Source organism: Lacerta agilis, chromosome 6 (assembly GCF_009819535.1).
Source record: "Lacerta agilis isolate rLacAgi1 chromosome 6, rLacAgi1.pri, whole genome shotgun sequence".
Classification (NCBI taxonomy): domain Eukaryota; kingdom Metazoa; phylum Chordata; class Lepidosauria; order Squamata; family Lacertidae; genus Lacerta; species Lacerta agilis.
The window spans coordinates 77,978,857-78,219,550 of NC_046317.1; the positions used below are offsets into that span (position 1 = coordinate 77,978,857).

The window sequence follows — 240,694 nt, forward strand, 5'->3', positions numbered from 1 at the left end:
GCCTGTTTTATTATAAGCACCAAACACTGTTGAAAATGCCTTTAGTTTTTTGCCTCTTTGCATGCTGACATTAACAATTTTAATCCTTTAACATTTTGCTCTGCTAATTTTTGGCTACACTTGCTATTGTGGGCGGAAATTAAAAATCACAGTTCTTCTCTCCCCCATCAGTGGCTGATACAGCAAGTTGCACTTATTTGTCACACAGTATGTGAGTGCCATATGGTTACATCTGACCCCCTCCGTGCTAAACCTCAGGAGACTGAACTTGGGATAAGTGTAGAGTTTTAAAGAGAAAATCACATCAGGCTTGATTTTTTTTTAATCAGACTTGTTTTCTTAGCATGAATGTGTTTCTGTGTGCTTCAATATACAGGTTGACCTACCTACCTAATTTGCACATAAAAAAGCTAACTGAAACACAGCCTTCCTTAAAAATTCGTACTTCTCTGAAATTTTCAATGCAATTGTCTAGCCAAGTCATTTGTAACTTAACATACATTTAACTTACACGAATGAAGCTTTGCGTGGGTGGGTGGGGAAATAAATAAATAGAGAGTGGAGGAAACCCACTTTCCATTTCATGCCCCACCCATATACAGTGGTACCTCGCAAGACGAAATTAATTCGTTCCGCAAGACTTTTCGTCTTGCGGAAATTTCGTCTTGCGAGGCACCGTTTCCCATAGGAACGCATTAAAATTTAATTAATGCGTTCCTATGGGAAAAAAGTCAGGGAGCGCCGGTCGGAAGGGGCGCCGGCCGGCACCGGAGCCGCGCGGCGCCGCATTTTAAGGCTGCAGCGAGCGAACTGTTCGCCCGCTGCAGCTTTAAAATGCGCCGTAGCTAAAAAGGCTTACCTTTTGGCTCCGGTGGGGGGGGGGGTTCCGAGTCGCGTCCGCCATTTTGGATCGACTCAGACATGCGCAGTCGATCCAAAATGGCGGACGCGACGCGGAAAACACCCCCCCACCGGAGCCAAAAGGTAAGCCGCGCCCCTCCCGACCGGCACGGCGCCGCGTTTTAAGGCTCCGGCGAGCGCTGCAGCTTTAAAACGCGGCGTCGCGCCGCAGCTAAAAAGGCTTACCTTTTGGCTCCGGTGGTGGTGGGGGTGTTTTCTGCTTCGCGTCCGCCATTTTGGATCGACTCAGACATGCGCAGTCGATCCAAAATGGCGGGCGCGACGCAGAAAACACCCCCCCACACACCGGAGCCAAAAGGTAAGCCTTTTTAGCTGCGGCGCGACGCCGCGTTTTAAAGCTGCAGCGCTCGCTGGAGCCTTAAAACGCAGTGCTGTGCCGGTCGGGAGGGCTTACCTTTTGGCTCCGGTGTGTGGGAGGGTGTTTTCCGCGTCGCGCCCGCCATTTTGGATCGACTGCGCATGTCTGAGTCGATCCAAAATGGCGGGCGCGATGCAGAAAACACCCCACCACCACCGGAGCCAAAAGGTAAGCCTTTTTAGCTGCGGCGCGACGCCGCGTTTTAAAGCTGCAGCGCTCGCTGGAGCCTTAAAACGCGGCGCCGTGCCGGTCGGGAGGGCTTACCTTTTGGCTCCGTTGTGTGGGGGGGTGTTTTCCGCGTCGCGCCCGCCATTTTGGATCAACTGCGCATGTCTGAGTCGATCCAAAATGGCGGGCGCGATGCAGAAAACACCCCCCCACCACCGGAGCCAAAAGGTAAGCCTTTTTAGCTGCGGCGCGACGCCGCGTTTTAAAGCTGCAGCGCTCGCTGGAGCCTTAAAACGCGGCGCCGTGCCCGTCGGGAGGGCTTACCTTTTGGCTCCGTTGTGTGTGGGGGTGTTTTCCGCGTCGCGCCCGCCATTTTGGATCGACTGCGCATGTCTGAGTCGATCCAAAATGGCGGACGCGATGCGGAAAACCCCCCACACACACACCGGAGCCAAAAGGTAAACCTTTTTAGCTATGGCGCGATGCCGCGTTTTAAAGCTGCAGCGCTCGCTGCAGCCTTAAAACGCGGCTCCGGCGGCTCACAGTGGTACCTCGCCAGACGAATTCGTCTTGCGAAAAACAGCCATAGACGAATTCGTCTCGCGAGTCAACTAAAAACGCGCAAAACCCTTTCGTTTTGCGAGTTTTTCGTTGTGCGAGGCATTCGTCTTGCGGGGTACCACTGTACCTGTGCAAAGCTGCTATTGCAGGCTTACCCGGTAGTGCGAGGCCGGTGGTGGCATCCCAGAGATCTCCCGCCTCCTTCCCAAAGCCAAGCAAGCACTTACGTAAATTAAGTTGGAGTTCTTATTGCAAAATACACTGAAATAAGTGTTATTAAGGAAACGCATAGAAAACACAGGAAAACTTTCTCTATGGTGAGGAAACACTTAATTTGGTGTCTTATATGCACACAATTTGATGGGAGATATGTAACAATTGTTTATATTTATGATTTACAGACGCCACATTTATTCAAGAATCAAAGAAATAGAAATTTTGTATTTTTTACACTTCTTTCAAAAAAACTAGGTAAGGAACCAAATACTATGAAAAGCTACTTTGGTTAACCCATATGAATGATACTTCAAAACTTCGATGTAATTCGTTTGATGTTGCTAAATGATAATTTTTGTTAAATCTTAATTACTGAAACTTATGTGCCTTAATGTATTCTGATATATTATCTGATATATTATTTGATATTGCCAGCTGAGGAAGGCATCTACGCCGAAACGGGGCCCTGTCCTGGTCTCCAGTTGTCTCATCATACATCTGACTCGCATCGTAGAAGCCCTTACATCAACCTCTAAAAGACTTTGAAGAGACTTTTCAATGTGAAACCATTATCTTTATTTAAGACTGTAATTCTTAACAGGATTGATAATATATTTGTGTCTACTCATGAGTAAACATATCTCTGTTGTTGATACTTGCGGCCAGAGTTCTTAGTAACATTTATTTAAGCAAGCACTTACAGCACTCTGAGAAGGAGGTAGGAGGACTCCAGGACCCTGTCAGAGCCTCGTGCCTCTTTCTCAAAGCTGGGCAATTGCTTACTGGGCTTTGGGAAGGTGGCTGGCAGTCCTCTGAGACACTGCCAGGGCCCTTGCACCGCCTTGTCAAAGTCAATTTCCAGACTGTCCATCTTTCAAGAGGGAGGCAGGGAAAGAATGCTGATTCTAGGCGGATCGAGTCCTACAGCACTTATGTACCTATGTTAGTGAAAAGGGCAGGTTTAGACGTTAGAACAACCATTCATTGCTGGTTTAAACTGACTGCAGTCCCGCATTCTGTACATTTTGTTAATAATTGGTTTTGTTTAAAGTGGAGTCAGGATGGTTTGATCCAATGGGATTCTGAGTAACCTCTTGCCTTGGGCCTTTTAGCCAAGCTACAGTAGAGTCCTACTGCTCTACATGTCATGGAGGTGTCAGTTAACAATCTATTGAGATATTAAAACCGGTTTCAATCTCATTATCAAAGGTGAGGCATTTAGATGCCCAAGGAAATTCATCTTACTAGACTTCCATGGGGCGCCAGGGTACAAAGAGGAGTAAGGATTGCTGGGTCCACTACCCAGGGCTGCAATCCTAAACACACTTTTAAAGGTGTAAGTTCCATTGAACAAAACTGGACTTACTTCTGAGTAAACACACATAGCATTGTGCTGTAAGAATATGTATATGGCAGGACATGTGATTATATCGTTATGTTTCATAGACCACACACACTTTAACTTTGTTAAATGGCATGCATAAAGTTGCATACTAAGGCTGCAGTCCTATACAATCTTACTTTGGAATAAATTCAATTTAAGTGGAACTTTTAAATAATTGTGGATAGGATGAGGCAATTAACTGGCTAAATTGTGCCCAATGGCTCAGACATTCATCCATTTCTCTATCATCTAACTATATTTCATTGAACTAAGCCTCGGTAAAATAAAATAGCCCTATTCTAAGATTTTATGTCAGCGACGTATGTCCATTCATTTCCATTCTTCTCTCATTGATATTTAAAATGATTGTACATTTCGTTTGTCATTTGTTTGATGCATAGCTTATCTTGGTTCAGTCTTTTCCATGAATCATTTTAGGAGACGGGGCCAGGTTTTCTTATTCCTTTATTTAGGCATACTACTCACTGCTTTCAAAGTTTTCAGGATGGGTTTCTCTTCCAGATATATTTCTTTGTGAATTAGAAGAAGCATACATTTTCACCTGGTTTTTACAGTATGTCACCGCTTCTAGCAAAAAATGGGAATTAGGATGCAGTGCTAATTTACAGGCAAGTATAAATTATTCTGGGGTTATTTTTGCTGTCTGTATTTGAGGGCAGATATTTTGGCTCCTTAAGTGTGTAGTCCAATGTCCTGATTTTGAATTTGGTCACATGTGTTCAGCTCCAGGAGTTCAAGGGCTGTGCTTTTGGGTTTAGATGAAAGATGAGCAAGAGGTGGGGGACATGACAGAGGCATATAAAATTATACAATGTGCTGAGAAAGTGGATAGGGATGTGCTTTTTTCTCCTTCCCTTGCAGTATTAGAACCTGGGACTATCTAGTGCAGCTGTATGATGGGAAATTCTGGCCAGACAAAAGGATACCGCTGTCAGGCGGCAGAGGATCCAACCCCCACGGCAGGTTGCCAGGAACAGATAAGATAAGGAAAAGTTCTTACCAACTGCTTTTTATTCAATATTCACAGAGAGAGGCTTAGAAATGCAGCCTCTTGGAATAAAGGCATTGCTCTGAGTGAGTCTTCACCTATCCCTCTCTCCCTTCATGCATCATTACTATGGGTGCTAAGAAGTGTCCTCTGCCTTTGAGCTCTTTGCTCTCCTACTTTCAATGCTCGCCGGGTTCTGGGAGGGGGGTCTGGAATGCTTTCTAAAAACTCTGTGTCCGTCAGCTATCGCCCCTCTGGTACTTCTTCTTCCTCCTCTCCCATTATTTCCCAGCTTTCCCCCACATCTGCCTCTGAGCTGTGATCTCCCTCAAACCCTTGTTGTAATTCTGAACTGTCTTCTTCTTCTCTGGAAGGGTCAGGCTGGGGAGGCAGTCTCCACCATTCCTCCTCTGCCCAGTCCCTGACAACCATTGATTTCTGGGGTGCACTTCTACAAGATGTGGTGACAGCCACTTAAACTTCCCTAAACAGAATTGCCTTCAGATGTCTTCTAAAAGTCGGATAGTTGTTTATTTCATTGACATCTGATGGGAGGGCGTTCCACAGGGCAGGCACCGCTACTGAGAAGGCCCTCTGCCTGGTTCCCTGTAGCTTCACTTCTAGCGGTGAGGGAACCACCAGAAGACCCTTGGAGCTGGACCTCAGTGGTGGTGGGGTGGACGATGGGGGTGGAGATGCTCTTCAGGTATACTAGGCCGAGGCCATTGTGGACTTTAATGGTTAGCACCAACACTTTGAATTGTGCTCGGAAACGTACTGGAAGCCAATGTAGGTCTTTCAGGACCAGTGTTATATGGTCTCGGTGGCCATTCCCAGTCACTAGTCAATGTGCCTGACCTGAATCGTCCAACATTTAGCTTCTTTGGATGTCTCTAGATTCTAGTATGATGAGAGAGATCCCTGTCATCTTTCTTCACATCCTCCAAAAGTTATACACCTCTGTTATGTCGCCACTGTGCTGATCCTCAGTGTGATATGTATATTCCTAAGGAAATTGCAACAACCCACTTCTTGTTACTGCATGAATCTGTATCTCTGTTTTCCTACTCAATGAAGTGCATAGAGAAAAGCTGTGTTGCCACTAATAAAAACCTGTGGGCCCCTCCTGGTTCCTGGTTTGGGTGCTGCTGACTCACCCAAGCAGAAAGCAATCTTGATACCGGATCCCCCTCTCTCGTTCACAGCAACGTGATTCAGTCGGCAGCTACAATGACTGACATTTTCAAACCATTGAGCAAACCTTGTCTCTTATTTCTACACGGCTAGTATTTAGAAAGTGCTGGCGGGGCTGGGAAATAGCATTTGCATTGCAAATCGCTTGATTTGTTAAGCTTTTGTAGCAAATTAATTTGAGCGCCATGTGGTGTTTGTTTTAATTGTGCAGCAGAATAATGAATTTCCTTTGGGAGCCTTTCTGGGAATGGGAATGCATTCATAAACAAGGCCTGATGACTTAAAACTTTCAGAGACCAAGCAGTTCGCTGAATGACCTTTCTGGCATTTATCTTGATTTTGTAGCAATTTTCAAAGCGCACTCAGACTTTTCCTGAAACATTTAAGGAACTGAAATGCAGTTGTTGTCAACGTCCCCACGTAAATAATATATGCAAAGTGATACATGACCACTATTTGAATATTTTACCTTCAAATGTAATATTTAATCTATCAGCTGCAGACCCATGAATCTGACAAAGTAGGCTCTTGCCTATGGAAGCTTATACCACAAGAAATAGTCACAAGACCATTGAGATCAGCCAGCATGCTGTCAATGTCAGTGGGCTAAGTGCAGGAACTAGGGATTGGGTGGATCTTGTCAAGTTTGGTTTCTCTCAGTTTCTCAATTTTTCTAAATTCAGTTTATGAATGTGTTTTGTTTTTTAAAAGTCCTCGTGAAAATTCATCAGCATTTTAGTTCCGTGTTCTATTAATATACACATTTTAATATAATTTTGCCTAATATATACCCAATTTTTCAGAACAATTGCCCCCAGCACAAGCAATTTCTGTATACTATTTTCGTGATATATATGCATTTTTATGCACACTTAGAACAACAGAATCATAGACTTGTGGAGTTGGAAGGGGCCACGAGGGTCATCTAGTCCAACCCCCTGCAATGCAGTAATCTTTTTGCTCAACGTGGGGCTCGAACCCATGACCCCAAGATCAAGAGTCTCATGCTCTCTACTGACTAAGCTATCCCAGAGCTTTACCCTAGTGTATGCATTTTTTTTTACAGATCACTTAGCTGAAGGTCAGCATTCAGGGAAGTGAGAATTTTGAAAAATGGCTATGCTTTGGTTCTCATATTGTTTTGGAATGTGCAAATTAGGTAGGTTCATCTTTAAATGTTATCTGAATTTCTCACTCATTCCTGGCAGGCACAGCCCCAGTACCACCAAGTTCAATGGAATTTATCAATGCAATCTGCACCATGTCTACTGAAAGACTATTGAATCCTATGGGGCTTACTCCCAAATAAATGGGATTAGGATTGCAGCCTTGGTGTGGATAGGATTGCATGCTAAGGCTGCAGTACATAGCTCGTATGGTGCACTAGCTAATTTGAAATTGTTGTAACCCACCCTAGGGCCTGCTGAAATAAATAAACTTAATAATGATGACAATAATTGATTGATTGATTGATTGATTGATTGATTGAAAGATGCCGAGAACAAAACAATTTTAAACATCATAAAACCAAACCCAAATATAAGATCAAGAACATTTTGGAAACAGATCTAAGTACCGGTAGCTAAATTATATGTCTGTGTTATGAATCCAGAAATGAGCCAAATGCAAATCAAACAGGTTAGCCTGGGGTCAGAAGAGCTGGCTGGTCTGCTCAACTGCAGTTCCAAAATATGTCTGGCTGCTCCTGTGCAACATGGTTGTCTAGGACTGCAGCCTAAGTAAATACTATGAATTCTCAGCTATTTTAGAAAAGACAATTATTTTAGCCATTTCTTTCTCCCACCCTAGTTCTCTTAGGAAAGAAATGTCGTCAGAAATCATTTTGCAGTTGGACATTTCTATATAAGGAAAACCGAGAATGCTTTCTTCCTCTGGATACTGCTTTTTGATCTAATCACAAAGCCGAGAAATATATTCTCTTATGGAATTGATGTGAGCCGGAATAATGTGCAAATGACTGTTCTGGATGCCCCGCTTAGCTTCAGAATTGCATTCTCCTGCCTGTGTGGACACGGCAAGGGGCTTTGGAACTGGGAAATGTACAATCATAGGCACATACTCCGTCTTGTGATCTGGCAACCCTTGCCAAAAAAGAACAGTGCATTCTTTAGTAAATAACTACAAGACATTTCGCTGAAAAGAAACCCTGCATATATGCCTCAGGTTTTCTAATCCGGTGGAGCGTGTGTGGGAAGAAAAATGCAAAGAAAGCTACACAAATAACGACACGGGCACAAAGCTTGCACGGTTTCATCCCGGAAAGTTTCTGATGGGGTATGCGTCTTGCTATGGGCGTCAGTCAAATGGCAATAGTTTATGGGTGAACTGAAAATGGCAGAAAAATAAATGATAAAGGAGAGGTGTTCTGTTGCCTGAGGCTGAAGGCAAATCCACAAGCAGCAACAGAGGAAATGAACTCAGCATCTGAAAACTCAGCATGCAGTAATGTCAAGTCAAATTTGTGGTTGAATCGCCAATTCCAGCAGTCAATCAGCCCAGGTACTGGTCAAGGGCCTCAGGGGCTTGGAAGGGAGATTCACTCTCCACGCCCGGCCGCATCACCCTTCATTGACATCTTCTCCAGTTCCTTAGATGCTTTTCAGTGGCAGTTGGGGATGTTGCTTCTGAACATCATCACTACCATCCTCTGCTTATTTATATGCCACTTCCCCCCACAAAATTGTGCCCAAAGTGGCTCACAACTTATCAAGTAAACAAGTATGATAATACTATCTCTCTCTCTCTCTCTCTCTCTATATATATATATATATATATATATATATATATATATCTCAAACTATTAGAAATACAGAAATTAGAAATGCAGATGGTGACAGCAGTCACAAAATTAGAAGACGCCTGCTTCTTGGGAGAAAAGCAGTGACAAACCTTGACAGCATCTTAAAAAGCAAAGACATCACCTTGCCGACAAAGGTCCGTATAGTTAAAGCTATGGTTTTCCCAGTAGTAATGTATGGAAGTGAGAGCTGGACCATCAAGAAGGCTGATCGCCGAAGAATTGATGCTTTTGAATTATGGTGCTGGAGGAGACTCTTGAGAGTCCCATGGACTGCAAGAAGACCAAACCTATCCATTCTCAAAGAAATGAGCCCTGAGTGCTCACTAGAAGGACAGATCCTGAAGTTGAGGCTGCAGTACTTTGGCCACCTCATGAGAAGAGAAGACTCCCTGGAAAAGACCCTGATGACAAGGAGAAGGGGACGACAGAGGATGAGATGGTTGGACAGTGTTCTCAAAGCTACTAACATGAGTTTGGCCAAATTGCGGGAGACAGTGAAGGATAGGCGTGCCTGGCATGCTCTGGTCCATGGGGTCACGAAGAGTCAGACACGACTGAACGACTGAACAACAACAAGAAGAAGAAATAATATAACAAATTTTATATATATATATATATATATACATACATATGTAAATCAATACATGCAAGTTTGTAATAACAATAAAGCATAAACATAAACACAACAACAACCAACCAACCAACCAAACAAACAAACAAACTTAATTCAACGGCTTAAAACTAAACAGGAGAGAGAATAATGCCTAACACAGAAACAAAAAGTAGCATACAAAATACCCCGGTATGGTTCCCCTTCATCACATACACAGCCCAACAAGACAATGACAAAAATCTACCGACAGCATACAAATCAATATGGCTAACCTGACCCAAAATACCCACCAACCCCACTCGCACGGGAAACCAAAGATCACCACAGCCAACCACAAACGAACAACCACATCCCAAGCCAACTCCGACCTCTCTCACCGCCAAACGAGCACAAGCAAACAACAGAGAACCTACATAAACAATGCTGACACCAAACCCTACTCATATCAAGTAAAAAAAGAAACACAGTCACCCCACCCCACCTACCTCCCCGTCCCACCCACCTCTTCTCCCCTTCCCCCCCTTTTTTCTTTTCTAATGTCTCAACAACACTGACTTATAAAAATGTTATATGGAAAAACTTGAGAGAGACATTGTACTACCTTTGAAAATCTTTAATAAAAATAATTATTAAAAAAACAAAAAAAAAACAAAATTGCTTTTCTCCAACAACCTGTTATGAATGATATGACAGACTTCTGTTTTAGGAAGCACCCCCCATGTAATCCTTAGTTCTGCCCAGTTATCTTTCATGGTGGGGGAAAGTTGTGGCATAAATGTAATAAAATTATAATACAAATGAACATTTAGGGTTTATTATTTGAGTTTATTAAAGAAGGAAATTAAAGATGTCAAAAGAGGACGCCTTTGAATAAAATATGCATATGGTAATTTATATGTATAGATGCATAATGACTAGACTTTAAATAAAAACACAGTACGTCTCATGACAAATGGGCAAAGAGTCCTCAGTCTCTTCTTCAGGTACTAATCCGCGATGGACCACTTCCAGGCGTTTCCAGCCCTCCCTTCAAATAGTTCATTATCTTTAAGCTGGATGTGGACCAGACAATCCTTAAAATAGAGTGTTCAAATATTTAAATACTACCTGAAGTTTGAAGTGGTATGGTTAAAAAAAAAGAAAAGAAAAGCTGTAGCAGGTGCTACAGGTGTTTAAGCACCAACAGGAACCCATACAGTGGTACCTCGGGTTAAGAACTTAATTCGTTCTGGAGGTCTGTTCTTAACCTGAAATTGTTCTTAACCTGAGGTACCACTTTAGCTAACGGGGCCTCCCGCTGCCGCCGTGCGATTTCTGTTCTTATCCTGAAGCAAAGTTTTTAACCCGAAGTACTATTTCTGGGTTAGCGGAGTCTGTAACCTGAAGCGTCTGTAACCTGAGGTACCACTGTAATACTATATATTATTGGTCTGCTGCATTTGGCTCATTGGGTCACAAGTTGCCCAAACCTGGTCTAAAGGCAGAGAGACAAAAGGTCACCAAAAACTTTCCTTGCTGGTTTCAGAGGTCCCCAAGTGCTGCTTGGGAATGTCAGGCTGGGTGATGAAGTCCTTTGCTCTCAAAGAGAGAATCATTATCCATTATTATTATTTTTTACCGACGCAAATCATCTCAAGGCACTGAGCTATTGAAAACCAGTTCCATGGGCTGTGACAGTTAACTGTATGACAAATCTCATTCTTATTCTACAACAGGCTCCTCGTGGAAATAAAAAGCAAGAAATTCTCTTCCTGACATGAAAAGCACCAAGTTCTGTTTCAACGTCAATTCCCCACTGGTAGCTGTTGGCACTCAGTACTTCTCAAGCCCGCGGAAGAGTGAACTTACAATCTACCCAGGAGTGAGAACAAAGCACCCGGGCTCCATCTATCTCATTAAGCAGACTTGACAACATGTTTCGTGGAATTCTAACCAGGCATAGGTTAGATCCTGACTCTGCTCTCTGCTTCTGCCGCCTTTTGCTTGTATTTCTGCCACTCAGCTTGGCCTGGAGAGGGGGGGAGAATGAGGGTGGCACCATACTGTCAGCTTGCGCCGCAAGAGGTGCAGAGTGGATTCTACTGGCTTAACAGAAACCTTAGGCAGTGCCGGATTTATGTACGAGCTAAATAAGCTATAACTTAGGGTCCCACACTCTTGGGGGGACCCAAAAATGTAAAGGGGGAAAAAACTGGATGTACATTTCCAAAATATAGGTTAAAAAAACAAATAAAATAAAACCTACATAATTTTAACAAAATAGAAAATTCTTTCCAGTAGCACCTTAGAGACCAACTGAGTTTGTTCTTGGTATGAGCTTTCGTGTGGTATCTGAAGAAGTGTGCATGCACACGAAAGCTCATACCAAGAACAAACTCAGTTGGTCTCTAAGGTGCTACTGGAAAGAATTTTCTATTTTGTTTCAACTATGGCAGACCAACATGACTACCCACCTGTAACTACATAATTTTAAGTTAGAGCTTAATAATTAATTCACTATAAATACACTTCTTCTTAATTGTATTTCACTATTAATATACTTCTTAATTGTATTTCAGTTCAACAATTACTTTGAAAAAAATACATCTTTTGTTATGTGCAAATGGCTTTAGATACTACTACTACTACTACTACTACTACTAATAATAATAATAGGGACTTCCGGCGAGGGAGCCATTGCTCGCGGTCGAAGGTTGTCTCGGCAGTGAGACGACCCTGGCTTCCCCGGGAGTTTGGAGCTCTGCTACCGCACAGCGGGCTCCGTTAAGCCGCGGGTCGAGCGTCCAGCGGTGTGGGCTCTCTAACTGGCCCCATTTTGCGCTGACCCTTTCTCCCGTTCCCCTTGTAAAAGGGGCGCAGGAGTGAAAGGGCAACGGCGCGGGGCTGTGGAGGCTATGCCCCAGCCGGGGAGGCGAAGTGGCGGCTGCCGCGGGCGATGAGCATATCGTTCTTTCTTAAATTGAAGCAAAAAGAAGAACCCGTAAGCTGTAAGTATGGAGTTTAATTGGACTTACAATTTTCCTAATTGGCTTTTGGGGAGGAATGTAAAAAGGAAGCCTGTTCCTCTCCCCTGCCGAAGTAGAAGAAAGTAACAGTGTATCTGGTTGCTGCTGCATTTGACTGATACAATGTTTTCTCTTTGGAGTTTTTCTGACAAGCACGATCTTTTAAAACCCCTGTTAGGGGAGGACTGAGACTTTTAAAGTATTTCTTCTCATAGTTGATGGAATATAATTTTTGCACCCTGATTAGGGGAAAATGGCGGCTGGAACTTGTGGTGTAAAGATGGAAAAGTACTGAACTTTGTTATTTCCTGCCTGCTTCTGCCATTTTTGGTTTCGTTTTTAAAATGACTTTAGATCTGGGAATGACCCAAGGACAAAGGATAATTCTTTTGAAACTAGAACTTTTCAACCTGAAATTAGAACTGTTGAATCAGAATGTCGACGAAAAGTTTTTTGGAATTGGAAAGGTTTCTGAGAACTTGGTTAAATTGGAGGAGAACCTTGCTAGAGAACTTGAGGAAATATCGGAAGAACAAGAAACAGTGACTGTGCAACTCCAAGAAGAAAAACCCGGTTGGTGTGAGAGGCCCAGGGTTGAATTTAAACACATTATATCCGATTTCTGGGGTGGGAGCCTGGAAATGAAGGAACAACAATTTTGGGAATTACAATTAGAAGATGACTGGAAGTTTGAAATGGAGATGCTGGATGGTGATGCATTATATTTCCTGAAGAGCTCTGCAAGGATGTTTTTGGATAAGGCTCTGGCCTTTGGATACAAGGAAAAAGAGGACATTCTGGACAATGGTTTTGGAAAGGGGTGGAGGCAAGTCTGGTGGGTGATTCCAAGAGGGGGAGGAAAAATGGTAAGAAGAGGGGTAGGGTGAAAAATTTTAGATGTGTAATTAGGATGGCTTATCATGGTACCCCGAAGTCAGAGTGTTAAAAAGTTTTGATTTGGATTAGAGAAGAGATACTTGGACTGTTTTTTTTTTTTTTAAAAAAGAAGGATAGTTTTATATTTTGCAGCAGTTTTAGTGGAATAAGAAGTTAAGACTAGTATTAAGAAGTTATATTTTGATATATTTTGATATTTTGATGTTTGATATATACTTTGATATTTTGATGTTAATTGATTTAAATTTTAAAGATGAAGATTATGAATTTAGGTGAATGAAAATTATTAAAGTAAATTAGAATTGGAAGCAGAGGAGAGAACGGGGGAAGTCCCCCTAATTAGATTTGAAATAAGATTTGAATTAAATGTATGGAGTGTTGGTGTTCCTGGTGTAGGTATGTATTGTCTTTTATTTCTGTTTTTCTTGTTGTATTTGTTGTTGTTGTTTTTTCTACTGTATTTGTTTTGATATGGAAAACCAATAAAATTTTGTTTAATAATAATAATAATAATAATAATAATGGAATAAAGGTAAAGGTAAAGGGACCTCTGACCATTAGGTCCAGTCGTGGATGACTCTGGGGTTGCGGTGCTCATCTCACTCTATAGGCCAAGGGAGCTGGCATACAGCTTCTGGGTCATGTAACCAGCATGACTAAGCCACTTTTGGCGAACCAGAGCAGCACATGGAAACGCCGTTTACTAGTATGTAACTGCCAATGAAAATTGAAAATGAATTTCAGAAGGAGGAGATTGGGGGTAGTCACCCTAAGATGTTAATGGAAAAATGTTAAGAGTATATAAGAAATTTGTGTCAAATTCTCTCCCCTATGTGAAAATACTGGGAGCAGTGACATCTGAATTTCTGGCTTGGTGGTAAGGTGGGTAAGACACACACGGAAGTAGCTGCTTGCTTGCTGCAAGGGCCGTGGAAGAAAAGCATCTGAGATGTACTTTATAACTGCGAAGAGAGGAATATAGTGCTTTGGCTGCCCTGCAGATTGTAGTGTTTTGCTACCATAGCAGGGATCAGGCATAACTATTACCGATATCTTCGCTGAGCCGTTTTCTGTTGCCAGTTGCTTAACGTACTGTGTTTCCTGTACCAAAGACAGGGTCAATGGGAATTCTGTGCAGCCCAGAGCCGTAAGATTAGGGGGCAAACTCACAGTCTAACTTGCAGAGGCAAAACCTGAGGACTTTGGAGTGAACTGTCTTCTCCCCACTGCACACAAACACAAACATTTGCAACAGGAGTTTAAAACGGTGCTTACTTATAAAAATTTGCTACCAGGCCAATTTCAAGGTGTTACTGTTAACATATAAAGCCCTTGCAAACTCGGGACCAGTTTACCTACAATATCACTTTATACCACACTTGACTGCTTCGATCGGCGGAATTGGCACTGCTACAGGTGCCACAAAACAACCTGTTCTGCATTTGCAAGAACTTGATTGTTTAGTTTAGCCTTGAAAGTGAATAGCAGAACCTGGAAAACTAGTGCCCTGGGCAAAGGATTCCGCTGACAAAATAATCAGACGTGAAGCTTGAGGATAGCTGTATTAGGGCCTCAATGCCATATTAAGGATTCTTTTCCTACTGTAGCATCCTGCAAGGCAGCTCAGGAACATGAAATAAAAACCACAGCCAGTACAGGCAACTCCTGTTTTAGGCATGGCCAATATGTGCGCAATCACTCACAGTGCCGAACCCGGAAGCGACCCAGAAACATTATAAAGATGAAACATCACTAAAAGGGTAGAGTGGGGTAGGGGGAAATGGGGTATTTGCAGGCTTCTTTAATGGGTTTCTGGTTTCACGCAAGTGCACAATGACCCAGAACACAACCCCCATGAACAGGAAATTGCCTGTATCTAATTACAGCTGGCTTGCTGTGGCTTGTTGGTTTACTCCAACGCCAAAGCAAAAGGAAACTTGGGGATGATAGCAGCAAGAGGCAGGGATGAACTTCATGGTGGACTGACAAGGCTTAATTATCTGCTTGCCTAAGGTCCAGACTTGTGTGTACCATGGAAATATTTGCCTGGAAACCTAATGAGGGTGGAAAAGAATTAGATAAGCATTCTTGTCCCTTCCTGGTGCAGTTCCTGAGGGTGCTCTGCAGGAGGAAAGAAGTCATTTGAGCTACTGTAGTAGGATGTGGAGTTTGGGGCTATTGATCCTCTCCAGTTCTTGATATAATTGAATTGGCTGGGTGTGCTCACTTGTACACCAGTCTAAATCAAGTCACTAAGTAAAGGATTTATTTAATTTGATGGAATCCATATGGCTGTTAAAGAGATCTGGAAAGGGAAGAAATCGATCGTGTGTACTGAAACAAATCAATATATTATATTGTGCAAAAAAAAAAGGATTTGAAAACACAAATCTGAAGGTAACTTAGATGTCAGATATAAATACAAATCAAGGAACACATGACATATTGTCTCACCTTTATAGCAATTTTCATCTCCTGGCAAGCTGCATATAGTGTAGTTGTGGCTGGCGTGCTTAGATTAAAGCAGTGTTTCCCAAACTTGTTTTGGACTACAACTCCTACCATCCCTAGCTATCAGGACCAGTGGTCAGGGATGATGGGAACTGTAGTCCAAAAACAGCTGTGGGAAACACTGGGTTAGAGTGAGAGTACCTGAATTTGAATTGCTGCTCAATACATACACATTTTGGCTGCCAACATAGGGCTTGTGTTGATAGAAATTCAGACTATGGCCAAGTTCAGATGTTCAACACACTGTACTAAATTATATTTTAGGTAACAACCAATAAACTATGACAAGCCTTTGGCTTCTAATCTCCCGCTCTTTCCTACTCCTCATGTGTGGAAATAAACAGCAGTTCTGTGGTTTTATCTAACCAAAGTTAATGTAAACAAATCAGGGTCAAACCATCATTTGATGTTCTGCTGGTTTGGTTAGTATAAGCCACAGTCCCCTGTGTCCATATGTAATGCAGAACTGCACTTCTTTCTGAAATGGAATAGGAAGCTTTCAGTTGCCTTCCCTTATACAAAAAGATGGAGAAGGGAGGAGAGAACAGGAGCACATGAGCATGGCTCGTTCTTTATAATCTTCACCAACCTGGTGTCCTCCAGAAGTTGTAGATGATGACTCCCATCAGCCCTGGCTAATGGAAGCTGAAGTCCAAACATCTGGACCTACATGCATGGGCATCCTCAGGAATTTCCGTGTGTGTGTGTGTGTGTGTGTGTGTGTGTGTGTGTGCTTGTGAAACACTGAAAGTGGAAGCAGTCCAGTTCCCCACACACAAAATTAAGAATGTTGCCTGTACATTTTGCTTCATATCTCAGATTCTACAAATGCTAGAAACTTAGTCTTTTGTATAATGAAAACTGCTGACATTGAAATTTTTAATTGGAGGGTCCCCATTGCTCGCCACCATGAATGCCCATGCCTCTATGGTTTCTTTCATTTGTTTGTTGAATACATTTATATCTTGCCCTTCCACCATGTGGGCTTCTCTAGGTGGCTAACAAGTCAAACAACTGATTAGAACAACAGTCACTGATATTAACATATAAGCAGCAGAATATTAAAAATAGAGGTAATTTTTTAAAGCCATAAACCCAGGACTATCAGAGGGGTAAAAAAAATACATCATAACCATGAATAAAAACTTGGGCAAATTAAAAGAGACTCCATAAGGCAAGGCCTTCTTCCACCTCCCTTGCCCCACCCTCTAGTCTCTGCTTCTCAATTTGTATTGTATTATTTTATGTACTGTGGCTTGCCGTTGTTTTATTGATTATAGCTTAGAAATTATTTATTGTAACTGTTGAGTAGATTTCTGTTTAACTTTTTTATGTTGATATTATTATTTTATACTACTCTAATAATTGTTGAATGTTACTTTTTGATGTAGGTTGCTTATTTTAAAGTTTCATTTTATTATCACATTTTTGTATTGCATTAGATTGTTATAAGATGTTCATTTTTTATTGTTTCTTCAGCTTGTAAACCGCCTTGAGTATTGTAAGATAGAAAGACGGTATACAAATTAAAAAATGATGATGATGATGAAAATATCCTCACCTGACCCTGAAAAGATAGAAAAGTCAGTGGGAAGTGAAGTATCTCTGGATAGAGAAATCGAAAGATGAGGCGGCACCTCAGAAGAAACCCAATCTGTGGCCACTACCCTCTTGACCCCAGATGGTAGGAGGACCTGAATAAGAAACTCCAAAGATTATCTAAGGAAGGATAGGGAACTCCTGACCCTCTGGATGTTGTTGAACTCCAACTCCCATCAGCTCCAGCCAACATGGCCAATGGTCACAGCTAAAGAGATTTGCAATCCGACTAGGCAGGTCCAGTGGGAATATGAATTGGGCATTCGAATGTGCAGTTCCGGTTGAAGCACTGGGGTATGAAATTTGAACATTTGCTTTTCTTCGCAATCGATCTCATCACATCTGAACTATTTTGAACGCTAGCCCCAACCCTCTATGAAGAAAGCACATCCCCCCAAGGGAAACCTGTTTGTTAGCTAGTGATAAAGCTTCTAATACAGTGCAGGGTGTTTCACATTATCTTAGTGTTACTTTTTTTTTTGTACAGAGATCTCTGTTCGGGAGTTAAGGACTTCTAAAAATACTGCAGCTTTATTTCAGCATTCCATATGGATATGTACGTGCCCTGATCTTCTATATCAAACAGAAAGGAAACCTGTGAAATAAGACAGCTTCCGAGTAATTAATTGCTTGAAGTGCAATGTGAAGGAGTGTTCATAGACAACAGAGGCTGAGATGGAAGACTAGAATTCTTTTTTTTTTTTTTTTTGTACACAAACCACAAACAAACAAAGATTTATCATAACAAAAAAAAAAAATGTGCATCACATAAATTACCAAATCATTATATCTTATTACAACTTATTCCCAGTTCGGTCCCTCCCCCCTCCCTCCATTCTTCCTCTCCTTCCCTCCCCTCCCCACTGCTTCACAGTTTACCTTACATGTTGTCCTTAATATCTGTTAATCTATCCACACGTCCTTTTATCTATCCAATTTTCTTTTACAACTTGTTCATTTGGATCTTTACCATTCTGCCAAGAGGTTGGCTCTCTTAACATATAATTTAAAATAATTTTTAAGTGTTTCCCAATTCTTTTCTATCTCCAATTTGCCTTTCCCTTGTAATTCTTCATATTTTACTGCCCAATTATAGTAAGTCAATAATTTTAATTGCCATTCCTCTTTTTCCGGTACTCTTTGTGTCTTCCAATTTTGCGCTACCAACAATCTCGCCGAGACCGTGGCATATAGTAATAGATGTCTATCTTTAGCCTGTATTTCATTTTCCATCATTCCTAAAAGAAATAGCTCCACACTTTTTTTAAAAGAATATTTAACCATTTTCTTTATCTCCTTATATATCATTTCCCAAAACACTTTAATTTCTTTACAAGACCACCACATGTGCATGAATGTACCTATTTCTTTTTTACACCGCCAGCATTTGTTGTTTTCGTTCTTATAAATTTTTGCCAGTTTGACCGGCGTGAGATACCATCTATATTGCATCTTCAATAAATTTTCCTTAATGTCATAATTTGGGGTTAGGTGGTTATCCCTCCTCCATAATCTTTCCCATTTTTCCAGCATTATTGGCCGGCCTAAGTCTCGGCCCCATCTTATCATGGCTTCTTTGATTTGTTCCTCCTCTGTCTCCCATTGCAATAAAATTTTGTATAAATTTTTTGTATAATTTTTTTGCGAATCCAATAGAATTTCCTCTAATTTTGATTTCCCTTTTACAAATCCAATTTTTTTATCTTGTTGAAATTTTTGGTTTATCTGGAAATATTGGAGCCAACTAGTTAAGTAGTCTTTCAAGTCATCATATGCCTTTAATTTTAATTCTCCTTCTTTTTCTTCTAATAAATCTCTGTAGGTAGGCCAATTGGAGTCCATATTCCTTCTCTTCATTGCCACCATCTCTAGGGGGGATAACCACCAAGGAACCTTTGTCTCAAAGTATCTTTTGTATTTTGACCAAATTCCAAATAGCGATCTCCTAATTATGTTATTCATAAAGATGTTTTGTTTGTTTATTTTCTCTTTCATTAAGTACCAGTGCCAGCCAAACCCCAGTCCTTCTCCCTCCAAATCTAACAAATCGTTATCTTTCAGTTCTATCCAGTCCTTAATCCAATATAGTGCTGCTGCATCGTGGTACAATCTTAAGTCTGGTAATCCGAAACCCCCTCTTTCTCTACTGTCTATTAAATTTTTGTGTTTTATTCGGGGTTTTTTCCCATTCCAAATAAACTTTGCGATGTCTTTTTTCCATTCTTTAAAGTAGTCTGTCCCCCCTATTAATGGTAAGTTCAGAAACAGGTAATTCATTTTAGATAGTACTCCCATTTTCACCAGTGAGATTTTCCCAAGTAGTGATATTTTTAATTTGGACCATATTTCCAATTTCCCTTTAATTTGTCTCCATATTTCTCCGTAGTTTTCTTTTAACAGGTCTAAACTATTTGTTGTTATTGAAATGCCTAGATACTTTATTTTTTTTGATATTTTTAATCCTGTGAGTTCCTGTAGTTTTTCTTTTTCTTTATTTTCCAAATTTTTTACCATCATCTTTGTTTTTTCATAATTTATTTTTAAGCCTGCTAGGTTGCCGTATTCTTTTATAACTTGTAAAGCATTCGGGATGCTATCTATGGGGTCTTCTGATGTTATAAGTATATCATCCGCGAAGGCTTTGATTTTATGTTTCGTTTTCCCTATCACCACCCCCCTTATTTTCTCATCCTCTCTTATCGTTTTTAATAGCATTTCCAAAACCATTATAAAAAGGGATGGTGATAGGGGACAACCTTGTCGCGTTCCTCTTGTAATATTTATACTTTCTGTTAAATTATTATTGATCAATAATCTCGCCTTTTGATTCCCATATATAGCTCCTATTGCCCTTTCAAATTTTTCTCCAATATTTATTTCCTTTAGTATTTCTTTCATAAATTGCCAGGAAACCCTGTCAAAGGCCTTTTCCGCGTCAAGGGATATTATTGCCGCTTTTTTGCCTCTATTATTTTCTAGGCATTCCATTATGTTTATGATGTTTCTTATATTTTCTTTGGCCTGTCTGCCTTTCACAAAACCTACTTGGTCTTTGTGTATTATATCTGCCAATATATTTTTTAGTCTATTTGCTAATATTTTGGTGAAAATTTTGTAATAGCAATTTAGAAGTGATATTGGTCTATAATTATGCGGTGATTCTAAGTCTGTTTCCTGTTTTGGGATTAATGATATCACTGCCTCTTCCCATGACTTTGGTATTGTCCCATTCCTCATAATATTATTCATTAAGTCCTTCAGTGGTGGTAATGTTACCTCCTCCAGGTGTTTATAATATTCTATTGGTAATCCATCTGGACCCGGTGTTTTTCCTTTTTTCATGCCTTTGATTGTTTCCTTTATTTCTAGTATAGTAATTTCTTTATTTAGCATATCAATTTTTTCTTGGGATAATCTTGGGAGTTTGTGTTTATTAATGTATTCCTCTATATCTTTCTTCGGTGCTTCTTCATTTTGATATAAGGTTTTATAATAATTTTCAAAAACTTTCATGATCTCATTGATGTTATTTGTAATCTTTCCCTCTGCTTTAATTTTATTTATTAATCTTTCATTTTTCCTTTTTTTTATTTTCCAACTGAGTAATTTACTAGGTTTATTTGCCCACTCAAAATTTCTATATTTCCATAGTTGGATTTGATATTCCATTTCTTGTTCTATGATTTTTTGATATTGTGATCTCAAAATTTTTATTTCATTTTCTATTTCCTTTTTTCCTGACTTATATAAGTTTTTTTCTTTAGTTTTTATCTCTTCTAATAATGTCTCTTTATGTTTTTCCCTTTTCTTTCTGATTATGGCATTTTGTTGGATAAAATACCCTCTTGCCACCGCTTTCACTGTATCCCACACTATTTTCGAATCCACCTCTCCATTATCATTTAGCACAAAAAATTCTTTCATAAGCTCTAGGGCTCCTTTTTTAATCTCGTCATTATTCAATAGAAATACATTTAATCTCCATTTCCTGTTTATCTCATGTTTCCCTTCTTCTAATATTATTGTTACCGGGTTATGATCAGAAAAGGTCTGAGGTCCAATCTCTACTTTTTGTATGTGTAGGGTCAGTTCCTTGGGTATCCAAATACTATCTATCCTACTTGCAGTTTGATGTCTGTTTGAGAAGAAAGTGAATTCTTTTTTTATGGGAAATTTATGTCTCCAGGCATCTACCATATCCAGATTACTCATCATTTCTACAAATAATTTCGGTAGTTTATTTTCTCTCTTTTTTCCTGCATTTGTCGTCCTATCCAACTCAGGGTTTATGACTCCGTTTAAGTCTCCCATAATTATTACCCTCTCTTCCACATAGTTCATTAATTGTTTTTCTAGGTTTTTGAAGAAAGTCACCTTACTATGGAAGACTAGAATTCTGTTTGCCTCCAGATCTCCTCCAGCCTCTTGTATGCGAAGAAATGGGCCCATACAGACACTGCATGCTGTGGGATTTCTGGAGAAGCCTCTCATGTGGGAATTGGTTATCACGGGGTCTTCAACTGCATGAAAAAAGGCCACATCATGCATTTTTGCAAACCTTGTGTTTCACAAGATCAAAGGGTTTGTTTTGAACTGCTGAAAAAATCAATATCTTGTACTAATTTTGTTGCAAACCGCCTTAGTTCCAGTCAGTAAGCCTGAGCCACCCAAGTTTCCAAATGGAATGTTTTGTTCTTCAAGTTTCTTCAGAGCCTATCAGATGTTCTTCAATAAGAAGATCAATAATGGTAAAAAGAAAGAAAGAAAAGAAAGCACTTCCTTGGAAAAACAGCATTCCCACTCCTACTGATCATCTCCTGCAACACACAGCCAGAGGGAGCTGTTGGGTGTGTTCTTGTCAGGTCCAGGTTGAATGTGGCTTCCAAGCCTCTGTATCTGGCTTTGAGACTCTCCATGGGCCCACCATGAATGATGAGAAGGTGTCCTTGCACTGTTGGTGCCCCTTGCCGGGATGGAAAAAGGGAAGAGAGAAAGTGGAAGCCTCTGAACTTCACATGGCTGGAATGTGAGAGTGGGTATCCCTGTGTGATGGCCTGGGAGTCAGACTCTGATGCTGAACCTGAGGGATCCCAGCCTGCACAGGATTCCCCGCCTCCAGAACCAGCTGAGCCGGGGCCAGGGCTTGAGCCTGAAGGATCCCCACCTGTGTTGGATCCCCAGGTGCAGGCATCAGCAGAGTCTGCTCTGGCTCCTGATGGGAGGGAGGACCCATTGCCTGCAGGTGCTCCACTCCCAGCCTCTTCAGAGGAAGCTGAGGCATCCCCTGGGTCCAGTAACCCACCAGCCTCTCCTGAGCTACAGAGGCTCAGGGCAGAGAGGCGAAGGGAGTTAAGTGTCTGCAGGAGGAGTGCTCGCCTCCAGGCCCGGAGGAGAGGCGAGTCTCCGGAGGATCGGGACCGCCCTAAGCATAGGGCCAGATAAAAGCCAGCCAGACCCAGCCCAAGTTGCGTGAGCAACTTAGTTGCAAGCGTGTGCTCAACCTGCAACCTTGTGCCTGAACCTGCCTTGGACCTTGACCTGCTCCCTGCCTTGCTCCCCGCCGGATTGACCTCCTTTGGACCCCTAGACCCAGGACTGGACTTGGACCTCGCTTCATGGACAAACCCTTGGGGCCAGCACAGTTTGCTCACGCCACACCCGCACTCCCCCTTCGCTGGGGTGCGTTCGGGAGGAACTAGTAGCCATGGCTGACCAGGCGGCTGCGCTAGTGGCATTGGCCCAGGAGAACCAGGCCTTGACCCACACCGTGCAGCAGCTAAGCAATGCGGTTACGGCGCTTCAGCAGCGTTTGGATGCCCTACCGGCTCCTGGGGCCGCCGCCCCAGCTCCTGGCAAGTACCCAGTGGCCCTGCCAGAGAAATTTGATGGGTCCCCAGCCAGCTTTCCCATGTCTCTCGCCCAGGCCAAGCTGTATATTCAGGGGCGAGCTCGGGATTTCCCTGACGACCGCACCAAGGTGCACTTCCTGATCAGCTTGCTGAAGGACCAGGCGGCCAAGTGGGCGTTGCCGCTGCTCCGGCAAGACTCCCCCTTGCTGACAGACTATACGGGGTTTTGCAATCATCTGGAAACCACGTTCGCCAACCCTCAGAAGGGGAGTCAAGCCAATCGGGCAATTCGGCGGTTGAAACAGGGCAAGTCCACAGTGCCCACCTACGCCACGGAATTTCGGCTGCTGGCGCAGGACTTGACCTGGAACGACTCTGCCCTGCGGGACCAGTATCTCGAGGGACTTTCAGACGAGATACTGGATCAGCTGGCCACGTTGGATCGCCCTGCCACACTGGATGCCCTCATCCAACGGAGTCTGCAGATAGACGATCGGTTGGAGGACCGTCGCCAGGCCCGGGGCCGCCGGCACTCCGGGCTCCCGGCGCCGGTGCTTCCCTGCAGTTCCGTGGCCAGAGCTGAGTCATTGGAGGAGCCGATGCAGCTCGGGGCAGCGCGGCCTCGCCTCTCCCCCTCGGAAAAGACTCGGCGTCGGGAGGGGAACCTGTGTCTCTACTGCGGTGGGAGTGGACACTACGCCCGAACCTGCCCTGAGAAACGCCAGCCGCAGGGGAAACTGCCAACCCCAGTAGCCGATGGCCCAGGCTACCTGGGGACCCAAGCATCGCATGATGGGCCCTCACCAGTGGAATTGCAACACCTCATGATACCGGTGCGTCTATACCCCCCCGGTGGGCCCTGGATTCTCACCCATGCTCTGGTGGATTCGGGGGCAACCCGCTCCTATATGGACTCTGCCTTCGCCACTCAGCATCAGGTGCCGCTTCAGAACAAGCCGGAACCAGTACAGGTGGAGGCAATTGACGGACGGCTCCTACGCTCGGGCGCTGTTACTCGGGAGACCCAGCCCTTGGTCCTGTGCTACCAGCAGCACCGGGAGGTGCGAACCCTGGACATTGCCACCATGCCCCGGTTTCCCCTGGTGCTTGGGATGGACTGGCTGGAGTCACACAATGTTCAGATCGACTGGGTCAATCGGACTGTACGCTTCCCAGACCCGGGTTCCCGTGCTCAGTCCGAGTTAGTAGCAGCTGCCCCCATGGGGCAGGCTGTGTCAACGCTCCCTGCCGTGTACCAGGACTATTTAGACGTGTTCGAGGAACAGGGAGCAGACAAGCTGCCGCCTCATCGGTCCTTCGACTGCGGCATAGACCTACAGCCTGGGGCGCCCCTGCCTGTGAGCCGCCTATATTCTCTTTCGGAGCCAGAGCGTGAAGCCTTGCAGGACTTCCTTCGCAAGAACCTGGAACGTGGGTTCATTAGACCCTCTACCTCACCCACTGCCGCTCCTGTACTCTTCGTTAAGAAGAAGTGTGGGGAGCTTCGCCTCTGCCATGACTACCGGGCCCTGAATAAGATCACCATCCCAGACCGGTACCCCTTGCCCCTTATTGCAGAATTGCTGGAGCGGGTGCAGGGGGCGCAGATGTTCACCAAACTGGACCTCCGAGGGGCCTACAACTTGATTCGGATCCGTGCTGGGGACGAGTGGAAGACTGCATTCGGGACCCGGTATGGGCAGTTTGAATACCTGGTTATGCCGTTCGGATTATGCAACGCGCCCGCCGTGTTTCAACGGTACATCAACCACGTGTTCCAGGACTTGCTAGACAAATACGTGGTGGTGTACCTAGATGATATTCTGATTTATTCCCGTGACCCAGCCCGTCACGAGAGTCATGTTCGGTCCGTGTTGCGGCGCTTGCGGGAGCACCGCCTGTACGCCAAGCTCAGCAAGTGCGAGTTCCACCAGCGGTCAGTGGACTTCCTTGGACACCGACTCTCCCCTGACGGGGTGCAGATGGACCCTGGGAAGGTGGCTGCGGTTCGAGAGTGGGCAGCGCCCCGGAACCGCAAGGACTTACAGCGGTTCCTAGGGTTCGCCAACTATTACCGGACCTTCATTGCAGATTATGCTCATCGCACCACCCCATTAACCCGACTGCTGCGCCCCAAGACGCCCTTCTCCTGGGATGAGGAGGCTGAAGTGGCATTTCAGGGGTTGAAAGCCTGTTTCCAGAGGGCGCCGATTTTACAGCACCCTGATCCCTCTCGTCCCTTCGTGGTGGAGACTGATGCCTCCAGTACGGCTCTCGGTGCCATCCTGTCTCAGCAACACGGACCCGATGCGCCACTGTTACCCTGCGCTTACTACTCCCGGCAGCTCCTTCCGGCGGAGCGTAACTATACCGTGTGGGAGCGGGAACTGCTGGCCATCAAGGTGGCCTTTGAGGTCTGGCGCCATCATCTGGAGGGGGCACGACACCCGGTGGAAGTGAGAACGGACCACCGGAATCTGGAGTACCTCCAGACCACCCGCAAGTTGAACCAAAGGCAGATCCGGTGGGCGCTGTTTTTCTCCCGGTTCCAGTTCCGGATCCGCTACATCCCTAGCTCCCAAAACCGGAAAGCGGATGCCCTGTCCCGGAAACCTGAGGACGTCGCAGACACTGTACAGCAGGCAGTACCGACGACTATCTTACCACCAGCCGCATTCCTGGCCACTCAGGAGGCCAAGCCGCTGCAGGCTCGGGTGCGAGAACAGCAACGGGTCGATGCTTGGGCACAGGAACGGCTTCGGGAACTGTCTGACGGGTCATGCCCTCGATATCCGGGGCTGGCCCTGCACCAGGGCCTACTGCTGCACCAGGGTCGTCTATACATCCCACCAGGACCATTGCGGGCTGAGGTTCTCCAGATGTCCCACGATGCCCCAGCAGCAGGGCACTTTGGGCGGTACCGGACCACCCATCTGGTAAGCCGGGAGTTCTGGTGGCCCCGCCTGAAGGCTGATGTGGCACGCTATGTTGCTGGTTGCGACGTCTGCCGGCGGGCCAAGGGTCCTACCGGGCGACCCCCCGGTCTGCTCCAGCCATTACCAGTCCCACCGCGTCCCTGGCACACGGTCTCGCTGGACTTTGTGGTGGACTTGCCCCCATCTCGTCACTGTACCTGCCTCCTGGTTTTCACGGACCATTTCACTAAGATGGTGCACTGTGCCCCCTGCCCGTCCATACCCACAGCTAAGGAAACGGCTCAGCTGTACTTGCAGCACATCTTCCGCCTGCATGGCCTGCCCGAGCGTGTGGTTTCTGACCGCGGCGTCCAGTTCACATCCCACTTCTGGCGAGCCCTGCACCAGACCCTTGGGACGGAGGTCTGTCTATCTTCGGCCCACCACCCGCAGACCGATGGCCAGACGGAAAGGGCAAATGCGGTGCTGGAGCAGTACCTCCGGTGTTACTGCAGCTTTCAGCAGGATGACTGGGTCGATCACTTGCCATTGGCGGAGTTCGCCTACAACAATGCAGTGAACGCCTCCACCCAGCAGACCCCGTTCCAGGCCTCCTACGGCTACCATCCACGTTTGTTCCCGGACGTGCTGCCAGCTTCCGCGGTCCCCGCAGTGACAGACTGGCTTCAGGAGCTTCAGTCCCAGCAACAATTATTGATGGAGCAACTGCGCCAGGCCAAGGACGCATACAAGGCCCAGGCTGACCGACATCGTCAGGAGGGGCCAGAACTCCATGTTGGCGATCGGGTGTGGCTCTCTACCCGTCACCTGCATCCTTCTCGGCCCTCACGAAAGCTGGATGCACGGTTTGCCGGCCCATTCACCATCACTGCGCAGGTGTCGCCGGTGGCGTTTCGCCTCCAGTTACCTCCATCGCTCAAGGTTCACCCAGTATTCCACCGGTCCCTACTTAGTCCAGTCGCCCCGCCCGACGAGTTCCACCCGGACAATCCACGACCGCAGCCAGTTTTGGTTGAGGGGGAGCCTGAGTACGAGGTGGAGCGCATTCTCGACTCACGATACCGCAGGGGGAAGCTCCAATACCTCATCGACTGGAAGGGGTATGGGCCTGAGGATCGTTCATGGGAACCAGCGGGAAACGTCCACGCACCTGCCTGCCTCCGTGATTTCCATGCAGCTTACCCCAGCAAGCCTGGTCCGGCCCCTCGGTTGAGGGGGAGGCCTGGGAGGGGGGATGGTGTGATGGCCTGGGAGTCAGACTCTGATGCTGAACCTGAGGGATCCCAGCCTGCACAGGATTCCCCGCCTCCAGAACCAGCTGAGCCGGGGCCAGGGCTTGAGCCTGAAGGATCCCCACCTGTGCTGGATCCCCAGGTGCAGGCATCAGCAGAGTCTGCTCTGGCTCCTGATGGGAGGGAGGACCCATTGCCTGCAGGTGCTCCACTCCCAGCCTCTTCAGAGGAAGCTGAGGCATCCCCTGGGTCCAGTAACCCACCAGCCTCTCCTGAGCTACAGAGGCTCAGGGCAGAGAGGCGAAGGGAGTTAAGTGTCTGCAGGAGGAGTGCTCGCCTCCAGGCCCGGAGGAGAGGCGAGTCTCCGGAGGATCGGGACCGCCCTAAGCATAGGGCCAGATAAAAGCCAGCCAGACCCAGCCCAAGTTGCGTGAGCAACTTAGTTGCAAGCGTGTGCTCAACCTGCAACCTTGTGCCTGAACCTGCCTTGGACCTTGACCTGCTCCCTGCCTTGCTCCCCGCCGGATTGACCTCCTTTGGACCCCTAGACCCAGGACTGGACTTGGACCTCGCTTCATGGACAAACCCTTGGGGCCAGCACACCCTGGGTCCACTCGTCTTCTGCCAATCATGAGGGAATGTGGCCCCTGGACTGAACAAATGTCCCCGCCCATCTTCTATCTAGAAAGCATGCTTTCTGCTCACACAGGGTGTGGTGATCACACAGAGCCCCCGGTCGTTTCAAGGGACTATTGACCCTGTGCCACCACTGATCTGCCGCCACTAACCAGGTTCTCCCCGGTAATATATTCAGACTCAGTCAGGTTGTAACGTAGTAACAAAGATTATAGTTTATTGTTAACACAAACAGTTCTAAATACTCTGAAACACCATAGACTGATTCACTCTCTCTGTTTCCCCTCTGTCTCCAAGTCATGCTCACTCCTATGCCTTCCACCCACAAGAACCCAACCAAACCAACCGTCTCCCTATTTCCAACTCCTCAACTAACTGCCAAACCCCCTGTGCTAAGCCTTCAACACAGTTAGACTCCGCCCCTGGCCTTTCCCATTGGTCAGTCTATTAACCCTTTCTCTCCCCCTGTACAGACATCTCTATAATGAGAGGGCAAACACCACACAGGGCAACACTGAAGCCCAAGAGAGCTGGCAGTGCCCAGTATAAACTGTGTGTTCTGCCACAAATATTCCCCAGAACCCTCTGAAATACACAGGTTTCCTTAAAAAAAAGGTAAAGGACCCCTGACAGTTAAGTCCAGTCATGGACAACTCTGGAGTTGCGGCACTCATCTTGCTTTACAGGCCGAAGGAGCTGGCATTTGTCCACAGACAGTTTTTTCGGGTCATGTGGCCAGTATGACTAAGCCACTTCTGGCGCAACAGAACACCCAAACCAGAACAGCACACGGAAACGGCGTTCACTTTCCCACCGGAGCGGTACCTATTTATCTAGCTGCACTTTTGGGCATGCTTTCAAACTGCTACGTTGGCAGGAGCTGGGACCGAGCAACGGGAGCTCATCCCGACGCAGGGATTCGAACCACCAACCTTCTGATCCACAAGCCCAAGAGGATCAGTGATTTAGACCACAGCACCATTCGTGTCCTACAGGTTTCCTAGGCATCTTCAAAAGAATGGGGTTTTCTAAAGGTAATTTAAAGACAAAACAAGCCTACTGCCTAGCCCTAGACCAATGTGTTCCAAGCTTTTAAACAGCTGAGATGTTTTGTATGTCTTAATTTTATTGAGTGGGACCTTTTGCCCTTTGTGGGTAAAACACTAATTGTCCCATGTAACAGCTGGACATTACAATGCTTTTGCAATTTTTCCTGACTTCTTAGCTCAATCAAAGGGTCATAGAGCTTCTGCGACGAGCCACCATTTGGGGCCTCCTTCTCACTGCAGGAACAGAGAGGCTTCTGAAGAGAGATCAAAACCATTTACTGTGAAGTTGAAAGTGAGACAAGAGAGGGTGAGTGGATCCATTTAATTAAAAGCTGAAATGTCACACCTGCTATTAAAGTGGTCTAAGCAGCTAACTGTGTGCCTCACTCTTGCACTGAATTAAGCAAGTTAATAATTCAGAAAGCTAGACTTTCTCTTTATTGATGGAGAGCACTGGGTTCATGGGAGCTGTTGTGGCTGGAATGTTAATGATGAGCATAGGCTGGTCCTGAAATCCATCTAGGAATCAAAAGGCGGGGGGTGGGGGGAACCGGCATTGGGACTTGAATGGTACATAGACAACATATGTTTAGTGTAATTAATACCAGGAGAACTATTTTCGTGAAATTAGGAGAAAGTCCATAAAAACATAAGAAGAACCTTCTGGATCAGGCCGATGGCCCATCTAGTCCAGCATCCTGTTCTCACAGTGGCCAACCAGATGACTGTGGGAAACCCATAAGCCAGACCCAAGCACAAGAGCACTCTCCCCTCCTGCACTTTCCAGCAGGTAAAAAAGAAGAAGGTAAAGGTAAAGGACCTCTGGACGGTCCAATCAAAGGCAGCTATGGGGTGTGATGTTCATCTCACTTTTCAGGCTGAGGGAGTCAGCGTTTGTCCACAGACAGCTTTCCAAGTCATGTGGCCAGCATGACTAAATCGCTTCTGGCACAATGGGACAATGGGACGGAAACCAGAGCACATGGAAACGCCGTTTACCTTCCTGCTGTAGTGGTGTCTATTTATCTACTTGCACTGGTGTGCTTTCGAACTACCGTACTGGGCTGGCAGGAGCTGGGACAGTGCAACGGGAGCTCACCCTGTTGAGCGGATTCAAACCACTGACCTTCCGATCAGCAAGCCCAAGAGGCTCAGTGGTTTATTTTTATTTTATTTTATTGTCTTCTTTCTCTATATAATTTTTATTAAATTTTCTGTTTTACAATTTAAAATACTCATTTAAACATCCTAAAATATCAGTGACTTCCCTTCTTATCTTTCCATGGTTCATTTTGCACTTTCTGTTGTGATGGAACTATTGGCTCTCCCATCTAATACCCAGTTTCACACTACCAAAATCAGCTTCTGATTAGCTCAGCACAAAGCTATCCCTAGGGAGTGTTTCAGATTTCATTTGGCAGTTGTGCTTGTTTGTTTGGAGACATTTACTGTGCTCCCCAAAGCACTTGAAAGTCTTGGAAATCCAGGCACATGCCAGCGGACATGGCAATGACCATAGAACCCCCATGATACATTTTTAAGCATAACACATGTCTTATCACCATTGGTTTCCAACCATGTTTCTAATTTCCTTTCTTTCTGGTGAATGCAAATAATTTTCCAGAAGCACCTCTAAGGTCACACTAAATTTTGCAGTGCATTATGGGAAGAAAAAGCCATAAAGCTAATGCATGTCCTGATTTACCAGACTGAAAACAGCCTGATCAGTTACCTTATACAGGGGTCATTGTCACACGATGGTTGCTCATCTGTTTTCTGCAACATTTTCCCTTTTATATGAAATCCCCTTCCTCTAGGTAGCCGCAAGGTAACACTCAAGTCTGGCAGCCAGCTTAAGATTCCTGGTGGTATCTCAAAGGAGGCTGAGTTTTCATAGCTGCAGGGTTATTACTGCTGATCTATGCTAGAAAGAAATAAGACTAAGTAATAAGTAGAAATAAGATTCCTGTCCAGGATAAAAAGCAGCTTAGAGCAATTTCACTGACAGAGAGAGACAAAGCTTTTGGTTTAGAAATCTGAGTGGGTCCAATGGACATGAGCAGTTTCCAAAGTGCAGGAAAAGTCACAAATGGTTCTGAGCTGTAATTCACTAGACAGTTTTCAATAATTCATTCGAGAGACAATAACATTGCTGTAAGAGGCCTTCAAGCTATATCAGGCAAAGATGGATTTACGGAACTGTTTCCCCATTGTACAGGGATTTTTAGCTGTCTCACAGCAAGGAACCACATGGGTTGTGAGAAAGGGCCATGGGCACTTTGGAATCAAAGGACTGAAGCTAGATTGGGCACCCGCCCACCCCAGTTGTTCATGATCCCAGAACATCTATTGATCAGTTTTCATGATTCCTCTCCATGTGAAAATGTGCAGGAAGAGTTCTGAAAAGTGACAGCTTGTGGCCCTCCACATGCTGCCGGACTACAGCTCCCACTGTCTCCAACCATTGGCCATGCTGGTTGGGGATGGTGGGAGTTGGAGTCCAACAACATTTAGAGGACCACAGAGTCTCCATGCATGTTGTACATCCGCCTTCCCCAACCTGGTCCCCTCCAGATGTTGCAGACCAGGGTTTCCCAAAATTGGGTCTCCAGCTGTTTTTTGACTACAGTTCCCATCATTCCTGACTACTGGTCCTAATAGCTAGGGATGATTTGTCAGGAGTGTGGGCAGGAGCCGGGCCCTGTGATTGGTAGGGCCTCGCAGGACTGGGGCCTTCCTGAGTTTGGCCTGGAAGGGCAAGGCGTGGCCGCACAGGTGAGGCTTGACAGAATACTCGTAGCACCTGGTGGCAAGGGCCAAGCAGGGCCCAAGCAGACCAGCATTTCCCTCTGGCTCTTTGCCACAGCAACACGCTACCCACCTAGCTGTGCTTTGGCTTCCTGGCTCCTGGTTTCCTGACTCTTGGTTCCTTGATTCGTGGACTCTTGGCTTCCTGACCCCTGGACTGCTGGCCCTGGACTGCTGATTCCTGCTTCCAGACCTCTATCCCAGTCCTGACGTACCAAGCCGGGACTCCGACTCTCTATAACCCGGACCGTGACATGATGGTAGTCCAAAAACAGCAGGTGGCCCAAGTGTGGGAAACCTGTTTTAGTTTAATGATGGAAGTTGAAGTTGTATGAAACCAGGCTGGGGAAGCTTGCACCAGACAAACCTTACTACAAGACTATTGTCCTGTAGCAAAATTTGACAGTGACAACATGTCGAACGTTTCATGCCCAAGTGTCTCAGCTCTTCCCAACTGCTAGACTGCTCCATACATTTGAAGCACATGATTTCCTCCAAAGAAGAAGTATAGTTTACCCTTCACATAGCTGTGATTGTCAGCACCCTTAGTTCCCAGGATTTTTTAAAGGGGAAGCCATGTGCTTTTAAATATAGGGTGTGGATCTGCATCAGAACATAAGAATATAAGGTGTTGCCCTTAACTTGCCTTCTCCCTAAACTGAGCCTCCTCAATTTAATGCTATGGGGCACTTTGCGTGTGTTTGCTGAAGGAGTCTACACAGACGTTTGACGTGCACTGAAAGAATCTTGTGATTGCTGTTTCACATGCCCAGTTTGGAACTTAACTCGCAATTACTGTAAGTAATAACATAATTACTCCCTTAGCTCCAGAGGTGCATGTTCCATGCAGAGATGAGAGCAAAGAGCTGGGCAACCTCTCCCCCTTGTGGCTGAAACTAAACTAGATGCCACTGTGCAACAATTGCATCATGGTGTTCTCTTAAGCCACTTTTGACTTCGACTTATGGGAAAGTAGCATCCAAATATTAAATGAAATCAAATCATTCTCATTCTCCATCAGGGACAAAAGGATAACTTCTCCCTACTCCAGCAAAGGTTCAAATAGCTCCCCCGTACAGACAGTTATGAATTGCATGAATGGGGGAGACATAGACTGGGGAATGTTGGAATGTGAATATTATTGTTATTTTTAAAAATTAACTTATATACCACCCTATACCTGGGGGGGGGGGTTGTCTCAGGGTGGTTCATAGAATAAAATCAAGATATAAAACCAGATGCTAGGAGAGGATATATTTATTAGATATTATCCTTCCTTCCTCACCTTTGTGAGTTCAAAGGTGCCATCCCTTTGCAACTTAAAATGGAAGCTTAGTTAGGCTAGTTTTAAGAAAAAATATCATTTATTTAGTATACTGATTCCCCTTTAAAATATGTTGTGCAAGGGGGGTTACTGTGTTGTCTTTGTTTTTATAATGTATTTTCTGGGGTTTTTGTATATTGTGATTTTATATTGTGAACCACCCTGAGATCTACGGGTATAGGGCGGTGTACGAATTTAATTAATTAAAGCAAATAAAATAAACAAAAATTGTTGAAGAGTAACATAATACAGCAGCTTTGTTCAGGCAGCCTTAAAACTGTGATTAAGTGACAAAGACATACCTAAGCCTAGCTTAGGTATGGTGTCTGAGCATTGGAGTTCCGACACAACAGATGTTCTTCACATTGCTGGCTTGGTGATGAAGGAAGAGGAAGGGGGCGGGCAAGGCAAGTAGGAGAATATATAGCCTGTCGGGGCACAGTGGGAGTGTCTCTCAGAGTTCTCTCTAGCACGTTTACAGGGAAACTCTGTGATCATCAGCTCCTATCTAGGTAAAGGGACCCCTCACTATTAGATCCAGTTGCGGACAACTCTGGGGTTGCGCGCTCATCTCGCTCTATAGGCTGAGGGAGCTGGCGTTTGTCCGCAGACAGCTTCCAAGTCATGTGGCCAGCATGACTAAGCCGCTTCTGGCAAACCAGGGCAGCGCACGGAAATGCCGTTTACCTTCCCGCCGAAGCAGTACCTATTTATCTACTTGCACTTTGATGTGCTTTCAAACTGCTAGATGGGCAGGAGCTGGGACCAAACAACGGGAGCTCACCCCATCGCAGGGATTTGAACCGCTGACCTTCTGATTGGCAAGCCCTAGGGAGAGGTGTAGGAAGCCACTTGGGCACCCAGAGCGGGAAACATGACGTGCACCCGGGGGCGGGGCGTCGCTACGTAGTGCGCATGCGCAGCGTTGCTATGTACAACACATGTGTCGTGTGTAGTGACGCCGTGCATGCACACTACATAGCGGGTTGCCAGCGCTGGCGCTCCAGTACCATACGGATGGTGCCAGGATCCTCTGCTCGTGGCTGCAGTAGCGAACAGAGGATCCTCTACATGCAGCTGCAGCCGCGAGCAGAGGATCCTGACACTGTCCGTACAGCGCTGGAGCGCCGCCACCAGCAAACCGCATGCCTTGTCACCCCCGGAGACGTGGCACCGGGAGCTCTCTGCCCCCACCGCCTCCATGTTGCTACGCCCCTGGCCCTAGGCTCAGTGGTTTAGACCACAGTGCCATGTGCGTCCCTTTTATGTGCCTATCTAGCAAAACATTAATTGTTGGTTTGACTGCATTTTAAATATTCCATGGGGAAAGTGGTAGTGTAGCTTCCTTCCGTGTGAAAGGCCCGAAATTGAATCCCTGGCATCTCCAGGTAGGACTGGGAGAGACCAGTCTGAAACTCTAGATAGCTGCTGCCAGTCAGTGGAGATTATATTGAGTTAGATGGACCCAGGATCTGACTCTGTACAAGACAGTTTCCTATGCCACTGTTGAGTTTTGCCCTACATTCCTTTAAGGGTTAAGATTGCACTGTTACCTTATTTTCCTCCGGATTACATGCCCATTCTCATGTTTTTAATCTTTGCTTTTCCTGGCAGGAAAGGATCCCTTGGCATGGAGAAGAAGTCATTGCAGGGGACAGGCTCACCTGTTGAAACACCGTCTGTCATCATGCAACACCTAAAGGCTGTTGCATCTTGCCAACAAAAGTGGCAATTCTAATTAGCAGTTGGAGTGCAGAGAAACAGATACGAGAGAATAATTTCAGATTCAGAACATGGGACACACTTATTTCCTTCAGCTTGCAATTCTGCTCCAAAAGTAGCTTTTCTTCAGCTAGGAGTTCACCCACAGGGGCAAGAATATAAAAGGAAATTTCAGAAAATAGCAGCATTTCTTTTACATACGGTGTAGGCAGCTGTTTTCCCATTATTTTACAAAATGACCTCAAGTTTTGCTTCCTGTGGCTTGGGGTGTTTTTTTTTGCTTAGCCTTTTTTTGTGATGATCTTCGCTCCTTGAATACTATTTTTCCTCTCACCTAACATGCTGTCCTACTTTCTCGATAACAATTGCAGTTGCTTTCTATGTGTTTGAAAACAATGCCTTGTTCAGAATGTAGTCGCACATTGTTACGTTCAAAAAAATAAATGAATCCTGAGATGGGTTTCTGCAGGATTTATCAACTACTCCGCAGAGCTGCAGAGGGTTCTGCTTTACCGCAATGGTGGAAATAGTGAGAAGCGAGAAAATTCACCCGAACATTTGTTGGGAATATTTTTAGCAGTGTTGAAAAATGTAGCAATTGTTTGGTGATCTTTGGCACTGCTTGTGAAAATCCAATTCATTTAAATTGATTACTGTGATGTCTACACACAACTGTATATTGTCTATGATTCATAATTGCATCATCCTGTTCTGATCCCTGGTCTGCTGAGATCTCCCATGCAACTAATCCAGGTATTGCCCTAATTTAGGGTTACCAGACGTCCCCAGTTCCCAGGGACAGTCCCCAGATTTGCAAATCTGTCCCCGGGAAATGTGGCAGGGGCAGCCTCAGCAGTCCGGAGCCAGCCTGGTAGCGCAGTTGGCTCTGGCTGGCTTCAAGAGCTGCTCACTGCTCACTGCTGACACCACTGCCAAAGGGGAACCAGGGATGTCTGGCGGTACAGATCTCCTGCCCCTTCCCCCTTTGTTTTGGCAGATCGGGGGAGGCTCGGGAGTCACAGGCAGGCGGCGTGCTGTTGCCCACTTTTTAAAAAACTCTGCACATTTATCATAGAATCATAGAGTTGGAAGAGACCACAAGGGCCATCCAGTCCAACCCCCTGCCAAGCAGGAAACACCATCAAAGCATTCCTGACAGATGGCTGTGAAGCCTCTGCTTAAAGACCTCCAAAGAAGGAGACTCCACCACACTCCTTGGTAGCAAATTCCACTGCCGAACAGCTCTCACTGTCAGGAAGTTCTTCCTAATGTGTAGGTGGAATCTTCTTTCTTGTAGTTTGAATACATTGCCCCGTGTCTGCTTCTCTGGAGCAGCAGAAAACAACCTTTCACCCTCCTCTATATGACATCCTTTTATATATTTGAACATGGCTATCATATCACCCCTTAACCTTCTCTTCTCCAGGCTAAACATACCCAGCTCCCTAAGCCGTTCCTCATAAGGCATTGTTTCCAGGCCTTTGACCATTTTGGTTGCCCTCTTCTGGACACGTTCCAGCTTGTCAGTATCCTTCTTGAACTGTGGTGCCCAGAACTGGACACAGTATTCCAGGTATTCCAGTATTTATGTTTCATAGAAGGTCTTTGCACCTTTATGCAATATGCATGTGTGTTTGGGCCCAGGTTCCTTTGCTTCACCATCCCCACTACTGACTCCCTGTTGCTACTCAGCTTAAAAAAAAAAAGGGGGGGGGGTTTCCCGGATTCATTGAAAAAAATCTGGTAACCATACCCTAATTTTCAATTGATTTGAAATGCCATCGATTCCATCTTGCCCAAAGTTGTTTCTGGCACATAGCCAAGTCTGATTGCCTTTGCAGCATCATGGCATTCTCCTCTTTGTTTCATGGTTCACGATATTGCTACAGATCTAGAGTTAGTGAATGTTAGAAATTAGAAAAATTGTAGAATTTAGATAATATTTGGGTCACTGAAGAGAAAACGCAGGCTGCAGAAATTCGCATGAACTGTGCCGAACACGAAAATTCCTGGGTTTAGCCTGGGCAGCCTAGCCTAGCCCGGCTAGCTGAGTGCAAGCCATTATGAAACAATGGTCAGTCAGCAACACATCAAAGAAACATCATTGAGCCTGGTTAGAACAGAGTCACCATAGTTACCATGGCTGGAGAAAGGTTTAAGATTGAAAACATGGGAGCGGGCAGGCTGTGCCCACAGGGGGAAAGTGTCATTTTGCACAGAGGCTTGGAGCAAGGTGTTCTGGGAACAAGAAAGAGGAGATAAGTAGAGCTCCATGTGGAGGCTGAGGACCAGAATCATATTGATGGGCTGACTGAGGACATGCAGGGGCAGAGGCATGGTGATGTCCTGGAAACAGTGCCAGATTTACATATAAGCTAAACAAGCTATAACTTAGGGCCCCACTGTCTTGCCCCCCCCCCCCAATGTAAAGGAAAAAAAATCTGGATGTACATTTACAAAATAAAAAACAAATAAAATAAAACCTACATACAGCAACAGTGTTTTGTGTTGTGTAGGCTCCTGTGATGTAAGTAATGGGCCCCGTCTGCTAGCCTGCTCCCTAAAATATCAATGGTTTGCTCATTTCTATATATAGAATGCCTACATTCTGCATGGACTGGTTGCAAGGCAACATGTTCAAATATATAGCCATATTCAAATATATAAAAGGATGTCATATAGAGGAGGGAGAAAGGTTGTTTTCTGCTGCTCCAGAGAAGCGGACACAGGGCAATGGATTCAAACTACAAGAAAGAAGATTCCACCTAAACATTAGGAAGAATTTCCTGACAGTAAGAGCTGTTTGACAGTGGAATTTGCTGCCAAGGAGTGTGGTGGAGTCTCCTTCTTTGGAGGTCTTTAAGCGGAGGCTTGACAGCCATCTGCCAGGAATGCTTTGATGGTTTTTCCTGCTTGGCAGGGGGCTGGACTGGATGGCCCTTGCGGTCTCTTCCAACTCTATGATTCTATGTGCAAATGGCTTTAGATACCTATTAGGTCCATAAATTACCATATAGCATATATTCAACCCAAAAAACAGTGACAATTTGTTGTTGACAAAGGACAGCTGGACATATAAAGGGGCCCATTACCTTCAGTAGCTTAGGGCCTCATAAAACTTAAATCCGGCCTTGCTTGGAACCCAATGCTGAATTTCTGTGGGGAAGAAGCCCTTCTTGAGATGCGAATGCTGTAAACTCCGCCCTACACCAGGCTTCCTCAAACTCGGCCCTCCAGATGTTTTGAGACTACAATTCCCATCATCCCTGACCACTGCTAGCTAGGGATCATGGGAGTTGTAGACCAAAAACATCAATAGGGCTGAGTTTGACGAAGCCTGGTCTACTCAGGTGTAAACGTGTAAAATAAACCATATTTCTTAAAGACGTGGCAGTCTCTGTCATGTCTTGACTCCCAACAGTGAGAGCCTAGAACCCTCTGGACTTTTGCTACAGCTTGGCATAGTTTGGGGGTGGTGCACAACCTTCGTAACACTATCATATGCATGTGGCTAATTCAGGAAATAAAAATAAACCATAACTGGGTGGGTAAGGATGACACTAAATGAGGATTGAGAAAAGATGACTGTTTGCACAAACGTTTCCCAGGAAATATTTCTATTTCCCATCACTATTTTCAGCTGAATAATTGAGGGACTTTTTGGTGCATCCTGATGTCAGTTTGACCAAATAATCTGCTTGCATAACTAACCACACTCCCTACATTCCCCCCTTCTTGTTTTTCCCACATTAGGTGCTGTTCCTGCACTAACCCTAACAGTTTATATACAGTGGTGCCCCGCTAGACGAATGCCTCACTAGACGAAAAACTCGCTAGACGAACGGCATTCGTCTAGCGGAAGCTGCCCCGCAAGACGAAAAAGTCAATGGGGCTGCCTCGCAAGACGATTTTTTTTTAGCGCGAAAACCTCCGCGCTGCATTGCCGCTTCGCTAGACGAAAAATTCGCTCTGCGAAGACACTCGTAGAACGAATTATTTTCGTCTAGCGGGGCACCACTGTATCAGAAAGCAGCAAATCAGGAACTCTCCATGCTGATACCTTAAGAAATAATCTCATGGTATAATTCTGTGCACTGTCTCATTAACTATAATGGGCACTGAATGAATTCCAGGGACTACTAGGAAATATATTAAGGATAATAATTCTGGAAAGGTGGTGAATGGCTTCTAAAGGAGGCATAATAGGAATGTATTATATTGCAAAGTGAACCTACCCTACATCTCCTGAGCAGAATGATCCTTATAACACAATTATGTAATTCAACCTTCGCCAAACTGGTAAGATGTTTCGGATTGCAACTTCCACCCGCCCCAGCCGGCCCAACTGTCTGGGGGCTGCAGGCTGGCAAAGACAGCTGTCATTCAACATCTAATGAGCCCCACAATCAGTCCTAAGTGAGGACTTTCTGCAGTTAAACTGCCCCTGCGTGTGAGTTATAAAGATGGCTAGAGGTCAGCTGAAAGCTATTTTGAGGTTTTTCTTGGATTGGAAAAGGGGAGAGGGGGAGAATCCGCCAAACTCAGCCCCACCAACCCCTATTTTCCCTCATATGCTGTTGCCTATTTGTGTGGCACCATCATGAAGGAAAACTCAAGGGAGGGGCAGGACCAGGAAGTTAGGCTTTCTGCCCACACTCCAGACACCTTCTGCATAGGAAACATGGAGGAAATGGTTCCGCTACACCAGACAACAGAAAGGGGTGTGCACAATGTGAGCAGGGATGGAAACTTTGCCCCTGTTCACACCCCCCAGTCAGAAGCAAGTGCTCAGGTAGAGTGAAGCTGTCTGTCTCAGGAGACAATGGAGGAGTGCGCCTTTGGGGGGTGAAGTCAAACTGTTGGGGTGTTACAGCGCCTGCTGTGGCTGTAGAGGCCAATACAGGAGAGACATGGGTGGATCTTGGGCCAGTTACTGCCTCTCAGCCTAACGTATCTCACAGGGTTGTTGTGGAGATTAAATGAGGAGGAGGGAGGGGACCCATGCACGCCACCTTGAGCTCTTTGGAGAGAGAGAAAAGGGTGGGATTATAATAAATAAACATACCTATTTGAAGATGGACTTTGAAAGTTTTTTCTTCAGGAATGAAGATTTCCAAGCAACGCCTTGAGGCAATGGTGTGACCTTCTGCCTGCACTCATGAATGTACATATGGTGCAAAACCTCTTGGGACCTCCGTCCCCATTTCTCCTTGTTTGGCCAGTTTTCTCATATTGCAGCTCCGCCAATTCCCACTCCCTGTGTGTAATACGAACACTGGTGGTGATATTAATATCGGCGCAATTAGTAAGACTATTTATACCTCCATGAGACAGCCTAATTAAGTCAGAGAACTGATGCCCAGCTACAGATTAACTTCATCTCAGGAGGCAGCCACTTGGGTACTTGTTCTCACCCCAGGAATACACTGAAAGCTATGCAGAGATGTATTGCTGTGGCTGTATTTGTATCTCACACAGAGAGAGATACAAATAAGCTTTTATTATATCTTATTTATTTGATTTGTATCCTGCTCTTTCTCCCCTAGAAGCCATGGGCAGCAGACTGGTACTTTACCAAGTACCCACGTGGGCACAGCTGGCAAGCTTGCCCCCCCCCCATTGCCTGAGCACACCCTGTCACCATCCAAGCCATGAGATCAAATCATGGATGAGTTGTTTTATTGTGGGCTGACTTAGCATTAATTAGCAGCAGCACCAGATGGGAGGTCAGGTCAGCAGGGATACCCAAGTCTCTACTGGGGGTGGCTGAGCAGGGGTGACAGATGTCTATTCCCAACTCTCCTTTGATAATATTGCCTACCTCTCCGTTCCATACATCCCTCTGTCCAGGATCCTGGTAATAGCAGCTCCCTGAACTTCTCCTATTTCCAGATCTCCCTTCTTTTTTTGGGTTGTGTGTGTATGAGACATAAAATAGCAGTTATCCCACTTGGCATGAGTATGCTGTGTTCAGAGTACAACCCCCCCTGTGCAGCATGCAAAGGAATTTAACCCACTCCAAACCAGACTTGGCCTGCAAAGCCCATCACACAGGGGCCCCTTTCAAATAGAGGCAAAGCAATCACGTGGCCTCTGCAACCTTCTCCATGCAAGTTCTTCCTAGGTGAGGCACGAATGACCTCATCCATTGAGGTTTTTCAATAGGCTTTGAATATCCGCTTATTTCAGATAGCTGGTTTTTTCCCCTTGACACTTCTATGGTAACGCTTTTTTCCAGCCGAATTTTACATAGTTCTGGCTGAGTTCTAATGACACGTTGCAATCTGCTGTGGATTTATTGTTGTTTGCTTTTGAATTGTGTTTGCTTTTGTGTTTTATTTTTATGGATGTTTGTGTTGTATTTTGCATGCAACCTAAACTGCCTATAATAAAACATGGCATTAAAAGTACCTAATAGAGAAAAGAAACCTGCTGTACTCCGGAGCTTGCAGCACCCACCTTACTCTTTGGAACAAAGGATGCAAAGGACGCAGGTGGCGCTGTGGTCTAAACCACAGAGCCTAGGGCTTGCCAATCAAAAGGTCGGTGGTTCGAATCCCTGCAATGGGGTGAGCTCCCATTGTTTGGTCCCTGCTCCTGCCAACCTAGGAGTTTGAAAGCACGTCAAAGTGCAAGTACAGTGGTACCCTGCAAGACGAATGCCTCGCACAACGAAAAACTCGCAAAACGAAAGGGTTTTGCGAGTTTTTAGTTGACTCGCGAGACGAATTCATCTATGGCTGTTTTTCGCAAGACGAATTCGTCTGGCGAGGTACCACTGTAAGCTGGCACCGGACCGTGCCACGTTTTAAGGCTGCAGTGAGCGAACAGCAGCGCTGCTGTTCACCCGCTGCAGCTTTAAAACACGGCGCCGCGCCATAGCTGTAAAGGCTTACCTTTTGGCTCCGGTCGGGAGGGGTGTCTTCCGATCGCGTCCGCCATCTTGGGTCGACTGCGGACACGATTGGATGACATCTGACGGCGCTCCTCCCGACCAGCACCGGCACCGGAGCTGCGCGGCACTGCGTTTTAAGGCTGCAGTGAGCAAACAGCAGTGCAAAGTTAACCAGCCCTGATTGCATGCACTTGCATGCCTCTTGATTCTATGTTATTTTATGGCTCTCTTGGTTTTAGATACCCCGTCTTTCTTCCATGGGACTCCAGAAAGCGTGCATGGGGGTTCCAAGCCTGTGATCCATCCAGGTGCTGACCAGGACCAAAACATCTTAGATTCAGCAAGGTATATTCAGTATGATGTACTCAGACCATACCCTGGGACAAAATGAAGTCATGTTACAGTCTTAACATGTTTGAGTCGCCATTTTTCTTCTGACAGTTCCTAGAGCGGAACTATAGTAATTGTTGTCCTGTGAGGGGAGGTGCTTTTTTTAAAAAAAAATATGTTTAGGAGTACTCTCATTTTCCTAATCATATTGAAATACTGCCCCTCAATGAGGCCAAACTTACCGGTAGATTCACAAAATGTTTAGGAGTATGCGTCCCCGTGCATCCCTCCCCCAGAAAAAGCACTGGTGAGGGGAATAGGGGTCCTCAGGAACCTTAACAAGCTACAGTACCCAGAATTCTTTGGGGGAAGCCATGACTGTCTAAAGTGGTATCCTAGCACCTTACTTAAAATGTTTGTGCCCTCTGTCTCAATATGAATTTTGCACACTGGTTTGGATTAGTTTCTGTTTTGTGCGTCAGATCTCAATTTAGAAGTCACCGCAGCATATCCCATTTCACTGCCGGAAGCAAAAGGGGAAGGTGTCGTCCCACTTTGCAGCCATGGCCCTGCCCTGCCCTGCCCTGCCCCCTCCAAAGCTTCCCTTCCCTTAGTTATCTGGAAGTGCCTGCAAAGTGGCAGCTCATCTGATTTTTGGAAATGCAGGCTGTGTACACAGCAGTGGCGTCGCAACTGGGGGGGGGCGGTGCACCCCGGGTGCCATGTTTGCGGGGGTGAACAAAGGCACCCTGCAGGGGTTCGTGGGGGTGTGAGCAGCCATTGTGCCGCCACAGCCGCATGTGGAGGATCCTCCGTTTGCGGCTGCAGCTGCGAGCGGAGGATCCCGGCGCCGACGGCAAACCGCTATGCACAGTGCATGTGTGGCGTCGCTATGTACGGCACATGTGTCATACGTAGCAACGCCCGCCCCGGGTGTCATGACGCCTTCGTTTGCCCCTGGTACACAGAATACCTTTAAAGCACATTTGGAACAAATCATTTCCCCTCAAAGAATTCTGGGCACCGAAGTTTACACCTCACCTAGTTCCAGCTCCAGCAACCCTGAACAAACTACAGTGCCCAGAATTCTTTGAGGGAAACGGTGTCCAGTACCCTTTCTTCAGCAGAAGCTTTGGGCTTCGCAATGAGGCGAAGAAAGGAAAATGCTTCCCTCTTGTGGTCGTAGAAGTAAATTCTCTTCCAAAGCATAAGAGCCTGCGAAAGAAGGGTGGAATACCTGTACGAAATTCGAGTGTGATTACCGGTATATTTTGAGACTATTTTGTAAGCTGCTTTGAGAGTCTTTTGGGGCTGTTTGAGAGTCTCTTGAAGCAGCATACAAATCAGTCATGGAGAACCTCCGGCTTGCAGAACTAATTTGGCCTAGCTCGTTCCTTTTTGAGTAGTCCATTTGTAGATGCAGTTTGGATTCAGTTGAAGCGGTCCATTTGAAGGTGCTGACACTTTCCCTTTGCAGACAGCTTTACAAGTCAGTTCCTGTAGCAATTTGTATTCTTCTTTTAAAAATTCATCATTTTACTGCAAATTTACCCCAATAAACACATTTTCCATGCAGTTTTGACTTACCGGTATGTACACATTTTTGCAAGCAATTGCTCCTAATAGAATGCTTATTTGTATGCTATTTTCGGTAATACTTCTATTTCTATACAAATTTTGCCCGAATATATGCATTTTTCTAAACACTGTTTGCTTGGAGAAATGCAATGCAAAATTTGGAGAAGTGCAAATTTAGAAGGCTAGCTGTGTTTCCGTCCTCATATTATTTTGGAAAGTACAAATTTGATCAATTCGGCTTTAAATACAAACGGAATCATATTTCCCTCTCCATTCCCTAGAGGAGATGAAGGAAGAAGCCCCATTCTGACAATTTTTGCCAAGTTGAAACTCACCCAAATATAGTTTCCTCCTTAATATTAATAATACTATGATTACAAATACTAATTGCAATGTCTTTAAGGTTTGTTTTGCTTCAAATACTTGAGCTTATGAACAGCACATTTGTAGAGTGACTTTTAGTGAGCAAAAGTATTACCGGTAAGTTCTCAGTTTTATTTGCATTTCAAATCACTCTTGATACTTTACACTGGGGAGTGCATTTGGTAAAGGTTAATTTAAATGCATGCCATCAACACAACAAGCTGTGATTTGCAGCTATTTGAGTAAGATTGATACTGTCAAGTATCTGCCCGGGGTGGGGGGGATTGGAAGAAAAATGAAGAAGACCTCCAGATGCACAGGAAAAGGTTTATTAGGTCAAACTCATTTTGAAATACATCCTTCAGGGGCACTGTAGATATATGATGTAGAAATATGAATGGGAATTTAACAGTAAATCTTTACACTGTCTCATAATATTGACAACAATCAGGAACAGGACAATCTCGTTGTTGTTGTTGTTGTTGTTGTTTGTTAAATTTGTATACCACCCATCATCCAAAGTTCACAGGGCGGTTCACAACACAAAAATAGAAAATGTGAACACAAAATAAATTGAAAAATAAGAAATAAATAAAAATTTATACACCAACACTAGATTCCTACACAAAGAGATGTAGAGATGACCGCCAACTTGCATGGCTTTAAATTATGTAATGGCATGGGGTGGCCACGAGCCAACTGGATAACGAGCACTCACGGCTGGTCGTCATCTTGGGTCCTGTGCGTTTCCTGATGAGGCACGTAATTAACAGTCTTAGCAGAGTAACGCAGCTTGTCCCTGGAATGTAAGGCTAATTAAGGCTTCCGGAGTCGATAGTCTTTTTCTAAGACTACTTTATTGCAGAAAAATATATACATCAGCCGGGTGCACACAATTCCAGCATGGTGCTTGTAGTACACACAAATCAGAACTGCAACACACATAAAAACAATAGCAATATACAGCGTCACTTCCTCTTCAGGTTTAACCCTGTGTTAACCTGTTTCTTCAACAATAGACAAATTCATGGATGATAATGCTATCAGTGCCTATAAGCCATGGTGGCTAGGATTTACCTCCACTATCACATACCCTCCAATACTTCTCTGATGAAAATAGGGACGTCCCATTCCATAATTAAAATTTTACTATTTATACACACCTTACTGGGTTGCCCCAGCAACTCTGGGCAGCTTCCAACATTTATAAAAACATAATAAAACATTAAACTTTTTTTTTAACTTCCCTGTATAAGATTGCCTTCAGATGGCTTGGGGGGGGGGTTCAGATAACTTCATACCCTCCAACATTTCTCCAATGAAAATAGGGACATCCTATGGAAAAGTGGGACATTCGGGGATCAAATCAGAAACTGGGACAGCTTCTCTAAATCAGGAACGTGCCTGGAAAATAGGGACACTTGGAGGGTCTGCTATCGGAGGCAGTGCTGGGAACGGCCAGTGGGAAAACTACTGTTGTGCTAGAAGATTTCCCACAGACATCTAGTTGGCCGCTATGAGAACAGCATGCCAGACTCGATGAGTTCTTATGCTTTCTAGGACCAGCTCATTTAGATCCAGTAAAATGAACACTATTAATCACCTGAATAAATGGAACAAGATGTGATCTCTTGCCATTAATGGTAGTTGGCTTTTCTTTGGCAGAAACTCACAGACATTGTACCTGAATGCTTAAAAGAGCTTAAAGGAGGCAGTTTTGCCATTGATGGATGTAGCCAAGCTGCGATCACAAAGCGGCCACAATTTATGAACGGTTTTCTTTGTCTCCTACCAAGCATTTTCTCTTTATTATACAACCACCTGGAGATTCACCAAGCCCATAATATGCAAGCCAGCCTTTATAAATATGCTGAGAAATTATAGTCAGTTTAATTTTTGGCGGGTTGTTTACTTAAAACTCACCTTTGCCATAATCCTCAACATTTTTGAGGGCCAGTTGCTCCCTTATCCCCCTGCTCTTTTCTCCTCAGCTGTAATTCCATAAAACCAAAATTTTGTCCTGAGAGAGAATTTTTTTTACCACAGAATCACAAAATTCTCGGAAGGTGGAATTCCTAATTGAACCACGGATGTGCCTTAAAAAAACAACGACATGCACACAAGATCATTATTACAAGAAAATTACTGTTGTGATAGGAAATGGCTCACTGGGCAGACAATGGTAACCAAATACTGTGAAATGTTCTTAGAACGTTCCAGAAACATCAGCCTGAGGTTGTAATAAGGAAATAAGACTGCATGGTAGGGGTAAGGGTTTCTTTTACATAATAACAGATAATTTGTAGACCCTTACGCTAACTGCATTTTATTACTCTTTTGTGGGTTTTATTCTTACATTGTTTGATTTTGTATTATCAATCGATCTAAAACAGGCTTCCTCAACCTCGGCCCTCCAGATGTTTTTAGGCCTACAACTTCCGTGATCCCTAACTAGCAGGACCAGTGGTCAGGGATGATGGGAATTGTAGTCTCAAAACATCTGGAGGGCCGAGGCTGAGGAAGCCCGATCTAAAACATACTAAGGGTACATTCTGATGGCCCTTAGGAGAATATCACAGGGGTCACATGATATTAAAGACCACCTTTTCTGCAAGTGGTCCACCTACCTACAGAGAATGAGGTCTGCTGTCAGTCCATGGAGATTTCAGCTTCCATGGTTGTCATGCCCGGGCTGCTCCATGGGTGTTGGGTCTGAAAAGAGGGAGGTTTGCTGATGTCCAAGGAAGTGTTGTGGGTGCAGGAACTTAGACTCCCTCATTCACCCAACAGAAACAAACAGAAACTACAGCACCCCAGCCTGCCTGGAAATAGTGACAGTCTTAGCACCTGGAGTTAACCCCTTCCCACTGAAAGGGAGGGACCCAAAGCAAATAATTCAAGGGAACGGAAAAAGAAAAAATGGAGGGGGCGAGACGTTTTCTCACCACCTAGGCTGGCTTGGAAAAGGTGCTAGCTGCACCACAGATCTCCCCCTGCCTGGTAACCTAGCAGTTTGAAAGCATGCCAGCGCAAGTAGATAAATAGGACCTGCTGCAGCAGGAAGGTAAACAGCGTTTCCGTGCTCTCTGGTTTCTGTCACAGTGTTCTATTGTGCCAGAAGCGGTTTAGTCATGCTGGCCACATGACCCAGAAAGCTGTCTGAAGACAAACGCCGGCTCCCTTGGCCTGAAAGCGGAGATGAGCACCACACCCCATAGTTGCCTTTGACTGGACTTAACCATCCAGGGGTCCTTGACCTTTTAATTATTTTTTTTTTACATTTTTACTCTGGAAGAGTTAGAGTTGGGTGATTTTTAACCCATAGAAAATGATGCGAGCTTGGGTGGAATATGAGCCTGACCAATACTACGTTCTCTTCAAATAGACGGAAAGTTTTCTGTTCAGTATGTTTGTTAAAATGTAAATAGCGACTAATTTTGCTTCTGTACTGCCAAGGAGGTCTCCAGCCACAGGCTAATTTGGCTGCTCGAGAAATGAACATGATGTGTATTTCCTGAAAAACCCAGCTATCAAGTAAAACTGTTACAAGTCTCTACATAAACCAGTGAAAAATGTGGTACTTGCAACCGAGAAAGCCTCAGTTCTCAATTGCCTGGGCTCATTTGCATCAATCCACCCAGCTCATTGTTGGTTTTCCACAGGAGGCTTTTGACTGATGAAAGTGTACGTCTTTGGAAACGCTGGTTGTGCATGAGCAATTAGTGGCAATGACATCTATAGCTGGACAGACCTGGCATTGTAAATATATATACAGTATGTATATATATATCACAGATGATGACTGTGGGCAATAATTTGGAGCAATCAGCTATGGTGTCGTCAGTGTAGGTTGGGTTGCTCCATGAGGGCTGTTGTGCCTCCCTTCTGCTTCCTGGAGCTGAAGTTTGCATTCATTTGAATGAGAATAAAGAACAGATGCACATTTACACAACTCATTAAGGGGAGTTTTGGAGGGAGCCGGGCGGGGCCATGGAACGGCACCTTCCCCTTTTGCTTCCTTGGCAAACTGCATGCTTGCAGTATTCAACTGATTGCATTATGCCTGATTAGAGTGTATGATGGGCTTCCAAAATGTGTTTTCACTGGGCTTTGTAGGCCTCAGAGGAAGCAAACGCCTGTACTGAGGACGAAACCTCTATGAATAAAGATGAAGGGAAAATTCAGATCAAAGGAGAAGTCTCTGTGGGTTCTACTGAACCCTTGAATCAGAGAAAGGTTCGGCCAAGGGGTCCCATTATTAATGCAAATCATACGGCTGTATGCACAACTTATTTAGTGATAAAATGCATGGGAAGAGAGCAAAAACCGTGCCCCTTGGTCAAACCCCCGAATGCTATTGCATCTGCTGACCACACTACCCAGTGACCATAAGTTCAGTCAATTAGAAAGGTCAGCATGAACCTAGGGCTCTCCTTTGTTATAGGACACCTTCATTGGCCCAGAATTCCTGACTGAGAGAGAGAGTCTTATATACATACAAAGGGCTCTTTTTCACCAGTGCTATATCCTTGGCTGCCAGGTGGTGTCGCCTTCTTCTTTGGCGATCACTTGTAGCCGAGTAAGATTGTCTTCCATAAACACGGGTTTAACAATAGGTCCATACGACACTCTGGAGGCCAATTCTGGATCCACACATGCTTCCACAGAGGGATGGGTTTTTGAAGACGCCTGTGCGTGAATTTGTTTTATGTGTGTAGATCAGTGAATGCTGACCAGTCTTCGCAGTAAGGCTCTGTTCCAATGGCATGAGTATCACGACGACCGGTAGATTCTTATCTGCTGCAGCCTTCACAGCCATTGCAACATACCACTTGTTATCTTCGGCCTGTTCTGTCGTTGAGGACTTTTTGGATCATTCTATGTAACTTCAATTATAACGTTTTAAGTGTGTTTTAAGTGCATTATACAAATGTGAATCTAGATGGCGATGGTGAGTTTAATGGCAAATTCAATATATATTTAAAACGTGTTTTTAAAAGCATTTTTAAATATGTGTTTCTATTCCACCCTGCTCTCAGTTGTCATGCCAAATGTGCAGATGTTGACAGTGGGATGTGCAATATTGGGGCAGGGTGAGGGCTGACAGGCATGCTTTACCTCCACACAGGCACATGAAAACAAACTTCTGTGTGGCTCCTATTCCATAGGAATTAAATCCCATTGAATACTGTGGGATTTATTTCCGAGTAAACTTTCCTAGAGTAAATCTGTAAAAGGTCTATCCCTGTAAGTGCCAGTGTGGTGGCTGTGAAACATTAAAAATAAACAAATATGGCATGCACGGAACCACGCTTGTGGTGTGGGGTCAAGAACCAGGTTTCATTACCTCCCAAAGCCACCAATCTCTTGAAATAGGTGCTTGCTGCAGGGACATGTGGCCAGTTGGAGCACTCCAAAATGTACACACCTCTCAAAAACGTGTGGTACACAGAATCTTTTAAAAATATGTTGATTCATTCATTCAAGCATTTGTTTTTCTGCTAAAGACCCCATGAATGACTTTCACGTATGAAATACCCCTTTATCCTGCTTCCCAGCAAGGATCTTCCTGCAGACTTTTCTTTAAATACATGAGCATAATTAAGCCCTCAGTGCTTGTAAAAAGTTCGTGACTAATCTGAAAACGGGATCAAACAGAATCGAACGCATTCTTTCTTCTTCTTTTAAATCCAGTCTACTGTTGTTGTTTTTTTGGAAAGCTGTTTGTTTGCTATTCATTTGAGCACCTCTTAGAACTATAACCAAATTTTCTGAGATCAAGGATGTTTGCATACAAGTTGGGTGCCATTTTGAATCAAGATGATTGACTGAACCTTTGAAAACTGTAGTGATATTTACTGCTGGTTTCAAAACTGCACTTATTCCCCCCCCCCCGAGTAACACTGGGTATGAGGCTGCTAATAAGATGTATTTGACAATGACTCCAGTTTAATGTACAAGAAAATAGATGATTGACTGGCTTATTGTACATGGTTAGGGGACATGCTGTGTAGGGTGGGCATTTGAGCTATGCCAAGAGCACTGCATCCCCTTAATCTGCACTGTAGGATTGGGGGGAACCCAGAACAGGTTTAGTGGGTACACAGGGGGGGTGTGCAGAGGAGGAAGAGAGGGGGGGCAAGTTCACCTACTGGGCTCTAACAAAAGCCAAATGAAAAGCAACGTTTTAATTAGAAATGCAAACAATCTTGTAAAGAAATGTTACCGTTCAAACTGCTAGCATGAAGTAGGGACCCCACTAAAGGAAAGGAAAGGAGTACCTAGTCCCTGCTTGATAATTTCCCCTAATTTTTGGACTCCCTTTATGCTGATCTGACACAAACAAACTTGAGACCTTTGTTATCACTTCATTTGCTTGCCAGACCAAGGAGGGAACATCAATTGCCCTCATGCTCCAGCTGCTGATGTTATCATTTCTGCTCTGAAAAAGTTCCAAATATTTTTTTTATCCCAGCATTCCTCTGTCCACTGCTTCTCAGTGTTCACAGCTGTTGGGATAACAGATTGCATTCTTTCTCCTTTCTTTTAGAAGATTCTTGGCTCTGAAGAGCTGGAGATGGTTTAAGTAAATGCTCACCACACTATTTCTGTTTTTTATTGTAAAAAGCCACTTTTCATTAAGAGAGCCAAGCCAGTGTTACGTTGTGTGTGTGTGTGTGTGTGTGTGTGTGTGTCCATCCATGAATTAGATTTCATTTGGAAGCCCAAGCATTATGTGGCCCTTGCTAATTTGGAAACTTTAGTTCTTGTTCTGAAAATGTCTAAAAATGTGTGCTTGGAAATAGTCTAATGAAGTTGCCAAGTGACTGGGAAAAACATACGCACTCTTCTGACTTGTACAAAAAAATGTCAGCAGGTGAAACTGTGGTTCGAAGCATAGTTACAGTGGCTAGCACACAAGTTGCTACGCCTTTTCAACAGTGAGATTCGGTTTAAGAGGGGACAACAGCTCAGTGGGGGCCCAGCGGTAACATCCAAATCAACCCCACTCTGAGATTTCCCACTGTATATTTTGAACCCTCTCCAAGCCTTTAAATGACATTTTGCATCCAGCCATTAGGCAGTCTTGTAATTCTAATCCCTGGGAAGATGTTGTGCAAACAGCAACATCTGAAAGGGTTTGCAGAAAGCACGTTGTGGGCATCTTGATTTTAGCTTACTCCACAAAAGCACTGTGTTTGCTACTTTTTCATGCTTCCAACCCACTGGCAAACATGGCACCAGGCCTCATACCAGAAATAAGTAGTATTGTGCAGCTGCCAAGGCCCACAGACACTGGAAAGGGACCCACCACTCACCCAAGAGCCTAGAACTCACCAAAAATGTTTGGCATGCCAAGGTGAAAGAATGAGCTTTAACATGAGTTGGTTATGCCAGGAGCAGCAAGCAGGTGCCGCTGCTGAACAGGCTCGGATGAACAGTTGCTACTTGATCTTCCTTTTTGACTGTCTTGGGCCACCAGAGACCTCAGACCTGGACAAGGTTCTTCACACCAGCATGATAAAGCTCTCAGGCTGCTGTAAAACAGATCCCAACCACATTAGCATGCAGCTAGTATTGTCAATGCAGGGATGGGAATCTGGTGGTCCTTCAGATGAACTTTGACTCCAACTCCCACCATCCCTGATTATTGGCTAGGCTGGCTGCAGCTGTTCTTGGAGTCCAAGAATGTCTGGAGACAGTCGTGGATGGTGGAGTAGAGTGGAGGCATTTGCTTTCAGGTGTCAATGTTCAGGGAATCCCATCCCTCCCCCGGTGGCAGCTCAAAAAGCAGGTAAACAAGAAGAGCCCTTACCATGCAATTTATTCAGTTTTCACAGAGACACACAAAGGAATGTAGTCCCTATTAAATAATGGTGTTGCTCCGAGTAATTTCCTCCCCCTTTTACTCTCATTCGTCAGCAGCTCCACCCCTTATACGGTGGCTATGTAAGGCCCTTTGTCTGTTCGCTTTCTGCTCTCCCACTTTCACAGCCCTCCTGGTTCTAGGAGAAGGGGGGTCAGGAATGCTTTCTAATGATAACATGTCAGCCAGCTGTTCTGGGTCTGCTGCTCCCCCCCTCCTCCCCTTCCATTATACCTCAGCTCTGTCCTTCTTCTGTCTCAGAGTCACGATCTTCTACAACCCACCGTTGTAAATCTATACTGTCCTCCTCTTCTTAAAACAAAATAAAAACCTTCCTTCCAGTAGCACCTTAGAGACCAACTAAGTTTGTTATTGGTATGAGCTTTTGTGTGCATGCACATTTGTTTCGACTATAGCAGACCAACATGGCTACCTACCTGTAACTCCTCTTCTTGGGAAGGTTCAGGAGGAGGAGGAGGGGCAACCTCCACCATTCCTCTTCAGTCCAGTCCCTGACATCAGGGAGGGGACGGGGGGACAAGGAGTGGGGAGGTGGCCAGGAAATTGGTGCAGTGCAAACATACTGGGAGGATCACCTGATAGGCTCCTCTGGTGTGTTCGCGTCGCACCAACCTCCCCACTCATTCATCCCCCCCTTCTACCTCCTGGTAAGCAACAGCAATGTGAGTGTCCAGAGGTCAGGCAAGTGGTGGTGTCCCCCTTTCCCCATGCTATCCTCTGCTTCCCCACCCTTGTATTAATGGAAAAAGAAAAGTTAGGGAGATTAGAAATATTTTTTCTCCTTAATTAAAATACTGAAGTTAAGGGAACGGTGGGTATTACATCAGTTCTCCTTTGGTGTCTGTACAATGTACATGCAAAGTCTTTCCCCAGATCTGGAACCCTGATCATTTAAGGCACAACTGTACACACACAGGTCTCCCCTGTTCAGATGTTTGTTTATAAGAACACATGAAAAGCCTTTGCTGGATCTGACCAAAGATCCATCTAGTCCAGCATCATGTTCTTTCGGGGTCCTCCTGACATCTATATGGGATGCTCACAAGCAGGAATTAAATGCAGCAGCAGCTCCCTAGTTCTGATTCCCAGCAAGTGGTATTCAGAAGCATCTTCCAACAGTGGAGGGCGGAGTATAATCATCATGGCTGGTAGCCAGCGAGAGCCCTCTCCCCTGTGAAGTTGACAAATCCTCTTTGAAAGCCATCCAAGTGGGTGGCCATTGTGCAGGAATGGATTCCATCATTTAACTATGCACTGTATGAAGAAGGACTTCCTTTCTGTCTGCCTTAATCTTCTAACATTCAGCTCCATTGGATGGTCCCAGGTTCTATTATAAGAGAGGGAGATGCTGTTAGAGAGAAGCCTTCTCAGCACAACTCTGGTCCTTGGCCCTCTGCAAATAACACCCACATAAGAACTGACATGAGTCAGCATGGGAGACCCGAGATTTTCAGAAGAGGTCCCCTGCTTAAATGTGCAGCAGACTTTTAAAGAAAGAGTTTAATAAAAAATAATTATAAAAATCAACAAAGGCAGTTGCCCACCCCCCAACCAGAAGAGACAACCCTCCTTTCCCCTCACACTCAGGAATGATTGTTTTATTCATATGGAAAGACAGGCAGCTGTAATTAATGAATCGATTAAAATCCATACCATTAATCAACTCAGGCAGCAGTCCTTAGAATTTGCACATTTGCTCAGAAGCCCATGGGGCTTACTGAAGACAGTGGGGCTTGCTTATGCATAAGCGTGCATAGGATTGCACTGTAAGGCCACAATACCCAGGAATTAATCTCTTTCAACTCAATGGGATTTATTTTGGAGGAGATATGGACAGGGTGCATTCTGTTTGGGTGAATACCCAACATGAAATGTATTTCATTGGTTCTTTGTTTCCGTCAAAGCATTTGGAGAAAACATGATTCAGATAAAAACCATTGTTGTTGTTTTAAATAATTTTTATTAGTTTTACATATAATCACATCACAAAACATCATATCTTCTTATTTAACCTTTTTGGCTCAACTGAGCCTAATGACTTTCCTTCCTCCCGCCTACTGGTTTACAAACTCGAATTTTACTTTTTTGCATTTCACTTCCTTTCCTATTCTTGTTATGTAATCATCTAAAATGTTAACATTACTCAACCTGAATAGGTAGCAATTTCATCTTACAAATCTTCAGATAGCGCTGCTAGCGATGTTAGTTGTTTTCAGTTGTCTTTCAAATATAATATGAATTTATTCCAGTCTTTTTGAAATGCTTGGTCTCGCTGGTTCCGGATTCTTCCTGTCAGCTTCTCCAGTTCTGCAAAGTCCATCAATTTCATCTGCCACTCTTCTTTTGTTGGTATTTCATGCAAAATTCCTGTTGCAGTTGTAGCATACAAGAACAATTTTTTATCTTGGCTCGGTACCATCGTTACACATAGGTGTACCAAAGTGAAGCAATGAACTTTAATGTGATCTGGTATTCCTGCATTACAAGGGATTGGATTAGATTAGCCTTGGAGTCCCTTCCAACTCAATGATTATATGATTCTATGGACATCCTTTGATCATATGAATCATATGATATATATATAAGCCATATCATACCCATCTGCATAGACCTGGTGGCACAGAAAAGTTTTCAGTTAATTTTTCAAGGTTAAAATAAAAGGTGCCATTCCATGGGACTGGGAAGATAACACTATAGACTCGGTTTTGTGTTGATGTGCAATGAACCTTCTCAACTTGAGGGGTGACCAACGACATCCCTGCAGATGCTCTCAGTGCTTGACTTCAGATACAGGGATATAAGGATACACTGAACCTAAATTGTTCAACGCTTCATAAATTAATTCACGGACCTTCAACCTGGCTTGGTAGTAAATGGGCAGCCAGTGTAGATTTTTGAACAATGGTGTCACGTGTTGTCAGCCATGTCCCCAAGTCAGCAGCTGGGCCACTGCATTCACAAAGGGGAGCCCCCAAAGGAGGAGAATTTTCACAAGAAAAGAGAAAGTTGCTCCTTTGCTCCCCCTCTAATTACTGAGACTTATGGAGGAACACCCAGCGTAGGTTGTTCAGCTGAAGATTTGAGGTGGGTGGTATGTGAGTCAACAAGTAATTTCCACACTCAATACGGCCACACACTAAAATGTGTGTGTGGACTGTCTCTAATATCTTGTCCATCCCATATGGAGAACTATGAGGCTTGATGGAAGAAACCTGACAAAGCACTCATGAAACATATAGCATCTGGAAGAAATTGTTGGATACTCATTGTTTTATTAAAAAAGGGTATTCATTTCATGGTCCAGAGACATACAGAATTTCTGGAATGTAACCCATCAGAGAGTCAATTAATAGGAAGAATCTCTGTAGGCCTTTGTTCATATTATGATCATTCAATAGTGTTTTCTACTTTTCATGGGTGGCTTGTTCCTCACTGTGCCATTCGAACCATATGTCCCATCTGAAAGTGCTATAGATGGTTGGAGCTCTGTGGTACTGAAGTGAAATGTTAGGTATTGGGATTTGTTCTGCATCTTGCTTATTGTTCAACATTATTTTTTTCCATTGTGACTTGGCTCCTGTTATCTCAGGCTAGGAAGGCCTAACTACACATTTCACACCAATGCAAAGTCCAGTTTCTGTAGATAGGGCAGGTGAAGCTGCCACAGCCTGGGAGAAAATCACTTCTGGCCACTGAGACCACCTTTGCTGATATGTTTTAGTGGAGGCTGGTCCCCCCCCCCATGTTAGTGGTGGCCTTTGTTTTGTCCTTGAAGACTGTCTGGAGTCTTCAAGACACCACTTGCTCGGAGAACTTGACATTGTTGGAAATTTCTTTAATGTGGCTTTCTCAGCAGTGGTTTTTACCACCTATTCCTTCAGGGTGGCAAGAAGAGGACGAGGAGGAGGAGGAGGAGGAGGAGGAGTTTGGATTTGATATCCTGCTTTATCACTACCCTAAGGAGTCTCAAAGTAGCTAACAATCTCCTTTCCCATCCTCTCCCATAACAAACACTCTGTGAGGTGAGTGAGGCTGAGAGACTTCAGAGAAGTGTGACTAGCCCAAGGTCACCCAGCAGCTGCATGTGGAGGAGCAGGGACGCAAACCCAGTTCACCCGATTACGAGTCTACCGCTCTTAACCACTACACCACACTGGCAAGAGCTGCACCATTTCTTAGTGCAGCATAAATGACCTCTGAGGTCCATATACAAATCCCATCCCTGGCAGATTTCACTAGCCAGGAAAGGAAAGGTTCCAAAGAGCAAGTGGTAAGTCTCAACTCTCCAAATAACTTGTTAAGGTCCTTGGGCACAGCAGGACCAGATGTCATTCTGAACTTCATCCTTCCACATCCCACATCATCCACAGAAGCACTAGATCTGGATGCTGAGTCCAGGGACAACCAGTACCTAAAATCTTGAAACCTGAGACCTCTGAGCTAGGACCTTCAAAGACTACAGTCTATGAGCTGAACCTCACCAGGAGCTTCAGGTGGTGAACCTGCTCAGTGTCACAGGTACTGTGTGCAGGAAGAGATGATGAAAAGATGATGGAGCGCTTGGCTTCAAGCCAGGAGGCTGCCCTTTAAGAATAGCCATTCTACACCAGGGACAGAACCTGAGAGAGGTCATCAGGCTCACTTGGGACCCAAGGCTTGTCAAAACAAGTTGACAGTTACCTGGAGGCTCTCCAGGCTATTGAACACCCCTGCCTTCAACTTCTGATACCAGAACTTTGTGTGGATACACACTCACTGCCTTTTGGTTCCCTTGCTCTGCCCATTTGCTCCAGATCACTGTCTAAAGGGCTTCCTTACTCCAGACTCAACTGTGGGCTCATCCTTCCCAGGACTGGGCATTCAGAACCACTGGGCCCTCTTAAACTGGCTTAAGAAGCACTTTGGCATTTTCCACATCTGTGTTAAATACAAAGACAGTGGTTTCTTGGTAAGAAGCCAATGAATCTGCAGAGCGGAGATGTGTTTTTAATTCTGAAGGCATAATCTGCTCCAAATTTAGCACTATAGAATTTAATATTGAGTATGTTGCTGTTTAAAGACCGAGGACTGTTGAACACCATACTTGGCAGATTTATGATCAATTACCAGTGAAAATACATCTTTTGTAAGTAGGGCTGGCACAGGGTTCCAATACTTTCCTCTCACACCAATGCACACTCCTGTAGGGGAAATGTCATGCATCTGTATTAGTGGATCTGTATTACTTTAGGGACTGTTGTTCTGTGCGTCTATGCTCTACTTCGATGGATATATTTATTAATTACCCTGTACAAAGTGACATCATTTGCTGCAGTGACCAGAAAGATTTGGAGTAAATGTTTCCAGACTATAGCTATAGATTGCAAAATCACGAATTAATGTAAGAGCATAAATGAATACCCTTGGTTTCCCTGGAGGGACTTTTTATTGGCTTTTATGCATTGCTACGCAAGATGGTTTACATATTATCTGCGTGCTTTGTGTCTAGTTAAAACTATATTGTGGTGTCCAGTAAAAATTAAGGGGCGGAAAGATTAAGTAAAAATAAACTAAACATCTAATCAAAGGGGTGGTTGATAGTGCGGTCTTGGAGAAAAATGCATTAACTCCAGAGGCTTCATCTAATATATCTCAGAGCAAAGGAAATATATGGAACTTCCTAACTCATAGCCAGTGTGGAGTGCTGGAATGCTGGACAAGGACCTGGGAGACCAGGATTCAAATCCCCAATCAGCTCCGAAGCTCGCTCTTAGCCTAACCTACCGCACAGGGTTGTTGTGAAGAGAAAATGGAGGGGAGAAAAATGTGCACTCCACCTTGAGCTCTTTGGAGGAATGGTAGAATATAAATGCAATGTTGTTGTTGTTGTTGCTGTCGTCCTTTCTGGGATTGGTGGGAGACTTTCCCAATGGGTCCATAGTTGTCAACAAGCTGTAAACGAGCCAGGTCATCCACAGGGCAGGCTAATAATAATAATAATAATAATAATAATAATAATAATAATAATAATAATTTTATTATTTATACCCCGCTCATCTGGCAGGTGTGATGGGCAACATGTGGTCTGCTCCATTCTAAGAGCAGGTGAGGTAATAAAACTGTTTGGGGGAAGAAGAAAAAAACCCTGCGGCTCGGGAATGGAGAACTTGTGGCTCTTTATTTGGTTGTTGGACTACAACTCCCATCATCCATTGGCCATGCTGGCTGGGGGCTGATAGGAGCTGGAGTCCAACAATGTCTAGAGGACCACAAGAGCCCCATCCCTCCATGACTGAAAGCTTTATCTTGATTTCATGGCCTCTCAGGCTCCTACATGGCAATTTCTTTCCCTTAATCTAGTCAGCACCCCTGATGCTTATAAATTGGCATCTAATCGTGACCCCCCAAAGCAGTAATTCACATCTAGGCAGCTCTCCAATTTGCCTTCATTAAGGATTTTGCTTGAATGACTGAGGGCTGCAGTGTTTGCCATGGTGGGGGTGATGTCAGCTGAAGCGAGCTCACTATAGAACTCATTCACAAATCCTCCACTTTCCCATGGAGACCGTTGCTATAACAGTCAGTTGCTAGGCAGCAGAGAAGCGTTTGTGCTTCTTTTGACTCCTCTCTCTCTCTCTCTCTCTCTCTCTCTCTCTCTCTTTTTCTTTCCAAGAGGAGATATTGCATTTCTTGTTGGCTTAGGTGCATGCAAGAGAGTTCGTTTGGGTTGCTGAGGCATTTCTGTCCACTGAGTCTCTTCCAGCTGCAGCAATCCCGTTCAGGGGTCATGCTGACTCATGATTTTTTCCATCACAATGACTTTGTGTTTTGTAAACAACATTGATTCTCCCACATGTTCCAGCCATGTGCATCAAAGTGGGATGTTTCTAGGCAACCAACAATTGCATTGGAAGAGATATGACTAGTTACACACACACACACACACACACACACACGGGGTGGTGGCAAAAAGGTGCAATCTATTAGGACACTCTCTTTCAGAAGTCCACTGGAATAAATGGGCTGTGCACAGGAGAACTTATTAATAGATTTAGGAATCTATTTTTAGATTCCTAAAATAGATATTTCAGGAACTAGCCCATTTTGCTAGTTCCTAAAATACTGAACAATGGCATTAATGAATCAAAATAGAAAATTCTTTTCAGTAGCACCTTAGAGACCAACTGTGTTTGTTCTTGGTATGAGCTTTCGTGTACATGCACACGAAAGCTCATACCAAGAACAAACACAGTTGGTCTCTAAGGTGCTACTGAAAAGAATTTTCTATTTTGTTTTGACTATGGCAGACCAACACGGCTACCCACCTGTAACCATTAATGAATGGTTGGGTGTTGCTATTGAACAGGGATTCAAGGAATACTTCTTTCTTATTAGTTTTTAGATTCTCACACTATACCAACTGAGACTTGGTACATGCTGCACTCTTTATCTCCCGAATCAACTTTCCACCTCACTCTTGATAGCCCAGGCAGTTGCACTAAGTGCCCCACACTTGGAATTGCACAGTCCCACCCACTTCCTGCGTTGGCAGGAGTACCAGATGGGCTCTGCCAATGCCTTTGCACTACACCAACCTTGCCTCTGCCTCGACTTTCTTCATCTCTGTCCTGGTGTAGTGACTCAGCTGGAGGGAGGCCAGGTGAGCGATACAGGCCCACCACCACAGCTGCTACTTGCCATGACATTTACTTTTGAGTAAATAGGTTTAGGATTGCACAGCTTTCGTGCTTTTATTCCTCACCCCCACCATCCCATCATTCTCTTGGCCTGCTCCAGCCACATGCCATCTTCGCCTTGACCAAGGTTGCTAGGGCAGTGCCCCATTCACTAGCCTCCACCGCTTGTAGATGCACTATATAAATCCAAGACTAACAACAACATGGAAGAGCATTTGACAAACAGAGCCATATGGGCTTATTAGCAGCATATCCTCCAAAGGAATGCATTGCTAATTCGGTCATGTTGTTAAGCCGGATGTGTGGATGTGACTCTACAACTCACTACTGCACTCTGCTTAGGACTTTGCCAGATCCTGGGGGTTTCTTCCTCCCTTTTTTTCTCATTAGCTCCATGCATCTCTTGACAGGAAATATAACTGGCTCTGCGTTGTCAACAAAGCAAGAGCACTTTGCTCACAGTGTGTGGCATGTTAACACGAATGTCTCTGCGGTGCCAGAATTACCGGGGGGGGGGGTAGGCTGATGATTTCCTCAAGGGGGCAGTGATGTGCTTTGCAGAAACGACTCTTCCGCTGCTTCCGTTTTGGTTTTGTTTTTTTTTAAGTTGTGATGGGTGTGTTCAAGGTGTTTCCTTTTCCATCGGTAAGGAATGTCATTCATTTAAAGCTCAGCTCTTCAGTCATTGTAGAGCATACATGGGAAGTGTTTACCAGGGTTGTGTGTGGCAGTTATAGCAAAATGGAATGGCAGAGTTGGAAAGGGTCAGAGGGGGTCATCTAGTCCAACCCCCTGCAATGCAGGAACCACAGCTAATTATAATGCCTCAAAATGCTCTACTGTGTATAAATCAAATTCCTGTGATGTGGGGATTAACAAATAGACAACTGAAGCAGATCCTGGGTGCCCTTATGACTGACTGCAAAGGGACTTCAAGGCTGGAACAAGTACTCCTAGGTGGTCCAAAGAGTTCACTATCCTTTCTATTTTTTAATATCCAAATGTGATTGACAGCTACAGTTTCCAACCAGGGAAATATTTCATCCTGGTTCTCCTTTTTATTTTTGCCATTCTGCAAAATTACCTGCTGACTAGGGATGGTCCTAAACAAGTCCCATTGGACATGTGTGGCTTGCGTTTGCCAACCTGATGCCCTCTAGATGTCTTGGACATCAGTTCCAGCCAGAGCACTTTAATTGGATCAGGCTGATGGTTGTGTAAGCAGGATTTGATCCTTGGAAAACCCAGCTGCAGCATTCTTGTTGAGGCTTCTCACAAGCCCTTCACGTCGCCCCTCTGATTACACAAAAAGTACGAGCACATAAGAAGAACACACATACAGTAGTTGTTGCCCTTTGATTTATTGCTATACTATAACAATAATAATAATACAAGCTGTATAAAAATATTTTACAAAAAGCAAAATCACAATTAAATTGGAGATTAAAACATTACATGGGGGATATATCAAGATACAACCTCAGTTGTTGTTGTTTAAAAAAAGTTAAAACATTTTGAACAAGCAATTTTAGTTTAAAATATATATATATATATATAATCTGAGCAATTTAAAAGCTGCTTTCCCTTTAGGCATCTTTTTGTTTTGCAGTAAATAATGTACAATGCTAGCTGCAAATATAGGCTGGATATTTACTTTAGAGCACCTGGAAAAACCTCAAAATGCATGTTATGCTTGATTTCCATGAGAAAGAAAGGGTCTTTCTTGCCCATGCTGAATTGCCCCTTAAGAGTGTTTTCACCAGGGTTTTTTTTTTTGTTTGTTTTTTGCTTAAACATGTATTTTAGTTTTTCAGTTTCTTGTGTGCAAATGTTGTTGACAACCAGCAAAAAAACTGGAAGAGATGTCTTTTAACCAAATGTGCAATCTGATCGGCACAGTTCTTTCATTTGGTTTACAGATGTGGGAAATCGAAATCTTTGGTGTCGCTTCGGAAAAGCCCTGCCGGATCCCACCAAAGGGCTATCTAGTCTAGCATCCTGTTTCCCACAGTGGCCAACCAGATGTTCCTGGGAAGCCAAGGACCAGGACACAGAGGCAAAAACTCTCTCCCATTGTTGCTCCCTGCAGCTGGCATTCACTGGCATGTTGCCTCTCAACCTGATGGTTCCCATAATCAATAATGGTCAATAGGCTGGTGCCCCATTACAGGACATTTCTGCTTCCGAGAACATCCCTTATACATACAAGTAAGATTAACTGTGTTGTATTTTACTACTGAACGAAAGCAAGACTGGTGCACTTTGTATCTTGGTGCTCAATCCAGTTACACCTGGCTTCCCAAATGGCAGGAGATGGTCGGCAATTCACTGAAGTTTTCCAGCTTTGCTGGATCAGTTTTGGGACAAGCTGAGATGAACACACACAAATTAGTGCAAATTATATATATAAAAAAATCAGTTAAATTCCATATCCATAGACTTCAGTCTGATGTAGCTTGGACCCAAACTCCTTCCCAACATTTGATAGCAACATTGTATGAGGGGTGGCCAACTACTTCAGGAAAAGAACTGGAAGGCTGCTGCTAATTAGTATATCATTAGTTAATTGCAGAAAACAACTTGCATATCGTTTTTCTGGAACATTAAAGGTGCCAAGTACTGTTGTGGCATATAATGTGCACAACCCAGAGACTGAAATACCCAAATTCAATTGAAAACAGGAGAACTTAAGTGTGGGTTGTACCCCACTGTGCATATTATTTTACAATGCATTTCTTCTGATAGTCTTTATCCTCACATGTTAAGAACCTGAGTTAATACTCTGAAACTCTTGGGAAATGTAGAATTTAAAAACAAATGAATCTGTGTATCCTGTTGCTCGCTTCCTGTTTTCTGATCATTTAAGCTTTTCGCTGTTAAGAGTTATAGACATTCATCTCTGTAAGCACGAGGACTAGAAACTAACGTTTACAAATAAAAGCTAAGATGATCAAGGCTCTCATTCTCTTGCAGACCGCACAAAAGAGCCTTTTGCTATATCAACAATATACCCGATCGACTTTGGCCTATATGAGATTGTACAATCGCTGCAGCACATTCATTTGACACATTGTGCAATGCCCTGGAAATGCGAGAGATGCTGCTGTTTAATTGTTACATTCATTATGCACAAGCAAGTAGAAATTGATAAATAAACCTTATAAACCAGCTATGACATTATTTGTCAACGAAACAGATAACCATAGCTGTCAACCTTTCCCTTTTTTTGCGGGAAATTCTCTTATTATAGCAGTGGGGAACAGCAGGGAGGGCTGACTGCTATGCTTTGCATCTCTTATTCAGCAGTACTTTCAACCTAAACGTTCAATGGACAAATTGTTCCCAAGGTTGTAATTAAAATGTCAATAGCCATACAAAATGGCAGGATCATAAACATACACGGACTTACACATCACACCAAAGAGTCACTGAAGCAGCCTTCCCCAACCTGGTGCCCTCCAAATGTTTCGGACTACCCCTCCCATCACACCAACTGCATTCACCGATACCAACCGTGCTTGCTTTTGAGTAAGAGCACTTATTTAAAGCTGCAGCTGAAGAAATGCAAACTGGAGCTTTATAAATACCAGCATGGAGGAGTTGCATTATTTGTGGCAGTTAAGAAGGTATAGTAGACATTTTCTTCTTTAAAAGGATCGTATAGTACAATATATATATTTTTTCAAAAAATAATAATAATTGTGCTATCTAATTTCAAGAACTTTGAGATATAACATCAAAAAGCAGCATGTTTTTTAATATAGTAACCTAGTGCTATCTTTGAAAATATTCTACATTTTAGAACGTGCTGAATTTCAACAAGAAGATGGAAAAGACACATCTTTACATGGGACACACAGTCAAGACAAGTGTAAGCATGAAGCCCCAATGATTTTGATTGATGGGTTAAGCATGCACTTAACTCTCTCTCTCTCTCTCTCTCTCTCTCTCTCTCTCTCTCTCTGAAATCAGTGGGTTTGTGTTGTCTATATGACGTACATCTTACGTGAATCTACTATTTAGCAAAAAGGAAAGAGATAGTGCTTCAATTTGGCTGCATTGTACCCACAGGCAGAATTAACTGAGTGCGAACCATAACTATTCAACATTCTTCCTACCACTGTCATCACATCCAATGGACACTTTAACCTCAAAGCCACGAAAATTCAGGTGATCTCAAATTTTGTTCAATCTCACACGTTAAAAATAGAAGAGAAGGGCCCACCCCCCCACACGAATATAAAAAAAGAGGGAGATAATTTGTAACCAAATTGTGAGCATTTAATGACAAATTATCTTCCCCTGCAATTTCTCCTCTGGCAATCTTTACTTCCAAAATGCATTCAACAATGACAAAAGAACCTTCCTAACATCTGCCGTCTCCATAAATACCCGCTGACTGTTTAGATGTTAAGATGGATGGCTTCATTTTCTCTGTATTGTCTAATTTGGTGCAAACGTTTACAGGAGCTCATCCTGTAATTTGTAGGCAAAGATGTGATAGGAAAGTGGGTTTAAAAAACAAACAAAAAACCCACACAACCCAAACACAGTGAGACGATCTTTGGAGTAGCAATATTTTGCTTATACTTTAGCACAGTATAACATTGATGGAAAATGCATTACACTTGTCAGCCTACAGACAATGCCATGGGAGGACTTTTGGTACAATAGCAGGAAGGCACTGTAGTGAAACATTCAGATAACTGAGGAAAGAGAGAATTTCCTCATATGCAACTATGGCTGTCTTCCAGAGAAACTGAGAACAAATTACTCACATAAGGCAATTCACTTGCCCCAGGCGAACCTGATGTTACTTTGAATACACCCCACTGCCCCCAAAGCTTGTGTCAACATCGCAAACGATAATGCTGCAAAACTATTGCAGAAGGAAAAGAAATAATTTAGTACACGGAAGCTTTCAAAATTATTTATGCTACCTTAATGTATCCACTTATTTTATTAGAAAGAGAGATCTATACAGCGGCTCTGAAAAGGCCTCCCTTGCTTCAGAAATACATATATACCTGGTTAAGGCTTTATTATTAGCAAGCAGGGGCTTGCAAAAATGTTCAAAAGCTGATACAGTAGGATAGCTCGCCTTCATATAGCCATAAAAAATGTAGTCTATATATTACAGATACATGAAACTGTAACCCAGCAGGTAAGGAGGGTATTGGAGGATTTAGCAGTACACCTCCCATTTATTTCGTTACAACTTGCAAAGAAGCACTGAACGAAGTAAATGGATCATTCTGAAATAATCTGTTGCGATTTCGTCCCCATGGAACTTGGGAGAAAAGAGAGCACAATTCACGTGTCTGTGCTTTTTAAAGCTTGTGATGACACCTGATGGTTGCCTCAGCGTGTGTTAAAGCTCTGTAGCTGACACCTACCCTGGATTGATCCCTCCAAGCCCCAGAATGCATTTGAGGTGGATATTATCATACAGGATGTCCCTGATTTAGCAAGAAAGCAGATGCACCTCAGAATGGATCAGAGGTACCACAATGTGATTGATAACATGATGTATTGCTGTCTTGTTGGGAGGAAGGGAAAAAGCAGGAATGCAGCACAGCATTCCAAAATAGCCTATACTACAAGTTTCAGCACCTGCCCAAACTTAATACTGCTCTGCTCTTGAACGGAAATGCAAGTTCAGGGCATCATTCTCAACGAGCAATTTTAATTCAAATAGATTGTCAGAGCCTATGATCCACACACCAGAAGTCTTGTTCGCCTATGTAATATGTGATGGGAACTGTGCTGAAATCATTTTGTTTCGCTTTACTTCTAGCTTTTCTATTTTAAAAAATGCACTTTGGTCCCTTTAAGCCTCATCACAAGTCCACATAGTTCTCTTATAAGAGTGTCCAAAAGCACTATAAATCTGCCAAATGTTTGGTTTTTGTTTACTGCTGTTTTGATGTTTAAAGCCATGCCCAATTTGCACCACTTTTTTTTTTAAATGCATTTTATGTTGGCTTGTCTGTACTGAGCCAAGATAAGCACTATATTTTAAAAGGCACTTATTTGTAGGACAAATAACAGCAACCAAAGAATGGGCAAAACAATTGGATGTTTTGTCTGGTACTTTACTTGGCATGAGAATGACCCCATGGTATGATCTGAAATCCAGATATCCTGACAGGCATCTGTGGATTTGTTGTTGAAATGAATATGAATTGTGATTGAGAACTGGCTTTAAAGGATAGTCAGGTGAAACTGAAAACCAATTCACATGCCAGAAACATCTGCCCTGCCCTTCAGTTTGGAGCTGCCAGGTTGCAACCTTGGGAGATTCTCCTTTTACTGGCACAATATATTGCATAGTTGTAACTACTCAGAGCAGACCTGCTGAAATTAATGGGACTAAGTTAGTCCTGCCCATTAATTTTAATGGGCTAACTCTGAGTAGGAGTAGGACTAGCACTGATGACAACCCATTTTAATCCTGTCATTATGCTTAGTGGATGTAAAAAGCTGGCAGGCATTTGGGTCCCACTGAGTTGTTAGTGTGGGGGTTTTAAATAAGTGAAGTACTTTACCCTTTTTTGAGTGGAGGGGGTGCTTCTTTTTCTCCCTTCTTCCTCAAAATAACAGACACTTTATAACAGGCTTCCTCAACCTCGGCCCTCCAGATGTTTTTGGCCTACAACTCCCATGATTCCTAGCTAGCAGGACGATGGGAATTGTAGTCTCAAAACACCTGGAGGGTCAAGGTTGAGGAAGCCTGCTTTATAACAATTTCCCTTAGCTACTTTCAGTGTTAGAATGTGCCTTGATGAACAAGATCAGCTTTAATGTCATTATGGCTTCTTGATGGAAACAGTGACGTCCCCCAAAGGCAGGGAAATGAATGCAACAAGAGTTTCTGTTACTGTACTTCACTTTAAAAAAGAAATTGGATGGAATGCAAAACTCTCATCTAACTTTGTGTGGCCTTGGTAACTTTTGACTTAATCATCTGGTAGGGAGCTGTGCCAGCACAACACAGCTCCTAGAACCTAGCACTATTTGCCAACGTTGCACAAACTTTAAAGACACCCACTTTCTTTGCTTGGTACTGCAGACATCCCAAGAGGGAATAAGATCAACAGTATGGAGAGCAGGGAGCAAATACTGCTACAAATTCACTTTTATTAATAAAGAGCTGGTGCAATGGGAAGGACTTGTTATAGCTCTGGGTCTGTAGTAACTCTTCCTGCAGCTACTAATTATTTTGGAGTGCCCAGTTGACACAGGGCGTTAGGAGTTGTTTCCCTTCTGCCCAACATGTGTTGTGGGGCCAGGGCAGGGGACACAAACTGTGAGCCAGTACTTTAGCAATAAGAGTACTAACTGTTTCAGTATACTTACAGGTAGGTAGCCATGTTGGTCTGCCGTAGTTGAAACAAAATAAATTTCCCCCCTTCCAGTAGCACCTTAGAGACCCAACTAAGTTTGTTCTTGGTATGAGCTTTCGTGTGCATGCACACTTCTTCAGATACACAGATATGTATCTGAAGAATTGTGCATGGACACGAAAGCTCATACCAAGAACAAACGTAGTTGGTCTCTAAGGTGCTACTGGAAAGAATATTTTTATTTTGTTTCAGTACACTATTTGAAAGATCATGCTTGAATCAGTCCACACATCTGGGTAAAGAGTTCCTGCGATTGAAGATAGGGAACTACATGTTTGAAGCCACAACGCACATGCACACGCACACACGTTTGTGGAAAGCTAGCATGTCAGGTAGAAGAATCTGCTCTCTGACCCTGACAAGATACTTTTCCATAGGCAGGAAAATGTTCTGGAGAAACATGCCAACACGCAGCAACTTCCTTCTTCCCCATCTGCAGTCTGAAAGAAACACTGTACCATGTGCTTTACCCAGATATGTAGACTGACTCTTGAGTCCCCAATTCTGCAATACGGCAAGGTGGCCAAGAAGAGAGGCTGTTCCTCATTGCCACACAACCGTTAGAGAAAACAAGATCTCCACATTGAGAACATGTTAATCATTCTTGCTAGGATATTTAAATATACTTCACTAAGGGGAAAAACACTTCTGTTGCAACCTCGTTAAGAAGGATCCCTGAGTCTTCTGGGCGTTTTGAGAACTATCACAATGAGCACCAAGAAACTGCACTTGATTTCAATAATTGGCAGCACAATACTATATGTAAGCTACTCAGAAATAAGTCTCAATTGAATACAATGGGGCTTACTCCCAGGTAACTCCCAAAATGGCAGCCTCAATTATTCAGTATCATAGGTTTTCTGTAAATAAAAACTTGAAAGCGTAAGATCTTTTAGGGTTGCCTCCTCTTGTGATTCTTATGAGAAAGCTTGAGATTTGATTAACTTGAAAAGCCCGAGAAACAAAACATAGGAGCACTTTCCAATTTAAGTTGAGACTACTTTAAAAACATTCTGTTCTTTGTAGGGCTGAGAGGGAACCTAAAACAACAACACCTGTTTCAATTTTGCAGGGCTATCCATATCGTCAAATGCAGCACCTGATAAATTAATAGGAAACTGGAAGCACCACCAAACCAAAGTTAACCACTGTAAGTTCCAATGGTTTTTTTTTTTTTAAAAAAGAGAGTTTTAAGCAGATGCTGAAATCTCTTCCGTGAAATCTGCAGGCCTTACACAAACACACATTTAAAAAACCCGAACTGAATTTTTGGCTGTACTATGCCTTGAGTTCGTCTCTTTTCTAGTCCAAAGCAGTGAAAATGTGGCTTCAGTGCATCCCATGAGCTGAGCAACATTGTGGTAAAGCTGCTTTACAGCAACACAAAGCATTATGCCCACACTGCATGGTTTTCTTCCCCCCTTTCCATTACAGCAGCCCCCCTGCATTACACTAAAGCTCCTATGATACCGTGCAGAGTGATGCTTGGGCCTCGGTTTAAAAAAGAATGTGATGCAAGCAGAGATCTGTTCCTTTATGTTTTTCTGCCTCACGCTGCCTATGCATTAGCTCATAATTAGTTCTGGCCATTAATTTCCTCCCTCCCCAAATCTGATATTTTTCTAGAAAGATCGCATTCTGTATTTTGCTAAGCGGGTGACTTGGCAATTCATCTGTTGTTCACGGCGCACGTAGAATTCTACTTTGCTTCAACACAGGCTTCTAGATTGAAGCTCTCTTTTCGTTGCTGATGAAGGAAGTTCTCTTTCCTTTGTGTGTGTGTGTGTGTGTGTGTGTGTGTGTGTAGTCATATTAATAGGTTGTGTCAGGCACATGCGTTGCTACATGAGAACAACATGATCTTTGGACAAAAGGAAGAGTGTTCTTTTTGATGTTTACAGTGAGAGGTGCCGAGCTGCTTAGTCAAAGCTGTCAGTTTGATGCCAGTGCATTGTTCCTGGTGTTGAACCGGTGCCTTGAGATGATCAGTTAAGGAAGCAGGAGGCTGGCAGGGCAGGAGAAGAATCTAAGAGGTCAGGTACGGAAGCATTCAGTAAAAGTTGTCGCGCAAATCTCTTCTTCTATGTTTGACTTCTGGCAGGGAGTCCAGAAAACTCTTTCCTGATAATTTCGTTAACTGTGAAGGAAAAGAGGAAGGGGGGAAAAAGGTGTTACAATTAAAGGGAACAGTAAATGAAGTCACGGGTGTGATTTGCCATCAAAAGCAATGCAGAGACCCAGCATGGATGAGTGATTAAAGTGTTGGACCAGGAAGACCTGAGTTCGAATCTTCACGGAGTCGTGAACCTCACTGGGGCAGTCACTATTTCTCAGCCTAATCTACCATCTCAGGGGTGTTGTGAAGATAAAATGTAAATGTGTGCGTACACCCTGGCAGAAGTGGTTTGGTTTCTTTTGAGTGGCAATAAGTAGCTTTGTAACACAGAGAGTAGGCTTCTGTGCACTGGCTTAAAGAAAACAACCCCACAAAAAATGAGTTAGACAAAATTGCTATAAATTGTTGTGGTGATTCGGAGGTTTAATCTGAAATCAAGCTGGATTTGAGTAAGTTGCTGACTCTCTCTTACATCATGGATGTTGGCAATTTGGATTTTGAAAGGGCAAAATAATACTCGAATTAGAGCTGTCAAGAGACACACAAGGGAAACACTGTTTTAATGCTAATAAACATGGCTAAATCTTTGCAGATTTTTATATTACGGATGTATGTTTTGTATTACTTTATTAATACTATTGCTTAATACAAGTTTGTCATGGCCTTTGGCTAGAACAATAAACTAATGAACTGGAAGAAGTGTGTGTGTGTGTGTGTGTTCGTGTGTGGCCAAACTCTCATTAGCCTTGCTCTGTGTCTTTCTTGGCTGCTTTTGCCTAGCTGGATTACCTCTTTAGCATCGCCTACTTTTTGCTCTGCTGCTCCCAATCCTACAATGGGCATCAGACCCTTGCCATACATTATTCTGAGCTACTTGGAGGGAGGGAATGATACAAAAAGGCAATGCAATGCAATAATGCATCTATTTGTAGCAAAATGCTATAGCTTCTAATTTTTACCCCCCATTTTCTAACCTATACTCTGAGCTAAGAGCAGGCAAAACTGACAGCTGTATATGCAGGAGTTCTACCCAGCAGTGAAGTCTGTGCACCCCCATTGAAAATTGTGCAGGGCTCCTTTCTGGCTTTCCACTAGATACCACTCACAGAATGGTGAGTCTCTCTTTCCAGCCTTAAGAACTGATTTTTTTTGGGGGGGGTTGGGGGGTTGCAAGAAAAAGATGAGAACTAACATAGTTTCTGGATAACAGGATTCTGAGACAATTATTGAAATCTGTGCTTTTTCTAAAATTTCACAACCCCACGACTCCATTCCTGTCCCACACATAAAAAGAGGCTAAAGGTATAAAAATACTATTCAAAATTTCAATATTTAAAAAATCCATCTCAACTGGTGTTTACAGAGTTCCACTGGTAAACCTGGCACTAGCAGTTTCATTTCAAAGAGGAGAATTAAAGCAGGCTTCCTGTTCCATAACATTTATTTCCACAAAATGAGAAAACAAACAGGGGATTTTGCACATTTAGCTGGGCAATGTTTAGCTGGTGTCCAGGTGATGTTAGTGAATATGCACAAGTAGCCACTATCGGGTAATGTGAACAGTAACTGATTGACTATGTATTGTTCATGTGGGGAATTATGCATATGGCCCAGGCAATGTACAAAAGCATCTCTGATCAATTCACATTCTCGGGTGATGATGATGATTTCTCATAAGGAATGGGAAATGTACCCAATCCCCTGTTGGTTTTGTCAGCCAGTATGTATTCTCCATGCCTCCATGTGCTTAAACACATGCTCCATAAAGCTCACAGGAATAACCCCTCATCAAGGTCGAAATGATAGAACAAACCAAAAAATATCAAAGGAAGTACATATCCAACTAAAAACAATGGCAGCTCTAGGGAAAGGATTTTTGGGGTAGAAGATAGCATCTCAAACGCAGTATTCAAAGATGTGTTTAACATCACATATAGGTTAACCCAAAATCAATGACCACTTAAAGCCGGCCCAAACCAAGAATTTCCAGTATCTGAAGAGCACAGTGATGCTATCAAAAAGGTCCCAAGGCAGATTCTTCTATAACTTGGAGCCAAGAGTAAAGTAAAGGTAAAGGTAAAGGTAAAGGTAAAGGTAAAGGTAAAGGGACCCCTGACCGTTAGGTCCAGTCGCGGATGACTCTGGGGTTGCTGCGCTCATCTTGCTTTACTGGCCAAGGGAGCCAGCGTACAGCTTCTGGGTCATGTGGCCAGCACGACTAAACCGCTTCTGGCGAACCAGAGCAGCACACGGAAACGCTGTTTACCTTCCCGTCACTGCATGCTTTCGAACTGCTAGGTTGGCAGCCAAGAGTGACTCTCCCTAAATCCTTAAAGTCCATGCATGGATAACATGGCTAGGACAGCATCCTCTCTGGATCTCAGCGACCATGGGAAAGTATGTCTGAAGAGGCAATCTTTCAGATAATAAAGTTCCTTTTGAAAAAATAATTCTGCTGCTCCACTATTACCCAGGCTCTCAATTTCTCTTCCTTTTGGGCAACACTGAAGGGCAACCTCTGGGCATCTATACAACATTGGCTGACTGCTGTGGTCTAAACCACTGAGCTTCTTGGGCTTGCCGATCAGAAGGTCAGCAGTTTGAATCCCCATGACGAAGTGAACTCCCATTGCTCTGTCCCAGCTTCTGCCAACCTAGCAGTTTGAAAGCATGACAGTGCAAGTAGATAAATAGGTACCACTCTGGCGGGAAGGTAAATGGCATTTCCATGCGCTCTGGCTTCCATTAAGGTGTTCCATTGTGCCAGTAGTTTAGTCATGCTGGCCACATGACAGCTGTCTGTGGACAAACGGCGGTTCCTTCAGCCTGAAAGCGAGATGAGCGCCGCAACCCCATAGACGCCTTTGACTGGACTTAACTGTCCAGGGGTCCTTTACCTTTTACTGAAATGTGCAGCATGATGCAGCTGGCCAGGTTTCATGCAGAAAAACTTAAACGAACTCTCAGAATTATATTGATTAACAATTGTTCAATGTTCTTGACTAAAATTCCAATTTATAGCGATGTTAGTACAATTTTAGTAAAAACGTTGGCTTCTGAATTTTGAAATTGTTAGATAAATGATTATCATGTTTTGTTTTGTTTTAATTTTGGGGGGGGGGGCAGTGAGAGGGGGGCTGGGATATTCCACAGGATATCACAACACGTTAGAGAGATTCCTCAACTACAACCACAGGTTGAATAACTGTGGTCTAAAAGACAATGGTGCACGTTTTCAGAATACATTCAAGCCTGGAAATGTTGGGGGGCGGGGTTGCAAAAATTACAGCGGAAAGATCCATGAAGCCCAAGACACTACGAGATTTTATCTTGTGAACATAAAATATGTGTCTAAGATTGTTGCAGCCTTATACACGCTTGCTCCTGATAAAACGTCCTGCAACATAAAATTGTACTGCAAATGTGCTCCAAACCTTTGGAGTGCAGTTCAATGCACATGCATGGAATCAGGCAGTACAGTGGTACCTCTGGTTAAGAAGGTCCGTTCTTAACCTGAAACTGTTCTTAACCTGAGGTACCACTTTAGCTAATGGGGCCGTGCGATTTCTGTTCTCATCCTGAAGCAAAGTTCTTAACCCGAGGTACTACTTCCGGGTTAGTGGAGTCTGCAACCTGAAGCGTTTGTAACCCGAGGTACCACTGTAAAAAAAAATTATTTGGACTTTTGGGAGCTGCTTGGCTCGCCCACCTCTTTCCCCCTTTTCTTCATAAAGTCTCAACAAACGAAACTGATTTGTAAAAATGTTACATGGGGAAAAAAATACGAGAGAGACATTGCACATACCTTTGTAAATCAAGAAAATCTTTAATAAAAAAATACTTTAAATTGTAAACAATGAAGCCTGAAAGCACACTTGCTCCCAGATCAACTGCCCTTCTGGAGTGTTGCAATGTAAGGGAGCAGCCAGCGGGAGGTGAAATTGATCTAGTTTCACACGACCCAAAGGCTGACACTTTTTATTTTTTATTATTATTTTTTTTTTAAAAGCCTTCCTGTTTTCTCTACCCAGGAAATGAGAAGAGCAGATCTTCAATGGAAATTTTTCAGTCTCTTGAGCGCTAAAAATAGCAGTTAGGTAAAAAGAGGTGGGCATCAGCACTAATGAGGGAGCGGAGCTTCGTTTCCTTTCTGTAAACAAGCAGGACTGAGCTGCGGGCTGGTTTATTTATCAACACATTTGTTCACATGGTTAGGTATAGGAGAAGGAGGTGGGGGGAAAGCCATCCATTGTAGAGACATTTCCTTTTATTTAATGAAATCAACTTGTTTGGAAATGTGACATTTTTCCTGTTAGAAAGCACCAAGGCAGCCAAATATGAAAAAGAAAGAAGTGTGTGTGTTTGTGTGTGTGTGTGTGTGTGTGTGCGTGTGCGCGCGCAGGGCGGAATGGTGGAATAGTGTTAACAGTTTAAATGTGAGCAAGGAAAATCCCTGATGGATTAAAAAGCAAAATGACGTTAACCCTTTTTAAGCTTACTGAGGCAAGTGCTTCTAGGGATAGATAAAAGCCCAGTTCAGAACGGTGCTGAACACATCTCATGGAAGAATCAGGTCTCACTTCTTTCACAGGCTTGCTGCCACACCTAGTTTCCTCTGGATTATGCCCACAAAATGCAAGTCAGCGCATAAGGTACGCATACCTCGGCCTCACCTGTGTCTGGTCTGTACCTCTTCAGATGGAAATTTATATAACTGAATGTTCCTCCCATCCAACCCTTGCCAAAATAAAATAAAATAAACATTCATAGAAAACTAGATGCCAGGGAGTATAGGGTGCTAGTCTGGCCTTCTTCCTGACATGGGAGTTCCCTGCAGGGTGATCTCTTTCCCCCCATCAAGGAACATTCTGCCACATGACAGAGTGAGCCTCCAACAATACTCTGAAGTGGTACAGGCCAGGTGCAGGTTTACTGCCTCGGGGAAAAGGAGCCCTGTGTCCCAATTAATAGCATTCAGCGCTGAATTCAGCATTTCACTTGGAGCTTTGCAAAGTACTTGCCAGCTATGGAGATGGCCATCAGTAGTCCTGCACAAGGATTGCTAAAACTGGGGGACGCAAGTGTAGTACAGAGTGTGCCGCTGCATGTGGATGGCCTTTATACAAGTGCCTGAGCTATATGCTTTTGGTGCATAAGCCCGCTCACCCTTTCGCGTGTGGCGGCATTGAGGGATGGAGGAGGATTCACTGGGGCTCCGACGGGGGAATTCAACCTGGCTGGGCCCTTCCTGGTGGGTGGAGGGGGCTTTGGCAAATGGGGGTGCAGGCTGGGACTTGGGCTGTGTGGAGGGCGGAGCCGATGGAGCTGGCGGTGGGCTTCCCTTGGATACACCCCTCGCTTATTTAAGCAGCCAGCACCCTGGGCTCGGCCGCTTTCTTCCTGCGCCGGGTTTTCAGATCTCACTTTGGATTTCTCTTGCGCCAATTTGTTTCCCGATTTTCACAGGACATTCCTGGAATTACACAGAACCCATACCGGCTTCTGATGTGATCATAGAATGCCCAGTTTCCCCCCCCCTCCAGTGCCAGCATGGAGGAGGAAGAGCCGGTGCTTGCAGTGGTGCCACTCTCTTGCGCAAGTCAGCGGGCGGCTGCGAGACCAAGGCACCAAAAGATACACGTCCCGATTTTCATCAGAGGGGTGTTGGAGGGTAAGAAAGTGCTGCACAAATGAACTGTAATTTAAACACAACTGAAGCCACTTGCAGCACCACTAACTACCTTTGCATTTTGTGAGGCATCAAGTTTAAATTAGCATTTAAGCTCTTGCAGCTAAGACCAGAACTGGAGTTGCACCCCCTACTCCGGTTTCAGCCATTTTTCATTCGTACCCATTTACGCATGGGTCTTCCTGCCCACAATGAGATCCCCACTCACATCAATGGAGAGGAGAGATCCATGCACCCTCTTTTGACATGAATGGTGAAGATGACTTGTGCATTATGTGAATGCGTAAAGAGCTGGCTGCACCAGGAGCAGCGCTGTTGACAATGAATATTCGAAAAGGATGCCAGCATCCTCTTTCCTGCACAAATGCAAATGCCGTCGTACTGCGTGCCCAATAAAGTGAAGCTGTTTAAAAAGCAGGAATGTTTCCTAGCACTATTCTCAATATGTTTACTTGGAGGAAAAACCTGCTGAATTCAATGGGTCTTATTTCCTAATAAGTGTGCTTAGGATTGCAGCCTGAAGCTGTCACCGTCTGCGCTCCAGCATGTCAAAGAGCACTGAGGGTGCCTGCTGAAATAGCTCATGCCTTGACAGTCAAATAACTCGCTTCTGTATATTGTGTCACTTTTGCAATTATTTTTTGCACTTCTCTTTGCAACAGGAATGCTCTCCAGTAACATGCAGAGGTTACAGGTAGGTAGCCGTGTTGGTCTGCCATAGTCAAAACAAACAAACAAACAAAAATTCCTTCCAGTAGCACATTAGAGACCAACTAAGTTTGTTCTTGGTATGAGCTTTCGTGTGCATGCACACTTCTGTAGAGGTTAGTTAGCAAACGTTTCCAAGTTGTCCTCCATGGCAACTTCTTAGCCCCAAACAGCTCACAGATGTGGTTTTAGGGTAGCATGACTGGTGCGGTTGCACTGGGCGCCATGCACAAAACAGAGCATGAGAGGTGTGGGGGGGGGTCACTGAATTTTAGCGTCACATGGGGCGCCACTGAAATTTGAGATACCAAAGTCCGCCACTGCAGCTCGGTGCTGCCCAGATACATGGAAACATCATGAAAGAAGCCACACTGATTTGACCTGCAACTTTGACAAGGGTATCTCCAGAGTATAGATGATTGGATACAAACGGTTAGTACTGTGTAGCATCACTCTAAATCAGGGTAATTTCTAGGCTCATTTCCCCAGAGCTATCAAAAAAAATGTCAAGACCTGATAAGCCACACCAGCCTTTTAAAGGTTTAAGCAACATCCTAAGCTTTGGCAACTGCTCAGCAGCACACTTATCTAAAGCTGCATGCCCGGATGCTTTTGAGTGGATGGTTGAACTTCCAACTGCGTGCCAGTGAGCAAACGACTAATAGGCTGCGCCCTGATGTAACAGAGCCTATACTGCACCATGTGCAATTGCTGGTACATGATTAATGCTATGGAGCCAGCAAAAAATCCGAAGCTACATTGGCAATGGGCTGAGCTATGCCGTACGGATTCCAGGGTTTCTCAAATAAAAATAAAAATAAAAATACAACATAACTCATGACACAAGCTTAGATTCATTTAATCAGTAGATCAATCAACTAAAGTATGTTTGATTAATTGGTAGGAGCCAATTTTAATCGGCAACAACACATTTACGATTTGGTGGAGCTGCAAATTAAGTCATTTTGAGGGCTATTTTTCATGCCTTATCACCAAAAGAGAATGTCAACAAGTGTTAATTGTGCCAATGAGTGGAATATTTTGCTAAAGTATATAAGTAACCTTCTAGTTCTTCCAGTATTTCGCATATAGGATCTATGGCAGCCATTTGGCAATCCAATGATTAAATTAGCAACACAAGCAGCTGTTTAATTAACGAAACATCCTCTACTTAGTTGAAAGTCTCCAAAGTCACATTTCCTTATACTTTCAAGTGCAATGGAGTGGGAAGCGTTGTGCATGCTGGAGAAACACCTTAAATTAATTGTCAGTAATTTCATCTAGGCCCCTTTTGAACTAATTTTGAATGCATCCGGCAAGTCAAATATATGCTATTCATAGCGGGGGTGTGGAGCACAATGCTTTTAAAACCTGCCACAAGTTCATGTCATCACCCCCATATCACATGAAAGGGTAAACAACTGTTCCATATTCACTTTTTCCAATCCACTCAATTTTTTTTAATGTACTTTTGATGATTGTACAGCAGATATCTCAGGCTTATTATGACTCACTTTGCAGTGGAGGGGGAAAGGGGGAGATGATGGTAAAGAGTCCAAAAATTCCTGAGGCCTGAATACTGCGCTTTGATTCTTGTAAATATTTAATAAAAATGTGCCCTCGTTTAGTCAAATGGTTGGGACGGCATCCAAAAGATTAAGATAATCAGAGGTTTAGATAAAGGGGAGTGCTGTGTACACAGGATTACACTGTTGTGGACAACAGATTTTGAAAGCGTGCGCACCCAAGAACAGCCTGTATTACAGAGAAGAAGCATCTGCACACATCCCAGTTGGTGTGTTGTGCATGCGGCACGAGCTGCACCATGTAAACATGCGCCATTCTCACCAGCGTTTATGCATTTGCTTCGGCATCTTTATAACAACTTGCGTGAAAGTGCTCCCCCCAACCTTTCTCACAGGCTCATATAAGATCAGTATAAACAGTTAGGCCTGGTGAGCATTTAAGGTCCTCATGACTACTTTCCGGGTTGCCATCTGATTGGATTTCACTTTGATTCTGACTTGATTTTAAGATGTATTTTAATTGATTGCTTGATTTTATGATGATGTGTCATATATTTGATGTTAGCTGCCCTGAGCCTGGTTTTTTTGCCGGAGAGGGCGGGGGCACAAATTTGTTTGTTTGTTTGTTTATTATATCTTCTAAACTAGCAATTTAACCAATGTTAAAGCTACAGCTAGGGATGGGCAAATGCCTCTGCTCGATTTCTCTCCATTTCTCAATGTTCCGTTTTCAATTTTCCACCAGGACCCCTGACAGTTAAGTCCAGTCAAAGACAACTATGGGGCTGTGGCGCTTATCTCACTTTCAGGCCGAGGGAGCCGTCGTTTGTCCGCAGACAGTTTTTCCGGGTCATGTGACTAAGCCGCTTCTGGCGCAACAGAACACCGAAACCAGAGCAGAGTTGGTCTCTAAGGTGCTACTGGACAATTTTTAAAACTTTTTTTTTTTAATTTACTTTGATTCATTGTGGTATACTTGCAACATCAACAAAATATCAAAAGACCTGCCAGATAATTGAGTTAGGATCCAGCAGATCTCTGGCTCAGCTGACCTATTTCCAGCACGGCACAGCATAAACCCCACATCCCGGCACAGCTGCATATAAGCCAGAGTAACGCCCTTCATTGCAGCTCAGCTGCTGTTAAGCCCAGAAAAATGGGCATTCCAGCAGAGTGGCATGAGAAGGACCAGACAGGGGGGTGTACAGTGAATCCCAACTCCATTCAGCTTGGTTATGGCAACATGTGGAACTTGCACTGATAAAAAAGGGGGGGGTGTTTTCCATCTGCCAGCCTAGCCCTGAGTGGATTGTGGAATGAGCGCAATTTACGATGGATTCCTATATTTAGGATTGCACTGTAATTTATCAGCAGCTGGATCAAGCCCCTAGTGTTTGGCAAAAGATCCTGAAGTTAATCTGCTATATAGGTTGCATTCTCGTCTCTGAACTATGCTGCAGATAAGATACACACCATACAGCACGGCTTGCTCCAAGCAAGTGATTTCTCCTGAAATCAACCAGATGTGTGTGTGTACACAAAACGAATACAGCCAGAGAAATTAAGGAACCAAATGCATAGAAAAATCCCCACAGGAAAATGATGCTGGAGATGGGGTGGCCTGAGGAGCATTTTTGGAACAGCAAATGTGTTCGAAATACCCGGAAAACTCCAGACCCCAATGCTTTAAAAACAAGGACAGCTAGTGTTGGTAAATGTCAATGATTTTTAAAACACAGCATGCGACATGTCACAGCCCCACCGCCCAGTCACTTCCCCACCCACCAAATACTATATATTTCTACAATTAACCTTTCAACCAACCAACCAACCAAAAACAAACAAACAAACAAACAAACAAACAAACAAACAAACACAAAATGACATTGACAGAAGAAACCCAGCTAAATCAAAGAAAATTTAAGAAAATCTGCAGCTAGACAAAAGTCAGGAAAGTATAAATTACCTTGGGCTTTGATTGCTTGGTTCAAAAAAGCACAGTCATTCTGTCTCATATAATGTTTTGTATCCAGCTAAGGTGTGTGTCTATCAGCTCTGAAAAAGATTTGCAAAACCATTTTTGAGAAAGAAATGTAACCTTTGACCCTGTTGAAAGGTCAAATGTTACAATGCTTGCTTTCTGTTGTACATTAAATGCTATCACATGAATTGCTTCCCTACATACCCCTGGGCCAACTAACCAGCATTCACAGGAACTGCTTCGCTTGCAACAGCTGGGGGTACATTTGAAGTAACTTTCTCGTGTTTTCATGTTTGACGTACAGTATACTCTAACCAGGATTCAAATTCCATGAGAGCTCAGTATTAATAGGTGGCCTACAATAGGTGTATCCTTTACGTTCTAGATAACATTGCAATGTAATTTTCCCAACAGGTTCATGGAAATAGTTCACTATATACAGTGGTGCCTCGCAAGATGAAATTAATTCGTTCCACGAGTCATTTCGTATTGCGAAAAATTCGTCTTGCGAAGCACGGTTTCCCATAGGAATGCATTGAAATTTTCGTCTTGCGAAGCATGACCATAGAAAAATTCATCTTGCGAGTCACCTAAAAAATTGCAAAACCCTTTCGTCTAGCGAGTTTTTCGTTGTGCGAGGCATTCGTCTTGCGAGGTACCACTGTGTGTGTGTGTGTGTGTGTGTGTACCTTAAAGGTGAAAACTTGCTGGGCAATATTCAAGATGTTCCATGTGAATACAGTCTACTAAAGCATGATTTGCAAACAACTCAGTTTTTACAAACTCCATGCCGCCTTGAGGACTAGCACCTTGGTTTATTAGCCGGATGTTGGACACACAGGGTAGAATCTAACTAAGTCATATTCAGAGTAGACCCCCCTGCCGCGAAATCAATGGACTTAAGTTAGTCATACTACTCCCTCAGTTTCACCTGCTGTACACAATCATTCTCCATCATGAATATACAGTTAGTGCCTAACCTTAGTCACACTGTAAGTGGCACAAATCATATAAGGAAAGCGGGGGGGGGGGATAATAATTCTGCTCTGGACATTCATTTCTACATTTTATAACCCAGAAAGAAAGAACTGCAGGGGAAAAAACCTGAAACGTACAAGTCTTTACGAAAGTTCTCATCACATGGCCTCAATTCAATACTGTTTCACTTTTCCAGTCAGACCTCATTAAAGTTCCACCGCACAGTATTTGCTTTGACAGAAACATTAAATGACGTATTAGTATAATAACGCATTGCCATCCATAAATGCTCTTTGCTACTGCAGTAGAATTTTCTTCAGTGTTTCCCTTTCCAGACATCTTCGTTCAGTCAATAAATGCAACTGCCACTTTTCAAAAGAGCTGCCTGGCCCCTTCGCCTAAAAATGACACCTGCCATTTTGCTTTTTTTTAAAGAATGGCCCACAGCTTCTCCACTGACCCTTTCACTTTAGGGCCTTTTAAAAGCAGGGACTACCCCAGGCAAACTCAGCCCCTCCAGATGTTTTGGGACTACAACTCCCATCATCCCTAGCTAACAGGACCAGTGGTCAGGGATGATGGGAACTGTAGCCTCAAAACATCTGGAGGGCCAAGTTTGCCTATGTCTGGATTACCCCCAAGCTGCTGGCCATTCTTGCTGATTTTAGAGGCAGTATGGGAACCCTTAGGCCTGAGACCAAAATGTGACCCTCTCTGGCTCTCCATCTGACCCTCAGGACCCTTCCCAGAACACCCCTTCCACAGCCACACACCCTCTTCCCAGGTAACAAGTCTCCGCGTCCCTGCTTCTTGCCCTCCTCAAGTATTTTTCCCTGGCTGGAATGTGTCCTTGATCTCAGATAATGCTTCCTTGTTGAATGAATGGATGATAGGGGTGTGTGTGAATAAACTAGCCTACTGCAAATACAACAACAACAAGAAGAACAATTTTATTATTTATTTGCTGCCCATCTGACTGGGTTGCCCCAGCCACTCTGGGTGGCTTCCAGAAAGGTATAAAAATACCAAAAAGTCATGTAGTTATCTATCTCCTTAACATGTGTTCCACAGGGTGGGTGCCACTACCAAGAAGGCCCTCTGCCTGGTTTCCCGTAACTTCACTTCTTACAGTGAGGGAACTGCCAAAAAATCCTTGGAGGTAGACCCGGGTTGATTTTTCTTCAACTATACAGGGCCGAGGCTGTCCAGGGCTTTAAAGGTCAGCTCCTTTAAATTTACATTGGCTGCCCCACCCCCTTTTGCTTCTGGCCCCACCTACCATTGCCACATGGCCCCCAGAGGGTGGCCCAGACAGGAATTTGGCCCTCAGTGTGACAAACTTCCTCTAAATGAAGTTTAGCCACAGAGGGAGAGGGCTCTCATTCTTGTGTTTTGCTGGTGAGCTTCCCCAGTACTATTTCTCTAGAAAAGAGGTGCCAGAACTGAGTTCCAGCAAGTTCCGGCTGCAAAAAAAAAAGCCCTGAACTTCCCAGGTGAACTACCAGAAGGCTGAATTTCATGCCCTTCTTTTGTTAAAAGCAAAAAGGCTGGATAAAAACAAACACCTGTTCTTCGCCCGAGGAAACTAGGTCTCAAGCAGAGGTCTTCCACATCACCTGCAGTCTAATCCTCTTATTGGGAGCTGCCAGGAATTCATGTGCTCTACTGATGAACTACCACCCGTTCCCCAATGTCCCTAGGCAACTGGGAGGGGGGCAGAGAAAAGAGAGGTCCGTTCCCAGCAGAGGGCCGCCTTATCCACACACACTGAGTCACTGGTCTGCAAAGCCCCACTCTAGCTTGCTACGCAAAGGGACCAAGGCCCTGTCAATCATTAATGTCACACCTGAGCCTGCAGAGTGATTAGCTGAAAAGTCATTACATTGCTGATGGCCAGAGGACTTTCACACAGTTAAACAGTTAATGGAGGTACTGTGTGCATGCAGGCTGCTTAATTCCCTGGAGATCAAGTTACAGGGATAATGCTGTAAAGTAAATGTAGATTATAAGGCAAAACAACAAATGGTGAGCAGGGACAAGTTTTATATATCTATATTTTTTTTTTAAAAAACCCAGTTACAACCCAGTCCTGCTTATGTTGACCCAGAAGTAAGTCCTATTGAGTTGGATTTCAAAGTTGTTGGCATCTGTCTGTTTCGGGAGACAATGGAAGAGTGTGCCTTTGTGAGTGAAGTCCAACTGTTGGAAGGTTACAGCACCTACTGTGGCTGTAGAAACTGATATGGAAGAGACATGTTTTGTTGCAGCTGGGAAAGGGGATTTGCCTCTATATAACTGTGCACCAGAGTGCACCTTTGGAATCAGAGGACAGAAGGAGCAGAGGTCCCCCACCCTTGTTGTAATTCACCAACTGACATCCTCAGCTGACTTTAACAAATGGCAGCCAGACTATCAGCACATGAGAAGCAGAGCTGCAGTTGCTAAAAAGATTACTACCTAATGCATTAACAGTTTGTCCTATAATAGGTAGAATCTGAATAACTATAGGTTCATGGTGCCTTTTTGAATAAACATAAGAACCTGTAGTGCTGTGGAATTCTAGTGTGTGGCATATTAGCTTTAAACAATGAAGTAATCATAAAGTACAATTTTGCAAAAATAATAAAAATAAAAAAAATAATATGTAGCCAGATGGTTTTGGTTGATGGGGGTCGTGAAAGGAAAACCATGTGTGTCTGAGTCAGGCATTTGGCTCTCCTAGGCTGATAGCTAGTAAATTGCAGAGAACATATTAAATGGGTGCTTAATTTTAGTTTACACATGACTGAAGTCAGTGTGTACTGACATTCACACGTTAGAATTTCTCAGGGAGCAGACACAAGCTTTCTAACTAGGGGGATCTGGTTAGCCTGAGAAAAGAAAAAAGAAAACCTACAGTTTTTGTTTCTGCTCAGAAACTTCACTCGGCTTCCGAGACGCTTCTTACAGTCTTGCTTCTGAAAAGGTTTCAGTTGATGCGAACAAGAAGAGAGCTTTTTGAATTGTGGTACCCAGATTATGGAACGGCCTCCCACAGGTACATTTGCTTCTTCCACCTCCTGGTCCATTCCCTGCTTTTTAAAAGGCAGGAAAGACAATGGGCTCCCGCCCCCCCCCCCCTCAACATCGTTGCAATTTTATTGCTTCTCTCTGATTCATATTGTTTTAATTATCTGTTCTTTTATTGTGCTGTAATTTTTATTGCTATATTGTCTTATCTGGTTTTGCTGTTAGCTGCCTTGTTCCAGCTTGTGCAGAAAGAAGCGTTCATAAAAAAATAACTGCTGGGGCACTCAGCGAATAGGGTTGAATCCAATGCTACTTCTACTCAAGAGCAGATTCACTAAAATCAATGAACATAACTAACCTATGTTCATTCATTTCTAAGTGCCAAACCAAGTAAAAATTAGTCTCGTTTATTACTTGTGTGAAGCTGGGTGATCAATGCAAGACATGGTTCTATGTGGGGAAAGCTCAATTGGGTTGGAACTGCAAAGTTTTGTGTATAAGACCATTTAAAATGGATTCCTCCTTCGTCGCTATCCCATCCTTCTTAACAGAGGCGAAAGCACAATTTCAACAGCTCTTAAGATGGCAGCTCTCCCAACAACCGTTGCGACACCGTTCACTCTCATATACCTGAAAGCTAGTCCAATCAATACAGTACTACTGGTCTGCAACATATTGCAGATTAAGTGTGTACAATGGATATGGCGCTTTACAGAGCAATTATAAGCAAAACGACAAGTCGCTGCTGTGAGGAGCTTAAAACCTAAATGCCAACAGTAGGGTATACAACAGGAGAAAAACGGAAATGAAGCAGAAGGGGAATTTATATAAAGGCGGTGCTAATGCATGTTAGGGATGAGGGAGAAATTGGTTTGGCTCACATTTTAATGCAAACTTCCCCAACTTGCACTTTCCTGGATCAATACACAAACTAAAACACAGCTAGCCTTGAGCTATGGACAGAGGCATAGCAAGCCCAAATGGTACCCGGTGCGATTTTTTTTGTGTCAACCCCCCCCCCCCATCCACCCACACCCCTTCAAGTCACAGTGAGCGTTTTGCGTCCCCACACAATGCTTTGCGGCACATGCAAATGAGGTGCCGCAAAGCATTGTGGGGGAACGCAAAACACTCACTGTGACTTGAAGGGGTGTGGGCGGATGGTACCCCAGGTCCAGGTGGACTGAGTAAAGCAAGCACAGCTAATGCTTTTGCAGTGCTGTGGTGAGTCCTAAGCCCAAAGCCACTGGATTTGCTCTGGCTTGTGCTTGAGGCTCTAGGTGGAGGTGCCAAATGTCACCCCTTGAAGATGGCACCTTTGTGCCCCCTGAGAGGGCAGTGCCCTGGTGAAATGTACCAGGCTGCTGGGTGGAACCCTGACTGGGGAGAGCTGTGCTTCTGTGGCTCTTCCCAGCAGGAAGGAAAAAGCAAAGTGTGTGCTATGTAAGCCAGCTGCTACACTGAGCAACTTAAGAGTTGTGGGGTGGGCATGCTGAGAGTCACCCCCCTCCCCTGGAACCCAGGGCAGACCGCCCCCACCCCCCACCCTCGGCTATGGAAAGGCAGCATACAAATAAAATGATGTATGTATGTACAGTATTTTTATTGAGATATTGCTCTCATTCAGATGACTAGCTAAGTCAAACTACAGTTTTAGTATGAATGAGCTATGAGCTTCCAGAAAGGAGATCATAGTTGCTTTCCTCTTCTGTGGTTGTCATCTGCAGCACTGCACCCACAGGGTACAAAATATTAGTGCAGAAGGAATGGGGCAATTCAGAGCAGAAAAAGTAGACCAGAATGGAAAGAGGTTCAGCAGACCCTCCTCACTGCCATTCTCATACTGAAACTTGCAGCCTTCCCAACTGCATTTGATTTTTTTTTTTAAGTCAGCTGTAAGAATCATGTGGTTTTGGGCCTTATTTAAGTAGCCTCTCTTTCACTCAGGCCAGGTTTCAGCTAAGTCACAATATCACACCTGCACTCCATGACTGAGCTTTGGCACTGAAAACAGCATCAAAGACTCATGCCCAGGGCAATTTAAGCTCTGGTATAAAGAAGTATATTTTTAGGTACAGAAGTGGTAAGACAACAACAACATAAAACCCTGTCAAAATCCCCCAAGGCTACCTTGCAATTAGAAGGGAACATGAAACTGGTACTGCAGCACGCCTCACTGTCTCATAAACAAGGCCTGCAACATATTGCAGAGAACGACACTGTGTTTAAGAGAAGAAGAGGAAGAAATGCTCGGTGCCAGAAACTTTCAGTATGAGCAAGTGACACTGACGGTAATGCCCTAGGTTTGGAGGTGAAAAGGGTGCCGATTAAAAGCAATCCACTAGGCACACTTTTGATTTTACAGTGGCTGGTGTGAAAAACGCATAGCTTTGCAAGGGTTAAGAGGATCAATGAAAATTGTGGTTGGAAACCGAAGAGCCTGTTGGGAATGCCAAAGGAAAAGTTGTTTCTCCAGCACTCTGTTCCATCTCTTTCCCCTGCACTTTTTCTTCATTTGGAGTAAAGTTGAGGATTCCTGCTTCAGGGACATACTGGGGGTTGCCAGTGCCCAGGGGCAAGTGTTGCACCCCCTGGTGGACTGGGGAGGAGACGCATCCCCCCAGCAGCTCCAGAAGGTGGCAGGATTTCAGCCATGCAGCCTTGATGAGGGAGCCTGTCATGGGGACTCCACTGACTGCTTGACTTCACTGAATGAAGAGCTGTCAATCACAGCTGATTTAAAACAGGACTTACTCATTCATACCTATGCAATAATGGGATCTTCTTAAAGTTGATTCTTTAGTAAAGAACAAAGCCGGCTTGGGATGGATGATTGCCTATCAGAAAGTATAAGAGGTATAGTCGTTTTTCTTCAGAAAGTGAAAGATGTTTTGATTGAAGGATCACTGTTTTGGGTGTGCACGCCCATCTCACATTTGCCTTTGGACTCAACTAGTTTTTCAGAAACATTTAACACCTGACTGGTCAGAGGCAATAGCACATCAAAAGAAAAAGCATGAGTGAAAGCAATGACCCTTTCAAGGCATTTTCAACTGTCTCAAAGATATTTGTCTATAGTTCTAGTGTGCATGCTAAAAGTGTTGTTTTCTGAACAGCATTCTTCCCCCCCCCATATATTACCCGCTCTTTGAGCTATAATTAGGGAACAGCTGGACATCAAAAATCTGGAGTGCAAATGCACCTGTTGCGAGCATACTTCAGAAAGTATCCATTCTTAAGAATGTTGTTACTGAGGTGATCTGTGGAGGATTACTTGGTTGAAAAGGAGAAACGGAGGATTTCCATACAAATTTTGATGGGAAAGAACAGCAAGCCAGCTGTAAATTCAAACTAACATTCCCCTGTAACTCATAGTTCTGCAGAGACTTGGCTGTAGAAATCTGTACACACTAGGAATCTGTTAACAGCTGGATGCAGGCTTCAACGGTATGTCCCAGTGCAATGCACTCTCCAGTCACCTATTTGCAGCCAACAGTAGTCAACTATCTTCCAGACTTGGAATTACCTTCCCTGATTGCCTGTCCAAGCCAAAAATGAAAAAGGAACGTCCAAAACATAGTTGAAAAATGCTTGGCAACCAAGCAAATCCATTTAGGGTGACATAAAACCTTAGTTTATGAGACGTGGACAGGGACCTCATATACTCTGTGTTTTAAAATCAAAACTATGGGTCAACAAAAGTTGAATTCCGCAACCTGTATAAATTAGGCAAAGTAAGATGATCTGCAGATCCAGTTGTTGTGCATGATTTATTCTGCTTCTGCAGTTCATAAGGAGAGTCACAGAGCTACACATGGCGCTGACCACCCATTATTCCTGCTTGCAGATCACTCTGGATTCTGAGATTCCACCAGACAATACCCACACATAAGAACTAAAACCTGCATGCTTCCAAAGAAAAATGGTAAACACTGGGATCCCGAATTTTTGATTTGAGGATTGCCCCACCTCTCTAAAGTGCCCATTTATTTATCAGAACAGCTAATTTCTCCCCACACTCCTTTTGTTTGGGCCGCAGTCTATGCCATGGAATAGCGCCTTCACTTTTGCATTGATCTCTTTGACTCTGGATTGATAATAATAATAAAAAATCACCTGCCTTCTTACTAACTTTTCCAAAGACTTCGTTCTTCCTCTGTTTTGAGCCTCTCTACCCCCAGAAGAATGGCAAGTGTGCACCCAGGACAGAAACTCTTTAGCTATGGTGCCTAAAATATTCTCTAGGGAGGCCTCTCTGGTCCCACTGCTGCCCTGTTTAGACAGGCAGCTTTGACACCTCTACTTCAGGGAACTTTTGCAGATTATTGCTCTCTTGGTCCTACACTTCTGCTGCCTTTTAAGCTCTTTTTATTCTGCTATATTTGATCACCACAAACTGATATTTTCTTCATGTGTTTGCTTTGCTCTATTGCTGACCTGAATATTCTTTAGAAAGGCAGTTGAAGAGAAATAAAATTACATAATAATTAATGTGTCCTGTCCAACACAAACTGTTTAGCTAATTGCCTTATGGCTCAGTCACACATTCACATCTTGGAATTGGCAGACCTGTGATCAGAAGAAGATGCTGAAATGGATAAGCTTGACATCGCTATTTCAGAAAATTCCATTCCTAGCTAGAAAAGAGCAGGACGTGGCAAGGCTGGCAACCAAGAAGCCCATTGGAAGCCAGTGGTGTCAATCACCATTTCTCCTTCATGCTGGTTGGCCACTAAAGTATAATGATTCCTAGTGGTAATTCCTGACCCAGCTTTGAATTGGTGATATACATGATGATGTTCCACAATTATTCTCATGAGCACTGGGGCCCCAATTCTCCATCAAGTAATGAGAAGATATGTTGCATCAGAAAATTATCAAAGGGGGCAGAAAAGTTCAGAGAACTCTGTGGAGTGCAGTTGGGGTTTGGGGTGCTTTACCTGACTTTCAAACTGACCAGTGAGTGTTTGTTAGTGAATTTCTACAGAAATTCTACAGAACATCTCTGGTCCGCACTGTGCAGCCTCTCTGGTTGCTTTTGCTTCCTGAAAACATTGCCTGGAAATTCCTGTAAGCACAGGAAGGTGGGGAGGCTGCCTACTTTCCACCTGCCAACAGAGCCATAGCTAGGTGATCAGGGGCGTAGCAAGGGGGGGTGTAGGGGGCGGTCCTCCCCATGTTCCATAATGGAGGGGGTGACAAATTATCAAGGAACAATTACTGCCCTACTTCCCAGAGGAAGAAAACTTCTAAGAAAGTTTTTAGCACAGAACTAATTCTCAGAACTCAACTCCCCCAACTCTACCACTGACTTGTGTTGGTCTGTCACTGCACAAAATAGTTGTTTGAGTCTGTATACTTTTCATAACATCAAAATATTATGCTGTAGTTTTTCCTGGTTGCTTTCTGAACCACCCACTGCGATTTGGCATGTTGCTGCATGAGGGCAGCACAGAAACAGCCCCCCTGCCCCAAATCAGCAGGGCTAAGGATTGTATTTTTCCTTCCTTCCTTCCTCATTTCTTTCATTTTTTAAAATGTCATCTGCAACCAGCTGCTGAGAATTTGGAGCTCATCAGGGCTTTGTTTGCTTCCTGCGGTTCAGAATTGTGACGGCTGCTCCCATTCCTCAGCAGACCAAATACCCCTCATGAAGCAAAGAGTGTCCAGGATGTCGACACTGGGACTGCTAAGTTGTTGTGCACATCACAGAACAGCTGGGACCATTTGCCAGAATGCTGTGCACAATGCAAGTCAATACCCAAGATTCACAAGCAGGAAAAGCAATTGCTACAGATTCACTTTGCCTGACTATATGATGCAAATGACTTTATGCATATGTCATTAGATTAGCTGATGAAATAAATCAGTCATGATACTGTAGCCCAGCTGACAACAAGCCAAAGCAGGCCTGTGAGTGATCTGCAGTGGACTCATCACTCACCTGTGTAGCTTCCAGCACTCTGGCCAGGGAATTAAGTTTTTAACAGGGGTTGATACCTTGCAACAGCGTTTCAGCACCCTGGCCATCATTTTGCATTGCTCCACAATAATAGGGCATTGTGGTAGTTCAGGGAGGGTGCTTCATGCCACAAACATAGTGGACGGTACTGGGGGGGGGGAGACTTACAAGGCAGTTTTCATCTTCTAGGAAGAGGAGGAAAAGAAATTTTCTGAGAAAAATGCTAAAGCGCTTTAGCGCTTAGAAATGTGAAAGCAATTTTTAGCACAGTGTATTTAATAGAAATCTGAGTCCCACCCCACTTTGGTTCCATATTAAGTTATGTTGCAATCCTGCCCAATAAAGAGATCAGGTGTAACTTTAAAGTCTATGTATTCTTCTGCCAATATAAGCTTTTGCTTCCACTAAAAGAATCAGTACCCTTTCCTTAACAAAACAAAACAAAAAAAACCACACGTGCTAAGATACCAAGAAGTGGAATGCAATCTGAGTGCAATGCTTTAAGGAAAATGGTGAAAGGGAACTTTAAAAAATAATAATAATCATGCCATAGGCTAATGATGAAAGTGGAAACTTTATTTTTCCTTTCACCTGGAAATAAAAATATTCCTTTTTTGAAGAGCCTACTCCTGTGCTCTTTAAAAAATAAAATAGAGCCCCCTCTGAAAGCAGAACTGGGTAAATATATATATATAACATGCCACATTGATTTCATGCTATTTTCCACGCTCAGAAATTGAGTTTTGCAATGTGCCTTCTGTAGCACAGCTTGAAGTTCAGGCAAGCCTATCAGGAAGGAGGAGGAGGAGGAGGAGGGATCCGAAATGTGTAGCCCAGTCCAAAAGATGAAAACACTACTGCTGTTTATAGAGGGAAACCCAAGTCATCAGTCCAAATGAATTCCTGCGCTAATCCATGCAGACTTCATGTTTTCCACCAGGCCTGGCCACTGTAAAGACTATCTTTAGGAGGCGGCACACACTGTGTTTGGAAGGAAGCCCCTGGAAAGTTGAGGGCGTTTATGCCAGCTTGGCAGGGCTTCACTTTGGGTATGGAAAAAAGAAGAAGAATGCTTTCTCCTGGGTTCCCCCCACAGAATTTGAGGATCTCAATCCAGATCAAGATGATGCCAAAAACATCAACAACACAAGGCTTTCCCCAGCTGTCCCAGGCCAGCCTTCACAATGGTTTCCATAGAATTTGTTTTGCCATCATAACAGATCTAGCAAGACGCTACAGTGTGCTTCGCATTCTCGAGGCGAGAACTTTTGACTTCCTGGACTGTGGAAGTGATGGCTAACACAGCAATATGAAGGGCATCTTAGGGAGTAACAAACAAGGTCCCTGCCCCGAGAAGCTTACAGTTCAAAACCTGGCACATGAATAGGCTACAGTGAGAGAGGAAAGGATAGAAGCAACAGCAGACAGGGGGCAAATGCCTTTTTTCTGTTCAAAGGATGGTTCGTTCATTTCCAATGTTTTACAGGGAGAATTGTGACCCATTGAGCAAAAGGAAAAGGAGGGTTCAGGGTAGATAAATGAGACACCGTCAGTGGAAGACCAGGAGGAGAGGAAATGTAATATATCTGTGAAAATTATATTAGGAGGAAATGCTCTACAAAATTTGTGTATATTAGGGAAAAATTGCTTACAAAAGTGTGTGTTAGAAGAAATTCACACTAAGAGGCAGATGAGGACTTTTTTTTTTTTAATGCCAACTGGTGTGGAAACTGAAGTTAAGATTGGAAGAATAAAAAACGGAGAGAAATTGATACTGACAGATTTGCCTATACCCAATTTCAGCACACAATGGCTGCTGACGTCAGACTCTTTCCCTCAACAACAGCATGAGCAAAGAACACAAAACAGGTCCAACATGGGGGCCAAAGGGAGAGGCTGCGTTTCCTCCTAAACCCTCTCTCTCTCTCCTTCATTTGCTTCAAATCATCCCAATTAAACCTAGCTGGGCTCTGTGCGCAGCCGAGCATCTGTGTGTAGCAACGTGAGTTTCCTGCCATAAACCAGACGTGCACTGCATGTATAGCTCACTGCATGCAAAAGAGGAAATGAATGTCTTGATCTGTTCGCCACAATATTGCTGAAATGCTAGTAAATATTATGGTCTAGCTGTGATTAAAGGCTTGAGTTATTTGCACTGCCAGGTTGGGTGGAGGGGGGGGGGAAGAAACCGTCTCTACATACAAACAAGGAGCCGGAGAGAGGGTGGTTTTAATGACTTGTGGAACACAGGGAACATTTTTACTTAGAAGGTCAAGCTCTGGAGAAGCCTTTCCAATAGCAATAATACTCTCCTGAGGGAATAGATACAGGGGTCAGCAAACTTTTTCAGCAGGGGGCCGGTCCACTGTCCCTCAGACCTTGTGGGGGGCCGGGCTATATTTTTGGGGGGCGGGCAGGAATGAATGAATTCCTAATAACCCAGAGATGCATTTGAAATAAAAAGACACATTCTACTCATATAAAAACACGCTGATTCCCAGACCGTCCGCAGGCCGGATTTAGAAGGCGATTGGGCCGGATCCAGCCCCCGGGCCTTAGTTTGCCTACCCATGGACTAGAAAGTCCACTATTGCTGGGTCTGCTCCCAGTGATAGCACTGAGCACAAGAAAAGCCCAGGTAGATGAAGCTATCTATAACCTAGTAAAATTCGGAATACTCATTCCCATACTGGCCAGCCACATCAGAAGGCAAAAATGATATCCCACTGTATTCCGTGGCATACTGCTGCATTTGGCTACTATGACTCATACCCACTGACAGACTTATTCTCCATTAATTAATTTAACCTCCTTTTAAAGCCAGCTAAAGCTAATGGCTATTACCACATCTAGTGAGGAGGAAATGCACATATTCATTTTGCATCATGTGAAAAAAGAATACTTTCTTTTGTCTCTCAGTTGGTTTAAATTAAGTGGCCCCAAGTTCTAGGATTATGGGACAGGGAGAATAAAGTTCTCTTTATCCAAAGTTATTTTTAATTAAGGTTTAATAAGTATTACAGAATTCAAAACACATGCAACATTTTATAGACATGTATTATTTCTATGGAAGGAGGAATCTGTCAATTTCAATTTCTCTCAGTTACTTATTTTCCCAACCTGGTGTTCACACTTTGCCCATGTTAGTTTGCAATTCTTTTTTTTTTTAAAGCCTGCATGAAATTTTGCATGCATGATTGTGCAAATTTCTCTTAGGACATAAGTATCTGCATAGAATTTTGTGCAAAAGTGATTTTTCCAGCGATTTTCTCCTACACAATGCATTTATACATGCTGTTTCCACTAATATGAATTGTGAATTTTTCTATGAATTTTTGGGTCAGAGAACTGCATCACAACACTTGGAAAAGTGGAAATTTTGAAGGATGGTGTCTCAGTTTGCATTAGCGCTGGCGCAAATTTGGTGGGTTTGCATTAGAATGCGAACCAAACTACTTTCTTCCCCATCGTTAATTATCTCTCCCTTTTAGTATTGTTCTGCAAACTAAAAAATCACAAGAGAAGGTACACTTTCCTAACACAGAAGGTGTTCAAAGTGCTTGATCGTTCTGGTTGCCCTGTTCAATATGGCCTCTTATCCAAAATCATCAACCAACACTTTTCACTGGTCTCCCAAATGCCAAAAGACTAGTGACAGCAGAGGGGATTAGAGACAACACAAGGCCCAGGGAGTAGCCTTACAGTTATACACCTTCCTTTGAAACATCTATGGGCCTAGGGCACTGTGCAAGCTACCATAGATAAGAACAGCCTAGTCCTGTGTCTGTTAGCTACAACAGCAAAAGACCAAGGGTGGGAAATCTTTTTTTCCTGCTGAGCTGTATTCTATCAACTCAGAACCTCAGTCCATCTAGCTAAGTACTGTCTACACTGACTGGCATCAGCTCTCCGTGGTTTCAGGCAGGACTCTTCCAGTCCTACCTGGAAATGCCAGAGGTTGAACCTGGGAGCTTCTCCCTCAGAAGTAATATGTCAAGGAGGGTGGGCAGTCAGAGCTGGTGCTAGGCAGAGCCAAGAGCCAAAAGCAGTCCCAGTCTCTATCTGTCAGAGACTGGGCAGAGGAGGAATGGTGGAGACCACCTACCCCTCCTGGACCTTCCAGGGAGCAGGAAGAGGAAGACAGTATGGATTTACAACAGTGTTTTTTGGGAGGTCACAGCTCAGATGTAGATGAGGGGGAAAGTTGAGAAATAATGGGAGAGAAGAGGAGGAGGAGGCACCAGGTGGGTGACAGCTGATCGACATGGTGTCTTTAGAAAGCATTGCAGACCCTCCCCCCCCAAAAAAAACCTGGCGAGTCTTGAAAGTAGGAAAGCAAAGAGCTCAAAGACAGAGGGCATGTAGCAGCACCCGTAGAAATGACAAATGAGGAAGTGGGAGAGATGGGGAGGGTGGAGATTCACTCGGGACAATGCCATTATCCAAGAGGTTGGGTTCTATAGCCTGTGTCAGGTCTGCATTAGGGTTGCTCACGAGTAATCAGGCATGAGTCTCAACTGTCTTTTAACAGTTTAATGGTGCAGACTATTTACAGTGCAGAGAGCGTGAAAACATGACCGTCCTAGTCACTCGCAGAATCCGGGAGTGCCGGTTTCCGGCTGTGACCCCAACATAAGAATTTCGGCACCCCAAAGCGCCACCTCCCCGGTCTCCTTTTGACCCCTCTGTGCAACTGGGGCGATGGAAGTGGCGTGCTCCCCTCAGAGCGAAACTCATGAGACATGCTGGGGCTCTCAGCAGCATCTCCAAGCCCTTGTCCCGCCTGGCTGTTCCCAGCCTGCCCCTCCCTGCTGGAGGAGGTGCCGCTTTTCCCGCTTGAAGAGGTTTCACTACTGAGGAGGTGTCGGGGCTCTCGGTACATCGCCAAGACCTCCCGCCCTGCCGAGGGCAGTTCCCTGACAGCCTGTAAATATTGAATAGAAAAGGACGGTAAGAAGCCTTCCCTTGTCTTTATACTTTCCTGGGCAACCGGATGCTGCCCGCATCCTCTCTCTCTCTGTCTCTCCCCCTACTTCTAACCCACATGAAATCACACAAAGTGCTGTTCTAGAGATTAATCCTTTCCCCGGGCCTGCTTCTTAGACCACGGCCTTTCCTGTCCTTGTTTCTAGGCTTCATGTCTATGTCCACGCTTGCACAAATGCTGCTTCAGAAAAGCTGCCTCCTCGTTATGCCTTCTCCGCCTCCAATGCCAAACATCATGAATCACTTTGCTGCCTCAATCTTTTTTTACACACTTCACTGAAGGCATATGTGTCCACACTGTAGAGGGATTCACCTGGAACTTCAAACCCAGCCAATACATATGCAAATCCCACTGGAGCTAAAAAGGTCTGTGTGCTCGCACACATAAGTGAGCAGAGGACCACGGCCTTAAATCCTGAGGGGAAGCAGCGTACAGTAACCAGGTTCATTTCCCCCCTTTCATTCAACAACTACCTATATAGGAACATACCATTGTACCAGGTCAAACCATTTGTCCCCCTTAACCAGTACTCCCAGCTGCTCTCCAGGGTCTCAGGTAAATGTCTTTCCCATCACCTCTTGTTGTTGTTGTTCAGTCGTTCAGTCGTGTCCGACTCTTCGTGACCCCATGGACCAGAGCACGCCAGGCACGCCTATCATTCACTGCCTCCCGCAGTTTGGCCAAATTCATGTTAGTAGCTTCGAGAATACTGTCCAACCATCTCATCCTTTGTCGTCCCCTTCTCCTTGTGCCCTCCATCTTTCCCAACATCAGGGTCTTTTCCAGGGAGTCTTCTCTTCTCATGAGGTGGCCAAAGTACTGGAGCCTCAACTTCAGGATCTGTCCTTCTAGTGAGCACTCAGGGCCGATTTCCTTGAGAATGGATAGGTTTGATCTTCTTGCAGTCCATGGGACTCTCAAGAGTCTCCTCCAGCACCATAATTCAAAAGCATCAATTCTTTGGCGATCAGCCTTCTTGATGGTCCAGCTCTCACTTCCGTACATTACTACTGGGAAAACCATAGCTTTAACTATACGGACCTTTGTTGGCAAGGTGATGTCTTTGCTTTTTAAGATGCTGTCTAGGTTTGTCATTGCTTTTCTCCCAAGAAGCAGGCGTCTTCTAATTTCGTGACTGCTGTCACCATCTGCAGTGATCATGGAACCCAAGAAAGTGAAATCTCTCACTGCCTCCATTTCTTCCCCTTCTATTTGCCAGGAGGTGATGGGACCAGTGGCCATGATCTTAGTTTTTTTTGATTTTGAGCTTCAGACCATATTTTGCGCTTTCCTCTTTCACCCTCATTAAAAGGTTCTTCAATTCCTCCTCACTTTCTGCCATCAAGGTTGTATCATCAGCATATCTGAGGTTGTTGATATTTTTTCCGGCAATCTTAATTCCGATTTGGGATTCATCCAGCCCAGCCTTTCGCATGATGAATTCTGCATATAAGTTAAATAAGCAGGGAGACAATATACAGCCTTGTCGTACTCCTTTCCCAATTTTGAACCAATCAGTTATTCCATATCCAGTTCTAACTGTAGCTTCTTGTCCCAAATAGAGATTTCTCAGGAGACAGATGAGGTGATCCGGCACTCCCATTTCTTTAAGAACTTTCCATAGTTTGCTGTGGTCGACACAGTCAAATGCTTTTGCGTAGTCAATGAAGCAGAAGTAGATGTTTTTCTGGAACTCTCTAGCTTTCTCCATAATCCAGCGCATGTTTGCAATTTGGTCTCTGGTTCCTCTGCCCCTTCGAAATCCAGCTTGCACTTCTGGGAGTTCTCGGTCCACGTACTGCTTAAGTCTGCCTTGTAGAATTTTAAGCATAACCTTGCTAGAGTGTGAAATGAGTGCAATTGTGCGGTAGTTAGAGCATTCTTTGGCACTGCCCTTCTTTGGGATTGGGATGTAAACTGATCTTCTCCAATCCTCTGGCCACTGCTGAGTTTTCCAAACTTGCTGGCATATTGAGTGTAGCACCTTAACAGCATCATCTTTTAGGATTTTAAATAGTTCAGCTGGAATATCATCACTTCCACTGGCCTTGTTGTTAGCAAGGCTTTCTAAGGCCCATTTGACTTCACTCTCCAGGATGTCTGGCTCAAGGTCAGCAACCACACTACCTGGGGTGCATGAGACCTCTATATCTTTCTGGTATAGTTCCTCTGTGTATTCTTTCCACCTCTTCTTGATGTCTTCTGCTTCTGTTAGGTCCTTTCCACTTTTGTCCTTAATTGTGGTAATCTTTGTACGAAATGTTCCTTTCATATCTCCAATTTTCTTGAACAGATCTCTGGTTTTTCCCATTCTGTTATTTTCCTCTATTTCTTTGCATTGCTCGTTTAGAAAGGCCCTCTTGTCTCTCCTTGCTATTCTTTGGAAATCTGCATTCAATTTCCTGTATCTTTCACTATCTCCCTCGCATTTTGCTTGCCTTCTCTCCCCCGCTATTTTTAAGGCCTCATTGGACAGCCACTTTGCTTTCTTGCATTTCTTTTTCATTGGGATGGTTTTCGTTGCTGCCTCCTGTATAATGTTACGAGCCTCCATCCACAGTTCTTCAGGCACTCTATCCACCAAATCTAAGTCCTTAAACCTGTTTTTCACTTCAACTGTGTATTCATAAGGAATTTGATTTAGATTGTATCTTACTGGCCCCGTGGTTTTTCCTACTTTCTTCAGTTTAAGCTGGAATTTTGCTATTAGAAGCTGATGATCAGAGCCACAGTCAGCTCCAGGTCTTGTTTTTGCTGAGTGTATAGAGCTTCTCCATCTTTGGCTGCAGAGAATATAATCAATCTGATTTCGATGTCGCCCATCTGGTGATGTCCATGTGTAGAGTCGTCTCTTGTGTTGTTGGAAAAGAGTGTTTGTGATGACCAGCTTGTTCTCCTGACAGAACTCTATTAGCCTTTGCCCTGCTTCATTTTGAACTCCAAGGCCAAACTTGCCAGTTGTTCCTTTTATCTCTTGACTCCCTACTTTAGCATTCCAATCCCCTATAATGAGAAGAACATCCTTCTTTGGTGTCATTTCTATAAGGTGTTGTAAGTCTTCATAGAATTGGTCAATTTCAGTTTCTTCAGCACTGGAAGTTGGTGCATAAACTTGGATTACTGTGATGTTAAAAGGACTGCCTTGGATTCGTATCGAGATCAATCTATCATTTTTGAAATTGCATCCCAGTACAGCTTTCGCCACTCTTTTGTTGACTATGAGGGCCACTCCATTTCTTTTACGGGATTCCTGCCCGCAGTAGTAGATATGATAGTCATCTGAACTGAATTCGCCCATTCCCGTCCATTTTAGTTCACTGATGCCTAGGATGTCAATGTTTATTCTTGCCATCTCATTTTTGACCACATCCAGCTTACCAAGGTTCATGGTTCTTACATTCCAGGTTCCTATGCAATACTTTTCTTTACAGCATTGGACTTTCCTTTCGCTTCCAGGCATATCCGCAACTGAGTGTCCTTTCAGCTTTGGCCCAGCCGCTTCATCAGCTTTGGATCTACTTGTACTTGTCCTCCGCTCTTCCCCAGTAGCATGTTGGACGCCTTCCGACCTGAGGGGCTCATCTTCCAGCGTCATATCTTTTATATGCCTGTTGTCTTTGTCCATGGAGTTTTCTTGGCAGGGATACTGGAGTGGGTTGCCAGTTCCTCCTCCAGGTGGATCACGTTTGGTCCAAACTCTCCACTATGACCTGTCCATCTTGGGTGGCCCTGCACGGCATAGCTCATAGCTTCCCTGAGTAATTCAAGCCCCTTCGCCACGACAAGGCAGTGATCCATGAAGGGGAAGGCAGTGATCCATGAAGGGATCACCTCTTACCAGGTGCTTTTAACTGGAAGGGCCAGAGACTAAATCTGGGAGCTCCTGCATGCCACTGAGCTGCCAAGTCAGATCTGTCTTCACTTGCATGCATTCAGATTCCTACAGCCACGGAAATCAGTACATTCAATCTGCACTGGCTTGTGACATTGGGTAGCGATCTTGTGCAAAAAGCCAACAACATATTACATATACAGACCGTATTTTTAGTCTGATGAGATTAATATTGCACCTGGATTGCCCTCATCCTCTTGAGGCCAAAAGTAACACGTTTCCATTTACTGATACGAGATATAACATGCTGTGGGAGATTAAGCAGAGGATTGGCTGTGGAGGGCAGTTTCACCCTTTCCCCATGTTTTTCATGCTCATAACCAACCATCTCTACACATGGAGGAACATATACAGGCTCCCATATCTTTGCCCTCAGTTTGGAAAAGTACCTGGAAGATGGTTTTTGAGGGTAGAATGACTGGAAGGGAAAGGGTTAAGCAGCCGCTCCCCACTCCTGTTCATCTGCTTAAACCTTTAGCCTGGGGGTGCTTCTGGTGAATTTTGTATTTTATTTTTTAAGTAGGAGGAAAGATACACACAACTGTGTGTCACTGCTAGCCTTAAGTCATCCTCACTCTTTCCATCGAGGTTTAAAACCATCCAAATAAACCAGCCCCAAATGAGACATTGCAAATGTCAGAGGAGTCATTCATACATCTCTCTCTCTCTCTCTCTTCTCGGTCCTGTATTTGACTTGATTCATTCATAGATGATGAAGTAATTTTTTATTAAACAAAAAATACACATACACCAAAACCAACCAGCCACCTCACACTTAGGGAATGCTTAACCAGCCTTGTATAGAAAATCAAGAAAACAAATTCAAACTCCACGTATTTGATTGCATTTCTTAGTCTAGTTCAAATTACCTTGCATTTCTGCATTCAAGGTTTGGCTGCCTCCCTGGTTAATGTACAGATAGTATGTGTCTGTTATATTAAGGAATGTCTCTTAGCCTTATTTCAAAGGGCTTAGTTCAGAACATACAGACCAGGTTAAAATATGGTTGGTTTGAAGTTTACTTAGGGCACTTCCAGACTGCTGCTGTTTTCAAATGGTATTTGATCACATACTCGCAAATTCAGGCCACGTCATTAAAGCTGATATGGCACTCTGGCGCAACACATATACTACCCCAAAAAGCAAACTTTTTGCAATAAATAAAGTGACAGGAAAATGCACTGGAAAGTGAGGGATAACAATTGATGCACCTCATGTAACCTCCCAGCGAACAAATCAGAAAAAACACTCAATAAACAACCAAGCTTGTATAAGATCCCTGCAAAATTTCTGCAAACAAATCTGGATTACTTATCTATCTATAAACAGGTTGTATTGCAGCTTCAATTTTTATTGGGATTGTAGATTTATTGTAGATTGTAGATGTAGATTTATTATTGGGATTTTTATTGGGATTGTAGATTGTAGATTTATTTTTATTGGGATTGTAGATTTTTATTGGGATTGTAGATTTATTGTAGATTGTAGATTTATTGTAGATTTATTGTAGATTGTAGATGTCGCGAGAGTTGCCGGTAACGTCGGTTCACGGGGCCCGGGCGCTGCGGGGATGGCTGAGAAGCTGCCTGGAGCCGACGAGCGAGGCTCCGCGGCCTGGCTGTCACCGAGGAAATGGCACCCCGAGACCGGCCAGTAACCGCGTCCACTTTGCCATGCGTAAACGCGGGGCCCGGAAACGTCTCAAGGCTCGGGCTGGGGACGTCTGCTTGGAGCGCGTGACCGTAGCCGATTATGCGAATTCGGATCCCTCCGTGGTGAAATCCGGACGCGTAAAGAAGGCTGTGGCCAACGCGCTGCAGCAGGAAGGGGCTTGAATTACTCAGGCAAGCTATGGACAGGTCAAGATGGACAGGTCATAGCGGAGAGTTTGGACCAAACGTGATCCACCTGGAGAAGGAACTGGCAAGCCGCTCCAGTATCCCTGCCAAGAAAACTCCATGGACAAAGACAACAGGCATATAAAAGATATGACGCTGGAAGATGAGCCCCTCAGGTCGGAAGGCGTCCAACTTGCTACTGGGGAAGAGCGGAGGACAAGTACAAGTAGATCCAGAGCTGATGAAGCGGCTGGGCCAAAGCCGAAAGGACGCTCAGTTGCGGATATGCCTGGAAGCGAAAGGAAAGTCCAATGCTGTAAAGAAAAGTATTGCATAGGAACCTGGAATGTAAGAACCATGAACCTTGGTAAGCTGGATGTGGTAAAAAATGAGATGGCAAGAATAAACATTGACATCCTAGGCATCAGTGAACTAAAATGGACAGGAATGGGCGAATTCAGTTCGGATGACTATCATATCTACTACTGTGGGCGGGAATCCCGTAAAAGAAATGGAGTGGCCCTCATAGTCAACAAAAGAGTGGCGAAAGCTGTACTGGGATGCAACTTCAAAAATGATAGAATGATCTCGATACGAATCCAAGGCAGTCCTTTTAACATCACAGTAATCCAAGTTTATGCACCAACTACCAGTGCTGAAGAAACCGAAATTGATCAATTCTATGAAGACTTACAACACCTTATAGAAATGACACCAAAGAAGGATGTTCTTCTCATTATAGGGGATTGGAATGCTAAAGTAGGAAGTCAAGAGATAAAAGGAACAACTGGCAAGTTTGGCCTTGGAGATCAAAATGAAGCAGGGCAAAGGCTAATAGAGTTCTGTCAAGAGAACAAGCTGGTCATCACAAACACTCTTTTCCAACAACACAAGAGACGACTCTACACATGGACATCACCAGATGGGCAACATCGAAATCAGATTGATTATATTCTCTGCAGCCAAAGATGGAGAAGCTCTATACACTCAGCAAAAACAAGACCTGGAGCTGACTGTGGCTCTGATCATCAGCTTCTTATAGCAAAATTCCAGCTTAAACTGAAGAAAGTAGGAAAAACCACTGGGCCAGTAAGATTCAATCTAAATCAAATTCCTTATGAATACACAGTTGAAGTGAAGAACAGGTTCAAGGATTTAGATTTGGTGGATAGAGTACCTGAAGAACTGTGGATGGAGGCTCGTAACATTATACAGGAGACAGCAACGAAAACCATCCCAATGAAAAAGAAATGCAAGAAAGCAAAGTGGCTGACCAATGAGGCCTTACAAATAGCGGGGGAGAGAAGACAAGCAAAATGCGAAGGAGATCGTGAAAGATACAGGAAATTGAATGCAGATTTCCAAAGAATAGCAAGGAGAGACAAGAGGGCCTTTCTAAACGAGCAATGCAAAGAAATAGAGGAAAACAACAGAATGGGAAAAACCAGAGATTTATTCAAGAAAATTGGAGATATGAAAGGAACATTTCGTACAAAGATTACCACAATTAAGGACAAAAGTGGAAAGGACCTAACAGAAGCAGAAGACATCAAGAAGAGGTGGCAAGAATACACAGAGGAATTATACCAGAAAGATATGGAGGTCTCATACACCCCAGGAAATGTGGTTGCTGACCTTGAGCCAGACATCCTGGAGAGTGAAGTCAAATGGGCCTTAGAAAGCCTTGCTAACAACAAGGCCAGTGGAAGTGATGATATTCCAGCTGAACTATTTAAAATTTTAAAAGAGGATGCTGTTAAGGTGCTGCACTCAATATGCCAGCAAGTTTGGAAAACTCAGCAGTGGCCAGAGGATTGGAGAAGATCAGTCTACATCCCAATCCCAAAGAAGGGCAGTGCCAAAGAATGCTCCAACTACCGCACAATTGCACTCATTTCACACGCTAGCAAGGTTATGCTTAAAATTCTACAAGGCAGGCTTAAGCAGTATGTGGACCGAGAACTCCCAGAAGTGCAAGCTGGATTTCGAAGGGGCAGAGGAACCAGAGACCAAATTGCAAACATGCGCTGGATTATGGAGAAAGCCAGAGAGTTCCAGAAAAACATCTACTTCTGCTTCATTGATTATGCAAAAGCATTTGACTGTGTCGACCACAGCAAACTATGGCAAGTTCTTAAAGAAATGGGAGTGCCGGATCACCTCATTTGCCTCCTGAGAAATCTCTATGTGGGACAAGAAGCTACAGTTAGAACTGGATATGGAACAACTGATTGGTTCAAAATTGGGAAAGGAGTACGACAAGGCTGTATATTGTCTCCCTGCTTATTTAACTTATATGCAGAATACATCATGCGAAAGGCTGGACTGGATGAATCCCCAACCGGAATTAAGATTGCCGGAAAAAATATCAACAACCTCAGATATGCTGATGATACTACCTTGATGGCAGAAAGTGAGGAAGAATTGAAGAACCTTTTAATGAGGGTGAAAGAAGAGAGCGCAAAATATGGTCTGAAGCTCAACATCAAAAAAACTAAGATCATGGCCACTGGTCCCATCACCTCCTGGCAAATAGAAGGGGAAGAAATGGAGGCAGTGAGAGATTTCACTTTCTTGGGTTCCATGATCACTGCAGATGGTGACAGCAGTCACGAAATCAGAAGACGCCTGCTTCTTGGGAGAAAAGCAATGACAAACCTAGACAGCATCTTAAAAAGCAAAGACATCACCTTGCCGACAAAAGTCCGTATAGTTAAAGCTATGGTTTTCCCAGTAGTAATGGACGGAAGTGAGAGCTGGACCATAAAGAAGGCTGATCGCCGTAGAATTGATGCTTTTGAATTATGGTGCTGGAGGAGACTCTTGAGAGTCCCGTGGACTGCAAGAAGATCAAACCTATCCATTCTCAAAGAAATCAGCCCTGAGTACTCACTAGAAGGACAGATCCTGAAGTTGAGGCTCCAGTACTTTGGCCACCTCATGAGAAGAGAAGAATCCCTAGAAAAGACCCTGATGTTGGGAAAGATGGAGGGCACAAGGAGAAGGGGACGACAGAGGATGAGATGGTTGGACAGTGTTCTTGAAGCTACTAACATGAGTTTGGCCAAACTGCGAGAGGCAGTGAAGGATAGGCGTGCCTGGCGTGCTCTGGTCCATGGGGTCACGAAGAGTCGGACACGACTGAACGACTGAACAACAACAACAACAAGATTTATTTGCTTCAGAATGCTATCGTTTTAGAGGGGTATGAAATAGAACCGTCTCTGCCATTCTGTTGATATCTCCTCCCCCTGTAGAATCCCTAAATGTTTACTCTCAGTTTACTCCCTGATATACTAGTGTATAGCATGCACAGACATGCATATTTTTATTTAGGGGGAGAAATCAAAATTGTCCCATATTCAGAGCCAGCCACCCAAGCTATCCCTTTCAAACCTGTTACCGAATAGCCTTTGTCAGATCTCTCATCGTCCATGAATTTGTCTAGTGCCCCTGTAAACCCCTCTAAGCCCATGGCCACCGCTACAGCTTGCACCAATGAACTCCACGAGTTAATCATGCACCGTTTAAAGGAGAACTTTTGTTATGACCCCTTATGGCAGTGTTAACATTCTTGCGGCACCTTTTCTGTGAACTGGAATGCAACTCTCCATAGCTAAATGGGTGGAACAGCCTCCCTTTCCCCCCAACGGCCCATTGCTAACTCCGACTGAAACAAATATTTCAGACAAAACTCACAGAGCAAAAACCCAGTCTCCTGCTGTATTCTTTTATGGCTGCCTCCATCAGCAGGCAGGGGACGTGGGTGGTGCTATGGATTAAACCACAGAGCCTCAGGGCTTACTGATCAGAAGGTCGGCGGTTCGAATCCCCGCGATGGGGTGAGCTCCCGTTGCTCGGTCCCAGCTCTTGCCAACCTAGCAGTTTGAAAGCACGTCAAAATGCAAGTAGATAAATAGGTACCGCTCTGGTGGGAAGGTAAACGGCGTTTCCGTGCGCTGCTCTGGTTCGCCAGAAGCGGCTTTGTCATGCTGGCCACATGACCCAGAAGCTGTCCGCCGGCTCCCTCGGCCAGTAACACGAGATGAGCGCTGCAACCCCAGAGTCGGCCATGACTGGACCTAATGGTCAGGGGTCCCTTTACCTTTACCATCAGCAGGCACTGATGCTTCAGGGTCCAGGTTTTTGGAGACAAGAGGACATCTGCTGTGGTTACTTTGCAGTCCCGGGACAAGCAGCCCAGCCATAGCTATTACAAGTGCAAATGGGAGAAATACTTGCAAAAAGATGGGCAAGGCAGTGCAGTCAAGGTTCTGGAAAGGATGGAGAAGAAATGAAGAATATGTAGAACCAAAGTGCAACAAGAAGAAATGCGCATGTGTGCTCCATTCTGATGACCCTACTAGATACATTTGGCAGAACATATAACCCATGACAAACCTAGACAGCATCTTAAAAAGCAGAGACATCACCTTGCCGACAAAGGTCCGTATAGTTAAAGCTATGGTTTTCCCAGTAGTGATGTATGGAAGTGAGAGCTGGACCATAAAGAAGGCTGATCGCCGAAGAATTGATGCTTTTGAATTATGGTGCTGGAGGAGACTCTTGAGAGTCTCATGGACTGCAAAAAGATCAAACTTATCCATCCTTAAAGAAATCAGCCTTGAGGGCTCACTGGAAGGACAGATCCTGAAGTTGAGGCTCCAGTACTTTGGCCACCTCATGAGAAGAGAAGACTCCCTGGAAAAGACCCTGATGTTGGGAAAGATGGAGGGCACAAGGAGAAGGGGATGACAGAGGATGAGATGGCTGGAAAGTGTTCTCGAAGCGACTGGCATGAGTTTGGTCAAACTGCAGGAGGCAGTGGAGGATAGGGGCACCTGGCGTGCTCTGGTCCATGGGGTCACGAAGAGTCGGACACGACTGAACGACTGAAGAACAACATAACCCATGTCTCCTGCACAAGGCTATACTCCCGAGAAGGTCCTCCATTCCTGTAGCGCAGAAAGAAATGTTCCAAGAAGTCTGAACTCTCTCTTCTAATGTCAGATAACGAGGAAAGCCATGCATAGTGAAGTTCTGACATTTTTGCAACTCTTAAATACACAGGATCCCTTTTGGAAACTGTGTATGGCAATCCTGACCATGTAGGATTTAAAAGCAGACATATCTTGACTGATATCTGCCAACCCTAGCAATCAATGTAATAAATATATTGCTTAAATCAGGAATAGGAACAGCGCACTGCCTCCAACTGTGTTCTACACAGGGTAGACCCATTGAAATTAATGGGGCAAATTTGTCATGTCCATCAATATCAATGGGTCTGCTAATGTTGACTACAACTCTGTGTAAGCATGGGCCTCATATGAACAAGAACAGCCCAAGGTGCTTTGTTACCTAAGTCAAAATAACAAATTGCACCCCGATACCCAGGTTGAAGTGCATAATATAAAAGTCCCGTCTAGCAGTAAAAAAAAAATACAGCAATAATGAATTAAATACTCTCCTTTCATGCCACACAAAATCAACTTCCTGAGACAACTTGCTTCACTCTCCCCAATGGATCTCAAGCTCTAAGGATTTCTCTCCAACCTGCACAAATGGGTTCTCCATACCCTCCACCTTCTGAATTTAAGAAGGCCAGAAAAGGAAGGAGCGAGATTTAAACCAACCAGATGTTTCCTATGTGCGAATGCTGTAAAAAGTACATGCTGTAATTTTGTGTTCATCGTTGTTCTTGCAGATGACTCAGTCCCTGGGTTGGTTCTAGACATACTCTTGGGTTTATTTGTTTGTTTGTTTCTCGTCTAATTGCAGATGGTAGATCAATCTGGTCTATAGCCCATTCAAACACTAGTTTCCTCGCTGCTGTATTTCTTTCTAGCCTAGTTCCTGTCTGGTTTAAACATTTCTCCAGAAATCTGCAGCATCCAACTAAAGAGAGTTGTCCTAGATTTGGTGAATAAACTTAGTCATGCTTTCATGCCAAATACAGCTGTGGGTAGATAGGAGGTTTCCCTTAACACACAACTATTCTTTAGAAAAAGGATTGGCAAAACGAGTGGAAAATTGATGTGATTCACCACCAGGTAATTTCTTTCTCGTTGCTTGCAAAGGCAGGGTGGGGGAAGCACCGGATGTTTTGGCAAAACATGTAGAGGTGGTAAAGTTCAGACTTTAAAATCTTTATATTCAGAAAATCAAGAACAGAATCCATCACCAAATTATTGCCTTTGCTGCACAGCGATAAAAGAGGGTCGTCTGTAATACGTATAAGAAAGGGTGCATCCAGGCTGTCAATCTTTTGACTCAACTTTAAATTTGCATAGCTAAAGTAGATTAAAAGGCTCTGTTGTCCAAGCACAGTAAATGCACTTTTAAAAAAGAAGCATATTTTCGTGGTTTGGAAAGTGACAGGGAAATGTATTGTAAATGGTGGGATGAACAAATGACAAATGGGGAGATCTATAAACAGCATGGAAGTAAAATCAGGATAAATGCAGGATGGATGTTCATTGTTGGAAAACCGCTCCACAAACAAATCGGAGCAAATGCTCAATATAATCTAACTCCCGTATAGATTTTGTGCAGGATGAATGCTCAATAAACAGGTCGTGTGAAGGGGCATGGAAACCATTTCCATACCACATTTTATTGGCACACAGTTACGTCATTGTGCAGAGGTATGGAGCGCCCACTGCTGCCTTGTCTCAAACTCTTACCGAGCAAACCTCTAATCTGTACATAAGGAACCCCCAGCCAGGTGCTCACTCTGTTTGTTTAAGCACAGGAATTGGACATTTACCAGTTGAAATTAAGCTGCATTTGTACCCTTTCAACTACTGGATTAGATTACCATCCATGCCGGATGATAAAACTGCCAAAAATGTGCTTCTTGGAGAAAGGCCCTATTACATTTAGTCAACCTAACTTTCAACTGGTACCAAAAATTTGTCTCAGTGATTCAGACATCTGGCTTTTTGGTCAATTGCTTCATTGGTATCGGACCACTTGCAGCCAGAAACATTGTACACGATGTGTTTATTCGATGTGGCTTAGCTATTTTGGCCAAGGCTAAGCCAGCACCATAGTACGTTACGCTTAAATAACAAAACAGGTTTTAAAACTATTTAGTTGACATAGACCAATTCTTAGACATGCTTTCACCCTTCTTAGATTCCAGCTAATGTCTTCCATGTTGCAATAACTGACAGTTGGTAGAACATGAGACTCTTAATCTCAGGGTCATGGGTTCGAGCCCCATGTTGGGCAAAAGATTTCTGCTTTGCAGGGGGTTGGACTAGATGGCCCTTGGTGTCCCTCCCAACTCTACAATTCTATGATTCTAAGTGCTGTGCTTCAAAATCCTATACACACATCCAGTGCTTTTTTCGGGGGGGGGGGGGGCAAGGGTACACATACCCCTAAACATTTTGTGAATCTAAGTTTGGTCTCATTGAGGGGCAGTATTTCAATATGAGTAGGAAAATGAGAGTACCCCTAAACATTTTTTTAGAAAAAGGCACTGCACACATCTGGGAGAAAGTTCCACTGAAGCCAATGGGCATTACTTCTGAGTAGACATGTAGCCATTTTCCCTGCACATATCTGTGATTTTCAACCGAATTTCAACTGAAGCTTTAACTGAAATTGGCAACAGTGCAATTGCATTTTGCAAATTCCTATGCCCTTTACTCTATATGGATCAATGTGAAATCACCGGGAGATTTCTGATATGGACAGCTGCTGTGTATTGATGCTGGATGTGTTTATTCAATCAAAGCATTTATACTTGCTTACTACTGAACAAGTTCCAGTTACAGGTGGGTAGCTGTGTTGGTCTGCCATAGTAAAAACAAAATAAAAAATTCTTTCCAGTAGCACCTTAGAGACCAACTAAGTTTGTTCTTGGTATGAGCTTTCGTGTGCATGCACACTTCTTCAGATGCACACTTCTTCAAGTGTGAGAGTACCTGTTGTTTTACAGTGTGTGGATGTTTCATACTATTCAAATTTTGTTCCAAGTGCTAACGAGTAGTTCTTAAGTCTTGCGGCTGCAACAAATAAATCAAGCTGACATTTATTTATAAATGATTTCATGGTCTGTTTTGTCCAGGAGCTAACTTTTTGTAATGCGATTCTAAGTGGCTGTTGAATATGAATATGAGATTCAGTGGAAATGTGGGCATGATTTTTATGATGGTGGAATCTAGGGGGGGGGGGAAGCTTTCAATTTTATTTCTTCTCCTAATACAGTATTTATTTCGAAAAGGCAGACTCCATGTTTTTCTCTTCCTGAGCAATATCTGTGTTAAAATTAATAGTGGTATTCAGGAGTTCACCTGAACATGCAAGGACTAAAGGAAGGGGCAAGTCTCATGCGCTTCATGCTCCTCACCCCTAGTACCCAAAGCAAAGCCTGCAGGGAGCTTCTGGTTTCGTTCATTTGACATGAGCAGAACTCCCTGTGCAGCTGGGGATCCCAATAAAACAGGGTCTCTGATCACACACAGGAATCTACTAGAATTCAAGTGAACATGAGCAGAAACCCCATGCAGACTTTTCCATGCAACACAGGGAAGGTCAGTGGCTGATGGCCATGTGCAACATATGCAAGGATGTTGGAAGAGGGGCGTGTGGGCGCACCCCTGTCCCCATGTTTAACCCCTTGGGTTCAGGAGAATGTTTGATTGCAGCTAACAGTGAGAAATCGTGATGTGGTCTAGGTTAGCAATTCCTTGTTTAAGAACTCAAATCCATGCAACGTATCACGATTACTTTGAAAACAAATAAGGATAGGGTAAGGTGAGAGCTAGTGTCAGGGACAGAATGAGAGACAGTAATTGTGCTGGCCCCAAGGGTTTGTCCGTGAAGCGAGGTCCAAGTCCAGTCCTGGGTCTAGGAGTCCAAAGGAGGTCAGTCTGGCGGGGAGCGAGGCAGGGAGCAGGTCAAGGTCCAAGGCAGGTTCAGGCACAAGGTTGCAGGTTGAGCACACACTTGCAACTACATTGCTCACGCAACTTGGGCTGGGTCTGGCTGGCTTTTATCTGGCCCTATGCTTAGGGCGGCCCCGATACTCCGGAGACTCGCCTCTCCTCCGGGCCTGGAGGCGAGCACTCCTCCTGTAGGCACTTAACTCCCTTCGCCTCTCTGCCCTGAGCCTCTGTAGCTCAGGAGAGGCTGGTGGGTTACTGGACCCAGGGGCTGCCTCAGCTTCCTCTGAAGAGGCTGGGAGTGGAGCACCTGAAGGCAATGGGTCCTCCCTCCCATCAGGAGCCAGAGCAGACTCTGCTGATGCCTGCACCTGGGGATCCAGCACAGGTGGGGATCCTTCAGGCTCAAGCCCTGGCCCCGGCTCATCTGGTTCTGGAGGCGGGGAATCCTGTGCAGGCTGGGATCCCTCAGGTTCAGCATCAGAGTCTGACTCCCAGGCCATCACAGTAATAATAATTTAAGGAGGAGTCAGAAATTCATTATTTGTTGTGCTATGGAAGTGGTAGGGGTTTATGTTCTGTCTCCCCTTTCTTAAATAACATAGGGGGCTGCCTTATACTGAGTGAGATCACTGGTCCCATCCAGCTCAGTATACCCCCTCAATTCTCCCTATTTAATCGGGACATCCCATTTTTGGGTGCCATGTTCGCAAGATCGCAGCCCCCAAAGACACGAATTTTGGGGCGCCATTTTCTCGCAGGAGTCACCTGGTTCCCACGAGATTGTGGCCCTGAAAGATGCACATTTGGGGGGGGCATGCTCTCACATGAGTCAAATGACTTGTGCGGGAGCAAGGCCCCGAAAGACCTGCATCCTGGTTTTCCTCTGGGACATTTTGAAGGATATGGACTTGCAGTGGCACTCCATAATTTTAGACAGGTGCCATTCCCAGCCCTACCTAGAGATGCCAGAGATTGAACCTGGGACCTTCTTCACATACAGCAGATGCTCTACCACTGAGCTCTGGCTGTTCTCCTAAACTGGGAGAAAGTAAGAGGGGGAGGAATATGTCACCACATGAAATAGCAACAGAACACCAGTCACAGACACTGCTCCGATTTGCTGCAGAATGGCCGAATAGGAACAAGGTGACATCATGACTTATCATCATTCCCTGGGCATTCTTAGAGGGGGAAAGAGATGGCTGCTCACATTGGCCAGCTGCTAAATAGCCCATTTCATGGGCATGAAGACCCAGTGAAACAAGGGAGATATTTGGCACTGTTCTGGGCCATTACCCACAAACTCCTGAGTCTCTTCTATCTGTTAGGCACATAAATTTAGCAGATATACTTTTCCCCCATCTCCGTGTCAGGAAAACCTTCAATTGTTGAACATCTGGATATGTTTAAGAGAGTCCTTTGAGAAAAATAGCACCGGCAACCCTTGGGTAAAGTCATGAACCAGTACAACCTAGGCTCATGTCCCCATTCATTCACAAAGTTCACTGAGTGATGCAGGGCTAGTGATTTTCTCTCGCCCTAACATGCCATTGCAGGGTTGTTATGAAGATAAAACAGGGACAAGGAATTTTGAGCTCCTTGGAGGAAGAGTGGGATGAAAATGATTGCTAGAGTAGGAATCAGGGAGAGTGTGGAAGGATTCAGTTGGGAGCTGGAAGCAGAGGTGGGCAGCAGGAGAACAATAGTCAAGAAACCTCCGGTCAAATGGTTAGAGAGAATGGGGATAAAAGAAAATGGAGCTGAAGGAGTTAAACCACAGCAGTTGAAAAAAGTTTCCGAGTCAAGGATAAATCATAGCGCAGCCTGGTTAGAGACCAACTGCTCTTGAGCGCAATTAGAAATATACTTCAGTTCTGTAGACTGTATAATAGGGGAAATAAGAAGAATCTGACTTGATGCTTCACGCAGAGTTTGTTAACATCTGTGGGGTGTTGCAAACAGTTTTCTTTTAATTAATTATTGTGGGTTAAAAAATGCAAAATAAATTTGCCGGTTTTGAGCTGTTTTTTATGGGAAAATGGCAAAAATGGCACTGCTGACATGGGCTGCCATACACCTGGATTTTCCTGGATATTTTGCTGATTTCCGCCCAGACACTGATGTTGACTGCAGTATTCTGGATATGTCTGGACGTGTGGCAACCCTAAATTACTGTGACATTACATCTTGTTTTGGTCAATGACTTTGGTATTTCTATAGCCTCCTTTACAGGAGCAAGGGAGTAGCTCGTGATTTACATTGTGGTGCAATCATGTCCACAGCTTGTCTGGGAATGAGTTTTATTGTGGTTGAGTTCCCAGCCACATTCCTCTTGGGCAACTCTTACCGTATTTCAAAATCATCACTGAAAGTGGTTGTGTGTCATCTAGCAACTGATTTCTCAGTGCTGGTAACTGTTGGCGGCTTTAGAGCCAGTGTGGTCCAATGAAAAGAGAGCTGGACTTGGCTCTGGGATGAAATCACTGCAAGGCCTTGGGGAACGTCTCTTGGCCTCAGTACTCTCGTCTGTGGAATGGGAGTGACAGGAAGATATCTCACAAAATTATCATGAGGACAGACACTCAGACTGCTTTGCAAATTTTAAAAAGTGCTATATAAAAGATGAGTGAGGGGTTGCAACGTTTGATGCACAACCTGCAGGATATTCTGGAATAGTAAATGTATCAAAAGGGTAGCCAGATGTAAAGGAACAATCAGATGTATATAGAAGGAAGAATTCAACCAGGAGCAGCTCCTCATACTTGCAGGATGCACCTACTGGAATTCTCTCTGTTCTCCTATTCTCCTTTGCATCTAGTTGCCCTGTGAATTTTTGCACACATCTCACCTGTGGCATTAGCAGAAAGAAAACTGGGGTGATAATGAGATCTGAATAGGGGGCGAACTGGTGCACTCCCTAGAATCTCACTACAGAAAAGAAAAAAGCCCAATATTGAAAGGGTGCATATTAAAAACTTGCAGGGCAAGGAGGAAGGGTTAGGGAAACCTGGCAGCTTCTTTCTTCTGCCCAAGGCAGGTCCTTGCCCATGGGGAATGTTTTGTCAAGCTCAGTTCCATGGTCAAATGCTGCATTTAACATGCCTGATCCACATGGAAATGTTTTGAACTAACATGCACAGCTATAGCTTTTGCCTGTGAGGAAACGCAAGAACCGAGACGGGAAGATACTTCTAATCTAAACCAGTCCATCAAATGGAAGGGAACGAGAGCATCCTTGCCAAACACCACTATGTGCCAGCCCTGATTACAGCCTATGAACATAAAATCTGATGTACAATGGCCACTATTGAATGGTTACTCCCTTGGAAGGGGGGAGACTGGTGGAAGGCAGTATGAACGCCAGTTGCTGGGAATCGCCACTGTTGTGCTCAGGTCTTGCTCGCAGGCTTCCCCGGGGCATCTGGTTGGCCACACTGAGAACAGGATGCTGGGCTTTGGCTCTTCCTGTGTCCTTGGCTGAAACCTCCATGCATAGGGACGGTTTGGATGAGAGATATCATCCAATGTGGTTCCATTGGTCAAGGTAACTGGTGTGCTATTGTCCTTATTTATTTGGAACTTTTTGCCTCCAGGGGATGCTGAAGCTCAGTATTTGCCAGAGCTCCAAGACAGGCAAATTCTCACTATTTATGCACGAAGCACCCAAAAAGTTCACAGGAAGAACGCTGCACTTCGAGGCAAGTGAAGGTGTCTTCCCCAAGGACCACCCAATCCTTTGATTTAACAATATTCGTTTCCCAAATAGATGAGGGTTTTTTGTCCCCCCCCCCTCTTGGCTTTCCTGTCGCCTGAAAGACCCTTTGCGTGATGGGTGCAGACACAAATTGTGAATATGTACTCTGAGCGAGGCTCTCGAGTTCCGTTCTGTGGTGATCTCGTTCTCTTAATAGATTTTGTATGTTCTTCTGAACAGGAAACGCTTTATAGCAAAACTTGCCTGCGGGCATTGTACTGTACCAATTAAAGGATTCCTGAATTCAAGAACAAAGAAGTGCCAGTAGAACAACTTTTTTTTTTTAATCATTCAATTCATTTTCTTCCTTCCTCCGGTGCTGAGTTTGGATTTATCGTTTTTTATTTGTAGCTCACATGTTGTCAGATGGTCGGGCGAGCCGCTTGAGAATACTAGGGGAGGAAGAGTTCTGAAAGGGAATTGGGCTTGTTCTCCCCTCCTTTTCCCCTTATAATTGACATACCTGGGCATCGAGCCAAGTATGTGGCACCTTCTATCCAAAGATCTTTGTGCATTTTACAAACAGCCATTCAAGCCTCTCCACAACTTCTGTGGAACAACAGCTCCTTGGAGATAAGAGTCAGGCCCTATCGCAAGAGAAGTTATAAAATCCTGTAACAGAAACGAGGATGGAGGACACATCTTATCACATCACGGGTTGAGAAGTCACACTGGCTAGCAGAAAACTGCAAATTCATATAGGTTACCCTAGAGCAGACACCTTTCTAAGTCATTAAAGAAACAAGTGCCTCGTTTGCAGCAAAGACACGAGAAAACTGGAGCCATTGCTATTTTAGAGGCAAGTTATAATGCAAAGAGCCATGGCTTCTCCTATGGAAATCTGGCATGAACAGAAGGAAAGAGGAGAGGCACAACTCCATGCCAGAACATGTTTTGCACCCAAACGATCCCAAGTTTAGTCCCTAGCACCATCAGTTAGAAATATATCAGACTATCTGATACAAAGGAAAGTAATAGAATTGGAATTGGAAGGGGCCCAAAGGGTCATCTAGTCCAATGCCCTCAGCTAAAGCATCCATGACAGATGGCCTTCTAACATCTGCTTAAAAACCTCCAGTGAAGGTGAGTCCACCACCTCCTGAGGGAATTGTTTCCACTGTCAAATAGCTCTTATTAACAGAAAATTCTTCCTGGTGTTTAGCTGGAATCTCCTTTCTTGTAACTTGAATCCATTGGTTTGGGTCCTACCCACCAGAGCAGGAGAAAACAAGCTTGCTCCATCTTCCATGTGACAGCCCTTTAGGTATTTGAAGATGGCTATCATATCTCCTATCAGTCTCCTCTTTTCCAGGCTAAACATACGCAACTCCTCTGCACACACTCCAGCTTGTCAATATCCTCCTTAAATCATGGCACACAGAACTGGACACAGTATTCCAGGTCTGGTCTGGCCAAGAAAGAATAGAGCAGTGCTATTACTTCCCTTGATCTGAACACTATACTTCTGTCACTGTAGCCTAGCACTACATTAGCTTTTTTTGCTGCTGCATCACACCACTGACTCGTGTTAAGCTTGTGGTCTACTAAGACCCCCTAGATCCTTTTCACATGTCCTACTGGCAAGCCCGGTGTCCTCCATCTTATATTTGTGCAGCTGGTCAAAGCAGATAATACTGGGCTAGGAAGACCAATGGCCTGACAATGCATAGAACATTTCATACATTTTATACACACATGCATGTGTTCAGAAGACCCCATAGAAATAAATAAAGATAACACACAACTGATACCTAATATTGTAGTTCAGCTACATGCAAAATTATTCAAACAAATCCTCTACACCCCAGGATGAATGCAAGAAAAATGGCCATGCCTGCTACAAAAAGCTGTTCTAATTATAACTTATCATTCCTCTAATCAAACCACAGGCCTCAAAAACATACAAACTTGCTCACCCTAAAAGCTCAAGGGAAAGCAGAAGAAAAACTTCGCATTTCCTGTCCTTTCATCAAAGCTCAGTGCTTTTGAGGCAGAAAAGAGTAGCTACATTAAAATATCACAGTGAAAGTATGAATGGATGTTTTCCGGGGAATGGGAAATTAGAAAATGCAAGAGACTTTCTATATCACTTTAGGCATGTTTTCCTAATTCATGGCAAGGATGTGGTGCAGCTGATGACTTTGACTGGAGACAGATGAGAGGTGTGTCCCATCCTCCATCCCCTAAGTTGAAGGTGGCTTGAAATAAACACAGTTCATGATTAATAACCTCATCTCACTTTCTGGTGTTTTTCAAAATTTCTACCTTAAGGGGACACTTTCCACATAACCCCATTCAGACACCATGGACAAACCATGGTTTTGTAACCATGAATGTGCTATTGCCTTGACTCTCCCTTCTATCATATGTGGATTCCCACCTCATTTTCCTGGTTCCTTAAATCACAGTTTGCTGTGAAATACACATTAGGCAAAGTAGCATGTTCAAATCAGGCAAACTATGCCAACCAAGGATCCAAGTCATGGTAGGAAGCAAGTGTGCAAATGGTTTGGAGGCAATTCTTGGTGAGTCAAACCAAAGATGGAATCCATGCACAATAGAGGATGGTTGGGTGGGGGAAATGAAGCCTACCAGACTTTGGGGTGCCAAGCCAAGATTTTTGCCTTGACCTACCAAGTGGATCACAGCCTTGCCTACCCCAAAGTAGTTGCTACTACAAGGGGGAAGTCAGCCTAGAGCAGCCTTTCTCAACATCCCCAGATGTTGTTGGCTACAACTCCCATCATCCCTAACTAGCAGGACCAGCGATCAAGGATGATGGGAGTTGTAGTGCAACAACATCTGGGGACCCAGGGTCGAGAAAGTCTGGTCTAGTGTCTATGAATGAAGCCTTTACTGTCCTAGAACAACCTTCAGTTCACCCTGGGTGCTTTCATTGCCTTCCAAGAGCCAGCTTTGAGCAACTTCATTTCCACTTTCTAAGAATAAAAAAGGAGAAGTATCAATATGCAATGCAAGGACAACTTGCAGAAAAATGGAGAACCCAGGAGGCAAGAGCAGGGGTCATGTACTGTTGCAGCTCAACCAACATACTGAATCCTTAAGTTAAAGGTAAAGGGACCCCTGACCATTAGGTCCAGTCACAGATGACTCTGGGGTTGCAGCGCTCATCTCGTGTTACTGGCCAAGGGAGCCGGCGTATAGCTTCCAGATCATGTGGCCAGCATGACAAAGCCACTTCTGGCGAACCAGAGCAGCACACAGAAACGCAGTTTACCTTCCTGCCAGAGCGGTACCTATTTATTTACTTGCACTTTTGACGTGCTTTTGAACTGCTAGTGGGCAGGAGCTGGGACTGAGCAACGGGAGGTCACCCCATCACAGGGATTCAAACTGCCGACCTTCTGATCAGCAAGCCCTAGGCTCTGTGGTTTAACCCACAGTGCCACCCGTGTCCCTTAAGTTACTTTTGTGCAATTAATGGCCCTGGACTAAATCAAATACAGGATTAGGCAGACAGCACCCTAAGTGCTGGAATTTTCTTCTGTAAGCTGAATCAGGATCCTTGGGTGCAAAGCAGCCTGTGCATTATTTTAATAAAATGAATACAGATTTAAATAAATTCAAAATTGTGGCAGCACAACGAGGGACAGCGCTGCAAGGAGGGTGGTGGTGGTAAAAACAAAACAAGCAAATGAAAAATCTCTCAAGGAGAATGAGATATGAAAGGAATCCTGGCTGTTAGAAAACTGGACACAGAACAAAGTAAGATGAAGACCCAAAGTTCATTGTGGGGATGAGAGGGGGAAAGAGTGGACAGCGGCTCAGAAAAAATAAATAGGATTATGGCTTGCAATGCTAATTTTTCATTGGAAAGATTAGATAGGACGGCTATTGGTACTTCACTCCCTAGTCGGTATCTCTGGTATGTGTTTCGTTAGTTGTGCTTTTCCTTTTCCCTATGGAAGGAAAACCATTTCATACTAACACAACTGCCAGTATCCCAAACTATATGCAGTTGTACCCTCACAACAATTCAGGATGTATCCACAGCAGTGGCAGACTTTGAGCTTTAAAATTCCAGCGGCACCCTGTGCATGGCCCAAAATTTGGCAGTTCCCCACCTCTGTTGTTTGTCATTGTTGTGGTGTCCCCAGTGCAGGCGAACTGGTCACCCTCCCCTAAATCCGACTCTGTTCACAGCAACCAAAGTAAGGGCTAGTTGGATAAACCCTAAAATGTTCAGAAGTGCCAAGCCTCCTGAATGGCTTTGAGCTGAGTGGACCTCTTCTTTTCAGTGAAATTGTCACAAGCTCCTATGTATGGTACAGTAGCAAGTTACCTCGCCCAGTTCCTAGCCACTAGAACGAGACTGATAAATGACCACACTAGCTAGGGCTGATGGGAGTTGTAGTTCTGCAACATCTGGAGGGCCCCGCGTTCACCAGCCTCTCAGCAAAAGCTCACATAGGAAGGAATTTTTTAAAAAAACAGCAACAAAATTTCCAAGTTATTTGAGAAATTCCTGCTAGGTTGTGAATTTCAAAACTGGGAGCAGTGAGTTGGGTCTTGAATGGTTCTCATTCAATTCTATGGAATTTAACAGTTAGCAAGGTATGTGGCATGTTTAGTCCAATGAGGTTGTTCCTCACATCACTGCTTCCTCTTGCATATATGAATGGTTTTCAATGTTATTCATTGATATTGGAGAAAGTAAAACACTGAGTTGTGAACACTGTTGTGCGGCAGAAGGCAGGGCCTTGTTTTCCACCCATCACATTGGGTGACTCATCTCTATTTAAATGTGGATGCCATAGTGAGCTTCTCCCATTATAATGACAGACACTAGTATATTTTAAATCAAGAGCCTGGCTGTTGTTTTGCAAAATAGCTGGGAGTTCTGGTACTGAAATGAACAGGGGTGGAATTCTAAGCAATTTCCCCCCCATCCCAGCTTTGTACTACACAACAGGAAAGAGTGTTACACCTTAAAACAATTAATTGACCTATTGATGAAGCAAACAAGATGGGATGCAGTCAAAGCAAAACTTGCTACAGCTTTTCTTATCGGTTGCAAAAGCAGAAACCTCTGAATTCACAAGAAGAAAGCAACATTTTCGGTAATCTACATACTCAGGTACCTCTATAAAATGCCCAGAACATTACACCTGCAGGCCTGCTGCAAACTTCATAGAACGATATAAAACCTTTTGGGTGCAGCACACTACCAAAGAATTTTAGAGAAGCAGCATCTGCACTAATTCAGGTGTTAAGTGTACATTTCTGAATTTCAACTCAAATGTTTTGTTTGTGAAACTGCGAAAAATATGCCTCATAAATCTAAAGCATCTGATGCCAATGCAAATGTTTTCTAGAGAGAATTAAACAAATTTCCAGATCTTAAAGAACACTGCCAGCTTTTAAAATTCAATAAATGAAAGATTTTGCATTGAAACACACACACACACAAAATGATTTCCAAACCACAGGGTTGAACCCTATTTTCATACAGGGGTGCAGATTGGATAAACAGGGTGTTTTTAAATTAGCGTGCTTACCATCATCCAAATACGCTTGGTCCAGATTCTGTTCCTGTTTAACCGTGACTCCAGTTGGCACTGCTTCCTTCTGATCGCTTACTGGCGGTCCATTTTTGGCTGTTCTCTGCTGCTGAATCACGGTAGGGTACGAAATCGGGCTTAACCTTTGTGCTTGGCTGACCTGAGGTTGGCTGGATCTCACTCCGCTAGATGTGAAATTTTCACTACACATGATGTGCTGGAATTCTTGATGGCTTTCGCACCTCATCTGCTGATTGGTGGTGGGAGAGCAGTGAATCACGGGGGAAGACTGCTGATTGGCTGGAGAATGGTGGAGCACTGCTGCGCTTTGGCTGGGAGAGCCTGTGTGCACCAGCACAGACCTGTGCACATCTGGAATGGAAACTTGTGCAGCCATCAAGCTGGATTGCTGGTAGCCAAGGTGGCTAGGACTGAGACTCTTGCTTCTTTGGTATATTACAGCCCCTGGGGTTTGTTGAGGATATCGAGATTCAGGAGAAGACAGGCTGGAACGCAACTGCTGGCAAGAAGCCATCGTGGCCACAAGACAGGAAGGAGACTCAGAGACCAGTGTATGGTGGGAATAATAAGGCTGTGTTACTGTTCCTAGACCACTGTGTACTGTGTTGCAGATTAAAGCTGGATCATAGTCATCAATGGGCTCTGTTTTTATGGAAGGCACTGGAACAAAGGGCACAAAGGACATAGCTCTAAACAAACATCTAGGAAACGGTTAAGAGGAGAGAGAAGAATGAGCACTAACAACCGACACACTGCACATTTCCTCCCAGTCTTAGCTCTGGTTCACATGTTCGTGTTAGCACTTGTCCGCTGCAACACCAAGCGATGGCTTGAATGTGTGAATAAGCCATCACAGACCCATAGCTTGGAAAGTTCATTTTAAAAAGGAAGTATATCTATTTCATGGACTTGCAGGTTAATAGAACAATGGAACTGTAGCATTAGAAGGGATCGACAAGGGTCCTCTAGCCCAAGCCCCTGCAATGCAGGAATCCTTTGCCCAACGCGGGGCTCAAACCCACAACCCTCAGATTAAGATTCTCATGCTCTACTGACTGAGCTATCCCAGCATCCAACATTTCCGGTTCACATTTGTCTCTTTATACAGTTCACAGTTCAGTTCACAGTTTACCATAGGATCCTTGGCAGAAAATATTCAGTATTCAGAATGTTACAAGTTGCTGTGCAGAAGTATACAATATATTTAAGAAGGCTAAGAAAACATCGAATCTGTGGAATATGAATTGCTTAATTTATTCCTCCCAACAATTATGATTTTGAAGCTTAAAGGCGCAAAGAGTCAAAAACACTTGTAGGAGAATGAACCTGAACTAGAAATTGCTCAACGTTCCATCACAAAATGGACTTAATTCATGTTAAGTTCCCTTGACAACTGTGGGAACTACTTTACGGTGTAGTTCAGAGACTTCCAAACTAATCTGGTGAACTTCATTAAATCACACTAGTTCATTCCAAGTACTGCACAGACCTGAGCCCCACAGTGTAGCCTGATTGAGACTGCATTGCACCTAGCGAGCCAGAAATTCATTGAGTGGTCTTGGACAAGCCACCGTCTTAGTGACAGTTCCCTAGTTGTAAAATTTGAGAATTAGTTATATTTCACTTCCGCAGCATGGCCATCTATATACTGAGCCTAGAAAAAGTGGAATTCTGAAAAATTCTCCTTGGACAACAGAATGTTTTCCCTCTTTTCTCCCCCCATGTGCCCCCTAAATCCAGAGCAGGTTTGGGGGAATGTGCAGGGGGAGAAGAAGAGGAAACGTTCCCTTGTGCAAGATATAGGGCAGCCTTCAATGAAATATATTTAATTCTGAATCTATTCTTCTAAAATTGGGTCTCCTGCAAACTACTTAAAGATAACCATGATTAAGCGGTATACAAACTTTCGAAATAATAAAATAAAATGATATGCATGTTTTAAAATAAATTGGTGCTGGCCTTTAAAACTGCTCTCTGTATTAAAATGTGTAAGTTTAGAACCACGTAGGTTTGAAGAAATAAGCTGGAGGGATTTATTGTATAACTTTATTTGTAGCCTTGGATGCTGTATTTAGAATTCATTGATTCAGAGATGGTTTGGTCTGTATTAATTGTAATGCTGGCTAAAAGATAGCATCTTAGAATACTTGATAATTCTGGTTCAGCAGGATAGATAGATGATAGATAGATAGATAGATAGATAGATGATATAGATAGATAGATAGATGATAGATAGATAGATAGATAGATAGATAGATAGATAGATAGATAGATAGATATAGATAGATAATAGATAAATATAAAGACAGTTCAAGTGTTTCTCGCCAAATAGTGTGCCATATTCCATTCCTTTTCATAAATAATTACCTGGGTGATAGGTAAAATGTTGTGGCTGGCTTTTTTTCCGTTTTCCATTGATCACGTAGAAATTCACCTTGATGGGGGAACGAATGTGCTTATTCCGATATTCTGGTATCTCCACGAAAAGCATATTCTGAAAATAATTTAAAAAATGGGTGTGAGGAAGAGACAGTAATAGGATATTAGAAGGCACTCTGTTTATATCAGTACCCTTTGTTAATATATTTGTTATGGGGTGTACTAGGAGTATTGCTTTTCCAGTTACGATGTAGAGGATCTTGCAGAAAATCTGAAGCACGCTTTCTTCCTTACTGTATCCATAATCTAACCTTAAGACAACTATCCTGCCCTGACAAATTATCCAATTTCCCCTGTTTCTATTAACTTGCCTTGTATATTTTGCCCGAAAACCTTTTCCTTTACATGCGGGTGGCAAATAAGTTCTACCCTTGGGAAGTTCTGTTTTCATGTAGACTGCACCTACTCTTGGGTAGATTCTCACCGACCTCTAGCTCTTGCTTAGGGATTCTAGCTACCTAGAAGTATGGAAGAGTTACTATGGGACAGCACTGCAGAAGCCCAGGAGAAGGTGAAGTTCCATTACTAGTTACTGGGCAAGAACGTTTTGATAACACAGTAGAGAGTTGCTGGATTCATGTGGCCAGAGAAATTGCACACATCTCTGTTTTGCTAGATCACAGCGTATACGAGTCTGATCAGTGTTTCGTGAATATGCTTAATAGCAAACCCAACCATGAGGAAACACACTAAGGACACAACATGTGCACTTAGGCTACAATCCAAAACACAGTGCCTAAGCTTTATCGAAATGTGTTTGTTAACCACTTTGAGATCTTTTTGTTAAATGGCAGTCTGTGCAAGTGCTTTAATGAGTAAACAAAATCACCCCACTGATACCAATGTGTGCAACAATGCACCCAGTTCCATACTGGATTGCAGCCTTTGTGTGTTCAGAGGCATTTCTGCTGCTACGGAATGAAACCTGGCACCTGAAAGAGAAGTGTGCTGAGTGCCCACTACTTACAGGCTGGCTCTTATCTTTGTCCACGGTGGCTTCCATCTCCCAAATCTGTTGCCCATCTGAAAGAAATATTAAGTCAAGCATGAAAAAAGGGGGTCATGCTCTTCCTCACCACTACAGCACCATAAAGTGTTCAAAGTACTTTGTATGCGTTCTCTTGCTGTCATTCTTATAACAACTAACTTTGTAAAACGAGATCTCCCTACATTGCAGGAGGAGGGCTAAGTGAGAGTATAGCAGCTTGCCTAGTGACTTGCTGGTGGAGGTAGGATTCAAACGCTGCAGCACTTCAAGATTCAGGTTGCAGTTCTATGTTCATTAACCTGAAAGTAAGCCCCACGGAATACAATGGAAAAACATACATAAAGGTTGGCCACCCTACCAACTCGCCAACACTGAGCAAGGCTCTAGGTCAGCCGTGAAAATATAAACCTTTGGCTACTTGGAGTGGTAGCAAAGTTTTCATATATAAATGATTGCAAATGCATTTAATGGCCACCCTAAGCATTTCCATAACAACAGCAGAGATTAATAACAACAAAAATGCGCTTGCTGGAGTTTCGCTGTTTCTGCCTGTCTTTTTCAAAGGCTTCTAGCAGCAAGTGTTTCCTGGAGGATCTGCTACCCAAGTCACAGACTTTCCCACCAGTTTTTCAGTTATTCATATCTTGGTCCACTCTCAGCAGAGTGTCAAAGAAAGAAACCCCACAATCAGCATCCTGCTTTGAGCAGCCCTTTTACAAATATTTGAATTGTTGTTATGTTCCCACACGCTCTGGTCTTTTCCTTGAGCTAAAACTTTCCTAGTTCCTCCAGCCCTTTCCTTGCTACTCTTAAGACCCTACACCAGGTTCTTTCTTTCCTTCCTCTCTACTTTGTCAGCATATTAGGTGCAGTCTTCAAAACTTACACAGCTATTTCACTGGCACTTAAAACATGCTTAAATTTCCCTGGATTGCGCCCAGGTACATTCATGCAAAGAGCTGGCTTGGTGCTAAACGGAATGGAAAATCACCTCCTACCTACCCAATTCTACTAGTGCTCCCAAGAAAACCATCTGCCTTTTAAGAAACAATTCATCTTCTTAGTGTGTGGCTCATTCAAAGCCTTTGTTACTTCTCAATGATGCTGCCACCTGGTCAATTATTTCCCATTTTGCAGGTGTCAAATGACTGTCCAAAAGCAAAAATATAAAAACTGCCCAACCAGTCCTGGTTTGCTTGACTTTCTGTTTGCTTTGGTTTTTACCACTGTGCAGTGATCACAAGGCAAAGCCCAACCAGACCAAATATTCAACGTATAAGTAATGCATGATCGCATATGTAGGCTGATTAATAACGGAGGGGGAAAACTAAAACGCAACAATGCTTTAAGGTAGCAGGCGTCAGGCACTGAACAGTGAACTGTAGGACTGTGTGCTGGTGGAAATAATTTACATTTCAAGCTAAAGCAAATGGACAAATTGGTATTAAACAGCACAATTAAACTGCACAGTGCTGGATTTAGGATAAGTCTATGGCTAAACAATGATTTCAGCTGGCAATTTCTAGGTCCAAGTCTAGCATTTTCTGTCAGGCTGTGCTGATTCTCAAATTCTGGAAATTATATGTTTATACAAGTGACTAAGGGCCAAATGAGATGGGATGCTAAACATGTCTCCTGATGTGCCATGGTTGTGTTTTTTTAAATAAACTATGAATAGCTACCACAGGGACAGACTGGTATTTGCCAGGACTTGAGCACATGATATGTGGGGCTAGTCCTTTCCACCTCTGCTGCTGTTCCAATGTAGACTGTCTTTTCTGTGGTGACTGTTCAAGCTGAAAGGTAGGCCTCCATCAGTGGCTACGGGAGATTGCCTTCTAGGCCTAATGGGTGCTGGGAGAGGGAGTTGTTAGGACCATAGTGGGTAGAGAAAGCACTGTTCTTCCTCCTTCAGGGCATCAGATTGAGAACTCAGAGTCAGAAGCGGAAGTGCATGAAGGGCCAACTCCATAAAGACATCCATCAGAAAAGCCTGTGGCACCACTGTCCCTCCAGCCTGAGGATGTCACATTGATGTCCTCTGGCATGGAGGACCCCATCACAGAAGCCCCAGTACAACCAGAGCGCCTCATGCTCCATCAAAGACTTGCTGAGTGGCCTGCCTCGCCTCTGATGAGGTCAGTGCTTGCATCACAGCACTAGTAAATTTATCTTTATCTGGTGAAGCGGAACTTCACTATCTGAGGTGGCATCTGGCAGAGGTGGATCTATAAGCATCCATAGTTATGCACACTTAACTCTCAACCGCGACAACGAGGAGCTAGTTCTCAGAAACAGATTTCTATTCCCAGATTAGGAAACTTGCTTCAAAGCAGGCGGTGCTAGAAACAATTAATTTGTTTCTGCGCTGTACAGCTTCAGACTGCAGATGGGACATTGCCTGGCCATACGAGACAAAATTCCCTATTTTTTAAAAAAGAAGGCACCTGGGAGGGAAGGTTCAGCCTGGCTGCATCCCTATTTACGCTAATTTTCTATGTGCAAGTAATTATTTGTGTGCAGGAGTATTCATGCAGACATTCGCCTGCAGTCTGAAGTGGTGCAGCCCAGATACAAATTTACTGCCACCTCTGCTGTTTCTAAGAATTTGGAAAAAGAAAATAGTGAGGTAGGGGTTTGCTCTGGAGAAGGGAGAGGCAAGGGAGACAGTGTTGCTTTGCGCCACTTTGGGAGGTAGGAATGGCTTTGACAGGATACTTCTGTTCCTTTAATTATTGCTCTGAGGGATGACGTCAAGTACCTGCAATTTCTCCAGTCCCTGCAGGATAGCTTACGAGCCAAGCAGCACCTGACAGGTGTCACAAAGGTATTTATGGTACTGGGGGATCCTCTCTGAGTCAAGCAGGCAAAAGGTTTCAGAGCTGACTCTGGATGAAATAAATATGGGTGTTTTCTAGAGAGTGGTAAGGAAAAGGGGTCTAGTTTTATGAGCCGGAACGACCAATTCAAAAGGAGGGACATGCAAGTCATTTCAGTATTGTCGAAAGCCTGGAGCATAATCATTGCCCCTTGGGATTGGTAGAGAAGGGAAGGAAGGGGGAGGCAGAAGAGGAGTGATGACTCAGATGTGTCTGAGTCAGAAGGACCTCTGGGACTACCCCTGTTGGGATTGCAGTTTACACCCGGCCCTTACTAACAGGGGGTTCCCCACAGGCACAAAGTACTCCATTGTTTCTGAAGTCAGCTAATATGTAAGGTTTCCAAATTTTAATAATGTTTTGCTGCATCGCTACCAAACCACCCAGGGCAAGCACAGCAGCTGCTCACCCCAAGTGAACAGTTAGCTTTTGAAACAGGTTAATTACAGTGTTGCCGCACACATTTAGCTAAGTCAAGGTGACCTAGACAGCAACACAACAGACTAAACATTGGGCAGACATTTAAACCCAGGATGATGATGGCGACGATAGCATAACTCTGTGCCAACATTACCAGTAGCTGAATTCTGCAACCCATATGCTGAAAATTCTGCAACGTTTGCTTGCACTTACTTGCTTTGCATAATTTATTCTCCTTCTGCGTGGGACAATTACTATTGCTTTATAATGCACCTATGGACCAGGTTTCACATAGTAAACATGAACAGGTGCAGGGTGTGGGTGTGAAGGACAGGTCTCTGCCCCAAGGAGCTTGCATTCTACATTTCAACAGAGCCCAAGATAGCCAAGGTCAGGAGAGAAGAGAGAAGCAAGGGTTAAAAAAAAAGGAACGGCAACCAAATGCTACTGCATTTTAATTGGAGATGGTGATTATCCCACATGCTTTACAGAAAAGGTGGGCTTTGAGTGGGAGTTGGAAGGAAGAGGGAGAAGTGGGTCCCCCTAGGTATTCTGGGAAGGAGTTGTCCTGAATGACACATGCCCTAGAATAAAGTGATATAATCCTGAAATGAGACTGGATGGAACCACTTTAGGCTACAGGCAGAAGATTCAGTTTTCAAATACTACTCCCTCTGTGTGTTTTAAACCTTGCAAATAAATTTACCACCTCATTGCAACTTTAGTCTGCAGAATTTGAACACTCAGCCATACAAACATAGTCACAAGCACAGATTTAACACCAACCAGGCACTGCCCGCAAAATCAGATTCAGTACTCAAGAGACCAGTGAATCACTCTAAAGCCACAGAAACATTTGATTTCATTTAGTGACCAAGCCCCTGGGATGGCACTAATAAAATCTTGTGAATAAAAAATGTTGAGCATAACCAGATGACGTTTAGATTAACCCCAAGGTCCACAGGAGGTGTATGATCAAGATAGGTGAAATGACCCCCCCCCCATCGCAATAGATGAGGTTTTCATTGGTTTATGGAATGACACACACACCCCTTAATTGATATTTTCATTGATTTACGGTACAAGCTTCTAATGATAATGGCAGATAATTCTACATGGATGCATCAATGGGCACAGCCGGCAAATGTTTCCCTAGCAAATTTGTTGCCTGGGACAAATCTGCTTCTTCAAATATGGTACCCTCATATAAAAAGTAAACACCTCACAGCAATTGTACTGACCTTTTTGCTTAAATACAATGTTCCATCTGGCTTGCTGCTTTGCTTTTATAATCTTGAGTGTACAAGTCCTAATTTTAGATAGTCAATATTTGCTTTTCCCTTAACATCTCTGAATATTAGCACTGCTGTGATTTTGTGGCAAAATAGACGAGGCTAGAATAAATTTAAGAAATCAGTGTTGTTTTGCTGGGAGAGAGAAAAAAATGGCCACCCTGTCACCTATTGTTTGTTGTGAAGCAGCATCAGCTAGGCAGGGAAAATTGAAATAGGTGTAAATTTAATGCTTAATATTTCTGATATTGTTTATTGCACTTTTTAAAAATTCTGTTTTATATTATTTATTCAATTAACTTCCAGACCCCATTTAACCTTTTGACATTTAAAGGATTTTATGAATTGGGACCTATGAATTTAAGAAGCAAATTCTGTTTCTGTTGTTGCTAAAATGTGGTGTTACATTTTTTCTTCTGGCTACTACTAAACTGCTGCTTGGAAGGAAATGGGGTGATATTTTTTTTTAAAACAGTTTTATGCAGTGGTTTAAAATTCTGGCATTGCTGATAGCCAGCTGCCTGTTTCAGATTATTATATTGTCATGTGAGCCACTTAGCAACCTCTGTTTAAGGTGGGATACAAATTTGCTGAACACAAAGTTTCTCTGGGCAATGGGATGAGGCTTTGCACCCTACTGCAAACTCATCCACATCTGCAATCTATGTGCAAGGGGCCTAAAGAGTTGTCCTTTGGGTGTCACTGATCAGGACTTTCCTACATTCCCCAGCTTCATTTCTTCTGTTTCCTTTTCTGTAAAACTGTCAGCTTTACTTGTAGTTTTTGCAGCTATAACCGAAGTACCCAGTGCCACAGTCTGTGATTGTGCTGTGGAATCAGTTTCTGCAGCCTGGTGATGTGGACAAAGGGTTTGTGGCTATACACCCAACCACGTGCTTTCTTGATGCCTGTTACTCTTGGCTTATCAACAGAGGGGTTCTGACTGGTTGGCCGTAGAGCATGGGCAATGCTTCACTGGATAAGTAGGTGGCCCCTGTCCCCTTGAAAGAGGCAGTGATATCCCCTTCCTAAGGAAGGTGGTAGAGAGGGTCACAGTGAGATAGCTGTAAGCATTCTTGGACAACATGGTTTACTTAGACCGGTGTTTCCAAAACGGGGGTCTCCAGCTGGGAACTACAACTCCCATCATCCCTAGCTAGTAGGACCAGTGGTCATGGATGATGGGAATAGTAGTTCAAAAACAGCTGGAGAAAGTATGGGAAACACTGATCTAGACCCATTCCAAGGTAGGTCTCCACAGTGGCGGAGCTAGGCTCCGCGGCACCCGGGGCGGCAAAGGAAACGCCCTAGGGGCGGGGCGTCGTGGCGTCACATTGTGACGTCGCGATGCCCCGCCCCCGGGGCGTTTCCGGGAGTGCCGCCGCCACTTCTGCAGCCCCCTTTTAAGCCGAAGAGCCCGCTTTTAAGCTCTGCGGCTCAAAAGGAGGCTGTGGAAGCGGCGGTCTGACGCTGCTGCTCCCGGGGCTACTGAGCCAGCGGCCACTCCCCACACTGCCGGTCACCCCGGGAGCAGCAGCGCTGCACGGACGGGGTGTTCCCTTGGCCGTGCGCTGTTGCTCCTGGGGTGACGGAGGGAGCGGCAGTGCTTGGGAATGGCGGGAGGGGCTGCCGCTTGTCACCCCCATGCACCGCCGCTTGCTCCGTCACCCTGGGAGCAACAGCGCACGGCCGAGGGAGCACCCCGTCCGTGCAGCGCTGCTGCTCCCAGGGTGACCGGCGTTGCGTGGGGAGTGGCGGGAGGGGCCGCTGCTTGTCACCCCCACCCGCCGCTTGTCACCCCCCACCCGCTGCTTGTCACACCTGCCACTCGGGGCGTACCGCCCCCACCGCACCCCCCTAGCGACGCCCATGGGTCTCCACACTTTCCAATCAGTTTGTGGAATTGTTTTTTAAGAAAGTCCTCGTGAAAATTCATCAGAATTTGGGTCTGAATTTCTCCTAATGCACACATTTTTTAAGCAATTCTCCCTAACGTACATATTATTACTATTATTATTATTATTATTATTAATTAATTAATTAATTAATTATACCCTGCCCATCTGGCTGGATTTCCCCAGCCACTCTGGGCGGCTTCCAACAGAATGTAAAAGACGTATTCTCACAAAGCAATTTTTGCTGATATAATGCATCATCAACAAAGTAGCTAGGATTTATCTATTACAAAACCTAAGTCTGACATGCACATAATAGACAAATTGGTTCAAGAGCCGTTCCTTTTTCCCAGGGAACTGTAACTCTGTAAGGACGGAGGCAAGTAACCTCTAACAGAATTCTCAGCACTCTCATCACAATGCAATTGCTAGGATTCTTGGGGATGGGGAGTAGCTATGAGAACACCAATTGTTAATACGAAGGAGAAGAACCCCTTTCTGTAGTTCCCCTTTGGGGAATTGCCATAGCTCAGTGGTAGAACATCTGCTCTGCATGCATTTCCAGGAAAGATTCCACCTCTGACACCCCAGAGAACTACTGTCAGTGCAAACAGTACTGAGATGGACAGATCAGTGGCCTGACTTGGTATAAGGCAATTCCTTGTGTCCTTTCCTCCAGAGAGGTTTGTCTAGAAACTCCTGTTCTTTGGTTCTTATTTTTCTGCTGTTCAGATTTTTGTTTCAAGGTATATAGCTGACTAATTAGTTTGCTTGGTTCTACTGCATGTAGAAAATGGGATGTTGTAACTGTTGTAAATTTAAGTGGTGGTGTGAGCCGCCCCGAGGGACTGGGGAAAAATTGGGTACAAAATGTTGAAATAAACAAATGACATCAGACTGGTATAAAATAGGCAGATGGGATGCTTCTGTGGGCTGGGACCTTTCGTTCCATGTATAACCTGCTTTTCTTTCCCAAAAGGAAACCCAAATTAGCTAACAGGGAAATCAGTACCACAATATGAAGAGCCAATATAACAATCATATATTCATCTTAGCTATAAGTCCTAGTAGAACTGCTCCCTGCCTTGCAGGCCTTTTACCACCTGGCAGGACCCAGACTGACTCCAACTACGAAAGCCGAGGCTGCTGAACAGACTCTTGGGCTGGGGTATTGTTTAGAGGGTTACCATTGTTGACTTTTTGTTATCTTCATTTTGGATCTCATGAATTATGTAGAAATGGTTCAGTTTGGTTGTGTCCTTTGTGTGGATTTTAATTGCAAGCCACTCTGAGAGCCAATCTTAGCTAAAAAGTGGAATATAGATACTGTATAATTGATGGCTGGGTGTGTTGTAAACCCAGTGTAGGTTTGTGGTATGGATATGCCCTAAAAGCCCCTGGGTTTTGGTATGCATGGTGCTCATATCTGTCTTTCAGATGTGTATTACCGGAATATATACTTGGAACACACAAGGCGCACTTGTAAGTGTGGTGAGAACCATTATACCTACCCAAAAAATCAGACTGTGGCATGCTAAGTACACGTCAAGCCACCCCTTGTTGGGCAACACTTCTAACTCCATACTACAGTATAGCAACATATTTTGGCACCAGGAGACTTAATATGAAATTAAGCTTCAGCACCAGATCTGATGGTGTCAGCAACTCTCTACAGAAAGAAAGGAGTTTTTAAGTAAACGTGTAATTCTATCCCTTCTATCCCGAGCTGCGATCGGACCACAAGTTTTGTGCCAAACTCTGGGGGAAGTCAAGATGTCAGTCTGCATTAGGTAAATCCTGCTTGATCTGCTACAGTACCCTCAGAGTTGTTTGGCTTAATTAGCCAATTAAAGGGTCCGCCAAGCCTGTACACATTGCTCACGGTCCCTTACTCATTACTACGGGTTTGTGAAATGGCAGTAAAAACGTAGGTTCTGCCGCAGCTTAGCTGAGCTGGCATGAGAGATGGACTGAGAGGTTTGGGAAATTCTTGTTGCATTTCTCGCAAACTTACTCTGAGGTTTTCACAGCAGAGACTTGACAGGCTGTCAAATGAAATATCCAAAGTAAGTAACGTGTAACTGAACGCATTGTGGAGGAGCCGTCTGCTTGCAGCTTCCAATAGCACATCTGCTCCAAACAATACAAATCGAAGCCTCAATGAAGGAGACCAATCTGGGTCCAAGTCCCACCTCTGCCAGAGTCTTCCTCTATGGCCCTGGACCAAAATTCACTATGGGTACAATCCAACTCTCACAGAAGCCACTGGCAAGGCTCCCAACTGGTGCTTAGTTAAACTGGTTTGCAAGCCCATCTTCTTGGCCTCAGTTCCTCATCTATGAAATGGGAGTAATGGTGAACATAGCTGTTGCAAAGGAAACAGCAACAGACTATAAAGTATTTTGCAAGTAAATCCCACTCCAGAGCAGTAGTAGAGATGGGGAATGACGGACCAGCTGTTTTGCCACCAGATTTCAGAGCTGGCCTTAACTCACCTAGAAACATACCTTAGCTACTCTCCAAATGCATCAGTACTTTTGCTCCACAACTTGAAGGCATTTCTATCTTCCCACTGTGAAGCCTGGGTAATTTTGGGCACGCAGTTCCACACACACAAATACCTGTGAAACTATATGGGGCTTTAGGATCAGGGTGACAGCGTGGTACCACAAAGTGTGAGTAAGACTTTGGTCATCTTCGAGGAAGAAATGCCAACTGTAGCTGATGAAATTCCTCTGAGTCACATCAGCAAGAATTACAGAATTTGGTCTGACCTAATGGTCTGACTCAGCACAAGGCAACTTTCTTATGAGCCTTATACAAAATCAGTCCCTTGGGTGCATAGTTGATTCTGACGTTCACCTTCATTGCAAGCCTTATCCAGGTCCCACTGAACTGGCTGGATGATAATAATAATAATAATAATAATAATAATAATAATAATAATAATAATGCAATAAAACATCAAATATTAAAAACTTCCCTAAACAGGGCTGCCTTCAGATGTCTTCTAAAAGTCAGATAATTGTTTATTTCCTTGACATCTGATGGGAGGGCATTCCACAGGGCGGGCACCACTACCGAGAAGGTGGGTGCATCTTTCAGTTCATATAGAGATGTGAATCTCTACCCAGAGTCACTAGTTAGGTGCAATTAGCCATCCATGATGTATGATATCCATCATGCTCTGATTCTCACATTTACGAGAGTGGTGGCTGTGGAAGGCAGGAGTTCCAGACTGCACATAATTTTGATTTGATCCAGCATAGCAGTTCAAAGGTCCATATAGTTAAAGCTATCGTTTTCCCAGTAGTGATGTATGGAAGTGAGAACTGGACCACAAAGAAGGCTAAACGCCGAAGAATTGATGCTTTTGAATTATGGTGCTGGAGGAGACTCTTGAGAGTCCCATGGACTGCAAGAAGATCAAACCTATCCATTCTGAAGGAAATCAGCCCTGAGTGCTCACTGGAAGGACAGATCCTGAAGCTGAGGCTCCAATACTTTGGCCACCTCATGAGAAGAAAAGACTCCCTGGAAAAGACCCTGATGTTGAGAAAGATTGAGGGCACAAGGAGAAGGGGACGACAGAGGATGAGATGGTTGGACAGTGTCCTCAAAGCTATCAACATGAGTCTGACCAAACTGCAGGAGGTAGTGGAAGACAGGAGGGCCTGGCATGCTCTGGTCCATGGGGTCACGAAGAGTCGGACTCGACTAAACAACAAGCAGTTCTTATGTTCGTCTTCTTCCTTGCCCTACAAGAAGTAACTCTGTAACTTTAGAGAAGCTACGACAGCTTAAAAGAATTTGATGTTGGTGAGCCAACAGACTGTTTTATTTCTTCAGAAGGACTGGGTCCTGAGGTGGGCTTGTTTGATTCATGTGGGTCAAGAGACTGGCCCATTATAGCCAATTAAGCTGGTCTGATGTTGAGCTGTGGCCAGCGCTTTAATTTCACCAAGAGAGAAGTCAAAGATGATTCACGGAGGCCAAAGATGTATGTCAAGATCTGGTTGGGAAAGGGCCAGGGGCGTTAGTCATCCAAGTTGTAGCCCAGCCCCAAAACTGACATTTTGCACCAAGAGAACAAGTTCAGAGGCGCTTCCTCCCTCGGCTGGTTGTTTGAAAAATTCAGCTAAAGCCACCACGAAACAGAACAACAGTAGCTGAGTAGTGAAACAGCAGGGGCCAATGCAGTTCCAGCATTACTTTTGACTAATATATTTTTGCCAATTCATGGAAATATACTTAGCAAAAATCTAAAGAATAAAATGCACCAACACTTCACGAAACAAAAGCTCCACTCAAAATAAAACCACTGGGAACCTCCATGTAATAAAATGAGTCACGCCAGGATGGGATGACTAAGTGGGAGAATAGGGGATTCCAATCCTTGTGCCAGGTTTTCTAATGTGATCAATTAGCTTTCAACAGGTGATAGAAGATGGTCCCTCTCCCTGCCTCTGCCTTTTGTCCGTTCCAAGACAAATGAATTAAAAAGCAATCATTGTCTTTAAACAAACACGTTGCAAAGCTGGGTAATCACAGACAGGCTTGTTTCTAGGCGCCCCCATAGTGGAAAGCAAGCCAGGGAATCTAGGCCAGTAGTAGCTGCCTTTGTTAATGAGGGCTTGCTTACCAGCTGCAAAATTCCAAAACCATGTGTCATGCGGGGAGACCTTCCAAAACACTGGATTCCACCCTGTCTCAGTGATTCTCTTTCAGCTATGGCAACACAGTTTCCACGGCCACTCTTTTTTTTTTTTTTTTTAAATCTGTTTGTCTTCATAATATGACCCCCCCTCCCCCAATGTTTTGCAATATTTTTCTGGGATTCCCCCGTTCTCCTTCTGAAACTTGCTGGCTGCATTACAGGAAAGCTTTTCCTTGCTGCCAAGTACACTAGAGGCCACAACGAAAAGGTAAAAAATAAATAAATCTCGCGCTGCCTAGTGTCACGGCATTGCTTATCTATCCACGGTGATGATAGCATTATATGCCTGGCCCTGGAAAGGGAGTCTAGATGCTCCTCCATTGCATTATTATTCTCCTCACCCCCCCCCCCCCACATACCAGAGCTCCATCGTTCTGCCATGCCCTGGAATATAGTGGATCTGGGAGCAGATCCAGACAGCCATAAATATAGAATCATAGAATCATAGAGTTGGAAGAGACCACAAGGGCCATCCAGTCCAACCCCCTGCCAAGCAGGAAAATATGGGGAGCAGAAATGCTGTTTTAGCACTTCTGATCCCCGTAGTCCAGAACATGCAGAGCATTTCATTAAACCCTGCACTGGTCCACGTTGTCGACAGGGATGAGTGAAGATGGTGCATAATGATCAATTATTATTGTTGTTGAAATAATTACCCACCCTTTCCCACCCTCCACAATGAGATCCCAAAGCAACAGTTTACAAAAATACAAAGTCAAAATCAGTTAAAACAATTCAAAGAGTCAAAAGAATAGGGCGGGTATGAAGATATTAGTTAAGGAAAGCTGTTGTAAGGAGCTGAGAAGAGGCCTGCATGAAAAGGAGTTGAGGTTTGAAGATAATGTTTGTTTACAGAAAAGTGGCTTTGTTGGGTATTATTATATTGGATTGGACGAAGTGAATATTGTTTATATATAGCGGAATCCACAGTTCTTTACTTTCTGAATTCCTTCCAACTCTGCAATTCTATGATTCTATGACCACATTGCAGCTTGCCAGGCCACTCAATGTGGCAGGTACTGTTCCTGCGCATCTCTCTCTCTCTCTCTCTGTGTGTGTGTGTGTGTGTGTGTGTGTGCGCGCATTCAGAACAGAACCTTGCATCACACTGAGGGTCATGCAGCTTGTTGGCATGAAAAGAGGACAGGAGTAGAGGGCAGTCTCTTTAAATGCAGCTCTCTACTCTTCCATAGGAAAGTGAATGGCCAGCATTCACATATTTGAGTGCACCAGGGGGTGCCGTTGGTGTGAAAGCCATACTTATCCCCAGTCATTCAGGGCTATCCTATTTATTATACAGGCCTATCCTGGGTTTTCTTTCTTGGTCAAGCAGGAGTGTGACTGAACAATGGAAACTGGCTTCTATATAAATAGACACAGTAGTTAACTAAAGAATCACTGGTTAGCGAAAATGCCAAATGACTCCACAGCACACGGTATTTGAGAGCTGATGCAGTAAATTAGGAATCCAGACACGGCCAAAAGGGTTACACTTCCCCAGAAGCAATTGTTACTCCTACCCACCCACCTGGAGGAGCGGGTAAGCAGCTAAATCATTGCAACATTCGTTTAAGTGCACAATATGCAACTCAACACACTATGCATCATTTGCAGATGGGTGTAAATAAACATGCTACATGTGCAGTGCACACACGGGTCTCCTGAAAACAATTGCTTTATTCAGTTGCTGCTAGCTCTCAAACTTGCAAACTCCCAGTCCCCCAGAGTTCACTTCCTTCCATCATTTCCTGTGCCAGGCTTAGAATGACTGTGTCTTTTTATAAGCTGCTTGCTGATCTCATTAATATGTAGTGTGGTCAAGTCAGCACAGCAAGGGTCAGTTATTTTCAAGGCGCAAGATTGATATATGGCAAACTGAGAACCTACAACACTTTCAGGTTTGAGGTCCCTATGATGTGGAAGGATAACCTAACTTTTTTTCCTTTCTCTCTCTCTGCTCCAGCAGGCACTCAGAACTTAGATATGATACTTTTCTGATTAAATTTAGAAGTGACCTAGGAGAAACTGCCAGAGGTTCCATATATTGAATACATATGGTCACATATCTGTGCCTTCAAAGGCATTCACTGCTTGTTGCTCCCTCCTTTTTCAGGGCTTGGGGGCTGTGTCTGGTATGAGAGAACAGGGGCTGAGTTTGGAAATTCAGTCTTGGCCAGGCCTTAAGCTTTGCTTGAAGCAATGACTTCAATGATAGATTTGAGCATAGGGTGTAGAGAGGGAGAGGCAAGGAGATGAGGAAAAACTCCCCATCCCATTTTCAAAACACTGCACATGCATTCACTCCAAAACCCTGACAAGCACCCTATAAGACAGACGGACAATATTATCCCCCATTACAGAGGACAAGGAGGTGAGTTGATATTGAATAATAATGGACTGCCTGAGGTCACCCAGTAAATTTATGGCTGAGCTGAGATTCTGACTGGATTTGTAAAGCTCACCCTCTTAGCTATGGGCACTGCATCAACTCTCAACATCAAAGTGGTGTGGAATGAAGACTGAATTCATTTGAGATTTTCACTACCCATATGACTTTTCCATAACTAAGCTATCCACTTACATAGAAGCCTGTTGGCAATGCTCTGTCACTTTCCTGTGAGTCCAAGAAACAAAACCCAGGATAGAGCTGTGCAGATAGGAGAAGACTCAGTTCTCAAGGCTGGTTCCAGGTTTGAGACCCATGCCAGCACAGTGTTCTCTGCTGTGTCTACACTGGTGGGCCTTTTGGTTGGCCAACCTGCTTGCAATAGAGGATCAGTGCTGTGAGATGTGCCAAGTACAGTGATTTTTGAACATAATCTGTTCCGGAAGACAGTTTGAGTTCTGAAACTTTCGAAAACCGAAAACTCAATAGCCGACAGCTAGGTCTCAGGATCTTGCACTCAGTGGAAGCCGTGTGGCATGTTCGACTTCCAAGGCGTGTTCGAAAACTGAAGCATTTACTTCCAGGTTTATGGCGTTCAGAAACCGAAATGTTCGTCAACAGAGACATTCAAAAACCGAGGTACTTCTGTAGCTGCAAACTGCCTACCATTGTGACTGCCCATCATCAGGGCTGGATTTACGTTTGATGAGGCCCTAAGCTACTGAAGGTAATGGGGCCCTTTATATGTCCAGCTATCTTTTGTGAACAACAAATTGTCACTGTTTTTTGTGTTGAATATATATGGTGATTTATGGACCTAATAGGTATCTAAAGCCATTTGCACATAACAAATAGGAGCCTACGCAACACAAAACACTGTTGCTGTATGTAGGTTTTGTTTTATTTGTTTTTTATTCTGGAAATGTACATCCAGGTTTTTTTTTTCCTTTAATTTTTTTGGGGGCCCCCAAGAGAGTGGGGCCCTAAGCTATAGCATTTTTAGCTTATACGTAAATCCGGCAATGCTCATCATGCCTCTGATGCAACATCATTCTAGGTCTTTGTGGGCTGCCACTTCCCTAGAGCAATGAGGCATGAATAATAAGCATGCCCAGATGCCTGGAGATGCTGAGTACTAATGCCAGCCCTGTTTATTCTCAATAATATTCTGGGTCACAAGAGGGAAGCAGCAAGCATGATCCTCACACCTGCAGCATTCCCACATGCACCTCTTTACTTCCTCCCACATACATTAACATACAATCCTGTAAGGGGATATAACTTGAATTCACAGTTATATCAAGGGTAAATTGTGCAGCCTAGCTCTGGTAATAGTGGCCTGACCTTTGGGGGGGGGGCAGAGGCTGCAAGGCATGCAATGTACTTTGTTCAAAACATGCAGCATCCCCCAGAGGTCTTTGCAGTATATAAGACCACCGCCCACATCATAATTACTGCTTTTTTCTTTTCTTTTTGCTTAGTGTTAACTAAGCAGCGTGGCTGGTCTGGCCTTGTGATGAGTGAAAGTACAGCTAGGGTGCACATGTCCCCATGCGTCATCAAAGTGAAATGGAGAGATAAGCAAGCATGCTTTCCCCTCTAAGTGCTGGCATACTTTCTTCTTTCTTTCATAAAAATGTGGGCCTTTTCTTAGCCTCAGCCATCTGAAAGAGGAAATTAACAGTGACAGTGTCACCGAGAAGGAGGATGCACACAATCCACTCACAGTGGGTTTATTGTGGCTTTGCTTGCCCTCAGAGCTGCTCATCAGCATTCTGGTAGGAAACATGCAAACTAAGTCAAACTGTGCTGTTAAGAAAAAGTTGCTCTAAATCTGGACAGCTCTAAATCTGCTTATATTTGAATGAAACTAGCCTTAAGTGCTCCACCTGTGCAGAAGCTCCAATTGTAAGACTTTTGAAAATGGTGCTTCCAAGTATAGAGGACATCCTTCTGCCACCGGTGTTTGCAAACAAGACACACCTCATATTATGCATCTAGTCTGGCGAAGGAGAAGGGTGGTGGGTAGGTCATTTTAGAGAATGACACATTCCTTTCTGAACACAAAGATACAGAAGTGCCTAAAGGAATGGGTGCTTCTTAAGGATGGTCACTCTGGGTGATGTGAAGGACACTACTTGAGAAGGCATCCCTAAGAACATAAGAAGAGCCCTGCTAGATCATCAGTCAGAAGCCTTCAGGAAGCACACAAGAAGGGCTTGAAGGCAACAGCCATATCCTGCTGCTGCTCTCCAAAAACTGGTGTTGAGTACAGGAGGCGATCATTATGGGTGCATCCAATTGATGTGTGAATGCTGACGTGCAGGTCCTTTTGGACCTGGAAGACGGAGGAATGGAGACGGAATGGAGTGGAATACAACTCCACTGGTACACATGGGGGCTAGGGATGGAACCCCCGTGTGAAATGGTTGATGCCTGTAGTATACAGCGTATGCAGCAGCAGCAGTGCATCTTTCTGTTTCTGCAATGCAGGGTTTTGAGAGAGCTGAAGAACTAATACTCCAAAGGCATAGAGACACCAAGAGGCAATCATGGACGGCTGAGATCGAGACTTGTCAATCTAATAAATTCTATGCTTCCTTCATTCCATTGTATTAACCCCTGCCAAGCTATCTGGTAGATGTTAAAAGGAGGGTAGCCTTTACGCAGGCAAGACTAAACGTCCTTCCATGAGCAGATTGGATGGGCTGACATAAAGGAGATTCTAAGGAGGACAGAGTTTGTGGCTGCAACTCTATGTCAATAGAAGTTGCATCTCATGTACAGTGGTACCCCGCTAGACGAATGCCTCGCTAGACGAAAAACTCGCTAGACGAAAGGCATTCGCTAGCGGAAGGCTGTCTCGCAAGACGAATTTTTCAATGGGCTTGCCTCGCAAGACGAAAAAATTTCCGATTTTTTTTTTTTCTTTTTTTCGTCAAACCGCTATTCTCTCGTTGGTGCTTCGCAAGACGAAAAATTCGCTATACGACAGCACTCGCAGAACGAATTATTTTCGTCTAGCGAGGCACCACTGTATTCCTTGAATGCCCTCTTTATAATGATCTTAGAAACAACTACATCCACCCACAGTTAAGTTTGCAGAAGGGAAGGCCATCTCTTGCAAAGCCCTGCTTTCTGTTGTCTGATGCAGAGAAGTATATATCCTTTGGAACATCCAAATTTCTTGCTAAGGCTCAACAAATTCATGTAACGAAACGTAAAAGGGGTATAGGAAATGATTTATCCTCTTAAGGGTCGGGGAGTAGAAATGTAAATCACAATTAGTAGCAGTATTGTGGTTGTTATTATTTTTATGTGTGTAATGGCTGTTTGCTAAAACACAATAAACCAAACCAAACTGAACTGAACTTTCTGTAATGCTTTAATAGTGTGGTGTTCCATAAAGGACCAGGGCATTGCAGCATATTGAGGGGCAAGGCTTAGGCTTAGCTCTGCCTTGTAGCTCAATTAATTCATGTCTGTAAACTGCTGCTCACCTGTGGTGAGTAAAAATCAACTCCAAGGGACCAAACAGAGGGAAGCAGATAAGAGCTGGTTCCTCCTCACTTCTCCCTCCCCTGACCCTCAGTATTCCACAAATGGCTAAGACGTCTGCATAGGCAGGCAGGCTATTTTACTGTGGGCTAACAGACTTTGTGGACCTTTGCAAAGCCACCTTAAGCAAACACTGTAAGGGACCTCCTAATTCAGGCAAGAAAGCCAGAAGCCTCCATTATGTGTGCATTTCTGTGCATGCACACCAGCCAACACAGGCACAATGAGGCTTTCAACTCCCACCATCACCACCACCAAATAGCAGCTCCTGTGCAGCCCTGGAGGCTTCTTCTTGCAAGTTTCAGAACAAGCTTACAATGTAGCAAACCGGGGATGGCTGGCTGCTGCTGCTTTAAACAATAACGACAAAAGAAGGTTAAAAGCATCAATTGCAGGAGGTGCTTGTGGCAGGTCTCTGAAGGGGAAGCCGGTCCCTGAGAGATTGCAAAGCGGGTGGCAGCTATTACTAACTAGCTCCAAAATGAGTCAGAGCTTTAAGGGTCAGCCTTAACTGCTTTATAATTGCATGTGAATGAAATGTGCTGTGTTCTTATTAGTCATCACCATTGTTTGAAACTGTGTGATGTTTGGCTAGGGAAAACAATGAGTCCATGCTGAAGATTTTTATTTTTTTATTTTTTTTGAGGTCAGGTATGATTCAGGTCAGAAATCAAAGTGTTGCTGCGTTCCAATAAAGTAATCCATTTCTGGTTATGTTGGCCCTGTTTGAATGACCGTTTGTAGGACCCAGTCCTATAAGACATGGTTCTCCTTGATCAGCCTAACTAGAAAAATGATACAATGAACAGCATACCTGGTGTCTTCTCTGTGAATATAACCTTAGATTCTGCAGTAAAGTTCTGGCCCGTCAGGATCATCTGTTGTCCACCATATACTAAGCAACTGTCAACATCTTGTGTCTCGACCATCGGAAGTTCATGAGCAGAGCGTTGGGCTGTGGATAAAACAGAGACATGAATGAAACCAGATCTTTCTTTTCCTTCTTTTTTGCTAGGAACTTTCAAAACTACCAACAAGGTCTATTTTGTCACGGTTGCCATCCCCTCCCTGCCAAAGGAACTTCTCCACGAGTCTAAATTTAGGGCTGACAAGAAAAAAGAGAGGAGGAAAAATAAATTTATACTCAAAGCATTTTTATATGGAAATAATCAGGAGCTGGCTCCAATGCCTCAGCTGCACTGGCCTTACTCCTTGTCCCTGACAAAGGAGAACTCGGCTGAATGAGCTGGAGCCAGCCCATGTCTATTTCCAAGTCAACGGCCAAATATTCAAGTGCAAGAACACTACAACCCTGGAACTTTCAATATACCACCTGCAGATTGGATTCCAGTGGATAGCCCTGAATTCCTTTAAAAAGAACTGAAGCGTAACTCGTTCCAAGCTGAAATATGAAGGCCTTGGAGCCATCTGGGCAGCAGGGAGGTGTCCATTTCTCATTACTGTACTTTGCCCTCCAGCTTATGTACGCATAAAGGTAAAGGTAAAGGTAAAGGGACCCCTGACCATTAGGTCCAGTCGCAGACGACTCTGGGGTTGCGGCACTCATCTCGCTTTATTGGCCAAGGGAGCCTGTCATGTGGCCAGCATGACTATGCCACTTCTGGCGAACCAGAGCAGCGCACGGAAATGCCGCTTACTTTCTGCTGGAGTGGTACCTATTTATCTACTTGCACTTCATGCTTTCGAACTGCTAGGTTGGCAGGAGCAGGGACCGAGCAATGGGAGCTCGCCCTGTTGCAGGGATTCGAACCGCCGACCTTCTGATCAGCAAGCCCTAGGCTTGTGTGTGTGTGTGTGTGTGCATATGCACCATTCCCTCTAATGCTGGAACCATGGTGGTGCTGTGCCAAACATTTTGGGAGCAAAACACATCTGCGCACAACAATCCAAATGATTCAGTATACCCATGAGAACCGTGTGGTGCATGACCTTCAAAATTACATTCCCGTCCTATTCTCACCCCTCAGTAATTAAGAACTGCACATTATTATTATTTTCTGTGCCTCCCTTCATGTGAAGATCACAGGGCCATTTACATTACCAAAACACAAAAATACACACCACAAAAACAAACAAAAACAGTAAGACCTCCAACCGTCTCCTCATCCTACCTCCTGATTCAGTATAGAGTTAGAGGGGTGGTGGGGAGGCGCATGCCGTTCCCTTAGCAACTGCCCTGCTTTCTTGGAGAGACCGAGCTCAGCACTGGGAACCACAGTTTCATAAGAATGCATTGAATCAATGCACAAGACTCAGAAGATGCACACAGCATCCGTCCACATAACCGAGCTCCCTTGTCATCAGAAGCATAATAATGCAAGAGAGCTGCCATCTGAGAAATCTCCCCCACAACTGCAACAGCTGGAAAGGATCAAGTACTCCCGTCTTTGACTGGTCCAGATGCATCTCTAGGGCAACTAAGTGACCCAGGAGTTCAGGACCTGAATTCAAACTCCTCCACATCTGTCCCATCCTACACTGAAGGACTCTGGAGGGTTTTGTTCTACAGTTTAACATCTCTTCATGCTAACTGCTTGTGCTTTTGGGGGTGGGGGGTGGAGAGAAAAGATTTATTCTGTAGGGTGATTAACCTTTACCTGACAGCCAATTCACACAGTCTCTCTGCTTGTGGGTGGATCTTTTATTTCCTCCTGCTTGTATTAAACAATGATCTGTGCATGGCCTCTCCAGAAGCCAACATGATGCCATCCAGCTGTTATGGGTTCCACTCCCGTCATCCCTGACCACTGGCCATGTGTTGGTTGGGACTCATGGGAGATGGAGTCCAACACATCTGGCTACCTTTGCCACGAGGAGTCTTCCCACTGTGCACACCAACACACAGTCCACATTTCACAGATTCATAGTGGTGCGTAAAAATTGCGGCTTGCCTTTGCGGTTAACAAGTCATGTGACCTACTTTTTCATAAAGAGCTTTTTTAGAAAAAGAAGAAGCAAGCAAGCCAAACCATAGGCAGGAAATGAAGACTAGACTGTAAGCAGAGTGGTGGAGTTGATGGGTTTCAAGCTACTTTCAGTGGCTAATGAAAAAACTACAATAGGCTATACATTTTGAGGGTTGACCCCACACACATTAATGTGAAAACGGTGCATATTCCGTTTGGAAGCTGATACGACTGGTCCACCTACAGAGGGAACAGGGAACCGGTGGCCCTCTGAACATTGCTGGAGAAGAAGTCCCATCATTCCTGACCATTCTGGATAGGGCTGATGGGGTTTGGAGTTCAACAACGTCTTGAAGGGCACAGGTTCCCTACTCCTGGTCTAGACCACAGCTGTCTCCTCTGAACAGCACCACCTTTCCAAAGATCTCAGGCAGAGGTCCTCCAACCCAGCTGCCTGAGATATTTTTAACAGGGAAAACCAGGGATCAAGCCTTCCTCATGCAAGGCACCTGTGTGACCACTCAGCTACCCTACTCATCTGTGTCTGCATTTCTATAAGCTTGAACACGAAGAAGCCTTCCAAAGATTAGACCTTGAGAGATAAAATTCTACCAATTATGTAGAAGTGAACTTTGAAGAGTGGAGGTTCATCATGGCAGCCCCAAGGAGAGACCAAAAATAAAGGCAGCTGTTATGATGGAGATGATGTATACTGTCCTTTGTCCATAGATCACAGGGAGATTCACAACATAAAATTTCAATATAAAATATCCACCCCCTCTACAGATTAGATTCACACAGAGAACAAACAGCAGCAATACAAAGCCTAACAAATAGCTAGCATGAAGTAGAAACTCTATCAAAGGAAAGGAAAGAAGTATGCAGCCTCTGCTCGATTATTTTTCTCATTCTCCGACTTCCTCTGTGCTAAACTGTCACAAAGAAACTTGAAGGCCTTGTTACTGCCTCTGTCACTTGCCAGAGACTATGCGTCCATCAGTAACCCCGAAGATCTGGCCAATTATGTCATTGCTTCTGATCTGAAAAATAAAATAAAATATATGCTCCCCTGCATACTGACTTTCGGAAAACTAGCAGCATGTCTATTAATTCTCAGCGGGTTGTGGATTTCTAAGAGCCATTCACTGGATCATTAAAAAATTACTTCTAACCAATACTTTTCAAAGCAGAGTTCTGCACTTATCACAATTAATCATTCATGCAATTTTAGGGGTGTTTTTTTAAAAAAATAAAAATAAAAAAATCGAGGAGCTCACAGTTTATTATTCACTCAGCTGGCTCACAAGGCAGCCAGTTAAGAGCATACATTGAGATTACTTTCACAGAAGTTGCTTATTTCTTCCACATGGCTTATATGATTAATCACTCTTTGTAAACAGTCAAGATCCTGATGAGTTCATAATTGGATTTACTACTAACAGGAGATTTATGGTTCTGAAAACTCAAGAGTAAATGATATCTAGCAATAAATAAATAAACTCAACTACAGCATTCAAAAGAAAACAAGCTTAAAGGTTGTCTTTGAGAGCATTTCAGCTGTATTGGTCCTGAGAGTGGACATTTCCAAAGGGAGTTTTAATGTAGCTTGACAAATGTGCTTTGAATATATACATTCTGCTACAAAGCCTTCAGTTTAGCCAATAGAATAGTTCCCAGATTCAAGCTTAGAGTTTATCCAGAATTCCTTCCATTCAAGGAGATGGTGTTCAACCTATTTTGGATGGAGTTACGCTCCCCTGAAGGATCAGCTTTGCACCTGAGAGTATTCCTGGATTCAGCTTTGTCCCTAGAGAGCCAAGTATCTTCACCTTGGACTAGTGTGTCAGTTACAATCTCTCTTGGATGAGGATCACAGTTATCATGAAGTCGTGACCCTCCCATCCAGAATACCGCAATACATTATACAGTGGTTCCTTGGTTCTCGAACGGCTTAGTTGACGAACAAATCGGCTTTCTAACACCGAAAACCCAGAAGTAAGTGTTCTGGTTTTCAAACGTTTCTTGGAAGCCAAACTTCTGATGCAGCTTCCGCTTGAGTGCACAAAGCTCCTGCAGCCAATCAGAAGCCGTGCCTTGGTTTTCGAACGTTTCGGAAGTCAAACGGGCTTCCGGAACGGGTTACGTTCGAGAACCAAGGTACCACTGTATGTGGAACTGCCCTTGAAGACAGCTAATTAATAACGAATCACCTCAGTTCTGAAAGAGCTCCACAGCTGTCTGCTACCAAGCTTAATTTAAGGTGCTGGTATTTATCTGTAAAGCCCTAAATGGCTTGACATCCAGGTACTCAAACAAAAATCTGCTCCCATATCAACCTACTTGTACACTGGGATCACCTGTCATTCATCAGAGCACCTCCCTACCCTGGAGGTAAGGTGCAAGGTGACCAAGAAAGGACATTTTTTTTGTTGTGGTCCTCCATTTTGGAACTCTCTCTGCATAAGGTGGCCTATGCTGCTATCTTTTTCAGCATGAAAAGAACTCTTTAGAATCCCAGGCTAGTACAAAAGCTTGAATATTTTAGGCTGCAATCCTACACACACTTACCTGAGAGTAAGCTTCCATAACTCACTGAGACTTGCTTCTTAGTAGACACACAAAGGATTGCACCCTTAATCTGGTATTGCTGTGTATTATTATTATTATTATTATTATTATTATTATTATTATTGCATTATAGTTTTATTAATGTTAAGTGTTTTAGTGTCTTATGAAGAATGGCATTATAGAAATTCATATATTCCAAAAGTATGCTGAATAGATCATTCCAAGAACAGCAACATACAAAAATATGATTAATAGCAGCATATGAACATATGGTTAATAAAGTAAAATAGGCGTGGAACCTGCGAGCTACAACAAAAAGCAGGTGACCAAATGAATATGCCTTATGGCACAACATATCTGTCAGGTCTGCATTGGGTTGCTCACGAGTAAGCAGGCATGAGTCAGAACTGTCTTTTAACAGTTTTATTGTGCAAACTATTTACAGTGCAGAGTGCTGAAAAACATGACCATATCAGTTGCTAGCAGAATCCGGGAGTGGCCCTTTCTGGCTGGGACCTCAACTTAAGAGTTTCGGTATCCGAAATCTCCGCCTCCCCTCCCTGCGTTTCACCCCTCTGTGCACTTGGGGCGATGGAAATGGCATGTCTCCCTCCTCACCCGCTGAGCGAGGGGGGTGCAGGGTCTTTGCTCTCAAGCCCCTGAGCTGCATGCCCCTCCCCACTAGAGACATCGCTGTTTCCTCCGCTGGAAGAGGAGGTGCTGCTGGTCAGGTGGGGCCGGGGCTCTCTGTAGCATCCCGAGAGCCCTTCCACCACCCTGCGCTGAGCCGGGGACAGTTCCCTGACAATATCATTGTTTACCACGAAGTAAGTCTTATTACTTCTTCAGTATTACAGCCTAATCTGAGATTGCCGCCACTGACCAAGTCAGACTATTGGTTGACTGGCCTAATATTGACTATGTTGACCAGCAACATCCCCGATGGATTAAATTAGAGATGGTTCTACCTGAAACCTCTTTGAGCATGAGATGCAGGAGGCTGGACCTGGGATCTTTTCTAGGCAAAGTACATCTCTACCACTGAGTCACAGCCTCTTTGCGAATATAAGATAAACTTAAGAGGTCCAACCAAGGCAAATGATTTATTCAGCTTCTCTAAAATCTTCAAAATAGAAACACGTTTGTTTTTCTAAATATCTAGTAAATAAGAGACAGACAACATTGTGGGCATTTCTAAACTGCCTTAGTCTAAAGCAGGCAAAGGGAAACTCGGCCCTCCAGATGTTTTGAGACTACAATTCCCATCATCCCTGACCACTGGTCCTGTTAGCTAGGGATGATAGGAGTTTTAGTCCAAAAACATCTAGAGGGCCAAGTTTGCTTATGCCTGGTCTAAAGGTGCTGTTCTCACTTCTTGTATTATTGTTATCATTCTTATTAAATTAAATTAAATTAAATTAAATTAAATTTGTATGCTGTCTTTCATCCAAAGGGCAGATCACAACAGAAAAATACAAAATGAGAATACAAAATACCAAGGGCTGGGTTTCTGTACTCTCCCCTAAAGCCAAATAGTCAGCCAGTCTCATTTATTTGCTTGGGCCCATCATTCATTGTCAAACAAGGGAACAAATCTCAGCTTTGCAATACTGCAAACAATGTACAATCTACAAACGAAAGCATAAAACCAGCTGTAAATGTTTACAGTGTGTAAAACAAGCAAATAAAAAAATATAATGAAAGGTGATGAGCTGTAATACCTAACCACATTTTGTGCAACCAATTTATTTCTACTCTTTTGCACTGCCAACACAAAGAGAGCTACTTCATGAGAAGGGAACACACTTCTACTACCTTTCCAGTGTTGGGAATTCCTGTCTGGAAATTCTGCTTAAAATCCTTGTGTGGGAAAGTGCAACAGATTGTGAACAAAATCCTTTACTTCCTGAAGGCCACAAATCCTCAGGCTGTGTACACACCAGAGTGTTACTGTGCATGTGGGTCGCACAAATCTGACTTTTCCATGTGTGCTTTTGTGCTCATTTGTCCACACATAAGCACTTTCAATTGAACTCTATCTCAGTGCTTCCCATCCACACTGGTGGATAATTCTCAATGGGGTGTATTCGTGCTATGTGCTGTTGTTCCTTCCCCTCAGTCACTAGTTCTAGGGTTGCCATATTTCAAAAAGTTGTTGATTTTTTTTTTTAAGCAAAGCTGTTGAGTTTTTTCTCTCTCAAAATCTCTCTTTTTTAAAATGAAGTTTTTGAGCTATTGTTGAGGAAAATCAGCAAAAAACCAACACTTCCGACTTGGGTTGCCATATGCCCGGATTTTCCTGGACATTTTTACCGATTTTCGGAAACTCCTCCCGGACGCTATTTTCAACCAACAAATCCCAGACGTATGGCAGCCCTACTAGTTCTCTACCCTCTGAGTTACAGAAACATGAGCTCTATTGTGGGCGTGTGCACAGGCATCTGTTTACCTGAGAGCATGACCAATTTTATTTTAATTTTTTAATGCAAGTTTTCTGATAAGACTAGAACTGCACAAAGCAGCAGATTTTAAAGAAATGGGTGTGTTGTGTCCAGCCCAGCCACTAGTGCCTCGCCAATGGAAGTAGGGTGTGTGGCAATTTTGCACCCAGCAAAAAGTCATCAGACCTTTTTAAAAAGAAAGCCCAAAGTAGCTGGAAGCTACATGAATGCAGGAGTAACTTGTCGATTTTGTTGCCACTGTTACCTGTAACCATTGTGTCTGAATCTGCTATCACAGGGAGTGTCTTAACTGTGTTTGTTGGATCGGGTATGTGTGTGTGTTATGTGTTTGTTAAATCTTATCTGTTGACAATATGATGACCATAGCTGTCAACTTTTCCCTTTTCTTGCAAGGAATCCTATTCGAAATAAGGGAATTTCCCTTAAAAAAAGAGGAAAGTTGACAGCTATGGTGATGACAAACCTTCTGGTTGTTGATGTGTATTTAAATTTGGTTTTATGTGTCTTGTTTGGAAAAAAAAATGAGGGCCACCCACCCTGAAGCTTCTATTTTAAACTGTATTTTTAGGTTCCAAATTTGGAAGGATGGAAAGATATGAAAAGGAATGAGAGTCTATCATTAGCCTGCTTGGCGTTTTCTTGTACGGGAAGGATTAACACAAACAGATACCTTGGTATCATTCGGATGAAGCTTGTTTTCTTTCGTATGCTCTATTAAATTAATCCCCAGTAAATTCACCGTTTCTAAAGCTCAGGATAGGTGAAATGTAGGCAGTAATTTCACACTACTCCTTCTCTTCCCCTCAGGGGCTGACACTCCATAAAGCAGACCAACAGCTACTGTAGTTTATGAGCTCTGTATAAACATAACACTGTTGACTTATCCCGTTGGGGTGTTTACTTTCAATAGCAACAGCCACTGACATAATGCAGGAAAGCAAATGCTAGGCAAAACACTCATTTTTGCCTTGAAACAGTATGTCAACTCTGCTAATGGCACTGGGGGCGTGAGGGGGTTTTCTTTCTGTATTTTATTTGATCGGCTGCAAATCAAGATGTTACGGGTCGTCTGTGCCAAAAATTACATTATGGCCAGCGGTGGAAGAGAAACAAAAAAGGGAACTGCGTTTATCAGGATCTCTGCTGAGTTTTGTTTCCTGAGCCTCAGAATTGCAAGAGAAAGGGGCCAAAATAGGGAAGGAAAATAATTTGGCTTAACATGGGGAGAACCAGGAAGGCGAGGGCACATAAGCCAGTCAACCTGCTAGGCTGCTTCAAGAACAAGTTCACCAGCAATGTTTTTGACTCCGTGTCAAGGAAATGCCATAGGGAAGTTCACATGCTCAGTGTGAGGGCAATGCCCGGGGCTTGGTGTAACTGAAGCAACAAGTAGACTGCATACATTTATGCAGCCTGTGCACGTTTATACAATTTTGCATGATGCCTCCTCTTTTGTATTATTCTCAAAGAAACAGGGAAGGAGCTATGTGTCCCAAGCAGGGATGGAGGAAAAATGCAATTCAGTTCACATTTAAGGTTGAATTTATTGAGCTTGTTGTTTCCGAAACAACATGAGAACCAAAGCTCAACCAACTTTCAGAAGTCTCACTTATCTACATTTTGCGATGCAGTTCTCCAATCAACGTTTACAAAAATGCATATATAACAGGGAAATGTGTATAGAAATGAATATGTTATGAGAGAGCGCTTACAAAAATGAGTAGATTAGTCAAAACTGCAGGCAAAAATGTATTATTAGGAGAAACTTACATTAAAAATGCCAGCAGAAACCTGAATTTAAGATTGGAAAAATGAGAAACCGAGATAGTGAAATGGACAGGTCTTTACATTCCTATCCCCAGCTACCCTTATGGGTACCCTTCTGGCTTTTGAGATTTCATCAGGCATTGTCCGCATACTTTAAAGCACATCCTTACCCTTAAAGATTAGGAATGTGCTTTAAAAACAAACAGATAAAGATTTAGATTCTCAGGGAAGTAGTTTCCGTATCCAATGTTGAACATCCTGCATTCTCATAGCATGCCCAAAGCCCTGGCAATACCCATCTGATGCTGCTAAAGTCGGTAGTCGCAAAATCTAATAGGGAACGGCAGCAATTGTGAAGGCTGCATTTCTGGATATTATTACTAGGAGCAGCTCTCAATGATCTGAGGCTTGATGGAGTAGGAGAAATTCTTAACATGGAGGTAGAGTGCCACAAAGCTCCTGAATCTGGCATTGAATTTGGCTTCTGGAAACAAAGTCTCTCAGGTTTGTAAATGGAACATCTAGTCCACATCTAGAAGCGAAGAGAGCGTTTGTCAACATTAGTTGGTGAAGGACTGGAAATTAATCATGGAGGTGTGTACTGAGAAGAGAATGAGAACCCTATTGGATCAGACCGAAGGTCATCTCGTTCAACATCCTATTTTCAGCAGTGACTACTCAGGTGCTTTCAAGAAATGGCAAGAACATGAAGGCAAGAAGAGCCCTCCATGGGTTGCCATCGGCCGCACGCCCCTCCAACTCCTGACATTCAGAAGCAGCAGACACACGGAGCTTCCATTTAAGCTACTGCATCGCCGGCTGCAAAAAAATCTGGTTGCTATTTCCTGCTCTTGGCACTTGTTGCTGGTGATATTATTTATTCATACCTGACTGCAGAAGACTGGAAGTTTTTACGGCAATCCGGCTCTGTCTTCTGTATTGCAACGACTGATAAAACCTATCAATTCGTATTGTGTTTTAATGACTCCTGTGGTGTATATTGCAATACATTTAAAATGTTATAACGTTAGCACTACTGAAATCAATTCTTATATTTGGAGCATTATTATTTGCTTTGAAATGAATTAGTGTTAGACTGTTGGTTGTAATAATGCATCAATATATAGTCTTGTTCTTATACTGTGAGCTGCTTTAGGTCAAGAAAGATGTCCCTAACATTACACACTAATCTACCAGTATTTAGACAATGCATGTATATGGGTGAAGGGATGATTGCAGCTGCAGACTCAATCTGGATCAGGCCCCCCTTTGCTTGGTTGTTGTTGTTGTTGTTGTTGTTGTTGTTGTTGTTATTCCCAGCCTTATCCTATGCAACATGTTCAGTGACAAGTATGGTTATACTGAGATTGTGTGAGTCATCGCCACATCTTGTGGGTGTGAATTCCATATTGCCAAGGGCAGTTGCTCTATCCTAGGGTTGGCATATTTCAAAACATTGTTGAGCTTTTTGGGCAAAGTCTCCAAAAACAAATTGGACATTTTCTCAGACATTTTGCCCGCTTTACGAAAAATCCACCCAGACACCACTTTCTCACCAATTGGAAGCCTTTCTTTCCTTCTTTTGGTTTCTGCAACAGCCCAAATATTGCAACTGTAATAAATTGTGCAAATAATAAAATGGGTAGGCATTTGCTTCACTTATTCCAAGCAGAATTTGGGTGACCTTCATGAAGATATTGCTGACACCCTACCTGTAACATCTCATAAACCCCAAAATCAATCTCTCTCTTCAGCCTTTCTCAGGAAGACATATAAGTAGCAGTAAAGATAGATAAGAAGGGATCACTAAACCTGGTATTATTATTATTTATTTATTTTTAGAATAATGCTAGCAGAACAGGGTTAACTATCAGGATGTCTTAGTAGACTTAATAATGTACTCCCTCTTAAACCTTCATGGAAGTGATCTCTTGAGATTAAAAACAACTATGCTACAACCATGCGCCACCTTGGGTTTTTAAGTTTTATTCTGCTTAAATTCCTTGGCGATAGCAATTACTGGAGGAGACAGAACCCTGGCAACTCCTCAAACAGGATGACCAGCAAGCAAAATGCAGCCTTGTATTTCACTATGTGCCGTACCCAACCCTTGATTCCTGTGTAGGCAATCTCACCAGTATAAACCCAAAATAACTTTGTAGTTCACATCAGACTTTTTTTTTATCCCTCCCACTTCCTGCTCATTCTAAACTCAAAGGGGGAAAGAAGCCCAACGAGACCCAAAGGTCTTTGCATCTTCTGTTAGCCAGATGACTGCCCAACTATTTAAAATGCATAAATGAAAGCTATTATCGTTTCTAGTTCTAGTAAGATGCATTTTTAGAAGAAGTCAGGGTGCAAATAGTTTTGGAAAGACTAATGAAAGGCTTAACCAAGATCTACTTTTATTTCTGAATCTTTGGGGAAATGCCACTTCTAAACTCTACCTCACTCTGGCCACCAGTGGTACCAGACAAGCTAGAAACATTCATTTTAATAGCAAAAGCAAAGTTCCTGAGGAAGCTTTTCCTAGAATATTACTCAGTTATTTTACTTACTTACTTATTTACTTACTTACTTACTTAAAGGTAAAGGGACCCCTGGCCATTAGGTCCAGTCACGGACGACTCTGGGGTTGCGGCGCTCATCTCGCTTTACTGGCCGAGGGAGCCGGCATACAGCTTCCGGGTCAAGTGGCCAGCATGACTAAGCCGCTTCTGGCAAAACCAGAGCAACACAAGGAAACGCCGTTTACCTTCCTGCCAGAGCAGTACCTATTTATCTACTTGCACTTTGACATGCTTTCGAACTGCTAGGTGGGCAGGAGCTGGGACCGAGCAACAGGAGCTCACCCCACTGCGGGGATTCGAACTGCTGACCTTCTGATCGGCAAGCCCTAGGCTCTGTGGTTTAACCCACAGCGCCACCCGTGTCCCACTTACTTACTTACTTACTCACTTAGTTATTGCTATTGTTACTGTCATTGTTATTGTTATTATTATACTAATTCATACCCTGCCTTTTTCCCTGATGGGACTCATACTATACTACTCTTCCTGCCGCTATGACAGTCTTTACAACTCTCCCTATCACAAGAGATTAAAGACTGAGTTCAGAAAGAACCATGCAAACAAAATGTGTTTGTGAAAAGTAAGCCTATTTGCATTTATTCCATCGATTTGCATCATTCGTTTTCAGCATAGGTTCCTAGATACAAAGTCTTTATGAGCGTAGCCAAAACAAAGGTTTTATTAGAGCAGCTGCAACATTAAAATAATGCATTTTTTAAAGTGAGATGTACACTTTTCAGAGTTCACTGGAGGAGCTACTGAAAATCCAGAGTGTTCACAGCACGCTGCCTGAAAACGGCAAGCGGATTAATCTCCTGGGAGTCACAAGTATGGTTCTTTGCTACGCTTAAACTAGCCGCTAGCCTACTGTTGATAATCTATCCACTAGCAAAAAAAAAGCCATAGAAAGCCTGCCAAGATGAATACATTCTCTAAACTGACTATTTCTTTCCACTGAGTTTACAACTGCGCCACATATCGTTAATGCAGAATATCTAATTTTATGGGGAAACTGAGATGGAGAGGAGGAAAGAAACAACAACAAAAAAGGAAACTTCCAAGGAAGCTGATTAAAAGGAAACAAAATATTTGTCCAAAATTCATTGGCATAAACCAACTTTCTGAAGACTGGGGAAACGTCTAAATCACTCAAATGGACAACTTTTCGGAAGTAAATATAAATGTGCCAAAATAATATTTATAATGAGAACAGGTTTGCAGGACAGCTTTGGTGTGCACCGCTCAGCCAGGGAGAATAATGCAACAACCGCTGGTTTGTTGCTGTCAGATTCTTCCCAGGTTGTTGCTCATGAGTAACGACAGAGCCCTTCAAGAACTAAGGCTATTTATTGTGCATTTGCTATATACAGTGTGGAACTCTTTCAAACATGACTGCTCAGTCACTCGCAGAATCCGGAAGTGCCCCTCTCCTGCTCCCTGCCCAACACCACAGCCGCGGCACTCTAAAATGACGTTTGCAATATCTCCTAGCCCCCCCCCCCCCGATGCTGTGCAGGAGCCAGAAGTAGCATTTCCTCCTCCGATTCCCTCTGGCTAGCGGTGCTAGGTCTCTCCCCAGAGTGTCTGAGCCCTCGCACCTCCCTCTCCCCAGGAGACAGCTCAGGGGATATGCTGGAGGAGGAGGAGGAGGAGTCCGTGGATAGCAAAGGCTGCGATTCCCTATAACGTAAAGAGCCTTCTTCCTTCGAGGAGCTGCTTCCCCTGCCCTCCTCTGGATCTCCTTTCACCTCCCCCTCCTCGCAAGGAGGCTGTCAATCCCTGAGAGTTGCCTTAAGGGGCTTCCACTTCAGCAACAGGGCTTTTCTCCCCTCTTCTCCCTCCATGTGCCCCCATGCTCCCTAAAACTCCCTAAAACTTTCATGGAGGGGGAGAGGGAGGTGCAAAACTTTCATGTCAGGAGAACCCCCACAACAGCGCATGGCAAGATGGGTGTGAGGTTTGCTCTGCCTGCTAAGCTGACATGCTTGCGCTGATAGAAACATCCAATATAGCACCATGTCAAATTCCGCCTATATAGTCGCATCAGACCAAGCCATGCTCAGAACAGACCCACTGAATCCAATGACCTTGAGTTAGTCATGAGTATGCTCCAAGTATGACTTAGTTGGATGCAACCCTGAATTTTCTGAATTGTCTCCAATAATTAATATAGCATGCACGGTCCCCATTAAGCTGCTTTGGGATGTTCGACTCACTCAGGGTTCCCCCCACCCAAAAAAAGAAAAAAGATTTTTGTTCTTTCACAAACCTTGTAGCTTCCTCTTCTAAGTGAGTGGTGCCATTAAGAGAAAGGGTATATATCAGTGGTAGAGCATCTGCCAGAGGTGCGCAAGGGTGTGTGTGTGTGTCGTGCATGCATGGCGTCACACGTGCGACACCCCTCCATCCCCAGCCAGGTCGACTTGGCCTGCCATCTCTCCACCCACCGCCAGCCACCTTACCATTGTGAAAGGGATGTGGCAGGGAAAAGACGTTTGGCCCTGCAGCATCTCTTCCTGGCAGAGACAGCCAGAACGCCTTCCAGGAAGGCACCCCAGCAATCATCGAAGGGATGTGCAGGACGAAGACATTTCACCCTGCCATGTCCCATGGGATCCTCAAAAGGACGCGTTTTTTTCAGAGGTTCAGATTGCAGCCTAAACAACATGTTGAAACAGGGAGCATCTCCAGTGCAGATGTGTCACAGGGCAGGGATGGGGGAGCCTGTGGCCATGAAATTAGCCCTAGCCAAGAAGGCCAGGGGTGGAAAACGATAAGAGTTACAGCCTAGCTACATTGAGAGGCTGCAGGTTCCCCACTTCTCCCTTAGGGGAAGGATTACATTACAATCAAAAGCCACAGAGTGGGTCTTTTAAGTAAACTTTCTCAGGCAGTTTATTGCTACAACATGGCTTTGTACACTACTGTGAGTCACACAATAAAAGAAGTGAAAATGGTTCGTTATGACTCTGTGAAATCCCCAAACCACCGAGAAAGCTCAGGTTGCTAACAATAAAGCATCACCGGATGAGCAAAGAGACTCAGAAGCGCAAGCCCTCCAAAAATGACTAAGAATCTCTGGATGTGCCAGAATGGAGGCCCTTCCACAGGTCCCATCCTGTGAAGACACCGAGCACCCTTCGTTCCTGATGCAAACCTCCTACACTGAAAGGATGATAGCTGGAAATGAGATCTCTGGTGGGATGAACATATGCTAGAGGGCCAAGAACATTTTCTCCATGGGAGATCCGCTGACAAGAGTATAGCCCACATTTGGCAGTCACTGAGACATCCAGTGGAAATCCCCTCTTCTCCAATGTGGGGCTTATCAAAGAGTGCAAAAGGGAAACTCCCACACCCCTCTCCTCAATCTCCTGTGCTGCTTGTCCTGCTGTCTCTTGGAGTACTGCCCGAAAACAGTCTGAATATGATGTGTTCAGGGTGAGAGTCATAACAAATGTCTCATTTTCAGACTCTTCAAATAATCAGGAGATCTTTGACAACTTGTGTACCAAATCTCAGATTTCTATCTGTTCTGGAAGTACCTCCATAATTTCAATTGTACTCTAATGAGTCAACGGATTAGCAGCATCTTTCTGTTATCAATTTGTATTAAAGCTGCACCGCCTAATTCTAAACAGCAGGACATGTGAAAATAATCTAGTGATCTTAGTGCACCCACAAGGTTAATGTGAATCAACAGTGTGATGCAGCAGTAAAAAAAGCTAATGCTATTCTGGATTGCATCAACAGAAGTATAGTGTCCAGGTTAAGGGAAGTAATAAAGGTAAAGCTAAAGGGACCCCTGACCATTAGGTCCAGTTGAGGACGACTCTGGGGTTGTGCGCTCATTTCACTCTATAGGCCAAGGGAGCCAGCGTTTGTCCGCAGACAGCTTCCAGATCATGTGGCCAGCATGACTAAGCCACTTCTGGCAAACCAGAGCAGTGCATGGAAACATTGTTTACCTTCCCGCCAGAGCGGTACCTATTTATCTACTTGCACTTTGACATGCTTTCGAACTGCTAGGTGGGCAGCAGCTGGGACCGAACAACGGGAGCTCACCCCGTTGCGGGGATTCGAACCGCCAACCTTCTGATCGGCAAGCCCTAGGCTCTGTGGTTTAGACCACAGCATCACTCGCGTCCAAGGGAAGCAATAGGACCACTCAATTCTGCATTGGTCACACCACATTTGGAGTACGGTGTCCAGTTCTGGGTGCCACAATTTAAGAAAGCTGTTGAGAAGTTGGAACGTGTGCAGAAGAGCAACCAAGATGATTAAGGGTCTGGAAACAAAGCCTTATGAAGAACAGCTGAGGGAGCTGGGTACGTTTAGCCTGGAAAAGAGGGCAAGCTTGTTTTCTCCTGCTCCAGAGGGTAGGACCCAAACCAATGGATTCAAGTTACAAAAACGAGATTCCGACTAAACATGAGGAAGAACTTGTGACAGTAAGAGCAACAGTGGAACAGACTCCCTCAGAAGGTGGTGGACTCACCTTCATTGGAGGTTTTTAAGCAGATGTTAGATGGCCATCTGTCATGGGTGCTTGAGATTCCTGCATTACAAGGTGTTGGGAGTAGATGACCCTCAGGTTCCCTTCCAACTCTATGATTTTTTATTCCATGTCTACTGAAAAGTAAGGGCCAAACTACAAATCCCATTCTGTTAGTGTCAATTCATGTGCTAGTGCAATACTGCCTCAGTTTCACCACCATGCTAAGATCCCAGAATCACTAGCATTTATATACATATATAAAGAAAACCCTTGCACTTAACAGCACATCTGAATAGCTAACATAATGTGTAATTTGACCGCGAGTCCTCCTGATTTCAATGGGATTTACCCCCAGGTAATTATGCACAGGTTTTGAGACATGCTTTCTTCAGCTAATTAAGGATTGACGCACAGGATACAGAGAGGTTGCAGCATGGAAAATATCACCGCTGATCAGAAAGTAGTGAAGTTAGAGAGAAAATGCAACTTACAGCATTCAATGGGGTTGGATGCCACTTGCAAGGAAACAATCCTGCCACTGGATTCCGGGATGTGTACACGGAAGACCAGTCGCACACGGGTGTTCTTCCGACCAATGTCCGTCTCCCCTTTCCTCAGTTCAATGTCTGCATTTCTCAGCTTGAGGATCCCTGCACAGTCAATGCTGCAGAACAAGCCGAAACCTCAGTTAATACCCAACCACAGAATTAACAACCCAATGATTCCTGAACACATTTGCAAGGAGGGAAAGATGAGGTTCACGCAGCATTTTGTTTTTACCTCACTGATTACAACGATGGATTTAAAGGTCACTTTTCATCAGAAAATAAAACATAAAATCAGGAACTGCCTAAGTACAACACCACCACCACCACCACCAACAACAACAACAACAATCTCACTGCACTTTAAAAAAAACATGATTAAAAACAGACTGCCCTGACCTACTTATTTAAAAGGCCTGGGAGAACAGGGCTTTTTGATTCCCAAAACATCACTCCAATGGGGCCATGTTCTAAAACAGACATTTAAAATTAAAGAATCAGTGTGGTGTAGTCGTTAGAGTAGGACTGCAATTCTAATGCGCACTGAGACATGAACATAGCAATGAAATAAGAGCCTGCTGGATCAGGCCACTGGCGCATCTAGCTTAGCATCCTTTTCTCACAGTGGCCAACCAGATGCCTGTGGGAAACCCAAAAGCAGGATTCAAGCACAAGAGCACTCGTCCCCTCCTGTGGTTTCTGGCAACTGGTATTCAGTAGCATTTCTGCCTCCAACAGGTATTAAATTGCTCCCAGGGCCCAGTATCATCACCCACAATGATTCTGCGCAGAAGTCTATCTCTTTTGGGAAAGGCTCAGAAGGAAGCTGCCTCATAACCAGGTGAGATCAATGGTTCATCTACCTTGCCACTTGTGTCTACTCTAAATGACAGGAGACCTCCAGAGTCTCAGGCCAGAAAGAAGTCTTCCTCATCATCTGCTACCTGATCCTTTTAACTAGAGATGCAAGGGATGGAACCGGGCAACTTTTTCATACAGATCACATATACTGTGAATCAAGCCTGGGTCACTGTAAGTCTTTCGCACTTGAGTATTTTTTGTTCAAGTTAAATGCAGGTACCTTCTGCATTAACATTACGTCTCCAGTTTTGTTCCATTAATATCTTGTAACAAGACACTTTTCATAATAGCACTCTTACGTTGCTTTCATGTTGTTTTTTGGCTCCAGGGGAATCTCCAGCACTTTGGTGTTGCCAATTATTTTCTCATAGCTGGTGGTGGTGACGGTTTTCCCTGTAATGCGATGGACTTGGTAGAAAGCATGTGGTTTAAGAATCCGCTCATCTGCTGTCCCAATGAAGATCTGAAGACCTAGGGGCTTGTTGTCCATGTATCCATGAAGCTGGCAAAAGACCAAATCATTACATCATCATTTCAATGACAAATGGAGTAGACAAATAAAAACATAATATATAAGTACAGTAGTAACTTGTTTGATCACCTGGAGCAAGTGAGGATCACCTCTAGATGACTAGACATGAAGCTTTCATAAAAACGTGTGTGTGTGTGTGTGTGTGTGTCTTTCCTTCAGTTTATTGATGTGCTACCAATGACTGAGAGAATAATTCTGGCTAGTGAAAAATATTTAGAAGTTATTAACTTTTGTGGTCTAACTTTGCAAGGCTAGAATAAATTCAGGTTCAGAATGTTGCATCTATTATTATTATTATTATTATTATTATTATTATTATTATTATTATTACTCTGCTCCTCACCCAAAGATCACAGGGTGGACTACAATGTAAAACACAAAATACATAACATAACATAACAACACAAACACAAACACAAACACCTAACACATTTAAAAGGCCATCATTTAACCAGCCAAAGGCTCCCTTGTGAAATCCCCAGCTGTTTTCTAGAAACCTCTGGCACTTCTCATGGGTGGTTGACAGTGCAGGCATTGGGAGTGGTTTATTGTTCTAATCTTTCCTCAAGTATGACGTTCCTTGGGTAGCTTTTGGCAAGTCGCTCATTCTTATCCTAACCTTCTTCACAGGACTGTTACCTCTTGCTCTTGTGCAAAACAAACATAAAGTGACTTTTGTAAAAGCACTTACGAATCCTCAAATTACATAATTAAGAGATGGCACAGGGGGGAGTTGCTTGAACCTTTCATCATACAGTCTGGATCTGCATTGGAATCGTTTTTCAGGATGTTTTTATTGTTTTATTGCTTATTGTTTGCCTCCCTAGGTTTCTTTGAGAAGAAGGGAAATATATAAATATAATGAAAACAATAAAAACTTTAAAATAAGCAGCTCAGCTTAGCTCTTCCTAATCAAAGCAAATGACATTTGCATAAGTGAATAGGTATGAGTGGATCTAGGCTACTTCTGGTCCATTCCAAAGACATAGTCAATGAGATACGTAGTTTAATCATTAAAACCATTTTTGACTGACTAGCTCATACCAAGAACAAACTTAGTTGGTCTCTAAGGTGCTACTGGAAGGATTTTTTTTTTCACTTATGAAAAGTGTCAGTAGCAAGCACCATAATAAAAGAGGCGTGCAAGAGATGGGAGAACGAATGCCTCTTCCCAGACGATGCTTGCTTCAGCACATATGTGTAAAATAAAGCATGTTCTTTATTTTACTTTAGAACTATTTTTCTCATATGCAAATTTACTCCAATTTAATTGGTTAATTGACTATAACTCGTACCACTACTTGGCAAACGTTTTCTCTACTGAGTGACAATCCTACAAAAAAATAAAAAGTGGAAGGAATAGGGCAGGGAGCCTGTACATCTTCAGGAAAGTTGCTTTTTGTTTTTATACAGTACACAACAGGACTAGATATTTGTGGTACCCCTCACTAGAGAAGGCTTGACGAGTGCTCTGTTATACCAGCCTCATACGTCTGCATGACAAAACTCTCCTGTGACTCCCAACAAATCCCAGACTTCAGTCACTTTGCAAAGAGAGTGCCTGCAGAAGAACATCCGCAATCTGTATCTTAGTTTTGAGAACTGAATATTTGGGAACTCTGTCTCTTGGCTCTTTTGGGTGCATGGATATTCTAACCAAGGATAAACTTCAAAGCTAAACCCAAAGGATTAATTTCAATAGGTGAGGCATCAAGTCAAAAGTTTAGCCAAAGTCTTTGGCGGTTTAGATTGCCAGTTGACAAAGCATTTCCTGCTTCTGAATAGCTGGAAATAATCTAGCAGTAGAAGAAATAATCTGCAGTCATGATTATACTAAATCCAAGGAAGTGTGTGTATACTGTACACGCACACACACACACACACACACACACACACACACAATCTCCAGAGACAGAGAAGAAGAAAATAACAGAATATATATTTTTTTTCTACAAAGAAGGCTCCTTTGCCTCTTTGTGATTCCATAGAGGCAGCAAAATGAAATGCAAAAGCAGCTCACTACTTTCTCTCCCTCCCCATCCCACATATTGAGAAAAGACTGGACATGCTCACAACCTTCTTTTGCACAAGACTCAGATGCAGCAGAAGAGGAAAACTATGCCACGACATTTGTGAGTGATGTTCTCCAGCAACTATCATACATGACCACATGCTGGGAAGGAGTGGTTTGCCCCAAGCTCTCTGACTTTGGGCAATGTTGTGTGGGCAGATTAGCAATGGCTTGGGCAACCCCACCTAGGAGAGGGCAGATGCCCAGCAAGAGTCTCATATTTCTGATGTCATCTCTTTAGTTGAGACAGTTTGCAAGACCCACAAGCAATAAAACCCTTTGCCACTGTAGGCAACACATTGAAATAAAAACTGAAGGCTTCCAGTTAGCAAACAGCATATTAGGTTCATAATTAGAAGAGTGAAACTAGAGCTATGAACATATGAAGTTGCCTTATGCTGAAATACACTTGTCCATAAACCTTAGAAGTAGCTAACTAGCCTTCACTAACAAACTAGTGTCCTCCAGGTGGTTTGGACCATTACAGCTTCCATCATCCCTGACCCTTCTGGCTAGAGTTGTTGAGAGTTGTATATCTGGAGGGCGGTAGATTGGGAAAGGCTGTGCTATAGGGACAAGCAGCAGCTCTTCTTGATTTCCCCAAGTGTACCTGGAAACCTGGGACCTTAGAATCATAGAGTTGGAAGAGACCACAAGGACCATCCAGTCCAACCCCCTGCCAAGCAGGAAACACCATCAAAGCATTCCTGACAGATGACTGTCAAGCCTCCACTTAAAGACCTCCAAAGAAAGAGACTCCACCACACTCCTTGGTCGCAAATTCCACTGCCGAACAGCTCTCACTGTCAGGAAGTTCTTCCTAATGTTTAGGTGGAATCTTCTTTCTTGTAGTTTGAATCCATTGCTCCGTGTCCGCTTCTCTGCAGCAGCAGAAAACAACCTTTCACCCTCCTCTATATCTCAAACATGTGAAATTCCACAGTCCCATCCCCTCTTTGTGGATCCATCCATCCATCTTGCCCTTCTTCCAAGGAACTCAAGAGTGGTCCCCGCAAACCCTGCTTTTATTATATAATATTATCATCATCATGGTTGTCACCCAAAAGCACCATGTTTCCTTTTGACTACTCCTTAAAACTTTGTCTGCTTTTTAACCTGTATACTAGAAGGAAACACACATATATAAACAAACAAACAAACAAACCACCCTTGGGAGGTCCCTGGTCTTAGCAACACATATGTTATTACACAAACCCCTAGTTTGTCTAGCTAAGTGCAGAGGAGCTCTCGGGCGCCTATGTTACTGTTAACAGCCATCCATAAAGATTAGCTCAAGTCAGTTAGATGAACAATTCTCTTGCTCTCTTGGCTTGGGAGCCTACAGTTGCCAAAAAGCTTTAAAAACTTGTTATTTGGGGTTGCTTGCACACAACTGCCAAAGCAGAGAAATGCTTTCAGGTTTCATGTAATTCAACATATAGTACTCGCTTCTCAAATATTTGCATATTGTTGAATTACATGAAACCTGAAAGCATTTCTGTGCTTCTCTGCTTTCAAGGTGAAAACCAAAAACTCACAAATGAAAGGAGAACACTGTGTAAAATGCAAGTTTGTGTTATAAACCAGATTTCTGCCATCTTCTTCTGTGGACAGGTTTTGACACAGGTAGTGACAAACAGGTATATATATATATATATATATATATATATATATATATATATATATATATATAATTGCCAGCTAAAATATGAGTTTATTTAAGCAAGCAGGTTTTGACATTTTCATGGTAATCTTTCTCTGCACAAATATTTGTGTGCTCTATGTACAACACATGTTTTCATGAAATAAATTGGGCACTTCGAGAGAAAAAACAACAACCCAACCACGTAGCAGAGAATGAAAATGTTCAGTAAAGAATAGCAGCGGAGTTTTGAATTGGGGTTTGTTATATGAAGCATAACGGAGACAGAATTTCTATGTAGGCTTGAGACCAGGGAATATCTCTTTCATTATTAACATTCACAATTACAAATCAAGCCAATCATTCTATGTTTCTCACATCACTGAAAATTGAAAGCAGACATGTCTACCGCAAAGCCAGCAATCCAACTGAAAGGGAACTTGATGGTCTGAGACATGCTAAATTTGTTTTCAATTACTTGGTCCACATTATATACAATAAAAAATAAAAAATACTTGATTAAGCCGTACAAAGCAAACAGGACAGGAAGATCAGAGAACAGAAACATTAAGCTAATAGCATCCATGGTCAAAAGAGTTCCTCTTTGTTTGTTCTCCCTTTCAAATGTCAGCAGGAGGTATCCTTGCATAGTAAGAATTAATCCGTCCCCCCATGAGACCACATGCAACATCTATGCATCGCTGGCAACCTTCCCACAATGTGGTAAATGAAGAGGAACCCACGAGACACACAGTCTTCAGATCCATCCTGCTTTCACCCATACAGCACTAAATATATGGCACTATGTGAAGCAGAAAGGCCAAAAACTGCTCCCTATTATTCACATGTTTATAGAGACGGTGGTGGAGGGGAAGAACACCCATCATTTTTTACTCATTAGAGTTAACAACAGTTCGTGCATCTGATGAGATGGGATCCAGGCTCCCGCAGCTTGTCCCACGATGCACCTATTAAGCTTGTTTCCAGTTAAGTTGGCTACTCAAAGCAAACCCACTGAAAACAGCAGACTAAAGTCATGTACATTAATTTTGTTTTTAAGGTGCCAAAAGACTCTTTGTTGCTTCTGGTTCATAAATGTCATTTCTGTGTCTATCGATCACTCAGGTTTGCTTCAACTGGCCTCTTCTGCTGGAACATGGTCCTCTTCCCCTTCCCCCTGCTAAAAATACTTCGGCCCCTACCCTTAGCTGCTATCCACCGTCTAAAGGTGCTGTTAACTCCAAATACTGCCTGCCTTCTGGGGCAAATAACCACTGGAAGGGAATAATTTTCAGGAAGAAACTAACATGGGTCCCCAATCTAGAATGGAAGCATGTTCTAGATCAGAACACTTATTGATCTGTGGCTATTGCTGTCATTTGGGGGGGGGGGAGTTGTCGTTATATTGCAAATGTATACTGCATATTATTTTTGTAAGTTACCCAGAGGGGAGATTAAAAGTTTTTAGAAAACAAAAAATCAGATAAATAATGAAATTATTTGGCTGGGGGGCAGTTTAGTCTGTTCTGCCACCTTATGGCTCTACCATCCTATCCCCACCTTATTCTGCTGCATGAATAGAATAGACCAGACCCCAGGAAAAATGTCTTCCAGAGTTGAAGACCAGTCACCAGGGTCTTCTGTTTTCCCCACACCCAAGCATCTCAGTGTGGTGTCACCATTGCTAAGAAAGTGTTCTGAGTCACACACAAAACTGTTTAGTTTTTGCACAGAGGTCAAGTTTTTGCACCTGACCCCTTTGGCAGCGTTAATAAAGACATACACCTTTAGGAACAAAGATCATTGCTGAACGTCAAGCCATTGACCTTTATTTTTTATAACTTTATTTTCGCATTTTGATAAGTATTTTTAACATCCCATTGTTTCCATTTTCAGAGAAAAAGGAAAAATCTAGAAAGAAAGGTGGGATATTATTATTTTTTAAAGAAATTGTAACCCTGAAAAGAACCCTAAGGTAAGCTATTCACAATAAGCCTCCCCACCCCCAGCCCAAAGTATATTATATATAGACTAGACTGATGAAAAATCAACTCAATTGAGTCACATTTACCAAAAAAGGGAAAGAGAAGCCAGACATGATGTGTACCTTTCCATATTCTATTTTGGGATTTTCTTTCTTTCTTTTGGTAGAAATGGACTACTGTATTCCCCCCCCCCAAAAAAAATCTTTTGCATAACAGTTATAATATTAACACAGCTAGGCTTGGATTGGTCTGTAACCCAAAGAAATGCTAGGCACGTTGGCAGATGAATAAATAACATCATTCAGCAAACAAGGAGAGGCTTTTCTTGTTGATTTTATTGCAAAGATTGATTATGCAAATATGTGTGTGTATGCATGATTAAATTTATCTTCCCACCATTTTTTTTTAAAAAATGAGTTTCATTCCTTCATTTGTTCATCAGGGTGTGCAAAAATGAGGTCACTTTCAGAACTATAGTGATGTTGATAAATGTATGCATACATATGAATGTTTATTTTGCACAAACACCTAGCACCATATGTGCAGAAATGGCTATGTTGTATAAAATGGCCTAGGTAAAAATCCCAGATCAGTATACATAGCATAGCTATGCATGCAGTTGAAGCTGCACAGTTCACAACACATGCCAACAAACATTGTTCATACCTTTCTGTTTGTTTTTGTTTGTTTGTTTGTTTTGAGATTGCAACTCAGATTCCCAAAGACCCACAGGTCCTTCTACCCCCATAGAAAGGAACTAAAAAAAGCAAATCTGACCAGATGTAGCTTTGCACTGAGAATAAAAATCAAGCTAAAAACTTCTCTATCACATATGTGAAAGGGTAAAAAGAAAACACAAGCAAGCAGTGGATGAACTGGAATAGTGACTGAGATAAAGTGATATCCTGCAATGAAGAAACATATATCAGTAAGGCCACTTATGCACAAAGCTGTCAACTTTTTCCTTTTTTAAAGGGAAATTCCCTTATTCCGAAAAGGATTCCTCGCAAGATAAGGGGAAAGTTGACAGCTATGCTTATGCATCGCCTATAAAGAGAGTTTGCATCGCCCCGAAAAACAGAACAAAATGCAACACAAATTTACATAACATTTCCATACACTAATTGATTTGTGTAGATGCAAAATTCAGCAACAGTTACAATAATTTACCCCTTCGTGGATCACTGCCTTGTCATGGCGAAGGGGCTTGAATAACTCCAAGAAGCTATGAGCTATGCCGTGTAGGGCCATCCACGACGGACAGGTAAAAGGCGAGAGTTAAGACTAAATGTGAGCCACCTGGAGAAGGAACTGGCAAAGCACTCCAGTATTTTGCCAAGAAAACTCCATGGACATAAACAAGGAGAAGCTTTGAGAAGAAAGTGAGAGTTTCCAAGGCATGCTCTGGTTCATGGGGTCACGGAGAGTCGAACACGACTAAGACAACTAAACAACAACAACAACAATTTAAAGAGAAATACAATATGGCTCACCCTAGTGAGGAGACAACGGGTAATAGTTCAAAACAAAATAAAATAAAAAATTCTTTCCAGTAGCACCTTAGAGACCAACTAAGTTTGTTCTTGGTATGAGCTTTCGTGTGCATGCACACTTCTTCAGATACACTGAAACAGAAGTCACCAGACCCTGGGTGATCAGCTGTTGTCAACAGGTTTTCCACACCTATCAGCTGATCACCCATTCCCACCACCCTTCTGAGTAATACCCCTCCCCACTCCCTCACTAAATTTAAGGGTCTGGTGACTTCTGTTTCAGTGTATCTGAAGAAGTGTGCATGCACACGAAAGCTCATACCAAGAACAAACTTAGTTGGTCTCTAAGGTGCTCCTGGAAAGAATTTTTTATTTTATTTTGTTTTGACTGGCAGACCAACACAGCTACCCACCTGTAACGGGTAATAGTTCAGTCTGCTGTTAACTGTCAATGGGCAACTTCAGGGCTCCTGCTCTCCTTTCTTAGGGTTCCTTACTTTTAAACCAAACTTGAGACTAGACAGCCCTCAAATAAAAGTCACCTTAAAATAGAAGACTGTCAGCCCTTCAAAACAGGTGGCTAACCTCTGCAGAGAAGGACGCATGGCCACCCTAGCATATGTGAAGTTGGATTTGAGGACAGGTTCTGATGGATTTAAGATGGGAAGTTCAGCTTAAACCACACTTTGTGAAAACAGAAGTGGTCTGCATCATAGTGAAGGAGCTAGGAAGGGATGGCCTGTTTCCTCCTTCCAGAGAACTTGCTTCAAGGGAGTGGTACGCTTTTTCTCATAAATCAGGATCTTCAATGACGATCACACTCATCTTCCTGTCTAGACAACACAGACCACTCTTCCAGAAGGAAAAATGGAATGCGTATGAATGAATTCACAGGAGCCAGTGATTTACTCGGCTTTACTCAGTTGATAAATTAAGTTGACAGTGGCTCATAAATCCCCGTCAACAATATGATGTTTGGGGTGGCTGGAGTGGGAGAGGATACCATGGCAGATGATGTATGTACATCAAATGCTTCAGTCTTATAACATATTCACTTGTAATACGTCACACTGAAATGAATGGAATGCCCAAGTTCAATTCTTGGTGTCTCTAGCTAAGATGATCCTAGGCAGCAGGACTGGGAAAGACCTTCTCTGCCTGTTGGAGAAGCCACTCAGGGGAGACATTGACAAGCTAAATGGATAAACAGTCTGGTTCTGTACACGACAATTTCATGTATTTATAGCATCCAGCTGTGATAAGAAGACTAAACCTCACCATTTCTCTGCAAGTCCTTCATCAGAAACCAAACCCTTCACAGGTCAATAAGGAACCACCTTATCAAGCAACATACGTACACTGCAGTTCTGTATGTTTATTACTTGGCAAATGGCTGCCTTAATTCATCTGGTGTGTGCATATACCAGTTTTCAATGCAATACTCTTGGGGGCATTTCCTATTGCATTTGACCAACTGCATTCAGCACTGGCAGCTCACTTGTTCATTTCTGTGTAGAACTGGGCATATTTCTAGCGGAAGTCTTTAAAATAAAACATCGCTCCAAATGGGGCACACATACACTGTGTGGCCAGCTTTCCCCAACAAGCCAGTGGTAGTTTGGAGACGCATTTGTCAACCTCTGGGTCAAATAAATAAATAAATAAGAACACAGAATCTCCACTGCCTACAATTAATTAAAAGCAAATACAAAGCTAAGTGAGAAGTCTCTTCCTCCCATCTCTTCCCTTTCCCTGCTGCACGGAAGAAGATAAGAAAGCACTTGAGACATTTTCTCCCTCTGGTGTCAAAGGAACAGGTAAAGCTTAAAGCGGAAGACTGCCACTGGCTCATATTAGCACTAAGTTTTCACCAGCACTCTTTTTAACATACGAAGCCCTTTGCCATTTTTATTTCACGTTTCCTTTGGAAAGACTGGCCCACTTTGCTTTATAGAACAGGGATATAAATGTCTTCCACATCTGGGGCAAGCAGGGCAGTCCAGTCAAATCCACTTTATTTATTTTTTTACTAAAGTATGTTTTGCCAACCAGAGCCAATTGCAAAAGCCGTATGCTTAGAATTTAAGAACAGGGTGCCTCTGAGTATATTCTACGTTTAGGAATTCATTTTCAGCACCAGAAGAGCTCCTAGTCGTATCACACAACGAAAGTCTGCTCCTTCCTTAGCTTTCAGCAACCTAATTTAGGTGGGAAACAATTTAATTTTGTTGCTATTGTTAAATGTTTGAGGGTCAGAAAAACCCTTGATGGTCTTCCCATAGTATAGCCCAATCCACCTTCTGCTCATCCCTGTTCTAAATCCAAACCCAAATTCTACCTGTTGTTGAACCACAAGGCCATAACACATTTCCCCCAAGAAAATGGCATGACCCTTCTGGTATGCAGCCATATAGTGAGCCAGAACAGCCTTAGCAGAAAAAAGAAGATGCATTCTACCTCAAGCTTCAGATTTCCACAGAATACGGATTTTTGAGGGGGGAGTAGGACTGTCTGTTCGGGAGACATGCATTTAACATGTCTTTTCAAAAATAATGATGAAGGAGAAGAGGGAGACAAGATCAGGAATTCTGCTGCAATGGGGAGAGGAGGGTTTTAATCTATCCTACACAGTGCTGTCCCAGTGAAAGTCACCCCTCCCAGCTGCTATTTTATGTAGGAGGAAAGCTGGTTTTGACACCTGTTTGCAGCTTCCAGGGGTGGAAGTTTAGGCAAAAAGGGTCAATTCACCCCCCCCCCCCGTGCTGCAGTCTCAATCCTAAAGCCGGCTCCTCCCATGCAGCTTTTATTTTTTTAAGTTCAAAAAACAGATGCTTCTGAATGCATTCACAAATGTAAGGTCTTGTTTAGTCCGGCCCTGTCTGGCAGCAGTAGAGAATTGTACAGGATACTGAAAGTTCATCCTTGAACACGAACACTGTGTGTTCTGCCCATCCCCCCCACTTCTCATAAAGAGGCAGCAAGACACATTTCTAAACCTTTATCCAGATTAAGTGTTCATGCCCTCTTCTATAGTCATTTGAAGGGCTGTCAGAAGATAGTCGCCTATCTAAAGAAGTCCTCTATTTGACGTTGTGTCCAACTTTAAGATAAAGAACCCTAAAAACAGAAGGTGCCTTGAAGTTGCCTATCAGCAGTTAACATCTGGATAGCAGAGTGATACAGGACACCTGTCGCAGGACATTTTACCATAGTGGAGAAGACTACATCTTTCTATTTAAATTACAATAATAATTTCTATAATTGCATCTAAATTACCATACACATAAGTTTCACGAATTCATGTCCTCTGTTGTCCTTTTTTGAGCCAAGGTATTAGTGGCCCCTGGAACCATGAGGACTAAAACTTTACTTTTTCAATTACTGGGAGGGGGGGAAGGATCGGGGTATTGCATTCCATGCTAGGTTTTAGCCACACACAGAGAACCGAGAAATGTGGATTTCACACAGTCCAGAGTTCATTGTGTTCCTGTGAGTAAACATTTCTGCGTAATACCTACAGTCCAGCCTCTAATTTGCACCAAAAGTTCTGGTCTACTGCATTAATTCAGGGCTCAGCAAGACACATGACAAATACAGTTACAGAGGGAAGGAAGCCTGTGGTAATAAACACTGGGACTTACACAGGAGCTGCAAGATGTGTTACTAGTTCTAAGCAAGAGTCAAGGCCGTGTTTGCTGTGAAATGTTTTGTGAAGTGTGTGTGTGTGTGTGTGTGTGTGTGTGCATGGAGGGGGAGGGATTAGCCTTTTTCTAATTGTTGTCACTTCCTTCCTCTTGTTCTTTTAATACACAAGCACTGATGCACATCACTCTGCAACCGAGTGCTGAGGCTTGCATGGGTAATGCAACATACCGCATGCAATCTGCAGTGGCTGGAGTTTTGCAGTCATTGTGACTCCAGTTCTCTACTTACATGTTACATGGGAGCATATGGAACAAATCCCCAGCGGTGACTCCTGTTAGAGGAAAGCACTTCTGGGAGGGATGGCTGCAGGGGGGAGGGGGAGCAGCTGTGTGCGTGCTTAACATGCACGCATGATTTTATTTGTATGCCGCCTTTCCACAATTCAAATCATGCCCAAGGCAGTAAATGAAACATCAGAAAATACACAGCCAAACTGAACCATTTCCCCGTAAATCACAGGGTCTACAATAATTACCAGCAACAAAAAAATCCCCAGCAACAACTCCCACGCCCTTAACAAAAAACCCCAAACAAAATTTCCCCAGGCTGCCACTTTCCAGGGGCAACTCTTATCTAGCAGAATTCTAGATACGTGGTTATAAGGCTAAATATGCATCCAGAACCCCAAGGGATGGGAAAGTCACTGCACGGGGGGGGGGGGTAATTTTTGTTGCTAGGCAGAGAGCAGTTCGAATTATACTTCACTAGTGGTCCCAAAAGAGCTTCACTGGCTGTCTATTTGCTTCCATGCCCAATTCAATGTGGTGTTGCATGCTTTAAAAGCCCTGCAAATCGTGGGACTCAGGAGAGTGCCTTTCCCCCTATCATCCTGCTGCCCATGCTGTTTAAGATCATCTGGTGAGGCCCTCTTCTGGGTCCTTCTCCTATCAGAAGCAATACTAATGCAGCAACTAAAGAGAGTAGCTTGGCTGCTGCCCCTTCTCAGCAGCGGCCCCCACCTGTGACTTGCCTGTCACCAGCATTATTAGTTTTCAGGTCCCAGGCCAAAGCATTTCATGTACTGTTTAAGTACTGTTATGTGATCTGTTCTGCCTTATTCATGTTTTGTATTTTCGTCTGGTTGTTACAGCCTGATGCTTAGAAACTGCACTTGAATCTGTCCTGGGGGAGGCTGGCGTATAAAAGTTTTAAATCAATTGCAGCCGAAAAGGGCTGGTTTGTGGAAACGGTTAAGCATCCGCTCCTCTTCCTCTCTAACCGTGTCTAGGATTATTTTCATAAATAGCTTGCTACGGATGCCGAATTCGAGGCACAGTAGAAAAAGTTAAGGGTGCTCTTTATTTTCCTCTGCGTCTTTCTAGGCTTTCTAGATTTTAATTTGAGCCAGGCCTTAACTTCAGGACCCAGGTCTTTTAAAAGTGCACGTAGACCAGCCCCGGGACATCTGAGTTTGTTGATACAAAAACAGGTACCTCTGAGCATGTGCCGAGTGCATCTATCACAGCTGAGCATTCATAGTTCACTTCTACTTTTCTGTGCTTACAGCAGCTTGCTGACCAGGGCTACCCTTCGTACAAACGTCTAAACAACTGCTGGTAGGACTCGACGGGAGTTTACCGAGAGGCAAAGGATGTGTCTGTGTGCCACATCCTCTCCAAATTGGGTGACTGTGCCAACCTGGATGGGGGGGGGGGAGGGGAGGGGAAGCTACATGTCAACACCAGCCTTTGTCCTCAACACAGAGCCAGTTGTTGCTATTCTGGGCCCTTGAACAAGATGTTAAACACACAAAAGCCCATGTCCTCGCTGAATGCATCTTGTCCTGCCAGAGGCTCTCACTTTAACAGGCAGACAATTGTTCTGGTGTTCTAGGAGCACCCTGCGAGCACATACTCCTCAACGGCGTGTGCCAAACTCCCGAGACCAAGCATGCAAAAAAGAAGAAGTGGCATCAGAGAGCAAAACCACAAGATAGAGCTGGGGAGGATATGAGATCCACTGCTGTGCAGTTTCCCTTCCCTGACCAAAGTCAGCTCCCACAAAAGTGCCCCATGCAATCAGGGACTCCAATTGTGCACATGGAAGATGGAGCGAGCTTGCTATCTCCTGCTCTGGAGTGTAGGACTTGAACCAATGGATTCAAGCTACAAGAAAGGAGATTCCGACTAAATGTCAGGGGGAAACTTTCTGACAGATGACCCTTCTAGTATCTTGTCACCCCACACACCACAGTGTTAAATCATTTGCAACAAATATACAGCCTTAAAGATAAAAAAGGATGCATCCAGCCATCCTTTCCATGGTGATCCAATGTGCCCCTTTTAGTACATCTGATTAGGGACAAACCATGCTAGACTATCAGCAGAATAAGCATGTTTCAGCTCTTGGTGTGCTGTGCTGCAGATGGGTGATTGAGGTAACTAAATACTCTTCCACCCAAAAAAATCTCCCTGCACTTGGAAACCTAGACTACTTTGGGAGATAAAAACAACTGTTGGCCAGGATCCAAAGGGGCATGTGTGAGCAGGACAGAAGAAACACAGATCTGGGCTTCAGTTACAGGTAGGTAGCCATGTTGGTCTGCCATAGTCAAAACAAAATAAAAAATAAAAAAATCCTTCCAGTAGCACCTTAGAGACCAACTAAGTTTGTTCTTGGTATGAGCTTTTGTGTGCATGCACACTTCTTCAGATACTTCAGATACTGGGCTTGTTGGTTTTACCTCAACAACTTGTAATGCTAAGGAGACAAGTCACAGATTGGTTTTTAATGCACTAGGAACTGCAGTGGCAAGAAAGTACAGTCAATGGCAATTCTAGACTGTCACTATTTTCGGATGGGATTCAACTACATACTGGCAAATTCAGATTGTGCAAATCATAGAACTTTTGATTTTGATGGGACCAGGAGGATCATCCAGTGCGATACAGGAATCTTTTTCCCAATGTGGGGCTCGAACCCACAACCTTGAGATTAAGAGTCTTGTGCTCTGCCGAATGAGCTATGCAATAAGCTTTTATGCAACAAATCTGCTTCTTCCCCAAAAGATCAGACTCTTTGGCAATAAGGAAATTGATAGGAAATGCAAAGTGTGGGATAACTCTAGCTTTGACATAACATCATCTAACCTCCTTGCAAACAAATCAGGAAGAACGCTCAATAAACAGGTTATCCAGAAGTGGCTAAAAGAAACCAGCTGAACACACAGCTGTTCATGTCTCTTCTTACATGTTCATGTTCATGCCTCTTCTTTGGATCCTTGTCATAGCAACACATGTCATATTTAGTACTAAGGGGTCCTATTAATACCTCCATAAACTTAGACTAGCTAAGCTGGAACTTTCCCATTAAAAGTAGCCTCGGTTTGCACACTTGCAATGAAAGTGCTCACTGGAAGGACAGATCCTGAAGCTGAGGCTCCAATACTTTGGCCACCTCATGAGAAGAGAAGAGAAGACTCCCTGGAAAAGACCCTGATTTTGGAAAAGATGGAGGGCACAAGGAGAAGGGGATGACAGAGAACAAGATGGCTGGACAGTGTTCTCGAAGCTACCAACATGAGTCTGACCAAACTGCGGGAGGCAGTGGAAGACAGGAGTGCCTGGTGTGCTCTGGTCCATGGGGGTCACAAAGAGTCGGACATGACTAAATGACTAAACAACAACAATGAAACTCAAGAGAGTTCACCTGATCCTTCACTGTTCCCATGACACCCCATCTCTACTTTTGCAACCTCAATCCACCTTGCAAAAAAATAAATAAAATCTTGCTCTGAACTCAGTGACTTTTCTCCTATGAATGCATGAACTCAATTAACCTGTAGCCCTATCACTTTACAACTACATAAACTTTACAGTAGGCCATCAAATGCCTCATTGAACTAAGTGCCAGCTCCATGAAGTGCTTCTCCTCTTATCACACTCTAACCCTGGCCAATGAAACAATCTCCTCCTGGCGTAAAGAAGATATTGCCAAAGGAGAAGAGATAAGTGACTCCAAACCACCCATATGTCAGCTTGATTTATACTGCCAAGCCCTACAAAGGGCAACATATATATGCAGGTTGACTTCACTACCAACTGCCTTCCTGACAGTTTAACCCTAACCCTAACCCCTGTGCCTGGCGTGCTCTGGTCCATGGGGTCACGAAGAGTCGGACACGACTGAACGACTGAACAACAACAACCCTAACCCTAACCCTAACCCTAACCCTAACCCTAACCCTAACCCTAACCCTACAAAATGATTCTATGCCACTGCTAAATTCAGCAAAGGCTGAAGCAGCAGAGTTGGGCCTCCTCCATTGTATCTAGATACAGCTCCATCTTAAAACATCAGTCAAAACCTGTTATTTTTAAGGCAATCATACTGAGTTTAGTTCGTCGAACTTAAAATGCTTTTTCCACACCTTGTTATAGCATCTCAATCCCTGAGAAGCACCCATTTCTTCTTCTCACAATAACTTCTTTATTGTTGAAAAAATAAACCATCATAGAACATCCTTACTTATGCCTGAATGTGAATGCTTCTCTTGAAGTCAGGAATTTAAAATGACTTATAGGTGTCTCTAAACCAGGGCTGTTTTATAGGGAAGAGCTAGGTACCTTAGGTACCTGGAAGGGCCAAGAGTACAACTTTATTTCATATATATCACATAATATAAAAGCAGTCTCCAAGCAGTTTATAAAAACTGAAGTGCTACACACACACACACACACACACACACACGCATGCATGCAAACAATGAAATGAAAACAAGAGTCAGGAAAATGACTCCATGGCCTGGCCTCCAAGTATTTGTAAAGTGGATAGAAGAACTATATCTTCCCAAACCAGTAGGAGACTACCGTCTGCTATCCATAAACACCTTTTATAAATACTGTTGCACTAGCCTTGTTTTCCCAAACAATGTGGTTCTATGGCAGGTTGCCAAGAGCCACAAAGCTATCAAGAAGCTGTCACAGTTCATCTTCTCCAAGAAAAAGATCTTACCTGGACCACGGGGTGCCCCCCTGTTGGCGCTTTGACTGCCCCTCGGCTCCCTTCCGTCTCATAGTGGGCACGGTGGTGGGGTTTGGGTTGCACTTCAATCCGCAGCTCGTAAGAGCCAGAATGGCTGGAGAGGGGCCATTCAAGTGGTGGGAGGGAGTGCACGGGAATGCTGGGCAGAGAAGAGGGACATTAAGTTGGAGAACGTCATTATGGAACGCAGGTTGGCTTTTCTCTTTCTTTCAAAAGAGGTCAGGGTGCACAGCCTCCATTAAGAAAAATGGAGGGGTTCGCCTTCCCTCAGAGAATTAGCACAGGGTCTGTCAATGACAATTACTTTATGGAGCCTCCAGATTTTGAGGCAGTAGGAAAAGGACTGTTGACTTCATGCCCTGTGTTATGGGTTCCTGGGGAATCTGGTTGGCTGCTGTGGAAATCAGGATGCTGGATGAAGTACACAGGCTTTTGATCTGATCCGGCAAGGCCTCTCTTATGTTTGACTCCACTAATGCAGGGAGGGGGAAGAGACAACACTGAATGGAGAAATTAGTGGGCAAGCAGAGATGCTTTAGCCTTGCTCCTCGCAAATGCTTCCGCTGGACATGTGCAAACGATTTTTTTTCCTCTGAAAACAATTAAGTCCAGCTCAGTGAATGCTAGCTGGGGGGAACACTTGAAAGGGAGAATTAGTGGGTACAGAAAGAGTTACCAACTCCTCTCTTATGTATGACTAAGAGTGCTCTGTCCCCACATTATCAGTATCTCATTAAAATCATATGTTTGCTAATATCTCCACCCTCTGAAACAGGTCCCTGGTAAAAATTTACCTCTAGCAAATTATTTCTACTGTTTGGAGGTGGGCTTGTACATGCACAGAGATAAACAAGAGCAGCAAACGAATCTAATGTGTACAAACTGTACACTTATTGTCAGTTTAGAGAGATATGAGACTGCCTTATACCAAGTTAGAAGATTGGTGCATCAAGTATTCCTACTTGGGAATAGCCAAGCATCTACTTTGCATACAGAAGATCCCTGGTTCAATCTTCAGCATCCACAAATGAAACTAGGAATGCCTCCTGATTTGGAGATTTCAGTCTGTTTGGAGCTAGATGGACTAATGATTTCAATGGGTCTACTCCCAGAGTGATTTGGTGGACATGACATCTCCCAACGACTGGCTACATATCAGAATGCATTTTTCTGGATGCATCCATACCACAATAACTGGCTGGGATCCAAACAACAGGTCCTGTATTGCAAGAGCCTTTTATTAAAAAAAATTCCTTGGGTATCGCAGTGGTAGTTATTGTTTAGAAAGTAGACAAAGGCAGACCATCCCACACACATGCATAATGGAGGTTTGGGCTATCAGGGACAAATTCTATCAAACCTGTTAGAAAGAGTGACCACAAGACATGCAAGCTTACCTGCAGATAGGTATTGCAGGCATCAGCTGCTTTGGCCAAGATGGCGGCACTAATAAGATAGACTCAGGTGGTGGGTTTCTCCGATCATCCTGCTCGCAAGGCCCAATGTATTCAATAGGCTGAAGCACGTGACACGGCATGCTGGCTTTGTGGGAAGACATCGGTGAAGGTTCCGGGCTGGTTCTCCATATTTTTGTGGGGACTCCGCAAGAGGGATCGGTGGTGAGGTTGCTCATTGCATCCATGAGGCTGGAAGAGGTGGATAACTGGGTGTAAGTGATTGAAGAGCCGTCTTCTCTCAAGGGGATCTGGGGAGAGGCCTGCGGAGAGGGGCTCCTCGATTGCCGTGGAGAAGTGCAAGGTTGCTGACTCCCGTAGAGCTCGGGGCAAGGGTACTTCCGCTTTGCTCCTGGCGATGACGACCTTGAGTTGGGACGTGGAGATGTTGAACGTGGCCCCAAGCAGGTATCCTCCACGATGGTTGCTTGTGGGGACATTATTGGCGAGGTTCTAGGGGAATAATGAGCATGGGTGTTTTGAAACTGTGGACAAAGGTCATCACTAGGGCCATTATTTGGTGAAACGCATGGTGAGGTATAAGGAGAGAAATTTGTCTCTGAAATGAAGCTTGCAGAGGAGCCGCTGCTAGGAGGGCTCAGGCACAGCGGTTCTCGGTAGCTCTCAAAGCCAGGGACAGGCAGGGTAAACCTTGGGCTAGCAGTAGCTGAGTTGGACTGATGCTCTACCAATAGATCTGTGTCTCTGCTGCTGAAGGGACCCCCCGAGTGAATCAGTTCATAAGATGGTGTTATCTCAATCCTAGGGCTCAAAGTAGGGGGACCGGCAGCCTTGCCCGGGTCCAAGTAGCATTTTGACCCTAGGCTATCTGGCTGTCCGTATCTGCCCATGTGATCTGCCGAAAGGCTAGGCAAAGCGAAGGGGGTGTATGGCTTGAGGCCATAATCCGAGACATCATCATGAGGGTAAGTAACTCCAGTGGGTGGGCTGATGATTTTATGTGAAGGAGTCGGTTCTTCTGGAAAAAGAAGGGTGGCTTTTAAGACTAGACATACCACGGCAGAAGCTGAGCAATCACGGGTTAACAAGAAGGCATTAGCAACAGTGTGTTAGGAAAAGGTTGTAAAGATATTGCGTATTTATACAGATCACACATGGAAGGCTGCAATCAGCTGCTTCAAAAGTTGGTCGTTCTAAGAATAGAAACAGCAGCGGCACCATCCTGAGATCACCCACACCCTGTAAGGCACCAGCAAAGTCAAACCAAGGCAACTAAGCCCACACACCTGACTCCCGGTACCACTTGGATAATTCTCAGAATGAGGCACTACTAGCTCAGTCTCTGTTAAACCTGTCGCATTCCCATATAGCGGCCAGATCCAGAACACACCGGCTTTATAGCTGGCATACATTTGTGTTAGCACATTTTGGTGCCAACGTAGGTTTTAAAAATGCCTTCCAGTGTTGCATTATCTAGGACATGGGCATATAACTCATTTTGTTTTGTATTATGAATCAAATATGAAAAGCACAGAAGCCTTGGGCCCTCAGTCTGCCTAGCTGAATTGAGCTGAAGATTTTAAAATTGTGTTTTCCCATATTGCCTAGAACTTGCTAGCTTTTAAATATGCAGAACTTTTTTTAAAAAAAAACAACAACCAACAAAACAAAAAACAATGCTTAAAACTGCAGTCTAGCTGAAACAGAAGCAGGTTATTCTATAGCCTGCCTGTAAAAACTCAGTGACAGAAGGATGTGTGCATCTACTTGTATGCACCAGTAATTTTAGGATCACTGATTGTTATCCAAACCTGAATTCTGACATTCAAAACAGGTTGTAGAACTGAACCCTGGTGAATGACCACACTAAATGAAGCACTGTGTAAATCAAAGATGGGGAACTGGTTGCCGTCCAGGAGCTTCTGGACTGCAACTCACTGTTGGACTGGTGGGAGTTGGGATTCCAAAAACAGCTGGTTTCCCGGCCCTGGAACACAGACCTGTACCCTATTACTCTACTCCCTTGAACTATGGGACATGGCAGCTAATTTCCTGTCTATCCATCACAGGTATGTTTCATGCATGCTGTCATGTTTGCAGTTATGTTTATTCTTTAAAACGGGAATGGTAGGCTTTCGAATTGAAAATCTGCAAAATCCTTGGTTTTACCTTCTAAAGATCATATGTTGTAAATGTTTCCAACAAGAAATGGGGGACAGAGGGAATCATCCTCCTTGCATTTATTTTGTGAGGTGTGTGGAGAACCCCTTTTGGAATTGACAAAATACGCCTCTCCTTCCCTAGTCTCATATTTTACTTCAAATATTTTACAGACTCAGAAATGTTCCACTCAACACAATCTTGGCAGATACATTCTAGGCCCCCACCCCACCCCCAAGGCTGGAGAGAATTAAGGAAAACAAGTATTGCACAGTTCCATGTTTAATCTCGGACACAGCTTTATTTTATTCCAATAGATAAGAGGTGATAGTTTTATCTAGGCAGACATTGGCAATATAAAAGTGCATTCTTGGAAGTATTCAGATCTCATCTAAGTTTAAAATCTTATTGCCTTCCTCAATTTGACAGGGAAATTCTCCTTCATGTGGACAAGGATAATATTGAGAAAGACTACAATAAAGTTCTAAAAAGCATTTTTAAATACTCCCTTTGAATTCTAGGGAACACAAATTTGGGCAGGCCAAACTAAGGGGCAGAAACCAATTCATAAATGTATTTAATGCAAATCATGATTTTGTTCACACTGGAGGTTTTTGTTGTTTGTTTGTTACATTTGCTTCAGTCCCTATATATCATTGGACTACAGATTCCAGCATCCCTGACCATTGGCCATGGTGGTTGGGGCTGATGAGACAAGGAGTCCAACAAATCCGGAGGGCCATAACTTAGCCATTCATGGTTTACCATCTATCGGCCACTCCCATCAAGGGCCACCTACTGTGTGACTATCTGCACACAGCTTTTATTCATTTCCCTAAACAGGAGTGAGTACTTTTGTATAGGAAAAGTAAATGCGACATTTAAAACAGCCTGGGGATGGAGCATCTCTTAGGGTGAAACATCACATCCAATTTTTATTTTACACAACCCAGAAGGAAATTGTTCAAATTGCTACAGTAATGGTTATAACCCAAATGAAATTTTGCATGAAGTGGCTTCTCCAGTTGATTGCAGACCAGCCATGAATGCCTCCTATTGACATGCTGAGTGTAGAATACGGTGCTGGCAGCGTTACAACAAACTCCCTGGCAAAACTCATCTACCCTGCTCCAGTTCTGACTTGTAGGAGGGACATCAGCTTGCCTTCTTGCTGCTGGTCTTAGATGTGTCTTGGAGGTACATCACCTCTCCAAATCCCACAAGTGTAGAATACGGTAAATTGTGAAATCATTGCACAAGTTGTTGTGGCCATAATGCATCTGTTTGTGACATCATAGTCTGCAGCCATGGGAACAGCTATGATGGCACAAGCTCAGCTTTGTTACTCTGCTGTGGAGCTGGAAGAAAAGGAGGCTGATTAGAACACAGCAGTTCCTGTCCTTAAGATTAAATCCCCTGATGTGGTTTCTATTTAATTAGCCAGTCCATACTTCATTGCCACCAAGACTGGGCACGTAATTAGCAAACACTCAGCTGTTGGTCATGCCAACCTGACTTGGCTCTGTAGGAGCTACTGCTGTTGTATTTTTAATACAATTCTGGAAATCACTACATAACCAGCCAGCAGCCCAACCTAATTCAAGGCAGAAGGTGGTTTTCTAGAAGGCTTTTCCTCCGAGTAACATGGCAACTGCAGATTCTGCTAAGAGCACCTCTACCAGTTAGCATGAAACAATTTAGTATGAAATTGGAGACACAACCACTCCCATGATGGGATCTCTGTAATCTATAATCTAGCCGTAATCACAAACTAAAGATAGCACTCCTGAAAACGAAGGCAACTAAAACAAGACATACAGTAGCTGTTGGCGTTATACTGCAGTTAAACCAATCCAGCACTCTTCATTTTAGACTCTAAAATTAGAGTGCCTGCTTATGTGCACTCTGCTTTTCTTAAAATTAATAGTTTAACTTGCAATCAATTACCCAAATTGACGTTAGGGGGTGGGGATGGAAGGAAGCATCATTTTGAGAAATGGGCATGTGTGAAAATAGTATTCTCACTTTACCCACAATTGCCTGCAGCATTTGTATTACCTCACTGCCCTTAATTTTGTTGAATAAAATATTCTGTTTAGACCTTGGCATTTCCACTGCATTTATTACTTTAAAGTAGAACCTCATGTCACACATTTTTGTCTGTCTGGAGGGAGGAGACCGAACAAAACCAAGGACATAAACCAAGAAGTGTTAGATGCTGTTGTTTGATTGCTTGCTCTTATCTGTAATTTTCTTTTCTTTTTTAATCACAAAATGCAATTTCAGCAGAAAGTGACACTTCCCTGCAATAACCACTGCTAACAATCACAAGCTAGATCTCAGCTAGAACTAGCTAGGTGTCCACATCTTCAAAATGCTACTTGAAATTAACATCTAGCAAACCCAGCCTTCTGCCTTTTGAACGATCTTTCCTGATCTTCGCATCTTAGCACAAACAGCAAACCATGGGAAGGCAGAAAGTGCCCAGCGGGCATCATTCTGCCTTGTTGCTTATTCTGACAAGGTTGTTTGATACAAGATGTCGCCTGCATCTATTCTATGGGCTAGTGATTAAGATCAGATAACAATTATCACATGCCCATTCTGAAGAATTACAATTTACAAGCAAGAATAGCCCCCTACCCTGAGACTCTAAAGAAAAAAGAGGCGGTGGGATTACACAAACTGTTGGGTGAGTCTGATTACTGAGGGAAAGGTCTACATTTGAATTAAGGGTGTGACATTTCTTAAAGAGATGTAGATTATGAATTGGTTTCGGTAGCTTTGTCACATCAAGGTCAAAACACTAGGCTGGATTGCCAAACTTAATATATATCATTATTACATTTCTGCGGACCCTACCAACTTCTCTATCCTTCTTTTCCCCCCCTGGGCATCCTGGGAAGTGTAATCATAAGCACCAGACTACAGAAACTCTAACAGGAACTTTTTAAGATGAGTAAGAAAAGAAGCTGCAGTGATCATCATCCATTTCAAGTATTCAACATCCCTCGTGTACAGTTTCAAGGTAATCCTTACAACAGCACTGCAAGGCAGACCAGCATTATTCCACATGTTGCATATGGAGGTGAGGGGGTCAGGCTTGGAGACCTGCCTAATTGAGTTTGTGGCAGCTGTGAGGCTTGGTGTGCAGACTTCCAGCTCAATGCTTTTTGCTATCATGCTTTTCCATCTCTTATCATGTTGCCGCAGTTGGCTGCATGAGATGGCCAGCACTAATAAAACGCCGTGGACAGTTGGTTGCATGAGATGGCTAGCGCTGATCAGCTGTTGTGGAGAATAGTTTCTTATTATGAGAACAAAAATTATCAATGGAGATAAACATATCAAAGGAAACCTTATCACTTGGGCCACACGATGTCTGGGCCCTACCACTTCAGGCGGCAAGTGAGGGCTTGCATTGCTGGCTGTTTCTTTATACAAAATACCCTGCATAGAACTATATGTGAACAAGATGCATTAATTTTCTCCCTGACATTCTGGTTACCTTATGTGGAATTATTTATTGCTATAGAGAACCATTCAGTTATGATAGCCTTCACCTGAAATGGTACAGTCCAACGCCAAGTGAGAACTAGGCTTGGAGAGACTACAACCCCATCTTAAAATATTCCCTGTTCTTACAACTCACTGGCCTAAGCATTCTAGACCAGAGGTCTGAACTTTCCTCAAAGTAAAGATCATAGGAACATAAGGATTGTCCTGCTGAACTATGTCATAGGTTCATCTAGTCCACCCTTCTCCAATATGGCATCTCTGAACATTGTTGGACAACCATTCCCATCAGCCCTAGACAGCACAGCCAACGGAAAAGGATGATGGGAGCTGTAGTACAAAACATCTGGAAGATATCAGGTTGGGGGAAGGCTGATCTTCCCAACAGTAGGCCGCCAGATGCCTTTGCGTGCTCACGAACAGGATGCAATTTAAGGCCTGCTGCTTGTTCCCAGCATGTAGTACTCCTGAATGATCCTGAACATGCAAAGAAATCCTCCCATAGGAAGCTCAGGTAGGAGACAAGTGTTCCCTTAACTACTTTATGGCACTGCAACTTGGATGTATGTCTTGGGATATGCTATGCCTGTCATAATCAAACGAGAATATCTGTACAGGAGCTTGCATATGCAGTATTCACTAAAGCATACGTGAAAATGGGATTCCCCACCAATTCCTCCCAATGCAGAGTCCTGTGCCCTCCCTAAAGACTTTTGAAAGGATTGGAGGGCTCTAAGGAAAGACCTGGAATGTGGAGTGGAGCAATGGGGGAGGGCTACAATCTACCTCTGCCCAATTCTACTCACCCACCCCCAACTCCTTATCACAGTCCTTTTTGGGAGTCCCCCAACCCTCAGGACAGGCTTCTGGGGGGCTACACATGGTTGAAATGGGAAGGGTGAGGGACAAGGAATTTCTCACATACAACCAACCTTGCACTCTAACCCAGTGTTTCCCAAACTTGGGACTCCAGCCGTTTTTGGACAACAACTCCCATAATCCCTAGCGAGCAAGGCCAGTGGTCAGGGATGATGGGAACTGTAGTCTGAAAACAGCTGGAGAACCAAGTTTGGGAAACACTGCTCTAACCAAATCGGATGCAATTCAATACGTTTATTCCCTGGCCTCAAGACAAGGTGGGAGTAGCAGGCTAAATTGTCTTCTCTTAGGGCTTTTCCCATCCCCCGCATATATCACGGGATGTCTCAAGTTCCTGGCCAGCTGCTGAATGTGAGAACTGACTCTACTGAGAAGCAGTGAATTCAAGGTGACTTCAGACAACATGACCGTTTTGTCTGTAGTGTCCGATATGGAGAGACTCATTCACACATGCAAGTCATTTGCTGCTGTTGCCGGCTTCAACAGATGAACACATGCACGTGAACCCACCTTAAGTCGCATGCAAGGAGGCTTAAATGATTCCACTCCATCCAAGTTGGAAAACATCATTTGGATGCAGTATGAGAACTTTCAGAGGAATAGGAAAAGGCCTGGGCTCATGACCCTCTGCTATGGTTACGTTTCTGGCGAACATCCCAAAATTGCAAGTAAGCAGCTTCAGTTCAGATGCAACTAACATCAGTTAGGAAACAGTCAACTTCCACAACTGCCAGGCACACTTAGACATGTGGACTGAAGCTTCTTCTTCTTCTTTTAATTTCCATCTCTTTGTAAACATGCTTTAATCTTAGTACATTAAAGATCACTGATGTACAAAGGATTACTTACAGACTCATAATGGTGTCTTTTGAAAGACAAGGAATGTCCTCCAGATTATAAGTTTCGTTGTGATCTCCCTTAAACTAATTATTTCCATCTTGAAAATATACAAAATTAATAATAATGGCGGTATCCAGGCAGTCAGTACAAGTAAAACTGTCTCTGGAGGGCTCTTCCTACTTTCTACCACGGCATGTTCTTCTCAACATCAAGTGTGGGCAAAACGTTGCACACAATCACTGCAATATTAGAATGGTGTGTAACTGTTAATTCCTTCCTCCAAGAAACCTGGGGTGACACATATGGTCCCCACTCCATTTTATCCTCAGAACAACCCCATAATGCAGGTTAAGATGGTCACTCATTGAGCTTATTGTGACTAAAGCAGGGGTTTGATCCCAAGCCTCCCTGGTCAAACTCCAACACATTAGCCCCAATACCACAGGTGTGGGTGTTATTGAAGTGCCGTATGTTGTTGGGTGTTTGCAAGGACACCGCAGTGCAAAGGTGTGGATCGCCATGAACAAATGCATTGTGCGCATCTGGGAGAAATGACCGATTTGTGCTTTAAAACTCCTGTGTGTTCAAATAACTGACCTATCCATCAACTGCTATTTGCTTTGCACTTATTCTAAGGGCTATGTGTGCTTGTCTCAGTAATTCCAACCCTAAGCATGTTTTCTCAGAAGTAAGTCCCACTGAGGTCAGTAGGGTTTACTCCTAAGTAAGTGCTCCTAAGATTAAAGCCTGGCTTAGTCCTGGAGGACAGTGAATTTGTGGCTGAGGTGAGATTTGAACAGGGGACTTTTCAGCTCATGGCTCAGTCTCGTACCTATTTATTTAATTAATTTATTGATTAATTGGTACATCACCCTTCACCTGAAGATTACAGGGTGGTTCACAACATATAAATACAAAATGAGGACCCAAAATACATAATAAAATAAAAAATCAAACCACTGTACCTGGTACATCACACAAACACTATGCTATGAAAGATGCACTAATAGATAGATAGATAGATAGATAGATAGATAGATAGATAGATAATTTCCAATTCAACTAAAATCCACTACAACACCTTAAAAATATCTCAGATGTACTGTATAAAGCTAGCAAGGTAGAAGGGATTTGCAGCAGAATCCTGTGCTGATTACGAAGTTTCAGGGTCCCTAATAAGTGCATTTCAGACTTTAACCTTGGTTTTGCTTTTGCTTTTAAAAATCACAGGTGTGTGTTTTTGTTTTTTTACTTTTTCTTACAACAAACATAAAAGGAATTTACACACACAGAAGCTTCACAGGCTTCTGCAAAAAAATATTAAACGTGCTAATTTCTCTTGGTCCATCACTGAAAATGTAAATTAGCAACTACAGTTGCTTTTATTGCACTGGAAAAGATATTCTCAGTCACGGTTTTGGCACTGTAAGAGTACATGATTTTAGAGTATTCTTAGCCACGCTCATTGCCTTCACTCATTCAAAAGGCACCCTTCACTACACTTACTAAAGAAGCATGCTCAAAAGCCACAATGCACCTTTAACAATCTTAGATTGAAATCCCAATACTACTTACAGTATTGTATTTTAAATTACTGTAAAGCACATTCAGCTGCGCTACCTCCTGTTTCCATACAGAAGAAAATAGCAAAAGTTCCCTTATCCTATCTTGATGCCACAATGTACTCAAAATATACACTTCAAAGCTATGCTGAACTGCACTTGTTACAGTGATACTAAGTCCAGATCTACCCTTTGGCTGTCTCAAAGAATCATAGAATTGTAGAGCTGTTGGTAGGGACCCTGATCCAACACCCTGAGATGCAGGAATCCTTTGCCCAATGTGGGACTCAAACCCAAGACCTGGAGATTAGGAGTCTCATGCTCTACTGACTGAGCCACGAGCTGTAATCCAATGAAGATCAGCATAGGGTGTCCTCAGCTTCCACTACAAGAAGTAGTGCTATACATTCAAACAGGCCATCGAATGTTGTAATATCATGTTCCATTCTAAGGTTCCAAAGTGGGCAGTGTGTGTTTCCAAAAAGGTAAGTGGAGAAATAATAATGAAATCACAGAAAGCCACACCAAATATCAGAGCCAGACATTGGCTTGGAGAAAGTTCAAGTTTTAATTTAATTGTTTATGGAAAGGATGATGGGGCTACAGTAAAGAATACTGTATCTCCCTACATGTTCTTGCTTGTCTGAGTTTGGTGGTCCGTATTTGAATCACAATTGAGGTGCTATGTTTCAGGTTCAAGTCATAAAATACATCCTTTATGAACACACACACACACACACACACACACACCTCTTTTGAGGAAGTGTCATAGCTCACTTTAGCTCAGTGTGTCTGTCTTGTAATCAGAATGTCCCAAGTTCAATCCCCAGCATCTCCAATAGGGTTGGGAGAGACTCCTGCCTGAAATCCTGGAGGGCCGCTTCCAATCAGTGTGGACCAAAGGTCTGACATAGTACAAGGCAGCTTCCAATGTTCCTAGATGGGCACTCTTCCCCATTCCCCATTGTTTGGAAGGCAAGATTGGTTAGGGTACCAGTTGGTAGGACTGGGTCACAAATTCACCTGTGGCAAGTTGGATCAGTAGCACTAGCAGCATAGACTCCACTGTAGTAGTAGTAGTAGTAATAATAATAATGATAATAATAATAATAATAATAATAATATATCCCACCCATCTGGCTGGGTTTCCCACGCCACTCTGGGCGGCTTCCAACAGAACATTAAAATGCAATAATCTATAAAACATTAAAAGCCTCCCTAAACAGGGCTGCCTTCAGTTGTCTTCTAAAGGTCTGGTAGTTGTTTTTTTCTTTGACATCTGGTGGGAGGGCGTTCCACAGGGTGGGTGCCACTACCGAGAAGGCCCTTTGCCTGGTTCCCTGTAACTTGGCTTCTCGTAGTGAGGGAACTGCCAGAAGGCCCTCGGCACTGGACCTCAGTGTCCGGGCACAATGATGGGGGTGGAGACGCTCCTTCAGGTATACTGGACCAAAGCCATTTAGGGCTTTAAAGGTCAGCACCAACACTTTGAATTGTGCTCAGAAAGGTACTGGGAGCCACTGTAAGGAGCTGCACCGTTTCGGAAAAAAAGTCATTAAGGCTGCAATCCTATACCCATTTTCCTGGAAGTATGCCACACTGAATTCCATGGGACTTTTTCAGATTTCAGTATAAGACCTATTCATGTAGTGTAATCCTTGAAAGAAAGGTGACTATTCAATGATGGGAAATAATGTTATCATTTCAGGTTGCTATAATACATAATACAGATGAGACCCAATGCAGCATGAAAAAATGTCCACTTGTGTAAAGGGGCTGCTCCTTTTCCTTCTCCCCCATGCACCCCTAAAAGATGTTCCAGAGGGTTGGTGGACCCTGTGGAGCAGATTTTGGAGGGGGGTGCATGAGGGCTGAAGAAAAGAAACTGGAAGTCCCATTGGGCAAGCAGATTTCCATTTTGCAAACAGGTATAAATAATTGGATGTTGCCCATAGTGCAACATGTTGTCTTTTTCATGCGTTCGGATCGGACTATCACGTTCCAGTTTTGTTAAATAAATATAGTGCAGAATATACACAGTCCTGGCTCAAGAAAGCCTATTACTGTAAAACTTCAGGGTATCAGCATGAAGTGGTGACTTGTGGAGTCACTGGTGGCCACTATGTTGACCATGGATTAACTGGTGACCACCCTGCATCAGCAGGCAAGTTCCATGCCAGATACTGGATTCTAACATTCTTTAAAAGTAGCAGCAGTACTATCTCACATATGACATTTTTTCAAACATAGATGTACCATGAAGGGAGGAAACACATGGGCCATGCATGTTTAACATGCTTGCACACTGGAGGCAGAAAACAGCTCTCAGTGGATTCAAAAGTGTGTGGGCAATATTTACCTTAGATGACACAAAACATGGGAAAGATGTGGTTATTTTCTGACATTCAATTGTTTGGAGAACGTGTATGATGATGATTATTGTTGCTGTTGTTGTTGTTGTTATATATTTATACCCTGCTTTATTCCCTGATGGGACTCAAGGAAGGCAGCTTAGGGATAAAAATAAGAACCGCCAAAAACATAAATAAATAGCCCTAACGCAGACATTATCTGAGTATCCATGGCATCTTCTTACAAACATAACATGTTAAATTGCATGTGCTTTTGTACAAAGCAGTAGAGCCCTGTCATTTAGCTACTCAATCCACAGCATAAAGCAAGCTAAATTTAAAAAACAACAACGGAAGCCATGGTCTAATAATAATGTATGCACTGTTGCCATTTCTACAAACTAATCAGCATCGCTCACTATGGGTCTGTACTGTACATTGTAACAGTCCTAATGCCTACAATACAACTGACAGGCGCCATTAAACTATGATATCCACAAGCTGAAAGACAATCATATTATATATCAATACAGTTAAATACTTGGGCAGAGAACAGCCCTCTGATCTGCTGCAGTGCCGTCACAGTATATTTTACCATTTATTTTCTTAGTTACTTAAAACTTCTGCAGCACGCACACAACCCTAACGCGTTGCTCATCCTTATAAGAACCTGCGCAATTAAAACTTCTTGATCATCCATCCCTCTGGAGAGATGAAGAAAAATGTTGCCACAGAGGAAGGCTGGTGGCAGAAAGGTAAACTTCCATTGCCACAAGTGATTCCCAGCCAAATATCCTAACGCTTCCCTGTCGCCCTCTTTAGTGCTAACTGGAGAAAACAACTCTTTCCTGTTCGGCGCAGTACAGCTTTCCTCTCTCTCAGATGCAGACAGTTCCCTGACCAAGTGCCAAAAAAACATTGTTTTATTCCAGGCACCCGCCCATGATAGCAGGTATCCCTGCCCATTTGGCGCCATGAATTCACCAAGGTAGCATCCATTGCAGCCCCAGCAAGGTCTTTTGAGGGGAGGAGGAGGAGGACTTAATGAAATGAAATAATAACAGAGGCGAGAAGCCACAAACCTGCTATCGGGTTCGTGTAGTCATAATCAAATAAAATGGAGAAGTCCAGCTCTTCCTGAGGGCTGATGTTGGGATTCGGAGCGGGGTCTCCGGGCTGGGAGTTCGGCTCGGAACTTTTTGGACCGGAAGCCATCAGGTGATCTGTCGGTGGCCTCTTTATTGTGAAAAGGGGGCCAAAGGAGAGCGGGAAAGGAAACTCTCGCTTTTCCCTCTACAATAAAATAAAACGAAAAATCCCAAGCGTCCCGCCCGCCCCCTTCTCCAAACGAAAAGCCCTTTCTCAGTGGAACCAGAAAAGTGGAGTCCGACTCCGAGGTTCTCTTTACGCGTCTGGGATTTCCCACCCGCTCAGCCCGCTTGACTCTCTCAGGAGCGAGTTTCGAGCTCCCTGCCCCTCGTCTCGTGTCGTGCGAGGGAAGATGCGCTCGCAAGGCGAACGGGGAAGCCACCACCTGCCCGCCCTAGCTCGGCTCCTGGCCCCTGGCGCGCCGCGGCCGCTGCACACCGAGAGCGCAAAGGCGGCGAGATGCACAGTAGGGACTTCCTGCTCGCAGCGGCCACCTGCGCCCGGGAGGCGGGACCGGCCTCGAGCCGGCGAGGGGGCGGCGGCGGCAGCGGGAGGAGCGCAGGCAGCCGCCGCCCCAACCTCGAGCGGAGGTCGGCAGCTGTCCCCAACCTGGTGCCCTGAGGATGCTCGGCAGCGCAAGTTCCGCCAGCCCCAGCCAGCCATCAGACGAGGCCACGCTGGCTGGGACGCGATGGGAGTTGTTGTCCGAAACATCTTCAGGGCAGCAGGTTGGAGCAGGATGGTCTGAGAAATGGGGGTCGGGGTGGGGGTAGAGAACTGAACCAGAGGGAAAGAGGTTGCATTAATAGTTTTTGTTTTTATTTGTACCCCGCTCATATGACTTGGTTGCCTCAGCCACTCTGAGCGGCTTCCAACTTACATAGCAACATAATCAAACATGAAACATTAAAAACTTCCCTATGCTTTCAGATGTCTTCTGAAGGTTGTATGTTACTTATCTCCTTGACATCTAATGGGAGGGCTTTCCAAAGGGTTGGCGCCACTACCGAAAAGGCCCTCCTCCGCCTGGTCCCCTGTAACCTCACTTCTAGCAGGGAGGGAACTGCCAGAAGACACTTGGAGCTGGACCTCAGGGTCTAGGCTGAACAACGGGGGTGGAGGTGCTCCTTCAGGTATGCAGAGCCATTTGGGGCTTTAAAGGTCAGCACCAACACTTTGATTTGTGCTCCGAAACATACTTTAAAGAAGTGGGGAGCATGCAGTCGTTGGTGGCGTGCAATATTAAGGCTGGCATAGGATGTTTAGACACAGAAGGCAGGGCTCGGGCACTTTTGCAGGGCCAAGAATGGGTGAAATCCCACCTTCTACACAACTATTAAAGCAGAAGAGAAGAAGAGTTTGGATTTGATATCCCGCTTTATCACTACCCGAAGGAGTCTCAAAGCGGCTAACATTCTCCTTCCCCTTCCTCCCCCACAACAAACACTCTGTGAGGTGAGAGTGGGGCTGAGAGACTTCAGAGAAGTGTGACTAGCCCAAGGTCACCCAGCAGCTGCATGTGGAGGAGAGGAGACACAAACCCGGTTCCCCAGATTACGAGTCTACCGCTCTTAACCACTACACCACACTGGCTCTGCAGGAGCCCTGTCTTTCCCTTTTCATTTGGTCACCAGCATCTGTCAAATTGCCACCCACCTTCCCCTTTGGAGATGCAGAAATCCACCAGGTGAAGTTTTTCCTTGTGTGGAGGATGCGCTGACAGAGGTTGGTTCCTGCCATGCAGCTGCTAAATGGCACAGGAGCCGTGTTTAGCCTGTGGCTGTATTTTTTCCCCCTTAATTTCTTTGTAAGTGCTGGTAGTGGGGATGGCCGGTAATCATGGGAAGGAGACGTGTAGCCGTGGGAATGGGTTTTTGAGGGACGCAAGGCTGTATTAAAAAAAAAAAGTTGGCCTTAGTGTGACAGTGCGTTGTGTGGACACAAATGAATCATATCCTTAAACTGTCGAAGAAATCAAATATCAACCATTATGAAACAACCTTCAAGCTCCACCCCGCCATGTCTTTACACAAACACGGGAGATGAGAGCATGCATATTCATGCATTTATTTATTTAAACTCTTTATAAGCTGCCTTTATGAGCAAATCAGGCTCAGCGTGGCTTACACATGCCTATCTCTATGTGAAATTAGGTACAGAAGTACTAGAAAGGCAGAATGAGCGATTCCAGATGTGCTCCCAGGATCCCTTGCTATATTACAAAGGATGCTGGGAAGACATGGTAAATTGTTGTGCATGATCTAAGAAGGCTTGGCATCCGGGCCCAATTCAAAGCGCTGGTATTGACCTGTAAAGACTTGTGCAGCTGAGGAACCCAATACCTCAAGTACCTTAGGCTTTAATGGCAAAAACTGGTGTGGTTAGGGTTGGTTCCCCCCCCCCATTTTACACTTGTTCATAACTTGTTTTCCTAGGTCACTTCGAGTTCTTTTTTCTGGAAAAAAGGGACTAATAACAATAACAACAACAACAATAAAATTATCCTCCGGAAAGAATTCATCGAGAGTCCCTTCCAATTCTACAATTCTATGATCACAGACAAATGGCATGCCATTTCAGTTGTTTCACTTGTACTCTCACCAAATCCTAGAGTGGCTTCCATAGTCCAGTTGACCAGACGAGAGGAAATGATGACCAGAGGGCACCAGGGAGCCAAGAGAGGGCTTAATACTGGTATAAAAGAGACTGGAGAAAGCTGCTACGTTTTCTTAAAAGCCTTACTCCAAAGTATTTGAATTGATTCGAGGGAAATGGTTCCTTCCAGAATTTTATTTGACAATCGCATCAAACACTGAACCAGAAAACAGGGGTTGGGGGGGGGCAGGAACCAGCCTAGGCCACAATTTGCCACAGCATCGGCTCTCTTGAAGGACAATATGACAAGGCTGCCCATCTTACAGTGACAATTCACACACTTAAATATCTTAAAAACAAAATCAAAAATTCTTTCTAGTAGCACCTTAGAGACCAACTGAGTTTGTTCTTGGTATGAGCTTTCGTGTGCTTTCTGAAGAAGTGTGCAGGCATACGAAAGCTCATACCAAGAACAAACATAGTTGGTCTCCAAGGTGCTACTGGAAGGATTTTTTTTAATTTTTAATTTTGTTTTAAATATCTTAAGTCCCAGGGCTTTCAGTCAGCAATAATCTAGCCTTCTATTACTTGTATGACATTTGTGGATGGCCTCCCATAATCAGCATCGTAAAAATGAAACGGAACAAAGTACAGCAACAGAACGAGCCAACGTTTATCGTGCTTTCACACTTACTGTATGTACTTCCATACACAATCATGTTTTGACTGCAGCTATAAAACTTTAGCAGTAGGACTTCTGAGCTTACTTGTTCTTCTTTTTTTAAAAAAACACATCAGACACATTCATTTTCACAGCAGTCTTAAAACTTACGCATGTATGGATGGTTATATGTATGTCTATGGTTCCACCAAGACAAGTGCATGGAGGAACCCTAGACGTCTTAGAGCCAAGCACAGCAGCAAAACAGGCATGCCTGTCTAACACTATAATCCTCAGCCAGCCCTTGTTCCTTTTCCTCCTGTTTGTTACTGATTTCTATTGCTGCCCTCTGACCCACTGCCAGTATTCAGATTGTAAGGTCCTTAGGTTCAAGGGCCTGTCCTTATTTTTGCTCTGTAAAGGGTAATGTGAATTGAGGAAGAAGATGCTGATAATAAACAGACTAGACTTAAGTCATGTTTGCTGGCTTTTTCACAAGAGGCACTTAAACTAGCTCTTAAACGTTCCTGTATCTTTATAATGATGAATCATACTGATTTTCAGGCATATAATTTTTTTTTTTGAATGGGGTTGTCTACTTAGCAAAACCATACCCAACACTTCCTAGGATGTACCCCCAAGTTAGAATATGATCTTGGGTGCTAGGATTCCCTACAGAAATGCTAACTGGAGATAGGTAATAAAGGTACACCTTTATGATGGAGGAAGATGGGCCCGCTGATATGGTCAGGTTAAAGAGGGACTGTCATTCAAATGTTTTAAAAGGCAGTTCCTTCATTTCATGCAGAATTAACCATGCACACAACTTTAAACGCCCACAATACTATTTTTAGCTCTACGTCATGCATGAGTATCAAAAGTATCCCTTAGGAGATGAGACAATACTGAAGTGCAAGGATAACATTTTGATTACTAAGCAATAAATGCCTTTCACGTTCATCAAGGGGTAGCAATTTTTGATGTCTGCAAAGCCAGTGGGTCAAAATTAGTGCTGTTTTTCTTCCACTATTACACACTAAGGATAGAGGATTAGTTATGAAGCATGGAAACATTTGCTTGAGACCCAGCATGGTGAAGAGGTTAGTGTCAGAGCATGACTGTGCACACACTACACCATTGAAGCTCATTCAAAGCACCTTCTTTCCTTCAAAGAATTCTGGGCAATGTAGTTTGTTAAGCAATGCTGGGGAATGTAATTCTGTGAGGAGGGAACTACCTTGCCCAGAGTTCTTTGAGGGAAAGATTGTGCTTTGAATGTGCTTTAAAGGCATAGTAGTGTCTACACAGCCCATGAATGGGGAGATGCTGGTTCAAATCACCACCCAGTCATGAAGATGTGAGTGACCTTGAACCATCACTCAGCCTAACCTGTTTCACAAGGTGGGTGAGAGTTATATACTGTAAACTGATCTGAATTCCTTCAAGGAAGGCTGCAATATAACGAAGAAATACTAATAATAAATAATTGTTTATGTTCAGAATAGTTATTTTCAATACAATACTTAGGGCTCCATCAATATTTCCATCACCAATGAAGAAAAAGACTCCAGTTTCTATTCACTGAATAGTTACACCCCAATAATAGCTCCTTAGGAGGTTAATTAATAAAAGTTATGTTTGCACACTCATATATCTAATTATCACATTATTATTTTGAACTGATAATCATGTGATACAGTAATTTTGAATATTTTGTTTGAATGTGCCCTCTAGTGGTGAGATTTAGTTTTTATCAAGTCTGGCAAATATTATTATTATTATTATTATTATTATTATTATTATTATTATTACCTCCCACCACACAAGAGAAGCAAACAAAATACTCAATGCACAAAATGGCTGAGTTGATTTCATCATACTAAAATACAATCCATTAACTGAGGCTGGCTGCCATACGAAGGATTACAATTAAGTTGACGCCTATTGGCTAGTGACTCCGTGACACTTCCTTTGTGGTTTGGCTCACTTGCTTGAGTCACTCAAAATTATCTGCTCTCTGCATGGTGGTCTGTGTTAACTTAATATGAGGCATGATGTGTGGAAGATAGTACCCTGGAGCAGTGCGGGTTGAACCTAATGGCCCTCTGACCCCATCCAACAGCACAGTTCTCATTAATCAGGTTTTAGGAGCTGATTTCCAGGTCTTAAGGGCCATTGGACAAGTGGTACTGAGTGCCCCCCTCCCTGAGTGACCAACATCCACCATTTTCCAGAGGGTGGAGACCAGGCATGCAAAGCTTCATGAACCATCTGTTGCTCCCCTCACTGCTTGGCCGCTTAGAGAGGGCAGGTGAACCTGCAGCAACAACAAGGAAGAGGAGAAACTGCAACAGATGGCTCCAGAGATTAGCAGCATTATTGTGGCTTGGGTGAGCCTCGGCAGGGGCCTGATGATGCCAACCTCTGATATTACCTTTCTTTATAGGTTGCAACATCCATCAGAGTGATTTCTATCTGAAAATGGAAAGCAAGTAAGATAACATTGGCCTGACAAAGATGGCCGAACAACCAGACGACAACTTCCCATGAGGCACGACATCACTGTGGCACCATTTTTCAGGCTGCAATCGTGCCACTATTATCCTGTATGAATTATGCCAGGGACTGCAGCCCTTGAGATGATGTTGGACTCAACCCAGCCAGCATGGTCAATAGCCAGGGACAGAGGACCAAAGGATACCTGGCCCTGAATAAGGCCTCGGATGGTCTTGGATTTGGAAGAATATACCTTGCAGAGCAGTATATTGGACAGTGTTCTCGAAGCAACTGGCATGAGTTTGGCCAAACTGCAGGAGGCAGTGGAGGATAGGGGTGCCTGGCGTGGTCTGGTCCATGGGGTCATGAAGAGTCGGACACGACTGAACGACTGAACAACAACAACAACCTTACAGAGCAGGGTGCCAACTTGAATAAAATATGGGGGGGGAGGCACCCACCCTGAAAAATCGATCACGAACATCATTTGAATGATAATGCCCATCAACTGGGGAGGGGGCAGTCCCCTCAACTATTTTATTGTTGGCTCCTATGTTGCAGAGAGCTCATACAGAACCCTGGCATAACTAAGAGTTTGAAAAGGATATGCATACAATCAGTTAATGGCACATCACGGTTTCCAGCCAAGAGGGAAGCCCATTATAATTATATACAGTGGTACCTCGGGTTAAGAACTTAATTCGTTATGGAGGTCCGTTCTTAACCTGAAACTGTTCTTAACCTGAGATACCACTTTAGCTAATGGGGCCTCCCATTGTTCTCATCCTGATGCAAAGTTCTTAACCCAAGGTACTATTTCTGGGTTAGCGGAGTCTGTAACCTGAAGCGTCTGTAACCCGAGGTACCACTGTACTGGTAAAAGCAAAACACACACATTGAAGGAACATAGACATATAGCAAAAGCATCTTATTTCAAGTCCATATTTTTTTAAAATCAATTTGGGGGTCGGTCTGAGTCACAGATATTTCTCCCAATCTAAGGCACAGTGTGGTTTGGGTAAGAAAAGCCAATGGAAAAATTACTCATAATCTCCATGTTCCCATTAAAAATGCTGAAGGCAGCCTTGAAAACCAATGGAATGTACATATCATAATAAAAAGTATATATTAAGCCAAATAGTGGGAAAGACTTCCGAAGATATTATTATCCCAAGCCAGTTCTCCAAAGAGGCGAGTGACGAAATTATTTTAGTTGAGCAAGAAAATTTGCTCAACTCTGTTTGTCTCTTGAATGTGATTTCTTTGCTTAAGACTTTGCCAATGAATTGCAGCTCGTTTTTAGGACAACAATTCTCCCTCTTGGATGTAAGCTCCACTGACATGAACTGTAATGCTTTATTGGTGTGCATTTATTTATTTATCATTCTCTTTAAGTATCTTCTCTCTTTAAGTATCTTTGAAAGAAAGAAAAAAAAAGGCAGTGTTGTGACACATTAAAGACTAGCAGAGCAATGCAAATCTCCTTGGTGCTGGCCTGGGGGTTAGATTTCTCCCTAATCTATTTAGGGTGACTAGAGCCAGTTCAACCACCTTGGGTGGCAAAAAAAAATTGGGTGGCAAAATTCGAAAGGCAGCAAATTATGGTGTCAGTTTCAGGTTGTCTTTGTTATCCAGAATGTGCCACCACACATTAATCTGAGGGGGAAACTCCCAAGCAGGTCTTGGCAGCTCCAGCTTCAGAGATCTTGTCAGAGCCAAAGAGGCTGGTGCTGAGGGGGAGGAGGAGGATGTGTTCAGTGTTCCCCAAGATGGCGCCATCCCAAAATGTTGTGGGGCTACAGCTTCCATCAGCCCCAAAGAGCAGAGGCAATGGGTGGGGATCCCTAGGGCTGATAGGAGTTGTGGCCCGAAATCTCTTGAGGGCAAGGCACTTGGAGAACTTGAGAAACTTCTCTGCTAACAGCAACAGACCTCCCGTTGTCAAGGCTCAGAATTGTGGCGGGTGGGAAGTAGATTTCCTGATAAATCTTGCACCCCCTTTTTTCCTTTCCCTTCAGTGGAGAAAGTCTGGCACCATTGACTCTTATGAGAGACGCATGACAGACTTGCGCTTGTCTATTCAGAAATAACTCCATTATTCTCATGGCAATGGTGCTTTCCAGATAAAGGATACTTAGGGCTGCAGCCTCCCAGAGGGCTAAGTGGAGGGGACAAATCCTGCCTTTTTACTGTTGATGTGAAACAGGGACAGCTCACTAGAGTGATTGCACTGTGAAGCCTCTGGAACTTAGCAAGACTTGCTTTTGTCTGCTTAGGTGACCGCAGCTGATGGTCTCAGCCTCGCCAGCCCAGCAGTTTGGGGGGGCTGTGAGCCACCCTGTAGGGAGGGAGACCACCCCTCATGCTGACTTGCCTGCACCAGGACCATCTCCAGCTCCTCCCTTCACTTCATTGTGCTGGGATGGGAGCAGGGGCGGAGCAAGGGGGCGGGGGAGGTGGTCCGCCCCAGGTACCGCCCTGGGAGGGTGACACTTGGGGCGGTGCCCGCCCCCGCGATCGGTGCCACCAGCGCACAGCAACTTTTAAGGCTGCAGTGCGTGAACAGCAGCACAGCACTGCAGCCTTAAAACTTGCCCCGCTGCCACACGGTTGAAAGGGGTGCCGGCCGCTCGCACCCGCCATCTTGGGTGGACTGCGCACGTTCCAGATTGAAGAGGGAGGTGGTCACTCAAGAGTTCACCCAGGGCACAAAATACCCTTAGAGTATTCAATAGTGGCATAAGCATCTGTTTCCCAGAGCCCATTTTCTCAGGTGCTTTCTTTGTTATTTCTGCTGCGATGAACTAACAAGGATATCCCTTTCGGATTTAAAAAAGCTATATTTAAAAAATCCTCATATTTTCCCAGTCACCATTTGAGTATTACCAACTCAGCTGTTCATCTCTAGCGAGGGGGAAATTGCAAATTACTCTTGGGAAATCCTATGCACACACTTATTTGGGAGTTAGGCAGTACTCCTAAATCCCCTCCATCTCCTGGTTTCTCATGGCAGCAGCAACAGCAGCAGAAGTGCAGGCAGGATGATTGGACCTAATCCCTGCACCAGCTCCAGGCTGGTGCAATGATCAAGCCTCCACAGGCCCTCTCCTTGCCCTTGGAACTCTGTTTTGGGGCTTTCCACTGGTGGGAATATTGCCAGTGGGTCTTCTGCTTGCCTGCATGCTTGGTGTGGGAAGGGAGAGGTTCCACACCCATGGAGTGATGTGGGAGGCCAGTTCAGCCAGCAGAGCCAATAAGATGAGACACCTCAGGTCAATCCAAAACCCCACCCCACCCCCACCTAGACCAGCATAAGGGGCGAGTGGGTTAGGTTGCTCTGGAAGTCTACTAAAAACCTGTGACATTTACTTCTGAGCAAACATGCATAAAATCGCACCGCGCAAGGAATGCATGAATCGGCCACAGACACACTCACATTGGCACAACTCATACGGCTTAACCAGAATTCACAAATCAATTTGTTAAATTGTAAAAATGCAGGTGACAAATGTGAATTTATCACTTCTTCTCCCAGTCTGGTGCAGTAGAGTGCTGCTGGGTGCCTTTGGGCCAGTTACTATCTGCAAGCTCACAGGGTTGTTGTGAGGATCAAATTGGAAGAAGAACCACACACACTGCTGTGAGCTCCTTGAAGGAAATGTGGGGTATTAATGTAATAACTAATTAATAAAACCCAGCATTCAACCATTATCCAATTTCACAGAATCTAATTCAGCTGTGTCTCAGAATTACACTATAAGGTCACTGATTTGTTATTGGTGTGAGCCAAACCCCTTTTGTATTTTCCCAGGCCTTTAAATTTGTTTCACCAAGTTAAATCCGTTTTAGTCCACTTCTTACTCTCCACTGTATTGCATTTCATTGTTTTATTTATTTTAAAAACCTATTTAATTTCTGTGCAGTAGGCTGCATGTTTTTGTTAAAGGGATCCTCAGCTAGTAAGTAACAAATATGTGAAAGCTTGTGTGGCCCACAGATGCAGGGAGAAGCCCAACACTGCCCTAGCTGCTTTCTTTAGCGCCCCTGCTAATCCTTCCTTGCTGCTAAGGGAACTTTAAAAAGTCTACTCCGGGAAAGCTCGGCGGACTTCCAGAGTTTCTCCCGCAGATGCTCCCTCCAGCGGGATCCCGCCCCTTCGAGTCACGCCACATACTTCCCTCTGCCAGCCGTTGGCCGCTCTCCGTGCAGTGGGGTGGAGACGACCAGCGGAGAGGTGGAATTTCGCCAAAAAAAAAAAGCATTGGATGGGTTTGAAATCTTCTTACTGAATAGAACCGAGGGGACTCGCTCGCCCAATTCATTGATTGTGAATGAACCAGCCGCGCGTGGGCGTCGAGTGCGGGGGGGGGGGAGGGCGGAGGCGGTAGGGAGAGATGCTTCATTCACTGTTACCTGTCCCGCGTGCCTGATAGGTGGGCTAAAGGGTTATACCAATGGTTGAGAGGGCGGAGGGGGATTTTTCTTTGGCTGCTTTCCCGTCTGCCGCGGTGAATCCCGACCTTTCCCCCCCTTCTGACAGTAAGGGATCCCGACTTGTTCTCAGGCGGCTGCGTTTTACGGTTGGGCAACAACATTTGGGTGCAAGTTTAATAATCTGAACTGCGGAGCTAGTTTCGGCCGCCGAGGGCCGGGACGTTTATCCAAGGAGGTGAAAGTAGAAGAGAATGAAGCAGTTATTTTTAGCAGCCAGGGTGGGGCTGAGGTACTGTCTTTTTTCTGCCTGCTGCAGAAAGCTTCTCTCTCTAGCTTATTTCATCTGACGGAACAAGCCACACGCCGGGTTCTCGCAGAGCAGAGCAGCGTTACTGCAGCGATGCGTAAACCGCGCGCTAGGAAGGAAATATCAATACAGTACTCAGGGATCTTTTATCCTTTTCCATCTCAATAGGACTTCTCATAAGCAAAATATTCTAGGATCCATATTAAAGGAGTGCGTGCGTGCATTTTCCTATTAAGAAATGTTTAGGGGGTACTCTTTTTCCTACTCTTATTGAAATACTGCCCCTTGGTGAGGCCAAACTTAGATTCACAAAATGTTTAGGGGTATGCTTACCCCTCAGAAAAAAAGCACTGGGTATATGTGAGGCATAGGAGCCAACTCCATGGGGCTGAGGTCCCTCCAGCCCTCCAATAAAATATCTGAGGGGGCTGTCCCCTCCCAAAGTTAATAGGCATTGTCATTCAAAGAGTGCGCATTATGCAAGGCAAGGCTTACCTGTCTCTCCCCCCCCCCCAAATATTTTACTCAAGTTGGCACCCCTGGTGTGAAGGATTTCCATGGGATTCCTCCATATGCAAAGGTTTTTAAGGTCACATAGATATCATCATATACCTATACTGCATGCTCCAGATTGACTACCATTTCTCTATTCAAAATCACCAAAGCAGATTCTAATCCTCATTTTCACAGAGCACATAATGGCCTTCTAACCAGATCCACACCAAGCATTTAAAGCACACCCAATGCATGTTTAAAGGGCATGGCTTCCCCCAAGGAATCCTGAGAACTGTAGTTTTCCCTTAACAGAGCTACAATTTGCAGTACCCACAACGAACTGCAGCTCCCAGGATTCTTTGCGAAAAGTCATTGGAAGTAAGCCCCAATAAACTCAGTGGAACTTTCTTCTGAGTAGATAGAGCAGCCATCCTTAACCTGGTGTCTCCAATCCCCATCAGACCCAGCTGTTGTGGCAGGGATGGGAGTTGTAGTTCAAACATCTGGAGGCACCAGGATGGGGAAGGTGGAGTTAGGGTACTTAACATAGAATACTTAACATAACCTGAACTAGATAATACCACTTAATATGCTGATGGGGAACATTTGACCCTCCATTTGTTGATGAACTACAACTCCCCTCATCTTTGCCCATTGGTCATGTTGGTTGAGGCTGATGGGAGTTAGAGTCCAACATCTGGAAGGCCAGTCTTAACTGCTTCAACACTTCTGGATTGCCAGGGAAGAGTGGGAGCCGAGTATGAGCTACAAGCCAGGAAGACCTTAGTTCAAATTTCACCACAGCCATAACCAACAGGCAAGGCACATTTCTCTCATCCTCCATTTGTCGCCTGCAATACAGACCCAGGAATAACAATGATGACTACCGAATTGCTGTTGTGCAGTGTGTGCATGAAGTGCCTTTTATCTGCTTAGGCTAACACACCCAATTATGACTGATAACCTCTCATCTGGTGACTGTGATGCATTATATCATAGAGCTGCTGTTGAAAACTACCCACACACTTCAGGTGGTCAGATTAGGACTGCAAGATTGCCGATACAGTCAAACCAGATGCCTGTAGGAAGACTGCAAGCAGGACATGGTAGCAACAGCACTCTGTCCCCCTGCAGTTCCCAGCAGCTGGTATTCAGAGGCATGGTGTCTGACAGCATGGTGGAGCATAGCCGTCATGGCTAGAATCCTCGTCCTCCATGAATTTGTCCAACCCTTTTTTAAAGCTCCAGTCCTGGCATCAACTTTTAAAGCAGGAGAACATATGGTCCTCCAGATGTTGGTGGGTTGCAGCTTCCACTATTCCTGGCCATGCTTGCTGAGGCTGCCACAACATCTGGAGGGCCATAGGTTCGCCATCCTTGCTTCAAAGCTCAAGGCAGCTTGGGGAAGGTTACCTGTAGGATTACCTCTTCCCATGTATACTGGACTCTGAGATCATCTTCCAAGTATCCCTGCCAAATGAAATGGCTACTTAGAAGGCAGACCTTTTGAATTTTGGGTAGCCTAATTGTGGAACATCCTCTTCTGAGATGCCTGTTTAGTGCCTACATTGTTATTTTTTTCTGTGCCAACCTAAGACCTTTTTATTTCCCCAGGCAATTCCATCTTAAATATTTTAGTACTTTTTAGATCCGTTGCACCGATGCTATTCTCTGTCCCCCGCCCCCTCTCCTGGTTTTAGATTTTATATTTAAGGTGTGTTTTTTGTATGTTTTGTTTTCGATTTTTAACGTATAAAGTGACAGCACATTGAAACTAAATAAATAAATAGCTTACTAGGGTGGGAAAACAGCAACTATATAAATGTGATTGTTGTGGTTAATAAAAGGCTAAGTATTTTTGATTAATTAGTCACACCTTTCATGCTCAAAAGCAGAGTGGTTGAAAAGTGTAAGAGAAGAACATTTTCCCACCCTTTAAAAACTGGGCAAAAGTGAATGTTCTGATCAGCTTTGTGATAAATGAGAAAGTGGATCCAGATCAATTTTGCCTAATAGGGAGCAGTTATTCTGCATTGCTTAATGTGGGAGAGGAATTACTGTGCTGCTTAGGGGATAGGTTGTTTGTGCTTACAAAGTAGACCTTGCCTGCCTGCTCTGCCCAGTCATAGGAGAACATAGGACATGGCAAGCTGCCTTAAAGTGAGCCAGACCCTTGGTCTATTGCCCACAGTGACTGCCAACAGCTCTCTCCAGGGTTTCAGGCAGAGTTCTCTCCCAGTCCTACCTCGAGATGCTGGACATTGAACCAGGAACTAAGCTATATAGACCTTCCCCACGAATTCACAGCTCTCCATTTGCTTTTCTTCCAACCTTTTCCTCACACCAACTCTTCTTACCCAACTGTGAGCCTGCTGTCTAGGGATGGTCTCTGTGGACAGGGGGAGAAACACATGCACAGGCATTGGGAAGAGAGAATGAAAGCCGATTTCGCGTAAATCATTCCCTCGAGATGCTGCTGGCAGTACCTCCACCAGCTTTTCATGCCACCTTGCAACTCCATGCTGGGGGGAAGCTGCACCTGATGAATTTGAACAGGAGCTGTGGAGGAGCACCCACAAATCACGCTCCCTAACCCTGCTGCAGCTGCACCTGACCTGCCGCGGACTTTTCGTAAACCCATCACTCCTTCATTCCTGATCTCTGCCTTTCCTCCCAGCTTTGGTCCCGGGCCAGATAGGGAAACTGTGGCCTTCCAGATGCCACCATTCCTGACCACTGGCCACACTGGCTGGGGGCAGGTGGAGTCCAACAACATCTGCAGGTACAGGTAGGTAGCCGTGTTGGTCTGCCATAGTCAAAACAAAATAAAAAATAAAAAAATTCTTCCAGTAGCACCTTAGAGACCAACTAAGTTTGTTCTTGGTATGAGCTTTCGTGTGCATGCATGACTTCTGTTTCAGTGTATCTGAAGAAGTGTGCATGCACACGAAAGCTCATACCAAGAACAAACTTAGTTGGTCTCTAAGGTGCTACTGGAAGGATTTTTTTTTAACATCTGCAGGGCCACAGTTTGCCCACTCCTACTCTAAGCATCTGAGAGACCCACTGGGCAGTGCCTGGCACACAGGGAAGCACGCAAAGGAATAGTTATCCTGGGTGGCAACCAGAATGTTCAGAGTTTGCTGCTTCCCAACCAACTGCAGGAGCCAAAGATTCCTCATTGCCTGGAAAGCTCAAATGATACTTGGATTTCGGGATAAGTTTACAAAATTCGGATTAGGCACTTTATAAAGACACCGGGCGATTATTTTTTCCTGAATTGCCTAACAGTATCATGGTCTAGTGCAGGCACAGGCACTCCCATCATCCCTAGCTAACAGGTCCAGTGGTCAGGGTCCCAAAACATCTGGAGGGCTAAGTTTGCCTATGCCTGGTCTAGTAGTTAGAGTGTTGGACTAAAACCTGAGAAAGACCAGGGTTCAAATCCCTTATCCAACCTCGATGGGTGACCCTTGGGCCAGCCACCGTCTCCCAGCCCAACCTCACAAGGTTGTTGTGCAGATTAAATGAAGCTGCAAGGGGAAAGAACAATGTACGCCACCTCGAGCTCCTTCGAAGGAAAGGTGGGCTATACTGCACATGCAATAAATAAATGTTTCCAGCGCAGTCCTAAAAAAAACCCCGCGCTCAACTGGGCTTATACTCCAGCACGGGGTTAGTCAGCTCTGATTGCAGACCTATTTAATTTACAGTAATTCTTTTTGGCCACGGGTGCCTTCCATGCCGAGCACGACCAAGCCTACATCCAGCCTGCCTGCTGAACCTCCGCTGCCCTTAGGAACCCCTGAACTCTCGCTACGTGGAGGAAGCGATGTGAGCTAGCGCGAGCATGTGCTCCATACTCCCGGCACAAACTCCCAGACAGCCTGCAGGGGATCTCCCCCCCGCCGCGGCCGGTTCCACTTCGCCCAATGGCTGCCTCTCTCGTGCGTCATGCGCCCCGGAGACCCAGAGCGCCCCGGAGAAGCCGCGCGGGACTGGACGCCAACTCTTTCCCCGGCTGGCTGCGCGGCGCAGGGGCTGGAAACAGGGGAGAGGGTTGGTGGGATGCCATCTTCTCCTATAAAACGGGGAGGGTAATATGAAGGCCAAGGGGAGCCTTCGCGGTCGAAGGCCAGGATATTTCGTCTGCCCGCTTCTCCGCCGAGCCTGGCTGGTGAAAGTGGGTGTGGGACGAGCAAAACTGGAACAGGAAGAATAAAGGTGCGTTTGTGCATCCGGTAGGTAGGTGCCCTCTAAGGCAGGCAAGGGGCACTGAGGGCAAGGAGTCGGAGGACTGCGACCCGAAGCATGCTTACTTGGGAGGAAACGCCGCTGGAATGACTGGAATTTACTTCCGCGTAAAAATGCAAAGGTGCACTTACGTGAAAGCAACACCATTGAACGCGCGGGGGCTTTATATCATCTGACATTGCCTGGTGTAGGCCTACAGGAGCCCTCTGGCAAATCTTAAAACATCCCCTGTCGACGTACACAAATTACGCATTTATATTATAATAATATAATAATAATAATAATTTATTATTTGTACCCCGCCCATCTGGCTGGGTCTCCCCAGCCACTCTGGGCGCCTTCCAACAAATATTAAAATACATTTTTAAAAAATGTACCGCTATATTATCAAAAATATCAAAGCTATGCGCAATATCTATAGGCCTATTTAATAAAAGCACGCGTGTATTATGTAAGTAGATGTGTGTGTGTGTATACATATATATACATATATACATATATATATATATATATATATATATATATATATATATATATATATATATATATATATATATATATATATATATATATAGTATTAACTGTCCATCTATATCTATACACACACACACACACCATATACTTTCTGCTGGGACTGGGAGCTGTTGATTTAAAACGATAGCTCTCTCCCCACCCCCGCCCCCCGAAATTGTGGACGATTTCAGATTATGTAAAGACCCTCTAAATACGGTTTCTTTAAAGAGGTGAATCAAGAGTTAAACCAGACCCGCTGTTTACAAACCCGAATTTCTCCGACTACGATGATGGGTTTGTAAGAGGCTGGATGGAGTTGAAAGGCTATTTCTTTCAGCGTAGATTGGAGAGCGAGAATTTCTTCCAAGGAGAAATGTGAAGCTGGGGGAGGAATACCGCTGCTGGCTCTCGCACAGCCCCCGCCATTAATCATCCGTTTACTAGAGTCACCATCCCAAGTCACAAAAAAATGGGCATGTCATATGTTAGGTGGCGGTTCTTCACCCTCACTTCCCCAAACCCCGGGAATGCCCTGTTTCCTATTTTCTCTTAAGGTTCCCCCTCGGACATCACCATCTCCAGAAGTTAGGAAGCGGGTCCTGTTGGGATGTCCCGTGGAAACCAATTGCGCTTTTTGACAGCCCCTGTCCCGGCGGAATTCACTCGGAAGCCAGTTCCGCCGGTTGCAAGGGGACTTCGCTCCCTCGGGAAGCGCTGCGCCCAAAGGAAGGCAGCCCTGAGAACAAGGCAGGGAAGCGAAGGCACGAGCGAGCGAGCGAGCAGCTGGCCGCGCTCTGTCCCAGCGAAGCTTGCGCGAGAGATTCCTCAGCCGCGAGCGGCACAATCGAGGCCAGGGATAGAGAAGCGGAGGAAAGAGAAAGAAAGGAGTTTCAAACACCACATTTTAAAATAAAAATTAAAAAATGCAAGGACTCTACCTTGATCCACAGACCTCATGATGTGATGGTAGTGCACCAGCCGGCACGCCGTTTCTCTCTGCATTTGGATGGTTGTAAAGCTATTCTATGCAGAGAGAGAGAGAGAAGCAAAGAGATAGATATATATGTATATATATTTATGGATGTAGATGCTCTTCTCTAGACCATAGGCGCGCAGCGGGCAGCCCTGCTGCTGCTGCTGCTGGCCGGCCGCTTTCGCGTGGAGGGTCCGCGCGTGGGTCTTGGGAGCGCGCGGAGGCGCTTCTTCTGCGTGCCCCGAGAGGAGGGTAAGTCGAGAGGGAAAGGCCACTTCCTTCCCTGCGCCGAGTGTTTATAGTCGTTGAATGCTGTAAAATAACGGGATTCCCTCACTGTTTCCTCCTGTTTATGCCCAGCGCCATGGAAACCCTTGGATCGGCTCCATCTCCTAAACGGAGGGCTTTCCTGCAAACTTCCACACTCAGGAATCCATGACGTCTCCTTGCGCCGGAGCCAAAAGGCGGCCCTGTGGCTTTCCTCTCTCTCTCTCTCTCTCTCTCTCTCTCTCTCTCTCTCTCTCTCTCTCTCAGCACAAGCGCCCGATTGTTGAGCGGAGCGAAGGGGGGGGGAGAGGGCGCTCGGAGGGAGAGAGATGGATAGTCGAGGAGTTTTCTTGCTCTCTCAGCACCTTTAACCCCCCCCCCCGGTCTATAATAATAATAATAATAATAATAATAATAATAATAATAATAATAATAATAATAATAAACCACTGCAGGAAAACCTTGCAACTCACCAGCTTACTTTTCAAAAACATCAATAAAATTCCAGGGGAATCTGATCCTGCCGAAGCTGAGCACTCATCTAAAGACAATTGTCACCGCTACATTTACTGCATTCTGTTCATACTCCCACATTTTAACACCTTGAAAAAGTTCAAGGCTGCCTACAGGGTCCTGCCCCATTTCCCCCCCCCCCCTTACAACAACCCTGAGAGGGAGGAGCAGGGATGGCTTTAAAGGGGGAAGAGGCAAATTAATGGAAGATAAGGCTAAGCAGGGAGCAGGGAGTGCTGTGGTCTAAACCACTGAGCCTCTTGTGCTTGCCGATCAGAAGGTTGGTGGTTTGAATCCACGCTACGGAGTGAGCTCCCATTGCTCTGTCCCAGCTTCTGCCAACCTAGCAGTTTGAAAGCATACCAGTGCAAGTAGGTACCGCTGCGACAGGAATGTAATTTGTGCGCTCCGGTTTCCATCATGGTGTTCCGTGCACCAGAAGCAGTTTAGTCATGCTGGCCACATGACCTGGAAAGCTTTCTGTGGACAAACGCCGGCTCCCTTGGCCTGAAAGCGAGATTGAGCGCTGCAACCCCATAGTCTCTTTTGACTGGACTTAACTGTCCAGGGGATATTTACCTTTACCTTTTTACCATGCCTCTGAATCCTAGTTGCTGAGAATCACAAGTGAGGAGAGTTGCTGCTTCCCTCAGTGCCTGCTGGCAAGTTGGCCGTGGCATCTGGTTGGCCAAGGTGAGAACAGGATGTTGGACCAGGTGGGCCTTTGGTCTAATCCAAAAGGGCTCTTTTGATGTTCTTAAAGTCACCCAATGAGCTACATGGCTGTGTGCGGATTTCAACCTTGGCCTCTCCAACCATTGCACCACAGGGCTCACCATGAGATTTGAGGCGCCTTGGAAAGCCATGGGACACATAATCTGGCCTTTGGAGGACCCACTGAGTTCAATGGGGCTTCCAGAGACCTACACACTGGTAGGATTCCAGCCATAAGTGCCAGTGAACCAGATGCTTAAATCTCTATTGTTGATGAAATGAGATGCTTCAGTTGGACTGGATTCTGACCCAGCTGTAAATCAATCAGATGCTACAGTCTAGCAATTTTCTGAAACAAAACACCATTCCTTCCATATATCTAGTGACAGGGTGGCAGATATATACTGGGGAAAACTTAATTGAAGAGTGAGGTAGGTGAGAATCTATTGGTACAGTATTTGGAATATTTTTTTTTAAGTATGTGGAGTTTCATTTGAAAGATCTGCCCAACTCCAAACATCAACCCATCTTCACCAAATATAGCTAGAGAGCTTAAACACTAGCTCCTAGGGGCCGAGGCACTTTCACCACCCAGTGTTTTGTTTTTGAGGAGGCCAGGCCCCCTCAGTCTTCAGAGGGCCATTCAGCCCCGTTCCCTGGCTCCTTGTGACATTGTGTGCATCACACAATGTCACATGTGTGATGTCAGGGCATAGCATCGAGCCCCCTCAATCATCTTGAGAAGATGGCACCTCCGATTGCAGAATGTCCATAGTTTTCACAAAGCGATCTCCGCTAAGATAGTAAAATGACCAAGCTTCATATTCTGAAGCAGTTTATTCAAGGACCAAGCTGGGGACAAATAGCAGAGGCTGTTGCCGTTTTGTCCTGCTTGTATGCCTAATTAGAAATCTGGCTGGCCACTGAACAGAAGAAGCACTTGCTGGATCAGACCAATGGGTCATCTATTCCTACCGGCAACTGGTATTCTGGAGTATTGCTGTCTCCAACCATGGAGGCAGAGCAGACACTGAGAGCTTTACCCTCCATGAATTTGTCTAATCTTCTTTTAAAGCCATCCAAGTTGGCAGGCATCCTGTGGAAGCGAGTTCCATAGTTTAACTGTGTACCTGTAAAGAAGTACTTTCATAGTCCCAAGCTTGGTGTTTTTATTCCATTGATACTGCATTTTTATCCTACACTTTCTCTGGGAAACCGAGCGGGGTGTATATGAGTCTCCCTCTTCTACTTTTGCCCTCACAACAACCCAGTGAGGAAGGCTAGGTGAAGAGATTGTGGTCACTCAAGGACCTTCTTGACAGAGCAGGGACTTCTGAACCCAAACCTCCCCAGACCTAACCCAACACTCTTAGCTATTATACCACACTAGTATGTATTATAGATTCTGTTAGATTCGGACTATTGCCAACACACACACACACATATTTGCAGAATGTTTACTTTGCTGCAGTAGAGAGCTTTTGCATGTCAGTTTATTTGTTGTAACACACGTCTTATTCTCGATTTATTACTTTGCAATAGTCACAATCTCCCATTCCCATAAATACTGCATTAGGTTTGTTTTTTTTAAAAAAATTAAATCTACAGTATATTGTTACATGCTGCCCTGGAATCTGATTCAATGAAGGGCAGTACAGAAATGTTTTAAATCAATCCTTCAATAAGTAATCAATAGAGCCCATAAGCAAATCATTCAAAAGCAGGAAGAAATCCATATTCTCTTTCTCAGGTTTCTATACCATTCTTTAACTGCTATGAATACATGGCCAAACTTGAACTATTTAAATCATAGGAGACACAACAACCTCTTGTTCTGTGCTCCTAATTCCTGTGGCTCACAAGAATCCCCGTTCAATCTTAAGCGAGTACTGAAGCAATGGAAGCCACTTTATACAAGGTGAGACAATCTCTGCCCATCTACTAACTTGGTTCATATACATTACTATTGATTAATGATTCTCCGAGGTTACAGGCAGAAGAGATCTCTCCCTTTACTTGCTACCAGATCCCTTAGCTTGAGGTGCCAGAAACTGAACCAGTGGCACTCGGTGCATGTCAGCAAATGGGGCACTGCCCCACCAGTCTCTGCCTGCCCCCAGCCGGCCTCCACTTGCCTTCTTACAGCCTGTCAGTTTCCTCTTCCTTAGGCCCAGTGTTGCCCTTACAGAACTCAGGAGGGAGAGGGACAAACCTGCCAATGAACTTGGATTCCAGCTGCACAAACTGTGGGCTGGCTGGCTGGCACCAGATGAGACCTTTTTCCATCCTTCCTCTCCTTGGTGCCCAAAATGCACTCTGTGGAGTTTCTGCTGCTGGTTTTGTTGTGGTGGGGTTTGTGTAGTAGCAACTGGATCGGAGGTGAGGGGGAATGTGGTGCCCCCTCCTCTGCTGTGTCACTTTTGGAAGCGCTAAGGTGGAAATGCTCCGGTGCCCAGGGGGGGGGGCGAGTTATGTAACACAACCTCTGCTGAACTCTAAAAAGGCTGCAGAAGGCTGCCTGCATGAGCTCAGCTGAGGAGGAAGGGGGCGACCTGCAATGTAATGGATGTGTGAGAAGGAGAGGAAGGGAAGACTCTCTTTCAAAACTGGGGGGGGGGTTAAATCTGTCGCAGTTTAATGATTCTTATAGTTAATTCCTAAAGAAGCCATGTTGTGGGTCACTGGGTTATATATTTACATGCAGTAATTATTGTTGCATATCATTAGTTATTAAATTTCTATACTGTCCTTCATTGAAGGATCGCACGGCACTCACTGTACAATATAAAAGCACAAAATTACATAACATAGTAACAGACAATTATGATACCATCCCCTTATGGGTTAAAAGGCTTGTTTAATTAGCCAAAGGCCTGGAAGAAGAGAAATGTTTTTGTCTGGTGCTTAAAGATATTATTATTATTATTATTATTATTATTATTATTATTATTATTATTATTAATACCCTGCCCATATGACTGGGTTTTCCCAGCCACTCTGGGCTGCTCCCAACAGAATATGAAAAACGCAATAAAACATCAAACATTAAAAACTTCCGTAAACAGGGCAGCCTTCAAATGTCTTCTAAAAGTCAGATAGTTGTTTATTTCCTTGACATCTGATGGGAGGGTGTTCCACAGGGTGGGTGCCACTACCAATATGGAATGAAGGTGCCAGGCGAGCTTCCCTGGGGAGAGCATTCCACAAACAGGGAGCCACTGCAGAAAAGGCCTGTTCTTACTCTGCCACTCTCTGAACCTCTTGTGGAGGAGGCACACAAAGAAGGGCCTCAGCTGATGATTGCAGGGACTGGGTTGGTCCATACGGGGAGAGATGTCCCTTGAGGTATTGGGATCCTGGGCCCTTTAAGGCCTTATAGGTCAAAACCAGCACTTTGAATTGGGTCTGGAAACCACTGGGGGAGAGTCCAGCGAGGAAGAGTCTTATTTCTTAAGGAGGTTTTGTATCCCTTTCCCCAGTCCTGGAAGGAGAAAACATTCGGCTCTGGAAGGCAGTTAGCCCAGCGCTCTTAATTCAAGCACAATGACCCAAGTCTGAATTTCATTTGCATTGTGTTGCACCGGTTGTGAATGCTGTTTATGTGGAAGCAGAGGAGTAATTGACTGTACGTTCTAGCTAATGTAGGTTTTACATTCTAGACTTACTGAAGCACACACACATACCTATTTAAAAATCGCAAATGAAAACGCCATTGTTTTGAATAAAGCTATGCACAAATAAATCAGTCAGCAGGTGACTCCAAAAACAATGGGCGCAATCCAGCCAAAACATGAGCACTTCTGTGATTTCAAACACAAGCTTAACTCTCTGTGGTTGAAATCAATGAGACTCCCTTACACCACTTGCCTGCCATTACTTGCACCCAGTGCATTTTTTCAAAATATCAAAGCATTAGAAAACACCAGATAAATTTATTACTTGGGTGGGAGACAATGGAGGAAACAGTAAAACCAACAATGATAAGTTGGGCTAGCGACGTTGGACACAATATTGATTTTATACTATGGGAACAACAGTGAAAAGTAAATACAGTCATACCTCGGGTTGCGTTCGTCACGGGATACGAACACACCAAACCCGGAAGTACCGGAACGGGTTACTTCTGGGTTTGGCACTTCACGCATGCGCAGATTCAACGCCGACTCATGCTGCGCACATGCGCAGATTCAGCGCTTCAGGTTGCGTTCTTTTCATGTTGCGAACGGGCCTCCAGAACGGATCCCGTTCACAACCAGAGGTACCACTGTGTAAGATTTACGGCATGCTATAAATTAAGAGAAAACTTCGTGAAGATGCAGCATAGGTGGTATCTGACACCCAACAGATTAGCAAAAATGTCAAAATCAATAAAAGGTAATAGTTACAGGTAGGTAGCCGTGTTGGTCTGCCATAGTCGAAACAAAATAAAAATTTAAAAAATCCTTCCAGTAGCACATTAGAGACCAGCTAAGTTTGTTCTTGGTAGGAGCTTTCGTGTGCATGCGCACTTCTTCAGATACACTGAAACAGGTCACCAGAGCCTTATATATAGTGAGAGGGTGGGGAGGGGTATTATTCAGAAGGGTGGTGGGAATGGGTGATTGACTGATAGGTGTGGTAAACCTGTTGACAACTGTTAACGACTGCAATTGGTATTACATGAAAAAGCAAGGGGTGAGATGGCTAAAAATAGCTTTGTCATGTATAATGAGATAATAATCCAGTGTCTCTATTCAGACCAGGTCTCTCCATGGTTTTAAGTTTGGTAATAAGTTGCAATTCAGCAACTTCTCTTTCTGAAATTCTTTTGTAATAAGACAGCTACTTTGAGATCTTGTATAGAATGTCATGGGAGATTGAAGTGTTCTCCTACTGGTTTCTCTGTCTTGTGATTCCTGATGTCAGATTTATGTCCATTTATCCTTTGGCGTAGGGTTAGGCCTGTTTGTCCAGTATAGAGAGCTGAAGGGCACTGTTGGCATTTGATGGCATACACTATGTTAGAAGATGAGCAATTAAATAGTCCTGAGATGGTATGTTTGATGTTGTTGGGGCCAGTAATGGTGTTGTCTGGGTGTATGTGGCAGCAAAGTTGGCATCTGGGTTTATTGCAGGCTCTGGTACCAGTGTCCATTTTAAGTCTGGTTGTTGTATTATTGTGGGTGAGGAGTTGTTTAAGATTGGGTGGCTGTCTGTAGGCAATGAAAGATCTTCCTCCCATAGCTTGAGAAAGAGAACTGTCATTGTCTAGGAGAGGTTGTAGATCTCTGATGATGCGTTGAACTGTTTTAACTTGGGAGCTGTATGTGATTACTAGTGGTGTTCTGTTATTTTCTTTTTGGGGTCTGTCTTGCAGCATGTTTTCTCTGGGTATCAGTCTGGCTCTGTTGATCTGTTGTTTAACTTCATCAGGCAGATATTTTAGTTCTAAAAAGGTTTGTTGTAGATCTCTTAGGTGAGAGTCTCTGTCTGTAGAGTTGGAACAGATGCGACTGTAACGTAAGGTAAGTGTTTGAAGTGTAAAACAACAGAAGGAACCTTCTACCACATGTGGTGGTTGTGTAGCATCATTAAAAAATTATTGGGAAATGATTTATACTGAACTTTAAAAAATGTTTAAAAAATATTTTGTTAAAAACCCAGAAGCACTACTGCTGGGGTTAATAACAACAGAAGTTTCCAATAAAGAGAGGCATTTGTTTCTATTTGCTACAATGGCCACCCACGTATTATTAGCACAAAAATGGAAAACAGATAAAGTGCAAACAAAATAAGATTGGCATATTAAACTGTTAGAATATGAGGAGTTAGCAGGGGTGACCACTAGAATAAGAAACCAAAATGATGAAAGCTATAAAGAGGACTGGATACTATTTACAGAAATAGTATCCAGAAATAGTATCCAATATGTTAAAAATGTTATAAGCCAACAGAAATAGTATCCAATATGTTAAAAATGTTATAAGCCAACAATTTACCTAGCAGGATGGTAAAATTTTCAGCAGAGTAAGAAATAAAGTATATAAAAATGCCTGCGATAGACAGGGTGAACTAAGAAAACGCAAGGAAAGGGGGTTAAAAGGAACCATGGAAAGAGAGGATAGGAAGTCAGTGAATGTTTTCTGATTTTTTTGTCGATTGTTCAAAATCTTTGAAGGGGAAGATTTTTCTTTGTTGTATCGATTTTGTTTATGCTTTGTTGATGTGGAAACTTATCAGAAAAGCAAAGAAATAAAATATATATATTTAAAAACGCCAGATAAAATTTACATTAGAAAGAGTGCTTTGGAAACCTCTATTTACAAGGGTATTTCTATAAGGCAGGGACTATTTGCAATCCGCAGAAACTGTCATGGGTATTGTTATGTATTCCCACTATTTAATAGGTACAACAAACACAAACGGCAGCCAAGCATACACCAGAGGTTATTCTGTTGGCTACAATGGAATGCTTCTGTCAAGACTTGTGCCAGCAGCAGGAACTGAGCATCAGGGAAGGCCTCTGTAGGTATGTGCTCTATGGGTGTCATGTTGGTGACCCCTGAAGATTCCAGAATTCTAGTTAGCATTCCTCCATCCCCATTAAATACAATTGTTTTTGAGAAGGGAGAACTTTACTGTGAGCAGCAAGGTTAGAGATGGGGCGGGGGCGAGGGCGAGGGCAAGGGCGGGGGCGGGGCGGGGCAGGGCGGGGCGGGGCGGGGGTGTAATAAGAGAAAGGCCAGGGAGCTAAAATCTCATGGAAAGGAATAGGACATCCACATTAAAATAGGCACCATTGATTTCAATGCAATGGGGGACACACACACACACAATATTCTATTTACATGGATGCAAAAAAGACGTATAAACCAGTACATGCTGCCATGTGAAAAGCAACATGTGTATCTGTTTTCCTGCATATTATATGTCCTTGCCGATCAGAAGGTCGGTGGTTCAAATCCCCATTACGGGGTGAGCTCCCGTTGCTCGGTCACTGCTCCTGCCAACCTAGCAGTTCAAAAGCACGTCAAAGTGCAAGTAGATTAATAGGTACCCACTCCGGCGGGAAGGTAAACGGCATTTCCATGCACTGCTCTGGTTCGCCAGAAGCGGCTTAGTCATGCTGGCCACATGACCCGGAAGCTGTACGCCGGCTCCCTTGGCCAGTAAAGCGAGATGAGCGCCGCAACCCCAGAGTCGTCCGCGACTGGACCTAATGGTCAGGGGTCCCTTTACCTTTACCTATATGTCCATTTGGAAGTCGTAGCAAGAAATGCCCCTTGTTTGTTTGCATGTGCCCCAAGGTAAAGCACTCTCTGTACATTTCAAATTATCCTATGAGGATTTCCCACAACTATTTTTTTAAGAAGCAATGCTTCGGCACAGAAGACATGTGAATGAAGGCAGTAGTGGAACTTGCCTCCAGAAAACCCTGAAATAAGCTTACATGCAAATAAAAGGCAAGCAGTAAGTAGTCTTGGAGCTGAACATGGCTGAGAGTGACGTCATGTAGTCTCCACGTTGTCCTTGGTGAAGAGCAACCACTTCATGGTGTGGCCACTTTGAGGAGATGATAGAGGTGCTTCCTACATGTATCCTTTCATCTCTGAGTTGGCAACTGAGCTATGTGGTATGTCACAAAGTCATATGACTATGTGAGACACCTTTGACTCTGAAAGTGTATTCAAAACAGCAGCAGGTTGCTCCCATGCAATTGCCAGCATTCTCACCAAAAATTGTTTCAGGATTTCCTGAGGAAAGCACTTCTCCATCCCGCATTCACCTGAGGGTTCATTCACTCGCGTCCCGTAGCATTTAAAAAAAAAAAATGGCTGTGAAAAATGTTCATATAATAATTTAAAATGCACCAGGGAGTGCTTTGCTTCAGGACAAATGTGAACAAACGAGGGTCATTTCCTGCTGTGACTTCCAGCACAAATATGCAGTAAAATAGTTCAGGGTCCTTGCCCTGGTGCTGCCTGTTGATGATCCCTGCTTAAAAGCTTGCAAGAACAGCTTTCTGGGGAAATCTTTCCCATTATCATAAATTGAATAGCCCTTCCAAGTGAAACACACACACACACACACACAGATGAACACTGGTGTTGCATTGCAATATTTCTTGCAAGAATTGCGTTTAAGCTAAGACGAAAACTGTAAAAGGAATAAGAGCAACACATGCATGAGACAGTGAACATAATATATATCCAGAAAACTGAAAGGATTCAGAAACATACAGGTTTCACTAAACAAAGAAAACACATTCGGACTACTGTACTAGAATGAGTAACTCCTGCTGAAGGAGCGTCTCCACCCACATCGTTCTGCCCAGACACTGAGATCTAGCACCGAGGGCCTTCTGGCGGTTCCCTCACTGAGAAGCAAAGCTACAGGGAACCAGTCAGAGGGCCTTCTTGGTAGTGGCACCCACCCTGTGGAACACCCTCCCATCAGATGTCAAAGAGATAAACAACTACCTGACATTTAGAAAACATCTGAAGGCAGCCCTGTTTAGGGAAGTTTTTAATATGTGACATTTTAATGTATTTTAATCTTTGTTGGAAGCTGCCCAGAGTGGCTGGGGAAACCCAGCTGGATGGGCGGGGTACAATTATTATTATTATTATTATTATTATTATTATTATTATTATTATTATCATTATTATTACACCACCAGGAAGAGAAGCAGTACAGAGGTAAATGACAATAAGCTCTATTGCACTGGCAAAGAAAAGAAGGAAATGAAATATCTATATAACTATATATAAAAAAGCAGAGCCACTACCTAAACCGTCAAAATCCTACAGTGCAGATGCATGCATAAACTGTGGGGCTCCACACAGAATACAACATTTCCCCTATCTTTAGACCCCTGAATCTCCCTTATGTTGTTGTTGTTGTTGTTCAGTCGTTCAGTCGTGTCCGACTCTTCGTGACCCCATGGACCAGAGCACGCCAGGCACGCCTATCCTTCACTGCCTCTCGCAGTTTGACCAAACTCATGTTAGTAGCTTCGAGAACACTGTCCAACCATCTCATCCTCTGTCGTCCCCTTCTCCTTGTGCCCTCCATCTTTCCCAACATCAGGGTCTTTTCCAGGGAGTCTTCCCTTCTCATGAGGTGGCCAAAGTACATAAGGGAAGAATCTCCCTTATAGTTTACTGCAATTTTGTCCAGAATGAGAATAAGTTGTTATTCCTTCAGAGGCCGTGTGGATGTAAAAATATTGATGGTCGGGGGTGTAACACCTTTTATGTTGAGAAGGGACATTTTTTTATAAGATCAAGGGGGGAATAAGCAGGTGGGTTATCCTGCATGAATGGTGAGAGTGATATTGACCATCTGGAGGGTGATGCTGACCAGAAAGGAAAGACTAGGACTAGTATAGCAACTCCTGGCATTGCTCAGGGACAGGGGGGTCTCATAAACCAACATGTTTCCCATAGTGAATGGAGAATGCAGGCTGCCCAGGTGGAAAGATCTGCCCCCGCATTCCTGCATTACAACTGGGAGAATCCCCTTTCCGCGGTTAGGACACTTAGTTTGGCCTCCCTCGGCCAGGACAGCTTTAAAAATACATTGTCTTTCTTTAAATAGCCCAAAACTCCATCTGCTCCTGGTGGTTCACATGACAGAGTTTTCTTAAAATATCCATTTTCCACCAGTGTCCTCTCTCTCTCTCTCTCTCTCTCTATTTTTTCCAAGTTTGAAAAATGCTGAATCCTGCTACTCCAATCCAGCTCCAGAGAGGAGGGTTGGCGAGAGAGATTGCCTTCCGTAACACTAGCATTCCCCAACCAACCCAGCATCTGACACCCTTCCAAGCGCTCCTGGAGAAAGCCAGCGAGAGAAATGTGGATCCTCCACAGGCTTCTGCTCTGCCGCTGAGTTAAAACTTTCCTGATGGAACGTTTTTGTTTCTGGCCTTGCTTCAGGAGACCTGAGAGTGACCATGGACTGGGAAGAGAACTAGTTCAGATGTTACATAACCCTCAGGAACTCCAAAGGAGGAGGGGAGCGAGTTTCCCTAGAAACCAGAAGAGTTTTCTATATAGTTATAGATTTCAATTCCTTCTCAATGGAAGGCCAGATGCCTCCCCCGCTTTTTTCCTTTCTTTTTTTAGTAACACAAAAAATGGGTTTTATTTTTGTAGGAGGCAGAAAAAAGAGGCTATTTATTCCTCCTTCCTTCAAATGTTCCCCCTGTCACCATTTCTCCCAAATATTGGATTAGTTGCTTTCCATCTGCATTGGGTCTCGTGTCCCCTTGTTAGAGGTGGGCTTGGGTCAAACGAGGACAAACTGTTGCTTCGTTTCCCCAGGTGTCCCTTCGCAGGGTCAGGCCTCTTATTAGTTGTCTGCTAGAGCAGAGACCCTCCTCACAAAGCCTCATTATTGCTACTCTTAATTCATAGGAAAGAAAGCTGTGGTCAGAAGCCTGTTGTTTTGTTCCTTTCCTTGCACCGAGTTAGTTGAATAAATGGAATCTTAGATTTGTAGGGTTGGAAGGGACCACAAGAGGCGTCTAGTTCAATCCCCTGCAATGCAGTAATCTTTCGCTCAGCGTGGGGCTCGAACCCACAACCCTGAGATTAAGAGTCTCATGCTCTAAACAGTTCTGCAAATTATCTAGTTAGGAATTACCAGCATCTGCAGTCTCCAGGGTCATTTTAGTTGCCAAACAGTGTGTTTTGCTGCAGAAATGGAACCCCAGTGGGCACCAGGTCTTGCTGTACTGTATAATAAAGTTGCTAGCATTTAGCAATGATAGCTTTATGGTTATGGAGCATATATGCTAATATTAGCTGTGGCACACAAGATCCAAAAGTGATTTAACACTGAAGTTTGTAATATGTCGACTTCCCTCAACTGGTATTGTGTCTCTACTATGTCAGGCAGAGGTCTTCCCCATCAGTTACCACCTGACTCTTTTAACTAGAAATGCTATAAAGTGAACCAGGGACCTTTTTCTGGATGCAAAGGATATACACCCTTGTGCAAATTAATTGAAACAAATCATGTTTTCTATCTTACTCGTAATTCTGTTCTCAAAACAAACACGAAAAGTCAGTTGATCATTACGGTTTCAGAAGCCTGCAGCCAATAGAAGGAAAGATGCGCTCACCACAATATATTGAGGTTCTACGAAAGAGAGTTATTCTAGATCTGGAAAAGAGGTATCCTGACAGTACTGGGATATTGCAGCAGGACCTAGCTCCCTGTCACACGTCAAAAGTGTTGAAGAAATCCATGACAGAGCAGCAGCAGAAGAAGAAGAAGAAGAAGAAGAAGAAGAAGAAGAAGAAGAGAAGAGAAGAGAAGAGAAGAGAAGAGAAGAGAAGAAGAAGAAGAAGAAGAAATGTTTGGATTTGATATCCTGCTTTATCACTACCCGAAGGAGTCTCAAAGCGGCTAACATTCTCCTTTCCCTTCCTCCCCCACAACAAACACTCTGTGAGGTGAGTGGGGCTGAGAGACTTCAGAGAAGTGTGACTAGCCCAAGGTCACCCAGCAGCTGCATGTGGAGGAGTGGAGACACGAACCCGGTTCCCCAGATTACGAGTCTACCGCTCTTAACCACTACACTACACTGGCTCTCAAATACAGGTACTTGATTGGCAAGTAGCAAATACAGGTACTTGATTGGCCAGGGAATTCCCTGGACGTAAATCCCATTGAGAATTTGTGGGCTATATTGTTTTCGTCCACAATTTCCACCACATTTCAAAATCAATATTGTGACCCAAATCTTGAGCCCATTTAATCATAACTGCCTTTACTTCTTCATCCTTTGTATGCCATTCCTGTAATAACTTACACATTCTCGACAATGTTTTCCTTTTACTATCTAACAATTCAGTCTCTATTTTTGATTTAGTATTACCAAAACCATTCTTCTTCTTAACCTCTTTAAATACATCCTGCAATTGGTGGTACTGCAACCAGTCTGATAGCTTTCCTCTTAATTCTTCAAATGACTTAAGCTTTAATTTGTTATCCACTTCCATCAACAAATCTTTATATGTAGCCCAATCACTTTCCATATTTTTCTTTTTCATCGCGAAAGCTTCCAATGGCGAAAGCCACCATGGGGTTTTCTGTTCTAATAATGTTTTGTATCTATTCCAAACCTCATAGATTGATTTTCTTATAGTGTGGTTTAAATTAAATTAAATTTACTGCATGTACGGCACTTAAGGAAAATTTAATGAAGATTATGTATAGATGGTATTTGATGCCGTCTAAACTTGCTAAAATGTATAGAAATCAAGACAAGGAATGTTGGAAATGTAAGGAAAAGGAGGGGAATTTCTTCCATATGTGGTGGACCTGTACTAAGGTTAAAGCCTACTGGGATATGATATACAATGAAATGAAAAGGGTTTTTAAAAATACCTTTATCAAAAAAGCAGAAGCGTTTTTGTTGGGTATAATTGGAGAAGAAATTTCCCCAAAATATATAAATTTATTTATGTATGCTACTACAGCCGCAAGGATACTTTTAGTCCAGAAACTGAAGCAGCAGGAACTTCCAACATTGGAAGAATGGCCGACTAAAATGATGGAATATGCAGAACTGGCGAAGCAGACCGGGAAGGTCCAAAACCAGCACGACGAGCTGTTTGAAAAGGACTGGACTAAATTTATACCATATGTATACATGTATATGAGAGTTTTGTGCAATAAACTACATTGTTTTTTTCAATTAATTTGCACAAGGGTGTAGGAGCACTCCCTGCTTTTACCCAGGGACAAAGGAAGAAAAATGCTTAAGGGGCTGGATTTAGCTCATGGCTGCCAATTGGCCACCACTGACCCACCTGACTCAGTGGGAAAAGGCTCTGCAGCAGGATGCAAAGACATGTTCAGGAAAGCAAAGCAATGACTCCGCATTGCCACATAATTTTTTTCTCAGGCTCTTTAGAAGATCAGCTCTCAAGGTTTCCTGAGGATGTGCTCCCAAAACCTTCATGGTAGCTCTTTGGGGCTTATCATAACAGCCAACTCTGTTTTCCATTTGCAAGAGCATTCCTGTTTCACAGCAACAATAAGTAATTTTGACAAAAGACACTCACCCTTCCAAAGTAAATAACCCACAAAGACTCTGCCATTGTGCGCTATTGAGGACAGATCATAAACCAAATCCACATGAGTGGAGGGTGCCGAGCAAAGAATATATAGCAAGCGCAGTTCATAAAGGGAATTTCCAGCCATAACAAACGTGCCCCCAAAAGTGTCCTACTAGGTAGGACACAGAGGGCTCTGTCTCCTACCTGAAAGGTCGCCTGGTCAAAAGAACATATAAAGCCTCGCTGCATCAGACCAAAGGCCTATTTAGTCCTTCATTCTGTTCTCACAGTGGCCGCCAGAGACCTGTGGTAATGCCACAAGCTGGGCACAGGAGCGCAAGACCTTTTGCCCCACTCATCATCCCTAGTGATGGGTATTCCGAGGTATCTCACCTCTGATACTGGAGATAGTGCATTCCCCAAATCCCTGGCCTACCTGGCGGCAAGTCAGTATGCCAAGTAAGTCCAAACTGAAGCACAGGGATCCTGGAGCATCCAAACTGAGGTCCATCAACACAGCAGTCGGGTGGGCACAGCACCCCAGCTCTGCTTCCCTTATTGTACTTTGCATGTTCACTGCAGCATCTGGGCTTGAGGAGGAAGGTGACCCTCACCTGCTCCAAACCTACTCCAGCTGAGGAATCGCACACCTCCTCCCAGGAGTGCCGACTTGAATAAAATATTGGGGGTGGGGTGGGGTGGGCCAGGTAAGCCCCGCCCTGCATAATCGATCACATGGCACGATGCACGCACACCATTTGAATGGGAAACCCATGAACTTTAGAGGGGGCAGCCCCCCTCAAATATTTTATTGGAGGGTCCGTAGCCCCCCTCAGCCCCTAGGTATTGGCTCCTGTGCCTCCTCCCGGAGCTAGCATGGGCAAAGCAGCTCAGGACAACACAGCAGTGACAGAACCAGAGGAACAAAGCAGTGCAATGTCCTCTGAGAGCATATGCCTTCTTGCTAAGCCATGGTTTGGCTTAGGGTTACATGCAAACTGAGCCATTATGTGGGTGGTGGGAAAGCCATCTTGCCCCTTGCCTCAGGAAGCAAAACAAAATAAAATAAAAAATTCTTTCCAGTAGCACCTTAGAGACCAAATAAGTTTGTTCTTGGTATGAGCTTTCGTGTGCATGCACACTTCTTCAGATACAAAATGCACACTTCTTCAGATACAAAATGTCTTGAGATGGCCTTGACAAGACTGGGAGATCCCCCCCCCAAAAAAAGCATGATGTATAAAGGCAGCCCCTTGGGAACAGTTCCTTGCGCCTTTGTACTTTTTTTTCTGGAACCTCTTAAAACTTCCATAGATCCACTAGGGTTGTGGAAAATAGAAGCCCACCCCAGCCTTTAACCTAGCAGTAACCTGCTCTGGGGGGGGGGGATTACCACTGTTGTGTTGTGATACTAGGGGGACATCCCACCCCCTGCCACCTGCCAACCCACCTGGCCGTAGGACAGTGGTCATTTCGCTGTGGAGACGGAAGAAGTTCAGAATGGAACATCTGAATCAGCTGCATTCAAAGGACAGCTTGTTCATAGGAAAGATTCAGTCCATTTTATGCAAAGCAAGATGTTTACACCGGAGGATGATGGATTGGTTTTTGTCTGTCTGGTGTTCTTTTCATGGGACACTTGAGCCAACCAGAGTGGATGCACACTCGCATCTGAATTACAATCGATAATTAATTCTGATGGCTCTCCTTCATGGGAGGTTTTTAAACAGCGGTTGGATGGCCATCTGCCAGGGATTCTCTGTTGCAGGGGGTTGGATTAGATGACCCTTGGGATCCCTTCCAACTCTACAATTGTATGATTCTATGACTCATGTTCTGCGTGCAGACACAGAGATTGCATTTAAAAAAAGAAGAAGCAAAGATTCTGAAAGCAAAGCTTGTTTAAAAGGAAGGAGGGGAATCAGTATTCCAAATCAGGCCAAGGATTAAGAGGTTAGTTTTTAATCCAACATTATTTCACCCCGAGAGCTATTACTACACATCGTAGCTCAGTGAAGCAGGATAGCCAAACACCGGAATTGTCTGGATAGGATCATTATCAGGGACACAGTGGTGTCTCACAGGAATCTACTTGGAATAAAACCCATGAAAATCTATAATCAGCAGGATTTGGAGGGGGGAGAGATGGGGGGGGCAGAGCTGATTTTACAGCTGGGACAGACTTCTGCAGAAATGTGGCAAAAGTTCATTATGCAAATGGTGAGCATTTTCAAACTGTGCTTTTGAAATTCGTATTTAAAGGGTGGCTATAAAAATCTCTGTCAGTTGTGCATAGCACCATGGGCACTACTTTGAAGACCTGACAATCAGCTGATCTGCAGGACTTCAAAGAGCAGCACTCCGCCTGGGGCAAAAACAGGTCATCTGATGTTGTGATGTCAGGTGATTGGAAGGTGAGCGGCCCCTCCTGCATGTCAAACTTGGCTTGCGGGAGAGTTCCCCACCCCCACCCCCACCCCTGGTATAGGCATATTGCTTTGTTGTACAAGATAATTTTCTATAAAGTGAGTGGTCTAAACAAACCAGCTCTACAGGCACTGGGGCAGGAACCTGTCTCAGCTCTGCTAACAGAGATCGCTTTAACTGGAAATCTGGGACATTCTATATACAATGGGCCTAGACTCATGCCCAATATTTTAAAGTCAGTTACAAGTAGGTAGGCATGTCGGTCTGCCATAGTTAAAAAAAAAATCCTTCCAGTAGCACTCTAAGGTGCTACTGGAAGAAATTTTTTTTTATTTTTTTTTTTTAAGGTTAGACATCCATTTTTAAACATGTTATAGGCATTGCTCCTTGATGTCTTCAAGACAAATATGTTGTTGCTGGATATATGAATTTGAAATGTATGTAGCAAGTGAATTACCTGACCTGTGTGCCTTGTGAGAAGGCAGAAGTGAGGGAGTCCTATACCATGGCCCAAGAGGACTCTACATTTCATATAATTGTTTAGTGTATTAAAATTGGGTACCTTGACCGAAAGGCAGTATATAAATCTAGTAAGTAAGTAAGTAAGTAAATATATTATGATGCATATGCAATTTGCAAAGATTCATATGGTAAGCATCATTTGGTAATGGATATTGCTTTGGGTTAGATACCATACAATGGTCATAGAATCATAGTCACAGAATTGTAGAGCTGGAAGGAACCCCAAGGGGCAACTAGTCTAACGCCCTGCAATGCAGAAATCTCAACTAAAGAATCCATGACAGATGGCCACCTGACCTCTGCTTAAAAACTCCCAACAAAGGAGTCAGGCCTTGATACGTCTCACCTCAAGAACCAGGCAGGGGCGGAGCAAGGGGATGCATTGGGGGTGGTCCGCCCCGGGTGCCACCCTGGGGGAGTGACACCCGGTGTGCCCCCTGCAACTCCCAAGCCTACAGCGAGCAATGGCCATGACGGCCCGTCCGGGCCACTGGCAAAACGGCAAAGCTCTCCCCCTTTCCCCAGGCTCACTGTAGGCTTGGGAGGCAGGGGGAGTGCCGTTGTCCCAATGCCCAGTAAAAAGCCTCACTCCGCGGCTTGCTCGCAGTTTGCCGCCACCGCCAGCAACCCGCTATGTAGCGCGCATGCGCAGCACCGCTACATAGTGATGCATGCATTGTATGTAGCGGCGCTGCACATGTGCGCTACGTAGCGACACCCCGCCCCTGGGTGCACGTCGTGTTTGCTGCTGCGGGTGCCCGAGCGGCTTCCTACGCCTCTGGAACCAGGCCAACCAACAACATTATTTGCCTAGGCAACCACCAGAAATGTGCAGCCCAATCTGATACGCATTTACTCAGAAGTAAGTCCCAGCATATTCAGTGGTGACGAGCCACACAGGTGAGCGAGCATATGATCACTGGCTTACAACTTGATCTGAGGCGGCATGTTTGGTTAGAAGTAAACTGACCCGCATGTTCATAGGGCGCTCACAGGCTGTTCAGAGGGTTGCCATATTTCAAAATGTGAAAATCCAGGCAAAAAAGTCGTTGAACTTTTCTGCCCAACACAATGAAGTTTCTGAGCATACTGACCAACATATAATAAAGAGGTCAATTTTGCTAAGCTTTAATAAAACATAGAAAAAAGAGCGGCGCCTGACAGTTGTTCATGGTCAAGGCCACTTAAGGCTTAACAGGCAAAAAACATTAAACGTTGCACTGAGAGCCAGTGTGGTGTAGTGGTTAAGAGTGGTAGACTCGTAATCTGGGGAACCGAGTTCATGTCTCCGCTCCTCCACATGCAGCTGCTGGGTGACCTTGGGCTAGTCACACTTCTCTGAGGTCTCTCAGCCCCACTCACCTCACAGAGTGTTTGTTGTGGGGGAGGAAGGGAAAGGAGAATGTTAGCCGCTTTGAGACTCCTTCGTGTAGTGAAAAGCGGGATATCAAATCCAAACTCCTCCTCTTCTTCTTCTTCTTCTTCTTCTTCTTCCCCCATGAGGCACACTGAAGTGGCTTCCTCAGTCAGCAGAAGCGTAAGAGGCAGTGTCCTGCCTGCTCTACTGCTTCCAGTGTGCGGCGTTCCCTTTCCTCCTTTTATTATCGCTATAATTATTTGTTAAATTTGTATGCCGCCTTTCATCCAAAGATCACAGAGTGGTTCACAACATAAAAATGCAAAACGAGTAGCCAAAATACATAATAAAATTATATATACATAATTTGATACCAAGGATTATAATACATAACATATTATAATACATAATTTGCTACCAAGGAGTGTGGTGGAGTCTCCTTCTTTGGAGGTCTTTAAGCAGAGGCTTGACAGCCATCTGTCAGGAATGCTTTGATGGTGTTTCCTGCTTGGCAGAGGGTTGGACTGGATGGCCCTTGTGGTCTCTTCCAACTCTATGATTCTATGATTCTATTATAATAAACCAAAAGCAAACCTGTCAAGGTCTTGCAGAGCGCTACACCTCTCACCAAGTTTTGACAAGAAGGGAGCAATCCAGCAGTGGCGGAAGTGGGCGGCATGGCAGGGGCAGGGAACGGCACATTCTTGTTTTGCCTCAGGTGGCAGAATGGGAAGGGCCGCCCCGACTGTGCCTACTGTAAAATGGCAGCTGCCACCGCTTCAAATGACCTGCAAGCGGCATGTGGTTCGTTTACTTTTTAATCATTTGAAAAATGTGCCATGGAAAACACAGGCAATATTTCCCTTAAATAACTCAGCCCATTGTTCTCATTCCCAAATAATTAAAGAGATTAAACATGAGTCAGGTGAGAGTTGAATCTGAGAGAAATCAATGGGACAAGTTAGTCGCATTTTTTTTTTCCTGGAGCAGTGTCACCTTCATATTCTAAATGGTTGGAAGTACAGCAATGAAATCATTAGATATATTGTATTGCATAAAAACTAAGGTGTGACTTGGGTGAGTGGTGGGGGATCAGGTAAGCTTGTCACCTATGTTGAATTCGATTTTACAGAGAGGGTCTATACGCAACATTGTCACTGAGCCACTGTCTCCATATGCATGTGTTTTCCCAATTAACCTTCATTAGAAAGCCTTAGAAAACCCAGCTTTTGTGAATAAAGCAGTGTGGTTTCTCCCCCTTCTTTTAAATGAAGGAGCTGTTATTTTAAAATCATGGCAAGAGGAGACAGAGCCTAACCTTAAATATGAGCACAATTTGCTATTCATTACCACAGCCGCTGACCACACCCTCCAGCTAATGTTGAATTTCACACATTTAATGAGCTCCATATTTGAAAAACACACACATGCACATGTGAGCCCTGTAAAATCTGATTTACACTGCTGTTAAAATACCTGGCATTATGAAAGAAATTGTTTGAAAGTATATATTTATGCAAAGAGGATTTTTGATTTTTTTTTATTAAAAAATGCAACAAAAAGAAATATATATGCAACAACCGAGACATTAATTGGCTTGAAAAAATAACCCTTCCCCCATCAACGAAAACATTCTTTCTAGCGCTATATTTCTTTCAGCACTTCAAATTTAGCTACTCCCTGCTTCAATGGGCCAACAGGCTAAGTTATTTAAGGACGGAAAAGCCTTCACAATGTAATTGTCGATACTTGGGATGCTAAGTTAACTTGACAAGTCAGTTCATGATGCAGTCCAGGTTCTATAATTAGTGCGTTTCTTGCAACCGTAATAAAAACCCTCAGCATTAGGTCAGTTCTTGTCTGGGCTATTTAAGAGGTACCTTGCAATGCACTTTGATTCAGGCATGTTCAGCTTTTATTGGATGTTAACACCTGATATTTCCTCCAGGCGTTGGTTTTACTGAACGCTTTGTTCTGTCCTCTCATTTCCCCCTCCCCCCACTGCCAGATCATCAACAGGAGCTGCCCTGAAACCAAAAAGATTGGTGATGCGCATAAATCACTTAGCCGACAGCACAAAGGGGCAAACACAGCTGTAGCCTACCCATAGCTACAGCTATGGTGGAGGGGAAAAATTAAAAACTACACAACGCCTTTATTTTTGGTCAGTTAGAAATCTGCCCGTGTGCGGATATGAATGAAGGTGGGGGCAAGAAATTGCATGGACCCCTGGTGAGTAGCAACGTACCCCAGTATGCTCTGCACCCAGAAACTCATTGCATTGGTGGTGGGGGCAGCCAGAGTTGTGGGTTCAGGGCAGGATTTGTACCCACTGCTACTGTGTCCCGAAATGCAGCACTTTCCCAGTAGCAGTGAATGGGATTCTGTGATACATACACATATACATATATGGAGTGTTAAGGGAGGGGTAGTACTTCTGGTGTGAGACACATATTCCTTCTGGGGTACTTTGTTCACCTTTGGTCCCTAACCTGCACTCAGCTCTCACCTGTGACTCCTAGAAGCTGTCAGCATGCAACAGCGGCCACACCCCTGGAATGTCTTTGACTGGCCAGCTAAACCAAGTGAGGTTAGCTGATGGGTCTGAAACCCTCCATGAGTTAGGGACTTCCACTGCATGCGAAGACAACTCCTAGCAGTGCCTGATTCATAACACAGAACACAACTACTTCATAATACGTATGATCATGAGACATCTAGAAAGTATAAAACAATGCAGCTACCTAAGAACATGACTCATTCTCAAAATATAAGTATAAAAGTACCGTATGTACCAGCGTATATGACGACTGGGCGTATAAGACGACCCCCAACTTTTCCAGTTAAAATACAGTGGTGCCCCGCTAGATGAAAATAATTCGTTCTACGAGTGTCTTCGTAGAGCGAATTTTTCATCTAGTGAAGTGGCAATGCAGCGCGGAGGTTTTCGCGCCAAAAAATAAAAATAAAATTTCATGTTGCGAGGCAGCCCCATTGACTTTTTCATCTTGCGGGGCAGCCTTCCGCTAGCGAATGCCGTTTGTCTAGCGAGTTTTTCGTCTAGCGAGGCATTCGTCTAGCAGGGCACCACTGTATAGAGTTTGAGATATACTCGACCACAGATTTTCCACTCCGCGTATAAGACGACCCCCAACTTTTGGGATGATTTTCCTGGATTAAAAAGTAGTCTTATACGCCAGAATATACTGTATATGTACCTTAAGTATGTATACAAACTCAGTGAGAGGTGTGCGCTTGCTTTTGCTGAGTAATCTCGTTTATATTATGTCTAATTTCAGACAAACAAACTCTCATCTCCTCATCAACACAAAGAAGCCATCCTCCTTCCTAATGTTTCATCTTTGTAAGAGTTGAAACCCCTGTTCACAACAATCTGTCATGGAGAACCGTAGAAGAATAGCCAACACTCTTGAAGAGAGGCATGGATACTGTTCTGCTTGTATATCCTTATTTTATTTTATATATTTGATACTATACTATACTATACTATACTATACTATACTATACTATACTATACTATACCATACCACACCACACCACACACCACTCCACACCAAAATGTTTAAATATTTCTTTGTCCATGAATCTTCCTGCCACAATTGCCCCCTTCTCCTGCCACACCTTTTGAAAACCACTGCATAACCTCTGTTTCTATGGCTTCTAAAAGAGGATAAAGCATGGGTAAGCAGCCCGGGGTCCGGTTCTGGCTCAATCGCCTTCTAAATCCGGCCCCGGTCCTGGAATCAGTGTGTTTTTACATGAATAGAATGTGTGTTTTTATTTAAAATGCATCTCTGGGTTATTTGTGGGATATAGGAATTAGTTCATATTCCCCCCCCCCCAACATATAGTCCGGGGGCCCCCCCCCAAGGTCTGAGGGACAGTGGACCAGTCCCCTGCTGAAAAGGTTTGTTGACCCCTGGGTTAAAGAAATCCATGGAGGAGAGGCTGTGCTTATGCGGAACCTTCAGGTCTAGAATGGGTACACCATTGGAAATGTCATGGGTGAAGATCAAAAGAAATTCCCACAAGTCAGGTTCACCTGGAACCCTGAAGAGAAGAGACTGCGTGAGCAAGAGAAGGAGAAGAGAGGTATCAGAAGAGAAAATATCATTCAGTGTCTCATGGCACAGAAGTTCAAAACAGAGTGCAGATCGCTATGGAAGACACTGGGGGAAGGGAGACGATTGTACTTGTTTGGAAACAGAGACCTTGTTGCAGTAGAAGAATTTTTTCAGGGGGCAAGAGGAGCTGAACTTGGAAAAGGACACATGACATGGTTCTGACTTGCAGAAGGAGACTGAGAAAAATTTGGTCAGGGAGGAACACATGCAGCTTGAGAAAGTACCAAAGTTTTGTATCGTTTGTGTGATGGCCTGGGAGTCAGACTCTGATGCTGAACCTGAGGGATCCCAGCCTGCACAGGATTCCCCACCTCCAGAACCAGCTGAGCCGGGGCCAGGGCTTGAGCCTGAAGGATCCCCACCTGTGCTGGATCCCCAGGTGCAGGCATCAGCAGAGTCTGCTCTGGCTCCTGATGGGAGGGAGGACCCATTGCCTGCAGGTGCTCCACTCCCAGCCTCTTCAGAGGAAGCTGAGGCATCCCCTGGGTCCAGTAACCCACCAGCCTCTCCTGAGCTACAGAGGCTCAGGGCAGAGAGGCGAAGGGAGTTAAGTGTCTGCAGGAGGAGTGCTCGCCTCCAGGCCCGGAGGAGAGGCGAGTCTCCGGAGGATCGGGACCGCCCTAAGCATAGGGCCAGATAAAAGCCAGCCAGACCCAGCCCAAGTTGCATGAGCAACTTAGTTGCAAGCGTGTGCTCAACCTGCAACCTTGTGCCTGAACCTGCTTTGGACCTTGACCTGCTCCCTGCCTCGCTCCCCGCCGGACAGACCTCCTTTGGACCTCTAGACCCAGGACTGGACTTGGACCTCGCTTCATGGACAAACCCTTGGGGCCAGCACAGTTTGCTTCTGTCTGGCATTCCAGAATGTTCCAGCAGAACTTTTTTAGATTTCTTACCTGCCCTTCTCCACACGGTTCCATAAAATCATAAAAAGAAAATGGCTGCAGACTATATATGAGTTGGTGTGTGCATGTGTGCAAAGAACAATTAAACAGTTCCTTATATAAAACACTTCCATATTTAAAAACAATGCAAACATTTAAAAATAGCTCCAACGCAGATGCAGACAGGGATAAAGATATCCACTTAAAGGATAGGGAAGGTCTTCAGCAGGTGACCAAAAGGCAACAGAGATAGTACCTGTCTAATATGTAACAGGAGAGAAGGGGCCCGATTCGACTATATTGTGCAGAATGGACCTCCTGATAAGGTGCCCTCTCCTGCGGAGCACAGTGATCTATTGGGCAAGATATTTTAGGTGCTGGAGGAGACTCTTGAGAGTACCATGGACTGCAAGAAGATCAAACCTATCCATTCTTAAAGAAATCAGCCCTGAGTGCTCACTAGAAGGACAGATGGAAAAGACCCTGATGTTGGGAAAGATGGAGGGCACAAGGAGAAGGGGACGACAGAGGATGAGATGGTTGGACAGTGTTCTCGAAGCTACTAACATGAGTTTGGCCAAACTGCGAGAGGCAGTGAAGGATAGGCGTGCCTGGCGTGCTCTGGTCCCATGGGGTCACGAAGAGTCGGACACGACTGAACGACTGAACAACAACAACAACACCTGTTCCTTCAACTTAGCATGGTAGACATTTGGTAACCCATTCCAATTCTGCATCATTTCCCCACACCAAAGCATTTTCCACCCTGAAAAACTGGATTTTTTAACATAATTTTGCAAGTATCAATTAGAAAAAGCCCCCTCCTCCCAAAAACGGAGCAGGCAACAATGTCAGCAAAAATATATTACAACACATGTGTATCTGGCAGGGCCCAGATATCTTTGTTGGTGTTAGGAAAGGTTATGAATCTATACCATACTTTATAAAGTCATATGAGTCTCGAGCGCCATTTCATGCTTTATCATGCTGAGATAGTTTCTGCATTAGCGCTACTCCATCTTGACTTCAAGTGCTGCAATCAGGGTGACCCAGAACCAGGACTTTGATAGAAAATTTTGGCAGGTTGTCACACAACTTGTCACACAAGGGCAAGAAAATCTACACCTGCTGAAAATTACCTTTTCCCGGCAGCTATTAAAGATACAGGAATCCCGTTTGCCTTTTCCTTAGCCCTGGCCTTCTTAATTTTATGACATAATTAATATCGTCATATTAATAAGGCCTAGTATCTCTGGTGACCCTTTAACATTTTAAAATCCAAATCAAACAGCGGGTAGCTGATTCATACGTGCTGCGTCAAGAATTCCATGGATGTCCCTGTTTGTAGAGAGATCCAAGAGTGTTAGTCATATACCAACAGCAGTTACAGAATGCAGCAATTCTTTAGACTCCGCTCTGTCAGAAAGGGAGCGTTGTTGAAGAGAACAGTGGCCCTTATAAATGTGGCCTTTTCATCCAAAAACTCAACTTCAAGTTTACAGATGATGTAAAGAAATCGTACTTCTCTGTGCGCAGAGTATTTTGCTTTATAACGGACCAAAGTTAGGTGACAGCATTTCAGTGACATCATTCGTTTTGAGAAAAAAGCAGGATGCTTTCGGCGTGACATCAGTTTTCAAGATGGAAGATTTGCTTCAGCTTTTGGAATTTGGAAGATATAGCTCTAAGTAGCTGTCCACAGTAGGCCACAATTTGATATTAGTTTGGCTTTGAAAGTGGACTAAATGTTTAAAATTGGGACCACTGCTTTTAACAGCTTTTCTATTTTGATACTGCCATAATTTTAACATATACTTAAATTATATATATATTATTTAAATAGAGATTTTACTTTCTTGGGCTCCATGACCACTGCAGATGGTGACAGCAGTCACGAAATTAAAAGACGCCTGCTTCTTGGGAGGAAAGCAATGACAAACCTAGACAGCATCTTAAAAAGCAGAGACATCACCTTGCCGACAAAGGTCCGTATAGTTAAAGCTATGGTTTTCCCAGTAGTAATGTATGGAAGTGAGAGCTGGACCACAAAGAAGACTGATCGCCGAAGAATTGATGCTTTTGAATTATGGTGCTGGAGGCGACTCTTGAGAGTCCCATGGCCTGCAAAAAGATCAAACCTCTCCATGCTGAAGGAAATCAGCCCTGAGTGCTCACTGGAAGGACAGATCCTGAAGTTGAGGCTCCAGTACTTTGGCCACATCATGAGAAGAGAAGACTCCCTGGAAAAGACCCTGATGTTGGGAAAGATGGATGGCACAAGGAGAAGGGGACGACAGAGGATGAGATGGCTGGACAGTGTTGTCAAAGCGACTAGCATGAGTTTGGCCAAACTGCGGGAGGCAGTGGAGGATAGGCGTGCCTGGCATGCTCTGGTCCATGGGGTCACGAAGAGTTGGACACGACTGAACAACTGAACAACAACATTTAAATAACATTCATATAAATCTCCCTTATACTGAAGGAGACCAATTGCTTGATCTAGGCCACTGTTATTGATTTTGACAGAGAAAAGTTTTTCCCAACCCTGCTATTTATCTTAGATATATGTGTGAGAACATGCACACATCACACATTGTATGTGTGATGTCACGTGCCCATCGCACATCACGCATGTGATGTCGCATCGTCAGGAGGAGGTTCAGTGTAGAGCCCACCATGGTGTGGCTTCCTCTATTGCGCTCAGGAGAAGCCAGTCACTGTGCTCAGTCTCCTCTGCCCCCTCAATATTGGGGGGGGCCAAGCCCCCCCCCAAGCAGATTTTGAAGGGATCAAAGACACCTCCACCCCTAGGAGTTGGTGTGCTTGCCACATCTAGTATCATCAACTGATGTACTTCTCCCAGTTGTGGAACAATGAGAAGGGCTTCTCTGCCAGTTCTAAGGCCCTGGGCATGCTGGGCAAAATGTCCCCTCCCCCTTCCAAATATATTGCCCCCAAATCTATAATCCTATTAGCAGCAGTCACATCTTTTTAAAAAGTAGGGTTGTTATCTCTGGTGAGCACATTTTAGAGATGAGAATGACTCTAGGTTGTTCAGCTCATACCCTGCCCATCTGGCTGGGCTTCCCCAGCCACTCTGGGCAGCTTCCAACAAAAGATTAAAAATACATTAAAACATCAGTCATTAAAAACTTCCCTAAACAGGGCTGCCTTCAGATGTCTTCTAAACATCAGATAGTTGTTTATTTCTTTGACATCTGATGGGAGGGCGTTCCACAGGGTCTTGTTAGTATCTTCAGATAAAAAACAACCATCTAAATCAGGGATGGAGAACCTGGAGCACTCCAGCTAGTGTTGGGTTACAACTCTCATCATTCCTGACCATTGGCCATACTGACTAGAATTAGTGGGAGCTGGAGCCCAACAACCTCTCTCCCATCCCTGCTTTTTAAATCTTGAATTGCACAAATAAACAACAACAATAACAACAAAAAGACAGAGCACTTTTCATGCTTCCTCCTGCTCTCTCTTCCCCACTACGTTGTGGCAGATCTTGGAATGACCGAGAAGAGAATTGTCAACAGTGTAATCAGAGTTTTAAAGGTTGGGAACAGATGTGCAGTACTTAGCGAAATAAACTGCATGTGAATATTTATCACAGAAGGTTTAGTTCATGGGTCATCAGATTAATGATTTGGCCCGCATTTCTGAAAGGATGGGGCAGTGTTCTGTGGCGCAATCAGCTCATCTGTTCCCTCGTTCTAATACTGTGGATAATGCTGCTTTCCTCATGGCAAGCAAGTTTCTGGATATAGTTCAACCTACTCCAAGTGCATATTTAAACTAAAAATCTGTTTCACATAGAAGGACAAATGAGAATGGCTATTACCGTCATCTTTAATGCACTAAATTCTTTTGCACAGATTGTTCTTGTTACTACCACTTTGAACGGATCTGAACAGGACGCCATCTTCTTTATGTACATATGTGCCATAAGCAAAGCTAAAAAGAAAAAGCAGAGGACTTGGGAACACCAGAATGTTTGATGTGTCGCTTAAGTCAGGGATTTGTGCTATTTTAGCTTTGTTTTTTTCAACTGCGGGCATGTGAAACCCTCTTGGCCATTGAAGTCTTTGTGGGAAACAGAGCACTCCATGCATTCCCCTATGACACAATCCCCCATAAACACACTTCTCCAAACTTGCATACACAAAAAGACACAAATAAGCAACCATTCTCTCATTCATGGATGGGGAACCTAGGGCCCACCAGACATTGTTGGACAACAAGTGCCATCACCCCTGAGCATTGGCCACACTGGTTGGGGCCGATGGAAATTGAATCCAACAGGTGGTGTGGCCCACAGGTTCTCCATCCCAGGCCTAAGGTTTTACACCCATCATTTAATTGTATGCCCCCTTTCAATAACTAAAAGCATGCCTAAAGCATGAAAAAATACATAATTACAAGTAGTCATAAACAATAAAACATCAAACCTACACAACAAAATTAAACAATTTCCACATAAATCATAAGAGCTAAAATAAAGATACCAAAAAGATCAATATCAAAACAGCAACAACCCCACCCAAAACAAAAAAACCCTGTACAACACCCCAGCCCAAGAGTCTGTTCAGCAGCCTCAGCTTTTGTACCTGGAGTCAGTCAGGGCCTCACCATCCCAGGCCAGGTGGAAAAAGGACTGCAAGACAAGGAGCTGGTCTTCCAGGACTCACAGCCTATTTTAATTTAAATAGCTACCTTTAAAAAAGCTGCCGTGGGGATGCGGGTGGTGCTGTGGTGGGACGCAGGTGACGCTGTGGGTTAAACCACAGAGCCTAGGGCTTGCCAATCAGAAGGTCGGCGGCTCGAATCCCTGCGACGGGGTGAGCTCCCATTGCTCGGTCCCTGCTCCTGCCAACCTAGCAGTTCGAAAGCACGTCAAAGTGCAAGCAGATAAATAGGTACCGCTCCAGCGGGAAGGTAAACAGCGTTTCCATGCGCTGCTCTGGTTCTCCAGAAGCGGCTTAGTCATGCTGGCCACATGACCCGGAAACTGTACACCGGCTCCCTCGGCCAATAAAGTGAGATGAATGCCGCAACCCCAGAGTCGTCCACGACTGGACCTATTGGTCAGGGGTCCCTTTACCTTTACTAAAAAGCTGCCATGATTTTTGTAATTGCCTACTTGTTGTCCATTGCTACAATCTGAAAGTTGTGCTATTATTAATGTTACATATTGTACTTTTTGCATTTCTGTTATGGTCCTGGATAAATATGAAAATAACAGTGAACAGGGCTAATTTTTGCTACATTCCTATACGTAATTACTTGAGTTCCACTAAACTCAATGGTAGCAGCTTCTGAAAATACATGTATAGGGTTGTAATGCCCAATAGCAACTGCTGCCCTCTTGCAGGAGTTTGCTTCCTCTCCAATTGCAATGGCTGCCAGTTGCTGTTGTAGCCCCAGCAAACGTTCATAAATATCCAAGATTTCCAGAACTGAACTCAGCTGTTTTCCTCTTGAGTTTTGAATGTGAAATTTTACTTCCAAATTCAAGTGATATTGACTTGTCGGTAATCAATGGTTGCATTGATTTTGACTCGTGTCTGAAATGTTGTAACACATTGCTAGGTCTGTCAAGTACGGAACACCATTACATGTCAACTATCAAATGCTGTCAAATATTAAGTACTGAAATTGCATAACATTGCACATTATGCATACCAAATATCTGGCAGATATTCAGTTAGTCAAAATATGTGGGGAAGAGAATTTTGAGCAGCAAAATTATATCATTATATAGTAAAATAACCTTTCCCACTTTTTCAGTTGCTTATTACCTAATGTTTAATGGAGAAAAACATACAGAGACATCAATCTGTTAGATATTACTCTGTTAATATCACTTTCTTCACAGTGCAATCAAGAAGTTCAATCCTGCATATTCAGCTGCAAGGACGAGACTGAAAGCTTTTGTTTCTGTTTTCAGTTGACAGCAGTTTAGCATTAATCACAGTTTAGAGCTCAGGCTAATCTTGAAATATAGCAACCATTCAGCTTCAGGACTCATAGGATAGGTATAATTCTGTAATGCGGCTGGGGGGTGGGAAATAAAGGCACAAGCAAGCTTAAACCTGGAAGCTTAACCAATCGTGTGTGAGCTCCCAAAATTCTGCCAGCTGCTGCAATGGAAATCTGTGACATTTTTAGAATTATGCAGTGTGTGTGTGTGTGTGTGTGTGTGTGTGTGTGAAAAACTATTGCAGAACTTACCCTTGTCTCTCCAAAACTATTTCTAGCTTTTAATTACATTTCACCATTAATTCAGGACAGCTTTTCAGAATAACGGCCCACTACACAGAACTTATGTAACCCATTTTAGCATGGGAAATTGGGAACATGTGGAGGGAAAGCCTTTGCTGTAACAATGAAATCTGTTCCTTTTGTCTCGGAGGACTCAAATATTATCTGCTTCGTCAATATTTACAATAGTTACAGGTTCCACAGGACAGAAATAGACAGCGAAAAGCTAGTTTTGGAAGTGCCCTTGCTCTGCAAATGCTGTTGGGATTTCAAGAGATTGTGAGCTATTTACCGTATTATGGCGATCGGATTGTGGCATCGTATGGAATGTGTAAATATGGTTTCGTGTTTGATCCCTGACATCTCTTGTCTCAGACAAGAGCTTGCTGAGCAATTGTCTTTGAATGATAATGCCTATCAACTGGGGGGCAGCCCCCTAAAATATATCTGCCCCTAGGAGTTGGCTCCTATGTCTCTTACAATGCCCATGAAAAGTTTAATAAATATTCCTTCCAGAACTCCTTCCTTAATGTTTGCTCTGACTGTTCCATTTCTTTATACGGCAGCCATTTTGAAACTGGCACCCACACACTTCCAAATGTACCCACTAGCCCCAAAAGATTGGCAAGTTCTGCCTTCATTGGAGGAAACATCTAAGACCACCTCATGCTTCTAGGTGCTGACGCTTATCTTTAAATGCCCTTTGTCATCTGGGGCCAGGATACTTGCAGGAGTAACTTGTCACAAATGTACAGTACTTTCCTGCTCTGTAAGAATTGCCACTCATAATTCTTTCAGTTTAGTGGCCACAACCAAGAGAGAGATTTCTTGGTGTGACTCTTACTGAAGTTTTCCAGTTTTGGACATTGTCTCTTTTAAATGGACTTTAATGGGCAGGTTAATACAGACAGTTTTTAAATATATAGCAAGTAGTCCTGTGTTGTTGTTTGTCATTGGTTGCTGTTTTCTTCATCCCTCCTATTTTCAATAAATATTAAAAGATGACCTATCATTTTAAAAAACAACAAACACACACACACACAGGATAAACATAGTAATGAGAAGGCTCCAATTACATGGGAGTCCCATTGAACTCAGTGAAATTTGCTTTTGAGTGACATGCATAGGATTGCGCTGAAGGAAGCAGCTCTGGTCAGATCCTGCTTCGACCATAACCTCACAAGCCACACACTTTCTCTGCTCCAGCTTCTTGCCTTCCTCAAAGAGCTAATACAGTGGTACCTCAGGTTAAGAACTTAATTCGTTCTGGAGGTCCGTTCTTAACCTGAAACTGTTCTTCACCTGAAGCACCACTTTAGCTAATGAGGCCTCCCGCTGCCGCTGTGCTGCCAGAGCACGATTTCTGTTCTTATCCTGAAGCAAAGTTCTTAACCTGAAACGTTATTTCTGGGTTAGCGGAGTATGTAACCTGAAGCGTATGTAACCTGAGGTACCACTGTGATACTGGCTAGCCTTGGAGTGGGGTTGTAGGGGAGCATTTTGAATGTTCCAAAATACTGTGTAAATGCCATTATCATCTCTTTATACCAGAAAAAGGGTATCCTAAAGATATGTATTACATTTATAACCCATCTTTCCTTCAAGAAGCTCACAGTGGCATATAGAGATGGTTCTTCCCTGTTGTTACATCTACAAATAATTCTGTGAGGTTGGTTAGGCTAAGAGATAGGCACTGGCCCAAGAGCAATCAGTGAGCTTCCAGGACTGAGCAGGGGCGTTCGAACAGGGTCGTAGGAAGGGGGGTGCAGGGGGGTGGTGGTCTGCCCCGGGTGTCATCCCTGAGGGAGTGACAAAATGGCACACCGCAGGGGGGTGGCACTTACTGTGGGGCTTGGCCTGCAGCATCCCCAAGCCACGCGTCTCTCCTGGGAGTGATGTGGTGGCTCAGGGCCCCGTGCTACCTGAAACGGCAGTGTGGGGCTTGTGTCCGCCAGGCGGACTCTGTGGGTGGATCGCCACACCGCCCCCCCCCCCGGGGGATTGCCGTACTGCCTCCGTACGCAGATTGCCGCCCCGCCCCCGTGGGCAGCTCACCCCACCTGAGCAGCTAGCTACGCCCCTGGGTTTGAATTTGGTGTTTTCCAGTCCTAGTCAGATACTCTTAAACAAAAAGCCAAAATAAAATAAAATCCAAAAGCAAACAAGAGGTCTGGGGCAAGAAGATAGTTAATAACCTTGCAAGGTTGTGGCTAGGATAGGTGAGTGTGGAAGTTTCTCAGGTTCTGTTGTACACATTTACCCAATTTTAATGTTAAGTTGTGATAGTTCTTTGATTGTCAGGCATTTATCTGGTGGAGAACTCAGTGGGGCATACCTGTATGACTATATACTGGGAACTATGGTACATTAGTGCAGAAATTGGGGGGGGGGGTTGGAATCCAAAATTATGGTGGACAGAGTGGATTTCTTCCAAGCAACGAATTCACAGAGGAGGTCAGCTCAAGAATATTTGTTTCTGATGGCATAGTTCAGAAGTCATGAGTCAACTTACATATGAAAGAATAAAAACTTAACTCCGAAATCGAGATTAAACATCATTTTCACTTTTGCGAATGTTTTCAGATTTGAGAATTTTCTGTTTTATCATATTTTATTTTTTAAACTCATTTTGTGGCTGTCCCTTGCATTTGCTACCTAAATGCAATAATTTGCCCTATGACCTTAGGGTGAAGTGTGCAATATTCATATATATATATATTCACACACACACACACAAACACACACATAAAAATCATTGGCAGTGCCCAGAATTGAATCTGTGAGCTCATTTGGGCAAACTATGTTTTCTATCGCCTAAGTTACAGCAGCCCTAGAAGCAAACATAACTGACTTTTTTTTATTTCTACTGCTGGTCTGTAACTTTGGGACAGTTGGGTACTCTGGGACTAACTGGTTCTAGAAAACACATGTTTGAGAGAGCCTAAATCAATACTCAAGTTCCACCTAGTGGGCAAATATAGAAGATCCATTTGCTCTACTATATTCCACAGCAAATTAACAGGGGGTCTTGATTGCTCAAATTAATTAAGAAACAGGGAACGACATATATGTATGAGGATGGTTATGATAATATACGGAACTGACCTTTGTAACTCCAGTTCCAAACTCTGCAGCCTTTTTGGGAAAGTGGTTATGAGTAAAAACTGCTGGTACATTGAGGCTTTTTAAAGAATTGGCAGGAAACCTGGATTTGACACCAACTGTATGATCAAGAAGAGGTAGCCAGTCCTGAAGATTTGACCTGTAGGAAGGGCCATGTATCAGTCAGTTTGCATGCAAAAGGACGTGGGTTCAATCCCCAACATCTCAAGGAAATGTCCCTATTTTGGAGCTGCCACTCGATGTGGATAATACTAAGTGAGATGGACTTGTGGTCTGACTCAGTAAAAGGAAGGTTTCCATGCATTAAGTAGACATTATGGTTTACTCCAATAAAGCCATATGGCCATGAAACCAAGCTATAAGGATTTATTCCAAGTCACAATGTTAATTTTTAAAGGTGCTTGTTCATTCTATTTTTTTCTCTCAATCATGGATATGGTGCATGCCGGAGAGAGACTATTTGCACGTGGAATCTGGTGGTTTGTGAACCAAGCCTTACAACTGTCCCATGTACACTTGCTCCTCTTGGCAAAAATCATTCTCCTCTTGCCACTATTCCAATTCTCCCATCCTTATTACTTTGTCTTCTCCTTTGCCAGGAATAGACTTTCCCTGTGTGTGATTCTAAGCCATTTCCTGTCCTTCTTAAGAGCAATCCCACACTAGGTTTTTAAGGTGGAATTGGCCTGTGGCATTCACTCACTCTTTCATGGGGCATCTAAATGCCCTATAACAGGGGTGGCCAACTTCCAAGAGACTGCGATCTACTCAGAGTTAAAAATTGGCAGTGATCTACCCTCTTTTGGGGGGTTCAGGTCAAAGTTGTTGAGCTTTTCTTTTTAGGAAGGAAAGCCCTGTTTTGGTGGTTCAGGTCATTTTAGGGGTGCAGGGCAAAGACGTTGAGGTTTTTTTTAGGGGAGCCAAAGTTTTTTTGCTTCTTTGGGGGGAGCCACTGATCTACCGGTGATCTACCACAGACGTCCAGTGATCTACCGGTAGATCACGATCTACCTGTTGGACATGCCTGCCCTATAACAATCTAAATTCCATCTGTTGCGGAACGGTTGTCTTCCTATATTTTCTCTGTCCTTCAGTCTTCTTTCAGGCCACAGAAAATCAGCTTTAATATTTTGGAAAGAACAGTAGCCAAAAAAAATTGATCAATAAGACTTTCAACTCACAGGCCAAGAATTAGATATGAAGTTGCATAAATTTTTATTTCTTTTAAACCTGTTTTTATACCATTCCCTTTTTAAAAGTTCATACACATCTGCAACACAGAACTGCACACGACAATAATTTGCTTTTATACTTCTCTTGCATCAAGAATATGCACATCTTAATTAACAAGAGGACAGGTACAAAACATTAGCATCACAAAGAGTTTGACAAGAGAATCCATATTCCCCAACACAGGAAAACATGGTTTTTTCCCCCTGCTTCACATCCAAAGGTATAGAAATACATACTTTATTAGGTGACAGTAACCAACTTGATCACAGTTGACAAACACTTTGGAGTATCTGAGAGCCAGTTCAAATGTTGAGGGGAAATGTGGTATAGCCTTCCTAGGATTGTTCCATGGAGAATGTCCAGGAATGGGGGGTTACTCTGTAGTGAAAAGCTAGAAAGCCTATCACATACTGCTTTTTAATTTACACTATGGTAATTGCAACTGCTGGGCATGTTAACCCTACCCTATGCTTTGGGTCAACACTCGTTTCAGTATACGCTGTGTTCCTGCTGGCTCCTGACACTGAAGACCAGGCTACCAGGCTATGAGATTTCATTATGGCATTGCTCATGCATTTATGTGCCATATCTTAAGGAAACATAGGGTGTCCGAGATGTCATGAGCTGCCTTTTGCAGAAGGAGAAGCAATGGTGAGAACACCGAAAGACTGGCCCCATAAGCTGTAGACAGAAAGTGAGGACATTAAACCCAGAATTTTACGGGATTTTCTGTGCATGAAAAGCCTCCTAAATTTTCAGATAGAATGTTCCATATCCAATATTAAATGTCAGAAGTTCTGTGTAGTAATCAACAGATGCTGGGCAGAAAACTTGGGGGGGGGGCATTTCTGCCTTTACTTCATATAACTATTTTCTGAGGAGGCAATAGCTGTGACGTATGAGAGCATTTGCCCCAACATGAACAGAAGAAGGGCAATTCTGGCGACTGATATAATCAGTCAGGGAGCTTCGCGTGTGATCGTTTCCCTTAAATCATTTGTTGTGCGAAATCTCAACAACTTCCCAATGCCTGCAAATATTACAATTGCCCAGTGCCACAAGCCACAATGCCTCATTGCTGAGAAAACGCAATCCCTTTGCGGCTGTCTCATCTAATGCTGTGTGCAATATGGCTGCACAGGTGCAATAGGCACCTCACGGATAATGTCTAACATAATGGGTGATTAGTATTGCAATTCCTCTGTGCAAAGCCTGTACCAATTCCTGAACTTCAGGTTTACTTATTTTTTAAAAGAGTTTGGGCATTCAAGTATGGGTGTAGTCAAAGCAGAAACCACAATCCAACCACAGTCCTCACTTTGCAGGCCCTCATTCCAGCATCTTCCATTATTTGGGGGGTAGGCTATGATACTATTACCTCTGGGTGCTTCAAGCAGGAGTAAATGCGAATATGAAAATGTAGCTAATAGCTCAAATCTTATCCACATTTATTCAGGTAATGGTCCCACTGAATGCAATGGCACTTAACTCCCAGATATGTTTGCACAGCACTGCAACCTTGTATTCTTGTCTGGGAAAAGGCTGTAGCAATATGGGCAAACATATGATTCAGAAGTGGGAAAATAACCAACAAAGTATCAGAAACAAAAGGGATGCTGTATCTCCATTTAATGAAACAGCAACATGAGGAGAGGATCATCATATCAGTGCAAAAATAAATGAGTGTTTTTAGTAACCAGCTGCAAAGAGAAATAGTATTTATCAGCAATCTATATAATGCATCACTTTCTCAATTTTAAGGAAAACTGCCAAATTGACTTGTATCACACTAGGTAGAACACACAATCTATAGGGATGTTTGCCAGTGTAAACCCAATTGAAACAATTCATTCCAAGCTGTGCTTTTGTGCAGTTTCCATTTCAGTACACTGAGATTGTGCTGGCATTCCCAGCAGATTGCATGCCACAAGGTATGATTGCCAGGCTTCACATATTTAAAGTAGCTTAGGAAAGGATAATTCCATTTCCCTTGTCATAATGACACATAATTTTTTTTAGGAGAAAGACAGAAGAGGGAGACAAAGTTCTGATCTCAGCGGAATTATTAATTTGTGCAATTTGTGCTCCAATCTCCCCCCAAACCAAGATAATTTTATGGAGATCCTATCAAGCTATAATAATAATAATAATAATAATAATAATAATAATAATAATAAACAAATCAACTGGTGCCACTAGTTTGTTGTACAAGAGGCTGTTTTGAAGAGGCTGTGATTTTTTTTTTAAGACACACTCACAAAATTAAATCGCACCCACTCAGAAAGAAACACTTCACAGATTACAACCTTGTCTAAGATGTTATCTACAGAAGAAGAACAGGTCAAAGAGATTCCATGTCTTACAAAAAGCATTAATAGTTACATTACTGCCACTAAATAAATTAGTTCCTTAGTCATTAGTCCAATAAATATTACTGAACTTAATTAGAATTCATTCCCTTTTTTGCTGGCTTTGTTAATGTGGCCATTAATGGCCAAGTGATCATTATTTAGTGTAAACTTCACTGATTAAAAAAAAAAAAACCACACACACACAACCCCAGAAATCTATT

At 44.0% G+C, this 240,694-nt stretch overlaps 1 protein-coding gene across 6 annotated transcripts; it reads right to left on the reverse strand.

The window, feature by feature from the left end:
• Nucleotides 1-68,729: 68,729 nt before the first annotated feature.
• NFATC2 (nuclear factor of activated T cells 2) lies at nucleotides 68,730-203,697 on the reverse strand. Of its 6 annotated transcripts, XM_033153550.1 has the most exons (11): nucleotides 186,821-187,052; nucleotides 174,413-175,448; nucleotides 172,986-173,154; nucleotides 156,904-157,106; nucleotides 155,690-155,862; nucleotides 139,221-139,361; nucleotides 121,239-121,294; nucleotides 120,200-120,326; nucleotides 117,809-118,492; nucleotides 78,955-79,043; nucleotides 68,730-69,086 (listed from the first exon to the last, which is right to left on the reverse strand). In XM_033153550.1, the coding sequence occupies exons 1-10, from the start codon at nucleotides 186,951-186,953 to the stop codon at nucleotides 79,000-79,002; spliced, it is 2,766 nt and encodes a 921-aa protein (XP_033009441.1). In that variant the 5' UTR covers nucleotides 186,954-187,052; the 3' UTR covers nucleotides 68,730-69,086; nucleotides 78,955-78,999. The 6 variants fall into 6 exon arrangements, with proteins under 6 accessions (XP_033009441.1, XP_033009442.1, XP_033009445.1 ...); XM_033153551.1 differs by lacking the exons at nucleotides 78,955-79,043; nucleotides 186,821-187,052 and adding an exon at nucleotides 203,581-203,697; XM_033153554.1 differs by lacking the exons at nucleotides 78,955-79,043; nucleotides 186,821-187,052 and adding an exon at nucleotides 203,581-203,674 and having other exon boundaries at nucleotides 174,413-174,922.
• Between the last annotated feature and the right edge of the window lie 36,997 nt (nucleotides 203,698-240,694).

Bases quoted from the DNA above. Each gene is read 5' to 3' on its own strand.
- NFATC2 (XM_033153549.1), bottom strand. From the start codon at position 186,953: ATGGCTTCCGGTCCAAAAAGTTCCGAGCCGAACTCCCAGCCCGGAGAC. The intron at 173,155-174,412 runs GTAAGCTTGCAT...TTCTCTGCCCAG, and splicing joins CCTGCAATACCTATCTGCAG to CATTCCCGTGCACTCCCTCC. The intron at 121,295-139,220 runs GTATGCTGTTCA...TATTTCTTTCAG, and splicing joins ATTCACAGAGAAGACACCAG to ATGGGCAACAGATTTGGGAG.